The 288,358-nt window shown below is 38.4% G+C and overlaps 6 protein-coding genes across 9 annotated transcripts; 4 read left to right on the top strand and 2 right to left on the bottom strand.

Moving 5' to 3' along the window:
• Positions 1-14,404: 14,404 nt before the first annotated feature.
• Positions 14,405-41,944, bottom strand: irs1 (insulin receptor substrate 1). Its single transcript, XM_015361766.2, has 2 exons — positions 38,014-41,944; positions 14,405-16,612 (listed from the first exon to the last, which is right to left on the bottom strand). Exons 1-2 carry the CDS (start codon positions 41,267-41,269, stop codon positions 16,608-16,610), a joined length of 3,261 nt encoding a protein of 1,086 aa, XP_015217252.1. The 5' UTR covers positions 41,270-41,944; the 3' UTR covers positions 14,405-16,607.
• Positions 41,945-49,487: 7,543 nt separating this feature from the next.
• Positions 49,488-88,934, top strand: rhbdd1 (rhomboid domain containing 1). Of its 3 annotated transcripts, none has more exons than XM_006637977.3 (8): positions 49,490-49,695; positions 49,852-49,992; positions 60,390-60,877; positions 62,178-62,310; positions 70,780-70,868; positions 73,060-73,116; positions 81,690-81,848; positions 87,674-88,934. In XM_006637977.3, the coding sequence occupies exons 3-8, from the start codon at positions 60,445-60,447 to the stop codon at positions 87,775-87,777; spliced, it is 975 nt and encodes a 324-aa protein (XP_006638040.1). In that variant the 5' UTR covers positions 49,490-49,695; positions 49,852-49,992; positions 60,390-60,444; the 3' UTR covers positions 87,778-88,934. The 3 variants fall into 3 exon arrangements, with proteins under 3 accessions (XP_069053398.1, XP_006638040.1, XP_015217265.1); XM_015361779.2 differs by having other exon boundaries at positions 49,491-49,606; XM_069197297.1 differs by lacking the exon at positions 87,674-88,934 and adding an exon at positions 83,334-84,058 and having other exon boundaries at positions 49,488-49,992.
• A 1,780-nt stretch (positions 88,935-90,714) lies between these two features.
• col4a4 (collagen, type IV, alpha 4) lies at positions 90,715-163,659 on the bottom strand. Of its 2 annotated transcripts, none has more exons than XM_069197295.1 (47): positions 163,589-163,659; positions 161,836-162,006; positions 160,465-160,507; positions 147,306-147,383; positions 134,705-134,839; positions 132,484-132,528; positions 129,430-129,546; positions 128,700-128,768; positions 128,227-128,262; positions 127,748-127,810; positions 126,963-126,998; positions 126,744-126,785; positions 125,672-125,755; positions 124,813-124,857; positions 124,464-124,529; positions 124,250-124,294; positions 123,023-123,076; positions 122,765-122,822; positions 122,287-122,391; positions 121,823-121,972; positions 120,685-120,774; positions 120,081-120,232; positions 119,890-119,959; positions 118,919-119,025; positions 118,171-118,354; positions 115,264-115,326; positions 115,037-115,144; positions 114,559-114,777; positions 114,119-114,280; positions 113,168-113,338; positions 110,993-111,136; positions 108,996-109,103; positions 108,599-108,780; positions 108,309-108,372; positions 107,179-107,253; positions 105,756-105,863; positions 105,038-105,145; positions 103,972-104,043; positions 103,241-103,375; positions 102,172-102,279; positions 101,319-101,474; positions 100,664-100,771; positions 98,417-98,551; positions 97,309-97,425; positions 96,115-96,303; positions 95,304-95,587; positions 90,715-94,617 (listed from the first exon to the last, which is right to left on the bottom strand). In XM_069197295.1, the coding sequence occupies exons 2-47, from the start codon at positions 161,880-161,882 to the stop codon at positions 94,336-94,338; spliced, it is 5,019 nt and encodes a 1,672-aa protein (XP_069053396.1). In that variant the 5' UTR covers positions 161,883-162,006; positions 163,589-163,659; the 3' UTR covers positions 90,715-94,335. The 2 variants fall into 2 exon arrangements, with proteins under 2 accessions (XP_069053396.1, XP_069053397.1); XM_069197296.1 differs by lacking the exon at positions 163,589-163,659 and adding an exon at positions 163,014-163,077.
• A 367-nt stretch (positions 163,660-164,026) lies between these two features.
• Positions 164,027-228,835, top strand: col4a3 (collagen, type IV, alpha 3). Its single transcript, XM_015361485.2, has 53 exons — positions 164,027-164,444; positions 178,314-178,370; positions 184,891-184,980; positions 187,072-187,116; positions 187,610-187,654; positions 188,590-188,652; positions 189,287-189,340; positions 190,600-190,617; positions 191,203-191,226; positions 191,568-191,630; positions 191,859-191,921; positions 192,021-192,056; positions 192,700-192,741; positions 193,190-193,264; positions 195,913-195,957; positions 196,132-196,194; positions 196,649-196,693; positions 197,480-197,533; positions 197,633-197,674; positions 198,793-198,874; positions 199,280-199,315; positions 199,413-199,589; positions 200,783-200,896; positions 201,411-201,494; positions 202,171-202,241; positions 203,351-203,539; positions 203,923-204,091; positions 204,687-204,779; positions 206,268-206,372; positions 206,702-206,796; positions 207,289-207,439; positions 208,003-208,116; positions 208,237-208,404; positions 209,937-210,026; positions 210,167-210,301; positions 210,734-210,832; positions 211,799-211,888; positions 212,597-212,736; positions 213,314-213,440; positions 213,773-213,853; positions 216,444-216,542; positions 216,686-216,733; positions 217,270-217,455; positions 219,281-219,411; positions 221,084-221,156; positions 221,515-221,586; positions 222,071-222,190; positions 223,036-223,134; positions 223,230-223,442; positions 224,473-224,650; positions 225,245-225,359; positions 227,012-227,184; positions 227,988-228,835. The coding sequence occupies exons 1-53, from the start codon at positions 164,346-164,348 to the stop codon at positions 228,073-228,075; spliced, it is 5,028 nt and encodes a 1,675-aa protein (XP_015216971.2). The 5' UTR covers positions 164,027-164,345; the 3' UTR covers positions 228,076-228,835.
• An 11,564-nt stretch (positions 228,836-240,399) lies between these two features.
• On the top strand, positions 240,400-241,783 carry LOC102696005 (somatostatin-1A-like). Its single transcript, XM_006637973.3, has 2 exons — positions 240,400-240,584; positions 241,453-241,783. Exons 1-2 carry the CDS (start codon positions 240,444-240,446, stop codon positions 241,660-241,662), a joined length of 351 nt encoding a protein of 116 aa, XP_006638036.1. The 5' UTR covers positions 240,400-240,443; the 3' UTR covers positions 241,663-241,783.
• A 34,561-nt stretch (positions 241,784-276,344) lies between these two features.
• On the top strand, positions 276,345-278,383 carry sst1.1 (somatostatin 1, tandem duplicate 1). Its single transcript, XM_006637874.3, has 2 exons — positions 276,345-276,580; positions 277,855-278,383. The coding sequence occupies exons 1-2, from the start codon at positions 276,443-276,445 to the stop codon at positions 278,059-278,061; spliced, it is 345 nt and encodes a 114-aa protein (XP_006637937.1). The 5' UTR covers positions 276,345-276,442; the 3' UTR covers positions 278,062-278,383.
• The last annotated feature ends 9,975 nt before the right edge of the window (positions 278,384-288,358 follow it).

Genomic DNA, 288,358 nt, shown 5'->3' with positions numbered 1-288,358 from the left:
ATGATTCTTCCCCCTCAGAACTACACATACAGTAGCTGTGGCTGACCTAGGTGTCTGACCCAGGAGCCTGAGTTTCATGAGGTGTCTGACGCAGGGTCCTGAGTTTCATGAGGTGTCTGACCCAGGGTCCTGACTTTCAGCAGGTGTCTGACCCAGGAGCCTGAGTTTCAGGAAGTGTCTGACCCAGGGACCTGAGTTTCAGGAAGTGTCTGACTTTGCAATCTGAGCTTCAGATTAGTTTCTGATGCAAGGACCCGAGTTTCAAGGAACATCCTTGTAGCTACAGTATAGTTTCCAGTGAAGAATGTACAGTGAAAGTATAGTACAAGGATGGTGACAAGCGGCATGAAATTGCTACAGCATTCATTCAGGGTTCCCCATTTCTGGAACATAAACAATGCAGGGAAACAATGATCAGTGTTCTTCAGGCATCCCAAAAGCACTGGGACTGTAGAATCAGAAGTATTTAATTACATATTACGACATACCCTTTGTTAACATATAGACTTTCACCTTTAATGGATTAATATGTGATATCACAGTATGAGAAATAGAAAGACATAGTCTAATTCGTCTCGTTTTATGTTTTATATGTTGATGTTATGATCCAAAAATACTTGGATTGTTTTTCATGGTTTTACTTACTGTATATTAGAAACACTATAGAGGAAAAGAAGATGCCACACTCAGACTAAGGTAAAATCAATACAGAAACACTCCTCATTACCAGTGGAGTCACAAACTAGCCAGTTCAACTGCCAATACTAAAAGAGTTAACCACGCTGCAGGAAAATAATTTTGAACAAGTCTTACTTAGAAATAGAAGGCTGTTGTCACAGGAATAATTCCCCTTTGCTTCAGGATTGATCTGGTGCTGCAGCAGCTCATCTCTGCTTGCTTCATCATTAACACCTGCAGGCAGTTACTTTTTAGAAGTTTCTCAAGTAACAAACAGCCTTTGTGAATGTGAAATATTTTCCTGTGATTTTAGGAATGCTACCTCTGTTTTATTTGAAGCTCTTGGCCCTGGGGAGATGATGCAACTGCACATTGTGTTGATTGGAAACTCAGACTTGCTGGTGTGTCTGTGGTTCAAATCCACTGTCTGAACAGCTGTGTTTGACTCGTCATAGGTTTCATTGTTGTGTTTTCATTTAGCTTTTGTACTTTATTATACTTTATTATTCATACTTAAAAAGAAACCTTTAATAATTTCTAACCTTTTCAATTAATTGACTATGACAAGACTCAATGAGGTGTGGGAATCTTTTCCTTTCTTTAATTATACATTTCAGTACAGGGAAGTGTTGGGGCAACCAATGTGACAGTAAGTTCTTTAAATGAAGATTTTTTAAATGAAAAGGAAACAAATCTTTTGCAAATAAACCTTTTTTTTACTTTATACAAAAGGTTGTGGGAGAATGGAACTGTCACGAAGCGTTTTTCAGGACCCTATGCAGACAGTAGAATCTGGAAGGGAGTGAGACAGACAGGGGGAGGAGACGACGAGGAACTGGGCAGGCTGACGAACAGGAGGGCGTGGCAACGGTGCACTGGTGCTCGGAGGGGCGTGGTCCAGGTGATCGAGTCCGAGGGAGTCCAGGAGGAAAACCAGGGCGAAGTCCAATATTCCAAAAAAACAGGAAATCCAAATGACAACACGACAATAGTTAAAAACCGGAGCGGAATCCGGTGAAGGGTCAGGGAGATAAAAAGGGGGGCAACGGGACCAGGCGCTCTAAGTCCCGGACTCAGCTGGGTCAGGACGCCAATAGGAGGCCTATGCCCTCAACCCGTGGACGTAGGGCGACTTGGTGGTAGGCAGGCCTCCGGGGTTCCGTCTTCCAATGCAGAGCCCAGAATAGAGAGATCGTCTGGCTTTTAAGGTGGGCTGGATAGGAGGCAGGTGCACAAAATCAACTAAAATGTGAAAGAGCCGGAGCGCCCTTAAGGGAGAGGGGTTACAATCGTGGCAGGAACAAGCCACCCAGCCATAATATTGAAGCTGATAGCTTGGCTTCTTATAAGAAATAATTGGAAGAGGACCTGTGGATCAATAAGATACTATCTTCCAATCGGGCTGGATGGATCAAATGGCCTCTATTTGATAGTAACTTTCTTATCTTCTTTTCAGTGTTTAGTACTGCTGCTTACCATCAATGGCCATAATTTTATGTGACTGGCTGCATGCCTCTAAATAATCATAGAAGCATTTCCTATGCAAACTGGAGTAGTCATACAGGGTCAGGCGACATTCTTTATTGACACCCCAATTTTTGTCATAAGTGTAATGGCTAAAATGTCCCAGGATGACTGCCTGATACGAATTTGCTCTGGCTTGGCTGCCCATACTCTGAATAAAAGCAGTTTTAAAAGTGAGAATTAGATCAAACAAAAATCCTTACAGCCACCACAGGCTTCTACCACACGAAGTACTAATTAATGTCAGACAATGAAATGTTGCAGGTGATGTCATGGCCTAGATAAATAAAGTGCATGGAGATGAATATTCTTGCACTGATATTTCAGTGAGCAGAGCTTCCCAATGTCACCTTGACAGGACTTTACTTCAAGTGTAAATAATCTGAGTACTTCTGGGATATTCCTGAATTTATATAAAAAGACAAAAAAAGAGACACTCTCTTTTTTATCAGTGGAAGTGGCAGGTCTGATGGTTTTTCAATGAAAGAATCTGTATATTTTGTGCAGAAAAACACTTGCAGATTCTCTTTACTTTGGTGATCCCTTTCATGATCTTTCTTATTCTGAATTTGTTAGATGTGTTTTCATAAACATTAGAACAGTTCAACGGAGAGGGGGTCGTTTGGTCCATCTATCCCATTTGGTAGTTAGTAGTACCTAACTGATCCAAGGAAACCAGGGTATTGGCTTCAGCAACGTGGTTGTGGCAAGTTGTTCCTGACTCCCACAACCCTTTGGGTAAAGATGTTCCTCTAGTCTTGGTTCTTGGTTCATTTGTTAGCCAAGCATGAGGTGTTTGTAAATAAGAGGTGGCCCCTAAAACAAAAAAAAGAGTACTTGTAAGTGAAATGAAAAATAATAATATTTTTGGGGAAAAACATTAAGCTATCTGTAACTGAAAACTTGGAATACCTGTTCATTTCCACTAACAGGAATTTTTGAATGTTAATGCATCTCTTCATTAGTTTTAATTTGCAGTACATTACTGTGTGACTATGTTCCTCTCCACCTTTAAGTAATACACAGACTTTCATTCTTGCCTCCTATCTTGCTGTTACAATTGTTTTCGAAAAAACATTTCAGCCTGCATTACTTCATTGCTGAGTAGTTCTGCATGTATAACATGGCTTCCTTGAAACTTGTCAGGCATTTCCAGTATTAGCGGACTGACCACAGAAACATGCGGCTCAATGGAAAGGCATGATGTCACCACAGCTGTGCATTACAATGTGACTCGCTCCATGATCACCTATCAAGTGACACATCACATTGCCACAGCACCATTTTAAGCAGGGCTCTTCACATATGACTTGGGGCTAGAAGCTATGTGTCTGAAATGATCATTCAAGTGTCAGTTCTTTTTTATTGAGCTATGGTAATTTTTGAATAATTGAAAAAGTAACCAATAATATAAAATTTGATTCAAGAAAGCTTTCCATTGGCACACAGAGCTCCAACGTACAGCTCACAAGTATGAATTTGTACCTTCACGTCCTAGTTATTCCTGCAACGAGACACATTTTGTTGATGTTAAACCCCTTTAGCTATCATCTTGCACAATCGTAATTCACTCAGATGCATACGACATTGGTGGGTAACTCCAAAAGGTTTTGAAATGTCAGGTTCATTGTTCTTACTTATAGCATGCATATATCACTGTATTTTGTACCACAAAGCAGTGGGATTTAGCTCACACTGTATAGGTGCTCTGAAAAGAAAAACATGTTAATTATCAAAAAGAAGTAAACAGTACAATTCACATGTAATCCCACTTGATTTATTGACTCTTTATAACCTGAAAGCTGCTAGGTGTTCTGTTGATGATTTTGTGAATTTAATCTTTAAACTCTGCCTAATTGCAGTCATGGGTATTGAGGTTTTTTGTTCTTGTTCCTGACAAAATGTCAATAGCCCCCCTCCACCTCCCACTACAAGGAATTGTGCATGCACTGAATTATATGACATCCTTCTATGACATGATGTGAGAAATTATACAAGCAACTATATCAAAGACCTGGAGTGGGGAATTGTAGTCTCTTCAGTGCTGTTCGTCAACAGCTGAGGAAAGGGCTTCTGGCTTTTACACAGCAAAAGGGATGTCTGTGTAAACTTTTAGTCTTTGCGGGGGAGCTGGGAATCCTCAGCTACTGGAGTGCGTGCCCAGCATGTGAATTAATTTGTGTGTGAAGATGCAGGGGAGTGGGAGGCACAGCCTGTGGAAAATTCACACCTTGCAGTTGATACCAGCCTCAGGGTGTGTCACAATTATATCTGTCATATCACAGCTTGAGAGGTACGCTCCGTCCAAACATTTCTCATTTTATTAAATCCATCACGGCTACATAGAGATTAAGCCACATGGCAGTTGAGGATATGGTCTCCTTCTGTGACATGACCTGAGTTAATCTTGGACACAGAAAACTAGTAGTGGGGCACTCGAAATAAAACTGTTCTTGTAATATTCAAAGTTTCACTACTTATGGTAATAAAAACAATAAAATAATGTTACTTGGATGTCAAAAACAGAGTTTAATTTGCACATTTATCGTTAAAGCAAATAGATTATGCAAATTCTTATGGACCAAAAATAAGGCATGGATACCTCATTTTAAAGACTGCAACTCTCTGGTAAGACAAGCTTTATTTTCTTTTTATCAAAAATAATCCCAAAATGTGCATTTCATGCATTCATCCTTGGAAAACAACAATTAAACATATTGTGAGATTTCTTCAGTTAATTGATTTCAATCCACAAACCTGTAACATTTTGAGAAAGGCAAAAAATTCGAGCTCTAAAAAGTCAACTTCATTCAAGTGAGGAAATGGCCTGCGAAATACCTGGATAATGGATAAAAAAGAGTAAAGATAAAGGGAAAATGCTCAAATTGGGTGGTGATGTATAGAAATGCCACAGGGATCTATATCAGTGCCATTCCTCTTACCGATTTATATTCTCTAAATACAGTACCAGTTGTTGTTAATAGAAAAATATCAATATAGCAGGAGTAGCAAACATAGTACCGAGAAAACATCTGACAGATTATATTTAATGTAAACAAGTGCATAGTGTTACATGCAGATAGCTAAAATGGAAAGACTGAGCTTGAAAATGCAACTTACACATTATTTATTATATAAAAATACTTTCCATTCAATTTTTTAGACAATGTGGGGAAACACATTCAAAACAGAAAGGGACAGCAAAATGAAAGGAAAATGTTAGGATTTAGTTTAAAGCACATAATTTAAATCCAGGAATGTTACATTAAAATGGTCCAATGCACTAGAAAAATCACATTTGGAATATTTCAATGATATTTGGTCAAATCCTCTCTGCTCAGGTCTTTTGAGTTGTTCTCTTCAAAGACAAGGTCTATATCAATTAATCATCCAGTTTGTTCTTCATGTCCTGGTTGTATATTGGCTGTGTCTGTGGATCTAGGCTCATTCATATTCATCTGGATGGATTCTTATTGAGTATGTCTGCTGGGTGATACTTGGAATTTGGAGTTTCTTCTTCATATAGGCTGTTGGTCTTTTCAATTTAATTCTCTGCTCTTAACTTCACTCTCCTTTTCTTAAAATATTATGTGCAACAACATGGGATGTGAAGCCAAGAGTGAAGAACCAAGTCAAGCACAATGTAAATAAAGAACTCTATAAGACTCTATAAGTGTCAAGAGTTGTACAGTCAGGGTACACAACTATTTTTAGATCAAGTTCTCAAATGAGAAATGAGAAATGAGAGTTTCACAATATTAATTAGATCATACAGAAAAGAGGCAGTCAGACCTTGCTTGTTGTTGAGAACCTCAAAGAAGAGCCTTTTTCAAATGACAAAATGGCTTCATATTTGTGGGCCTCTCATGGCCACAAATGTGTATCTCTTGCTTTTTGGGGGGCAAAGCTGAAGGATTAAAAATAAAAAAAAACAAAAACAAAAAACAATTTTCATATATGGTTATTAATGCCATAAAAGTCAGCATCCCAGTGTGAAGTTACCTCTTTCTTGTTCTTGCCATTACACCCAACTGAAACTATAAACTGTCCATCCACTCCATCGCCTCCATTTTTGCATTCTCCCATGGTGCCTTTTTCATTCTGATGAGAGAGGTGTGTTGACAAGCACGTGGGCCAAAACAAAAGTTAAAACACACTCACAAAACCCTGTCATCAATAGAGGATGTCTGGGCATGAATGCTGGTAAATGCCTCCACAATCTTCAGTAATGTTTCATGACTCCATTCTGACCACCTGATCTTGTGAAAGTTCCCCGGCTTTGTAAAAGAAAGCCCCCTTTTGTTCACAGTTCTTTAGCGGTTCCTGTTTTTGACAGAGACTCTTGTCAAGATAAAAGCTCAGCAACTTAACAACACAGCATGATCAGCTGTTTTGTGCAGCTTTCCAGCATGTGTGCAGTGCACAAAATACAAACTAAGGTATCTCCTATGGCAACCAAGCTGTGGAAGTTCGGTACAACTTCGGTATAACCTGTTTTTGGTGGTTAAAGTTTTTTAAGGAGTGAAAAATTTCTTCTGTCTGCCTGGCACAATTCGTGTCACATTTCCATACACTCAGAATTAGTTTCCAGCCACAGTAATTCATCAAGTCACTTTTCTGTAAATGTTGGCTTCCTCGCATCAGATGTCATCTGAACCTTCTTCGATGGGGGTGGGACACAGCAGAAATCTTTCAGTGTCATTTGACGTCACATGATTTCAATTCATTTGGCCCATTTTGTCAGCGGGCCTTTGATGTGTTGTGGGTTGAGAGTGTATGTCCTTGCTCGCGCTGTCCCATTGTTGCTGCAGATGGATTTGGAGCGCTCACTGTTATGGTTGCTTGTGGAAAAACTCCACCGTTGCTGCCTAGCAAACGCACATACTGTACACATGTAACCCACAAGCCAGTAGCTCCTGCACTGACCCAGAAGTCACTGCGCTGACTCTTTGCTGTGGGGCCTTACATCCTGGGCTATGACCTTTTCATTCTAGTGTCCAGAAATTGCTTCCAATAAGAAAATTAGTGCTCTGGGAGCTGCCCGTCTGAGAAACAGATGCTTCAGGGTCAGAGCTTTCTCCTGGAAACAAACGCCGGGATATGAACATCGAAAAAACACACGCCATATTTTTGGTTTCCTCTGTCTGGCTCCTCTGCTCAGCGTGGGTGACCCTGCCAGGAGTGAATGCTCCAGCTGGCACTGTCTCTGAAGCATTATCATTATTATTAAACACCCTCTACTTTTCTGTCATACTGCCCTGTTGCCTTTTTTGTATAGGGGTGTTCTTTTCTGTTTTCTTCTTAATGAGTGCATGCTGCATTAGTAATAATAATGTTATGGCATATCAAATGCTAACAAAGGTTTTATCTTATCACTGTATACAAATACAAGATGGATCTGAATGTCATTTCTGTGTCATCTGAATTTAGTTTATTATAAAACAGAAATGGATCATCAAGTAGAATGTATTTAGGTATCTTTCTAGGTTATTTAAACAATAAACCTTTATAAAATAAAATGTAATAAAATGGTGCTATATATGTTACAGTATTGTATTAAGAGAATGCAAGCCTTTTGATTTAAAAACTCATCAAATGGGTACATCCAATGTATCCTTCAGTATCTTCCTGTCCCAACTATGGTTACTAGATTTTCACTATAAATTACTAGAAATTCACAGCCTTTGCCTTAAAAAGAGAAACAGAAATCTTAGATACAATAACTCCTCCTAGCATTCCCAAATGCATTTCACTGAAGACTCTGAGAATAAAAGTAATTAAAGTGTCTGTACAACCCTTATTTTATAGCAGACTGAAGGTTAAGGTCTGGTTTACTTTTTTACCTTTTATTACTAAATATTATTTTATGAAATAATAGGTTGATTTTTGCTTTGGTGAACTGTTGATCTAATTCATTCACTATAGTTTGCCCATTGGTGAACAAAATAACATCATGACAATATACAATTGTATACAGTACAATATACAATATTTCAGAAAACAAGCCAGATATGTAAAATCACCAGATATGCAACAACTAATTCTACAAAAAAAAAACAGTTCAGGAAATTGTTCAAAAATCAATAAAATGCCTAGTTTTAAAGAGCTAAGTATACATTTTTGTGTTTTTAAGTTTGAATTATTCATTTATGTAAATATGTAGTTAATGTGGCAGAGGGAACTGTTATTTACTACCACATACTGTTTATTCAAGAGACTTCATTGAAAACCTTTGAATGTTTTTGATACTTCATTGGCCAAATGTGAGAAATCAATTGCTGAATGCATATTTGAGTGACTTTTCCAATGCTTGAGAGAATTGTTCTGATTGATTTTTTTTGTAGTTTGATTATCAGGGAAACACACTCGTTAGCTCCTTTGCTATGTGCATTCCTCAGAATGCATTGACAAAAATGCATGCCAATAAACATTTAAATCTAGAATTTAAATCAGTGGATGTTTTGTTGGGTGGCGTAGTGGTGCATTTGCAGTCTTTGCAGTGCTGGGGCACTGGGTTCAATTCTGGACCTGGGGTGCTGTCTAAGTGAAGTTTGGTGGTTCTCCCTGTGCTCATCTGGGGTTTCCGCCCACAGTCTAAAGATGGCCGTTAGGTTAATTGGCTTCTGGGAAAACTGGCCCTGGTGTGTGTCTCTGTGTGCGCCTTGTGCCCATTCCTGGCCAGGATAGGCTGCGGCTCCCCCGTGGCCCTGAATTGGATGAAGAGGTTAGATGATATTTGACTGTTTATAACTCTCATCACTAACATGGTGGATATTAACAATAAAAATAAATTGTGTGCTTAAAAGCACACCTTGATTAAACGACTTGAAAATTAAAAACATTGAAAATGGCAGTTGCGCATTTGTACCTACTATCATTCCTTCTCTGATAAATAAGAAGTGCAATATGTGAAACTGTCAGGAGCTGTTAAGCTGCCAAGTATTCACATAAGGTTGTGCATGAGTCTTGCGAGACAGCTGTGCATTTTCTTGCAGTAGACTTTGAGAACAGGTACTGTAATTAGCTGAGTGTTGCTTATGCTTCATAAATGTTACAGCCTGAACTCTCTTTTACTGTATCCACATCCCAGTTCCTACACCGCCTAGATAGAGCTGAAGTCCTTCTTCCTAATGGATTACATCACTGTAACACACAAGCCCCCTCTGCCCCCTCCAAGGCACATGATGAGCTATAGAGTTGGTGTAGTGTGTGGGCGTCTTTCCAAAGAATTTGGGGACTGACCTACCTCCGCATTTTCTCTTTACACAGCTGGTTAGCCTTATCCCCTCGTTTGGAACGGCAGACATTTCAGAAATGCACACTCTACTGAAACATTTGACATTTCAGCTGTTGGAAAACCAGGTGAATGTCAAAATGTGGAAGGCTGAGGATCTGTTTATCATTCTGCAGCAGCCCTGTCAGTTCACAGCAGGATGCAGCCACCCTACAGAAGACAACAGACACTACTGGGCCGGTGCCACCTCAAGCATGTTATCTTCCAGGCTTCGTTTTATGTTGCAGGGGGTGGGGGGGGGGATGAGTCTTGTTAATTTTGCAGCTATGTGTAAATTTGTGCTGTAAAAATGTCAGATTGGCTTTACTTGCTATCCAAAATGAAAAATCTGACATGCTTCTATATTTCACAGGAGCTCACCCCTATGTGTGCAGCACACAGGTGCCAATTAACATCGACCATGTCACGCCAGTTCAAGACAAACTCAGATAATATATACTGTATATACAGTATACACTGCACAGGGCAGCTTGGACAGCTTTTTAATGAAATGATAAGAAGAAAAACTTAATATTCACAATTCCATTTCCGTTTCTAAAAAACTATGTCATGGATGACAAAATATGAATATTGATAAATATTTTGCTCAGAAATAGCACTTAAGCATCTTTACAGTACAAGACTAAAAAAAGACTACATCTCAGCAAATACCGGGATTAAATACTTATATGTATTTAACATTGAATAAAGTGCCCTCATTTTGGAAGCCTTAAGCATATTCTGTCTTTGGCATGTGTCAGGTGTAAGAAACTGATGTACTGACTGATCTTTCACCACTGATAAGCTGATGTTTTAGTGATGTACATAGTGAAATTGTGTGCCCAGTTATTTTTAACCATGTGCAGAAGTTCTTCAAATACTTTCAGTTGAACAAAATTATTTTTTTTCCCCAAAAATATGCCTGACGTAATGCGATTAAGCATAGCATGAACTTGTGTTTGGGTTTTCACATAAAGGCAACTTTAAATTTGGATGGCCGACAAGGACCAAAAATATAGGGCTTTTATAAACCAATACAGATAAGAATATCATTTCACCATTAAGGAAAAACCATGCAATGGATCATTACTATATTAGCTAAAAAATAGCAATTACAGAACAACAAAGCATGTCTCATTTAGGGCACTTTCTTTATAGCATTATTTTAATTAATCCAAAATGTCTATTTAGTATTGCATTGTTATTCCCATTAAGTGAAAAAACATGCTAGTGCTGACTAATTTTTCTGTATTAAACCTCTGAGATCTACTTTTCTGTAGTTACTTAAATGACATGTAGCAGGGTAATTGTGCCTTCATATGTAACAGTACAGTACTCACATATTTGCCAGATTTCCAATTATTCAACCAATTAGCAAGGGTCCCAGAAGCCTGTGATTTCAGTTTATACTCCCAGACAGGATTTCCTCATTTTGCAGCTGCAATTCTTTAATTAGACTCAAATCGATGAGCACTCTCATTTACTGAAAGAGAACCACATTTTTTTAAAAATTCTGATATGACATGTTTGTAAGAATATCTGTATTATACATTGTTCTATTTATTAACGAATCCACCTCTTGATGATTTAAAATACAATTTGGAGAAGAAGATAAAAAAGAGCCCAAAGTACCAGGTAAAGGCTTGATGCTGTGGTTCACATAGCTCTCATTCCAACCTGTTAGTAGGCATTTCTGACAAGGGCTTTCTGTAGTTTGATAATTGAACAAATAGGCCTACAGGATAAGTTTGCTGTGAAAATCACTTGGTTTGGGTTCCAGGAATGCAGTTATGTTGTATAACTGCACCTTATTTTACAACTGTAAATCACTGCCTGAAGGATGAAGCCCTTAATTTCCCTTTCACAGGATATGCTTGATTGGTAATGATAGTCCCAAAACCCTGCAAACAATGTCTTGGCAAACCACAGCAGCCCCTTCTCAGAACTGCTACTGGGAAGGTTTAAGAAAGGAACTCTTTCAGAAAGTTACTTAAGAATCCCTGGAAATTTTTTTTTTCATTGGTCTCCCAAGAGCTACATGGGGGAAAAGAAAGATATCATGAGCTCATCATTGACTGACAAAAACAGACGCCACAGGAGTGTTTAGTGTTGGCTACAGTCTTTGCCTCTGTGCCATTTCAAGGAGTGGAAACAGAAGAAAAGGTTCTGGAAAACAGCTAAAGCATTGTGAGCAAAACCAAACACAGGTACGTGGCCAAGAAAACATTCGGTCAGTGAGGAAAGGTGACGCTAAGAGGGATTAACCATTCATACATATAGTGCCCTCCAAATTTCTTCATAGCCTTGTTGAAATAGTAACATCATGATTTACCGATTGAATAAATCTAAGCTAAAAACTAAAAACGCTATAATGTAATTGCATTGCACAGAGCTGTCATATAAGCAATATTTGGCATAAAAAGTCCACACAAGGGCCACAGTTACTCACACCCATTTAGACTGTATTTTGTAAATCCTCAGGCAGGGGTTACACTGACCAGACACCTCCTTCAGTGTACCATGGGGTCTTGGCACTTCTGAAGGGGCATTTTTGAGCATTACTTTAACCAGAATTGCTTTAAATCCATTAGACTGATTTCTGTGTATAAATTGTCTTCTTGAGTTTGAACCATTAATCTTTGATTTGCTTGAGGTCTAGAGATTGAGATGGCCAGTGGAGAACATTTATTTTGTAAGGAATTAACCATTCCTCTGTCGATCTGTATGTTTTGGATCATTGGCATGCTGGAATGTGCATTTTCATCCAAGCTTGAGCTTCTTGGCAGATGAAACCAAGAGTTTGGCCAAGACATCCTGGTAGGTTGCAGGGTTCAAGATTTCCCATATCTTAACAAGGACTTCACAGATGCAAAAGAACCCCACAACATAAAAAACACTGATATATTTCAGGGCAGGCAGTAATATTTTATATACATGAAGATGACTTTTTTCATTCCAGCTATTACCTCCCGAACCGCTTGTTTCACAGTCCATGGTGGCAAGATACACTTGCATCCTCTTCCTAGTGGGGTGGCCAGTACCAACCATCCATTCTCTGACTGCTTCATCCTCTTCAGGGTCACAGGTGAACCAGGGCAGGATCCTATCCTGGCATGCAATGGGCACAAGGCAAGGTATGCCCTGGACAGGATGCCAGTCCATTGCAGAGCACACACAGACATGCACACACTCATGCCTAGGGCCAATTTTCTCAGAAGCCAATTAACCTCCCAGTATATCTAGATAGAAAAAAGAATCTCTTTAGACTTTGGGAGGAAACTGACACAAACATGGGGAGAATAAACTCCACACAGATAGCACCCCAGGTCTGGTTTTGAACCTAGGGCTTCAGTGCTGTGCAGTAGCAATGCTAACCATAGCAGTACTGTGTTGCATGCCACTATACAAGTAGCCTGAAAAATTCTTAATTATGGACACTACGGAGAAAAGGGGTACTCAGCTTTTTTGAAGATTCTTTAATAGGCACTCCCCAACTTGTGGAGATCAATGATCAGTCTTGCCTGCAGTCTTCAGAGATCCCTTCGACCTCAAGCATGTCATATAGTGTTAGAAAATGGCTTCTGTGCTACACCTCCCTCAAATACCCCAGAGAAACCGGAAGCTTTTCTCAATTTGTTTTTGTTGGATTTTACTTAAATATTTTTAGGGGTGAATAAATGAGACCCTTGTGCTTTCTGGAATTAAGACAAATATGATTTTACTCTGTGCAAAGAATTAGAATTTTCTCAAGCAAGATAATCCAATCCATAACATATTTGCATTCCTATTTTATCAGGGTAGTAATCAATCTAGAGGGAACTGAATGTATGTAATATATGTACATATTTCAAGAGCGTATGCATATGTAAACACATACTGTTTATTCCTATATACAGGGCTGGCCACCTTGAGTAATGAGATCAGAAAGGTGCCTTACCCAAGAGAAGATAAAATGGACAAAAATCCTAGGTAAAGGTTAGGAATACTTCATCTTAAATAATTTGTTTTACACAGCAACTGAAAGGACTGGCTGAAAGTACAGTGGAATGCAAAAAAAAATCTTTGGAGGCAGAAGTGCTTAGTTGAGTTTTCTTGCCCACACAAACCATACAATTTCAGCTTGATGCCTTTTGGATCCTCAAAGAGAAGACGCAGCACACAGCTCAGGCCCCAGTAGTGGTAGCAGGGGCAAATATTAGTTCAACCAGGACAGCATTTTGCCTAATGCCAGGCCTGGTCAGCATATACACAGTATACTGTGAAGACAAAGCATCCTTATGTATATAAAATGATTAACATTTTCTGTGCAGAATCTTAGATGCAATTAAACCCACCAATATGGCACACAGATATCGAGCCCTTGGAACTCCCCAAGTGCTAGAAACACAAGTCAGATCAAATTTTAATAATGGGAACTCTTTTGCATGTTCAGCCCTTTATAACCAGGCTTCTGAACAATGGGAGCAATACACACCAAAGTGTGTGTCATGACGCGCACTGCACTTAAGGCAGCAATTCGTGGGTAATGCTTTGCTTTTAGTGCCCCGATATTAAAAATGAATGCACGTTTCGGACAAAGAAAATCTCAGAGCAGCGAAGAAATGAGTAACTAAGGAATGTATTTATTGGTAGGCGTTTTATATATTTGTATTAATCTATTTTAAAAAAAAAATATTTGCTTTTGATTTGTCATCTAAAGAAAAAACAATCTGGTAGATTCAGGAAAAACGTCAGACGCCAAGAGGTGGATACAAATTAATACCGTATAGCTGTCAGTGTCTTGCCTTTAGACTAAAAAGAAGCACCAGCAGGTCTTTACAGTACAAGTAAAAAATGCAAACTACCATCGCTCATTAATTTCCACCAGTCACATGGAATTCTTATTTTTTTAAATGCAGTTTTTGGTTAGGAATAACACTGACACAACTGTACAAGAAAAAGATAAACATTTTCTACTTTATTACTTACAGAAAGATTTCCAGAATGTACAAACACCACATTGTTTATTCCAGGGCAGGTTCTGTCTTGCAGACATCCATTATTATTATTTTATTTATTGTTTCTTTTTCTTCTCCTCATTCTTTCATTATATACAGTGGAAGACAGGGTTAAGAAGTGTTAGTATTTCTTCTTTGCTTGTGTGATGGATGGATTCAGGTTGCTGATACTTGTAAGTACCATGTACAGTAAATTCAGCTGGAGTTTTGTTAACGCAACCTAGCAAGTTATCAAGAAATACAAAAACACATACTTCTGGTGAGAAATGTCTTGACTCATTATCATCAGGATTAGGGCTGTAATTTTACATTTGATTGACTACATGTTTAAACCCAACTTCAGTTCAGTCATTTACCTTTTAAAAAGATTGGTAATTAACTAAATAAAAGTATTTAAAACAAAATGAAGTGATATTTTCACCTTCCTTTGCTATTTGATATTTGTATTTACAGATGCACAATGTAGGTCAGAAAGACACTATGCAAAATATTTCTAAAATTTCTTCACTAACTTGTATAATTTTGAGGCTGTGCACACCAAGTGCAATTAAAAAAAATAGAACTCTTATATATGCAAAAATGCTGTTTCTAACTGGTCTTTTTGTACTTATGGCTGCATAATGCTTTTTGGAAACATTGTTTCAAAACAGATTTAGTGAAGAGAAAGTGGAGTGACCCATTTCAGGGCTGCCAGCACAGATTAGAAGGAGAAAGCCAAATTATTTTCAAAACAAGCCTTGCAAATAGTACCTAGGAGTACGACACAGAGGAGGTGCTGAGGAATACAGATGGACACCACAACTCAACATGCATTACAAAACAATTTTTAGATGCATAACTAATGCAAACAGAGGTTATAAATAAGTCATCAGGTCTCTGCTGTGGACTCTTGCAACACAGAATTCTGAAACAGAAGTAAAATGTCATCCTGGCCTGAGTCCCAAGCACTAATCCTTCCCCTAAGCGCTGTGGATATTTCAATCACAGATGATTCAGCATTGCATCCCCACAGTCCTGAGCATCACTCCATAAACTGACCCATTAATACATGATCTGGGCTTCCAAATATTATTGTCATTGTGAGAAATATACATTTCACATTTATTGCAGATTAAGCAAACCCTTTACATAAATCAATGAATTAACAGGCTCTGAATACCACTCATCTTGGACTACCTAATTTTCATTTAGGTAAACAAGTCAAAGGCTTTGCTAGTCATGGTCTGTATAACTATCACTAGCATTAAACCATTTTCCACATTGATTCTTTAAGAAGAGACTGTAGAAGACAACAGACCAGGAGAAACAGCAAGACTTTACCAACTGTGAAAACAAATGGGTTTAAATATATAATACATTTTTAATGCAAATACTTCAGCTGTTTGTCATTAAAACATTTGTACCATTACAGCCCCAATCAGGTTCATTTTATAATTAACCATATCAGTAAATAGGAATATACAAAGAGGCCCCACAAGCCATTCATTTAGATTATACAATGTATTTACTACCATTTTAAACCGAGAATAGTACCATAACCTATTCTTACCATACTAAATTTAAGCAAAATTTCCTGTTTAGAACAGAACATGAAATACCTCGGACACATCGCTAAAAGATGTGTAGCAAAGTTATATTTCCAAAAAAAAAGATAACCAATATAAACCATGAAATGTTAAATATTTAACTCCTTGACAAACATTAATGACATTTCTATATTCAATAATTTACACTGATGATTTGTAATTGTTTTCAGCAGCAAATGAAAAACAGTCTTTTTTTGTATTGCAGTATACTTGATCGCATAGTGATCTGGTGTTAGGTATACAGCAGACATTTTCTGAAAAAAAAACAACCTAAAACAATCATAAAAATTAAATAAAAAAAAATCCTCAACGGAACAAGGTGGAAATAAGAGCAAATGGGTTTTTTAGGTGTCACAGTGCTGTTTTGTTTGGCAAAAATGTGTTGTGCAGTTCAGTCAACTAAGTCCTGAGGTTAAACTAGGTAAACAAGGTAACCCAAATGCATTGTACCATCAACTGAAAGAAGTGTATGAGGTCCTAGATATGGCAGAGAAGAAAATCTACAGCCTGGGGAGCCGTCACTTGCTTTTGGTGGGCAGTCTGAAGTCCTCACTCTGAAATTGAAAAGCGACATACATTAGTATAGCATCACAACTAAGGCTGGTACAAAGCAGTGAAAGATAAAAGTGACGGTTTTGATACTAAACAAACCTTAAGACTAAACTTTTAAAATCCCAAATATTAACTTTTGAATTAAAAAAATAAATACATCTTGATGCTCCCAGTTAAAGCTGTCAAAGGCACATTTGAAAACACCAAAATTGGGGACTGAATTAGAAGCTGTAGCTGCTGTAGCTGTTTAGCAGTACCCGAAATGCATGTTTTTACATTAAATATTTGGCTGAAGCTTTCTACAGTTCAATATATTCTCAAAGGTCTGGTAGACAGAGGTTATTTTTCCTATGGAACTGGACTTTCCAGTTGCAGTTAAGAGAATGTGAAAAGCTCTTCAGTGCTGCAGGAGGAACAGAATTTGCTTTGTGTGGGCCCCCGAGGTGAAAGGCAAGACTGTCCCACTAGCAAAGAGGGAAGCGGGTCCCTTTAGAACAGTTACTACTTTTACACCACAGGATCTAGAGCAAGTCAGTAACTGTACCTGCTGGATGTTATTTTGCATTAAAGCTACATGCAGCCACACACTACATCAATATGAAAAGGCAAGATCACATTAAAAAGATAATTACAAACATTATAAAAAAGCTGTGCTTATGTAGAGATGTGAAATACATGGTATAGTTAAAAATCTGTTTTTAGCCTCATTCAAAGATAAAACAATGATCAACTTAGCTTGAGAACATAAGTGCTCTAATATCACTTTGAGTTGTGTGGTATCCACATGTGCACAACACAGACAAGGGAAAAACTGTACTTTAAAGACTGCTTTATTTCCTAATGTAGTTCAGGAATATGAGACATTCAGATTTAAATTATCTAGTTTAAAATGCCAATTGAACATCTTGGCAAACAAACTGGCCCCCATTACCACAAAAAACTTTCTGAAATGTATAAGACGTCTTGTTACTTGCACTGCCACAACTGCTTGCTGGCTTATCAGATCAGTGATGGTGGAGATACAGTATTTGGGTGTTTGATGTTTTTACTTTCATAACTTAATTCTTATACCTTATCACAAATTCTTCATCTAGTGCATTAAACAAGATTTTTTGACCAACACATCATCTGAAGATGTGGAATAGCATAACTTGCATAACTAGGCTGCATCCTTTCCACATCTACCTATAACATTCTGGCTACAGAAAATCTCTTGAACCCTGCTCACTGCCACTGGAAACATTTGGAAGGATCCTAAGAGCTGTCGGACCCTTTAGATCACATTTATTATATCTGAGTCTAAGTCTTTAAATGCATTACATTTTAAAACTACAACAAATTAACATTTTCTGGGGTTTAATGACACAAATAGTTATCAACTTACAGGAAGGTTTGGATTTTTTTAATGTTCATTATTTGTTTTTTAAAGGAAAAGGCTGAAATTCATTAATCTGCCCTTAATAAACTTCCTGTGCATTTCAGTTTAAAACTACACTGTCCGGGGAGCATCTAAACAGTTGCTGTGATTCTCTGACTCAATGCTTTCCCTTATTTTAACCACTTAATTGTCAAAGAAATGGTGCTGCAGAACAAAGGAGAAGGTTCTTTATTAGTCACTGAACAGCTATGCAGAGAGCAGAGTGAAGCAGCCAGACTACAAGAGAAGCCTGCCTTGTTTCTAATAAACAAGTGTCAGTGTTTCCCTAACAACCCATAAAACGGTATACAAGACAAGTGCTCTAATTTGAAGCTCTGTAGCTGTGGTAAGCTGAGGTAAGGATTATTAACACAGCTGACATCATTCTCTGGCAGACAGAGTCAAAGGGAAAACCTGTGTGCACTCCGTTTTCTACTTATCACAAGGATTAATGTGAATCCCTGATTATAAAACATATGATAGACTTCAAGGAAAATGTGTTGATGTAAGAAAAATGCACTGAAGAGGATTAGAAAATGAGAGAAGCACTCCGCAGCTCTCTATGTGGGTTGAGTTCACAGGTTTTGACACGAATGTTCAGGGACAGCAGTAAACAACCCTCCAGAAGTCAGTTTGCACATCTATGGAAATCTTGACTTGGCAGGATTAAAACAACTATTAATGGGTTCAGATAATGTCTACTACTAGATTGTACTGTGCTATATATTTTTTTTTTTATTTAATAGACATAATCCAACTGCTCATCCTGACATGTAGTAAAAGTTTGTTGTTCCGCTCTAATCACTGCATTACATCAGTAATACATCTGTTATTCAGCAGGTTCACACCTATTGAATACTGTGGGCGATATTGAACTCCCACTCCATTTTTCAAATTAGGCTCAACTACTCCATTAAACATGGTACAATGTGTGCCATTAAATATCTTGGATAAATACTTGTTTTACAAGTTCACACTTAAAACTTACATTAACCTCAAACAATAACAATTATGAGCAATGGAGGAAAAATTCTAATTTCTTACTACAATCCTTACCTTTCCAATGTTAAAACAACAAGACCATCTGGTCACTCTAGGCTAAAGTGGATAAAACATATAAAAATAGTCATTATAATAATGAATTCTCAATCTTTGAGAATTTCTCCAAGATTGCTATCACTGCAGCCCTTTGAAATATCCTGGAATAACAAATACAGCATCTACGTGGCAACTGCAAAGAATCTGACTGTTCCATTACTTTTGAAATCATTCATTCTGTAGCAAGTGACTCATATACTGCCCTCTCTTCCACTTACTTCCTAGGAGTCCTCTGTGTTTGCTCTTAAGGAATCTACACTGAAAACGATACTCATCAAGAGTGGTAATTGAATACAACTAAACACTAAAGGCTTGAGGTCTTGAATTTTAAAAAGGCAGGCTTATAATTTAATTAGGTAAGGAGCTGGTGAGAGCACCTTTTGTACATTAAATTGTGGAATAAAAAGGCTGATACACTTCCTGTGCATCATATTTTTTGTAATGCAAACAAATGCATCGTAACGGTGCGTGCCTAGTTTATCACTGTTGAGTGATGTTAGAAAATCCCTGAACTTCTACGTTATATGCCCAACTGCTAAGGTAGCAAGTATCAAGAAAAAAAGCTTCAAAACCATAATGCAGCTTTTAGGGTCCTGAATGGAAGAGGTGAGGAGAACGAGAAGAATGGTATGGCAGTACTGGAACTGTAACCATCAAACAGCTCGCGTGCGTTGAAAGGATAAATGCAACCAAAACTCAGGAGTGTATTCTCTTTCCGAGTGTCACTTTAGCCCTCCAAGTAAATATGCCTGCTTGAACAGAGATTACTCTTTTAGAAAACTGCCACCCCCCCTGTTATCCAACTCTGGACCTCCAGCATGTAATTCGAAGGATCAAAGCAGTCTGCTGAGAAACCCCCAGTGATTTATCACAACTAACACTTTTGCTCTCCTCGTGGGAAGTGATAAAATGAGGGCCCTGTCTGGACTTAGAGTTTGGCTGGAGCAGCCCCTGTATTCTTTCATGAGTCATTAGCTGAATGATCCGCAGTGTGTCGTGTCCTATCACCAAGGAATTCTGAACCAAAAAAAGGAGCTACACTATTTCTGCGCCCCTCTGGCTCTTTCTTGCAGGACTACATCTGTACTGCCTAAACTGAGAAATAGGCCAAAGTTAACAATAGCAGGCGAAAGTCACTGCCTTGCAGTTTAAGCCGTGCAATTACACTCAAATAAGTTGGCATGTAAACTGTAATGTACCAACATCCTTGTGTTTCTTGACATACAAAACACAGTAGAACAGGATGTTCTTCCAGCTTAGGCTAAAGTACATATTTTGACTTGCATATAAAAAACCCACCTGTGCTTATGATTCTGATTCATGAAGTTTTTCCATCTGAGAGTACGAAGCTGTGATTGACAGAAAATGAGACTGGGCTTTCAGGGAGTGCAATCCCACTCTTCTTTTCACAAGTAGCTCTTTTAGTATCAGACTGGCTGCATGGCACACTGCCTCGACTGTAACAGTATAGGCCTTCCTCTGTAACCTTTATTCCACATTCTTGTTAAAACAACTTGTCCGTTTTTGCAGAACTTATTTCCACACACCTTTTCTATCTCGCTCAACAACAAAACGCTGCCCTGGTTAAAAAGGAGAGTGCTTTCTGGCATCCCTCCAAGAGGTGAGTCTGAAGCACTCAAGACCAAATGGAGAGAAAGCATTCACTTCCTCAAGAGCTAGGGAATTTATATGGTAGCTCAAATGAATTCCACACGTTTTCAGAGCTACTGCTCATTTTAGGCACTGCAGCCTAAGACAAGGCTCTGCAGAGCAATGTAAACAGATTTTCAGATAGGTGCTGACAGTGACTGTGTAATGGTTTAGTAGTTCACGTTTCCACCTTAATCTTCATGCTACGAAACACATACTGCACATGGACACAGCCTGCGGCACAACCAGCTCCAGGCTGAATGTTTTCCTTAACATACTTCAGTAATGTGGTTATGCTTTGGTGACTTGCTACTCCTTTGTACAAACTTGTATCAGCAGAATCTGCTATTCACAAGGCCATCATTAGAAGATGGAGCTTTTTCTGATGACACCCTCAAGGGATCCTTATATTTTGTGTTTTCAAAGAAAATAATATAAAAAGCATTTTCCAAACCCCTGTGATGATACAGAACACACCCTCTCAAAGTATGATTTATTCTAGACAGCCCTCATGGCAGTTAGTATGTATTTTAATTTACTGTTGTTTTTCTTTTTTGTTCTTCCATGTGTTGCGATATTAGTGTTGAATTTTCTATTTTTTGGCATAGCTATTGTATACGCAATCTAACAGGACCCCCTTGAAAAACAAGATTGTGCACATAAAAGGTTTTTACTCAGTCCATAAACTGAAGTATTACCAAGCTTTTTCTCACATGACAATACATTTGATCAAGCTGGTTTATTGTGTTTGGGAAAGATTTATTACTTGCAAAAGATATATTCTTCAGTATGGATCTGCCAAATGTTACATCACTCTAAACGTACCACACTGACCCTTGTACTAGCACCTTAGGACACCGATTTAAATGTTTTTTCTTTGGCATGTCTTGTGAAGCGAGGAAGACCTGTAATCTTGACATCTCTGCAGCGGTCTTCACTGTCCTCAATTTTACTGAATCCTTCATAAAATGAGAAGCCCATACATCTGACAGTGAGGGCTACTTGTGTAAATTCAGGCAAGCGTAGGTCTCCTGGAAAACCCAAAGGTACTACTTTAAATAAATAAGAAAGGGCACTTGAGTACTCAACTCCCCTTCTCAAATGTTTTTACTCAGAAGGTCTTTATAAATTGTTCCAGTATTTCGGAGAATTTTCAGCGCGCCAGGACAACGATTACCAAGAACCTTGGCAGAATAAAAATGTTTCTTCTTGGATTGGTTTTTCTTGGCGAGGTTCTCTCCAGCCGTCCTGAACAACAGCTGAGCGTGTAAGCTTACCTTCCGGATCACACGAGGACTGTCAGCACATTCACAGCAACACCTTGATTTTCTTTTTCATTTACAGAGAGCTAAACTTGCCCTCACTACATGCGTTTTTGTGTTGCCAACATACACTGAAAAGCAAAGCAGAAACACAAATTCTAACGGCAATCTTCTTGTAGCGGATGTGCTAACAGCTCACTGAACATGTGAACACGTTATGCTAATTAAGATTGGTTAGCAGTGTTCAAAGATGATCAACAGGGGGTCTACTGTGAAAGTCACAGGCTAGTCATGTGACCACTGTTGGCTACAACACAAACCGTGTTACAGGTTTTACAACGGGTTATGGGTACTGTTTTGTGGGATTTTGTTATATTGCTCTCAGAGTCTGGACAAGCACATTCCTTTTTCCTGGTCCGAGGCCTAGATGACACATGTCATCCCATCTCATTCTACAAGTGTTCCATGGGGCTGAAGTCTGGTGAGTAGAAATCAAATGGCATAACCATCACATCCTCATCTCTAAAGAAATCACTGTGACACAGCAGCTGGGAGACACACGCATCGTACTGCTGGAATGTTGTCATGTCTGGACGAGCCCCAGGAAGGGCAGAAAATGAAGTCTCAGAGCTTAGCCGGTGTAGCTCCACACTGCCCAGTCAGATTGCCATGAATGACTGAAAGGCATTACTGAACTTCTCTTCTGAAGATGCTCCTACCTACACCATGATCCTTGAACCTCTCCATTCACAGTTTAAAACAATAAAAATATTATTCTGTGTGTCTGTGCCTCACTCATCAATGTCCACAGGGGAGATCTACATAAACTTGCTCAGCTGCTGATGGCACAAACGTGTTGTTCTCTTTACAAATGGTACTTATTGGTTCCTTTCTGCATTTTCCTCTCTAGATTGGGCCTATCATCTCACTGCCTGTGCCTAATATACTCTCTATAATGAGGTAATTTAGAGCTTATACACGTTAAAGTTGCTCAAGTGCATCAGGGTCAGTCATGAATGATCAACTAATCAAAATGATGCCAAAAACGTTTAATGAACACCCAAAAGCTCCCTTTTTAAAAGTAAATTCATAGTGTGAGATATTTCTTATGTTATGAAAAAATATCACAATGAATGGTAATTGAAACTGAATTCCAGGAATTAAAAAAAAACATTTTTAGGCATCTTGCATTTCAAACATATGAGATTCAGCAATGAATTGAGACCTTTTAAGTTTCTGAAGCATATGATGTTAATTCTGTAAACACTTGTTGGAAATAAAGCATCTTTTCCTATTCAACATCATGAAAGCAGACCAGGTGGTCAGATTACTGCTACCACAGCAACAAAATGTTCAAAAGGTCAGAAAAAGACAAACTAATGTGTAGACTGTGAAGAGGCTGATATATTTAGCAAACCGATTTAATCTGTGTAAAACAAACTATTGTGGGTTCATTTTAACTTTTTGTAACAGGATATAAGTGTACCAATACGTAATAAAATATACTTTAACTTTATTATTAAGATAAAAAGAAACAGAGAAAACAGACTACTTTTACTCACAATCATTGCTGCCTGAACACAATGAGTAATGATTTGATCAAATCTATTTAGGATTTCCAAGGCAAAGCTGACACCCAGGGCCTGTCACTTCATTTTTCTGTTTTGCCAGTTATCAGACGTATCAAGAATGTCATGTGTGATTCCAGCTGGAATACAAACACCCACAAGAAAGCCAGGCATAAAGCACCACCACACTGAAAGTTGTACACAGAGTCAATCCTTAGTTCCACCGTTGCTCGATTCTGATTAGAAATCCGGTTGGTCTTTATAACCATTAAGTGAAATGCCACTGGTATGTAAAAACAAGAAACCAGAGGACCTTGTTTGAAAACCTCTGGCATAAAAATATAAACAGCATCTAAAAATAAAGCAGAACGATTGACATTTATTGACTGTGTAAAAGAGAAAACCAATCCTCTCCCAGTTTCAGTATAACACTGAAACTTAAAAACCTTATTGACTTTAAAAGGAATGCCTGACATCAAGACTTTTATAGATCTTGAATTTTTAGCTCTCGTCTCTCTTTACTTAGAAAACCAAAATGTTATCATAAATTGCAGAGTGTAAAATTATAAGTCACAGATGTAAACAAATACGTCTAAGTTCAAGGCGACATTTAAACGCAGCTAGGAGAATTTAAAGTGAAAGGGGAAATAAAATGATGCGATTTTATTCTATATCCCTGTTGAGGTATTCACTGGTGAATCCCAGAAAAAAATTCTGCCAGGGCAATGTGAACGTCATCATAGATGAAGGTTTAGAAGAAAATACACTTAAATCTTGGGCAGAAACCTTTTGCTTTCCTAGGACCATAGAGCCAAAATATCTTTCCGATTCTATTTATTCGTGGTGAGGGAAAACTTTGAAGAGCAATATCTCATAAAAAATACTACTACTTTATTTTAAGTGTACATCCTGAACCAGAATCTAATTTAAATCAATATCTTAGCTTTAGTGTCTCACCCTACCTTCCATGCTTTTCACAATAGTGAAAAGACACCTGAAAAGATTGCAACCACCAAGATGCAATCCATATTGCCATTTTTACCTATTACCAATTTACATGGCTTATGATTTTATCCAAAGCAACTTATATTTGCACACATTTCTCAGGAACAATTCAGGTGAAGTACTTTGCAGTGTCTCACCTGGGATTTGAACCCACAGCTTTCAAGTAATGAGTCCTGAACTCAGACCACTACTCCAGACTGCTGTCCTGTGTTCCAAACTCCACTCCGTGATGAGATCCACATGCCTCTTCCACATTGTGATTTACATATAGGAAGTGAAAATGATTCAACCAAAGTGCACAGCTGTGGCTGGTTATCAGCTAAAGCACTCCCTAAGAAAACAAACTCACACATTCAGAACATCACAAAGCAAGGGGATTGCGTGAGAATATTTACCTACTGTGCAATATAAGCACAGCGCTTATAATTTTTGAAGTCATCACCTGTACAAAAGAAGGCTGAGCTCTGTATAACCCTCAACAACGGAAGGAAACTTTTCCGTTAGAAGCAGAAGAGGAAACCTAACGAATCCTTTCCAGTAATTTGTAACAGCTTCTTCTAATGTGGACAGGATTTTACAGTCTGTCAAGTACAGATTAAACCTCACACCATGGCAGATCAAAAGTCTGTCATAAAAAAGCTCAGTACTGTACTTAGATAAATACATGATTATGTGCACTTCGGCTTTCAGAATGCAGATAGTGACACAGTATCGGTGTATCTCCAAGCCAGCTGAAACAGATACTACCGGCCTGCGTCTGTTAAGATGAGCGTGGGTCCAGATACACCAGGCAAACTTGTCTTTTCCTTCCAAATTTACCACCATGTGCAACACGCATAGCACACCTACATGCACTTCCTAAAAACGATCAAGTTAATGAATAAAAAAACAACAACAGCAATAGTAAATGTGTAGTTTTTCCCTGGATGTTTCCTGTGCGTCACACATGCCACTTCTAGCGCTGGGTCACTGCACCAGTGGTGGTACGCTGAGCTTGCTCTGCTCTTGTTATTTTGCACTGCAAATTCTCAGCATCACAGGGCTCCTGTCTCTGCAGCTGCCATGACTGCTATATTTCTGATGCCGCTCCCAGGCAGCAATTCTTTTTGGAGTATTAGACTTTAAAAACTGTCACAATGAGTCTCCCACTAGACTTTCACTGCTTCTGGGGACAGATACATTGGCTTTCGGAGCCGAGGGTGTCCTCCTCCCCCTGTGACCCACGGACTTGTGGAGAACTCTACGGCACATTCCATGTTCCCTGATATACTATGAAAAGAGCATATAATAAATCCCATAATTTATCTTCCAACAGTCAAAAACGGTCTTTCTCATATGCTTGCACTCTAGAGTTCAATTCAATTATTCACATTAGGTAAACACCTTTCAGTTATAACCATAACCAAGCACAAATAGGATCAACATATTGTCACTCTGCCATGAATTATTAAAGGTGCATGTTTTTGCATTCCCTGTGCACAAACTTCATGACTTGTAAGAAATCTAATCCTTCGTGCAACATGACATCTAGGAACGCGTGTCTTTCAAAACACCAAACTACAAGTTCTCAATGACTGCTTCAAACCTTAAAGGAGCAGATATGCTTTTCAGAAGTATAAAACTACCAATTTCTCAACTGTGCAGTTGGATTCATTATCCATACTCCAAACAAATCTAAGTGAGGCAGCCGGAAATGCTAAAAAATGAACAATTTAATCATTTTTAAAAGATTAGTTTACGCCTGGTTGAATGTGCAGGGTCTTTTCTGGCGCAGTTGTCTATATCAGTAAATCCTTAGATCTAATCAACTGCAGTAGGAACACAAATGACCACTGAACCACAAATCTGTTCAGTGGTGTTTGCTTTACCCTGTTATCCTGTTCCTATGCAGTGCGGAGTGGCGTAATGTTTGTTCATTAGGACCTCTCTTTCCAAGAGAAAGCAGTCTCCGCCCAGAGTAAGGCTACACTGCAGGGCCCCTTCTGCAACTCTTCCTCTGAGCGCTTATAGGCTCCTCTGGCACTGCACAATTTGGGATGACTGCCAGGCTGGGAAAACTGATGGCATTAAACCTTCCTTCTCCATTATGCGATCTGCAAAAACACTCAAATCGCACAGTGCAGTACACATTCAAGAGCAACATGCTGACAATAGCACCCTGTTATTCTCAGGAACCGCCAAAAAGTACATTTGCAGTCGTATTTTAGCTTCTACATGTTACAGATCCCAAGCTGAACAGTTCTGCCTTTCCCTGTACTACCCATACTGTGTCCTACATTCCTGCACTACCATATCAATTAATGCAGCTAGTTGGGAATCTTAAAAGTAATGGGAAAGAACATTCCATGCAGAAAATATTGAATAAATACTATATGTTAAATAATATATCAGTTTCTGGAGAAAAAACAATCAACTGAAAACCTTCACATTTTCTTACAAAAACTTGCTATTTATGTCAAACATTTTCTGCGTGAGTCATTTTTCCATACCACTTGTTCACATGAGGAAATAAGCTGCAGCAGTAATTTCTGTCTCACAAAAAAAAACATTTCACAAAAGGCAGGAGGGTCATGTGCACCTTTTAAGGGCTGATCATTGAAATTAAAAAGCTGTGGGGTAACCTGATGCCCTTTAGCTCACTGTTGTGCTCAATGAACAGCACATGAGAAGTGAAAGGCAATGCCAGATCATTTCTACAAGGCCAGATATAGCCTGTGTACCCAGTATAAAGATATAGTATTACCCAAATAGAAAGATATGTGACTACGAAGTACAGTACTTCTCTCAAACCTACGTCAGTGTTCAGGTCATGTTCGTAAGCAGAACCTTGTACAAGTGTCTCCAGGAAAAAAAAAAGGAAAAGTATGTCCTACACTAAGAGGATTCAGTGCCACTATAGGACAAAACATTCTCTCCTACTAAGGCTAGTAGGAGTAGTACCAAGCCAAACAATACTGCACAAACATGTTAAACATGTACTGCATTTAAAACAGGAGACACTTCTTTACACAAAGGGTTATCCAGCTACACTGTCAAAGCTGATACCCTGGCTTCTTTCAAGAAGCAACTGAATGAGGTACTGGGATCAATTATCGACTAATTACCAATAGGGCTAAATGGACTTCCGTCATTTGGAACATTTCTTATTATCAGGTTCTTAACATTGTCTTCACAGTAATCTGTATAGACTCACTAAGCTTCTCTTTAACACGGTCTGAATGTGTAACTTGCTACCAGTGCCCTTGCCAACCTAACACACATTTTATGTGTCAAGCTACCCAGTTCTTCGACACTTGGCTCCAACTGTGATAAGCATTTTTTTCCCTAGTGAAAGAGTCCAGGTGACATGTTTAAACATACCTGAAAGCAACAAACTAAATAAAATATAAAGCTAATGTTTTTTACACATATTGAAATGATCATTTCAAATGAAAATAACAGTCCCCAAATTTTAAGAGACCTAATTTAATTTATAAATCTGCTTTGCATCAGCGGTAATGGCCACTATGCTGTACTACACGCTAATGCAAAACTCAACTAAACCCTTTCAGAAGGCCAAAAAATACTTTGCAGAGTTCAACCTTATGATACAATTATTTAACCAAAAAATATATAGAATAAACAATTTTGATCAAATTTGCAATCAGAATTAATCAAAGCCCCATGATGTAAATACAGTCCATGTTTACCATTCTAAAACTTTCTGTCCACCAAAATCTAGCTATGGTTTGGAAAGGAAATCTGTAAAGCACTAAGGAATGAAACTTCTGCTACAGCATGCTTCACATCTGCAGTGCAGCTATACATTTCAGTAAAAAAGAAACTCAATCTGAGAAGTATATCGACATGTAAATATCCGTAAATAGCGAGAATCCAGAGATAATGCAGTAGGAATGGGGGTGGGTGTAAAAGCAATTAGCATAAAATCAAATTAGATTTAAAATAGCAGAGTAAAGCTACAGACAGAAAAGGGTGTAAGCGTATGGTACAGAAAGCAAAGGAAGTTCACTACTATGCAATTAGACACAAACGCACATATACACCAGACAGAAGTAAAAAAAGAAAGGAATGGATCTGCTGAGATTTCATTTTCCTAGGGAGCATGCTGAGATGAAGAAAGTGAAGGAACACACACAGGATTCATTTCCTCAGGGAGTTGTTACTGACTGCATAGCATGTTTTTTTCTCCTTGATGAAAAGACTGGTTGTATTCGGTACCTACTTGGTATAAATATGCATGGACTGTAATACGTTCGAGATGACGCAAAATGACAGCAGAGCTGTGACGCTAGCAACCTGCCTCTGTAGCAGCAACATCACTCTCGGTCTCATGAGAAGAAACTGATCAGTCTAACAAGGGCAACAGAGGTGCAAGGAAATTCATGAGAAAAAAAAACACATTAGATGCACAGCACACTTAGTGGCTCAGGTAATGTGGATATTCTGTAGATGAAGTGATCTTGACAGCCCAAAATCCCAGTTATACTACACAACAGTGAAGAAAAATAACATTTACCTACATCTCCTGTATACAGAGGCATGAAAGCACATCGAAGGCCTTTTATTTTGTATGCAGTTTGCCAGCAAATAAATCACAGACCAAAATATATCACTGATGCAAAACATGGGTTAAAGTCCTTTAAAAAGGAGTTCTATTCCCAAGAAGTGCACAAGTACAGAGACAAAACAACTATATACACAAGGCCAAAATCAGGCATTACAAGCTTAATGTTTCCATTTCGCTTTTAAAATATATTCAATATGATAATGGAGAGCTGTAAATATAGAAAGAAAAAAACATTAGTCAAAAAGTATTTTGGGGGATATATAAGCTAATGTGTCTGCAAAGAAAGTTACTGGATATGTTCTACTAATTGGATTAAAAAAAAGATAAAGAAAGGTATCATAGGATAACAAAACCAAATGATTCAAGCACAATAGCCCACAGAATTATTTTATTTAAAGCCTGTACTTAAAATTACTCTTCACTGAATTCATGTCTCTTTTTATAGTTGTCTTGTTATTTAAGTTTCGGTTTGTGGCTCTCAGTGCTTTTTCCTACCCTTCTTTTTTTAGCACTACCAACCAGTCGCCATGCCAAGCACTGTATATTATAAAGAAAACCACTGACTGATCTATTCATGCCACACGTCATGTATCAGCGGTTAACATAATTCAAGTCCTCACCAACAGACAAATTTTTCCTTTGCGAAAATTTATAGCAGAGCACAGCAACAAGGAACCCAGACATTTCGGAGAATTGTGAAAATGGTACATGGCTCCTACATCTGTGATGCGCGAATGCTTTACCAGGATGCAAATTACTGTAAATTGGAATTTATGCCTTCCTGGAAAAAGGAGGAGAAAAACTTGACGTTTAACCATTTTCTTAAATTAAACATTTTCTTTTATCTGCACTCTGCAGTTAACTACAGGGTGGAAAGACTTGGATGGCTGGGGCCTGGGTATTTACAGCTCAAACCCTAAGCCTATATATTTATCATAGGACATTTACCATACATTCATGAGAAAATCTGCTCAACTAAAAAAAACATGTAAGAGTGTGCAATGAATACTCAGAGGTATCTTTATCCAAAATCATGATCTAGGCTTTGGCAAAAAAAAAAATCCTTAAAAAAAACTGCAGACCTTCTTAGGTCTTTAAAATCTTTTACCATAGTGCAGTGTAGCCTAGGACTGAGCGCCTGATAGTTTTCAAACATGAGCATTATCGCCCCTGCTCATCAGGAACAAGGAGACAAAGCCAACTAACCATGAAAATGTGGAGCAGTCCTAGACATAGCGCAAATTAAACAGCGCACAATCGAGAGTAATGGCTTCTCAAGGTTCAACATCCATCAAGCCAGAATTAGTGATCAGCGAACTGAACGACTGACGGACTTCCTCTCCCGAGCACCTCCCACATATTTATTGCATTTTACACCACAGACCTGTCCAACAACCACTTCCCACACAAATCAGCTGTAACAGCCTACGCAATACAGAGTAAAGCCCCTTGAAAACTAAACTTTAAACCGCTTTATAGCCTAACTGGAAGCTTGACATCTCGGGAAGGGCGAGGTTGGGGAATAATATGCATCACACAGAAATACATTCCTGCTATTGGAAGCCGTGCTGCTTTTTAACTGTGCATTGCAAGACGCAGATATTTAAAATGCCGTCAAAAGGTTAATTTCTAAATGCCTAAATTGTTAAATACTGTGTAGAACATGAAAGCATGAAAGAGAACAAAGAAATCAGAGTGGATAACCTGGTGTGACTCACAAGAAGAAAACTTTCAAACGCAAGACATCAGAAAGCGAATCAACACGAGCTGCAGTTTGCAAGCCAATGGCGTTTTTTTTTTATGAGCTTCATTGTCGCAGATGCTAACCGCAGGCTCCATTACAAATGAATACCGGGCAACTTTTTGCTTGGTGTGAGCGAAATGGGGTGGTGGGGGAGTGGGTTGGGGGGTTACAAAGCAGCAAAGGCAAATTTCCCCTTGCCTGCGCCAGATGTACCATTCAAAATCAATTACTGCTGAATCAAGCCTCCACTCAGCTCATAGTGTATGTTTGGAAGAAAGACAAATGAGGAAAGGTTTTGAAGTGGTTAAAAGAAAGAGGAAAAATCTACACTAGGAAGTTTCCACACCTAGCCTCGTCTGATTTTTTCTCCCACGCTAATGTTATCTCCAGTCACACTGGGGCCACCAGATTCCATTTACTTTTAAATCGATTAGTCATTGATTTTGATGCATAGGAAGACACAGACTTAAAGTAAGCATCTTATACAGAAGCAAGAGTGAACTCCACCCCCCCCACACACACACAAAAATAACTTTCTAACCCACAGATGCACCGTTAGCCTTATTTTGTATAATACATGTGCACAGAATTTCCCCACTCAGATCTTTAAAAGGAAGGAAAAGATCATTACACAATCTGTAAGTTAAAGCACTGAAAGGCCAGAACATGGAGACCACTTGCTTAACACAATACCTTGTTCCACACATGAGAAAACATACTTTTGTATCACACAGCAGTCTAATGTGGAGAACAATCAATGCCAAATTCCATTCCTTTGACCAAAGCAAAAACTTCCGGCAGTCTCAGAATCCAGATGTTCTGCCTACTTCAGCAAGTTAACATGCCTTTTTCCTCGATTTTAAAACCCCTCTTCCTTTCGAAACCATTCCAGTTGTAAACGACGGCAGTTCTAAAATATAACAGACTGACCCATTGCGCAATCATTACAAAGCATGAGATAATTAAAGACATTTCTTCAGCGCTTCCAACTCATAGGGGGTATTAATAATTATTTTTTTTAATATCCCAATAATGACAAAAGAAACAACTAAGTACAATATGATCCAAAGACCAACGTAAAAACATGTATTGCCATTGAACTACCCTCTACTCCAGAACAAAACTACATTAATTTACTCCTGCATACCAATGACATCAGCAAAAACACTGACCACTTAAGTAATCAACCAGCACATTACTGTGGTAGCAAGAAACTGATGGTTTCTTCTTTGGATCAGGTTGCAGCCCAGTACATAAAGATGACTAGCAGATGTATGCATATCTGATGTCATTTCTGGTCCTGATTGCATGATCTGCCTATAAATTAAGCCAAAAAACACCTAAAATACTTCCAGCCTAAGGCAGCAAAATGCCAGAGACAACATACTTCACAAAACTTTCCACTGCCGATCTTGTGACCTCAAATATAAGGACATAAGCACTTCTGGAAATAATGTTATATGGCTTTTGGCATATAGCCACTGTGGCTTCAACAGGGAGCCAGACATATGCAGTCCAGAAGGTTGTTTACAGTTTAAATGCAAACACAGTAAGGTTTTAATAAGTTTGTTGTAGTTTATTGTGGCTTCTTCTGGGTAGCATCCAGAAATTAGTAACAACATTTTTTCCCCTTTTGTTACAAAAAAAAAAGAAGGAACATTATTCCTTTAAATATCAAAACAGTTACTCCTCCGTGTTAGCACAGCAAGCACATATGCCCAATGGCAGGATGTCTAGGTCGGTACAGCTTAATAAGAATCATGAAAGCCCTTTTGTCAGCACTGCATTTCAGTGCCTCCTTCATCTTCCCATAAGCCGCTACACTCAAACTCAGGAGCTTGGATTTTATCCTAATCAGCCACTAATTGTGAACACACGGCTTTCCAAACCTTTTTAGGGAACAGTTTTAGTGATTTTAACCTGAAGCAACAAATTTTGGATATTTCCAATAGTTATTACATATGTAGGATTCAAGTAACAGTACATGTGCTTCATTCTTTCTCAGGCTGCCATTTGCCAAAGAGGTCTTTATGCTTTTTAAGCCATAACCTACATTCTAGGGTATATATAATGGCTGAAAACCATAAGGAAAATATACCCTACTTGTAACACATTGTCTGCATTAAACTGCCGTGCCTTACAATGCTGCACTCTTTTGTTTCCTGAACTGGCAAAATAGACTCTCCGACTGCTATCCAGCTAATTTTATTAGAATATTTTTTCCACGTTTAGTGAGCCTTGTGTGTCTGAACTGGCCTGTAACCAGGGTTATACGGGTGCCAAGTTGGCCTCAGTGTCAAGTTGAAATAAGGACACCACTCCTAGCTTTTTGAATAGGCTCTGCAGATCAAATGTCAGCAGAGTTTTTTGGTTAGAATTTCGAAGCCCAATAAACTTCAATTCAAACTCATTAGTACGCTAACACTATATAACAGTTAAAAATCATTTAACACTTTTTTGGGGTTGGTTTCATGTTCCAATACAATGCACTGTTTGAACAATACCATCACGTTATCTCATATTAATAACGTAACATATCTGGTCCACTGCCAGCTGAAATCAGGCCATAGCTCATACACAGACTAAACCTCTTGTAAAACTCCATCTGCAAATTGCCGATCATTTCTGAAGAAAAAAACATATATTGGAGCATTGATGTTTGGAATCTGGCTAACAAATCATTTTTAAATTCAAATTATGTTAAAGTGAAATACTGATCACATATAAGCAGGTCAGTTCCTTCCTTACCAAAGGGACTTCCAGTTATAATGTAAAACAAATACAGATTATTATGGGTCTTCATTTCTTAATTTTGTCATTCCAAGCACAAGCCTGAAAAATCATGGAATCCTTTTGGAAAGGATAACATACAACCAGCTGTACAGAAAATCATAGTAAATGCAGCCTTGTTTTGATGTAGCTAGTTTAATCACCCGCTAATCTAGAGGCTAAAACACATCCCCATTCATAAAGCTCTCCAGCAGAATCTCAGGACAGTATAAGTAATTAGCGACATGCTACTCAAACACTGTACTCACTTTATCCAATAGCAGCAGATCTGATACTACATTTCTACTTCATCAGGACAAGGTCTGAGTATTGCTGATAGGTTCTCAGATAGGATTATTAGAAAATTCATAAGAAAATTACCTTAACTTAGCATACTGAGTACAGTAACCAAGCTAAAAGTGCCAAAGATAATTGTCACATTTTGATTGTTGTTTCCTGACGCAGCTGTAATATAGTTTATTTCTTCATGCACTAAAACAAAGGCCAAAGTTTTGTTTTAAACCCAATTTCAAAGCCAACACAGCACCTTTACCACCCCGTAGCCTGATTTTATCAGATCTCATAAGCTAAGCAAGGCTGGGCCTGGCCAGTACTGGGAAAGGAGAGCTCAGAGGAAAGCCCTACAATTGCAGCCGTAAGGAGTGAAGACCGACCAGTAGGGGGCGGACTTCTCTCCAGATCATAATTTACAATACAAAGCACCAATACAAAGACTGGGGACACTGTGCAATAGGAGGCACTCTCATTTAGATGAGATGCTAACCAGAGGTCCTGATTACTTGGTCATTAAAAATCCCAGGGCACTGTTCATAACTTTCAGGGTGTTAACCCCAGTGTGCTGGGCTCCCTACAATTCCTCCTTGATTTCTCACTTCTGTACCCGATTGGCTGTGTGGTGGGGCAGCTGCAGTATAATGAAGTATAATACCAGGAACGAGCTGTACTTCAGTGGGGAAGAGGGTTGTACCCTACGTGATTTCTCTTTATACTTTGGGAATGGAAAGCACTGCTTGCTAAATGCAGAGAATTGATTATTCTCACATGAATTTGCACTTATAGCTCCAACCTGCTTTCTTCACATCCACACAATGGAAACCAAGACTGTTAACAGAAGTGACTGACATTTGATTCCCTGGTACAGTATGTGCACCAGACAAACCTGACACATCTAAGGAAAAAAAAAAATCAATGCTCTCTTGTTTCCTAAAGCGCCAGGTTATCAAGAAACTTAAAAAGAAGTCCTCCTTTTTTAAAAGACCACTGTTGAACAGAGACAAAAGGCCACAATAAAATTCCTCCCATCAAGTTTCAGCCCCTGGGCTACAAACAGCCAGCAACCTTTCATTTTCTCCATTCACAAGCACATTCCAAAACTCCCTGAAAGACCTGATCACTTTGGGTCTCCCTCAGCATAATGTGCTCACCTTGTAAAATTAACTCTTTCATGTTTTAGCTTCTGAAGCTTAAAACGCAGGCAGTTGCACAGTCTGAGGCAGGAAACAAAAAAAATGCTTTTAACCAATTCTAACACGTAACAGTACGGTATGATGGCTTCTTATCGGTGGATTTAGGGTTAACTTAGCAAAACAAAACCTCACGGTAACTGGACAGATCACACAATTTAAAAAAAAAAAACATTTTAAAGAGTACAGCAACTTGTGAACTACTTGGGACTAAAAGCAAGATGTACATGTGACCCAAATATGCCAAACTTCACTATACAGCTGCACAGTAGGTTCCCTATTCCTTTTTTTTTTATAGCACAGATACACAGCAAGTTCATTTCAACACTCCCTCCCCTTGTTCCATCAATTCGCTGCTTCTAACTTCCCACAGTCTTGATGACCGGAGCATGTAGGTGATGGCCCAATTACCACCCAGCTCTCCGTTTGAATTATCTGCTCAGGTCTGTGGTTCTTAATTTGCTCTGACATGACAAAGGCCCTGCCTTGCTTTCCAACTGGTTCAGAGCATCTCAGCCACGACATAGAGGGGGTGGGAGACGGCACAATCAAAAAATTAAAACACTATAGGGAAAATGTGTAAAAAAAAGTACAGAAAACCCCGGGTGCAATGACCTCAAAATGAACCATCTATGAAGGGTATGATAACATTCAATCACAGTCATTTTAAACAACAGCACCTTCAGGGTTTTTGTAAAGAATAGGGTTTAAGAATTTTGGTATACTAGAGTTGAGTGCGTAATATAACAAAAATCCTCCTTCTTTCTTAATGGCTGGTTTTAAAATATATTTAGAGGAGGCTACAAATGACTATAATTCTATTTAGCCTGCGCAAACCTATACTACCATGTCTAGAAGAGAAATCACTGACCCAAAGTTAGTTTAACTTTGTGACTCAGGATTCAACTACTTCAAACAGCACATCCTTGTCAGAACGGGTAAATGAATGTTTACTTGTCTGTCTGGACGCGGACCCCACATTCTACATGAGGGAAATCTTTTGTTCACACCACTCCTTGTCATAACTGTACTTTTCATACCATGTCTAATTCTACAGTAAAAACATCTGAAGAAACTCTAAACCTGCAGTTTCTCTCAACGACAGGCCACTCCACCTAGCTCAAGAGCTGGTAAACATCTGCTGCTACTACACATGCGAAATATACAGACTGCCCGTTTTACTGAAAGTGGAGAAAAACCAACAAGAGCAAAAACAGTGGTAGTTGGATAAAAACACAGGGTATTTTTTTTTTTACTATGCCTGAAGCCCATACAAATATTAAGACTTCTTTTAGGGGATAATTTTCCCTGTTTATTGATTACAACAAAAACGCTCATGCCTGTCAGAAAGAATCTAAACCACCTGGAAGATGTGCAATTTACCAGTGCCTAGAATATATAAACAGGACTCCTTGAAATTTCCACAGCCTTTAGCAATTTCTGCTAAAAAAGAAACTCTTTTATAAGCTGTTGGTGTGGACACTAAAAAACAAATACGCTTAAGAAATTTAGTTCCCTTCTCCTACCTCTTTATGTGTAACATGAAAGGATTCTCAAAACGTTAGGCACACTCCAAACTCAGGTTACCCAACACCGCAGTCCCAGTTTTCATAACCACTAGCGCTGCATAATGGATTCTCTGAACACATACTAGTAACAGCCAGGAACTGCAAAGAACTTGATTTTTTAAGTGCCTTGGCTTCTAAATACCCCTTCTTGTTTACTTTTTTTTGCTTTCGCGTATTTGCTGACTGAGCAGCTTCGACAGCCCGTTTCTGTTATCATCAACGAAGCTAAGAAGAACCGCGTAATAATTTAACCCTTTGCAGAGAGACGCAACAAAATAGTTCATTTTAAAGGCGATGGAAATATAGTGATATACATTAAGGCTTCACGAGTGTTGCTTGTGCAGTTCAAATACTATTGCTTGAGCAGTTTTATCCTATGTATAAGATGAATGCATATAAATCTAAGAATGAGAATATTATAAAATATAAAACCGTCTGTTAAATGAATAGGCTAGACTGGGCATTAAATTTTCCCTTTTCGTTTGAAAAACATTTTACTGTTCATTTCAAGCCAGGCTGTTACTATTGCAGATGTCTGTAAATGGTTGCTTTTAACACAACTACAGTGAAAAACAACATGCAACCGAAAGGAGCAACAATATTTCAAAAAGGCATCTTTTACCTCCAAGTTTCCTAAAATGTAAATGACAAACCAAAGTACAATGTAGGCCACCTACTTTCTGGATATAAGGGTAAAAGACTGTATGGAAATGGCGATTTTCTCCATAAATAACCAGGTAGATCACAAACGTGGTTTGTTAGCTGAGCACTCAAGACTTTTATGATTTCCTACTGGCATCAGCTGGAAGAGCACGTTACACAGGAAGAAAACACAGCTGTGACTCCTGGCTTCCGTAACTAAGAGGCAGGTACTGCTACCAACGTGCCAGACCTACATCATTTTGTTTCTGATCTAAAAACATCTGCAGCAGAAAATGCACGTTGGCCAGAAATCTTAAGATAACATCTCTACTGAAAACCTAAAAGCTGCACGTTTCCGACTTTCATTAGCTTGCAATGTGTAATATTTTGAACACCATGATTGAAGACTTAATATCCATTTTAAATTTACGAGGATTTACCATGATTTTTATTGACACGTCTTCTATGACAAACTCCCAAATTACAAGAAAGTGCAAAACACAGTTTGTACAGGCTACGTTTTGCCCTGAAAAACAAAAGTCTTCATTGCCTTTTCTTGTAGGGCTAAAACATTGTATCAAGCGTGCAAGCGCTAAAGTAACTACTGCATAACCCACTGAAAGGCTTACCTTCTCTTTTTGCTGGATTAGTCCTTATCTCATCTGGTTTTTGAAAGCTGATGCTTGCATATGCACTTAAATCATCACCAGAGGTACTTCCACAAGGCTGATTTGAGGATTTAGGCTGGAGGGAGGTCCACTCTTGGTTGTTAAAATCCTTGACTAAGTCCAGATCAATGTAATTGAGACCATTCTCAAATGGAGTCGCACTGTTCAGTGAACTGACACCAGGCTGCTGCTCCTCTCTTAAACAGACATACGATTCCCCCTGCTTAAGCCAGACATTTTCAAACGATGCCGAGCTGTGTCTTTTAACATCATCCCCGCAGAGTAACGCCACACCACCACTAGCAGCAGGTGTGGAGGAAAAGGTCTCTGAACTGTGCCGCCTCCTTCCCTGGGGATCAGCACGGATCACTTTGGCACCTTGAATCCTGTTGGGGCTCGAGTTGACTCTGGTAAAAGCGCTTGTCCCCGACATCTGGCTCATTAAACTGGAGCACGCGGCACTGGAGACGCTACTCAATGGGGGCATTTCTGGGTGAGGTGAGAGGGACTGGGTCGGTGTCTTAGCAGCTCCAGTCCCCATTTCGGTGTAGCTCAACATGGGTGCTTCGGCGCACCCTGCGCTGGGGGCGCTCAGCTGCATGCTCACGTAGTCGCAGCTCTGCTGTCCTCTGCTTGCTCTGCATGCAGCAGCAGCGGGGACAGCTGCAGCAGCAGCAGCGGTAACTGCATAGTCTGCAGCACAGCCTGTAGAGTCCGCTGTGGGTTTCGATGGGTAGCTTGGCTTGCTACCATGAGCACCAAGGTCCATGTTCATATACTCCGAGGAATTCTGCTCCGGCCTCGCGGGGGAACTCCCTGCACACACGGGGGAGAACAAGGAAGCCAGGCTTGCCGAGAAGGACTTGTCATTGAACTCTATGTTGACGTACTCTCCCGGGCTCTTGGGCTCCGGTGGGAAGGGGTGCTCGCGCGTGCGGGGGAGCGTGCTGGCCTTGTTGTTGTTGTCCAGGGAGAGGCGGGTCGGCCGCGCCAGCCTCCCCTTGGCCTGCGCGTACTCATCCGCTTTCTTGGGCTTGACCGCCTGCTGCCCGTTCTCCTGCCCCCCCAGGCTGTCGCTGCTCGTCGACGAGGACGAGTCCTCGCCGTAGACGAGGCGGCCCGAGCTCACGGAGATGCGCAGCTGGCTCTCGGCGGCTTTCCTGTGCGCGTGCTTAAACGAGCGAGGTAAAGAGAAGTAGGAATAGAGGGGCTTGGGCGGCTCCTCGACTGGGTTGAAGTAGCAGTCCGGGGGAGTGCTGGTCGTTGAGCCGCTTGCTGGGGACATATTAATGTAGTCGCCGCATGAAACTTTGCCTTCGTTGCTCTCCACTGAAAGCTTGGGATTTGCTCCATTGGTCCATATTTTGCCATAGTTTGTGTTGTCTGGAGAGCAGCTGCCACTGGGGGACATCATCATGTAGCCATTCGAGTCCACTCTTGGATGCTGCCTTGGGTTAATTATTTGCTGTGGCGCAGACACACTTTTAGGGCTCATTGGCATGTAGTCATCAGTTTTAGCAGGCACAGGAGCTACCCCCGGGGACATGGGCATGTAGCCATCATCTGTGTGGTTCGTTCTGCTGCCCTCAATATGGAGATCCAAGCACTCCTCTGGGTAAGAGTGAGTTGGCACAAAGGCTGAATGCCTATACAGTCGACACTGGTACGTTGGCATCATCTCCGTGTATTCTTCCAAGGAAGCTGTGGATGACTGGGAAGGAGTCTTCTGATGGGATATAGTTGGGGATGAAGTTCCAGAAGAATGGGTCCGCTTCCTGAATCCCTTTTCCAGTTCGGCCTCTTCCACCTTCGATGGGGTGCATCGCTGGTGACTTCTATTATGATGTCCATTGGGCAAGAGGTTGGGTTTCACCATGCTGATGTAATTATTCAGCTCCTCTTCCCTTGCAGGGGGGGTGTGCCCGAGAGAGTCAGGGGTGACGCTCCTGAAAGAATTCCTGAAGTCGCAGGGGCTGGACCCGTACTCATCCGAGGAGATGAAGCCGCCGTCGCTCGGAGAGCCCGAGACGGAGGCGCTGGAGCGCCGGGGGTAAAGGCAGTCAGAGGTGGAGCCGTGGCCGCTTGTGCTGCTCGAGGACAAGCTGACCGGGCTGGTGGCTGATGGCGAACAGCGCGAGGAGGGCATGGGAATAGATCTGCTGTGGTTTAAGGGCGGGTGAAGTCTGGAGCTGCCCCTGTGCCTGTGAGAATGTGTTCTAGTGGTACTGGGACTAACAGGGCTCCCATCAACCGACGCAGGCCTGGACATGGTTCCCTCTCCGTCGCTGGACGCTCTCACTCTGAAAGAGTTACCGTGTTTCCCTGGACCTGCAGGTGAAGTTGCAGTAATGCTTTCAGTCCTCGACCTCCTGCTGAGTCCCACTTGGCTAGGAGGAGGGTTGTTGTGATGGTGCCTTCTCAGGGGCACAGAGATAGGGTTGGAGCAGTTGGAGGAAGATTGACTTTTACTCCTGGGGCGAAATTCCTCGCTCATTGCTTTCATCGCTTCCAAAATGGTTTCATGCATATTCTGCGCTACAACCGAATCGTCCACCTGCATCCAGAACTCCCCGGGTCCCGTAACTGCAGATCTACCAACCTCGATGAAGAAGAAATTTTCAGAGTGTCCACATCTCCTTATGTTCATCAACTGCAAAACTACGGCGGCTGCGTCGGAGTTCAGTTTCACAAAGCTGATAGTTTTATTAGTCAGGCACAATCTGTAAATCCCAATTAAATTCTTCGTTTGCCCGAGGCCTTTTGGTTTTAAAATTACTTGCCAGACTTCTTTAAAAGCTGGTCCTGGCCTGGACTCTCCGTAGGTGTCTTCCCCAAATCCGCTGCCCCCGGCAGAATCGTGAATCTTACCTCTGTTGTGTAGCTCTACTAATGCTTGGTACCACAAATCCTGCTCCGGCTCACTATCGGCCGCAATTGCAAAATACTCGTCCTTAGTATATAAAGCCACTAGGTACTTATTTTTGGAGTCCGCTCTCTTGTTAATGTTGAAGCAGCTTTCCAACGCAATAGACCTTTTGGGAGCTCCGGACTTGTGTCTCCATTTTTTCTCATTTTCGTAGTACTCCAGCCTCGCGGGTCCTGAAACGCTCGCAGTCCGCAAAACAAAAAATCTCTTATGCATGCTTTTGGGTTTCCTCAAGTAACCCACCTTCTTCACGTCCGAAAAACAATCGTGGTCTGTAGTCGGGCTTGCCATATTGGAAAAACAGTTGATTTTTTTTAAAAAAAGAAAGCAAACGATTAGATTTTAATTCCCGACATATGCATGGGGGAAAATGACGGGAAAAAAATTAATACTTAAAGCGAAACAAGCGCCTTTTTTAAAGTATTAAGAAAAACAATCAACAGCGCTCTGCCAAAATAAGCGCTAGACTATGTCGAGACCTCCTTCAATCCAGTTTCTTCAGCAGCGTTTTTACATCCTTAAAGCAGTTTTAAAAGAAAAACAAAAACAGTACACAAATTGCATTCCTTCAGATCAAAGTGAAGGTCAGTAAGGAGAAAAAAATATTAAATACATTTAATTTCTTCTTACTTCAGTCAGGAGTTCCAAATGCACTATCAAAACAAGCACACTTCTCGTACGACCCCATTTAGATACTCCAGTCAATACCGCTGTTAATGTAAAATTGCAAATAAAAAAAACAATAAAATAAAATAGATATATTCTACTTAAAAAAAACAGCCAGTCCAAAATTAGAATTTCTGCAGAATATGATGCTTGTGCAGTCCGTATGGTCTTTTTTCCCTTATCTGCTCAGTTTCTTAAATACAGTACCAAAACAAGCCGCCGTGTCTGTGTTTGTGTGAGTACAACCCCCTCCAGTCGATTCAATCTCGCTCTAAAGGAGAAGAACACGTGACGACTCGATGCGTGGACAGTTCAAACAGGGGATACAACCTACCTTGCCACAACACTCCCGGCCGACCCGCCCCTGGATAATGATTGGCTCGGGACTTGGCAGGAACCCCCAATTATCACAGCGCCCTGCCAGAGCTTTGTTTGGGTCCCTCTGGCGCTCTGATTGGGTCGCCCCAACGTCAATCATTTGGAACCCCCCAAAAAGGAATCCTCTTTGGAAGTTAGGTGGAGTCGAAGTATAGTAAAAGGCGTAGATGCCATTCACCTACGCCAGTGCGTTATTTATAAACCAGTGGTTGTAAATCTCTGCAGTTTTTACATTTAAGGGGTGTGGCCTCTCAGCACAGATACTTAACTGACGGTGATTAGGCTTTCCCTTATATAATCTGTTATAATTAACTCTATCTGCATGTTCTGGTTTTACTGCTGTAATCTAGACGTGTCGTCTGATAAAAACCTCCCTGTCAGTATTAGGAAAATGTTTTTCATTAGGGTTTCACATTGTAGTATGTTTGTAGCAAAATATGGTAATGCCTCGTGTTTCGCGGTTTAAAAAACATTAAAACAATTATTAGACTAAAAAAAAAACATTATTTTTCAAAGTGGTGCTGTTTCTCGCTGCCCAATACCGAGTATTGTCACAGGGACTCCAGCCAACTGCGGACTCCTGCGGAATCCCAAAATTTCATTTTCATTAATGTTTGTCTTCCTTTGCCAGAAACGTTTCGGTGTGTTGTACGTCCGATTTTTACAGGCGGTTGGTTTCTTTGTAATTTGCACAATTCTGGTGTCGTATTTTAAACGTTTTGATCGTTTTCAAAGCAGATGTATACATTTTCCGAACTGCACGATTCAATCTGTCACCTAGAGCAGTAGTGTCGTGTCAGGTATGAATTTCAACTTGAGGTACATCGCATTCCCTGCGGCGTACGTTCTCTCTGCTCTCTCCTCGTTTCAATAATCAACTGCAAAACGCTTTTGTAGTTCAGATATGAACAACTAAATATTTACCGAAGAAACTTGCTGTTTTTAATTGAACCATGGAAGTAGGACAAGCAATTGAAAACGGTTTTCTTACTCAAGGCTGCCGCCTACTGATGTTATTCATTTAGTCCCAACGACAAACGAACTTTTAAAATAAGAGTAACGTTTGGATTTTACGTTTACCATGTGATATGTTTACCTCAATTTGAAATCGCGTATCTATTTTATTTTTTAGTGTTTGAAAGTATGCTTAGGGATATGTTACAGTCTAAAATTGTATATTCAATACACAATTGATACTGTGTATTTTCGATTTTAAAAATTGTTTTAAAGCACTTGTCTTTAGCATTTGCTTATTAATCTATTAAAATATACATAGTTCTATGAGTGACCTACTGTATATTCTGGTATAGTAAGTAAATGTGTCAGATATGAAATATATATATACATATAAAAAGACTGCAATAAATAGGACTGCAGACACCTGGTAAATGAAACTTAAAGTGAATAACTGTCAGGTGTTACATAGCAATAACATTACATTCCAATAATAAATGACTGGTACTGAATGAAGAAAAAAATAAAATGAGCAAATTTAAACGTTAATTGCTCCTTAAAATAAAATACTGCATACAAATATTGGGTTCAAATGGACAACAGTAGCACACCCTTTTAATGTGACAAAATGTAGTTCTTATTAAAATTAATGAAATTTCATTGAATTAGTTACCCACACTCAGTTCACTGTTTTTGCTGATCAGTATGCAACATGTAATAAGGCATTTAAACAGTGTGTAGGGGTACCCAGAGAATCAAAAGGCTACCTAAACAAAGACAACTAACAGAAATCACACTGAGAATATAGAGACTCTAATCAAATTTAAAATTGGTGGGAAGGCCACTGCCCTTTTAACGCTGTCAAAGAGAACATGACTTCTAATCTCTCACTGATGTCTGCTCGTTTGGGGTCTAAGAGACCATGACAGCTGCACACAGAGAAAGACACGCTGCCAAAGATGACAGAATAGAGTGTTACTCGGGGACAGGGAGGGCGTGATGGAGCAGCTTGAAAAAGCCTTCTCCCAGTGACTTGGCTAGGTCTGAGTGTGATTCATTATCAGAGTATGGTGCCGGGCTGCCCCGACCTGCTTGGACAGTAGAGGGCAAGTATCCAGGTACCCCAGTGACAGCACGCTGGAAGAGGACTAACCGATTCATATTGATTTTTTTTTAAATGAGGGCTGGTGATTAAAGTGTTGGATGGCATGTGGTTGTTGTGTAGCAAAGAAAAGAAAGGCGCAGCATAAAGGGTTTTATGATTTTCAGCAGTCTGCGGGACACATCAGATGCTGGGACTTGCATTGCTGGTGGACAGTGTTTGGCATCAGATGCCAAAACACTGTAAATGCAGCATCTTGTTGGCACAGGATGTGATAATATCAGAAGCAGCCGACCATATGGCTTCCTGCAAAGCTTATCTGGGCTAATCTGGTCCAGTTCAAGTTAATAAGTATAGCATTCACCAAGAGGCTGTGAATGAAATGAAACCAGCATTTTTGCTCTCTGTCATGAACATCTATGTGTAGCTTGTAATATAGCAGCCCTCCATCCTGTGCTCATTTCTAGAAGAAAATTAATTTACTGTTAAGGCTGACAGAGGATGTTGTTCAACAGTATGTTATCCTTGTGTTCGAATCACAGTTCTGCAGTTTTTTTTTCCCCACAGCCCAAAGACATACTGGTAGGGTAACTGGCTTCTGAGATATTTTGCCCTGGTTTGAGAGTTTGTGTGTTTGTGAGTTTGTGCCTGTGTGTTCGCTGCTCCCCTGGAGCCCTGAATCAGCAGTAAAAAAAAAGAATGGATGTATATTTGCAGGTAACTGTGTTTTGTTTCTTAAAGTCAAAGATAAATCAATCAAAGCAAGAGTTCAGTAAAGTCCAGGATGTGTTCTGTATTACTGTTTGTCAGGACTGACATAGACCACAACATTTCAAATGATATTCAGATCATTTTTTTCTTTTTTGCAAACTGTGGCCACTTCATAGTAAATTTATAGGGTAAGATTATTGTTACATCATTATTTAATTGTAACATTTTAAGAATTTGTGAGTATATTGTACATGAAGTACCCTCAGTTTGTTTGATGGGATTCATGCCAAAATTGTAAATAGCTCATCATAGATCTTAGCTCATGAGCAGTGAACTACTTCATAAACCTAACAGGTGATGAACACAATTCTGAGGATGTTACATTTTAAACAGAAAGCCCAGTGTTGTGCAATGTCTACAGGTACATCAACAACACTTTGAATTTATCATTTACATCCAATCTAATGTACAAGCCACTTTCACAAAATTGTCTCCTAAAACATAATAAAACAAACAATACTTATGATGTTATTACAAATGAAAACAGAATCTTGTTCTGCTTTTCTTGACCATTTGTGTGCCCACCAATAACAATTGTTTGGATTTATATAAAACGTTACGGCATATGGCTAATACAAAATATTTAAAAATATATTTATTGGAACTAAATTTAATTTATAATGAAAAAAACACCTGTGTTTAGAACTTTATGAAGTACATTAATCATGCATTTAAAAAAACATTTGAAATGGAATTCCTTATGATTTATTGATTTTAATTTATTTTAATTTCAAGATATTTTTAGTAGTTGCAATAAGAGGTTTTATGTATTCCACACATTAATGTCTATATTCTGCATTTGTAGGGGAAATCTCCTTTAATCAAATGATACTACATGTGTCAAATCCAAGATTATGTAAGCTAGGGACAATATCCATCCATACAATAATATTTGCTGTTTCAGCGCAGTTAGGATCTCTAATGTCATTTCTTATGTATTTATTCTCACTGAAAATAGCTACATTTAAAATCAATATTAAAGATTGATAACCTTTATTGATATTTGATTGACTCTTAAAGTACACATTAATTGAAATTTGACTTGTGTCTGTGGAGCAATATGGTACAATAGTGTTAAAATAATGTTGAGGAGAAAGATACAATGTTTGACTCTGATACAGAACGACACTGGACTGAAAGCTAGAATACTGAAATTATCTGGTCTGTTTAATTGAACAAGTCAGTACAGCTATCAGTACATCCCAAATTTCCATGTCTACATATAACTTGTTTTGTTTTTGCATGTTTATAAACACATCAGTAAAAAGAATTGTCTTTTTAGAAAGGAAACTAGGGAAAACTACAGCAGAGCTAATGCTTAGCAAACCAGACTCAGAAATGATTTTATCAGTGACTTTACCAAACATAGCAAGAACTGTCACAAATATTCACATCAGCTGCAGATCCTGAGGGGCAGTAGAAACTCCAAATGTCTTTCTTTCTTCTGGAGCACTAATTAAAAAGAGGCTGTGCCTTTGCAGTACAGATATTTAATAGATTATGGTGTTCTTTATCGGGTGTACGCTTAATTTACGTAATAAGCAATAATTTTTGGTCCGCTATAATTTACTTAAAACCGTGTTATACTTATTTCAATAAAAAGTATAGCATTCCATTTTATCCATATCTAAAATGTGAAGATAATATATTCCTGCATTACTAAGCATTGTTTAAAATGCAAAAAAAAAACAGTTTTAAAATGAAAAAGATGTCACATTTGAAATGAATATTTAACTTCGGAGCATCAAGTATTACTTTGATGCAAGTACTGCTTTGAAGCTGCAAGTCTGCATTTTTCCTACGTGATTAAAGAAAGAAAATTGTCTTAAAACTGAAATGCTGACAAGTATGCCAATCCAAGATACTGTGCCTTGCAAAAGTATTCAGACTTTTCCTATTACAATTACAATTTGTTTTGTATGAGCATTTTTAATCAGTACCTGGATGATCATATTGAAAACATGTAAGATAAGGTGAGATAAGTTATGGTAAATGTCAGCAAAATCTAAGGAGAAAAAAGTGAAATATATCGATTGTATAAGTATTCAGAACTGTGACCTCAATACTTAGCAAAAGCACCTTTGGCTGCAATTACAGCTGCAAATCTTTTGGGGTTTCCATGTTTCACACCACTTTAGTACAATTTTTGTCCATTCATCCTGGCAGATTTGCTCAAACTCTCTCAACTTGCTTGGACTGATGGAAAGTGGGTTTCAAGTCAGGACTTTGAGCCAGTCAAGCACATTAAATTTCTTACTCTTACAGTAAATCACAGCAGTGTAGCTTTGACCTTGTGATTTAGATAATTGTCCTGTTCTAAGAGATGATTTATTGTCCCAGTTTTAGTTCTGAAGCAGGTTTTCCTCTACTATTTGCCAGTATTTTGCTCTATCTATGTTCCCATGAGTCTTGATGAGCTTCTCAGTCCCTGCAGATGAGAAACTTGTCAAGAGAAGCTTGACAGTAGGGATATTGTTGACTGAGTGATGCACTATGTTGGATTTGTGTAAGATGTAAATTTTGCATTTAAACCAAAAAGTTCCAAGTTTGTTGTCTGACCACAAAACCACGTTTGCCAAGTTTTTACGATCACTTGGGTATTTTGTTGCAAACTCCTCCTGGGATCTGAGATGCTTTTTTCATTTCTAATACAAGCCACCTTTGTGGAATGACTGGGATATTGTTGTCCCACTGACACTTTATCCTATCTGATCCATTGAATTCTATAAGTCTTTCAAAATGAGCGTTGGCCTCACTGCTCAGTTTGAAGGGACAGCCTGATCTAGGCAGGGTCTGGGTGACTTCCACATCTTAATGATCAACTTCCCAATGATCAGAAAAACATTACGGGCCTTTAAAATGTTTTTATCACTGGTTTTATCTTAACGTTAAACTCATAAAGATGTATGAGTTACCTCACATAACTATCTCATACCTCACTTACCTCATACAACGTTTTTTAAAAAAAAGCTCCATGATCTTCATGGTTGAGTCTTTTCTTGAAATTTACTACCAGACCAATGAACCCGACAGACAGTCATCCATCCCTCCAGTTTCTAACAGCTTCATTTAATACAGGGCTGTGGGGCAGTTGGAGCCTTTCTCAGCAAGAAATGGGGGCAAAGCAGAGCTTCACAGAGTGCACAATGACACAGACATTCACACAATCAGGCTAGAGCCAAGTTTCCCAGAAGTCAATTAACCTAGCAGTATGTCTTTGGACTGTGGGAGGAACCCAACAAAAACACAGAAGAACATACAAACTCCAAACAGACAGCACCCCAAGTCTAGAATTGAACCCATGGCCCCAGCACTGTGAGGGAGCAAGCTAACCACTATGACACCATGCCACCCAGGTGTTTTCTTCTGAAAGGAGAGTGCAGGAGAGTTAGAATTAAACCAAACAGAGAACACATACTGTAGTACTAGAAATAAAATCTAAACTTTAGCAGAACTCAGCCTCCTGCAGGCTTTTCACACCCTAGCATGGAAAATCCAGTATATGATGCCTCCTGAAGATCTGATGCTGCCTGAGAACATAAAGAAATGAAAGTTATTAACTTGCAGGGTGAGTTGTGTGTGTCAGACTGAAAGGTCTCATTTTGAACAGTAAATTCAATAATGTTATGCTGAGTTGCAGTCTACCAAAGCCTGTGACTAAGGGTCAGCACTTCTGGCACCTGATTTAAAGTCTGCAGTTACCCTTTCCTTGACCTGGTCCCCAGAGAACCGTATAGGTCAGTCATTCAGAGGATGTGCTGCAATTGATGCAATGACAGATGCAATGTATGGCTGAGCATGCTTGGAAGACACAGCCTAGCTGTACCCCAAACCCTGTGCTCTTAATACTGTGGTGTACCATTGAAACTGTGAATTTAATTAATTGTGCATTTTTGATTTGTATATTACAGCATTTCAAGATGGATATCACTTTGGACCAGTCCACATGTTCCTTCAAAGGGAACTCGACAATATTCCATTGAGTCATGCTGCTAGATTGGTTTTATATCACAATTTTACAAATAAAGCTTAAATGATTTCTGATTTTACAAAATTAAGTGTAATTTACGATTTTTATTTACTTTCACATTCGCTGCAAATGATAAGAATGTTATTTTCCTCCTCGTTTTAAAAAACATTTTAGGAACCATTTTCTATCAAGTGGCATGCCATTTTTTACAATTTAGGGGCCTACATGAAATATTCTACATTTTCAGTGTAAAAGGTTATGTGGACCTCTTTGGTTATTAACGTTGATCGTTTATATGATTTTTCTTAATTTCACACGTGTTTTAATGGGTATTTGACCGTAATCTGCAGAAATGGCACATCTCTTGTTTTCATTTCATATAAGAAAAAAATCTAATACAGTATTAATACGAAACTAAATCACAGTGGTAACTCTTTTGAAGACCTATTGCACATATTTTATTGCCTTTTGCTTTCATGTCAATATTTTTGTAATATTGTTTCATCGTCGTTGTTGCTTAAACTGTAACCCACTGAAGTCTTTCCAGACAGCGTTTTTCTTAATTACTAAAGCGTCAGTTTCATGGGAAGCACCCTGTCTCCTGCTACAGTAACTTCATGGAAAATAGCTGCTGAGTCTCACACACAGAAGCCGTAACAGAGCTCAAACCTCATGCAGTCGAGCAGCCCTGCTTACGCTACACGTCAGTTTCTGTTTCGTTTTCATACGTGGAAATGACGAAACTCTGTGAAATATACGCTTTAAAATGTCGCACATAAAAACGCAGGTTAGTTTTTTGGCAGCTTAATAGCACAAACTCGTCGAACACCCTCAGGACGTATTAAAGCGATTATTACAGCCTTACATTTCGAAAAGGTACTTCCGTAAGAAGTCTGGGACGTTGGGACAGAGACAGGAAATCAGCGTGTACATTTTATAACAAGTTTACATGTACATTCGTACATCTTATCTAATATAACAGCTAACGAGATGAAAACATACATCGTTTATTTATTTCTGTATTTTTTTTAGATTACCTGGGGCACAAACAAAAACTTCTGCAGCCTTATCAACAGTCAAGGCTACTGAAGTTCATACATGTTTAGCTCAGACAAAGACTGGAAGATTTTACTGCAGTTTCAAGCTTTTCACCTGAATTTTCCTTTCTAGTAGGTAAGTAAAATACTACACCGAGGTGTTCTGTAAAATATATTTATATCGCCACCTTTCATTCAATTCAAAAAGTTTTTTTAGTCAAAATAGGAAAAAATACTAGTTTTACTGTTTAATTTTAAAATGAAGAGCACTGCACTGTCGTTCTAAAGGGAGCAAATCACAGTAGGGTAGTAAAAACACTAGTTAAACTGCAAATACGCAGCAATTTCGTACGTCTGACGCAGTTAAAAGACGTATTGAAGCGTGCGACGGCAGTAAAGTATGACTGGGTCTCCGTTTACACGCTTCCTGTTCAGTCTATTGGTGTGTTTACTGTGTAAATTAGCTTTTAAGACAGGCTGCTTCCACATTTTTAAAATGTAAATTAGATTCCTAGAATCGAGGTGTCTTGATAACTTATCAACAACTAACAGCAGGCTAATAACGTAACATTAAAAATACCCTTGATTTGAAAATAACTCACTGGCCATTTTGTTACCACATCTGAATTCGATTTAAAACAGACTATGTTATGAAGTGATCTAGAATTGATTGGGTATCGTCCCCTTTTCTAAATTATTGTTGTTAAATAGTACAGCAAGATTTTTATTTAAAAGGGTACTGTACAGTTCCACAGTCTAAAGGTAATGTGGTTAGGGTGTGGTTGGTGTTCTCACCCGGCGACACCTTTCTACAGATAATCCAGGTGATTTTATTATTCAGTGTGCCTATTTGCATGATGGCTGTGAATGCACATTACCTGTCGTCCTGGGTAAAAGTTACAAATGAGAAGATGCCAGTCGTCTTATCCTGGTAGTTTGTTTTTTGCTCTGTGGATCAAGCTGTGGGGCAGCATGGTGGTGCAGTGGTGAGCATTGCTACCTCACATCACTGGGGCCCAAAGTTAAATTCCTGGGGTGCTACCTGCGTGTACAGTACGTTCTCCTTGTGTTTGTGTGGATTTCCTTCAGGTTCTCTGGTTTCTTCCCATGGTCCAAAGGAATATGGGTAGATTCATTGGTTTCTGGGAAACCTGACCCCGGTGTACGTTTGTGTGTGTCTGTGTATGTGTGTTCCCTGAAGTGAATTAGCCACCCATTGCTTGCCAGGGTAGACTGGCTGCCCTGTGATGCTGTATTGGATAAAGCAGTTACAAAATACATAAGTGGATCGAGCTGTTTCTGGAAAGATGTTAGAGGAGAAAATGTATTCCAGGTACCTGCTCTATTCAATTCTACATGAATACAACCTATTTTGATTTGTATGGTTCTTGATTTCACTGTTGGCTGCTATTCCTGTACTAGTGTAGTAGGGTGACTTGAGTGTTGTCCAAAACAGTCTAAAGGTTTGTGTAGTTCTCTCACAATCGCCTCCAGTCAAGCCTAAGGATATCCCAGTCCTTTAATGTATGTCTGATATTCTTTAAGACCAGGGGTTGTCTTATTCGTCGTTATGAGTTCCTTAGAAATTCTGTTATTAGGCTGTATACTGGTATATCTCTTTCATTCTTCCAGTTTTATTTGAAGAAACCAAATCTAAAGCCACTGGGCTAATCGCTTAGAATTTCATCTACTAAAAGTTAATTAAAATACACATTGAAGCAAGAGGTAAAGAGACACAATAATTGCAATATGAGTAATTCTCTTGTACTCCTTTTAGGGGCTAAGGTCACCTTGAAGAATGCATTATTAACATCATGAATTCCTCAAGTTGTCTCAAGATTGATGGCCTTTTGCCTATGTTTTACATCTGCATAAGTAATTTAACAGGATGTGGTACATGAAAATTAATTGCTTGTTTAAATACACTATGGGCTTGTCCTTTGTGGTTATCCAGGTAATTAGACATCTCGAAGCTTATTGCTTCTGACAGTTGTATGACCCAGCCTTGTGAGTTCAAAGGATCAGAGGCATGTACTCTGAATTTAAATCAGCAATTGGTACAAATTAATTTCTTCAGTGGGCTCTTTAACATATATGTACAATGTAAAATATAGTGTTCCATGGTCCTGAAATGTGCAGAGAAATATGCTCTTTCAGTGACTTTGAACTGCACCAGACTTGAAAACCAAAATTTTACCCATGCTAGAATGATTTTCTGGACTCGGTACTCTTCACATTTGGCTTGCTACTAATGAGAATTATTACCGCTTCCCTATGAGTTGCACGAAATAAATGAAATACATTCTTGCTGTGACTCCTGACTGAAGCAGGGACTCCTGGCAAGAGGTAGTATGTCTCTCTTCAAGTCTGACAAGTGAAGTGGTGGGTGAAGAATGTATTATGAGTACCACAACTAACTCTCAGGGGCTTCAAAGTAATGGGAATGCGATCTGTTTTTCTATGGTTATAGTAACATCATATAATAACAAAGCTGGTGCAGGGCGCAACCTGCAGTCTGCCTAAAATGGTTAATCCTTGTGCCTCTGATGTTACTTGTTTGAGTCTGGGCCATAACATTAAGCACATTTTACCGGCATGCCTGAGAATATTTGACTAATGTAAAGTATGGGATATCCATTCATTATTTTAAAAAAGCTGCCTGTTCTTGGTAAGGGTTGTGGCACCCTTGAGCATTTCCCACCAGCACAGGGTGCAGGGTGGCATGGCAGGCAACCTGGGCAGGGTGCCAGTCTATCACAGGGCACAGACACACACAAGCACAATGGCACAATTGAGAGACACCAGTTGACCCAACAAACGTGTAACTGTGGCACATGACGAGAACCCACATGTGAACGTAGGGGACCATGCAAACTCCACACAGTAGGCCCCCCCCCCGCCAGCAGAAGCCCAGGTATCCTGGGCTGTGAGGCTTCAATGCCCACTTCCACACCTCAGGTACCATCACCTGTGTGGGGAGTTTCTGAAATCTCAATTAATAAAACCAATTACTAAAGAAGAACTCATCATATGTTCATATGTTAAAGGCTTTGACTTTTATTCATATTATTTCAGTGATGCTTCGGAATGACTGTTTTCTCAGTATAACTGTTTAAGGTTATGTTGAAGTCTTGAAGATACTTTAGGCATGCAGGTTTGTTGATAGTATTAATGCTACAATAATTAGTAGTATTATAGTAGTGTAATGCTATAGTAGAATCTAATACTAATATAACATTAATGTGGCACAATTTCTTTGCTTCTCTGCTATAGTAGATCTTTTTAAAGTCTGCCCTTGGATTATACAGACAAGACAGTGCATTTGCAGTGGTAAGCAAGACTATATCTGCTACATAATTGCTATTGACAGGGGCAATCAGAAGATGTCTAAAAAGATCTACATGTGCTTTTATAAGGTATTGAATATCTGTACTATCAAATTGATTTGCTCCAATGGAGAGGACATAGAAATACCATAAATGCTGATACACATTAAATTGATAATAATAAAAAAACAGAAACATGTTCCCAGCCTTGCACATTATCCTTAAATCTTTATGTCAATCCATCTGTATCCTAAGACGTTAAAGTAAAGCTTTTACAAGATAGGTAGAATCCGATCTGAAAGGTAACTGTTTCTTTGAAATTAAGTGGAACTGGTCAGTCCTGGAGCAAAAAAAAAATCATTTATAACCGTATAGAAAGATCAAAACATTTTTTTATTGTTTTATTTTATTCAGGGATTATCAAATGGAAAAGCAGAGAATTCACAATTTCAGTCATTTGCTATTATTTCACGCCTTTTCTGAAAGTATAAACTATGTTATAATCAAAAATAAAAGAAGGTGGTAAAATGTTATCCAAAGCCCTAGATGTATTTCACAGTGTCCAAAGACAATTAAATATCAAATGAGTTGAGGTTGACAGGACAGCGAAAGAATAATTGCATGAGCTGTGAAAGCTGCAGAAGTAGGTGCCACCAACAGTGCAAACGAGATGCTTATTATAATTCAGCATGAAGACAGCTACATTCAGTGTTATAGACACCATATTGTCCATCAAAATCCACTAACCCTCCATTTAACGGACTTCGCCTTAAGGCTTTCGGCTCTAACTGACAAACTCTGCTAAGGGGTAATTTTGTCTGTAAAATCAGAAATACCAGACTTTCCCCACAATAATGGCAAAATAGATGTAAAAGGCATGAATATCAATGTTTTCCTATAGGCGAAGGGCAGTAGCTTCCCATGTTTGTTTTTTGGCTGCTTCAGAGAATTGTATACAGTGTATTTCAGAATAAAATAATGAACTTGTATATTTATGATGGAGAAAGGCCCAGGAACAATTTTCATTGTGTTGTTTACAATTGTAAAAAATGATTTTAAAAATCCAGAAAGTATTGTGTTTTTTTGGGCTGAGAAAATGTCATTTGTGATTTAACGGACATTCTGCAATAACGGACCCCCTTCCCTCCTAGTCTGTTAAACTGAGGGTTTACTGTAGTTGTTTAGCCATAAAAAGGAATGACTAAAGGAGTCATTTGTTTAAGCCTTATTTGCAATCTGAAATTGCTTCTTTGGGTGGTGCATTGCTATAATTTCAATGTGTGTTATTGGCTTTCACTCATATCGAAGACATTATTTTTCCTCATGAAATGATTAAACAAGTTGAAACAACTGAAACTGGCAGAGCTTGATCTTTTCACACCATCTTTCTGAATTAACACGTTATACTCAAATGTAAAATTCATTTTGTAAAGAGTTCAGGCTGTTTCATTCATTTTTCAGCAGGTGACGGAGGCTCTCAGATATTTTGTGATGTCTAAACTTAAGCAAACATTTCCATTTTTATTTACGTAACATAAAGACATTTGAGAATGGACCCAGCTGATATCTGTCAGTGGCATCAGAATAAGAAATGGCATGTAAGAGAGTAACATTTTAAACTGATGTTTTGTTTTGTTTTGTTTTTTTTATTGATGCAGATTGCATTGTCTGTATTGAATCCCTTTTATTTGTTAATAATATTCTAAAAACCACAAGCTGAATGCAGTCTTTCATTTTCCCTTATCATTGGTTGAATCTTTTACAATGATCTTAGTAACTGAATAGCTTCTTCACTGTAGCTGTAGCATAAATGCTCTCCAAGTACATTCTTGAAATTGCTGAATGACTGAATACAAGTGGTCATTCTATCTATGCTGCAGTCTAGCTATGTAACAGATTCACAGTCCATTAACACGCATCTCCAATTTTCCATTTATTTTAAGTTGGCGTCAAAAAAATGCTGGCGCGTGGCAGTAAAGGCCGCAGACAAAAGCGGTCTTCAGACCAGCTTTGAAAATTTGTACATTTTGGAGGCGACAGCATGTTTTGGAAGTCAATAGAGAAATTCAACAACGTGGTTCTTGTCTCTAGTTTCCCCTGATTCTGAGCTGTTGCTGAAAAGGTCAGAGGAAGAATTTTAAGATGAATGCAGTGAACTTTTCAAGGCACATTCCAGCAGAAATAAACTGCTTTCCAAATGAAAAATTGATTTGTCCCTTTAGCACTCCCCTATTTGGTGTTGCCTCATTCATTTCCATTGTAAACAGTGGAAGGGAGACCATTACCAATTCAGACTTTCTGTAAGAAAAATCAAAACATTATCCTAAAAGATCCTGTAAGATCCTCATATCCTGTTCACTATCCATTACCAGAACAGGATCCTACTGGCATTCCTATAGTAATCTTAAATGCTTGTTAGTAGACCTGAGTATTTTAGAAATTTAGAAAGACAAAATTATCAATATTAAGATCTACCTAATCAAGATAAATAATTAACAAAAGTAATTTGGAAAGCTAAACGTTACAGTATTTTTTTATTTAGGAGAAGTGTAGGACATCATAGAGTCTTAAACAAGTAATATGTTAAGCGCAATTATTTACTTTTGTATCTAGCAATTGCATTTGTCATTTGAGCACCTTTTTATCATTGGCTTAGGTGACGTAGACATTTTTGCTCCAGCACTGGGCAGTGTTTGTAAAATTTCAATTTTATTTCTGTCTGCTTGATGCCTTTTTTAGGCCTTGCACGCTTTTCCTATTCAGAAACAGTAGTGTACTGCAGCTTGTCACTTAATGGATTGTGTGCAGAGATTTTGCACAGGTGCCACATACAGTAGGTATAATCAATATAGATGATGTGCCTGTGATGAAGCCAGGCAGCAAAAACCATGTAGTTTTTTTTTTACCGTGGATACAACAGCAATTTAGTATTGCTGGTAATAACAGTGTTGTTGCAAATTAATGTGAAAAAGTACATTATAACAATAAATGGCCACCTGCAGGCCACTGAAATTGTTTCTTGTCATCCAAAAGCAAAACTGGTCACCATAGAGACTCAAATGGGCACAACTTCCAGTGCTGCATTTTCAGGATAAACAACTTGTGTTTGAATAATATGGTGCTTTCTACTGGTAAATTGCACATACTGCATTTTGTTTGTTTTCAGGAAAATATTTTATCAAATTTTCCTTTGTTGCTGTACATGAACATTATTCTCTCATTTTCCAGGCTACTGTTAACTCTTTCATGAGAGCTTGTCAGACTTGAACAGTGTTTAATAGTATCTTACAAGATTATATGCAAGGACCTGTTCAAGAATTGCCATATCCTGCAAGATCCTGAAAATGTTATGAACTCCAGTGACCTCAGAGTCCTGTATGATCTAGAGATTTATGGGTGGGGATTTGTACTAAATTCAGTTAAGGTGTCTCTGCTCAATCCTGAGCAGAATCAAGAAGGTAGGATCCTGTATAATTATTAAAGATCCTACAGGATCATGCACAGTTTCCCTTACAGGATTTGGTAAAAAATTCCTACCAGTTGTGCTACAGAATCTCATATAGGAGACTTTAGGATCCATCTATAGGACCTTACTGACTTATTTGGCGGTAGTGGTGTAGATTAATAGTTTGGACTCTAGTAATTGACCAGAGGGTTGTGGGTTCAAATTGCTGTTTTTTGGGAGGTAAAGTTCATTGCTGTTGGTTTGTCTGGGTTGGTCCAGCAAGATCAACAGTATTAATAGATACTAATAAACAAACTAACAAGTGATAGTAATGCTTTTTTATAAAGCATTTTTCCCCCAAAATATCATCCAAATGTAAATTAAATCCACTGACAGAATCCTGTTAGAACTGTTCTAGGATCTTTTAAGACGATGAAGAGATGCATGATCATATAATATCTTGTTGGATTTTTTTTTAAACAAAATCTAATAAGAGAACAAGACAATAGCATTTTTCACCATGCCACACAAGCCGCCCCCTCTCTGTTGTATTCAGTGGTGCTCTTTGATGAAGTAATCCTGTAGGTTCCTATGTGAATTCCAGATCCTTTGTAAGATCATTCAAGGTCTTAGAAAAGTTTGTGCAAGATCATGTTGTAGGATCCTATTTTTAATTTTTCAAGGTATCCCCAGAAAGAAAAGATACTTTTAACATTCTATCTAAAAAAAGGCGTATCTCTTGCAATAAGTATAACTACTTTAAAACTACTAGGTTTATTCTATGCTGAAAAGAGAAGAAAGAAAACACAACGTTTCGGCGTTCTTCACACCTTCTTAGGTGAAACTTTGTGTTTTCTTTATTCTCTTTTCAGCATGGAATAAACCTATTACTTGTTCCTTTGCAGCCTACGCATGCTGACACAGCTACCCACCTGAACTACTTTAAAACTACTGTTTTAAAATAGAAAAATCTTTTATAATTCCTAGCAGAACTAATAATTATTCCACACCTATGGGTTCCATTATAGATTTTTTTTAAACTTAAGGTCCTTATTTAATCATTTCGAAAAGGTCTATTACTATGGCATGGCTTGAGTGAAAGTTAATATTATAACACCAAACAGTTCAGCAAAACATATGAATGATATTTCCCAACATGCATTTATATAGTTTCTATCTTTTATGATATAGAATGCAAAACATATGGTACATTGTTAAATGAAACACAGGATGTGTTAAAAAAGAGTAACAATGAAATTTTATGCACATAGCATTTTTTAACAGTATGTTTTGAAATATAAGTAATTTAATTTGCAGAAAACTGGTTTGCTTAAAATGCATAATTACATAATATAAAAGCATGAAAATATCTCTATACTATTAATATCAATTGATTCCTTTTGATGTCATGAATATTTTAGTTACTTTTTGAGACAACCAATGAATAATGAATGAGACATCCAAATACATTTTTATTCATTGCGGGAGAATAACTAGTGACTTCATTAAACAGACCTTACAATTTCAATTTTAAAATTGTTTAAACTTTTTAATTTGTTTCACCCAATGGCTGATGGCCCTGTTCCAACCTGTTAGTGTTATTTATTTATAGTTCACCAAATACTGTAACTCACAAGAAGCTTAAAAGGTGTGGGTTAGATTTAGAATGAGGTAGGCCACTCCTACAAAATATTTTGTGTTTTTAGAAGCTTTGCTAATCTTGTAAGGTTTCCAAGTCTGAAGGTTTTTTTTATGATCATGTGTCTTAATCTTGTGCATGTATTTTGCTCTTGAATTTCCTAAGCTTAGAGAGGTTTCCTACAACCTTTAATTGTTTTAAAATGCGAGAGAAACCGCTGCCGTAAAGAAGCACCAGTTAGCCACTTTGGAAATGCCCGTGAATATACAGTATTTGGGACTTAACAACCCACCTGCAGTGCTTGTGTATGTTGGAATGTGTTACCAGATGTGTCTGGAAAATCATGATTGATTGCTTTCAGGGTCCACGGAGAATGTAGCAATAGTGCAGTATTGTCTGAAGAGGTGTTTGCTTACAGTACTTGCATTTATGTGCTGCAAAATAATTTTATTCGCAGCTTGTGCATCCAAGCAGAATCCAGAATGCCGCTTTGTGCAGTTCTGGGTATGGACAACAGAAGCTTTTTTTGCTACTTATTTATGTCTGGTTCTTGGAGCAATGTATGGTGTTTTCCCAGGGGTTTATTTAATGTAACCACATTATGAGGACATTACAAGCTAAAATACACGCGCAATGCATAAACAGCAGCAGTGAATGCCATTAAAATTAGAAATTGAACGTTCTTTTAATAGCAACCCGACATTTAATTGCAGATGGAAGCCATGACACGCTGTGGATTTTGGTCAATTTTCTCACAGTACCTCACTTGTAGTGGGAGAAAGACCACCTGAGATGCAGGTGATGTGTTGATTAATGGACTGTTCCACAAATTTATGTTTTTCGAGCTTCGAGCAACAGACTATGTGCATATACAGTACACGCGTGTACTGTACAGTATAAACATTGTAAATATCTGTATTTTAGTGTGTAATATCCATCATTATTCCACTTAAAGTTGGCTTCTGTATAGTTAACTTGCATAAAAAATGATAATTGCAAAGAATGAAAAGCCAATGTAACTTAAATGTTGCATAAAACAGAACTAAGAAATATAATATGAAAGTAGCAATTGTTTGGCTACAGTATTTAAAATGAGACTTGAATGTGCAAGGAAGTTTAATTTCAGGTTTCAGGAGCTGCTTGTCACCACCATTGGATCACGGATGTAGGACCTGCGTCAGCATGTGTTGGCAGCAAAGGAACAGGTAAAGGCTCATTCCATGCTGAAAGGTAAAGGGACAAAAAGGGGGAGAGAGAGAAAGTAGCAAATAACTCATTTATTTGCTCCCTTCCCACTCTCCCTCACACCTGAAGACAAAACATCGTTTTTTTTTCCTTACCTTTCAGCATAGAATGTACCTTTACCTATTCCAGGGATATTTCAAAAGTAATTTTGCCTAGCTATGTATGTTTAAGTTTTATTATTTTTTTAAAACATTTTTACATTGTATCATCCATATAATTGCAATCAACAATTAAACTGAAAACTATAGAAACCCTATTTATTCATGAGCCTGCAGCTAGTAAAAACCAGAAATGGTACAGACTATTATGAAAGGAGCGCTACTTGTTTCCCTGATTTACAATATCTGTTTATTTTGAACGTCTGTGCCTCTTTATCTAGTAGTTTTTTTAGTTGTCCTGTACCATCACCTTCTGATCCACTTGCTTCCCAGCCCATGGTGCTTAAATACACTTGCATCCTCTTCCTGGTGGGGTGCCCAGTACCATCCATCCATTCTCTGACCACTTCGTCCAATTCAGGGTTGTGGGGGTGCTGGAGCCTATCCTGGCGAGCAGTGGGTGCAAGACAAGGTACACCCTGAACTGGATACAAGTCCATTGTAGGACACACACAGACGCAAACACAGACTTGCACGCACTCACACCAGGGCCAGTTATCCCTGAAGCCAGTTAACCTACCAGTATGTCTTCGGATCGTAAGAGGAAATCGGAGCACCTGGAGAAAACTTACACGTACATAGACAGATAGCACTCCAGGTCCAGCATTGAACCCAGGGACCCACCGCTGCGAGACAGAAGTGCTAACAACTGCATCACCTTGCTGCCCTTTCTGTCCTGAAAACTCGTATCCAAATGACTTGGCATTTTGTTTTTTCCAGGTTCAAGGTATCCTGATTCCCCCCAAGATTCAGCCTTGGAATTGGAGCTGCAGAAATGAGACCGGGCCAAAGGGGAGTCAGTCTGGGGCTGCTAATGCTCGCCTCCCAGATCTTTCAGGTGGGGATCAACAATATCCCCCCTGTAACACTGGCTGTTTTAGGGCTTAACATCTACCTTTTCCTGGTGCCCCAAAAGAAACTGCTGAACGTGTGCATAAGTGTGCAGAATGCCTACGTTCACAAAGACTGGCAGCGGCTCCTCTTGTCACCCTTTCACCATGCTGATGATTGGCACCTTTATTTCAACATGGTGTCCATGCTGTGGAAAGGGCTGCGTCTGGAGAAAAGACTAGGCAGCCTGTGGTTTGGCTATGTTATTGCTGTTTTCTCCCTGTTGACTGGTGTTGTCTACATCCTTTTGGAAATAGTCCTAGCTGAATTAACTGAAGACCAGTCCTACAAAATGCAGTGTGCTGTTGGTTTCTCAGGTAAGTTGTGTCACACAGTGAATGATGGATATTGTCTATGAATTAATTCTCTATGAACTGTAATCCGTTGCCAACTAATTGATTGCTGTGATCTGCTAGGGCAGTTGCTGGTAGCATTCCTATCCAAATTAATGAAAGCTTTACATTCTATAGCGATACCTTTCTTTTGTAGCGGTATTCTATTTTTCTCAAGTAAAAATAATAAACTTTATTGTATATAGCGCCTTTAAAGGTGGCTTCTCAAAGTGCTTTACAGAATGTCAACAACAATAAATAAAAATAATACATAAGATAAAACAATTACAATATACAAAGGAGACTGAGGATGGTGGTACTAAGAAAAGCAGAGGGGTGAAGAATGGAACAGTTAAGTAAAGGCTTTTCTAAAGAAGAAGGTTATAAGTCTGGATTTGAATGAGTTTAGAGAAGGTGACTCTCTGATATCCTTGAGTTCCAGAGCTTGGGGGCATAACAGGAGAAGGCCCTGTCACCCATACAATGTAGACGGCCTTGGGGGACAGTAAGGAGACCAGAATTTGTGGAGCGAAAGTTGCGAGGTGGAGAGTAGGGCAATAATAATTCAGACAGGTATTGAGGTGCCAAGCCATCCAGAGCCTTATAGGTGAGCATGAGGATTTTAAAGTCAACACGGAATTTGACAGGAAAGCCAGTGCAAGGACTCCAGGATAGGAGTAATGTGATCACTTACACTAGATCTGGTCAGGATTCTGGCTGATGAATTTTGGACATACTGCAGTTTGTTCAAAGTAGATTTAGATACCCCAGCGAGTAGAGCATTAAAGTAGTCAATTCGAGAGAACACAAAAGTAGTTTTATTCCTATGGAAACCGCACATACTGTATCATGATCAAGTTATTTCAGTGTCTCGCAGATGTCCTCTGGGTAATTGTAATGCACAGAGCAGTTTTTTTTTCTGGATTTTTGACATAGATTCCAGTTCTTTGGTGATGTGATATTATGCGGTGACCGAATTTTTAGCGAAAGGCAAGCCTGCTCACAGTTGCTTTTTTGAGGGAAAACTGTCAGTTTCAATGAATTTGTGCTACATGATAAAATGCAAGAATATATTTTCTTTTACCCATGCCAGTTTTGCTACCATTTAACCTTGGCTCTGTTTCTGTGCTTTAAAAGATAAAATTAAAGGTTTTTTAAAATAATAATATTACAGCAAACTCTTTTAGTTTATTTTAAATTTGAGCGTTCAGTTCCTTGCAAATTACTTTAGATGACCTGCAGGAGGGCATAACCGCAGTCTGATGTTTATTTGGTTGTTTTTCAGGAGTTTTGTTTGCTTTGAAAGTGGTAAACAACCATTACTTTCCTGGAGGTGTGACTAATGTGATGGGGTTTCCAGTTGCCAATAAATATGCCTGTTGGGCTGAGCTTGTGCTCATCCATGTGCTGTCACCTGGGTAAGTGCAGACTTCCTCTGAGAATGTGTAGTGGAAAGATCTAATTATTTCGGCAGGGGCCATTAGAATGTACGTGAGCAAACATTAGCCAGACAGGAGCATATTAAAGTCTTGGAGTTTCATCAGCACTCATATTGCTGAAGAAGCAAGACATGCAAATAAAGTAATTACAGGCCTGATTTGCTCAGGAACATCTTGACTGTCTGATGGAGGCTGTGATTGCTGTGAATTCTGTTATTACAATGAAGAATCCTTGAGTGAGACTGCAGAGAAGGACGTAAAATACACACACAGAAACAAAAATACAGCACTGATGGGGAAATCATTCAATCATACATCATTTAACTTTTTATGAATTTTATGAATTCCAAGCTCTTTATTCATCTCTTGTCCTAGAGGACTGTAAGGCTTTGGGAATTGATTACAGTTTGAGTTATTCAATGGAGTCAAATACTAGCTGAATTTTGAAAAATTAACATGTTCTATAGACTTTGATTTAAGAACCAAGAGACCCTACGGTAGCTTTATTAAATCCTTAGCTGTTTTGTTAACACGTACTAATATACTTTTAAACAACCTAATGGTCTGTACCAAGCATGTGACTGGTTTTAGCTTTGTAAGCTTTTGGCATTCAAAATATTTAATGTTGATTAACTTAAGACAAATTACACAACATGAGAAATGTACTGGCCTGTCAGTGATATATAACTTGTAGAAATAACTCTGGGTTCAAGCATAAGTCATGAAAGCTTGCATCAGAAGTAGTCATTCAGTGATGGTATGGCAGATGTTTTTAAGGAGGCCCTGAGATCATGTCTGGACTGCTTTTTTACTGTCAATCATCCAGACTATGATGAAAAAGGAAGCCATAAAAAACAGAATGTGGGCACATGAGAACAAGATGATTGTGCACTTCAGTAGTCAGGAGTTCATCAATGTCTTGTCCTTCAATTACAAGGGACTCATGTGTTTTGGAAAGAGCAGGCTCTGGAATTGGCCAGCTTAATGAGTCACAATGCTGGCTAAAATGATTCTGGAAAAAAAAACACGAGAAGTTTTTTTTTCCCTCTTCACATTATTGGTTTGAAACTGTGCTGCAAGACTAGAGCAGACTGGCAGGAGCTTACAGACCACTACTGTAGGAGAACAATACAGTTGAAATGTTTGGGGCATTACAGCCATGACTTTCCAATTTTTAGTGGGCACAGAGACTTGCAAACCCTACGGAATTTTCCAGTGAAGCAAAGAACTACATCATTAAAAAGATGAACTGGTATTTTTTTAAGGAATCTTGTTTGAGCAAAAACACAGAACCTACGTATTGTTTGTAGACAGACTATTTCAAGTCTGCATCTTACCCAGTGGGGTATCATCAAGAACACATTCAACACTGCTTTCTGTTTTGCAGTCTGACGTGGTTGATTCTGCATATGTCACAATGCCGTCACTCTGTGTCTGGCCATCGAAAACGGCCCCCACGGCTTCGTGAGCCCTCCATCCTGCCTTTGATTTCTGTCTCGCGTTAGACAGACGTTTTATTTTTGTAATTGCTAAGCGCTAGCAGGGTTCCACTTGGATTGGAATTGGAAATAGCAGCCTGAGAAAGATTTCAGGCCCACACTGGTGTAAATGTTAGCCTCGGGACTCTCTCTCTCTCCCTACTTGCTAAACGTCTGTTTAGTGCTTGTTTTACCTCTTGCGGTATCCTGGCACGCACAGAGCGAAACAAACTGACACCTGTTTTTATCCCTCTATTACTGGTGGCACAGACATCCAGTTCTTACCCTGCAGGTAGGCCCCTGGAGTATCTCGGTGAGACTGTGAAAGTGTGAGCATAATTCAGGCTTAGCTCTGAAGTTACCATGGAGAACAGCTTGTAACCAAGGTGGACCAATGATCCTCTTTCTGTCTCATTTTCTCAGCCATCCTTGGTTTAATAGAGGGCTATTGTACGACATCCCCTGCATTGTTCTCACATCCCAGCCCGTATAACGATACCCTGAGGCTACAGTTCAGAACAACACAAAGAATATTTGACCTGCCACATACTGTGGTGCATCAGCAGAAGCAAATGCTCTAATAAAGCTACAGTGTGACCTGAGAGTGGTTTGAACATGAAACCTAGTACTTGAATTCAGTCTTTGTAGATAAAAAATCTGTCTTGGCAGAAGTATGTTAGAGGAAGAGGAACTGAGTGACAGCACATTTTTTTTTTATTCTTTCTGTTTTTGAAAATAATTTTTACATCTTATTGGTACAGGACAAGAGGGAAAATGAAACCCTGCAGGAATTCAGGACTACCGCTGGCATATCACTAAGAGTTGCTCTCTTGGTATTTTAAACTCTTTGCACAAGTGAATATTTTCTTGCACACTTTTTGTGTTACATGCGTGTGGCCAAACCCAAGTTTCCTACCAGAAAAAAATCTTAAAGGCCCTCCCATAACCCTTATCCCACGCACTCAGATCTAAAAAAAACAAATATGTAAAATGCTCCTCAGGCCCTTATTTGAGTCCTTTTAACAGTATGCTGTTTGGAAGTTTTTTTTTATTGTTTGCATGCAAAGGCATCAACTCAGAATATTCAAAGAAAAGATGATTTTTTTGATTATTCATTTATTTGAAATTATTTTGCAAGGACTGTGTAATAAAGAATGACAATGCTGGGAAAAACGAGGATGTTGAAATTCTTCAAGATGAAGCCATTAATAAGCTTTTCTAGCATCTGGTATAGACTTGATCTTGACAATGGGGCCTTCCCTTTCTGTTGTACTTCCAAAGCTCCTCAGCCTTAACCTTGTTAGAATGCTCCCTGCTGCTTCCATTGAAGCCCTGCTATTCTCCAGGATTTCAATACAGGGGCTCTGTGTGGCTCGGGTGGCTAAATTGGTGCTAATTGGAACGAGGGCAGGCGTGACACATATTTTTTTACACAAATCTTTGATGAACTGTACTAGATCTTCAAAATTCAAAATCCTTGATTAGCCTCAAGGCTTTTCCTTGTTCAGGAAAGGCAGTGATGAATTATTAGACATTCAATATTTCTGATTTGTGCCATGCACTGTAATTGTGGAAATATGTAGCACTGGGTGATGGATGGTCATATAAAAGCACTCTCCTTCTCTTTCAGCACAGTCAAATTACATTACTAAACAATACATTAACATATTCAATGTTCCATTCATCTATTCATTTTGGGTCGTCTTATTCTGGCAAGGGTTGCAGTGGCAGTATTGACGGTGGATATTTTAATTTAAAGTAAACATTCCACAAACCATTTTATTGGTCTGGGTTTTATTTTTTCTCTTAGTCGTTTCTTTCATTGTTGATCGATCTGAAGTCTTTCAAACCTTGGGCTTCTCTTTCTCTCAGCAATGATTTTTAATTGAACGATGCATACATTCCTTCTATCTTCCTTTTTCAATTGGAGTACTCTCAATCATGATCCTTTTTCAGAACACTGCCCTTCCCTGTGAGGTTTGTGGTAGAATGGAGCCCCTCATTAGTAGGGAAGTATTAACATCACAGTTACTTCCTCTGGAGTGGCTGCCAGTTTGTTCCAGGGTCTTGGAGAAAGGGACACTTTAGCCTAGCCAACCAAAACTGAGGCAGCAGGTCTTTGGAAGGTAGGAGTAAAACTTGAGCACCTGAAGAACATTCTAGAGAACATGGAGCTGGGGGGAACATACAGACTCCGCACAGATAGACATCAGGCACTAACTGCCTTGCTGCCATTCTGTCCCCCCAAATACAATTCTGCCATTAACTTTGACTGGCTGGGGTACAACAATCATGTTGTACTGATTGTCTTAAATTGACTTAAAAGGAATTGAAGAAAATGGATATTTGCATATTTATGAAAGAATAAGGTGCAGCCATGCTGTCTGTTGGAAACTAGACATCTGGTGTTTGTAGAGTAATGGTATTGTAGATGAAATATAATTACAGCAGTTCTAACACAGGATAAATAATAAAACTGAAAAGTAGAGTAGCTGTATACAATCAAAGTTTGAAATTTTCTGAATGTTGCAATTGTGAGATTGTTTTTTTATCTTTGGCAGTGAATTTATGATTAATTATACACTTAACACAATGTTATATAAAATGTGGGAGCATATCCCTATCGTATTTAAATAGAAAAGCATTCACACACAAAAGGTTCCATTTTATGTAATTATACCATTCCAGGGAAAGAACAATGAATTCTTTTCGACAGTAGTAATTTAAACCAACTGTGTATTTAGAATTTGCTAGCTCCACTGCAGGCGATACTGCATAGGACTTCAGATTTTCTAGAGAAATTACAGAGAAGTGTTGTGTTTTAGCCCTTGAAATATTGCTTTGTTGAGCACAAACGCCTTATCTTAAAACTCTTCACCCTTCTGTGATCAACATTATTTCATTTGTGCTTATGAACTATATAAAAATATAAAACATTTATAAATATAAAACCTGGGTTATAAAAATACAGTCATGTTTAGAAAATTATATACATTTGTATTTACATTTAAGACACAGCTTTATAGATTTCTGTAAAGCAAAGATTTCTACAATCATTTTATGCTTTGTTTTCATGTGTAAACCTAGAAAACAGAAACCACATCTACTGTAGGTCTGAACTGACTGAACTGCATGGTATTTTTATAGCTTAGTTTAGCCTAGAAATGAGTGCAGAGAACAGTCAGAAATCAAGTTGGTGGGGGTATAGCCCTGAGAAGCAATGAATGCAGTCTCATTTTAAGTCTCTCAAAGGACCATGAGTCAAAGTTATTGGAAAGAATGTAAATAAGATTTTTTTTAATTGTTTGTGGTGGAATGAGTGCTGTCCACAGATGAAAGTGCATCATTCGGGAAAAAAAAAGAATGCTTTGTACCATGAATACAGTAGATTTTTAGGTATTATATATGTTCATACTGTACATGATTTTAATATACTTAAAATATTTGAGCTTAATCCATTGTTTGCTGGATTTGGATTATTTCTGCATTTTATTTGGATGCTTCAGCTTTTAATAACGCTGGGCTTTTTGTTTGGAGAAGAAAGAAAGTTTTTGAATTTGGAGAAATGACCCTTTAGCAGAATCCAGCACCTTCAATGACACACACTCTTTTTATAGCTGCAGTGATAAGTTTTTTAAAAGCTGATAAATCTTAATCATCTGGGAAAGGAAGGCCTCCTAGTACAGGAACACAAAGAAATGCAGGGAATGTGTGTAAGGAGGCATGCTCCTACAGAAGGTCCATACGCATATGCACAGTATAAGTGCAGTACCCATTGAGTACTGTCCCATTTAGCATCACGATGGGGAAAACCAACAGTATCTAGTAATTTAGTGGAGTGCTCTGCCAGCTGCCATGTCCCCCTTAATGCACAATACGCTGCCCACCAGGGGTTTGTGTTTGCATGCATTAAATAACCTAGCTCACGCGCTGGCTGGGGAAAGGACAGCTAATAAGAAGCGGCAATGGAAGACTTTGTCGACCTTCGAAGAGTACAGTGAAGGTGTAGAGACCACAGATCTGCTTTTCTATTTAGACAGAGTGAGAAAAAAATCAGTGTTGCCAGTGTTCCTTCCAGAATCCTACTCTACCCACCTGAATAACTATCTAACCTCACTGTCACTTAATCAGAGTGCGTATAAGAGCACATATCACAGATTTAAGGAGCCTAAATAAAGAGAAAGAGCTACAAACACAAGTTGTTTCCATATTTGAACTGATCAGCTTTTGTCTAAAAAAACATTATTTTCTTTACAACAAAAACACCTAAGACATAATAAAAATGCTTTTTAGGGATTTCATTCATTTACGGGTCTCCTTTTGTCTGTGTGAGGCAGATGTGATTCCATTTCCAGTCGAATCTGTGGCGTTACCATGCTGTAAGCCGTACAAGTGATCTACAAAAAGCCCCTCTGATTGCATGTGGTGGTTGCAGATGGCAAAGGGTTGCTCCCATGCCAAGTCACATTTATTACACTGCCATGCAATGTGGAAGCCATCTGACCTTTCTAATCTTGCGGCTTTTTCAATGAATCATCCTGAGGAGATGTCGCTAATTACTCCTGCAAATGGAATCTTTAAATTGAAACCTTTTCTCTGATGCAGTTTAACTTTCGCATTGGTGCATTTTAGTCATAAACATGAAGCAGACTTTCCTAGTTTAAATCTTGGGAAGATGGCCAATGGCTAGGGTGAATGAGGAGAAGGAAGGATCTTATTAGTGCTTTTAGTAGTGTAGTAAATCAGTGTAGAAAATGTGTAATTTTGCTGATGACATGCTGACTTGTAGCATTTAGCAGGGGCATAACTGGGTTGGCACTGCAGTCATACTAATAAAACTGATTTAACTACTGTAAGTATTTGTAATGGGAGCCCTTCTCTCCATGGCAATGATCTTCTGAATGAGAAGCCACAGATTGCCATGTTGTTCTTGGTTGAGAAAACGAAACTTTGTTATGCATGGTACCCTACCTCTTATTCTGGCTTACAAAGCAAAGTGTTTATTTCACTCCTGTTTAAAGAAAAAAACTCCTATATGAATTTATCTTCCAATTCTAAGAGTTCTGCTAAGTGCTTCAGCTGGATTTAGATTTGTTCACATTATTGAGCAGTTCTGCCAATCATGTCTCAGATTATAAACCTGTCCAGATATGTCCAGCTGCTCTTATAAATAGATGTTAAACATGGTAGCATTGGAAGACACTGTAGCAGACGTGTTCAGGTGGAATATGTTAAATAAAGAAGATGGGTATTTTCATGAAACTATAATTTCAACCAATTCTCTTTCACCTACATTTTCAAGAGAAGAAACCATTGTGTTCTTTTTTTGGTTTTCTTTAACATTCTGAGTAACCTGTGTAAAGAAAATGATTAAAAAGTTTAGCTTTCATTTCATTCATAGTTTGTCTGACTTTCTGAGCTGCTATACTCCAGTAAGGGTTGGTTCTGACTTGATATTTAGCTCCATCTAGTGAGTGTGTAAACCTTTTTGAATTGCAAATTGAGATTGAGAGTACATTTGTCAAACAAAAGTGTATTGGAGTTATTTTCTTTCCTTCTCTGTAGGATCTGGTCATTTGTACTTCCCGGTTTTCTCAGCATTTTTACTGCAGTAGTTTAATGTTTTATTTTAGAATGCATGTCATATTATGTTGTCAATCAGAACTTTGCCTTTGCCTATTTTATTTTGGCAAGAAAATAGTTATATTAATGCACAAAAGAAATGGCAACACATAGAACTAATGCATTTAATTACATCACAGAAAATGTGAGCAACAAATAAAATCAAAGAATCCTGATATATATTGTTATAAATCTGCTCAGCCTCTGGACAGACAGCTCTGGGATGTTCTTCCACTCCTTCTGTGCAGCTGCATCCAGCTGGTGATGTCTGGCCAATCAGTTTCCTTCAGTTGGTGGTATTGGCGAGTTGCTCTCACGGATGTTCTGTTGGAATTAGGTCAGAAGAAAAAACTGGCCATGGCATGACCTTAACATTGTTTTCTTGAAATCGTGCCATCATAATCCCAGCGTTGCGTGGTCTTGCATTATCCTGCTGGATAATCAACATTTCCAGATCAGCTCGCAGGATCGGAAAATGTGTTGGCTCCAGGACGTCATCAGTGGAGCTCTGAGCCTGCCCTCAGATTTCACAAAAGATGTTCTTGTGACAGATGTTTTGACAAACAGGCAGTCCCTCTTTCACCATCCCACTTCTTGGTATAAGCAGCTGAAAGCCATGAGATCTTATTGACTTCTGTCAGGACTGTCATGGGCGAGACAATATTAATCCCTCAACAAAACACTCCAACCTTCTCTACTCCCTCCTCAAAAGTTGCGCCAGACCAGACAGGTGTGATAGTCCTGAGCCTTAGACGACCTTCACAGAAGATGTATCCTCAGACCTGAGGTTTCCCGGTTTCTCTACAGTTGTCTGCAGGGGGTTGATGAAGAATATCTGATTCTCTGTTGCAATCTTGATTAATCACATTTATTTAAATTATGTATTTTTCCACGTGTTTTTATACTTCTTTGTTCATTTTGACTATTATTTTATTAAATGCTTTCAGTTCCAAACACAGAGCACATTCAGTTCTATGAAGTCACGTGACTTGAGATTGGTATTTTGTTATCTCAATGAACAGTACTCTTCAGACAATTAACATATCCTGACAATTTAAAATGTAAGTAACATGCATGTGCCCAGTAAGATATTGAAGCAGAACCTAGGCTATTGCATTTGCATTGTGCCTCAGAATATATTCTTTTTCCATCTTCTAAATCAAGTTTACTTCGAAGTCCTTCGATGAGTAAGCCAAGATCAACAGCTGTGTCCCATGGAACAAAATTGGAGTATGAGAGTGGAGTGAAATTTAAATTTGATTGAAATTCAATTAAACAAAACTAAGTGTCTTGTTGGTATGAAATCAACTGAATTCAAGCACTCAAAACCGAGCTCATCTCTTCCCAGGACTTCCTTTGTCGGACATCTGGCAGGAATTCTTGTTGGACTGATGTACACCAAGGGGCCGCTGAAGACAATAATGAAAATATGTGCAGGTATTCTCAATGTCTTCTTTTTGTTGGATTTGGAAAACAGAGGTGTTTCGTTTATTTTGTTTGTAAAACCAATTATAATCCAATAATATTATGTTGATCTAGTTTATCTGATGCTTTTTAATGTTCTTTTATGTGTAGGCAGCAAGGCGTAAAAAAAGACTTGATTGTGTCTGAGACAAAACCTGCAGAGCACAGTATCCACCCTTCTGTTGGATCTTTTGGGGAAAAAAACTGCCTTGTGTTTTAGCTTTAAAAGTGATTAACCTTCGGTTAATGTACTTTTTAATATATTTTTTTTAACCAGACAAATCATCTCATTTACACAGTTTTGCATCTGGATATTATCACACTGGTATATTCAATTCTTTCTGACCAATACAGAAGAGTATTTTTTATGAAAGGATATTAAAAGTGCAGTATTTGTTTCCAGATGGCCCATTGTCTTCTACTGTATTTATAACCACGTAAAGCTTGTAGACAGACAAAGGGCTATCAAAAGAACAAAATGAGTTCTGCATGTAAGTCAGCAACAAACCCTGCTAACAATGGCAGGGATTTCTAGATTTAAACTGAAATTAAATTAGCTCTTTTAGTGCTGCACTGCAAGTGATTGCCTTTCCTAATTTTAGAGCTGCATTTCTCAATTTGATTTCTCTGATTAGAAACAATAAACCTCATTTAATTGTTAACAGAATCAGATCGTATCCAGGACTGGGAAATAATTCCAGCTCTTAATTTATCTTCACATAAAAAAAAAATCTGTCTAGAGGAATTAAATACTTCAGTGTGTGAGTACACAGCCAGCAAAAGACATGGGTGATCCTTTTTTCAATTGCACTTTTGAACTCATCTTAACAAATTCAATGTGTTTTGGCATAAGCGGACAATACAAATTTGTCTTTCAGTTAAAATAATTTGTTCTGTTTTATGAATGTTTATGTAGCCTTAAAAAGCATGATAATCTGTGTGGGGAGTTGGTCTTTATCCTATCCTGTTGCCTTTTATTTAGTTTTGAATGCACACTTGAAAATGTCACAGTTGCCATGTCCTCTTTTCCTACCTGTAGGTATCTTTAAGATATTACTGAGTTGTCCTCTCTGGTCCAGGTCCTCTCAAGCAGAATTCACCTCAACACTTTCCAGCATCTAAGGTTTTCAAAGAAATCAGAAAAAATACTTAATAATTCCTTACACTTACATAGCACTTTTCTGGACACTCCACTCAAAGCCATTTACAGGTAATGGGAACTCCCCTCCACCACTACCAATGTGCATCCCCACCTGGATGATACGACAGCAGCCATAGTGCACCAGAACACTCACCACACATCAGCTATCAGTGGGGAGGAGAGCAGAGTGATGAAGCCAATGCACAGATAGGGATTCACAGGAAATCTGGCCAGGACACCAGGGTTTCACCCCTACTCTTTTTGAAAAACGCCCTGAGATTTTTAATGACCACAGAGAGTCAGGACCTCAGTTTAATATCTCATTCGAAGGATGGCGCCTTTCTATGGTATAGTGTCCCTGTCACTATATTGGGGCATTAGGATCCACATAGAGTGCAGGGGGAGCATCCCCTACTAGTCCCACTAACACCTCTTCCAGCAGCATCCTTAGTTTTCCCCAGGAGGTATCCCATTCCGGTAACTGACCAGGCTCACACCAGCTGAGCCTCAGTGGGTTGCAGGGTGATACTTATTGGTTTTTCTATTGCACTTTTCATTCACTTGCACATAAAGCACAGATGTCTCTTCCGTTTTGTGCGATTTTGCACCATTTCGTCAGTTACACAGCAGATTGAATGGAGAAGAAAGAAGTTACTGCACCAATTAAAGTGATGGGGAAATTTTGGTATTGACTTGTATAGACTGATCTGGAATTCAGCCAGGACATTGGGCGTTATCACCCCTTCTCTGGAAGAGTTCCTTGGTATCTTTAATAACTGGAAGTGATGAGGACCCCAAAGTAATATCTCATATGAGGGACAGTATTTTTCTATAGCACAGTATCCCCTGTCACAATACCTGACATTTCCTGAGGCTTTTGCACCTACTAGTCCATCAGCACCAGTTTTGATAGTAATCTGTAGTGTCGGGAAGAGATTTATTTGGGTAGCATTTTTTAAAATATAAAATACTACTCCAATTTTTTTAAAATCATTTAAAAATGTTTTTTGCTTTATTTTGTAGGATTATTTTCTCCTAATGGATATAGTGGTGGTCAAAGATACTACTACAACTCCTCAGGTAATAGTTTTTGTATATTACATATATATCTGTATAATTTCTTTGTAATTTATTTTTTAATGAGTGGATGCATAATTACAACAATAGCAAAGAAAACAAAATAATAATATTTTTAACACTATATCCTGTAAGTGGATACTTACATTGCATTGCTACCTTGCAGAGCTGTGGTCTTGGGGAGCATGGATTTTATGTGGGGAGCTATATGCATGGATTTTACATGTTCAAGTGGGTTTCATCTGGGTGCTCTACTTTCTTTCCACAGTCCAAAGACATACTGGTGTGGGTGTGCATGTCTGTGTTTATGTCTGTGTGTGCCCTGTGATGGACTGGCGTCCCACCAGGGTGTACCCTGCCTTGCACCCAGTGCTTCCCAGGATAGGCTCTGGGCCATCGTGACCCTGAATTGGGTAAGCGGATATACATCCTGTATGATTTTATACACCCTCCCCCCCATGTACAGGTATATACAGTTGAAAGGGGATGGCGGAGGAGCTGGGTGAATGCAAAGAGTTTTAATTAAGTGTAGCAGGCAAAAAAATAAAAATCCAAAAAAGGCATGGTGATTCAATTTGGCAGAAGAGGAAAGAGTTGATACCAATAGGCTCACTAAGAGTGCACTTGGTTTTCTAATGTGTTAGGTTCACAATGATGACTAATTTATTGACTGTGGGATGCTGGGGAAAATGGAAGAATAGATTCTCAGCTTGCTTCCAATTTACCAAGGGATGACAACAGGGTAAAACCAATTCAAAATCTATAGAGCTTGACTGAGAAATTGTCGTCGGGTACTGTGCCAGAGATTGCTGAAAGAGGTCAATCTGTTTATGCCACTTTAAACAGACTGACATGGTCGACTAAGCTGTTCCCATCACCTTTCCATTTAAAGAAGTGAGTCAAACTGATCACACGTGTCTCTGGAAGCCAGGAGGACACTGCAATGTCTGGAAGCAAACCCATGTGAACATAAGGAAAACTTTCAGACTCCTTACAGTTGGATACCCAAGACCACAATGGGAACCCTCTGGAGCTGTCATGACCAATACTGATATTTGGGGACTATAGAAATTTCAGAAAGAGGTTCAAACAACTCCAAAATATGGCTGAATCGTGGACCCAATATACCCAAATCGGTCACACTGGTGAAAAATTAGAGTAAATTAAACTGATTTCATTTTGCGCATATGAATATAACAGATTCTTGAATCAGGGTGTTAATGACACAGATTAAATAAAGATGCACCGAAAACAAAAATAGTAGGGTTTTGAGTTATCAGAGCCTTACATTTTATTTGTTCATATTCATATTCATTTTAATGTAATACTTTTTTATTATACACTATTAAAAAAAAGTGGCTGTACATTTACAAGACTCATGAACTTTCCGTGGCAAAGTGCCCACATAACTGTGCAGCACAACTGGGAAAGAGACATACCCAAACAGCTCTAGCATTGGGACTTCTGTTTTATATGTTTTTATTTGGAGCGGATTAAATCTTGTCACTTGGAATTCAATTGAAACTTTTAGGGTCTTACGTGCTGGAGGGCTAAAATTTGAAAATTGAAACACAAGCTTGTAGTCTTGTCAGATTGCCTCCCCTTTTTTCAGCTCAAATCACTCTTCCGTGTCCCGACCTGATCTTTGGCTTTTACTTAACCTTGGATCTGAATGAATGGCCATTTGGATCACTTGAGGTGATAACATGCAGTCCTGCCTATATAGTGCAGTGTGCAAGTGAATAGAAAGAATGACCGCACAGCTTGTTGAACCTAGAAATAATAATTATAAAATCATTCTTATCACACTGAGGGTCTGGCAGCCTTGACAGCAGCAGCAGGTGATAACATTGCACAACAAATGTGAAAGTGAAGGAAAAGACGTTCTGGGAGTAAAAACCCGACCAAAGAGCTGATCTTAAAGATGAGAGGAAAGTTACAGGACTCCCGTGCAGCCCCACCGGTGAAGGTCAGGGCTCAGAGCTGGGACGTCCCAGACAGTAGTGGACAATTGACAGACTGCCTCCAGGGGGAAAAGAGGATGTGCGCCAAACAGGGCCACTTTGCTAAAAGGGTTGTCCCGAGACTTTCTGGGAGCCTGTAAAGTGGTTGACATGAGAGATGCTGGCCCGTGCGGTTTGTTCAACAGCAAGTCCGTACGTGTTCTTTCTCTACATACAGCGCGGCAGTTATGGCCTTAAAGTCTTTTATTAAATTGGTCCGTTCCAAATTAGGATGGTATAGGATTAAAAAAATATCACTGGCGATTCCAGTATATGCAGGAAGAAATTCAAGATGTTGGCGAATATTTTTCATTAAGACCTTTGTAGCAGTAGGTATTATATAAATGTTTACAAAGATGTCGTCATGAAAACTGGAGGATGCAAATGCTGCTTCCACTGGGGGTTAGTGCTGGCTCTACTGTGCTGCGGTATGACCCCTTTGCTTGCCTTAATCAAGTCTGAAAGCTGTGATGTCATTCCCGAATTTCTGGATTTCAACCAGCCCGGCTACACTGGAAGCCAGGTTTAATCTTGGACACTGGAAGGTCACAGCTTGAGCATATTAGAGTGCAGAGCTAGCAGTCACAGAGCAGGATTTTTCAGTGAGAGAGAGAGAGCCTGGTCTCATTCTCACCCTATTCTTTGGATTGAAACTGATGGGGCAACACAATAGCATTTACAAATGCACATTTGTCCAATGCATCTAAATCTGTTGCTAAGAGCAGATAGTGACAGATGTTAAGAATTACATTAAAGAGAAAGAAAATCTTTTTTTCATTTCTTTCTTAGGTCACGGTGGGTAAACAAAAGAAATCTTATTTTAAGCTTTCCTTGATTGATTCTTCTTTGATGCGCACAAACCACATGAAATGAATGGCACATTGGGAGGCTTGAGTCACTGGGCTCTGCTGGTACCTTGGAAAGCTTCTGTGGCCTGTTAGTCATGACTGTAACCTTTCAGTGCATCATTTTATAGAATTGCATTCCAACTTTTATGGCTTCATCCTGAACCGAGGGTTTTCAGTAATTTATATTTAATGTAATACATATTGTCAAACCAAAGTTATCTGTCAATTAAACCTCTTCTACACTTATCGAATTCCCATTTATCTCAGCAAGAGCTGCAGTAGTTAACAACAAGATATTCCAGGGAATTTACTAATCTAAAATTCAGTGTACTAATGCTTATGTCTCCGTAGAGGATGACTAGAAGAGTATTTCAGTTTAATTATTCTTACATCCTATACAGTAATATTTAACAAATACAGCAGACCTAGAAAACTTAAACTTAAACTTAAACAATGCAGTCATTCCAGTAGTGAATAACAGTACAGAGTCATTGCTAACCTCACGGTGATATCCCTGTCGAATTTCTTCCTTGCCTGGATGCTCAGTTTGGATGAATAGTCTGATCTAAGCAGTGTCTGGGTGGTACAATACACCTTTCACTTGTTAATGATTGACTTCAAATGAAATCACGTTAATATTCTATGTCAGTAATTTTAAGACCCTTCTTAAAATAAGCCCTGAATTTTGAAAGCTCCTTGGTCTTCATGGTTGAATCTTTGAATCTTTGCTTGAAATTCACTGAATGAGGGACCTGTAAAATGACTGGCATATGTTTTCTGAAATCATGTAATCTACCATTATTGCATACATGTAGAGGCTGCTCTATTAACTGTGTGGCTTGTCAAAGTAAAGTTTTTGCAAAAAGAGTTAAGTAAAAAAAAATATTTATTAATTATTTGATATTCAACAAAAAGGAACATCATTTTTCAGCCAGTGACAAGAAGCTGCTCTTTGCTTGGGCAGGAGAATAAAAGGTGGGGTCTGAACAGGCATAGGAGGAGGTGCTTCACAATTTCTTTATCCAATCCAGGCTTGGACGCTCATGGTCGCAGGAGTAACACAGCACATGGGGCCCATGTGCTCTGTTACTCCTGAGTAATGCCATCATCCCTCAGTGGCACAGGACAATTTTAGCGTAACTAAACTGAAGCTAAGCAGGAATGAGCCTGGCCAGTACCTGGGTGGAAGACCTCCTGGGAAAGCTAAGGTTGCTCCATGAAGTGTTAGAGGGGCCAGTAGGGAGCACTCACCCTGTGGTCTGTGTAGGTCCCAATACCCCAGTGTAGTGATGGGACGCTGTACTTCAAAAAGGTGCTGTCCTTGAGATGAGACATACTATAAAACTGAGGTCCTGACTTTCTGTGTTCATTAAAACTCCCAGGGCGTTTCTCAAAAAGAGTAGGGGTGTTACCCTGGTATCCTGGCCAAAATTCCCATGGGCCTTTACCAGTCATGATCCCCTAATTCATCACTCTGTTCTCTTACCGACTGATAGCTGATGTGTGTTGAGCATACTGGTGCACTATGGCTGCTGTGGCATCATCCAAGTGGGGCTGCACATTGGTGGAGGGGAGTCCCTATTACCTATAAAGCACTTTGAGTCCAGAAAAGTGCTATGTAAGTGTAAGGAATTATTAATTATTTTATCCGCCACTTGGTATAAGGGTGGTCACTGGCAAGATAGCCACCTGAGTTGCTGTTCCACCCGCTATGGGCACCACAGGTACTTTGTACCTGGTGTTGTGAGCGGGCGAATAATTTTGTAAGGCACAGCATATGATCTGTATTTAACCCCTCAGCCAAATAATTTAATCTGGTTAATTTGCTCCAGATATTATTGGCTGATATGACTCCAGCTAATGGTATGTATATCTCCTGGCATCAGGATCCTCACTGTCACATATCCTGTTGGGGGGCAGTGAAATATTAGAGTGCTACTGCACTCTTGATGTGCTCAAGGCTTCTTGCTTTCATCTTTGGGGTCTTTCAGCAGAACCTCGAAGGAGGGTGACTTTTGGAGGTGGTGGGAAAATGTGGTAGTCTTTTGTTCGGTGTATGGAGCAAAATTAATTTGATTCCAAAGCAGCAGTATATTTTCTATAACCTATGGGCCAAAAGTGTACATAATATTCTAAATGAGGCCTTACTAGTGCATTATTAAATTTTAACTTAACATCCCTTGCTTTAAATTTCACATGATTAACTGTATATCCTAGCATTTTGGTTTCCTTTTTAACTGCTTTCCTGTATTGTTTTGAAGATGTAAACATTTTTTAAGCCTAAGTTTTTCCTAAGTAGCCTCTTGTAGCACAGTCTTTTTCATTTGTGTTTATAGTTTGTTTTTACTACCTGAATGGAAAATCTTGCTTCTGTCTGCCTTAAACATCATATGCAGGTGTTTGCCTGTCTGTAATTTGTGGCTTGATAGACTGTTTAAGGGCGCCACAGTGGTAGTTAAAGGCGCGGTAGTTAGTGCCATGTTCTCATGGGTTTCATCCGGGTACTCTGGTTTCCTTCCTCAGTCCAAAGACACACTGGCTTCTGGGAAAATGGTGTGAGTGTGTGCGTGTACAGGTGTGTGTTTGTGTGCCCTATGATGAATTGGCATCCCATTCAAGATATACCCTGCCTTATACGCATTACACACATTTGTGTTCTGGAAGCAGATGCCCCAAGGAAAGAAACTTCAGAGGTGAGAACACCTTGTCTAGATCAGTGCTCTGTGGCAAGTACACAGCCTGTTCACAATATTAGTAAATAACCACCTCCCTTGTTTTAAGGAAAAAGGCATCTATTGATCAGGTAGAACCATGGGCTACTCTGAGCCCTTGAGGGTACATTTTTGCTGAATTGGTCCTGATAGCAACTCTGCGTGCACTATGAGATTCTTGGATAAATGTTTATTGTCTTCTTTAAAGATATCAGTAAATACTGCTGAGTATAGAAAATATGCCCACTTACAAAGTTAAGAAAAGTGGTCCATTTAACCCATCTTGCTCATTTGAATTTCAAGTACTACTGTACAGTAATTGATATCAGGACCTCATCTGATTATTTTTTGAAAGAAGCAATGGTATCGGCCTTGAAAAACATAGCTGGTTAGCTTTTTCTAGTCTCTCACAACCCTTTGTGTAGAGCAGTGCCTCTTTTTTCTCAATATGAAATGTACCTCTCCCTTGGTTTTTACTGGTGTCCACTGGTTTGTCTCTCACTGTTGATTCAGAAGAGGTCCACTGCGTTAACTTTGTCTGTGCCTTTGATATTTTATTTTATGAGCTAAAATAAACTGTTTTCACACCTGTTACAAGGAAATGTCTTGAAGAAACTTGATCCTTTATAAATTTCTGTATGTTATGCGCTAATTAAACAGACTCTTAGCAGTTTGCATAAGTCCACTTGAGCCCGAGCCTTCCCAAAGAAAAAAAGAGAAACTTCACACGTACTGTAAAAATGTTGTGAGGGTCAAACACAGTAGATAAGACAGTAAAAAGACTTTTACTGCTTGAAAAATATGTCAGCAATAAAAAGTGATGAACCTCAGTCAGGAAACTGCTCCCTGTTTTATTTGTTAATGGAACCCAGAAGTTTAACAAAAACAACATGTGGCTGTTTTGTTTTTCTGTGTCCATAATCCTTAAAGTGTTCCACTTCCTTTTTCCTTTGTGTAAACTGAGTACTTTGTAAGCGCCTGTGCTTCTCCTGACAGTAATGATAACCATTCTACTGTGCAATAACTGATATTAACTTAATTATTGAGCATTAAGTGAACTATAAGCAGAGAAGATTAGATGCTGGTTACAATTTTTATTGATGCATTTGTCGAAGACCTCATGATTCGAAACATACATATACAGTATGTTTAACATATATACACATAAACATATATCTTGAAGTGTTTTTTATGAAAAGGTCATCTAATGTTGCATGTCACAGGTCTAAACATTTGTCAACATTGCTGTTGTTATTACAAAATTGTAATAAAAAGCCGCATTAATCTAAAGTGATAAGGAAAGACTGATCAATGACAAGACTGTAGTGTAAGTATAGTTCATTTGAAGGGTGGAAAATACTTTACACAGGGTGAAAACATCTACTGGCGAATTCTTAATATTTGAACTAATCTGAGAACAATTTATCCTAAATGCAGAGTCAACTGCAGTTCAGTATGATTATGTGTTTTATAGAGTTTTGTAGAATTGATATGTACCTTATGTTTCAAACAGCAAAGCAGATCAGCCTCTTTAGTTTCAGTCAGTTATTCACCATTCATAAATTAATCTTAGCGATTAACAGTATTTGGTTTTAATTACTTATGTGGCAGGTTTGTTAAAGAGAGGGAAGTAATGCAAACTGACCTGCCACTAGAGGTCTCTGTATAGCCTCTAAATTATTGTAAATAGCGGGGGGTTAATTTGGCAATTATTAGTTGATTGGTAAAATGCTTTGGAATTTTCCCTTGTGTGCAAGTAAACTTTTATTTGGTATAAAAAGAATGATAATTGTGTTACTGTGGGTGTTTTATTTTTGGGCCCGTAAGACAGACTCTTGGACTGTATTTCCTGTTGCCATTGTGAGATTTTGTGCAAGCAGACCCTTGCTCCTGCCCTGGTCTGTCACACGGGGCTTTATAGTTTAACGTCAGTTCTGTGCTGTGTGCAACCTTCCACAAGGTTTTAAAGCTGAGCTTTGTTAACAATTAATTCAGAAGCAAATAAAAAATCTGTATTTAAATGTGCAGAGAAAAGGTTTTTGTTGTTTGTTAAGCTCTGACACCTTAGGACTTTGAATTAGACTGATGGATACATGAAAGTATATTTCTGAAGGTTTTGAAATATTCTGCTTGTTATCAGCTCAAGAAAAGTGACAAACCAGAGGAGGCCAATCAGCCCATCTTGACCATTTAGTAGTAATTATCTAATTGTTAGTGGTTAATTGATCCTAAGAGCTCATCCAGCCATTTATTCAAAGAAGCCAATGTATCGGCTTCAACAACAGCTGGTTAACTTGTTCTGTTAGTCTTGTTCATTTTGTCTGTCAGTGTAGGACATTCATTTAAGTCTAATTGTGTATCTTAAGTCTAATGTAGGTTGTCCTCATTTAGATTGGTTCTAAATATATATATATATTTAACGGGTTACAAACATTGTGCATTCCTTGATTTGGAATTTACTTTAAATCTATATTTTACAATTAGTTTTTATTTTTTATTGTTTCCCAACATTGTCTAGAATAGTTCAGATGGGTAGCTGCGTCAGCATGCGTAGCTTGCAAAGGAACAAGTAATAGGTTTATTCCATGCTGAAAAGAGAAGACAGAAAACAACGTTTCGGGTGTGAAGCCTTCTTCAGGTGTGAGAAAGACAGGACAGACAGCAAAGATGAAATAGCACGGAAGAACAAAAGCTGGGAGAGGGGAGGAGGCAGGAGGGGCAGAGAGGCCACTCAGGAAGTGCAAAGTGGGGAAGAGTGAAGAAAAATTGCCTAGAATATGTAAATTATGTGTCAACAGAAACGCATAAATCGAAAGTAGCATTTAATAATGCAGTGCTTTTCGTTTAGTTTATGTTTTTGCTACCTGCACCATGGATTATTGGGTTGATTTGGCGAGACTGCTTGCAGGACAGTGTGGAGATCATGTATGTTAAAATATTTCAGAAGGAGAAATGTCTCTGATTAACTAAAAGAAATGAACAGGAAAACATTTTATTTTCCTTCTGTCCTATAGGTTACAGTGGTTACCGAGGTCAGAATCAATCCAGGCCTTACGGAAACAACAATTCTGCCCAGGCCTATGGCCATCCTTCATGGTATGACACATATACAGGAGGACTGAGCGAAGAGGAGCAGTATGAAGCCGCTCTCAGAGCTAGCGTGCACCAAAGGGGTAAGTGTCTCCTTTAATCTAGCACAAAGGCAAGAAATTGGAACACGACGGAACTAGCATCTCTCCTTTAGGTGCTTTAAATAACCACCAATTCTTCTCAAAGTATTTTACAGTCCTGTGGACATGGACTGTAATTAATCAGCTTCACGCGGAAGCTGTGCTTTTCCAGTTTGGCCCCATCTGTGCTTTTCACAAGAGTCAGTAAAGTAAAGGAGAAATGAAGGAGATGGGTGGGCAAGGTTCCTTCTGAAACAATAAAGTTCGATAAATTTAAAATCATAGACCGATGAGTCCCAGGCTGAAATGAACAAAGAACTGAGATAGTGTTTTTTTTTTATTATTTTTGGCTCAGGCACACTTACGCCTGTCTTTTGGTTTACAAATTGTAGGAAAAGTTCATAAGTCTGCCCACTCGTTGACTTTAATAGTATTTTGGCTGTGTTTCACAGCAGACCTGTTGTAAAGTAGCAGTGCCTCAGGGCAGTAACTGCCTCGTTTTGTTTAGATTTGCTACCAAGTTCATTTCCTATGGTCCTTTGATTGCTTCCTTTTTGTGCAGAACAATGGAATTTATTAGATTTTGTTTCCCATGGAAGTTTTTTTAAACTTTTTTTAAAAAATATGTATTGCTGACTTAATCAAATCTAGTTCAACTACTGGTGCTGCTGTAATAGGTTAATCCGCACATTAGGTTAATTTTTAGTAAGGGCCTTATATTTGTATTAAGCTGCAGAGAGAAGATTGTTATTATCTTACAAATACTTAACCCTCAAAACAAAAAAACCCATTAAAAATATTAATCCTTCAAAATCCTAAAATTTCTTCACTTGCCTTCTGCTCCTGTCAGATTTTTGGTATAAAAGATCATATCAGTGAAACAAAACTCTAGTCTAAAATGTCTAAATTTATGGTATGTAGATTAGAATACATTAGGGTATTGAACAAAGCAAAGCAATCACAGATCAACTCATTTTCAGTTTTAACTGATTAAATAAGACTGTGTTTAGCAATACAGTGTAAGTTGTTTATGCATATGTAACCATAGTGTCAGTTCCTGATCCCCCATGCTACTGTAGAAGCAGATGTGTTAGAGTTCATGTTGAAGGACTTCTTTCACAGCTGGTAAATCAAATACCTCACCAGAATTTTTGCATTGTCTGCCTTTTGAAGTATCAGCACTACAGCGTTCTCATCAAATTCAATTTTAACAGTAAATTACATTTAGGCTGAGCAGAAGGTCTGTGCTCCAGGTCAGGGCTAAGATTATCTGTATGGCTCCCAGGCAGCTTTGGCACCAGCAAACATATCATATAATTCACAATTCTATTACACCTTGACTTTCCAAAATATCCATCATAATGCTGGTCTGGAATCTGATAAAGAGAGAGACCAAATGTTGTTGTTACATTTTTCGATATTTTTTGTTTGTAAAAGATGTGTCCAGCAAGCCTAAATGTTCACATGTACACTGTGGTTGTGTTGCAGGACCTGGTTGTGAGGAATAACCTGGTTGTGTAGCAGGACCTGGTTGTATCACAGACCCTGGTTGTGTTGCAGGACCTGGTTGTGAGGGATCACCTGGTTGTGTAGCAGGACCAGGTTGTACTGTATCTCAGACCCTTGTTCTGAAGGATGCCCTAGTGGCACTTGGCCAGTTTTACACCCTCAGTTGGAGAATACCAACCATTGTTGGCTGTTGACATGGCCCATATTGGAACAAGTACTCTCTGCTCCGCTGGGCCCAGCCTATCTTCTGGGAGCCTGTCCCATTGGAGCCAGTTGGCATATCATGAACTTGTGTTTTAAAGTTTTAAATCTTCTTTTTAGTGCTGTGTTGCAGTGCTGAATATGGTCATTAAACATGCTATTTTATTTGCCATTTGTCTTCCTTCATTCTGTTGTTTCCTATCATACTTAAACATGAAACTTATGAAGAAGTGCTATTTAATGATTAAGTAATGGCAATTAAACATATAATAGGTTTTTGAGTTGTTGCTGAATTCTCTCATTCTGATTTCTGTTCATTTGGGGGGCGTCACTTGCAACATGAAAATAAATTTGGAACTGAAAATATAAAAACATATAAAAATGAATGTTGTGACACAATCTAATATAGCGTTTACTTTTAGACTAAACTCTTTTACAGTTTTCTTCCTTGCTAACTCCTGTGCCTTGCGCAGTTACTACATAAAGGGAAAATAATCACTGTGGCACTGTAAAAAGGAATATTTAAAGACAATCTTTTTTCTGACTGATCACTTTTGTCTGCAGTCTGCACATGTGGTTAGATTCCTGAAATGAAATGTATTTATTAAGTGTTATTCAGAATCTTTTTGATCCCTCATCTTTGGAGCCAGCTCTGTATTTAAAGTTTCATTCAAAGCTGGACCCAAAGACCTGGCATTTATTACCCACCTTTGTTTCACAAGAGAAACAGTCTTCAAGGCACAGGGCACCTGCTTGTCTTTTCTAGCCACATGACTGGGGGGGGTTATTCCGGTTCTAATAAGCAATTAGCTGGTTCTTCCTAATCATTTAGCTTGCATAATGAGATAAATGAACTACAGCCATTTCTGAGGATGTCTGTTGATTAAAAGCTTGCATATGGTTATTGTTGATGAGGAAAAGTCCTTTATTTAATCTCAATGTTGAAGTCTTTTTTTCCAATAGTGAACAATTTTATTGTGGTAATGCTGCTTTCAAAATAATATTTGGTCAAGGGAGCTCAGTGGTTTCCTTTGTAATCCACAGGCCAGTTATTTGACAATAACATGTTGTACAGTATGTCTGAAGACAAAGGGAAGAATCAAGAATTAACAGTAAAGGCAATTAGTTTGGAGTGCATTAATTAATTGTAATTATGAACACCAAATTAGTGGATTCCTGATGATGAGACAGATTTAGCATCTGTATTGTTTTGCCATCTGTAATGTTTAATTATAATATAGAGGATAGGGAATTCCAAAGAGAATTGATTAATATTCTGTAATTATCGAGCAATGCATTGATGTCACATTAGTAGAATGCACTGTAATAAAAAAACTTTATATACCTTTAAAAGTGTTTTTCTGGTTGCTTAACAGAACAGTGAGGGGCACATAGAGCCAGTTAAATAAAAGCCCTTCTAAAAAAGAACGTTTTGAGTCTTAAATTGAAAGAGCTCAGGGAAGGTGACTCATTAGGGAATGAGTTTCTGAGCTTTGGGGCATAACAGGAGTAGGCCCTGTCACCCAAAGAGTGTAGACGGACTTGTGGAGACCTGAATTAGAGGAGCAGAGGTTGCAAAGTGAGGAGCAGGATGATAGAGACTCAGAAAGGTGTTGAAGTGCCATGGCCTGCAGAGCCTAATACAGTAGGTGAGCATGAGAATTTGGAAGTTGACACAAAACTTGACAGTAGAGCCACTGTAAGTGTTGTTTCCTTCATGAAGGATCACTTACCATCACTGACATGTTATCACTTCATTTAGGAGTTGACAGCCATACAGTATCAGTAGCTATATCGAGATAGAAGCTGAGGCCTGAGTCGGTACTGTAGGCTGAAAACATTTTAAATACAAAATCTGTCATCATTAGGAATGAATGGTAAGCTGGCAGTATGATGTATAAAAATAAAAAGTATAGAGCTTTTTTAAATGTTTTGTCAAGAATAATGAATACAAAAGAAAATGAACATAAATAAAAACTAACATGAGTAATATTTTCTGTTCAGCCCTTGCATAGTGGAAATTCTGTTCATATGGGTAGTTTGGTGCAGAAACAAAGGGAAGAAAGCTCATCATTTTCTTTATGCTCAAATACTTAATATCGTAATTTGTTCCAAAGGCAGTGGTGACCACACAATTATTTAAGAAAGAAGATGATATGCTTCCCTCTGCAGGCACTGTTGGACCCTTCCAATCCATCTAATTGCGGAAAGGTGTTTCATCATCAGCGTTATTGATGAGCAGGAGTATTAAATTAACAGAAAAGGCTCTTATTGTATTTCAATACTGCTGTAGATGAGATAGTCTTCTGTTTAAAAGCTGTGCTTGACAATTTGGTAAACGTGTAAAGTATGTTACAAAAATAGTTTGTTTTTTTTTGCTGGACCACACATTTAATCCCTTCCCACCATAAAAATCAAGAATCCATCCATTATTATCCCTAATTATAGATTGTCCTTCCATTGGGTTCAGTTTGAATTTATTTCATTATTAGCTTGTTAGTCTTGTGCTCAATACTACTTAACTGAGGGCACAACCCATACACGTATTAACAAATTAATTAATAATTGTGTCTTCCCCATACCTCAGTTCAAACCCAGTGTCATTTGGTCACATCACTCTAGAAACGGTATTTCTAATTGATCAGTCAAATAATTATCCTGTTGGTAAATATATACTTGTTAACATGTGTTTTTAAATGGAAATGATTCTGCCACTGCATGTCAGTTGAAGACTGTGTATCAGTTCAACTGTGGTTTGCAATGTCCCAGTGAGTGTTATCATAGAAGTACACCATGGGTCACTGACAGAGCAGGCACAGCTGAGGTGATATATACCATATGCTTGTTTTATTCTTTTTAAATTGCCACTTCAAACACACAGCACACATGTTGTGTAACCATAAGTGGCAAGATTTTTCCATGGGGGTATGTAATTGAACATTTTTCATCCATTTTTGGATCACCATACAGTGCTTTGAAAGTGCACGTGTTTCATTTGTGATGCAATACATATCAGAGTTTTGGAAAACAATGAAGGTTCAGTGAGAGTGCTTTGGGTACATGAGACCAAGCTCTCGAACAGGGAGAGTGGTACCTCATTGTTATGCAGGACGCTGAACAAAATCAGGTTGAGCTTCTGTTTTCATCCATGGATTAACACCATTCCAAAGGCTTTTTTCACTCTGCTGCCTATTTTATACTGACTAAAGTGTCACACAGAAACTGCCAGAGTTAGGAACTAATCCCTTGCCTGACTGCAAATCCAGTCAGACAATACCAAAGTACATATTCCACAGTGTGCCTGCTTCTGCTGAGTTTACATGTGTTTCATAACAACAAAAATCTGCTTACTAGACAGATGCGTTTGGAAAAATTGGGCTGTATTTTTCTCCAGTTGTGCTGGAGTTTGTATTTGGAGTTGGTGCCATCTGCTGGATTTATTCCCCACTTTTCCATTACAATATTCTCCCTTATTTAGTTCAAAGTATTTTGTTCAAAATTGGAATTTAACTTGGATAAAATGTGAAATTTAATTCCAAGATCAAGTCAGGAAGTCTTGATTTTAATAAAACTTTACACTTTTTCTTTTAAAAAAAATCTGGTAATGTTGTTGCTTATTCTGAATTCCAGTGCCCGTTCTCCGTGTTCTGCCATAAAAAATAAAAATTGCCACTTAGGATCTTTCCTTGTGGTAATCCAATATTTATACTAGCTCCCTTTCAATTTCTTTGTAATGTTAATTATAACTCTGACAGGTTGTTATTTTAGGGGGATGAGGTACTTAAAGTTAATGTTCTGCCTTTTGTTTTGGACTAGAATTCAGGCTCTTCTGGAAGGTCTGATTGGCCACAGTTGGAAGACAGGTGTAGATCATCCAGAATGAAATTTGCAATATTGTTTATTGTGGATGCTGAAATCAGCTCCTCTGAGGCTATGTGTTAATAGTGTTTTTCTTTGACCAATTTGCATGTGGTAGTTGTAGAAATAGTATTGTGTGTTTCAAAATGTCTGTGTCTGGTTACTGTTCTGTAAGTTATGTTTTGTTTTATGACAAGGGGTAATGTTTTCTCTTTCCTACCTTTAGTTGGATAACAAGTCTTTCTCAACTTTTTGTTTAGGTGGCTACCAAGAGGGAAGGCCTCCATATGGCTTTAATATCCCACCACAGTCATCGACTGCAGAAGAGATAAGACATAGAAGACTGAACAGATTTGCAAGGTGAAGAAGAGGACATTTAAGTGTCTATGAACAATAAATGGGTTGTGTGTGTTTTTGATATAAATTACAAGCTGACAGATGTTGAGTAAAAAGTGTGCTTGAGTATTTCTTTCAGTTATTACAACATTGAACCAAAAAAAAAACACTTATCTCTGCAGATCTCTGTTGCCTGCCTGTACCAGCTAATAGTTTGCATTTTATTATGCGAGAGAGGGATATATAGGATAGTTGCAATAAATAGACGTAGCTGCGATTTGGCCGGCACTATGTTGGAGCTCATGCCAGTCAACCAAGTAATAAGACGTTTGTGGACATATGTGTATATTGTATGTGTGTTCGTGACCTGTAATATACCAGTGATGTACAGATAACTGGAATTTCAAAGATACAAGTTCAAAGCCTGCCATCAGTTTAAACCTGAGTGTTCATGTTTTTTTACAGTAGTGACTGGATGAGTGTGAAGAACAAATCAGCATGAATAATTCAATTTTATTTAGTAGCAATGTTAAAAAAAACTAAATTTTCTAAAAAAGCCAGGAGCCTCTCCTTTACTTTCAGGTCTTAGTGCAAGGTGAAGACAGCGCATATTCTAAAGTGGAAACATATATCATTAAGTTGTTTGCTCTACATAGATCATGACAGAGTAATTTTACAACATTTATGAAAATAGCTTACATTGGCAGATTTCTAAACCTGTTAATTGCTACTTATAACTACATTATAAGTAGTTATTTCTTTCTTTAAAAGATGGGAGACTGTTTTGGGGTGTGAGGTCATGCAGTTTACACTTTCTAAGTACATACTATAGGAAGAATTGTTAACACAGAAGTAGCCATTACATTTCCATCACCAATCGATAACCATACAATGAACTGGCAAGGTACCCAGATATAGACACTGTATTAATGTTTTCTTATTGTGCCTTATGGGTTATAAGGGCTTTATACATGAATTTGCATCACCTTAAAAAGTATTACTAGAAACTGTTTACACTGTCAAAATTTGTTCATAAACTGTTAAATAGTAGTTAATAATGGGGTTTTCAATCAACCATTCTAGTTTGATATTCTTTGTAACTGAAAATGTAAAAAAAAATAAATGTACGTTTTTTAATTTTACATAAAAAGAATTGGTTTAATAAATTTTCTGACCTAAAATCCATGACCAAGTGGTGAGATGTACAAGTGTTCTTGTGTGATTCTTTGTGGATGAAGAAAAGGAATTTGGCTTGTTAAAGAAAACGCATATCATTTACAGAGTGTTACATTATCACAATCAGTGATGAAAAACTTAGGCTTTGCATAATGGCATTTATTTTTCATGGACAATAATGATGATAATGAATACAGTATACAATGGTAGCATTTCCACTATATTCTCAACTGTTCTCTTGTTTTCATGCAGAGAAATAACTCAGGAAAATTTCCTGACATTATCCACTTGATGAATGCTTCAATGCTGTCTGCTTAATTTTTGTTTATGTATGCTCAACAGTTTAAATGGTTATTGAAAATTCAAGCGATTACCAGTATGCTGATTATTAATATTTTTGGGCTTCCCTTCAGTTTCTCAACCAATATTAGCACTCAAATGAGCACAGTTTGAGCTTCATTATCCCAGTTTAGAGCCTGGTTCATGTTAGTAGCTGACTGTGACCTGGGATCCCTGAAGCAGTAACACACAAATGGTTGAATGTCGCTGGGGTTAGGGTGGATTATCGGCCAGGGGTCTTTCAGTGGTCCTGTGGTCGGTGAGGAATGTGCTTTTTCTGCTTCTTTGCCAGCAGTTTTATCACCCTGCAGCTCACAGCTGGCAGTCAACTGAAGCTAAGCAGCTATGTTGGTCAATACCTGGATGGGAGACCTCCTGGGAAAAGCTAAGGTTGCTGCTGGAAGAGGCATTAGAGGGGCCAGCTTGGGGTGCTCACCCTGTGGTCTGTGTGGGTTCTAATTCCCCAGTATTGTGATGGGGACGCTATACTGTAAAATGGCGCTGTCCTTCGGATGAGATGTGAAACTGAGGTCCTCACTCTCTGTGGTCACTAAGAATCCCAGGATGTTTCTGGAAAAGAGAAGGGGTGTTACCCCGGCATCTTGGCCAAATTTCCCATTGACATTCACCAATCATGGCCTCCTACTAATCCCAATCTATGAACTGGCTTCATCACTCTGCTCTCCTCCCCACTGATAGCTGGTGTGTGGTGAGCGTTCTGGCGCTCTATGGCTGCTGTCGCATCATCCAGGTGGGTGCTGCACATTGGTGGTGGTGGAGGGGAGTCCCTGTTACCTGTAAAGCGCTTTGAGTGGAGTGTCCAGAAAGCTCTAAGTGGAAGGAATTATTATTATTAATTATTTTTGTCCAATCAGAGCCAAACCTGTGGTAGGGGATAGCGCCGCCTGTGAGACATAAGAAGACAAGCGACTTGAAGATGGGTTACTGGGTTAGTAACTGCGAGCCCTGATGTGAAAATCACACAACTGGCTATTCCAAATCAGATGACAACAATATGTAGCCTATGTGTGTTTGCATACATTTAGTGTCGACCTATATAAGGATCCTCTCCCCCTTCCCTCTTCTTCAAGTCTGCCAGCCTGTTGTCAGGTGCCCTTGATCTTTGTCGATGGAGTTATGCCTCCTATGTCTTCCATTCAGGGTTTTTTCTCTCTTGCCTCCAAGCCACTGCCCAACTTGCCACACCCCCTGTGTCCTTCCTCTCCACATGTCCGTACCATCACACTAGTGCCTCCCTGCACCATCTCTGCAATGTTAAAACACTTTTGTTTTTGGATCATTAATACCTGAAGAAACGGAGTTATTTATTAAGATCAGGTCCTACAAACGGTATGTAGCAATGACAAAACAGCCTAATCACATATTATGGCAACATCTGACAAAGTACAAATTAATCTTTTTTATGTATCACTTACAATTGAACAGACAAAACTAGAAAATCCATTATTTTTATTAGCACTTGCAACCAACAGGGGGTATTACTGTTAAAGTCACAGGCTATTAGCATGTACAGTATGTCCACTGCTGGAAGCAATACAAGCTGTATGCAGGCTTTGCACCAGGTTACAGATGTTGGGATTCTGTCCCATTTATCTTATAGAGCCTGGGCAAGTATGTGCCCTTTTTCTGGTCTCCTGGCTCTAGATACCCCATGCAATCCCAGCTCATCACATAAATATCCAATGGAGCACAAGTGATTCTGCAATAAAGTCCCTTAGGGCATATATGGCATAGGGAGTTCATTTTAATTAACAGTATAGGTTGGAATTCAAGAAGCTTAAATGTAAAGAAGACATTAATACTCAAAATAAGCATAAGGTCTGCAATTTTACTTTTTAAAATTAGTTTTCTCCACATATCTTTCAAACGTTTTTGAACACCGATCCCTATATCATTTTACGTTTAAGGAATAGCATCTCAAAATTCTATACACTGATTCAGAATCACACAGATTATACAAATAATGTTTTAGTTGTGTTCTTCCATATGGTAAATGAAGTACAACTGCCTTTTCAAAGAAGCCTAAAATAAACTCCACCTAAATAAATATTTGCATTATAAATATACTACTTGGGTTTAGCCAGTGCAAACTTATTCACAAAATACACTGACAAATACAAAAGATATTGCATTTGGTACTGGACAAAAGACTTTTGGTGGTCTTTAAATGTACATGTAAGTAATGTTTACCTGTATAATGATTACTTTTATCCTCGGAGTAGAGTTAACAAATTACATGTTTACAGTATGTCCATGCACTTAATACAACATCAATGTTAAAATGGCCACTCTGAAAGGTAAAACAACTGTCCGGGTGAGGTAAACTTAAATATAAATTCTAATTGTTTTTGGTTTCTGGTATTATAAGTCTAAGAAGATTGTCATGTATGGTACAGTATCATTATAATCCAAATCACTTTAAATACAAGCAGGAAAGCCAGAGACATTACTTTTGAAACATTTTCAAGGGAGCTATAAGGGGTGAGTAGTTTAATTTCTTTCATTAAAAAATATGTAAGCTTATTAAGAGAAAAACATGGCATTAGTATGAGACATTGGATTAGTGCCTGATAATATCACCTTGTTTTGCAATAATGATTGTGCTATTTTGCATGAAAATTGCATTATAAGATAATGCTGCCAAAACACTACCATAAACTGGATTATTGACAACATTATTTTGTTGGCTGGCACTGGGTAGTTGCTCAGTACCTCAGTAAAACTCCATTTTACTGTACTAACCTGAATGCTTGTGATACTGTATTTAAACACAATAGTGTATGCTTTAGGGGGTTGAAGCTGTTTAGGTTTCTTACTTTTTACAGATAGATTCATGTTATATCTGTACACAAAACATTTTTTTTCTAGTTTGCTCTCTCTGTGTTGTCTATTTACATGTTTTAGAACAGAAATTTAGGATGTGCACCTTTCTCAAACATGCCATGATGTGTTTAACAGGAATTTTATTATTTCTCAAGGTCACAAACGAGAGGAGGCTGTTTGGCACTTCTGGTCCATTCAGTCTTGTTAGTTGTGAATTGATTAAGGGGTATCCTCCAGTCATTTTGTGAAAGTCTGGTGGCCCATAACAGACTGGCAAATATAGTTGTGAATTAACTGTTTATCTTATATTACATTTGTGTTGTAGCCACGTTGCATCTGCATTGTAATGTTGCTGGGTGCATTACTAAAAGTACAGTCTAAGGAGTTTCACAACCACAGCATCATTACCTTGAAATAATTCATTAATATTGTGAAACAGCACTGTATTGCTTTGTAATAAAGCAGCAAGGTTTTGAAAATACACAATTATTAACTCCATATTGACTCTCTGCTGCACAAAACTACCATAAGAACCTGTGCAGCATTCTGCTTGTATATATGACAGCTATTTTTGTAGGTTTCATGATGAATAGTCTGGAACAAACTGAAGCAAGATAAGCAAATTTGTTTGCTTCTTTGAGCATATGCCCTTCCAGACTAAATGAGCTTGGAAAGAGGTGATATTGTACCCCTTTAATACAGTATGTGTAGTAAGGTTTGTAGCTAAAATAATGCACTAATTTACAGACAGCAGTTTAGTTAAATCTGTTTGGTCTAGACGAAGGCTGTCATTGTCAGAGCTTAGCCTCTAAGAGATCTGAATCTTAGGTGGCCATTGCTTAGCAGTAACCAAAAGCCATTAATACCTACTTGGTTATACAGTTTCACTCTCTTTTTACCCCATGCAATCTCAAGGCCATATATGTGGGGTCTTTATAAGCAGGTGTCTCCAATTTAGCTCCTGAAGGTCAGTACGCCTGCAGATTTTCATTCCAGGTCAGTTCCTAGATGACTTAATGAATTAATGACATGAATGCACATGAAATCTTACAACCCTTTATATGCTAGTACTCTGAAAAGACTATAAAACCCACAAACCCACAGACAAACTGGCTCTCTGCAACCAGAAGTGGGGACCCAGCCTATAGAATACAGGTGCACAACTCCAGTCCCCAGGTATCGCAGGCCTTCCCACACACGGTTTCCCCTGTCTCTTTTAATCATTTGCAGGCATTTGATAAGCTAACAACAACTTCATTTAGGCCATGAAGTGCTGAGATGGAGTGCCAACCCTGAATGAATGAAACTGAGACACTGCAGTCCTACAGGGATGGAGCTGTGTGTCACTGCTGCAGAGCCACATAGCTGTAATAACTCCTTACCCTGGAGGTGTTCTGGGTTTCATTGGCTCATTTAGCACTTTTCAAATATCTCCGCTCTTGAACAGGTGGAGAGAGCTCAGTTTAAGCATTTAATGAAGTCATTGAGAACTCCTTTGGAAAGAAAACGAGGAGGCAAAGGTGCATCATGCCAAGATGTTGGGAATGGATACTGTAGAGCAACTTGAGAACCTTTTCACACCATCTTAAGAGGGGATTAGTGTGTGACAAGTGAGTGGGTCAGTGAGTGTCCCAGAGGGGTTCTGAAAAAGTACATATTCTATGTAAGAGCAGAGACAGACCTCTTACAAGTTATTGTTGGGCCCGTATTGTCACAATGACTTGTTAATTCTTATGTTATTGATCAAAACTACAGCCTTTATATGTTAAGGGCTATGAGCTCTTGTGGGTCTGTAGGCCAAGGAGTGAAGATCAGTTACTACATGGAGCAAATCAGTTGTGAATTGAATTGTCTTTAGAAACTCATGGTTTAATGAGTATTAGGGATTAGGTCTGCAGACCACCCGCCTAGAAACTGGCCATGATGCTGTGCTCTAGGGGTAGAAGTAAGGAACAGGGCTTTAACATTTTCATTTAACCTGCATCACTTTGATCACTTACATAACGGGTAGATTTCAGGTCAGAAAACCTAATAAAGATACAAAGATACATTCTTTGTATCCTTGTGTTTTCCAGGTGAAAATCAAATACTATTTTTTGCTTCAGATAAAATGAAACCGCACATCAACAACTGTTAGGAGCTGTTTGGTTTTTAAAAAATTGTTCAGTGCTCCATTGCACACTTGTAGTGGGGACACTACAGTATGTCGCTTCTGGGAACTGGCTGCTTAGGAGGAGATGGGCGGCTGTTGTTCCTTTAGGCACACATTACACTTGCTTGTTCTTTCGCGGGTCTCCTTTTCCTCTTTAAGAACTTCAGTCTTAGGGCTACTGGCGAACTCCTCCTCTGGGTTGATCCTAGTCATCCAGAAACTGTTCTTTGTGTTGAAGTAATGGCAGGTTCCTCGGGCTCCCTGGCACTCGATGAAGGGTGTAGAGCGGAAGTCCCTGAGACAGCTTCCCGGTGAAGTCAAAGGCTGTCCTCCTCCCTCGTCTCCGGCTCCAGTTTGCTGGGAAAGAGGCAGCAGATGTTAAAACCTCTTGAGTGTACACAGTTTTAGATGACCAGAAGTGAACAGTAATTGTATCCATCCATCCATTTTCTAACTGCTTTATCCAATGCAGTGTTGTGGGGAAGTGGGAGCCTATGCCAGCAAGCAATAAGGCAGGATACACCCTGGACAAGACGCCAGTCCATCGCAGAACACACTCAGACGCGGACACAGTCACACACATACCCAGACTAGGTCCAGTTTTAACAGAACCCAGTTAACCTATGATGTAATTGGACTGCGGGAGGAAACCAGAGCACCCAGAGGAAACCCATGTGAACATGGGGAGAACTTACAAACTCCACACAGATAGACCCCCAGGACTTAAACCCAGGGCTCCAGCACTGCAAGATAGTAATTGCTTATGGTATACAAAAAACTATCAAAAATGTTTTGAGATCCTGTTCTCCTTTTCTGGGTGCTCTACTACTCTTTAAGTTCTTCATACTACTCTTGATTTTTCATTTATTTCCATAATTAAAGGGGAAAACAAACACTGCAGGTGTTTCTTACTGTAAAGTAAGGTGGGGTTTTGTACTACAGTATATTGTTTTTGAAGAGTTTTAAATAAATAAAATGCTTCACAGAAACAGCTTCTGTATTTCCCAAGTCCAGAACTCCAAGCTCACATGTCAGATAGTTACCATTAAAAAGGAGTAGCCTGTCCACAGACTGCGCCACCCCTGAGGACAACGGGGGATGCTATTAGTTTGGCTGTGAAAGGCAGCAGCCAGAGAGGGTGCCTCACACACGGCACATCTGCTTATATATTGCTGGATCTCCAGATCTGACACTGGCTTCGCCGGAATGGGAGCAGTGGTGGACAACCAGTAAGACTTGTCATTCCGACTGGAGTAGTGACAGACTTTATCGCCGCAATAAACGAATGGCATGGTGTTAAATATCTGCAAGCAAGACCCTGCCAGACCTGAGGAGAAAAACAAAATGAGTTTCAAACAAGCCTCTCTTCAACTGAAGCTGTGTGACCAAAAACAATATCCCAAAAGCAAGGACATTTGCCTTTGGTGAACCTGAATCCAGGACACAATGAGCTGGTCCTTTCAGCTTTTTTCAGTCCACGATGCCATTTTCCTATCTTTTCTTCTGAATTGTCATTACATTTAAAATTGCAAATAAATCAAGTCTCATATTTGAGAAGGATCCTCCAGATTTAAAGAAAATTCTCCATGGTGAAGAACACCAAGTTGTTGTACACATTTGAACTGTCCTCTAGGTGACCATATTCAAAATTGGTAAGTGACCAATTTTAAAGCCTATTCTTTCTGTTCACATGTCAGAATAAGATGTTTATAAGGTCCCTTATATTTTCTGAGAAACCGCAGCACATGCCCACAGATCTTACATAAAGTTATTTCAGATTTCTAGACATTTTAAGAACTGTAAGATGTTCACTGCAAACTTCCCTTCTTGTTAAAACTATGAAATCACACTCACCAAGGTCTTGATTATGCGCTTGCTCTTGTCCTTCAAGGTACACCAAACTGTAGCCAGTCCACATCTGGTTCATACCCATAGGACACTCAGGGATCTTTTCTGTTTGACTGTGCACAACTATTAGGAAGCCAGGGTTACACATTTTTAAAGATCCTGGCTCTCCTGGTGATCCTGGCTCTCCAGATGGACCTATGAATAAAAGTGTTAAATACAATGAACCACAATACTTCCAATTCATCAGCCAAAGCAGAATTGTAATACATTTAAATAATCATATCGGTATCTACCTGCTGAGCAGGCCTTTGGTTCATTCTACCTGGTAGTGTGGGTTTCCACTGCTTTGTTACTGTTTAACCAGGCAGGTCAACAGCAACCACCTAACTACAGTATCCTCTCATTATAGGAGCTTAGTTTGATCCGTGGAAACTGCCCGTAAAGTAAAAACTCCCATTACCATTCCCATTACTTCCCATTTTATAGTCTCTGCTTGGTTCCAGAACTAAAAAACATTGCTTCAAACAACCCTAACTTAATCTTAATACAACATAGAACAGTACTGAATTATGAAAACAATAACATTCCTGGTTAATTATTCAGTTACATGCTTAAAGCCTATGGGTAGGAAAACACTCCTGCTCATTTACAGTACACAACAGTCTTAACATCATTACAGTCATTAGTAACTGCATAAACATTAGGTACTATACAGTATGATATGCACTGAACAATCACAATCCTTTATTATAAAAAAAAATAAAATAATAAATTCCTCATCAGAGAAATTGAAGAGAATGAAGAATAATCTCAGCAATGCTTTACGAGAGCCCATCTCATAAGAGGGAAAATCTGCTAGTTTAATGAAAAAACAAACAATGTAGTAGGAATTACTACATCTCACTGCCACAATCCCCTCACAAGAGGGCCTAGGATATATGACTCTACTGCAAATATCACACCAATTCTTTTAAGATAATTATTTCCCAATTGCAATGCCAGGAGTACATCAATTGCATAAATGAAAAGCAACAACAAATCCACATCTGCAACCCAAGGTGCAACGCAGATTTTATATGACGTGTCAGTGGTAACTCAGAATTTTCCTAGATTATTTAGTCAAGCTTTAAGGTGAGGAATGTAAATCAATGTAGATTTCTCTGCATACTCTGAACTAAGACTGGAAAACGCCCCTAGTACCTTGACGACCTTTCTCTCCTTGCTCTCCAGGGAAGCCAGGGTCTCCCTCTTGTCCTGGGAGCCCTGGTTTTCCTACTGTTCCATGAACTCCAGGCAAGCCCACGTCACCCTTCAGTCCTGAAACACAAGAAAATAAAGTCTTTGACTTGTAGATAGATACTTTATTGATCCTGCGAGGGAAATTGCACAAATTGTAACCTGTACGATAAGAAAGTGACAGAAAAATTCAGCACAATTGCATTATTTGGGTGGCGGGGGTGGTTTCCATTCCAGCTGAATATACTGGGATTGCATATCTTAACTGAAGCCTTAATTACTCCAACAAGTTGCTTGATTGTAATATATGCAGCTTTTTTCCACTCAGATGTTTGGGTTTTCATGTTACTTATGGAATGCAGCAGTTCAAAGGCAGCATTTACATATTTAGAAGCTGAAAACAGACAAACAGTTCAAAATAATCCCATTATTAAATCAAATAAGGTTTTAACTAACTGTAACTGAAAGCTTGAATCAAAGCCTTAGCAGGTGTATAGTCCTCCAGAATCAGGATCGGAAATCTCTGTTCTAAGCTAGGGCAACACGGTGGTGCAGTAATCATCATCACTTTCTTGAGTTGGATATGCCTTGAACTTTCCTGCTACAAATGATGATGTTTAGATTTTCACATGTTTTTCATGATGATGCACAATTGGGTATAACCCCGCTGTCCTGGCCTACTTTCCCATTGGCCCTTACCAGTCACGGTCCCCTAATAATCCCCATCTATGAACTGGCTTCATTACTCTGTTCTCCTCCCCACTGATAGCTGATGTGTGGTGAGCGTTCTGGCGCACTATGGCTGCCGTTGCATCATTCAGGTTGGGCTGCACATTGGTGGTAGTGGAGGGGAGTATCCATTACCTGTAAACCGCTTTGAGTGGAATGTCCAGAAGAGGGTTATATAAGTGTAAGTAATTATTATTATTATTATTATTATTATTATTATTATTATTATTATTATAATTGATAGAAAATTCAGAAATGTATTTCCACATTGACTTATAGACGGTTTAGGTTCCATTCTTTATTTTTGTACGCTTTTGATCTCTTGAAAGCCAGATGCCCTTACCTTGCATTCCAAGTGATCCTAAGAGGCCAGGGGGTCCTCTGGGACCAGGGGGGCCAAAGGGACCAGGGGGGCCAGGAGGTCCAGGGGGCTGTGGGATCCTGGGGTCACAAGAAAGAGCTGGGGCACCTGGGGGACCTTTAGAAAAAGTTTACCAATTATAAATATATGTGTGCAATCAGATGAAGAAGGTAGGAAACTATTGTTTAATTATGACCAAATACAGTATATAAATCCGTAGACACAGCTTAGAACAGAGAGCTACATTCTCATGCAATCTGCAAAGGAACAAATAAACACTAATCCCACACTGAAAATTAGAAAGAAAGAATACAATATATGTAAATGAATGTGGAGACTCTTCAGGTGAGTATAGGAGAGATGGAGATAGTAGGGATACAAGGTGAGAGTTGCTAAAGGGTGAGTAAAAAAGGAAATAGTTGAATGGAAATCTGAGGGACAGAATGCAATAAGAAGATTCAAGTCCATGAGAGCGACAATTCTGCATGAATCTAGATGTTTAGATGTCATTTTTGTATTGGTGGAAACAAATGTGTCTCGCTCTGAGTTTCTGAGGCCTTACCTTTGTCATCTCTTACAAGCCAGGACTGAAGGCCCTTCTTCGCCTCTTCAGCCAAAAAAGTCTGCCCTCCCTCAACATTTCATTTTCACTTTCCATTTCTGGTTGCACGTCCAACCCACTGTGCCTATGTCCCTAGTCTCTATTCATCCATTCATCTCTCCTCTTTCCACAGTTCTCTATTTCACTTTCCCTGAAAGAATGCCCCCCTCCCCTCATCACTTATACTCACTCTGCTCTGGAAGTGGACAAAGTCAATCTGCACTGGGTCTGAGCTTCTCGTTCATAGCCCTTGCCATTCCTGGTGCCCTCATGAAACCAGGGAACAGGTGATTCTCCTAACCTATATATACCCCCCTCCATCAGTTGGTGTCCAACTGTTGTGGGGACATCCCGCAACTCTCAAGCTAGTTGCTGCTAGTGCTGCCACTTGTTCACTGACTTGTGTTCCATCACCTGCATCATACATTCTCATTTACTTTATTCTCAATCACTGTTCCTCCAAAACGCTGTGGTTTGTGTCTGTCTCTGGTTTCCATCAGGATAAAATATATATTTTTTTGTTTAATGATGGGCTGTTTAGAATGGTGAAAAAGGTTACCATTCATTTAGCTTTCATTTTAAGGAGTAATTTAGTCCTGAGCTGGGCCATTTTTTATTTGATAAGAAATAGGTTCTCTTTTCTCCTACATGGTATTTGTGCCTTTGTTGTAGGGTGTTACAGGGTAGTAGGTTCTGTTTTTCTTGGTACTTTAAGAAAGAAGGCCTCTGAATCTCTAAATATATAAATATTTGTTTTTTTTAAGTTTACTGCCTGGTTATTATGTTGTTGCCTCATTGTACTGGACCACAACATGTGCTCATAAGTGTTCCACTCTGTTTTCCTTGACAAAAGGTGGAGTGTAATTTAGAATCTTCTTGCACAGAAAGCTGGTGTAATTTTCCTAATTAGTATTTCAACTTCCCTTTTTTGAATAATGTTAATGTGATGACATCTGCAGAATGAGAGGAGGTCAGAAAGTGGTCTTGGAGCACATTTTTATAAAAGGGCAAAGTGAGAGTTTAATAAGGGAAGAGGACAGAAACACCAGGGAGAAAGAGAAGGGATGGTGAAGAGATCTGATGAAAGCTTTTGTAGAAGCAATGGTAGCTTCCAGCAAAGGTATCTTTAAAAAAGGTTTCTAAAGAAGTGAGGGCAGGGATCTGTGTCAGCATGTAATCTGCAAAGAATACATATATACATATTGTAACGCAACGGGGGCTCAGGCGGGCGCCGTTGCCGCATTAGGTCGGCCCCATCCCGACTGAGGCTCGAACCCGGGACTCTCGCGTCTCTCTGCAGCGACCCAGCCCCGTGAGCTAAAGAGAGATCTCTCCACAGCCCAGTAGCTGTGGTCCTGCTATCACAGGGAAGGGCGGTGACATCACCTGCTCTGGTATGCCAGCTCTTACACAGTGCCTGTCGGCCATAAGCGTTACAATATATATTCTGTTACTGTTCCAGGTGCCAATTTAAATATCCATCATAGGGGCTTTCTTGCAACACATCAGCTGTGTCATATTGTATTGCTTCAGCAGCTGATAAGATGGAAATATATTTGACCAGATATCACTTTCTTTGAAAATGTTCCATCAAAAAGCAGTGTGAGCAGGAGGGAGGGCAGACTCACCTGGGTCTCCCGGGAATCCTGGGTCTCCCTTGGGTCCAGGTATATCGCAGATGCCAGGAGGGCCGGCAGAGCCATTGCGTCCTATACACCCATCTGGTCCTCTTTCGCCTTATAAGATAAGATCACTTTCTTGGACATATACAATCTCTTGTATTAAGAATGTGTCTTTTTGCATATCGCAACTTGCTCTCCATGAGACACCCAGACAGGGAGAGAAGCTGGGGGTCAGAGCGCAGGGTCAGCCATTTATACTCCACCCCTGAAGCAGTTGGGGTTAAGAGCCTTGCTCAAGCGCCCAACGGAGTACGATTCCTCTCCCAGCCTCAGGATACAAACTGGCAACCTTCCAGCCACAGGCGCAGATCCTTAGCCACAGAGCCACCACACCACCAAAGTAAAAAAGGTGTATAGTCCAGAGGAGACCTTGCTGTGGTCCTATAATATGTTCAATGTAATATATTCTTCTCCTCATACTTTCATATATTCACCATTTGACCACACAAAACTTTTTCTGAACAGTAATCAGGAGCTGGTTACACTCCTAGGTTTGCCAAAAGTTGCTTTGAAAATTCTGACATCAGACAGTGCGTCTGTGAACCCTTGCTTAGCTTGACACTGAGGGTTTCATCACAACAAGTTGAAGACTTCATATTACCTTTTAGCCCTGGTGGACCATAACTTCCTGGAGGTCCAGGAGGGCCTTTATAGCCTCTAGGGCCTTGTTCCCCAGGTGCTCCAAGTCCACCATTGTCTCCTTCGTCTCCATTATTTGGTAATAATGGTCCTGGGAAGCCAGGAATTCCTCGGGGTCCTGAGATTTAAGGATAAAGCCTTTAATAGATGCACAGTCTTTCTCATGGTTGATGTCATATAATGTTCTCCTCAGCTAAACCCAAAATAAAGCTATAAGTGAAACCTAGCATCTAAACTTCAAATAAATAGTCAAAACTGCATACAGGTAGCACAAAACAAGCAACACTCAAAAAATGATATGTTGCTGTAAGTATTACAAGAACACTGCACACTATTGCAGGAGTTCAATACTGAAGGAACCTGACAGGCAATATAGTTTATGTTCCACCATTATGTGGTTAAAATGTTACGTGATATCCCATTTAACCTGCCTGGTCAATTCTGTTTCTCAATTAAAAACACAAAAACTCCTCTAATTTTGAACCAATGGTTCAGCTGCTGTTCATTTAACATCCCTCCAGCAGGTGACTCTGCTCATTTACCCCAGGGCCTATTTTGTAAAAATTTTCAGCCAGTGATCTACTCGTATACAGTATGTGTATATGTGGTTGTAAATTTATTTCTGCCGTTCGGTGTTATAGATTTTGCTAAATTGGGGCCTAGTGAGGATGCAAGGGGGCTAGTTGCATTTAAGAAGGAGGCATGCTGCTGTAAAATACACAACATATAATGCAAATATAAATTGCCCATGAACACAGAAATAAGAAATGTATTCAAGTTTGTAACATGGTGGTAATGGAGGTTATAATTCTTACCTGGTAACCCATCTCTGCCAGGGCACCCCATTTCACCACATGGGCCACTTGGACATGTCCCACAGCAGGATCCTGGACTGCCAGGAGGGCCAGGTGGGCCCAGGAGACCTGGGGAAATAAGTGTCAGTACAAACAAATCAGCAATGTGTTGATTTACAGGAGACAAAGTTGGCATGAAGAGCACAAGACAGACAATTACATTCCACAACTGAACAGTCTCCAGATCTCTGTGCTATTGAAAATCAGTAGAACTGTAAGAAGTGGTGCAGTTCAGTCCCTTATACCACTTTGCAACCGGAAATACAGATGCAATTCCTAGACAAATGATCTACAAATATTAAATCCTTGTGGGATAAATGCCATGATTTGTTCTTCTTACAGCTCACAGAAATCCAAAAGAAGAAATCAGCCAGCAGCTACTCACAACTGGCAATCCACTGAAACTAAGCAGGTGTGAGCCTAGCCATCACCTGAAAGAGGTGTTAGTGGGACCAGCAGGGAGTGCTCTCCCTGCGGTTTGTGTGGGTCCTAATGTCCCAGTCCAAGGTACCATCCTTCGGGTGAGATGTAAAACCAAGGTCCTGACACTTTGTGATCACAAAAAAAATTCCAAGGCTTTTCTCAAAAAGAGTAGGAGTGTTACCCCGGCATCCTAACCAATTTTCACATTGGTCTTTACCAATCTTGGCCTCCTAATAATCCCCATCTATAAATTGGCTTCATTACTCTGCTCTCCTCCCCACTGATAGCTGATGTGTGGTGAGCGTTCTGGTGCACTATGGTTGCCGTCACATCATCCAAGTGGATGCTGCACATTGGTGGTGGTGGAGGAGAGAACTCATTACCTGTAAAGCAGTTTGAGTGGGGTGCCAAAAAAAGAGCTATATAAATGAAAGTAATTATTTATAATATTAAATCCACATGTGGGTGTAATTCTTAATATTTAGGCCAGTGGGTGTATTTTTTTTTATTCTTCCTGCTCAATTGTTGAAAGCCCATTAAGGCTGCCAGCACATACTGTATCTCTGAACAAATCTTGAAGTGTGTGGTGTCCCAGATACTGTACTACCTGGGAGGCCAGCGGGCCCTTGCTGGCCCTTAGGGCCTGGTAGAGAGATCCCTTCATGTCCTTGATCTCCCTTATCACCTTCATCGCCCGGAATCCCCCTGGGCCCAGGGGGACCAATCTGATTTTCACATTTAGCTGAGTTCAGAAAAAAAAAAACAAATCAGATTTGATGACTTACAACAATGAATTGTAAACAGTATAATCAAGTGCTTTTAAATCCATTTCCATGCACACATCTCAAAACATGGTACTTGAATTTTCCAAAAAGGTCTATCAATAATGTCAATTAAATGTAACCGGCACAAACAAAAAAAATACTGGAACATAAATACAGCCGTGAAGGACACCAGAAGGACTCTTTCCTAGGCCTATCAATGACCCAATGAGTGCAATAACTATAATTGCAGAAGAACCCTGACTGATATTTTTCAAACAGGTTATTAATGGTCAGGAATTCATTTACATGTTTTAATGGAACCTTTCTCTAAATAACAAACGATTCTAAATGTGTCTGGAATGAGCTACAACCAAACTATTGAAGGTGGGTTTTTTAAAACTATAATCAATGGAATACTTCATATAGGCCTTCTAGTCAATTGTTTTTAAAATGTGGAAAGATGGTTGCAGTACTTTACAAATGTCGTGCCTTCTGTCAAATTGCAGTTCCTGTGAGGCCTGAACTATTGCTATCAGTGCTGTTAGTGACTCCTGCTGTGGGGCTAAAGACTGACCTGGAGCACCCTTTTCTCCCTTTTGTCCATCCAGCCCATCAAGACCGTACAAGCCCGGGGAACCAGGTGGTCCTGAATGTGGGAAGAATAGAAATAACACAGTGAGGTCTTTCCTGCCATGAACAGGACAAAAAAACTGAAGTAATCAAAGTCCAGTAATAAAAATAAACTCTTGCAACAGATTAAGATTCTCAATTTTCTATATCACATTCACACCTTTTCACTGCTGGCTTCAACAAATTAGTTGGTCGTTTTTTTAACTGGCACCCTGGGCACTGTCCTCTTAGATTCACACCCTTGTTTGTGGCCGATCATGCCTGGACTCACATTGTCAGAACACTTTAGGATTTTTACTATTTTAATGATAAATTCACCTTGCAATTTTTGATTGCAATTAACAGTCTGCTTGCATGTTTGTTCAAATATGAAGCCCTTTACTTGTTTGTGTACAAGGCATCCCCTTCAGGATAAATAACCGTGACTGTTCTTGTTGTAGATGTCATCAGAGAAATGGTTTACCTTGCACGCGCAAAGTAATGAAAAAGTAGGAAGTACATTATCAGCTTTGCATTGCTAGTATTTCTTCTGAACTGCTGAAGTAGCTCGTACTGAAAAACTGAAACCAGAAGATTCTATATACATTTGCATTGATCCCAAGTAGACTTGTGACATATACAATTTAGATTCAATCCTATTAATTTAGGATTCATAACTGGACTTGAAGGTTGTGGGTTCAAATCCCAGGTCAGACACTGCGTTTTTTGTAACCTTCACGTGAACCGTTCCTGTAAAATACCCAACTTTATAAACATGGGCAAATGTAAGTCGCTCTGTATAAAAGCATCAGCCAAATAAAACAGTAGGTAGTAAATATCATTAACCTTTGAATTTATGTACTTGACTCACTGTATGTAAGGTCTCAACAGAATTCTAAATTCAATCAACAGCAAATATCCTCCTCAAGGACTCATCAGGGCTAAATGGGTATGTTTAATGAGAGGTTAAGTATAAAAACTACAATGTAGAGATACTATGGATAGAACAGCAGGAACAGACTTGGCTCTACCTCTGAATCCTGGTGGTCCAGGGCGTCCCTGTGGGCCTGGGGCTCCAGGGAGACCTGGAGAGCCATCCAGGCCCTGCTGACCCTGTAGACCTTTCAGACCTTCGGGACCTTGAAGGAAGAAGAACATAAACTCGCATTAGCTAGGATGAGCATTTAAAGGGTGTGAATGCAACACTTCTTTATTGTATGGCTAGCTGAACTCATTTTGCACAACACATGAAGAAACGGCAAGATGCTACTTTGCTGTAATACGCCAAGGTCAAAAGAAAAAGGCTTAGATTATAAAATAATTGCATATCTCACCTGATTGTATTTGCTCTTAGTAATGGCTCTGATTTCAAAACTAGTTCATGATAAACATTTACAAAAATATTTTAATTACCTAACACAGTTCAATTATTTTCTTTGTGAACTGTTTTAAAACTAAAATGTAAAAGCTGTTGTAGCTCCATTCATTGGGAGGTCTTCAAACCTTTATTCTTTGATAAAAACAATTTGAATCAATATAAAAAGGTAGTTTTAATCAGTATTATTAATATCATATTAAAAGATACTGATTATTTAATCAGTAAATAATAGAGTAGGGTAGAGACTGCTCCACAGAGGGTAGTCACACAGGGTAGAGACTGGGCCCATAACAGATATCCTCTATAACCTTACCCCTTATTTTGTCACATACTGTACTGCACAAAGCATAAATCCAGTGAAGCTTCTGTACCTGGAGGGCCAGGATTCCCTGGCTGTCCTTTTAGGCCTGGTTTTCCACGATTTCCGGGATGCCCCGCAAATCCTGGATCGCCCTTATATCCCGGCACACCGTTAGGAGCTACAGCAGGAAAAACACAGGACTGTCAGAGAAATGTACAAAACAGCACCCAAAATACATGCAGCATGTCAAACATTTGTACCAATAAAAACTGTATCACAGAGCACTCAGTATATTTATATCAGTCTCATATTTACATCAGTGAAACAAACTTTATACCTATCTTCAATTGAAGACTGAAGTCACAGGTATAGCATATAACACTGCCAAATACTTATAGTATAGAAAACATTATTACATATAATACTTTATGATGGAGTAGAGTATATAACCATATGGAATGGCAAATCTAAGAAATACAATTAAAATACAATACAAATACAAAATACAATTCCTAAAATTAGGAAAATATTAGAGGACAAAAAGTTCAGTTTATTCTAATTCTAATCTGTGATTTTGAAATTTCATTTTGTCTTGTGTAAACAAACTTCTGAAGAAGAGCTCAGAAGTCACATGGGGCATTCAATTCAGGAACTCTGTAAAAGAGATCAAACGCTGTCACACTCACACAAGAATGCAAATGATGATGCTCAAAATGGCCAGGATGACACACACAAACTGCAAGGATGTTTGTCCGTTCAGTTTGCAACCCAAGAGGCAGGTTAGCAACAGGATTTGTTAGTGTGTGACATTGATTGTTGACTGAAGCAGAAAGCATATTGATAATCAGAACCCGTGCTGATTATGTTTTGTACAGTCTTTGTTTTTGTAGCAATTCATATGACATTTGGCAGAATACAAGAGTTATGGGTAAGCCATGTCTCTTTCTTTCATTTTAAAACCATGCTGCTTTATTACAAAGGACATCAAGGTGAATTTGTGTTTTGTTTGTCAAATATACCTCACAGGTGGGAAAACTTCTTTATTAATCAAAAACAACTTCCATACACATCCACACACTTTTGTTACTGCTTCACAAGATTTTGGGTGCCCTTCTAATAAACTGATGTTGCTGGACTGTACTATTCCTGTACTGCCACCTGCACATCATTCTCATCACTGAAGTTCTGACCTCAGAGAGTTCTGAAGCTGAAGTTCTGACCATAACTATGTGAGCAAGGGCAGAGTCTGACTATGCTGTATGCTGGAAAATAACAAATTTCAACCCTGTGAAACGTAACTGGTGGAAAATTCACCCATTTATATTATTGATTGACTTACATTTACATTATCTGGCAAGCTTTAATAGGAGCCACAGTCAACATTTATATCTTCATTATCTTATTAAACGGCCAGGTTTTTGTAGAGCCGGTCAGATTTAAGAGCTACCTTTGATTTCTCTTCTCTTGTGTGAGATGGAAGATATACATCTTACCGAGAGGAGCTGGTGTTCCTGCTTGTCCCTTTACCCCGGGCAATCCAGGTAAAACAATTGTAATTCCAATTTCACCTGTTCATTCAAAAACACTTTGTTACCTCTCTCATGAGTCCATTTATTATAATAACAAGCATTCAAAGGTCAGCCTTTCTTAAATCAGTCCTTCCCTATCTTTGTTTGGTTAAAAAAAGCATCAATTACTGTTTTCAATACTTTTAAAACACAGAAGTGACATTACTGTAGATGCCTTCTGGGAATAAGTGGTGAAAGCTTAATAAAATGGGTTGAAAAATGAAGAACTGTGGTCTCTGGCCGGTGTTTACATTAGTGAATCCAAAAGAAGAATTCCAAAAATCTAGTTCTTCCTTCAGTGCAAATCCAAAGTTCAGACACAAACAGGATGCCCTGCTACTGTACACGTGAGAATATTTCTGCAGCTGGCTTACGGACCAAGGCTGGACAAAAATGGAGATCCAGTCTTGAACTCTCTATTTGTAGAGTAATTAGAGAGAAGGAAGAAGGGGCAAATGGAACCATGGGATGCATTTTAGTAGCAGAAATGTCAGAAGACAAAGACAAAGGAATAATTGTAGAGTCTGACTGGTGTTAACAACAGTGAACAAGAAGCCAGTGGGCCTGATGCAGAAATTTAATTGTAAAATAAATTAAGTTTTGTTATTGTAACCTTACTGCTGGTTTCACTGTGAAAACTACACAGTGCTAACAGGAATCCCTAACAATTGTGCTGACGTATCTCCAGGTCATAGAGCACAATTGGTTCAGTTCCACTGTGGGTTGCACTGGAATTAGTCAGCCAGAGCCCTTCTGCCTCACTATGGGCAGGGGTAGGAATAGCAGGCTGCTAAATGGCTTGATGGGTAGACTAGTCAGAGGAGCCTGCCTGCACTTCCTCATTCTCCCCTTGGGGGTACAGTATGGGTATGTCACTTTGAGCATAGACGTACAGTCACAATTGATGATTCTAAAGTGGGTGGGTAAAAATTGAAAAAATAGCTGGAAATTCTAAATTAAAAATATTTTAGAATTTAAAATGAAAAAAATATCATAGTAAACAAATGACCCCAAACTCTAAAGATTCGAGAATGAATATTGCTAGTCAGTCTTACCTTTTATGCCCTTAGGCCCACAGCTCCCATTGGGACCTGGAGTGCCTTTATTTCCATAGTCCCCCTATACACAAATACCAACCAGAGACACAGAGACACTTAGCTGACAGAATAATACACACAGTTCAAGACTAAACTCAACAGATATAATCCTTTAAAAATTCACCACACTGTAGAGAAGAAAGAAAATTTGAATATTTAAATGAACAGTATGAGCTTAACTAATCTTTTATGCTATGACCAGCACGACACACAGTCAGGTCTTTGCTATCTTCTTTAATCGCACATACTTCAGCACCAGTTTCCCCTCGGGATCCAGGGACACCCGCCAGACCAGGTGTCCCCGGCATGCCAGGCATCCCATTTTGGCCGTCTTTCCCTGGAAATCCACAAGGTCCCTTCTCAGTTCCTGGGGTGCAAGGCTTTCCATCAATCCCAGGCAGCCCTTGAGTACCAAGCTCCCCCTTTTCTCCTGTGGGGCAAGCGCAGCACACAGGATTAGTGCAACAAAGAGTGCAACATGTTTCTTTCGACCTGAACACATTTGAAATGCCCATTATGGGAGGATGACAGCTCCTTAAGTAAGATAATGAAATGACAAGAAAGTCTACTAAAGGAACAATGGTGACTTCTGGCCCAGACCTGGTGCTTGTTATACAGTACGTACAGGTGTGGTGTAACACTCACCCCGGGGCCCTGGAAATCCTGGCAATCCTGGAGGTCCAAGGTCCCCAGGGGATCCTTTCACTGGGTTTACAATGACTTTACCTAGGCAGCCTAGTGGACCTCTACTTCCTTAAGAAAAAATCATTGGAAAAAAAAACAACTGTTTTTTACCAATTTCTTCAAGAAAAGTAATGGTATTACATCTTAGACTGAAATAACACAAACAAAATAACACCATATATACTGAACATCACACTCTTATCACCCTGCGCACACAGTTTCCAAACATTAAAGCACTATGCACAGATTTAACATTTTTTTTTTACATTTTTTTTTATTCTCCCAAACACGATAAAATACAGTAGAATACAAAAAAGAAAATAGCAATACCCACAGATTTTGGATACTTGATAAGTGTTGGATATTGAGGTAATTCTGCTCAATGGGGTATTTCAAATGGGCTATAAGTACATTATGCAGTACGCATGTGAGACTGTAAATAATTATGGAACAAGTAATAGGTTTATTCCATGCTGAAAAAAAGAAGAAAAAGAACACAGCATTTCGGCAGCTCACACCTGAAGAAGGCTCCACGGCCGAAACGTTGTGTTCTCTTTCTTCTTTTTTTCAGCATGGAATAAACCTATTACTTGTTCCTTTGCAGCCTACGCATGCTGACGCAGCTACCCACCTGTAAATAATTATGTTTGATTGATTCCTAAAAGTCAAATACTCTTGCAATTTACTGTTACAATTTCTGATTGTTACAGCAAATTAAGAAAAACCCCACTTCCTACACTTGGGACTAAGAATGATACACTTTCTTGTTGTGCTCAGCATACTAATTGATGGGACAGGACTGTCTAGACTTTACAGAAATCCATTTGTAATGACTGATGGAAATGTGACCGTGTGACCTTTGCAGTTCTGCCCGGACTCCTGCCCTTGTCGCTCCACCCCGCCGGTTTGTCCCGCAACACCTGGGGGGCAACACCGGGTCTCTGGCGTAACACAACAGGGAACCTGCCGCATGAGCTAAAGGAGACCTCCCTCAGCCCAGGCTGTTGAGGTCCCTGCTATGCGCAGGGAGGGCGATGACGTCTCCGTGTCCAAACTAGCTCCGTTACACCCTCCCCTACTGACTTCAACTCCGCGAAGGACACTCCCGTCCGGGTCACGGCACCAATGTGACCGTCACGGTTCCCCGCGGGCTCGTACCCTTGTTGCTCAACCCCGCTGGTTCATCTAGGGGCGCTGCAGGCAGCTGAGGTTCCTGCTACGTGCACGACATCACCGTGTCTAAACTAGCTCCGCTACACCTGTAAAGTGCTATATTGCTACAAGTCCAGCAAAGTAACTCGGTTCCCTGCTTCTAGGTTCACCCTGATGTGATAACATTTCTGCAAGACAACTCATATCCCCCATGGTTCTTGCGGAACAACAACTTTCTTATAATATGAGAGTGTGACAGTTAGGCCTTGAATGCCATACTCACCTGGGGTTCAGACTTGAACCCCATTTAACATTTAGGCATACCTAGGCATCTAGGGCTCAGAGACCAGTGATCAGACACAGGCTGGTCCAGGCTCTCTAAGAGCAATGGGACAGAAGCACACAAGGCACAACTCACAGATGTATAGCCTGTTTTGCTTTCAATGGTGCTACTTATTTGTGAGTACAAGTCTCACTGTAACCACCGTGTTAATCAATTCGACCAATGTTAGTCAGGATAATGCATTAACACTACTTATCTCATGTCAGTTCAATAAAATGCCCAATGATTAATAATGATTGTTAAATGATTTTGCAGTTTTCCTAGATTTATTGCAGTTATTTGTCTCTTTTAATGCTCAGCACATTTGTATACCTAGTCTGTATTATTTTTCCTTTCTTGGCGTAATAAGCACTCTGAAAAATATTTCGTCTTATAGCTTTTGCCACTTGCTTGACATTTGGCAAAGCAATTCCCATACCATTCTTCTTTTCTGTGCGTGGCATGTCGCCATTGGGGAACTTACCCTTCTCCCCTTTCAAGCCTCTGTCCCCAGTGGCTCCTGGGTGTCCATCGGAGCCCTTCTCCCCGTTCGCACCTACAGGGCCACATGCACCCGGCAGTCCAGAGGGCCCTGGGAATCCATCGATGCCAGGGAGGCCTCTAATGCCTACACAGATAACACTGCATCACTGGAGACTGAACTGGCGCTTGGGACATCAGACAAAATCAGTAAATGCGTTCTTCCTCCTGATTATTGCGGGTCACAAACCTAGGAAAATATTCCAGCAATAACTGTGACTGTACTGCAGTGTACTTCTTTCCTGACACTTTCTAGGGTACTGTATGTATTGTTGCATCTTTAAGGGTTAGGCACACATATGTACCTCACATTAGAATTGTCCTGTTCTGTAAGATCAAAAAATGGATATTGTCTTAAGGGTTTATGCACCTTAGTGTTTGAGGCAGTCATAATGCTGAAAGACCTAAATAATAATAATAAAAAGAGTACTAATTTTTAGGTGTGGTTAAATCATTTTGTCAGTTATATCAGAAAATGATTTTTTTAAAAGTGACCAGTCTTAGTGAGGTCTTTAAGTTAGCCTTCATGGGGATGGGACATTCAGTACATAGGAAACGGGTCTGAAAAGCTAAAGCCCTTGCTCCTTTGTTATTGGTATGTGTAATTTTAATTTTTTTTCTTATTCATTGGTAAGCATCCATTTAGAGACATTTACAGTAGTTCTTGGCAGAACTCTTTTGTTCAATAGGATGCAGGTTCTCTATTTACCTTTTAAGGTAAAGAATTCTGTATTTTCCTATGTCTGTAGAAAGCATGGCTTTGGAGCTCATGTATTTGAAAAGTTCTGCAAATAAAAGATGTGAGAAAATGTGTGTTTTCATGTTGTGTCTGATTCTAAAAAACTACTCGCCTGCCTTATTATGTTTGTCACCTATCTGTTACTCTATTATCAGAGAATAGAGAAATTGCATGCTGTGATATACTCATTTAATTCCCGCTCCTTTTTGTATGTTGTCATCCATGCAGAGTTAACATTATAAATGCAAATATCGAAACTACATTCAACGTGCATAAGTAAAAATAATAGTATGCATTAGAACTCTGGGTAGCAGTAATTTTTCAATGCCACTTCCACACAGTATTGAAAGACCCCAGCAATCATAAGCCTAAAAGGAAGCGATTGAAGCTTGACTACAGTATAGATGGATGGCTATAGTTATCATCACTAGTTAGAGAAGAGTCAATCATTTCCAATTTATAAAAGAAATACAAAATAATTTTCAATATTACACATCATTAATTAAAAAAAGCTAATTTAATCAATTTCTAGAAAACACTGGCCACTAGTTTAATTGCATTACTTTACTTTTTTGCACTGTAAATAAGTTAGTCACTTGTGAAATCATGATGCCGGCAAAATACAAAAAACAATTAATTGCAATTTAACATTATGTCCTTCCTACAACAATGCACAAAGTTAATTCAATATATAAAGTAACAGAACTTCTAAGAGTCAAAAGGACATTACTCTAGTGGATTTGAATATAGAATACCCATACTGAGCCCACAGGAATGTTCAACCTGTCTGTGATTACATTGAGTATCATCTTAAAGATGGCCTTGAGAAAACCTTGTCAAATACTGAACCCTAACATCACATGCTGGAGCACTTTGACTTCCAGCAAATGCAGTGCAGCAAGTAGCTCACACACAGCTAGATGCTCATCTTGGATTTTCTTGGATTTGCTTGACCCAAGTCAAGGTGGCACACATGCCTGAACACGTTTGGAGACTGTTTGGAACAGTGATGTGTATTCTTAGCTTTGTTGTTGGTTATAATTGTAGCTTTGTACAAATAATTGCACAACAAAGTGAATGCTTTCTACCTTATTTCTTGAAAAGGGTAAATTCTCACTACTTCTGCTCCAAATCACTGTTGAATCAGGAAGGTGCTTTAGCTCAGTTAAAGAAATGCAAATGTCAGCAGCCATCGTGGTTGATTGCTCTTCAAAATCAAGACCACGTAGTGCGTGAACTGAAAACAAAAACTGTCTGGCATTAACAATCTTCTTTCAAGAGCTTCTGACTTTCTGCTTGTAGAGGACATAGAACTGAGTTTTTTTTATTTCTTGTGATGATCAGACACAATTAGAGATTAGTCTCACTGCTGTCTCCTACCTATTTCCCCTGGAGGTCCATTTTCTCCAATGTCTCCTGGTTCTCCACATTCACCATCAAAACCAGGGGGTCCTGGTAGTCCACATGGTCCAGGCTCTCCAGTGATTCCCTTAATACCAGGCTCACCTGGGCAGCCTTGCTCACCTTTTCCTCCTTTCTCACCAGAAAGACCTTAAAACAAAACACATGGCCATGTCTCAGAAGAGGATGGTACTTTCTGTGCTGTATTTTGTTTTATTTGTTTATCTGAACATACAAGAGACTGACAGGGTAAATACCACACAAATATTAACACGGTCTTGCCCATCATGACCAAAAATCTTAAATCGTCTAGTACTGTCTCATGGACAAGTAATGTGTTCCAATTCTTCAGGTAGACCTATTGGTCATGAAGATCACGGAGGAACACGTTTGGTTGGGTAAAAGCCAGGAAAAACAGGATTCCAGTGCTTCACGCTGGAGTCAGAGAGCAGGTCTGCTGGCCTGTGGTGCTCCAGTAAGAGAAGGAAACGATTTACTCAGATTTTAATCTGTGGGCTAAAAACCAAATGGCGTTTTGGAAGAAATTTTATTTGATTGTGCCTGTAAGCACCTTAGGTGTGCGAATCCACTTCTCTTGAGAGACTAAGGAGTTAAATTCATGTTCCGTGACAGCTAGGTTTTGGCTTCTGTTTCAGTGCTTTCTCTGCACTAAGGGGATTAGCTCCTGCATCAGCCATGATTGAAAACCATAGTTTTAGATTGTCATGCATCCAAGTGCATGAACTTTGGGACTTTTTTTTAAAGAGTCCAACCAGAATCTTTATTTTTTTATGACTAAGAAATATCCAAGCAATTTCTGTAACTGAACTTAATCCTGCAACAATTTAGTGGAATTATAAAGGCATTCCTTGCTATCAATGGCAGCTTTTGAATTATGATGTTCAAAGGGTCATTAACACTCTAGCTTACCTGAACGGCCGAAACAGCCTTGAGGTCCCAGAGGGCCAGGTTGTCCAACTGGCCCTGGGTTACATTTCCTGGGATAAATGCCTATTGATCCAGGTTGCCCAGGGTTACCAGGCTCTCCTCGCTCTCCTTTTAGACCCGAGGTCCCATTGAACCCTAGACCGCCTTAAAAAGCAGTAAACAGTAAAGATCTTCAGGTAAAATAAATAGGTATCACACCCAGACCATGATACATACTTTAGGATGAAGCACGACATTCAATATAATATCTCTTGAAATGTGTTACAGTACTGTGTCTTCTGTATTGCATGCTTCAGCCAACAAAGGAAATCAGACAAAAGCAATGAGGGCTATACAGTACATTTTGCTACTGAAATATCAATTTTGTAGAATATCAACCACTGTAGCTGTTATGTAAAACTTAGTTGCCAAACAAAAGTTACCTTTCATCCCAGGTGGACCACATGATCCAGGGATTCCTTTCGTCCCTGGAAGCCCCTGCTGTCCTCTAGCTCCAGGGGAACCAGGCTCACCGGACAAGGAATCGCCTCTTGGACCGCTGTTTCCAGGCAGAGCTGGAAAACCCGGAAGACCAGGGCCACCATCAATACTAAGCCCAGGCTCGCCAGGGTCTCCTGGATCTCCAAGTTGTCCTCTACTGCCTGGATAAAACCGGTGGAGAAAAAATAAAAACTCAATACTTGTTTTTAAAAACAAAGTAAGGGTCCTTGATTTATAGAAAGAAGTTGCTTCCTTTGACTTGCCTTCTTTGTCTCTCTGTGAAGGACTTCCATTATTTTAACAGTATGTTTAATGTTCTCCTGCCTATCTACACACTCTATTAAGGGTATTAGGTATTGAAATACTTTGCACTGCTGTGTAGGGTGATGATTTCTAAACAGCGCAGTTTTGTCTGCATACCTTCGGGTCCAACGGTTCCCTGGTCTGCTGGATCACCTGTCTTTCCTTTTGGACCATCAGCACCATAGGGACCAGGAATACCTTGATTTCCAGGCATCCCCTTCAATCCTAGATGCAATGAGAAGGATATGTTTTGCCAATAGAATAATATGTTGAAACAGAGTGCGACAGCAAGGTCAAAATAAAAAATCAGAAATCATGGCTTTAGTAATTTTCTGTAGATTTACCTTCTGGACCAGGAAATCCCTTTGGGCCAGGCAGGCCAGGCAGGCTGGGCAGACAACCGTCACCTTAATAAAAGGGGGTTCAGTAAGTCAGATAAGCAGTGCTCAGACTTTGTTAATGATTGAAAACATAGAAACAAATGTGAACTTGTTATAAATTAAACTGGCATCATTATTTTGGATGGGTTAGAGCCATGAGTTTTTAAATTCAATTATTAGTTTAAAGAAATATATACAGTATGGAATCATAGAACAGCTCTATATAAATCATAGTTTTATAACATACTATGGACTAGGTCTGTAGGGGTTCCCAAATCCTGTGTTCCAGAGATGCCCTCCTGCATGTTTCAAAGTTCATTTTAAATCTGGCAATCTGACAGTTCGGTAAACTGCTTTGATTAGTAATTAGTCAATTAGATCATTACGAAGAAAAACCTGCAGGAATTGATGGAGACTACAGGATTCTCTTTGTTAATATGATAAATAAGTGACAATGTTTTAGTGAATTGTTAACAGTTGTTAAAGCCTAGTTCATATGTAAAAAATGCAACTAAAAAGTAAGAATTGTACAATATTATTTACCATTAATTTTTTTTATTCCACAAAATATACAGTAATACAGGTAGTATTAACCTATAATTATCTCGATATAGTGCGGTGAACAATAGAGTGAAACTTATTTGTTGTGTGTAGTGGTGGTTTAGTTGTTGGCACACATTGTATCAACTGCAGCTTTCATTATGCAAGCAATTAAGCAATACAGAAGAGACATCATAAAAGATTACATCCCTTTTATGAACCATAAACCCATTGAGACCAAGGCTATAGTGATGGGTACTAAACAAGCCTAATTACTAAAATTAATTTTTGAGAAGGTTTATGAAATGGGATATAGAGGTAAGTTATCTTTGAAAATAATTCAGGGTTTTCCCATGAGAAGCAGCATCAATGGAGAGACAAATGGGGCTTTTCAGACATTTAAACAATCTGTTCCAAAGCTGCCGACACTCACAATTATGTCAATATTTTATGAAAATTGGAATGCACGTTTTCAAAGTGCAATGTTGGAAAAGCACATGAATCATAGGATGAAAATGGAAAGGGTATTTTGTGTCCTTGCTGCCCTCTTACAATATGCAAAGAGGAAATTAGAAACATGACTGGGAGCCTCTTACCCAGCTGCAGTGAAACTACTGTTAAATCTGTCTGTTCGTACCTCTGGTTCTTTTCAAGACCCTCCAATAGTAGTTGTTGGCATCTCCCAGTTTGCATTTTAATGTGGATTACCAATATAAAGTATGTGTTTGACCTACAAGCCTTGAAAGAAATTAACTGGAATTTATGATTTCCTACAATGCGTAAGGAACATTAGATTGTGCAAGTGTTATTAAAACCTCCAGCTCATTCACAGACATCTTAAAGATTAAATTACAAAAATATGGCAGGATAGGAGGAGGCTGTAATGACAGCCTACCTGCCACTAAAGGCTGCAAAAAGGCCATGATCATTTGTAAATAGACACAATGGGTGATAATGAATTAGATTGTTCTCACATGGGTTTGAAGGGTGTGTTTGGTAAATAAAGGGGATAATAGTGTTAGTTTGTGGTTGAGTGTTTGATAGCAGTCTTGGGAGACTGATTTGGATTATTGTTGTATATGCCACAAGATTTCTAAAACAAAGACTGGACAGTCCAGGGTCATTATTGCTCCTTTTTTATGTGTTCAAATCCACTAAGCTCCCTTAAATAAAATGATGCCTCTGAATGGTCATTTGTTAACTAAAAGAGGGACAAAGAGCTAAATACCTGTTTAAATTATGTGTGAAAATACCTGTTCAGATCTTCTGTTCAGGTATGTTGGTCTAAATTCTGAGAGCAGTGAAAATGCCACTTTCTTCAGATTTCACTGTTAGGGACTTCCAACAGATCATGATTGAGACCCTGTGATCATTTTCAGTAGCCTTAAGTGTGTTTCACAGATCTTAGAGTGTCGATTTCCACAGCAATTAGTAAAAACACTGCTTGCTTTGAACAGTTTAATTAAATCAGCCTTGTCTACCTCACTCTTTGAATGTTTGTTGTGTTTTGTCTGAAAATGTAATTGGACGCTTGATGTGCACCAGACAACAAATGCACTCTTGATGCTAAAAGGCTTGAAATCAGTGAACATTTAACCTTGCTTTCTTACCAGCCTCCATTTCGTTGAAATTGTTTGACTTTACACGTAAGTGTGAAAAATGTTATTGTGGATTGTGAGCTTTCCTGTGAAAGTTTAAAATAATGCAGTAAATAAACCAAGTGAATCATTTTTATTCTCTGTGCCCAAGAGCTTTCTTTGGATAGCATGTTGTAGAGAATTTCATTTTTTCATGGAAGTGCCATGGAAAGTATTTCTCCTGGGGCCATTATTCCTAATCTGGTTTTGTGAATTTTAAACAGACACTTGCTGTTCTTGCTGACATCTCAGGAATAGCAACTGGGTCATAATTGGAAAGGTCAATCATAAACCCCTATTTATAGTTGTAATGTAGGGTGACCAGAGCTAGACTGACTATAAAACCCTCTATAACACAGCTGTAATTCAAGACATCGTGCAGGATGCATACTGTTTGTGTCTTCTCCCAATAATCTCCAATAATGGCCATGTTCATCACTTATTAAATTTACCTCAAACCCCTTGGCTAAGGCGTGATTACTGTACTTGCATCTCTACAGTACCATTGAAAGTAACATTAAAAATCCTTTTGTGTGCCAATAATGACATGCATGCCCTAGGTTGCCAACCCCTGTACTAACCAATATACAGTATAGAAAGGGGAAGGATCATATCTAGCTTGAAGCACTATTTATTGTAATGTGCTGGAATTCCCAATTTATATAAAATGTTGCCATGACAATTAAATATTTACCTGCTTGGCCTCTGGGCCCAGGAAGGCCCTGAATTCCTGGGAGACCCGCACTTCCTGGTGGTCCACGTTGACCCCTGGAACCCATTATCCCTAATCCTGGTGATCCCATATGACCTTTAGGCCCCTGAGGTCCTGTCAGCCCAGGAAAGCCCTTGTCACCACGGAGTCCTGGAGTACTGTCCCCCTGAAAGAAATAAGCAAAAAAAATGAGACCAGCAGAGCTCCTCTCTCAAAAACACCACAACTCAACTTTGCAGGTTCTTTGCTAAGCAATCATTTGGTCAGCATATCGACAGATAATGCCAGATAATGTCATTAAAAGTACTAGGACTCATTATTCCTTCTCCTTAAAATGTCAGTAAAAGACTAGATTGTTGGATATTTTTAGTATTTGCCTGTGTATGTGATTTGAGCCTTGCACAATAAAAATCTTGTTTTTTTTTTATTTCTGTAGGCATGATACAGATGGTCAATAACAGAACGATCAGAAAACAACTGAAATTTCTTTTCATTTTCTCAAAAGCTAACTCAATTACATTTCAGGCAGGTGAACTGACAATCATCTCAAAACATTTCAGGACATTTATTACTGAATAAAAATGAGATATTTTATTAGCATTAACTAACTCAATAAGTATCATATAACACTTATAACATCGGTTGAGTTGTTCAAGGCATTCATGAAATGGACCAGATTAAGTATTTCAGAACCCTTACATGGACCTAGCTACAATATTTGACTACTAACAGGAAAGCCAGGATCCCCAGGGTCACCAGGTTTTCCGTCTTCACCAGGTTTTCCAGGAGAGCCTTCAGGTCCAGGAGATCCTCTACAACCTCTATTACCTTTGATACCTTTGAAAACAAGGACCATGTCCAAAGACACCATAAACATACCAGTTGTGTCACTGTGAAATCATCCTACAAGGACTGACAATAGGAAATGGAACAGGTCATACTGTATGTATAACAGCTACAATAAAACATTTTTGCTTTTGAAAAAAAGATAAATTAGGAGTGTCTACCCAGCGATGACTACAATATTTGTTGCTAAACGATATAAATCTTGCTCTTCCAACAAATATTAAAATAAGGTACAGATCCCAACCCCACCCACACCCCCTTGGGAACCGTTACAAGCAAAACCTCTCTCATGAAAATAAACTAAAATATACTTAGTCTACATTTCAGAAGCAGAATCTGAATTTTTGGAATGTAAGAACCTTCCTCAGAGAAATATACACAACAAACTTTTTCACATCAACAGAAACAGTATAGCCACCTGCTGTTTCTTTTTGGGAAACAAATTAGCAGTTCCCCATGAAGACTCATCCGTATTGTTCATCATAAGAATACCAAACTCTAGTGTTGCACGCTCAGAATTCAACCAGACTAGGCACTATAGAAAATATAGGTTGTTATTATTAGAGTCAAGAAACAGTTGTTTAATTATTGAGTAGATAGACTGATGGTAATCATCTATCATCTTTTCAATAGAAGACTCCTCAATGTGCTTTGATATCAGTAATATGTGAGAAACAATGCTGAACTGTGTCATCTTTATAGTCTGATCTACTCTGAAATAAGCAAAGGTGATCAGGGGATAGAGGGATATAAGAAGAAAAATGAATATTTGTGACTGATTTGGTTAAGGTAAGGTGTTAGCCCTGAGCTCTTGAGTAAAAAACTCCACTAACACAGATATCATACCATCATTACCTTTTTCCATCATGTAGGCATCTCCTTTTTCCCCCTTCACTCCTCGAATCCCAGGAAACCCAGGAATTCCCTATGTATGTGTTTGAAAGAGCAAATAAGAGACATATCAAGTGATCAACATATATAATAAAACGTTAAGGAGGCGGTTGACAATTGCAATAGAGACAAGGCTGAATTAAGGCATTACTTACGGATGATCCATATTTTCCCATTTCCCCAGGTGCACCATTGTCCCCAATTTTACCAATACGTCCTGGAGGGCCAGTCTGCCCTGGTGGCCCTTGTGACCCCATAGGTCCTGGGTGTGCAGATGAGCAATTCAAGTAACAATCACCTGGAACTCCTGTATTACAAAACCCATCAAACAGGAGGTCAATCAAACTAGCGGAGATGGATTAACCAACCTGTTTTATTTTCCAATATAGCCAAAAGACAGGAAGCCAGAATAACCCCCAGATATGCGCCAACAAAAATAGATCAGTGAGCCCAAATTTGCAACAACACATATAGAAACAAAAATAGCTTAAAGGTACATTCTTCTTGTTTGTGGGAGTCAGTTCTGTCCATTTCAAATTGATTCTATCTGGTTATTTTGCTTTACTTTAGAATGCTTGTGGAAGTGTAATTAGGTAATTTCACTTTTTTTTTTGATACCAAAAGAACCCCACTAAGTGAAAAGGGCTTTTCTTTCATGGAGTTCGAAACATTTTTTAGCAATCTCTTCAGCTGCACAAATACAATTCTAAAATGTAAAAATACAATTCAGAACATGTTTTCTTGTCCATCAAACCTGACCTTTCCTTCCTCGAATTCCTGGGAAACCAGGGTGACCCAAGGATCCATTTTTTCCTGGTAGACCCTTTTCTCCCTTAATACAACACAGAGCTGCCAAAGAAGACAACATATTTAGCTTTAGTTTATGAAATACCAATAAATCCCTCATTGAAACACAAGAGAAGAATTGTCCTCATATATTATGTCTCTGCAGTTGACCATTTAAACTCAGAGCCAGTGAACTCTGATCTTGAGTAGTGAAAATACAGAGAATTTACATATGGGCCATTGTTAAGAACATAAAAGTTTTAATAAGATATCATACCTAGGCCTTCTTTAATAAACTGAAGTTACAGAAGTTCAGGAGTTTAGCAGGAGATCTGATCCACCTGTGCATAGTTAATTACTTCACCTACGTCACTGAGAGTTTGATCCTTGGAGTTCCTTGTTCCTTTCAACCTCTTTTATTCCAACTGTGTTTCGCTTCAACCTCACTTGTGTCTCTTCAACCTTGTTTGAGGAATTTTCTGGTACTTTGTTCCCTTGTGTACCTGACTTTGAACTTTGCTTGTGCTTGGATTATGTTTCTGGAATTTCCTTTGGACTATGTACCAATGTTAGGTCACTTAATAAGCCATCTTGCCACCAGGTACAGCCAGAACGGCTGCACATATGGCAGAGAGTCTACCAGTGTCTGGAATTCTGCAGGAAGGATGCAGCACCATTCTTCCACAAGATAATCAATCAACTCATGCCTAGCTGATGGAGATGGAAAATGCTGTGTCATTCTTGTTCAAGAATATCTTTCAAATGCTCAATGTGATTCAGATTTGATGACATAGAAGGCCATGACATATGGATAACAGAGATCTGTGTATTATCATCGTGCAAAACATGCCCAGGCTAATCAGAAGCTCAGGTCTCCAGTGTAAGTGCATACAGTTTGTGTTCAGTGATGGACTGGTTGGGTGAAAGTATTCTGCCTTGCGACCAATGTGTGGCAGGCTAGGCTAGAGCTCACTGTGACCATGTATTGGACTAATCGGTTATATAAAATGGAGAGATGGAAGCATTGTATGTTCAATATCTGTACAGTATATATCATCTTGCTATCTGGCTATATGATTTTTTTTTCATGATTTTTGGAGTATGCTCATACCTGGTTTCCCACGGGGACCAGGATATCCCTTTCTTCCTGAATATCCTGGTTTGCCGGGTTCTCCAGGAATCACACATCCTTGTCCCCCAACATTCCCCTTAAAGCCTTTCTCTCCGAGGACTCCAGGTTCTCCAGGTGGACCTGGTGGACCTAGAAGGAGATCCAGTCTGAACCTACAGCAGTGCCATACAATTTCTGCAACTTGCACTTCCAAGTTGTGTTAGCATTGTGCACAAATGTTTGCTGTGTTATTCTAGCAATAGGCTTACTATGTGGTTAAAAAAGAAGCACGTCACTTATGTATCAATAAGATGGCCATTCACAAAGTTGAGCTGTGGTTTGAAGAGCTTTTAACTAATTAAAAATGTAATCATTGGTTAAAAAGACTATAATTTAATTAAACAATCTGCAATAAAACTGAAGTGTGACATCTGGAGGCTTTTACATTAAATGTGGTCTTTTACCTAATACAATGCTTCCTCTAAGACCGGGATGACCAGGTAGCCCTAAGAGGCCATCATCTCCAATGGTGCCCTGTAGGCCAGGGGAACCAGGATCACCTTTGCATCCTGTAGCAAAAAGGCAAAGAAGAGGAGGAATTACACTTAATACTGCTAACCTTGAATTTCTAAACACTCAAGAAATCACAGCAGGAGTCAGCTAACAATATGACCTGGGCTCATCCTGAAACATGGAGCACAGCTGTGCTCTTATTATACAGTATATGTGTACTGTATCTGTTTTTATCTAGAGTCTTGTGGTGTCCTTTGTAAAATTCAGGCACTCTGATAAGGCTACTTAAAATAAATCTGCTCTCTACTATCTACATTACAACATTACATAGTGTATGTAAATAACGAATTGCAATCTACAATGTAATAAAGGAAAAACAACACCATATATACAAATAAAAATAAAATACCAGAACATGCAAGTAGTTACCTTTCGTGCCATTAAAATAAACTGGTTGTCCTGGAAGGCCTGAATCACCTGTAAACCCCTTTGAAAGATTTAGGAAAAACAAATTAAATCCTAAGTACAACTGGACATATACTGTAGATTTAAGGAGAGATTTAATTCAATTTAATTCAAAATACTTTATTCATCCACAGGGGGACAATTATTTAAGAAACGTATCAGGATTCATTTTTGTTTTATGTCTGCAGGACAGAGCATAATGTGGCCTCTTCCACAAATCACCTTCAGTCCAGGATATCCAATCAAACCAGGAAGTCCAAGGTTACCTCTAGGTCCCTATAGAAATCAAGAAACAGACACGTATTTGAATAATCAATGTATTCTCTTCGATAAAACACAGTCCCCTAGTAAAGATGTTATCTAAAAGAAGGACACCAATTGCAAAACATTACTAGCAAACAGGGAAATGAGGCAATGGGAGTTAATAAATGTTGGCACCAAGGTTATAATTTTATACTACACGATTAATATTATTTGTAAATATATACTGATGGAAAAAAAAACGCAACATTTTCTGGAATGAGAATACTATAGTTATTGCTTACTTTCACAAAAAGTTGTCAATTTGTTTTAAGCCCCCTGACCAGAAATGCAGTTTGTACAATGAGGCATTGCCACTTGCCAATCACATGAAAGCTCGTTGGATGCGCTTTTACCCAATGAGATCCAGGTGGAACAATGCCTGATCAGGTCACCTTTAAAAAGGCCTTAATTCAAAGCTTAGGTCACTGCAAGAAAAAGGCCACACAGTCAGTTTTCTGTGCATTCCATAATGCCTCAAATGTCACCAGAAGCCATTCCACTGCAGAGGGGTTTTCAGCAGACCAGCAGGACAGATGATCGTGCAAGTTATGGATGCCCTCGAGAGACCACACCAGAGCAGGACCAACACATCAGACTAGTCCAACTAAGAGATCGTTTCAGATCTGCCACCCCTACTGCTGCTGGCCTTAGAGCAAGGTGACCTATCAGAGGCCCTCTGCTCACACCTCCTAGACGTCACACCCGACTGGCTTGGGCCAGACAGAGGCTGCGATGGACTCATCAGCTGTAGCATCAGGTCCTCTTCATGGATGAGTCACTCTTCAGCCTGTTCCACGCAGACGAGAGATCCAGAGTATGGAGGAGTGTGCGTTTCTTTTTTCCATCGGTATACAGTATATTGGGAAAGTCCAGGCTGGAATTAATCCCAGGGCCCTAACCACTATAGGATAAAGTTCTGAAGTTATTTATCCAATGCTCACAAGCAACATCCGATGATAAACAGCTCTTATTATCTTAACACCTACTTTTTTTTCATTATTCTCCCAGTTTTGTGTTCATTAAAGGCTCAGATAGAGAGGGTATAGGGTGTAGTCTGCTGCTATAGAACCTGTGATGCAATCATGGTATGAAATACTGTAAGAAATGAATTCAATCCAGTTTAGCTGAAGAGTTAACTAATCCAACCTTTTCTCCAGGAACACCCGGTGGTCCTATATACCCAGGTTCACCCTGAAATATAAAAAAAATATATAATTACATTTGCATTTACATAAGGTACAGAATGTATGCTATAAAATCGCATTGAAACAGTCAGAACAGAAAGGTCTACAGTCAACTACTTATGTGACAAACCACATTCTTTAAAGAAAGTTCATTACACAAATTATACTTGTCTTACTCGTGGTCCAGGGAATCCAGGTATGCCTTTCTCTCCCTTTTTTCCCGGGCAGTGATCACATTTGCCCTGCAAAATACTTCCTTAAGTTATGATCATCTGCTATACTTTAGCATTTATTACAGTGGAACTTTGTAAAAGTAATGAAAATAAGAAAATAATATCAAAGAGGAACGTTTTAAAAGCCAAAACCACCAAATGCCGAACAATATTTTTGTTTTGAGAGAAAGACTGGCTCTTCGCTGCATTAAAAGCGAAACTTACTGGTAAAGGTGATTTTCTCGGGACTTAGTATTATATACAGTTTATAGAAATGATACTTTTACAAACTTTGATAAAAAAAATAACTTACGTTCTCTCCCTTTAATCCATTTAAACCCGGCTGTCCTTTATCTCCCTAAAAATAATGTAACAAATAGGATAATCACAGCCATTTCCTTAATGTGCAGGTATAAACCCCTTATTTATTTTCTTAAAAAAAGATGTGTACAAGACCTGCAGAAATATTCAATATACTGTATACCCAAATAATTTAATGTCTTTTAGAATGATAAAATTGTCCAAACACATTGCACCACTCCCAAGGACTGTGTGGTTCAAATGAAAGGAGAAACACTGACGTTAAGCAAGACTCAGAGAACAGACATTTCCAGAGTCTTCAACTGTGCCTCATTTTGTTTGCAGTACGTTTGTTCCATCTTTCAGGACTCTGACTTAAGAAGGCTTTGTAAATAAATTGTAACATTAAGTCTACATAGAACTTGATGTTCAGTTTGTGATTACTGTAAATAAACATTCATATGTTTTGTAAAATGCCTGTTTAGAAATTTTGTTGATTTGAATATTTGTTATATTAAGATTGGTGCCAGGATTCTACACTAAAAATTAAGCTATTTCTAATATTTAGTGCCAGAGTGGGATGTATCATAACTGCTGTTTCTCACAAAACACTACACCAAACTTGCATACAAATATAAATTTAAAAGTACACTCTAATGGATGAAATGAAACAAACTGAATTAAAAAGAAAACACCAATACAAAAATTGGGGTTTTGAGAGGTTCTATTAATAATACATGACCGATTTCTCCCTTTTGCATTTAAATATATACAGGAACATGCTGAACAAAGGAAATATTGTTTGTCTAGAGAAATCTCACTAATCCAAAGCATAATATACAGTGAAGAGCAGAGATTGAACAGATCCTTACCTTCTCTCCTTTTATGTAATAATCACTAATATCTCCATTAAATGGTGTAGGTGGTCCGCGAGGACCTACTGGCCCCGGGTCTCCCTTTGAGAAAGGAAAATATGACACATAACACAAGGTATCGAAAGAGCATTATAATCTTTGCATTTGATCACTTACACATCTCGCTGAGAATCTAAAACTGTTTCCCTTTCCTGCAGGGCCTAGTATGTTTAGCCAATAGAAAGAAGAACAACAACAACGACCATGTATTTGATCATTTTTATTGCCAAATTCTGTGTATATTTTGCAAGAAAAACCAAAAGCTAAAGATACAAAAATGATACAGAAAATAGATCCTTCTACCCAAAAAACAGGGGCAGAGTTTGCTATTTAATCTAATTACTCATTTTAGGGACAACAGATGGTCAATTGCATTGAATTGTCTATGTTTGAATCGATTTTAGCACATAGCTGGGTATTAAGTAGTGGTGTAGTTAATACGGTACTATCTGGAGATCATTTCCAGCTCTGAGCTCCATGAGCTGCAATGAAAAGAACATGTGGAATAAAGCTGGAGACCAGTTGAACTTGTGCTTAGTATGATGCTTAGGGTTCAGCATTGCTGTTATTCTAATGAGCATGAACTGCAGGGGGCTCTGAATCAGAACATTTAAATTATTCCTTGCATTTTATGCATTATTATTTCTAATTGCCAATCGATAAAAAGGACATGCAGACGACCCCACCAAACCTTGTCATGTGCCAGAGCCATTTCTCCCTTGGCAAACTACACAGTGCCTGCCACAGTGTAGCACATCTATCACTGACTAACTCCTTCAGATGTTTGGCAGGTCACAGAGGACCTCGGTTGATTACTGAGCAAATTTATTGACAATCAGTTGCATTGTTATTGTTTTATAATGTTTAGTGTAATCATTTTCTGATGCAACGCTGTATGAGATGTCTATATAAAGCAAAACTTATTACTGAATGTTTTCAATGCAAACATCTTAATGTACATGTCTGCTGTTTGGTGAATAAGGACCCAATTATCTGCCATGCTTGTCACAGAAAGCTGTTCATTACTTACAGTTTCTCCATGTTCTCCTTGCACTTCTCTGCCTTTATCACCCTTAAAGGAAACGATAACTGTTAGTCATATACTGACAGCAATGACTTCTACTGAGTATAAAAAAGTGCTAGTGACATAAGAGCTAAATATCTATTCTATACACATGCCAATGGATCAGAATCTGTGGGCTAAGATGGAATTAATAGTTTTAAAGAAATAAAAGGGCTGTTTACTTACGGGAGGCCCTCTCAGACCAGGAGAACCACATAGACCCTAGACGTCACAAGGATGATGATAACAATAAAAAAATAAGATGATAACAATATAAAGGAAATAGGGAAAAGATTCAAGGCAAAATAATACACCAACAAGTGCTCTGCATACAAAGCTAAAACCCTTCCTCAGCTCAGCCTACAACATAGTGTTTAAAATCATAAAACATTGTGAGACTGTATCAAAACAGTATTTGAAATGAATGTTATGAAATTAATGTTAAATGCTAAAGATATAAAGAACATTTCTTAGAAATCACTATTAATTAGAAATAAGAGTTCTGTTAGTTGATATGCTTCAAAGGTTAGAGTTTACCCTATATTTGAGAGTACTATAGTTCAAGAGTGTACAGAGAGTGTTTTCTCACCCCAATTACTAATTAAATTGTATTGTTAAATCAGACATTATTTCCTCTATAAGTCACCAGTTTTTGTGAAGACCTGCTTTTGTTCAGTGTAAGAGCAAATCTCTGCCATTCCCCTTTCTGACTGTTCAATCTACACAGATTAAAACCTGGCTGTTTCTTCTTGCCCTCATGCATGTAGAGATGAGTACTTCAGTCAAACTGTGTGTGAAGTTTCCAAGCTGACCTGGCTTCTTTATGCACGGATCAGAATATGCATTGAGAATGCACATAACACTGTATAGAGCAGAGCAGTCAGCAAATACACTTACGAAGCTTGAAAGGTTGGTGAAAAGTCTTTGTGTGTAAAAACAGAAATGCACCTCAAACGCAAGACAACACTTACATTCACTCCATCTTTCCCTCTTGGGCCCATCTGCCCCTTAGGACCAATATTCCCCCTGGGTCCCTGCAAATGTACACATAGAAACACTGCAAACCTCTGAATGCTGGGAGCCTTTTCCAGGAAGATGTGCAAAAGAACATGTGCGATGCCAAAACCTTGCTGGGGTTATTGTTGAGTTTCAGGAAGAATGTTAAAATCGCATTCATGTGCACAAAAACAAAACTTTCCTAAGGATGTAATTTGCAACACACACATGCAGTTACTGTACCTAAGGATTCAAACAAAAGTATTGGCATCCTTCATTCAAAACAATGCAATTGACTAATTTAGTTCAACCCAATTTATTACGCAAGGATAACAGTGCTCTTGTTTTTTATCAGTTGTAAGTTTTCTTGAGCATGGATTCATCCTAGTGAATAGGATACTGTGGGAAAAATGATCAGATATTTGTTTTATATTTTACAATGAATGTGACTTACAGGAGACCCTTCTATTCCTGGGAGACCTGGATCACCCTAAAATAAATCCAAAGAAAGAAAATCTCAAATTAAATATTTAATTTTATTTTGTTCAGAAGATTTGTTTTTCTTTTGGATGCAATGTGCTGAGAAGACAGTTATTTTCAGTGTGGAGCTGGCAATAATTTAAGAGTTGCATCTGATTGTCCAATGTCTTTTAAAATGTTCAACAATAAAGAAAGATATGGAATATGAAACTTTGAAAGAATTAATTTCGAAATTTAGAAAAATTGCTTTCCACCACAAACCCCCAATTTCTTCATTAAGAAGACCCACACTTCTGATAACACATCCATACTGTAGAAAAATTGAATACAGTGTTCTGGAACCTTAATTTCAAATTGTAGATATGATTGTATAACCGCACTGTATTTTGTTTAAACTTGACACATTGTTAAATCTGAGACAAAGTTAACTGAAAAATAAAAGCTTACAGATTTGCCTGGAATACAAATGGTTTGAAAACAAGGGTCTCCCTTCTCTCCTTTTATCCCTGGAGAACCCTGTGGATGCAAAGAAGCATTACTGCATATTGTGAATAAAGTAAAGGAATAAACTACAAGTTTAGAAGTGATTAAAGTTGAAAGACGAAGCAAGTCATACAGTACCTCATATATACCACAAAAAGGTATCAAACCAATCTTTGTATACTTTATTACGTTAAATACTTTTTTTACCCTAAAATGATTTTTGTTTTTAACGTTGTACTATTTAAATGTACCTTACTTATGTGCTTTAAATCTAAAACAAAGAAAAGGCTTTGTTTCTTTTTCCTTTATACTTTTTTTTCCTGTACCTTCCTATTTGACTGGAGACTCTTCTGCTGACAGCTGCCGGTCACTTTGAGTACATACAGTATCAGTTCTGTGTTTTCCAGGTATGAAACAAACTGAGTTTATGTGACTAAAAGAGCCCACAAGCAAATGATAAACCTTTGCAACATGAGGGTTTGCAAGGCTTAGACCAATGTCACTATTTTAGCATATTAATGTGTCAGCATCTGCAAACATCTTAAGCGTATGAACATTTATTAAAAATAAATTGCACACCAAGTGGATAACACTGTACTGAATACAGTATATCATTTTTGATCATTTGAACTGATCCATCAGAGCCTTATGTTTTGTCTTATGAAATAAAACTTTAAAGTATTTTTGCTCTTACTTGATCCCCAGGTTGTCCAAAATTTCCAGGCCTTCCCAATTCCCCCGAGTCACCCCTTGACCCATTACAGCCATCTACCCCTGGGAGACCTCTTGAACCTGTGGGGCCTGGAAATCCCTGTGTGAATGTCAAGGTTACAGAAACACACAGCTGTAATTAATGCTAGTAAAAGGCTTGGCATTCACCTACAACCAGAGGGCTGATATATGGCAGTCAGGTGATAATGTCATTTGTCTCATTTAAATAGGAAAAAAAGAATGGTAGTAAAAATAGAAACAAGAAAAAGACAAGCAGTGGTTCAGGTGACCCTGAGTCAACAGCAGTCTGTTATATAGCTGGTGCCACCCGAGGGGCAGACAGACTCCCAGCAGAGGTGGATGAGAGCCCAACTGGTGTTCCTTGTTTTAGAATGAATTACACTGGCATGGGCATCACACTTTACATTCAAAGACTGTGGATACCGACTGAAGATAAAAACGTATGCAGATGTTATCAAAATAGAAGAATTAGCAAATGAAAAAAAAAGAATGTAATAACTGAAGAAAGAATCTTTGACCATATATATATTGGTAGAAGCATAGACATTAAATGAAAGGGATTTTATGTTAAAATTGCATGATGCACTTGTAAGACCTTATTTAGGCTACCATTTTGACTACAATACAAAAAAGACATATGTGTACAGTGCTTTGCAAAGTATTCTGACCCTATTAAAGTATTCACAGGGTGCTGGGTTACAACTGATACACATCCTTTTCCAATCAGTGTTTTTATTATAAACTTACGAGCTCAAACAGAAAACTTTAAGGGGGCAAAGGGGCTCTACCATACATATTAATGTGTAGAGTCTGAATAGTTACGCAAACCATATATTTCAGTTTTTGATGTACTTTTAGATATCTGGTGATCTTTTAAATCTTTAAAAATTTCCTGTCTGAATAGAAATACTAAGAAATATATTGGAAAAGGATGTGTATCTTTTGTAATTCAGCAACATTTAAAACTTCTAAAGGGTCTGAATACTTTTTCAAGGCACTGTATAAGTTCCTAGGCCAGGAATATTCTTTTCCTGACAGGATAAAAAAACTGAATCTTTTCAGTCCTGAGCAAGAAAGACAATGAGGGGACCTGATACACAATCCTGAAGTAAATGACAACTCAGTGGTCTTCTTCAGAATCAAAGTGAAAAATGAACCAGAGGACACAATTGGAAACTAAGGAGGACTGCATTTAAAAGACAATCTTTTAAAGGTCTCTGTGCAACGGGAGTTTGGAACCGGTTACCCAGCCATATTGTTGAAGCTGAAACCCTGACTTTTTTTAAAAGAAAAGACTGGATGAGATCATTGGAACAACCAGATAGTAAAACCCAGTTTTCATATTCACTGTAGACAGATTACCAGAAGGTCTGTCCTGGCAACCATAGCAACCAACAATCATGCTGTTTCATCTGCCAATCAATCTGTAACCATGACAACGTGAAATGGCAGGAAGTCTGTCACCTCTGATCACTACTAACACAGCACTTGCCTTGTTTCCACTGGATATTTAAGACACAGTTTTCTCAGTATTCTCTGCTGTTTTTAGGGAGTCTTTGTTTCAGTTTCAGCATTCATTTTCCACTGTACTTTTGTGTTTCTCGGCTTTGGACTTTGCTTGTGTTTTTGATCCTGCTTTGGATTTTCCCTGCTGTACTTAGTTGTTTCTTCGGCCTGGGATCTGCATCTGTGCCCTTATTTCGCTCTTAGATTTTTCCTGTGTTCTTTTGCAGTGCTGTTGGCGGCAAACTGCTTGATTTCTCACTTGGATTATACAGTACTTATGACTGACATCTGCCTGCTGGCTTGCCTGCCTGTTCCACCTTGCACCTGGGTTCACTTCACTGCCTGGGACTCTTCTCTCAGCAGAGCTTATTATACCAATGACCTATATGGGACAGATGGCCTTCTCTGGCTTGCAACCATTCCCATGTGCTTCTTAAGTTAGTAAAAAATAATGTTTTAAAAGATGAGGTGGTGATGAGATCAAGCTGGTTGCAACTAGTAGTATGAAGATTAGCTGCGTAATTGCACTGCATCAGGGTGTGATTTGCTTCGAGGTGTCAGTATTATGGTGATACTGAAGTATTAGATGAGACATGACTGAAGATGTACCGCAACCACAATAGTTCAGATCCACATGCCCCCTTGTCATCACTTACAATATTCTTCATAGCTTAACAATTATAGAGATGCTATATAGTCACAGTGCAGCTCACTGAAAGTTTGAGATGAGCTTCAATATGTGATGAAGGTGTATCCCCCACTGTGCCCTCCCTTCAATCAGTGTTACACAAGAGTATAGTGCGGGGACAACTATGGTCAACCTATGTTATACCATAAATGGGTGTTCATACGTGACCATTGCCTACATATTGGAATTATAGAACAAATGTCCACATATGGCAAAGCGCTTCCTCCTGATAATGTTATCTTCAGCTCACAGTTATTTTTGAAATGTGAAACACAATGCAAGAGGTGTCTGTCAAAATGCACTCAAACCAGGTCTGGAGGAATGACCCCAAGCCAGGGTCAGATTTCTACACAATAAAACCATAAGAACCACCATCCTGCTATCAACAACATTTCCATAATCTATATCTAATCAATCCTCTTGGATCATCATAAATAAAAAAAACATCTGCATTCAAAACAGATTACCTCTGCTCTACCAGATTACATGAAGTCCCACAGATAATCATGAAATAAGAAACCAGGTAGAGAAACATTCTCAGGACTGGCCACCAGGGGGCGTTAGATCTACACATTTCTTTATCTCTCCATATTTGAAAAAAAAACTTTGACCACATCACTGAATGTACATATCCTTCATTTTAAAAAGGCTGCTTCACTTTACTTTACATTCTGAGAATAATCTTTCATACAATACATCATCAAATATATTTTTAAGTTCCGTAGTAAAGATATGAATTTTCAAGAAAGCAATCCTGAAAAAAACCGAGTAGCAAACAACATTAGACAAAGATTTGGCACATTAGACATAAAATCTACTTACAGGGACACCATCTGATCCTGGAAATCCTCTGAATCCCATGCTACCCTTCAATGATACAGAATCATGTCACTACAAACAATCTTATTTGTGAAAGATTTTTGAAAGCTTTGGATTATGTTTTCAGTTTCGGAAAATACCAGCATGTTTTAGTGGGGGTATTGATGAACATTTTAATAATTTTATCAATATTTATCATTAAAATTTTTAAGCTTTGTGTTGGCTGAAAAATAAATTTAACATTATTTCCATCTGTAATCTTTGAGAGTAACTGTAAAGCAATGGAACACATACATACTTGTGAACAGAAGAGGACAATTATGTTTGTTTGGAAAAATAGCGTTCTTTGTAATAGACTTTCTGTTATCAAGGATCACCTAAATATGTTTTTCTGTATTCAGTTTCAAACTTCTGAAAGAGGGTTTCTGTGAAATGTCACTGATATAATTCTGATTATTCTGAATGATCACAATGCATGTCAAAAAGACATTTTTCTGAAAACCTAATGCGCACTGAGCACATTTGACATAATACCCACTTTCAATGGATTTTCTTGGCTACTTATTTTTTAAGTGTGGAAATAAAGAGTTACCAACTATACTGTTTGGTTACAGACAACCATCAACCCCAGTTCCAAACAAGAAAGCATCGGGTTTCCTTTAATTCTCCTTTGGACATGCTGCAAGTTCTACAGTTTCTTAGATGTTGGCAAGTGCTGAATGTAGGACCTGTGCTTTTCACCACGACATCACTATAAGCCAACGGTCCATTCTGGAAGATCCAGGACACACTGATTCATAGGACTGGACAGCTAATCCTAATCCCTGCACTCTGATGGGGGTCTGCCAGTCCTGAACCATCACACTTGGAGAATCCTGGTCACAGATCTTTGATTTCAACGTGTCAGGAATTGAATCCTAGACACTTGAACATGCCCATGATCACTCTAAACACCAGGCATTGCAGTCTATAACATTATCTGTGGGATTGTTGGAGGAGTTCACCTAGAAATAGCCCACACTGTCGGAGAAATAAATTAATTCAGCTAAATAAATACCCAACACAAAGGCTGCAACAAGCGTAAGCTGTAGAAATTGATTATCTTATGGAATTATAGCAAGAGAGATATCCAGCACACCAGTTTGCTCAACACAGTGTAAAGAATTGCGATGGGTCTTGGCCAACAGCAGCTGAAAACTATGGCCTTGGTTTTATTGAAGAGCAGCTTGAGCTTTGAGTGTTTCCTTTCTCCTCATTACTCCCCAAACAAATACTTTTCTCTTACCAGTCAAAGAAATTAAATCCATTCTGAATTGCTCAGATCCATAACAGGCTTGTCTATTTGGAATTAATGTACTGCACATATTCACAGAAAAGTGTTATTTTTCAGAAATTCAATTTCCAGACAGCTATCCAGGGACAGTACAGTATATTAATTTACTGAAAATGATCCCATGGAAATGTAATGAACTGTTTCTTGCTTTGTACAGGGAGAGTAGGCTATGTGTTCAGCATAAATCTTAGACTACATACAGTACTAACAAAGAAAAAGATTTTGAATTCAAAATGACACCTGTAAATTACCTGCAAACTTTGTATGAAGACATCTATAATATGTATCCTGTTTTGCATCTGGACAGGTAATACAGTTCTTCTTTGCACATTTCTTTAACCTTTACCCATTTTTATTATCCATAGTTGTAACAGACAGTAAGCGTGAGTATGCCTTCTGCCTAAGAAGAGCTCATTAATGCTCCTTGATAGCTGAGCTTTCCTTTTTTTAATACTGGCGTCTCCTCAGATGTGTGAGGTAGCCCTGTGACAGAGAGAATACAGCACGCCAAGGAGCTCTAAGGAAGAGCCCCGGAGAGCCTGAGAACTCCTGAGCCAGCAGGAGGTCCAAGCTGTTGAGTCAGAGAGTGGCAGGGATACTGTGGAGAACTGAGGAGAACAGACCACAAGCCACAAGGGGCTGCTATGAAGCTTAACAAGGTTCACACTAAAGTTTTTTTTTTCTTCAGAACTACCAGGTTTACTGTTAAAAGAATGAAGGGTGCTAAAGCGCTGTGACTCCAGCAATCCGGCTCTCGACCTCTTCGTTATTCAACCCGTTCCAAAGCTCTTTACACATTATCCAAGTTCCAGACTACTGTACTTGCCTGGTACAGTCTTGCTTGATCTTTCGGGGAGACAAAGCAGTGCTATCTAAGTATGCAATACTCACTTTGGCGCCTTTGGATCCTGCCTTGCCAGATTCCCCCTCATCGCCACGCTGACCCTTCTCCCCTGGGGGTCCGGGGAGGCCTGGAAAACCTGGGGGTCCCAGAGGGCCCAGAGGCCCAAGCACACCTGGTCTTCCCTAGGAGAAGAACAACAAAATTATCAAGGAATAATTTCAAGCGCTTTAGATGCCTCAGTATTGAGATTAATTCTATTTCACACTTCATTGTAGTGCAGAACTGTAGTCACATTTTAATAACGTGCTGAATGGGGCTCATCTACTGTTTTTTTATTCTTATTTCCTATCAATTAGGACCCTGTGATAGATACTCTTCTAGAGTTTTGAAATTCACATGGAAAGGGAACCTATGAGGTATTAAATTCTCTATTCTACATCTTAAAAGATCTTTGGGAGGCCTGGCCCTGTATTGAGTGCCTGAGCTCAAGAAAACAATCCAATCAAAATTAGTCTTAATCTGGAATGACCTTTAATTATACAGTATCATTCCTCACTATGGCCACAGGAGGGCATCACATCACACATATCTCAGAACTACCAAAAGTCAACATTTTCTCCTTACAAATGCATGTACTGTACACATACACATACATGTCTGCATGGGTCAATGCAAACCACATATTTTCCTGTTAATATGTTATTCACCACACTTCATAGAAAAGAGAACAACTCAAGCATCTAATTGAAAGAAAAGTTTAAAATACACGTGAGCCCACAGACCTTTCCCCAAACATTAAGAGAATGACAACCATTGTAATGTCACATCAAGTGCAGCTCTTTTGTGGCAGATTTCCATTTCCAAAACACACAAAAGTAAAATTACACTCCCACATCTGCACCATGCTGCCCCCATCTGATTTAACACATTTCTGAAAGACAATAACATTGCAATGCATCATATCTCAGTTTCCAGTGGCTTCCTAAACAAGTCTGGGCTTATCATTTCAGCAAACAAAACTCACTGTAAAAAAAGAGGTATTGCTATTTGACCTGATGTCTGGGTTGCACAGTCCCTTTCTTTTTCAGCTTTTGCTTTCCTTAACTTTAACACCTATGACAGGTGAATATATAATTAGGGGTGCAGAAACTGTGGAGATCTTGTGATCTTGTTTCCTTCTTCACTTTGTTCCAGAATTCTTTTTTTCAACATGAAATAAATAATTGCTCACACACAGAGACAACTTACATAACAACTGGAGCTTAACAAAAATACTTTAACGCTATTATAAACACAGGTATTTTGTCATTTTAACAAAGGCCTTGTACAGTATGTCACAAAACCTCTTTATAATTATACATTTTTTTATTAAAATATCCATACTGTATTCTTCAGTAGAATTTGAATCAGAAACGAAAATGGTTCACAGTCGTTCGCTCTAGAGATGCTTTATTGAAATTCTAAAGCTGGCTGGTTGAAATTGCTCATTCTACCATGAAAAAACCCAAACCATGCAGGAAATACAGTGGATGAACTTCTGAAGAAATGTACAACTGCTCTTGGCTAGCCTTAAAACATTATTCTGATGAATTCTATTCACCTACCGTTCATGATGCAGAGGATGTGAAAATTAATTACTATGACTTTATACTATGAATATGTATGGTTATACTACATACTGTAACATACAGTACTGTATGCATATATATATATATGTGCCTTGAAAAAGTACAGTATTCACTCTGTTTCATGAAGTATCGACTCGGGGGGTGAATACTTTTGCAACCAGCTTTTGCAGATGTTGCTGAAATTTAAATTCTTCCATCCAGTTTTGATTTAAAATATGTGAATGCATTATTTGCTATTCAACACAATAGGGCCTGAGATATCACTGAATACTTCTGTAAGGCACTGTATTGTATATAATACGCTATTTTTCCCAAATGCAAACAGCTTAATATAAAAAACAATAATTGCTTACACTTGGAAGTTACTCCTGTTTCTATCTTTTGATCCTTAACAATGGCTAAATAGTCCTACACATACTGTAATATGACTTCATGGGGAGTGGACTTTGAGTACAACAGACAGTAGTTTTTTTTTTCCTTTGTTAAAAATTTCAGCCTTTGAAGAGTGTCTACATGGCTTTATCTCAATCGGACCAAACCAATACAAATATCTATTACATTCTCTTGTATTTCTTTAAAATTCTGAAAAGAATATTTTGTGCATTTGTGGAAGTTGGCACTTAAGAAACAATACATGCAAATAGATACTGTACTATTGTGTCTGCTAATTTTGTTTTTAATAGACAAAGGCCATATCAAAGTTCATTCTGCTTTCTTCATTCTTTTTTATGACTCATTATTTAGTTCTCTGCCAAATCTCTACCTTTTTGGCAAATACAAGGAGATGCAAAGAAACCCATTACACCAAAGAGAAGAAGAATTTAACAGAACCAACTGTAGCATGCCACTTCGTCTCTGTCTTTCTTTCAGTTAGGATGCCTGAAGTAATTTGGAGCCTCATAAAGACCCTATCGATACTGTCAAAACAGTTATTATCTACAGTACTCTGCCCGATGTCATTAGTGTAGCACATTGCAGCGACAGAGCAAGCTGTTCCGATAAGAGGAACGAACAAAGTCAAACCTGGGAGAAAGGGAGCAAGTCAAAGACCCTAAAAGGGACAATATACTGTACTGTATCATGGCCATTTGATGCTAATGCTGTACTAAATGACTGGGCTGATACTAAGTGATGCGAAATATGGGCCCAATTTTCAGTAGTGATGGGACAGTGAAGTGTGTTTTTTTCCAGATCCATATACACCCTGAGAGACAGGTCCAGGTGCATCTTCGTTTCAGTCTGTCTGCAGCACTACCTATGTCTTCCTGTCTTATTGTAGATCTTCTCTGAAAGAAATGGCCTGATGAACCGCAACCTTTTAACCTATGATTTTAGATTTGTTGACAATAGTGCAAAATCCAATTCAGGTCAGTAATGTTATCTTGAACAGTTATTGATTAAAATTTGTTTTCCTTTTAAACATGACTAATTACTTTACACATATACTGATTTAAATTACACAATTATCTTAACTACTGTATGTAGTAACATTAATGATATTCACTTAAAAAGCCAATACTATTAAGAACAGTTAAAAAGAAATGTGGCATTCCAACATTTACAGTTTTTAAATGCTTAAGGAATGGAGGAGGCGAGCATAAGTTGCTAACAGTGCACATACAATCTGAGCAAAGTTCCTTAGCAAACTTCACAGAACGTCAGGAGGAAAATTAATGAGAGGAGGCCTGTTCGACTCATTTACTTCCATTTCTCTATACAGCTTACAGCCCCAAAGCCAAGACTTGCTGTACTTGGAAAAAGTCCCAAGTATTAATCCCCCTCAAGTGGCCCTCATGCACCAGAAAGGAACAGGTTACAGCATTCAATCAAACCTAGCCTGCATGTGAAGTGGAAATAAATGGGAACTCCTGGCATGAATCCACAGGGACACTAGGAGAGCATGAAAACTCCATATCAATAGACGTCGGGCCATGGATAAATCTGTAGGGCGCCATATCTTGTTGTACCTCACATTTATATCATGTGCAACACCTTTCCATGCCTTCATTCAAGTGACTGTGTGGTTTGGTGATTACTTTTAAATTCAAAAGTAAAATTTGATTTATTTTTTTCTTCAGATGAGCCTGTTTGTGCGCCAGCTTCATTGTTTGTGCAGAGATGCAGTCTTGCCAATATCCTCAGCTGAACTGAAAACTGCAATTTTAAGACAGGTTGCAAGTTGCTTGCAGCACACAATGTGTTGCATCTGAATTGAGAATAAAGTTAGAGTTATACAGAAATAATCTTAGGGTAGCCAAGATCCACTGACAAAAAGGTCGTATGTAAATCTACTCTGTTCATTCACTTTCTGTTTTTGAAAAACTACATTAGATGCCTTCCTACCCAATCTGTACAGCTCACGATCAACAATGCATTCAGCTAAATCAGGAAATTATGCCTTTTAATTCAACACCCACCTAATCTGGAATCCCCAGTTGCTTTTAAGATACAACACTCTGACGACAAGCTCCGTCTTGGAAGGAGAACGAGACTTCTAGACACACTACTCTGATATTCTCAATCTTTTATCACAGGGTGCTAAGAGAGATTTAACTTTAAAGGTATGTAAGTATACAGTAATGCTATTTCTAGAGTGCAAACAGCAAGTGGAAATGTATTTGCTTTTGTTTCTTGGTTTGAAAAGTCTGATGTGTATCTCAAGGGCTGTGCGATAAAAAGAGGAAAACTGAATTGTACCAATTAAGCTTCAAACAAAAGGGATGGTTTTTTTTTGTCAGATCATGTCCCTTTTTAAGGCAGGAGGAGAAGAATGCCAACAAAATGCTAAGCAAACAGCAGTGATGTGACGTGATCACTGCTGGAAATAAAGGGCGGGGTCAGGTTGTGAAGCACATACAGTACACAGTGAGCCCCAAAGTTTCTGAATGCTCACCACACTCACACCACTGATGCCCCAAAGAGTCAGACTTGCTTTGACATTCCAGATATCAAAGCTTTGTGCCTGATCTGGATTTAAAATATCAGTTAGTGGTGGAACAACAATCCCAAATCTGTCAAGCTACACAGACACTTTCTGGTTTTAATGGACACTGATCAAGCCAAGTTTCTGCTCACAAAACTGATAGCTACTGGTTTTCTACTGATGGCTTTCTGGTTTTCATTTTATGTGCACTTAATGTGGCATTGTTTCACATTGTTAAACATTGCTGCCTTACAGAGCTGGGGCCTTGGGTTCAATTCCAGACACAGGGCACGATCTATGTGGAGTATGTACTGTATGTTCTCCCTGTGGTTGTGTGTGTTTTTTTTTTTGGTCAGGTGCAACCAGATTCCTCCCACAGTCCAAAGAATGGTATTGGTAGGATGGTTGGATTATTGGTAGGATAATTGGCTTTTGGGAAACTGGCCCTGTTGGTAGTGTGTGCGTGTCTGAGTTTGTATCTGTGTGCCCTGCAATGAACTGGCGTCTCATCCAGGGTGAATCCCACTCTTGCAAAATTGATATTACCTTTTTTTAAAATGTGTGAAAACTTTGTGGGATGTTTTAGAAGTGTGTTATGTGTTATGGGCGAAGGATGTTACGTGGCCTCTATCCTCTGAAACTTTACTCCCTTAAATCTGCAGTCACCCACGTTAATCAGAACTCAGAAGACTGCATTTCATAAGAGGCCAAGGGAATGGAGGATGGACAAACAAGCTGTAATACAGGATTTAACACTGTTGGCCTGACTGAAACAGGAGGCTGACTTTTCTGTTTGTACTGTAGGTGTGTAGCACACAAAGACCTTGCTTTCTTAGATTTCTTTGATTAAATAGAGTAGTTGACACATTAGAATGTTCCTGATGAGAGGAACTTCTGGAATGTGACAAGGTGAAGACAGTTAACATCCTGAGAAATATTTATGGTGAACATGAAAACCATTTGAAAAAATGTAAATGGTTCTCGGCTTTACAAATGTGCTTGTCTTCTTTTAACTAAAGCACACAAAACTCTGACCACTCTTAATTCCTGATGGTAGAGAATAAAACTCAAAGAGCACTCTGGCTGTGACCTGGCACCTCAAAGTATCACAAAAAGAAAATAAAATAGCCTAGAATTCAAAGTGCCATTGCCAATGACTGTCAGGTCTTCCTCTCATAAATATAAAGCATACAACACATGCCAATGAGTTATTTCTCAGACCAACTACACCCTGTATTAAGTTTGAAACCTAAAGAGACACAAACATGAAAAATGAGAGAGGTTGATACCCTTTGTAACACTTGTATCTTTTCAATTGGGCTTGGTCTTCGTAAAAAAGCACTTTCTCATTTCTTATCCTATTTCTTGTTTATTTATCCAGTAATACAAAAGTAACAAGTATACCCATTTGTTTTTACTACGTTCCTTATCCTGTTGAGGGCTACATCAGACCAAGGTCTGACCTAGGGCACTCTGCCCTTTCGTATTTTGTTTATTACGTGCATATGCCTCTTGTTTTGTCAAACTATTTAAGCCTAGCGCTCTCGCTCAGGATTGGGAGATGGACGCCCGGAAGCCCGCCTACCAGTTGGTCCAGGTGCGACCCAACGGCATAGGTTTTATCATGGCGTCTTGACCATCTAAATTCGGGGCACGGAGCGCCTGGCCTCGTTATCCTGTTTTTATCTTCCTGGTTCCTGGTCCCTGTTCCTTATTTTAACTTTGTTTCGTCTTGGTTGTATCCCGCGGTTTTGGACTTTGGACTGCACCCCAGATTCCCACGGATTTTGACTGCCTGAACTTGTTTGCCATCGCCACGCCCCCGAGCACTGGATCACCATAGTCATGCCCCCCTGTCTGTCAACCTGTCCTGATCCTCTTCGTCTCCAACCCTGATGTCCTTCTCCACTTACAGTACTTCCAGATTATACCATCTGCATAGGGTCCTGTAACACCTAGGCTGCTGACTCTCAGTGTCTGGAGGGATTATGTAAAAATGACCATCTTCTAAAAGTCAATGTAACTGGGTCGGTAGAAACCTAGAAGTGGAAGGAAACCACACTGGCCAGAGAAAACCCATGCAAAGAGAGAAAGGACTAGCAAACTCCACCCAGAATGTCAGCCTAGGTTGGAACAGAACTCTGCTGCCCTACCCCCCCACTACAAAAAGGGGACACATTCTAGTAAAATGAAATCATATTAAACAAATATCCTGCCAACTGTAATTCTATTTACTCAACACAGAAGAGACTGAAATGCTCCTTTATATCAAGGAACGAAGGAGGTTTACTACTCAGCCTTTCTCTGCAACAGCGCATTTCACTGCAATCACACAAAACACTTCAAACATGTCATAACAGTGATCTGATAAGTCTCACCTGAAGAATGCGCTCATATTGTGGCAGCAGAAGCGAGTATTTACTTGTTTATGAGGTTACGGTACTTTGCTTTTACAGCATGGGACTATGGCAAAACTTGCAAAAGGGCAAATTTTAGAGACAATGGGCAAATCCTACATTTAAATCATATCAGGATAAAACAAGACCCAGTATTCTCTTTGTCTTGGTTGTATTACTCCCTTGGTTAAGGGGTACCCTCCTGGCTACAGGATGAAGAGGGTAGAACTCTATTCAGAGAGAAGAGCTAACCAGCTGCAAGCTGGAGATGGGGTGGGTACGCCAAGGATGCTTGAGATGAATGTAAAGGGAGGTGTTGGTGTTCAAAATCTGTACTGTACATAGTTATGATTATGCTTAGGATCAGCTGAGTGAGACTGAGGTGCTGTTAACACTCCTGTACTTTAGTTTAATAACTTTCATTTATCTTCATTGAAACAAGCTCAGATTCCAAACTGAAATTCAAGTAAACAAGGTTAAGTTACATATTACTCAATAAAGGTGAAGACTATGTTGCAGTAGGGAACAAAAAATGTTTGGTTCTTTTTTAAGACATTTGGTGTGTCACAGAAAGACTGGGACATTAAAAGCCAGAAAATGTTTGGTATGCCCTGTAACAAAATTCTGTGCCAGCTTTCACTAAAGCTTAGCAGGTCTATTGTCAAGATTCTATGTATGGAAAATAAAATATGAGAAAGCTCAACAGTTTTTCAAGAAATATCTGTGTTTTGGTGCATACACAGAACCTACAAATAACCACTATTTCCTACAATGTTTCATACAAAAACAAAGAAGTTCTAGTTTTTTTTCACAGGAAATGCCTCTAGCTGGTACCCATTCTGTCTACTATTTATTGTCCAGGTGCACTTGAGAGTGAGACTACAGTAGTTAAGTATGGCCCATTTTTCAAGGTAATTCCAATTCACCCTCTCAGACAAAGGTATTTTGGAGTAATATAAATCCAAGTGCATCTTATGCACTGGCAATACATCCACGATCAAAAAATCAATTACATGTTTCTTATTATGAGCACCTCTATGAAAATCTGTAAACATTCCAATATTCCCTGACAAATGTCATAACTTTCTCAACTTTCTTTAATTCAGACTCTAGTCTTTACTTGATTCTAAAATCCTCCTTTAGCCTTAGCTAGAAATATGCCATATATTTGGAAATATTGTTTATACTGTTGATCTGAGGTCATCCTTTAACCTCTCCTAGGATTGCCCTAGATTTGAAATCAATTGTAATCATAATTATTGCCTCAAACATATAGTACATGAACACATGTTCCTACTGGCAACTTTTAAGGATGGTACCATTTAAGAGTTTTAGGCATTAAAATTAAAAAAGTGTATGAACTAATGATTAATATTCTTGGAATTACAAATTGGGACTTGTACAAATAACAAATAAAAAATTGCCGGTGTACTGACCTTCTGAATCAAGCTAGTCCCTTTTAAGGCATTTTAATAAAAGTCAGAATTGGCATTTTTCGTGAGAATTTTTTCTCTCTCTGAGCAAAACAGACTCATAGAGTGAGTGAAATAACATGATGGCATTATGGAGCATTTTTAAAAAGTTTGTCATCTAGCCTGAGGATATTGTTGAATTGCATATCAAATGTCTCCAGTCTGGTATGCTTAGCAGTCTTCAATATCTATGTAAATACTGTATATAGGATTTTGTGATGCCTTCTGACCTTCATTCCTGTTGGAATTCAAAGGCAACATAAGTTAAGTAAGTCTGGGATCAAAGGAGATTTGTGATATCATAATATCTAATGCACAATGCATACAGTACAGTGTGTTTGGTTTAATTAATTGGAATGTTAAACATACTGTATGTCATAATTCAAATATTGTATATGTTGAACTGTATTGTCAGGCCAACAAATACTACAGTAGCCAAAGAGTGTTTTTTGTTGTACCTGTAAGTCCATGCATCGTTTCTCTGAGATCAAGAGTGCAAAGTAAGCCATTGTGTGTTTTGTTTTTTTTTTCATAGGTGAGGTAAGATCTTCAAAAAGAAATAAATAAAAAAGGGTTTTATCTCAGATGGGCGTGCTTCAGAGGGAGACATGCCTTTTTTGAATTACGAAGTACTGTACCATACAGAATATAGACATGAAACTAGCAGATAAAGAGATAAAAACAATGCTCCCTGCTCTATGGATATAAAAAACATTTTTTTTTTCAGGTCAGTAAATAGCACATCTCACTACATCTCTAAATATTATAAAAAATTATTAAACTAAGTTTAAAAGGTCAATCTTAGCCTTCTATTAACATAATTATCATGTTTGTTCCTAAGGTACTAGAATTTTGGAAGTTCTGATTAGGAATAGTTAAGGTACGTTTGCAGAATTGTTAGGAAGATTTTTTCAAATTCCTCCTCACTAGATACAAGCCCCTTCTTGTACCTTTTGGCATCAATGTATGCCTGCCTGAAAATCACCCAACCATTCAGATTCATCTCTTGCTGTATTCTCCAGTTGTAGAGAGAATCTTTTAGGGATAACTCTGACTTCATCCATAATCCCACAGATGTCAGCTTCGCACCACTGGCTCCTCAGCCAAGCACAGACACCCTATGTCTGAATCTGCAGTTCCTCTTGTACTGAGCATGACTGCTAATACAAGAACAGTGACAGGAACACTATACTGTAAAAAGGCATCCTGGGGGGCGTCCTTGCCAAATTTCCCATTGGCCCTTACCAATCATGGCCACCTAGTAATCTCCATCTATGAACTGGCTTCATCACTCTGTTCTCCTCCCCACTAAGAGCTGGTGTGTGGTGAGCATACTGGCACACTATGGCTGCTGTCGCATCATCCAGGTGGGTGCTGCACATTGGTGATGGAGGGGTGTCCCCATTACCTGCAAAGTGTTTTGATTGGAGTGTCCAGAAAGGTGCTATGTAAGTGTTATCAATTGTTATTTCTTTAATACATCATCAGCAGAGTAAAACTAACCCGTCTCACAATGTTCCACATCCAGCTCATGTTCCCTTTCAGTGGATGACCAATCCATTGGTTGTCATGAGAAATGTCTCCTTTCATTAACACCAACTGACTTGTATTTGATTACCTCGAAATCATAGAATGCAAACAGTAAATGGGTTCTATATTAAGGCAAACAGCATAACCGATAGACAAATATTGGAATTAATGAGATCTGACTGAAGAAAATGGTCTAAGCTGTGAAAAGGTTTCATAGAGCTTTAAAATTATTTTTTAAACATTGTTGCACTTACTATCTGACCCTAGGACTCTCATGTCTGACAGAGCAAGTGACATGCAAGAAAATATAAAGTGTACAATACAATGTGCAAACCGCCAAATGCAATCCCTGAAAAATCCATTGTGAGTATTCAATATGAGGTCTTTCTGTCTGATCTGTGATCCAGAAGGAAGCTAAAACAGGTGTGTGACTTCCTGTCAAAATCAAAAAAAGAGGAAAAGCATTACGCAAGTCTTGCTATAATATGACATACAAGATGTATAGCGCAGTTCAATTATCTGATCGCCAAAATGTCTAGTCATAGCAAGCAAATTAATATTGTTTTAGCATATTAGTACAGTATGAGTCAGTGGTTTCATAGTACTGCAGGAGATTTTACTTTTCACAAACAGTTCAAATGCTTCCCACAGAGACCTGATTAATAAATAGAAAAACCACCCTCGCTTACATTAACTAAACCAGAAGCTCTAATTAGAACCTTAAGAGTTATAACTATAATTCAAAAAGATCTTTAAGTTTAAGAAAAATAATAAATACCATGCCTGGAAAGAGAAGAATGCAGCCAGATAACAGCTGCAAATTATTGGTATTGATTTACGAGCGTCTTTCTCATTAATAGCAAGAGACTTTTCTAAATCCTATAATTATAATTATAATAATTGCTTACACTTATATAGCGCTTTTCTGGACACTCCACTCAAAGCGCTTTACAGGTAATGGGGTCTCCCCTCCACCACCACCAATGTGCAGCATCCACCTGGATGATGCGACGGCAGCCATAGTGCGCCAGAACGCTCACCACACATCAGCTATCAGTGGGGAGGAGAGCAGAGTAATGTAGCCAATTCATAGAGGGGGATTATTAGGAGGCTATGATGGGGTAAAGGCCAGGGGGGAAATTTGGCCAGGACACCGGGGTTACACCCCTACTCTTTTTCGAGAAGCGCCCTGGGATTTTTAATGACCACAGAGAGTCAGGACCTCGGTTTTACGTCTCATCCGAAGGACGGCGCCTGTTTACAGTATAGTGTCCCCGTCACTATACCGGGGCATTAGCACCCACATGGACCGCAGGGTGAGCGCCCCCTGCTGGCCCCACTAACACCTCTTCCAGCAGCATCCTGTGGCATTCTTTAAAAATACAGATGATGGCTGTTGCCGTCACTAATTAAAGGGTGAATATTTTTATGTACTTGATATGATGATTTTCAAACAAAGAGGCAGCAAAGTCACTCCAATAGAGTTACCGTTTAAGACTTCAATGAAGAAAAGCTTTTCCTTTCAGCGAAAGCAAACGCATGACCAATGGACAAAAGTGAAGCACCCTGATACACATTTCTTTTCTACTGTAAATAATGACCTCTCCTTTAATTTTCAAACAAATGCAGACTGCATGTAGAGAATGTACAGCTGCACATTTTCAAAGCAGCTGCACATTTTCCCTTTACAGATATATCCATGTTTACTATCCATGAATGCTAAGTAAGGACTTTTTCCTCTGATGGCACTGGCTTCTTGAACTTCCTGTTTTCCCAGAGTTTGAGAAACTATATATGTTTACAATAGGACTGTTTGGCTTATTTAAAACAGCAAGAGTTTTGTGGCCACATATCAAAATCAGAAAGAAATGGAGGTCAGACAACCATATCAACTCATACTGGAATCCATACTGGAATTCGCACATATATCCTGTCAGCGCTAAAATCCCATTTATAAAGTTTTGACCAAAGACCAAATTTTGAATAGGAGTAGTTCCATGCTTCTGAAATTGGTTTATAACCTGCATCATGTATGTATAAACATTATAGTAACACCTTTACAGAAATTTTGCAAAGTTTTGTTTGTTAATTAAATTTGCCAATTCAAACAATGCTGCAGCTGATAAGAAAACGATGTCTGAAAGATGTTCCAATACCGTATGTAGGTTTAGGAGACTATCTTGCAACCTCAATTATTGTTTCATATGTAATGGCTTTTTTGTCTAACTAAACCTCCTGGGTACAAATCTTCTTAGCTGCCTGCTCTTTGAACATGTGTAGTTTCAGAAGTGGGAAAAACTCCTTACAATCTGTATTGGTTAACTTAGAAGCCTAAGAAAGAGTGGTGGCAGTAATTAAGTTACAGTAAATGCTATGATAAAACAAAGCAAAACAAGAGATGCCAAATTACATCTTACTAATCTCATAACCTACTACTCAACACCATCTTCTTTTAAAAAGAAGAACTTTTGTAAACTTTGAACTTTATTTGTTTTATCATCCTGGGCTAGTAAATCTGTAATCTGCCAGCATTACTTTACTCACTCACTTGTGCACTGCACAAACTTGACAGAGGTCTGGTATAATAAGTGCCACATTTGTGAGGTTGTAAGTGGTTGTTTATCATGATTATATTGTAGAAGATGAGCCTTTTAAATTGAAATCACACACATCATTGACAGAGCCAAATGTTTCCTTACCCAAGAGCCTTTTTCCGGGAAGCACTGGCAAACAGAGCAGTCTCTCCCAGCACAGGGGCCAATGTGGTCAAAACTACCCTGAAAGTAAGAAGACAAAGCAACATTAATTTGAAACAGATAAGATTAGTTTTTGCCATAAAGAATACCACTCAGAAGGATGTTGTCAGAGTGTACTGTAGTTCAAGGAAACCGTATTATGATACAACGTACTTTAGGTCACCTTGTTTCTGTTCATGGTCATCTTCGTTGTAATTAATTATAAATATATATCACAGTGAAACTTCTTCCTTGTATATTACTATTGATACAAGTTATTTATATTGTATGTGGAACAGGGGGATCACATGACTGGTATGCCCTGAGTCCTGTTGGCAACAGACAGTTCAGTTCATTTTGTTTGTTGTTCCATGATTTTATAGTGTTGTGATTGGCCTGCTGCAGTGCAACAGCAGCAGCCTGTAAAAGCCAAGATGGCAACAGTGAGCTCATTGCGATAGGTGCAGACTTTAACTTTGAGATGTAAAAAACTGGTATAAAAACTGCACAAAGTTCTGTGAGCAAAAGGAACAAAAGAAAAGGCTCTGAATACTTGTGCAGTGAAGTGGAAGAGTGTAAAACAGAAGGTGATATAGCTGTAAAATGGTATAAATCATATTGCAATAATTTCCTCATAGGAGAGCTCTCAGAGCAATCAGGAGGAATATTGGTATATTGCTGAATAATGCTGGTATATTGACAGACAACTAATTTCGCAAGACACTGGAAAACTCAAATTGAATAGAGTGATGGTGTTTTTTTCCAATTCTTCCCTTCCACGGGACACCCTACCACAACAGCAATTGTTTATCATCACCTGAGGGAAAAAGGAAATGAAAAAGCTGACTCAAAACAATGTGAGGTGAAAATAGGATTCCAGTTCACAATAACTACTGTAAACTCCAAACTCCATTGCCCCGTGCAAAAAAAAAGAAAAATGTTTGCGCACACTATCCATTTGATTGTGACTTACAGGTACAACAAAAAACACTCTTTGGCTACTGTAGTATTTGTTGGCCTGACAAATACTTTCTTATACAGTTAAACAAGGAAGAGTGGCCATCTTAAAATATGCTGATATTGTAAATACACAGTTTTGGCTCTAGATACCTGATTTAATGATGTTACATTATTAACTTTAATCTGCTTCTGTATTAAGACATGTGATACATCTATTGGTTTACTGCATTTCAAAGCTTTCTAGAAATCCTCTAATTCTCTGATTTCAGTTAGACCAACAGACATATCTTTTTAGCATTTGATTTTACATTCCATAGGATAGAAGAATGTAAATATTGGCACTGGAATGCAGATCACAGGGAGGTTTAAGGTGAGAGCTTTTAAAAGATAAAGATCGTTAATTTTTTTTAAGAAAGTGCATATTTTTAAAGGGTTTTCTCTTGGTTTTCTAAATGATTTTTTGGCTCAGGAGCTTCTCATAGTGACACATATAGATGCAATTATCCATAACACGTTCATTTTAAAGGAGCAATGTAGCGCTGATATTAATTAATAAAAGGATTTAAAATGTGATATAAAGGTAATAAAAGGTCAAACAAATTTCATAATGGTAGTTAATAAAGTGTAAAACATACAGTATAATACATAAAATACTGTACCAACACAACTGGTGAAGGTTCAATCACAATTCTGCAATTCATCATGAGACGATTTTATCTGATATGTGGAGGCACTCTATTCATTTTCAGATATTTGTGTAAGATTTGTCAGTACGAGTTACATATAAGGAACAGTAAGCAGCTTGTCTTATGAACAGAAGTTACAGGACCACCTGTTTTAACTGTCCAGAAGCCCACATTACATCAAACATGAGAGACAATCATGACAACTCTAAGTCATGACACCTTCCGAGAGACTTCTCACTGTCGGTTTCATCCACTTTGCTTCTGCAACACAGAGATAGAACAAGAGCTGGCGCATTACATCTTTTTTTAACCCCACTGTGTGGGGGCTTTCCTCAAGCGGGATCCACATCCTAGGACTTTCTCTGACTGATCCTATTCTGGTAAATTACCCACAATCCCTCAGATCAGGAACTGCAATCCTGCCTGTACAACATAGACCGAGAATGTTTATACCTGTATGTCATTTATATCTACAGTCTGTTTCAAATCCACTATATACTTTAGCTGGACATTCTACTGAATGTGCACATACACATCTGTCAGTGAATACTTGCTTTTGGAATCCATGGTGTAAAAGTGAATTGGCCATGCACAAAGTTTACTTGAACAAAATCACTTGGTTTGAGAAGCAGTTCACACTGGGGGCACACCTCATTAACTGAGAAACCTTGTTTCAGGGATCAGGCATTCCTTCACCCTTCACAAGGATATGGTTTAATAAGCATTAATTAATAATGAATGAGGGATTGCCCTAATTATTAACTTTTATTTACAATGAATGTCACTATTAAAAAACAATGCAATTTTTTTTCAAGGAAGCCCTGAGTATTTACCAAACCCCTTGCAAAGTGCAGATTGATTTGATCCAGATCAAATTGGAGCATCAGGGCCACAGACCTCCATATGCACAATTTACAGGCTCCTTTGCTGGGGAAGCCATTGGAGGAACCCAAAGCAAAGCACTTCTACAACAGCAGGATGTCAAAAACAAGAGATGTTCAATAGAACTGACATAATCAAACAATAAACTATTACCAACTTTAAGCACAAACAATTAATCAAATCACAATTATTATTTAGTAATCTTTTTATATTTAATTATGCTTATGATGTACACCCGATACATATACTGTAGCAATCAAAGCACAGAGTCAAAAGTAATTTTCAAGTCGGACAAATTTTTATTTTCAGACATGCCAACATAAGTATAGTGCTGTTCAAACCATGGAAAGTCTGGACCAACTGTCTCCACTCACTCGCCAGTCACTGTTCATGTGATTATCCTTTCAACACAAAGAAGAATGTAGCTGTATTCTTTAAGATGCTGTTATTATATACAATTGAACTAGCTATGAACCTGAATGTGTAGTTTTGTACTACAATTAACTCTGATTCCCTGCCTCCCATTTCAAACCTCCTTAAAATATACATTTATGGTACTTAGCCCTTCACAGCTATAGATACAATAATTATATGAACTGTGATACCTCAAAGGTTGTCTTCATCTATTCACTGTTTCTAAATATTTTTTCCAACTAACACTTCAGGCACATTCTAGTAAAACCAAACCTAACTGCCAGATTGCAAACAACAATTATACACTAATGCTTTCCTTATCTAGTGATAATACCCTCTTTATCCACAGATAAAAACACGCTTTGAACAGGAATGTTTCTCTAGTTTTCCAAAATCACTGTTATGTTAATGTATCACTGTATTTCCATTATTTTGGGGAATTCCTTTGAGCACATAAATCACTGTGGAATTTGTTTTGGCTAATCTGCAGTGCTGAAACCACTTAAGACGATTACACAAATAAAAAAAAACTGTTAATACTAAGTCTATATACAGTACAAACCAAATGATTTAGCAAAGGTGTTTCAAACTCTACATAGATAGCACCCCTGGCCTGGAATTCAACCCAGGGCCCCAGTGCTACGAGGCAGCAATGCTAGCTACTGAACCACCATGCTGCCCCTATTCATAATTTATACAGGTATTCAAACATGCCTAATGAAGTCAGGAGTTCTTCACATGGCACTACAGTACAACGTAGCTGTTAAATGTACAAAAAACTTCACACTCCATTTATGTACAGTTTGGTTTTATTAAAAAAATAAACATCTGATTTGAGATACTGATGAAATGTTCTTGACATAGTTTCAGTTACTTTAACACCTTTATTAGGTATGATGATTGTTTAATTGATCACTGTAGGACTCTTACTGTAAGTAAGCGACTTAGACTCTTGTCTAAGCAGCAGATGACCTCATTAGTGAGAGTTGTTTGGGTACAAGGGATGAGGTGATTTCACTTGCTCAATGTCATGCCTGGTGAAAATCAATAAAGACTAACACGGAAAGGAATCTATATTATCAAGACAACAACATTTACATGTTATCAGTATAATGTAGGGTGATTTAAAGCAGTGCTCAGTTACTTGCTGTCCGGTGTGATAACGGATGGTAAATTATAACTTCTGAACTACTGTACTTACTTCTAACTGTAAGACATTATAGCCCAACACAGTTAATCAATGACAGACCACGCTCTCCAAGATTGGCAAATCAGAAAAGACAGGACCTCATAAAAGGTTTAAATTAAAATGTCCTCCAAAAAAGCCATAGGAATCTAAGGAAATGTATGGACATGGATCAAGAATTAGTTAACAAACAAAAGAGCCCATCATCTCAAAGGACATGGGACTCAGAATTTCAGAATTAAAGTCTTTTTGGGTACAAGAAGTCTCCACCATCTTTGCCTACACACGTTTGGCTCTCTTATTTCCGACTTTCTCGGCTAATTCAATCTTGACAAGTTCCTGCCGATGATAAGCAGCCCATAACCATTATGCTACCGGTGCCATGCACGACAGTAGGAATGAGAAGAGTGCTGCACCAAAAAATACAATCTTGTCCTTTTTGACCAGAATTATTTTTACCACATGATTGCAGTATCAATTAAATACATTGCTGCTGCCTAGAGATGTGTTTTCAACTCTGTTAAAAAAGTCAGATGTGTGGAGTACATGTGATATTTTCGAACCATGGGCCTTTTTTGAGGTATCAGCCATTGAACTGGAATTATTTCAAAGTCACTGTTGGTATCCCTCACCAGTTTCCTCCTTGCCCAGCTGCTCAGCTTGGAGGGACAGCCTGCTATAGGCAGTTTCTTAGTGGTACGATGCCTCTTCTTTTTCTTGATGATTGAAGAGTCTGTGCTGCTGTGTTCCCAGAGATATTCAGAGACTTCAGTATGTCATTTTTCCCTTCTCCTGACCTGTGCTTTTCTATAACTTTATCCCCGACTTGCCCTGAAATCTGCTTAGTCTTCATGGTTGACTCTGTTGTACTCGGACAGAGGCCACTGAAATAATTGCGTCACTTGTTAAGGTAATTCTGTGCTCATGCTGTAAATTGATTTAGTTTGTCACAGGAATGAGTTTAAATACTTATGCAATCATGACCTTTCCATGTTTTCCTTTGTGTTGATTATCTAAAGACATCTTTGATGGCAACTGCAGGACATGACATTGAACATTATCTATCTTTCTGCACTTCGTGTGGTCTCAACCTGATGTGACAATATCTCAGCAGGACAGCAAACATGCTTCTGATGCTCATTCTAACAGGATGAGAATATTAAAGATACAGTATGCTGTGGATGTCCTACTTGTGAAACATGAGCTTCACTGAACATATGTGGGATGAACTAGGATATCATGTGGTACCTAGGGTTCAGATACCAATGAAAATATTTCCTATAAGAGGACAGAATACTACTAGAATACTACTAGACAGTTTTTACAATCTGGCGTAAATCATGCATTGTACAGTAGGTGTACAGCTTGTATGACTTCCAACACAAATAACACATTCTAATGCTTACTGATCTGAAATACTCAGGAGTTCTGAAACTCTACAGTAATTCAAAACTGAAAGTGCTCAATACTATACTGCACTCTATTCTAAAAAACTGTTGTATAGCTGCAACTGAGTCGTGTTTCTGATCTTTGATCTCTGCCTTGCAATTTATTAATGACAGTGGTCTACAGTGTATGTAGTATTTGCACAGATCGTGTTATATATAGAACAGTCTGTCAATATGAGTAATTGAATTCACTAGCTGCACATACATTAAAAATGTGGTTCACAATTTGTTAAAAATAAAGTTAAAAAATAGATCAAAGTATAAAGGATGTAAAAAAATAGATCAAAGTACTTAAGGATATTAAGTAGTAAGGACTCATTATTTGTGCTGGGCATACTTGACCAAAGACACAATGGTGTCACAAAGGAATTACCTTATTCTGTACAATAATGGAAAACATAAATTAATTAAGCCTTCAGACCCTCTCAGACCCTTTAGACCAAACCATAATGGTAATTCTTTCAGTATCTGCAATTGTATCAGCACTTTTAGAAAGAGACCAAGGAACCTGATCTAAATGTCCATCTGAATCAAATTAGACAGATTTGTATCCTGGCATACAATAAGAGCACAGTGTCAGCACTGTATCAAGGTACAGTATAATGAACTGTAGAAAAGAAACGACAGACTATATTAAGAAAAAATGGGAAATGGAACTGAACATTGCCATCACTAATGAGGAATGGAAGAATATATGCAAAACACAACACAGTCCCCTCAAACTCAAAAATTGGTGGGAGTTTTCCTGGAAAAACATAACTTGATTTTTTACAAACCCCCAAATTAAATCATCTCAGCTTGGTTTGCCACAACCATGTTGGAGAGATTGTGGTAAAGGGAAGCTGATGATTCCCATACAGTATTTATTCCCAGAATTCAGTCCTATTGGGAAGCACTGTGGTCTCTTATCCAAGACATACTGTATTATGTTTAGAAATACCAAAATCAGGTTCACTTGTGTACGGTATATTAGTACTCTACCTGAGGTTGAGGGATGGGATACTGGTTTAAGGTATTTTTGGCAGAAAGCATAAAAGCTAAAACACATACTGTAAATGGCCCAAAAGAGATCCCCCAACCAAAGAAAACTGGATTGTTATTGTTATTGAGATTTACAAGATGGAAAAACTCGGTCGAGACTCAAATAAGAGGTCATTGAGAGATATTGAGAGATGCGATTAACGTATGTTTACTATCCGATACTAGTGCAAATGACACCAAAAGCATTTAATCGATATTCAAATTCCATATACCTTTTCTAACACATACATGTATACCATAAATAGAGAGATAAGTGTCTTTTGACAAAGTGTAAATATGAATTAACTTCAAGTTGATGAAACTACATTCCTAGGAAAGAAAAATTGCTTTTAAAAACTTAATGTGGCAGCTGAAGAAGTTGGAGAATTATATAAAATGATATAAGTCAGCAGAATCCCCTTGCAATTGTCCTCACTTACAGTATGTGAAGATAGGCATCGGAACTACTGTTCTGAACCACAATTAAGCAATTACAGCCATAACATTTTTATTTCATGGCTAAAGCCATAGAATATACAGTAAGTGTTTAAATAATGCATAACTACCAAGTGAATTTTCTGATATATCGTCCGTTTGAGCAAAAATAAACAGAGGCAAACCATGCATTATTTTTTAAGTTGCAGCAATTAGATTCTGAGTTACTCTAAACACCGGTTTGTGGAAGATATGATGTGAAAATATAGTGCAGAAGGAAACCAAAGTAGACCACCTTCAGGCTGATCTTGCTGAGCAGGTGAGGCTGGAATTTAACCATGTACAACTTTGCTATAATTTAACTCATAAAATTACACCATTGAGCTCAGCATTTCAAAATACACTGAAACCACTAACATCAATTATCGTCAGCTTAGCTGAATAAAAACAGTAGTTTGAGAAGACTTCTTCAATTACTAGCATCATCACATTATGTTCATGGTAAAAGCTTTACTGTAGAAGACTGTAAACTGTAGTGATTTGCAGGGTTACATTCTGAGTTATCATGTTTCATACTGTATATTTGGACCATATCAAAGTACTATGTCTAACCTGATCTTTGTGTCATCACATATGATTAATAGGTCATTTTACTTATTAATCATATGTGCTGTGAGCTTTTAACAGACATTTTTATTTCCAGAAATATCAATTTTATTACTGTTTCATCCAGTATAGAGTAGGCTTGTCGGGAAACCTATCCAGGAAAGCAATGGACACAAGGCAGGATATGCCATGGGTGGATGGCCATGGATGCTCATCCATCACAAAATAGACACACAGACACATACAGTACACACACACCAGGGCCAAGTTACCCGAAAGGCAATTATCTACCATCTTCCAATATGTCCTTGGACTGTGGGTGAAACTGGTACACCCCACAGGAAACACATACAAACAGCCAGCAGCCATCTCACAACTGGCAACCCACTGAAGCTAACCAGGTGTGAGCTTGGTCAGTACCTGGAGGGACCTCCTGGGAAAAACTAAGGTTGCTGCCTGAAGAGGTGTTAGTGGAGCCAGTAGGGGGTGCTCACCCTGCAATCTATGTGTGTCCTAATGCCCCAATATAGTGATGGGGACACTATACTATAAAAAGGCGCCATTCTTCAGATCAGACGTAAAACTGAGGTCCTCTCTTTGGACAAACGCTCTGTTGTCATTAAAAATCCCAGTGCTTTTACCAATCATGACCTCCTAATAATCCCCATCTATGAGTTAGCTTCATTGCTCTGTTCTCTTCCCCACTGATAGCTGATGTGTGATAGCTGCTGTAGCATCATCCAGGTGGTGGAGGGGAGTCCCCATTACCTGTAAAGTGCTTTGAGTGCAGTGTCCAGAAAAGAGCTATATTAATGTAAGCAATTATTATTATTAAACACAATCTTGGCTATTGTAATGGAATGAACCTTAGTGATTTTTTGCTCCACAAGTAATTGAAACAACCTGTATATTTTATTTTGCTTGTGTTTTCAATGCTATATAAATATAATTTTTTGTGGGATTAATGCACATAAACATAGGATCTGTGCTTCTCACAGGACTTTTTTGGTTGCTTTCTTTCTTTTCTACATAAAAACAATTATGGTGAATTAAGGTTTAATTTGAAATCCAGCTTCCTGCAGAAAATACATCAAGAAAGTAAAGGGTTGTTTGGCATCATTATAATAATTTCTCAGGTGGAGTTAAGTTTAGTATTATTAATCCAGCTATGTGCCCTTGTCATGTGGAAGACACACAGAATATCTGTGGCAATAATTTGGTGGTATTTTACTCCATTTCTCACTTGGACCCAATGCAATAATGTCTCAAAAATCAGTCATTGCACAAAGTGAACAGAACATAGACTGCTGTCATGTGTAAACAGGATTCAGGGATCCAGAGAATGACATATTTTCACTCTTGTTTAAGGTACTCTGCAATACAGTACAACTGTATAAGGTCCTGTTGAGAATCTGTTTGAACATAAAACCCATTCATAGGAGAACTTACATAGAGGCAGGGAATTCTGCATAAATGCAGTTTACTTTATTGTTAATTTTTGCACAAAATGTTGTTGCACATATACTGATATTATGAAGTCATACTATCAAAAGCAGTAAAGATTAAATAAATCTTGACTTTTGCAGATACTGACAGCCTTACCTCAGTTAATTCATATAGAACTTTTATGATGACCTCCAAGAGAGAATTTGTAATCCAGAAACTTCCAAATGATAATATTAACAATGTGAATAATTGGTGCATCTTTTTCTTTCAAATGCATAGGGGCTTTTGTCAGCTGCTGCTGTATACTGTATACGCATACTGGTCCTCACCAGGTTTGTGTGGATGCCTGCCTGAGATATCTTTAAGATCCCAACAAAACTGTAAACACCTGGTCAGTGTTCACTTTTATCTTCTTTTTGCTGCCAGAGGGTACGATTTCACTATATGGCCATAGAAAATGACACCCCCTGCCCCTCAACATACTCCCAGACAGACTTGCTTGAGGCACTTGGTCTGGAAAATTGCCACTGTCCTACTCTTAAAGCTTCACATCTTGGATTTGAACTTACAGCCTCATTCAGATTGCCAGCCTACCACATGCATGCACAGGAAAGTGTTTTGTGAAAGTGGATTGTTTACATTGCAACCCCAGATCTGTTTCCCATTCCCTTAGGCTCTAAGCCATCAGGATATAGTTTACTCACTTTAATAGCTGATCTGGTGCAGTTTTTGGTTTATTCTGTCATGAAAGTAACAGTGGACATTTTCTTTAAATAAATCCTTAATAATTAAAGAAACAATGTGTAAATAAAAAAGACCTGGGAGCGGTTCTTAACTAGTGAGAAACAAGGGTTCACTGTATTTGCTTTTCTGGTGGGACACTAACCAGAAGAACTGTATATTCTCCTGCTGCATTTCTAGCATTAACAACTAGCAAGGTGAAGCATTAAGTGGTCGTTGTTATACGTTTGTGGCATAAAAACAAATAGACGATTATAAGCCCTTCAATACTGCACACAGGATTAAAATTTGATTGTTTCTGCGTGACTAATTTAGATACTTTATTTATGCAGAGAAGTCAATTGAGAACAAATTCTCATTTGTACCCAAAACCTGGAGCAATCCAGTTGAAGTATTGTGTTCAGTAGTAAAACAAGAGGGTTTCTCATGGGATTTTAACTCAAATCCCTCTTCTTCAGCACTAAGTTCAGTTCTACTTTCACTCTTGTTGCAATTTATTCATTTGGTTAATTTTAATTTGGTTACAATTTAGACACTATTTCATTAAATAGTGAAGATTTTCTGTAAAACACAGAAAAATGTATTTCCTTAATCCCTACTCACATGTTCATACAGTATGTATAGTGTCACTCATACAGTACGTGTTTGGCATTGGATTGACACTAAAATAAAGATCCTGCAGACTTGATTGGCCAAGTCACTACTTGCTATCTTTCAATGTTTCACTTTGTTTTAGGAAACTAGGTTGCTTTAGGTAACTAATGTTAAATAAATCAGATATGAGAGGAGATATTTAAATGTTAGTGTCTGATACTATAAAATAATGATTTTATATGTTCTGAACAATGCTTCATGCATAGCAATGCTGGTAGTGTACTGTAGTTGTCAGCTTACATTCCAAATTTACATGCATTTGTCTTTCATTAAGCCGTAGTCTCATTATGTAATACTCTTGACAAAATGTGGGCAGGGTTATAAAGGTAATATATTCTGGGCCAGGAGTTTTGATAAGCCTATAGCAGCTATCTCTGCCTGCCAAAGTTGTAATTTTTCTGTCCTGTTTCCAGGATGAAACTACATTTCAGGAAAGGCAAAGAGGAAGATGATTAGCTCACTTCCTGTGTGATGAGCCTCACCTGTTAGTGTGTACCATGCTTCTCAGGATATAACAGTGTGACAAGGCCAGTTCTATTGGTAATAGTGTGTAAAACTGACAATCATTCAAACTATTAGCCTGAGAATATGTAAGTGTAGCTAGGGTTCCACAGGTGTAGTTAAGTTTTAATAGTAGGCTTTTGAACCTGACATGTGCTGGAATATGTCTTCAGAAATTTTACATTAGGAACATTAGGAAGAAATTGTTCGGGCGGCTGGTTTCTCATCTCATGCCAAGACTTTGGCCACTGGGTTACTCGGCACCAGAAACTATCGCAACACATACTGTAGTTAAATTTGATGACAAAATGAATGTTGTCCCATTATGCTACTATCACTGATACAGCTGCTGGGTTATGGAGTAAAAAAGTCCATTTCTGGTTTACATGACTTTTTAAAATTATTTTGGTGCAAGAAACTGAGTCCAATATTCTAATATATGGGGGGATATACAGTCCAGTACATGATTAACCTTGCCTGTTAAGTTGTCTCGTTTAAATGCTGTGCTATTCCTTTACTGAGAGCAAGGTAAGAGATATGAGCAGGCTGTGGCACTGAGCCCTTGTTATGGGGGAGGTTTTTCAAGCGCATGGAAATCCCAGGAACTAACCTTAAGAATTTGAGTCTAAAATATTCCTGAGAGATGCACCTAGCATTTGCTGATAGGATAGCAGTGCTACCCACCCATAGACTGACCTTGTCATCTTGTCAAGTTTTTTCTGACTGCTCTCAGAAGCTAAGTAAGGCTGGGCCTGGGCAGTACTGGGGTGAGGGAACAAAGAACAAAATCTTCTTTCATTACAAAATGATAGGTGCTTATCTGTGATGATTTAAACCACGCTGATTACAGCAACAGAGCATTTGATGTTTTATTAGATTCTTAAATTGGGTTCTCATCATATCTACACCCCATAAATTACAAGTAATTGGAGTTTCTGTAGTGTGTAAAATTGTTATCTTCATCTCTGTATAGAGATTGTGGTTATCTCACTATGTGACTGAATGGGAGCACTTACTTGATGATTGTGTTTCACAGAGCATCATGTTACCCCTTATAGTAGTCTCTAGGTACATTTTTTATAGCATTTTCCAGCATTTAGTATGGTTTTATAATAGTTTTGTTGCAGGTTTCTATGTCTTCACTGTTCTTTACCATAGTAAGCCATGAGGAATATCAAAAGTACCCCAAGAATAGTAAAAACTCCATTTATAATATCCGCCATCCATTTTCTAACCACTTAACCCAATACAGAGTAGTGAAGGAGCCAAAGCCTATCCTAGCAAAAGGCACAAGGCAGGGTACACACTGGGCAGACACAAACACACATGGAGAACATATGAATACTGCACAGATAGCACAGCAGGAATTGAACCTACAGTAGTTACTAGACAGCAATGATAACCACTGCACCACTAAGGTAATTACAATATTATTCATTTTAATTATAAATCTATTTATAATAGACTTTACAAATATACTATAAGCCTCGGTATTCCCATTGTCCAGTGTAGAAAAGCCTAGAATGCATTGTCTATGCTTCTAAAATGTTTTTGTGCACATGCAGAATAATAGTTTGTTCATTAGCACCTCTATTAAGAAGATGTATACAGTCATAATTTCTTACTTCTCCTTTCTTGCTTCTCTGAAGAAATCAATTTAAGTTAAGTGTTTAGGATGAGCAATGGACTAATTCTGTGAAATGACTGCATTTAAGAAAACTGAAAAGACAATACTTAAGGAATACAGACTGATTTCAGTCTGGCTACAGATAGTAATTATAATGAGAATAATAATCAGGATTAATATATCACATTTTACTGAAAACACTAGAGAAACCTTTAAATCTAAGGAAGCTGTTGCAAGGAAATCTCTTCTTTTTTGGTTAAAAGTCACACAATTGCCTAGCTGAGAAGCTTGTCAAAGGACAAACAAAATGGAGTCTCTTCTTTTAATTTCCACATGTGATCAAAAGACCCTTCGGGCCACTTATAATGTACCTGGGAGAATTACATAGCACTAAATAAATGTTAACGATCATGTGTTTGTTCCCATCAATGTTCATATGATTTGGACACTTTTTACAAAGTTGTGCATCAGGCATACTTAAGTGTATAGTACATGACAGAGCAAGCAAGATACTCACCCCATTCACATTCTGTCGTGCAATAATTAAGATCAAAGCCCACCTGTTAAAATAATTTAAAAACATTACTGATCTCACATATTCTCATATAATTAACATGAATCTCAGAGCATGTTTTTTGTGATTTTTTTCTATTCTCTATTTTAATAATAATAATAATAATAATAATAATAATAATAATAATAATAATAATAATAATAATAATAGTTGCTTACATTTATATAGCGCTTTTTCTGGAAACGCCACTCAAAGCGCTTTACAGGTAATGGGGACTCCCCTCCACCACCACCAATGTGCAGCATCCACCTGGATAATGCGGCGGCAGCCATAGTGCACCAGAGCGCTCACCACACATCAGCTATCAGTGAGGAGGAGAGCAGAGTAATGAAGCCAATTCATAGATGGGGATTATTAGGAGGCCATGATTGGTAAGGGCCAATGGGAAATTTGGCCAGGATGCCCGGGTTACACCCCTACTCTTTTCGAGAAGTGCCCTGGGATTTTTAATGAACACAGAGAGTCAGGACCTCGGTTTTACGTCTAATCCGAAGGATATTATTATTATTAAAATTATTATTTTACTAATCATTTGAAAAAAAATGATAAAAGCACACCATTTTTTATTCTATATCCAGACTTTTACAAGCACTCTGATGTTTTACTGAGAGATTCATAAGGCACAGAATTAATTATATTCTTCTTTCATAATTAAAGCATACTGTGAAGCATACTCTCTAAATAGACATCCTTCATGATGTAAAAGTTTTCAACTGTTAAAAATAATAATATAATGCTTAAAATTTGGGATAAATAGAAGAACAGGTGAATTCTGAAGCCATGGGTATTTTTCTAGACCTGAATCATAAGCACAATTTATTAAATCAATGAATTAATTTGCTTCTTTAAACTGTTCACTCCAAGAAGAAGGAAGCAGGACACCTGGACAGGCCTCCTACTGTAGTTACTCTCCTCTCATCAAGACTGGTTCTGATGAATGGATCGGTGATTCATTGATTAAACTGAAGTACAGTAATTGCAATTACTAAAAATGAGAAGAAGATAAAGCACAACTGCAAATCAAAAGGTTTGCAACAGATTAAAAGAAATACCAAATGATATAAACTCATATTCAGGGGCTATATTCAGGTACACATAGCACAACAGCTCCCATTAACACCATGTACAGAAAGCTGTTTGGGAAGAAAAGAAACATTATAATTGTATTTGTTAATAATGCACACAAACTCTTTCTGTGACAAGGAAGGATTAGGGCAAACTTGACTTGGTTGACCCATAATGTGATAATAGTAATGAAAACTCATCAGAAAGTTTTTTTAAAAAAATTCAGATGGTAAAATGAAGCCAACTTACCAAAGAAAAACAAAAGTCCATTCAGTAAAGTACTTTAGCACCGCCATTCACACACTGTAAAGTTTCCAAATGACACATACATGTGTTCACGTTGTGTGCCAGTTCAATATTGTTTCTCTTCTCTGCTGCATGAATCCTGTTGTCTCGATGTCCTCTTTGAAAGCACCGCTTCTGTAGACAGTAATGTGGAATGACACTCTGTTTCATTAAAGGATTGCTAAGAAACACTGTACTGCTTGATTTTAAATTATTGGATAAATGTCTTTGAAGTTGGTATTTCTAGATTGGTGGATACACCAACTTTGTATTTATTGCTTATTGATTGCTTGATGGTCTGCATACTGTACATATGACAACAAATGAATTGTGCTTTAAACTAATCTAGCTGTATAAAACGTCTTCACAAATAATTTCCTTATATCAACATTTCTGGTAGTCTGGCATTAGAAAAATGTTGTATAAATACACGAATTCGGAGAGCAACAGAGGAATGTGATAACAGAAAATAACAAAATATTTCAATTCACATATGACGTTCCTAGGTACAAGGTAGACTGTCATTTTGAAGTTTAAGAAAACATGATGGCATTCCCACACGTATAATTATAAGTATTATAAACTGTAATCGTAATCTGTACCAATGGAAGCTCAAGACAGTGTTTATTATTATAATTTATCAGGATTATAGTTTTGAAGGAGCGTGTTATTTACCCTTCTGTGCTATGCGGAATTCCATATGCATCAACTGACAAGATGGTATTTTTATTTTACAACAAAGAAAAACATGCTGAACCAAGACAATATGAGCACATGATTCAGAAAAGTCAAAAATATTTTCACGGTCTTCATGAAGACATAGCCTTTCTCTCCCTATTACGGTATCGGTTATCTCGGTTTGAAGTCGAATTGTAACCCAGGTAGTTTACACGAATTGATCGCTCATCATCGCCTCATGGTTTGTAAACACATTGAAGAGGATATTATTGCGAAAAACACAGCTAGAAGAGCAAATACACCCCATTATAAAGCAAGAAAACGCTTTCAAGTGCCGCCTTTTGTAATATATTGTAACGGATTCGGGTTCTAGGGCTTGTGCCCTTTCCGCTACCGACCTAGTTTGTTTCTCCATCTCATGGGCGCGAACCCGGGACTACGGCGTTGCTCAACAAGTGTCTTACCGGTTGAGTCTTCCTCAGCGGAGGCGACCAAGAGCCCTGTTATGCGCAGAGACGTATTCGGTACAATATAATATGAAGCATCTGTCATTTTGCACTTGACGTTCTAGAAACCCAGTCAGGAAATAATCCCAACCATCTGCAAACCATTCAAATTGGCTAATTTCCCCAAATTTCTCATAATTTCTAGGGAACCATAAATAAATTTAGCTACCTGTATATACATGTATTTTGGTTTTTATATTTATAAAATCCACAACCCGAATAGTGCACATCGGCTTTCAATTTTTGACACTAGTGAAATGATCTCAATTAATGAAATCGAGGAGCGAGAACACACCTCTCTCCAACGACAACACTCAAATTGAAAGCCAGTTGCTGTCCACTGTGTTGTCGCACCTCTTCTGCAACGAGTTCACGTACTGTACTAACAATATAAAAACAAACTTAAAATTAAGCACATTTTATTTTACAGAATCTAGTGAATGCAACAGTTAAACAGAATAATTAAGCAAGCAGCGAATTCCTTTTAATTCGTTTTAATTCTGCAAATATCTGTATTAAGAACATGACCCTACCTTATTGAATCTGTCTTTTCTTCCAATTCCAACACTCTAAAATAGCATCAACTCTAATCGGACTATAAACTTCCACTAAAGCTGGAAGGATTCTTACAGTAAATGACCATAAAGAACGCACTTTCTTTTACCGTACAAGCCAGAAAACAAGGGCACTTTCTTTCTGTGAAAAATATACTTTATTATCTTATGACTGTCTCCTCAAATTATGATTATATTTTCAAATATTTTATTTAAATAAAAATTTTTAAGAACTTAATTCTGTAGATTATTGTGCAACTTCACGTTTGGTGTGGCCTCTAATTCCTAAGCAAACGAGATGAGGATCTTCTAGTCATTTTACGGTAAAGATAAATTCTGATTGGATAATGAAAAGCGACTCAAATTTTGTATACTGCTTTAACCTTGCAGATTTTCACCCAGTTAAGGCAAGCTTCACCGCCCTGTGAATGTTATCTTTTTATATTTTGAAAGATGAACCGCTGTTGGAGGTGACAATGGTCTGGGCACTTTGAAGCTCACCTGGGAATGTTCCTGCGTTAAAACCTGAAGGAAAAATAAAGGTGTTTTCCAAGAAAACAACTTTCCTGTACAGCAAAGTAGGGCTATAATAATAGCAACACTAATTCTACTACAGTACGTACTAGTTACAACTGACCTGTTTCGAACTTCCTTTCTGCATGGTGCTACAGAGGTCAGAAAAAGTCGCAGGAGATGACTGACACGAGAAAGGTTGAATGCTCGGCGTGACGCTGAAATGGCCCGCTTTCATGTACTACTATCAGAGCAGGTTCACGCTGTCCTTCTTGTGGTTTTCGTGTGGGGCGCGATCTTGCGAGGAATAACGGCGAATGAAGTAAGTATTCGGGTTTTATTTTGAAGTCTTTCTTCACAAACAGAGAGATACGGAGTGCGACTGCATCTCTTCACCCTCTTCAGTGATGTTCCTGCCTGATCGCAACAAGCCTGGCTACACGCGCTGCCCGCTTGACAGCCGGATTTCCAAGGAGTACGCAAGTCTTGTAGGACATGGGGTGCGGGTGACATAGATATATTAAACTGTCCATTTGTTTTATTAACCGAGCCTTAAAGCTAAAGAAATACGTCTTTTTTCTGGGTGTTTAGTGTCTAGGCATTTTGCGCTCTGAATGCTTAATGTTCTCCTTCCCCACCTGTGCTAGATAAAAAGTGCATGTTATAAATTATTGTGGTACTGTACCTAACAAAGCTTTGGTTTACTACTCTATGTCAAATTTTAGCAATTGATTCGTTTTCGGATAATTAAATATTTGCCATGACAAGAAACTGTGCAAAGTGGGCACAGTGGCGCACTGGTGAGCATACAGTAGCTGCCTGGCAGCTCTTTGGCCCTGGGTTCAATTGCAGACCTGCGGCGCTCTCTGGGTGGAGTTTGTATGTCCTCCCCGTGTTTGCGTGGGTTTCCTCCCGGTGCTCTGTTTTCCTCCCCCATCCAAAGACATACTGTAGTGCTAGGTTAATTGGGCTCTGGGTAAAGTGGCCCTGGTGCGTGTGTGTGTCTGTGTTTGCCCTGTGATGGACTGTCGTCTTGTCCCCGGGTACACCCTGCCTTGTGCCCGCTGCTTGCCTCGATAGGCTGCTCCCCTGAAACCCTATACTGGGTAAAGCTATGGAAAAAAAATGGATGGGTGGATATATTCTGCAAGACAAACTTTAATTACTGCTTTGATACAGTATATGTGTGTGCTGTACTTTACGCGAAAATGTGAATAAAAAATGTCCTTTCATTTTTAAAAATTATATTTTAAAACTTTGTGCAGATCTAAATTGTAATCGATGGAGCAGTTCATAAATAAAGCAAAAATCAAAAAATATCTCGTAAAATTCGGAAGTCTTGACTCTGACGACGTTGTGCTGTATTTGTATTATCTGCTGTACAACAGGTGGATCAGGGCTATATCCTATAGCCGCTATTTACTAATGTACTATTACCACCACTATTGTATAGTATACTGTAGGTGATGTTGGAAATGTTCCGTTGGAGCACGGATTTCTCAAGTACAGTGTATCAGATTAAAAAGAAGTGTTGGTGCAATTTCCCAGTGTATCAGTCTAATATCGGTTCAGTTGAAGTAATTCTTTGGCTACCTTGACAGAAGAACCAGATCACGTTCCGTCACATCACTAGCTAGGCGCACAGAGTAGTAATGTGGTTTTCGTCAGTCAGTATAAATATTTTAAATCCGGTTGGCTTTTTTCATTGGTATTGATTTCCAGGTGTTCAAAAGTGATATACCCTTGATATGTTCAGCCGGAAACCTTTAAATATCACAGTGGGTGGATCAGGATACTGTTAACTAAGAGTCGGGGCAATGTGGGTCATATGTTTTCTGCCGAATACAGACGTTTCCGGATCGTTTCCTTTAGTCGTTTTCATTTGCCAAAGAGGCAATGCCAAAGAGGATTACGTTTTTAGGTTATATAAAGGTTGGGTTCTGGCTTATCTGTCACCTCTCGACCACTTTTAAGTTATAGTCACTTAAATTATTTAAATTGCCATTTCGTGGAAAACTTTAAAATCCGAATATGTGCTAATTTAATTTAATTTACTGCAGTGCTGAGATATGCAGTTTTGTCCAGTAAGAAAATGTAACAAAGCGGAAACTGTTCTGTTCAGACACTTCATATTGTGCGTATTTGGTCGAGTCGTGATTTCTATAGATAATGTGCATACAGTACTACGAGGTGCTTTTGTTTTAGATTTACAAAGCATCGTATGAATCTATAATAACTTTAAAGGAAATTAACTTTATTCATTTTCACAAGCGGGCTGCACGTTGTAGCAGTGATTAGGGTTGCTGGCTCGTAGCGCTGTGTCCCAGGGTTCCTTTCCAGACCTTCGGCGCTATCTGCATGGAGTTTGTACGTTCTCCGCTTGTTCTTGTAGGTTTTCTCCAGTAACTGTAGTTTCCTCCCACAGTCGAAAAAGACTTACTAGCAGGTTCATTGAATTCTCAAAAAATTGCCACTGGCGTGAGTGTGCGTTTGTCTGTATACTGTGTGTTTGTTTGAGTCTATGTGTACCTTGGCCTGCAATGAACTGGTGTTCCATCCACTGTGTACCTAACTTAGTGCCCATTACTTGTTAAGACAGGCTTCATCTCCCCTGTAATCCTAGATTGGCTCAAGTGGTTAGAAAACGGATGTACGAATATTGTAACGCATATGGCTGACATTACAGGTTGTGTGAGCTGGCTTACCGGTGCGGTGACGTCATCACCCTTCCCTGTGAATATGATCAGGCTGAAGGGAGATCTCCCTGTAGCTCAGCGGGCTGTGTCCCTGTTAAGTGACGCGCCCAGTGGTGGGGTGCCAACCTTAGGGGCTTATACCCACGTGAACCTGAGAGCACTACAATATTTACTTTTTCCAATTTCAAAACCAATCAAATGAAAATAAAACCTACAGTATCTGTATTTTTCTACATTATGACTTTAGTCACATTCCATCATTCTTCTTAGACTGAAACTTTGAGGTAGAAGCCAATGTCATTTAAAAAAAAAAGATGTCCTGATGTGAATAGGCTGATAGTTACAGTATGATTGCTATGCAGAGATTCTTTGACAAAGTTGCTATCTACAGCAGACATCTAGTTATAACATGTTCAGTCCTGCTTGGAATACAGTGTATCTGTTTTTTTTTCCTTTCATGTAATATGTAAAATAACACACTTACTGTATAATGCAGTAGAAAAAAACATTTTAGGTGTTTTTACACATGTGAAAAGTCATCGAAAACATGTTTGTTGGACACTGTTAGCAAATCTTAGTTTTAAGTGCTAATATGGAAGCAAGAAAATATTTTATTAGTTTTTAGGCGCAATGAGTGGTACCTATTATAAGGTGTGTAGCTTTTAGATTGTCACTTTTGTTTTAAAAAGGCCAAGCTTAGAGTAAATTATGCTCTGCCTTGATGATGTCTTTTACAAATACAGTATGAATAAAGCATCTGAGGTTTTTATTGAGCAGGCAAAATCAGCTGGCTAACAGCTTTTATTAAGCAGAGAAGATGAAAAATGAAGCTTAGGGTGTGTTTTAACAGTATGCACTGAGGTTATCAATGAGGAACTGTATACCAGCTTATAAACCATGCAACGCCTTGTTTTAATATATTACATTTTATCAAAATATATAAGAATGGAGAGTAAGTTTGTCAGTAGAGAATTATGCAATGTTTGAAGGGAGGAAAGAGATTTTTAAATAAGTCTTTCAGAATTCAGAGGGAACGACATTGTTTGATTTTACCGCTTAACATGTTCCAGTCTGTCAACTTTTGTTTAATTTGTTCTATTATAGAAGTGTACGGGTGATTGAAAAATGTGTTTACCGTATCAATGTGCCATTTCTCCCTCCTGCTGACTAAGGCACAGAAAGGTGAAATTGCACATGATAGTGAAAGGAACCAAAGGAAAGAAAATGCCAAAGTTAATAACTGTTCAATTTTTGTCACATAGGGGTGTCCTTATGACACTCATCCATTCGTTCAACCATTTTCTATCCACTTTATTCAATTCAGGATTGCAGGGAGCTGCAGCCTATTTTGGCAAGAAATGGGCACAAGGCAGGACACCACCTGGATAGGGCACCTGTCACAGGGCACACGCAGAAACCGACACGCACACACTCACACCAGTGCCAGTTTTCCCTGAAGCCAATTAACCTACTAGTATGTCTTAAAGGGAGGAAACCAGAGAGCCAGGAAACCCACATAAACACAGGCAGAACATACAAACTCCACACAGATAGCACCTAAGATAGCCCCTTTGAAGTAGCAATGCTAAACACTGCCACTATTACATTTTACACTTGATTATCAAGTATTTCTTGAGCTCTACACGTATCATGAGTTATGAAGGCCACCTCCTGGTCAATAACACCCTTAAGGTCCTAAAGCGTGTGACGAGCATGGCAAATGTACTTTCTAATCACCTTGTTTTCAAATTTGTAAACAGAGTAAATGTAATGCCAAGCTTCAGACTAAGATTGATCGTGCTTATACTTGACTGGAATGATCTAATTTTTCCAGATGTGGTTTCTGCTATATTCCACAGAAAGAATATAATAAATATACAGGTACATTGCATTGGCAAAGGCAACCTGCCAGTTTTTTTTAGCATTCATTTAGAAAGCCATGAAAATGTTTTCAAAATATGAAAAAATGCCATGTCAAGCATACAATGCATTGTGTGAATTACTAAACATGATAGCAATTTTTTAATATTAGTATTAGGTCATGAAATACAGAAACAAGATGCCATACTCAAGTCTAATAGTTTTAAACAAATAAATTACAGTTATTTTTAATATTCAAATATAATCTTAAAGAATATGAACAGAAGTAGAGTTCTGAGTATGACTTCCCTGAACATTGATATTATCCTGTGCAACGTTGATGTCAGTGGTCTTGTCTGATAGCATTGGAGAGTTGGTGCCACCAATATTTTCTTGCATTTAAAAAAGAGTTCTCCACATATTAATATACTCCTGTTACCCTGTAGTTTGGCTTGAGCATCACAAAACAGCACAAAAATGCTCTCCATTAAGTCTCCACACCTTGTCTTCTGCTATGTTTGTCAAGGTCAAAATAGCATTCATCTGTCAATGAAGCATTCCCACACTTTCTCTGATGCCACCTCAGATACACCCTGACCCATAGAAGACAGTTTTCAGCTGTCAGAGTCACCCCCGAAGGGCCTCAGAGTATGCAGATCTTTTCATGCAGATGGTGAGCCATAGCCCTTCACCTCCTGTGCAGGTTATTTCGACCTCATGTTGTAGCCTCTGCGGTTTTGAAACAACTCTGCTGAGGAATCAGGAGAGTGTGACATCCCTGTACTAATGCGATAGCTGTCTGTCTTCCAGGATCAAAACTGGTTTATCCAAACCAGTCTGATGATTGTTGAAGCCATCGTCTTTTTTTCCTGGCACGTTCTCTCGCACAACAAAAATGCCACCTTCAGCCATGCCAATTGAAGCCAGTCGATCTTCCTGGCCGAAGTGGAACATGTTTGTATCTTTAGCTAATGTTCTGTTAATAATCTGGACTTTTTAAATGGCAGGAAGTTGGGTGCAGCAGTAGGTACTGCACCGACAATGACAAGTTTTACCTACAACTTGTGTGGTAGGTGCCCAGTGTTTATTTTTAAATGCTCTTGGCTTGTTTTTAGAGTTCTTTGCTAACTTACAATTAAGGATGCAAGTCAAAACTCAAAGATAAAAATATTTTGATTAATGTACAGTAAACCGCACAGACACTTTTTAATTTTACCTGAATTAGTAAACTATACACACAAATCAATCTTGTCTGTTATTTTTTCTCCACTACACTGTGTCCAGAACCGTAATGTATCAAGACAAGATTATAATAAAAAAATGCCTTTTGATGTTACTAAAAGTGGAGTCACAAGTGGCAAACTGCCTGCTTGGTGTTCACAACCAGTATTTCGTTATACTGGTACTGATCACATGGTTTATTATGTCTTTAGCTGGGGAGCATGATTTCTGCATAGTTTTGCTCTACAGAGAAAGTCATTCAAATTCTCCAAGGATGGGACTCATACAAGCAAAGAAAATGTGTTGAAGAAACTCTAACTTTGTCATATGGCAGTTCCACTATGATATCTTACTACAATGGGACACATCTGCTAATAGAAATATAAATATATATTATCTGGCAACCTATATAAAGAGGCTTTAAAATTCAACAAATGAGTATTGAAAACAAACCTTGCAGACATGTTATTTGATCTTTACTGTACATAATGTAAAATCATGATGGGGAGGCATGGTGTCACAGTAGTTGCCCTGCTGCCTTGCAGAGCTGAGGCTCTGAATTCAATTCTGGACTTGGTGTGCTGTCTGTGTGGAGTTTGTATGTTCTCCCCGTGTTCACGTGGCTTTTTCTCTGGGTTGTCAAATTTCTTTCTCCAGTCCAAAGATATACTGTACTGGTAGGTTACTTGGCCTCTAGTTAAGCTGGTCCTTGTGTGGGTGTATGCAGGTTTGTCTGTTTCTGTCCACAGTGCAGTCACAGTGCAGAAACAGTGCAAGAGTATATCCCGCCTTGCACTATTTGCTTGTCAGGATAGGCTCCAGCTCCCCTGTGACCTTGAATGCGATGACAAACAAGAGGAAGTCTTTTGGCTCTTCTTGCCCATTTGGTAATTAGTAGTTAATTGATCAAAGGATGTCATTCAGCCATTTCCTGAAAGAAACCAGCGTATCGGTTTCAACCACATGGCTAGTTAGCTTGTCCATACTTTCACAATCCTTTAGATGAACAAGTGCCACCTGATTTGGTTTTAAATGCTCTCCCAAGTAGTTTCCAGTTGTGCCCTCGGTTTTGTGTTTTACTGTTTATTTGACTTTGTATACTTGTATCAAGGCACCTTGTAGTCTAAAACGGTAAACCATTACCAGTTATACTGTTTCTTTGAATTTCCAGAGGCTGATAGTGTTCTTTGACTAAAATTTTTTTCTAAAGTAATCTTTTGTTCTATATATTGATTTAATCTTATACATATTTTTGTAATTGACAAATAAGCCTAGATCACAAAAAGTAAAAACATTAATTTATTCTGGATCCTATAGTCAGCAAAATGTGTGTACTGTAAACATGTTATTTGTTTTACATCATGCACCCCACAAAAACAAGATTTTTGAGATGCAAGACATGTTTAGTCTTGTAAAAGACACACACCAGATCGTGCAGACAGATTTGATTCACGTAAGGTGAATTAAGCAGACTTAAAAGAGTCCTGAATGTGAACAAACTGGACATTCTTCAGCACATGTTCTGGTGATGCCCATAACTGATAAAACACAGCTTGAATCTGTAACTTCAGATTCAACACACTCAGTAAGTGTCTGAACTGGTATTTTTTGTATATTTTGTAAGTTATGTGCTGACACCAGCATGTGAAATATAAGGGTTTACGTCTGCTAACATCTTCATGATTAGGAAAAAGACAATCATGGTATGCAGTTCTCCTAATGCCTGACTTCCACAAACATGTGGGAAGTATCTCCTTTTTCTAATTTCCACAATATTTATTTCTGATGTAATACATTCAAACTAATTTTTCAAATAATTATGAATGTAATGTGGATTTACTGTACATTAAAATAGATTACTGTTATGTTTTCTACAGTACTGTATGTCAATTTATTCCAAAAGTCAATACTTAGTTTATATTAAATAAATCAGCACCATGGAGAGCTCTAAACAGAAATTCTTTACAAACATAATCTTCATGAAGGGAATTGATCATTCTTGGCGACTCTTCAGAAGCTCTGTGTATTTCAGTAAAAGTTAAAGCTGTTATGGAAGAACAGATCTCAACTGTTGTTAAGTCCTGTTTCAACATTAGCTTCTGTTGCCATTGCTACATCTGTGGCATTAAAAACTACAGGATTTTAAAAGCTTTTGGGGATACAATGTGAGATTACACCAGTGATAAATAACGCATTTAAAAGAGAGGAAGGAAAAAAAGCTCACCTAAAGTTTTCTGACTCTTTTGAAAAGAAAAGGGTAAGCAATAAATATATAATCTTGTATGCAATACATTTGTGCTTTCTTTTGTACATTATAATGTTCATTTTTGTGTTTAAGTAAGACTACTGAAATTCATGCACTATTTGGCATTGAGAATTCCAATTTGAAATTCAGTCTGAATTTTAAGTAGCTCCTGTCAACAATAATACACAATTACACTTTAATTGTAGAACAATAATTAGAGTCTAAAATACTAAATGATTTTTAGTTGATGTTTTATAGTTTAAATATAGTGTGTATTGCAGGAAGAAATTAACAAAATATGTACTGACTTGCAAGCATAATGGCATGTCATAACACAGGTAAAACACTACAGGCACATTAAAGAGGTTGCTTCCTACCCGTGTCTCCTAGCTCTTGATAAAAACAAAAGAGGATTTTTTTTAAAAAAAAGAAGCATTTGTGCTTTAAACATGTTACCCTTATACAGGTCTGTTAACCTCCCATAACAAAAAATGCTGTATATTATTTTTGCTTTGCCATAATACTTTGATCTGATTGAGATGTTCAACCAGCACATATTTTCTCTTGGAGATATAAGGAGTTAAATATGTTGTTTCCAGTGGCAAAGTACACGAAGTTATCTTGTTCTCAGCAATGTCTGAGACGTAGTCATAACTTACGTTGACTTCACAGGGGCACTTTCTGCTTTGCAAAAGCTATCCTCACTCACGTTTTTTCCTTCTTTATGCAGAAACGCAATTCTATCTACAGTATATTTAATTGAAATCAAAGCTATTTTGTTGGCCATTTTGTTTTCAGATATCCATTAATCTTCCTACACCTGTATTCTGCAAAAACACCCTTTATGCATGTGCAGAAAGGAGCAAAGTATGTTAATGATAAGGAACACCTGACCATGAGATGCATTAGCTCCTACAACACTTTGACTTTGCGGTTATGTACAGTTTACCTTGGATCTTTGTACTCAGGTTTAAAAACTCTGATCAAGGTGAATTAAAGATCACTGAATCACAAATAGTCCCTATTAATAACCAATGTGTGAACCAACCAGGTTTAGTAACCCTCTATGAACTAATAAACATCTGTACCTGTTTTTCTAGGTTACTCACAGATTTCCTTAGATAGGAGCATGAGTTGTTCCCCGAGGTGTGTGGTGAAGACCAAATTCACTACATTTATGCTGTTATTATAGGATGGTGCCTTCAAACTCAGCCCCCAGGATCTACTGAATTATTGAAATACCGGATTCTGATTGCTCCTTGAAACTAGGGTGATTCTTTTTCATGTTTATTGTTACTGTGTGTAATATCTTTGGCACAAAAATATTAATATGAGTTTTTACAATTTAGCCATTGTATTTATTTAATTCAAAATTTATTTTGAGGATCTTCTTCTCAGACATTTTTAATATAATATAATAAGACCATTGTTCCCCTCAGATGCATATTTAGAGGAGGTGTTTTCATGCTTTGAATGTTTGTAGTAATACAATTTACATTTCATTTCTAATAAAATGGCAGTGTGACTTTATTGCAGCACAGCTTTCAAGAGTTCTTAAGAATAATAAGATGGATGTACAATAATGTGCCTCAAATACAGCAGGTACTGCCCTGAAATTCATGCATTCACCTACAGTATGTGTTCCAGATCACAATCAGATGAATTGGGAGATTATTATCTTTGTGTCTGGTATGTTGCTTTTTGTACTGGAGCCAGTAGATCATGGCCTGTGACTATGACTTCACAATTCTCCCAAGCAATAATTCACCGAACTAAATAGGCATTAATTAATTGACTTTTGCTGCCAGTTCAGCTACAGGTAAGATATTTTCTGAGTCTTAGTTCTAGGTGTCTCAGTGGAGATGGGAATGCCCATAAGTCACACTTTGCAAATGATTTTTTATTTGAAAAACGCGTTCCTGTAGAAAGATGTACAAGTTCCATGGCACAGAAACCGTAACAGCATAGTCAGGGTCCTTTCCTTAAAAGGCATTTTAACCTCTTCCTTGTAGTTGTGTGTGACTGCAGAGTATTTTTTAGAATCCTTCCATGTTTGGTGTTTTTTTGGAAAATGCATAGATTTGATTGTTTTTTCATATTTTATTAGGCACACAACGTCCTTTATTGATTGTTTTTAGTGGTCATATATATGTATATTTCACATTTCCTTTAGGAATGCTTTAGATCAGTGGTTTTCAGCCTGCAGCCTGCACCCCTTTGGTTCTCAAAATCTGTTTTCACTGTGCTTAGTAGGTTTGTTCTTTAAACCTAACATACATCATAATTAGAGAATGAAAGAGAATTACATATTTTAATTTTGCAATAATTTAAATTATCTTAATTTAAAATTAAGAGTACATGAGAAATTACACACTTTTTATAATTGTATATTTTAATTTTGCAAAAGATTAAGAATATGTAAACAATTAAAAAAAACTCCAGCATCTTGCACTCCCAGGGTAAGAATACAGCTTTACTTTGTTCTGGTTGTAACAGTGCAGCATGTTTTTTTGTGCTTTTGCTTACATAATGGCCAATAGAGGTATCCTGGATTCTCACCTCAGAATGGAGAAATGAAGATACTCTAACTCCCATGTTAATAAAAACGTTCAGGGAGCAGCTCATATCTTTATAATGATGGGGTTTTAATAATAATAGCTTACACTTACAGTATATAGCGCTTTTTTGGACATTCCACCCAAAGAGCTTTACAGGTAATGGGGACTCCCCTCCACCACTACCAATAATGGGGAGGAGAACAGAGTGATGAAGCCAATTCACAGATGGGGATTATTAGGAGGCCATGATTGGTAAGGGCCAATGGACACTGAAGTTACACCCCTATTCTTTTCGAGAAACACCCTGGGATTTTTTACAACCACAGAGAGTCAGGACCTTACTTTTACATCTCATCCAAAGGACGGAGCCTTTTTTACAGTATAATGTCCCCGTTACTATACTGGGGCATTAGGGCCCACATAGACTGGAGGGTTAGCACCCCCTGTTGGCTCCACTAACACCTCTTCCAGCAGCAACCTTAGTATTTCCCAGGAGGTCTTTTATCCAGGTACTGACCAGGCTCACACCTGCTTAGCTTCAGTGGGTTGCCAGTTGTGAGCTGCAGGGTGATATGGCTGCTGTTTTAAAAATGCTAAAATAGTTACTAGTATTGACACTAAATGATCAACTGACAGAATGTATATACATTAGGTCACCAATCTAATTGTGAAAATTCCTACATTCCAATTGCCAGTCATCTATTCACCATATTGTAGGTGTCAGCTGTTCACATTACACTTGTAACTGCCTCTTTGGCATCCTCTAATGGCAACACCCTTGTCTTTGCATTCACAAGTACACCTCAATAGGCAATTCACTGCAGATGGCTGTAAGGCATTTCAAGTGTTCAGATGGAAACATCTTTTTTAGTTGGATAGGTACTTATTCTTCAATTACTGTGAATTTTAGGTTTCATGAAATATAATGAATGTTTAATTCTTTAATTTATTGATATAATTATATATAGTGTACAGTATGAGTGAGGAAAAATTAAACTACACAACTAGAACACAAACAGACCCATATGCTGTACTCTGGAGGAATGAGGCCTAATACTTTGATTAAGGGCTGTGTAGTGTTTAGTGCTGTACCTGGCGACTGCTCCAGATTTAAAACGTCTTCTTCTGTGGGTTTTTGTGTTGTAGGATTCTGGATCAGAAGTCAAGAGAATTCTTGGCATGACTGTACTGTGATTAGTGGATGCTACAAATGTGCATTATGAAATAATTGTTATGTTATTAAATTTAAATTTGTAGTTATGTACAAAATGTGTGAAAATGACCAAATTTGACATTATGCAATAGCAGCAGACATGAGACCTTTTTTCATGATACAGCTACGTGATGTTTTGTAATAAAAAACAGACAGATTAGTCTTTAATTTGGATTTTGTTTTCTTATGAAAGTCTGTTGCCTGTGGGGTAGTAAATCCACTTTTTTACATATTTTAAATCAAACAAAACAGCTTTGGTAGTTTTTATTTCTTTATAAGCTTTATAAGCTTTTATTTCAAATAGAAATTCTGCATTCACCACATACAGTATATAGAGTAAGAGGAAATATGTTGTCCCAGTGTTTTAGTTTTTTACACAGTAAACTGGCTGGATTACACTGAAAAGATCTTTACAAAAGGAATCAGAAAGCTTTTCATTTGTGACTGCAAACTGTCTTCGACTGTCTTGAAAGTGCTGATGGGGCATCTCATACTGCTGTCTGCCTGTCTGTGTGTAAGGTGTGGATAGAGTCACCTGGTCTGCCAGGCTTTCTGTTGTCTCTGATTTCTCAGTAGATCCTGAGTTATTTGTTCCCTTCTGCATGCTTTCAAAAACCCAAACAACGCAGGAACTGTATCAGTATCTCTCACCTGAGTCTCAGTGCAATGTAGATGATATCTCTCATTAGAAGCCATAACAATCATTTAACAAAGAAATATTCTGCTACATTGAAAAAAAGAAAACCGGGGTGAAGACATTTCTGCCTTGCTGCCTGTACACATATGTGATAGGGGTGAGTGCAATAGAACAGATGAATTTTAATACTTTTTATTATTAATTAAACAATAAAAATAATAGGTAATGCCCTAAATCTGGAAACCTGTGGTAAACACTGGTATTTAGATTTGACTTAATGTCATTGATTACATTGTAGAACATGCTTTATGTCTGACAAATAACAAAATCAATCAACAGTTTCATAGTTTAGTGTTTTTTCATCCATTTCTTTTCTAACATCCAATTCAGGGTCGCAGAGGAGCCAGAGCCTTATGTCTGGAGCAACAGGATCAAGGCGGGATACACCCTGGATGGGACACCAGTCCAGTGCACAGACACACACAAACATGCATACACTCACATCAGGGCGAATTTTCCCAGAAGCCGATTCAACTACCAGTCTGTGGGTTTTGGTCTGTGGGAGGAAGCCAGGGCAACCAGAGGAAACCCATGCAAACAGGGGGAGAACATACAAACTGGAATTTCACCTAGGGCCCCAGTCTTGTGAGGCAGCACTGCTAACCACTGCACCACTGTGCCATCCAGTTCACTATTTTTTAAACTTGATTATTTCAAGAAATAATATATAACAGATAACCTTAAAAGACCCCAGTCACACACTTTGAAAATAGCAGTGACTTGTGAATCAGAGGACAAGAGTGAAAACTCTGTGGAAGTGCATGAAGCACAGGGTGTACTTCTTTACCCAAAGAGTGGTGGGAGTGTGGAACAAGCTACTGTACCCAGCCATGTTGTTGAAGTTGATACCCTGGTGTCTTTTGAGTAACTGTTACATGAGATCCTTGGATCATTTAACTTACTACTATCTACTGTACCAAACGGACTAGTATTGTATTGTAATGAAAATACAATGGCCTTCTCTCATTTGTAACTGTTCTTATGAAAAATGCCATTTTTCTCTTTTATAATAGAGATTTCAATTAATGATTAAAATACGTGACAGACAGTGCCATACTGATGTTAACTTTCTCACTGTTTAAAATACTATACAAGGTATTGTTGGTGTAAGAATTACAAGAACAAGCTGTAAAAGGGATTAAGCAGACTTCTTCTTGTTGAAGAAGAATTAACTTTTGTCCTGGGAAGATAATGAACATAAAAATGTGATGTTCTAGTGAGAAATGTCTTCAAGGACATTTGAAAGGGTATTTTTCCATACACAAGATATCTGTATATACACAAACCTCCATAAAACAAAATGTCTGGATCGAGGTCTACAAGAGAGTTGTTATCTTCACACCAGTTTTAAATAATCAACCTTTTCAGGGAATCAGGGAAATTATTTCAAAATAAACATTTAGGGAAGAAACTATAATAGAGATATCTGTTAGCATTCCTAATTTGGTTTGAAGAAGTGACCACATGCAACAACACTGAAAGAACAAGTGAGGAAAAAGGCTTGGATTTTTGGGAAATGAATCTTGTTATCCAGGAAAGCAGGACATTCCTTTTGATATCTGCCTCAGATGTCCTCACACTCCCAGAAACAACTGTCATAGGCAATTGTGATGTTATTCATTAGACAGGTTACTGTGGGAAAGTTTGTGCTAAAAAGCGCTGAGAATATTGCTGTCTGACTGACTTGTCCTTGCTTTTCAGGGTTGTTTGTGCACTGGAAAATCAAAATGTTACTGTGATGGAATGAAAGGTGACAAGGTAAGAGTAATAATGTTTTAATGCATTGAGTATCTGGTTAAAAAAGAAGAGTAGGTAGGTTATTCCTTTGTGGCCCGACACAAGGCTCATCGAGCCAGAGTCCATTCTGGTTTCTAGGCAGAAAACAATCAGAGAGCACGTGACTCTGCGCCAGTCCATCAAAGAGCCCACAACCAGCATGGTCCCCATTCATCCAGCTGGTTGGGCTGGAGTATTTGAGGTGTAAGGTACCGTACATGAGCATGCTGCTTTCAAGCCAGGCTAGGGTTAGAGTTACAAGAACCATTTAGTTTTGACTCCGTTTTTCCTTCTGGTTCCGTTTGAAATGACAATATTGAGAGGGTTTACACAATGGAATGGGTTGTCTTAACACATTTGATTTGACTCAGTTTTGGAATACCATTCCTGAAATGCACAGTGTAATACGAGCAGCCAAATATTTCCGAACCAAAAGATTAAAGATGGGAGAAAAGTTCACTTCAGTCCCGAAATACAGCAGTGAAGCTAAAAAGCATCTACAGTAAGTATTGTATTACGAATCCTAACCCTAACCCTAGCTGGGGTTTAAACTGAGTAATTCTGTAATCTGTCTCTGAAAGCCCCCATTTATAAGATTTGAAAATGTCTCTCAAACCACAAAATATGGGCCTTAAACATGCAAATCCATACATAAAACCTTTAGAAAATGTATCCTCTTCAATACCGTACCTTCTTGAGTCTGTGTTTCATTCAATTGAAAAATGCTATTAAAATGGTACCTCACTCAAGGCACAGTGGGAGTGTCTGCAGCATGTACTTGAATCCCCAACTGGTTAGTTTTGAGAACAGACACTTATCCACTACACTATGCTGATTCCAAAAAGATTCCATCAAGTATTGTGAATTAATTAATGAAACAATAATTTACCATAAGAATGGTAAAGTTCAGCCATGAAGATACTTTTAAAGCAATTCCAGTTCTGTTTTTTGAATAACACCAGAAAATGTGTGCCAACTATAATGAGATGGAATGCAATGCAAAAGATCACCAAGCTGACACATTTAGTAATTTCCTGGGTGGTAATTAAAAATAACTGCCTACAAGAGTCTCTTGAATTTCATGCAATTGTTTTCATCACCTGAGGGAGTTTTTTAGTATATCTCAACTTCCAAAACAATAAACCTTTCTTCTGTAGAAACTCTTTAACAGTGTGAGGTCCTCAATAAATTACTTTTAAAAATGAGGTGTGCAGAAAGTGTAGTAACAGTACATTTGTGCATTTTGATCAATGTCCTGAATAGTATAACAGCTGTTGTGAAGCATTCTGATTTTTTAAACATCCTAACATACTGTACTGTAGATAACATTGGCCTTTCAGTAATGTGGTTTGTTTATGCTCAGTGGAAAGCATATAAGGAACCCCTCTGCACTACTGTGAGCAACAAGCACAGCTTGAACAGGGTTTCAGTAAAATGCTTAAAATTTGGTTAAATATCCAAATTTTACACAATCGGTTCCGATTGTGGTATACACCTGAGGCCATTTTACACACACCAGTGTGCCATAGCATATACTGTAGTTTGGAAAGCACCACCTTAAATGACCAGAAATGATCTTTTAGATTAGATTTGTAAATCATCACTTTCTTTAAACACATTCGTCTTACCTTGTTGTTACCCATGCATTCATGTTTTTAATACTCAACATACTTCAGTCATGCCTTCATCTGATAAAAGCTGATAAAACTTTTTTCCTGACATAATGCTCATTGAAATGGTCTTCCATAGCAAATGCTAGATTTACTCTCATTTTTGGTAAATGGATGAGACACTATTTGGCATTGTCATAAAGGATCTAAATTTCTCTGGAAGGCAGTTGTTTGGAACTTACTTTTGATTATCTGTTAGACAGAGAACACTGTCACTTGCATGTGAAGTACAAGTTCATTTAACCTGAGTAGGCACATTCAATTCATGTTTTATTGTGATAATGCCATCAATTTTGTATGGTGTTGGTCCCAGGCCTGACAAGATATTTTCTGTAACACATCATTTGTGTTCCATTGTGTTAGCAGCAGCTGTTCATGTGTGATGTAGTTTAAAATCTCCCTCTCTTCACCATCCTCATAAAAAACACTGTTCAGCAGTTATACAGGTACACGTACTTAGAAAATGTCACATCTCATACAGGTTCCAACAAATCCAGTTTCCTGGGGACAACTCCACAAATGAATATTTTTATCACAATTTGTTTCACACGTGCAAGGGTCTTTTAGAGTACAAGTAAAAACTGATACAGAAAACAAGCATATAAATGTGGAGAAAAGTACACTCATATATAGACTTTTGCTTACAAATAATTTAAAGTATTGGCACGCTTGGTTTCACATATCATATACTGTATATATATATTATATACTGAACTGAAATATAAAATCTTTTAGCAATTTAAAATTTGTTTGGAAAACATTGTAAAATGACTTTTGCCTTTTAAAAACGGGTGTATTATCCATGGTGCATCCTGCCTTGCACACATACAGTAGCTTGCAAGGATAAGCTCTGGTTCTCCTGCAGCCCAGCATTGGAAGAAACGGTTAGAAATTAGGTGGAAATAACCTTGAATAATAATTCTTTAAAAATTGCAGAACTGACATATAACTTCTTCAGTCTATACATTCTATACAATATGTAGGGTACACTTACAGCCTACTGTAGCTTATTCAAAACAATCTATTTTTCTTTTTCCATAGTTTCTCCTTGCAACATGTACTTCCTGGTAAAGCATAGTGTTGGGAGTCTCCAGTTCTGGTCATTGGAGATTCCCAGTCCATCTTATAGGTCACCTGTTTCCAAAGATTAGGAGCACCTGTACATTTTTGATCAATTATTCAATAAAATAATGTCTGGTCCTGGAGCACTGAAGGATGGTCACGGTTTTGTCCCGGATGTTCTTTAAGCTTTCCACCCCAAACAATAAACAAGGTAATTTTTTTTTTTACTTTTAAAAAGGCACTAGGCCAGACATGGTCCTTAATTCCACCCCAGCTCTTAATGACCTAAATCAGCTCACAATTGGCTTAATGGGACCAATTAAACAGCTCTTCTAGTGCTGGTACTTTTAAGAGACCTAGAGAACCAGCTGACAGGATTGGCGCAGGATTGTTCATTACTGCACTAGGCACTCTGTGCAGTAGAGAAGGAATCTCTACATTTACAAAAGATGAATACGTGGCCAAAATGAAGGATGAGCTTTGCAGGCAAACACAGATGAAAGGTGTATGGACAAGCTTTATTTTCATATCAAGGGGACTCAATACAGTACGTGTATTCAAAATCCTCGATGGCACTGACCAAGTCAGCAAATGACAATGGAAGTGCATTTAGATTTAGAATGAAAAATAGGAGGCACTCTTTTGTGGAAGCCTGGAACAACCTACCATGTGGTTTGAAGCCTGTACTCTGGCTTCCTTTGTGAAATGACTGGATGAGATCTTTGGATGAAAAAGCTTCTACAGAAGTTACCAAATGTATCAGATGGGCTGAATGACCTCCTCTAGTTTGGAGCATTTCTTATATTTATATGAGCACAGGTAAAGGGTAAATGTAATCTATAGTATGTGAGTTCCACTGGTCTTCCTTATTTCCTTATTTATGTTGATGTTATAGAGTCTGATGTAGCCAATAATCTAATCAACTTTGCAGATGTTACCAAACTAGGAAGAAACACTGTAGCAGTAGTTAAGGAAACACAGACCTTAGCTAACAGACCTAGACAAAATTCAAGCCTGGACAAGACTTAGAAGATATTTAGTGGAGACGTATGCAGAATGTTATATGAAGGTAGCAAAAGCACACTATAAATATGGAGATTTGACATAATAAGCTTGTAGAGGCTAACTATGAAAAATAATTTTGTTTATGTACTGTATACTGTCTGGACAAAATGAGGAAGCTATAAAAAATGCAAATATGATGTCAAGATATTTCAGAAAATGTGAAAAATTTAAATCAGCGAATATCATGTTTAAATTGTACAACACATTAGCCAAACCTTGTTTAGACTATTTGAAAATGAAACAGTTTTGTAAAAAATTGTTTTCAAAGATGTTATCACTGCTTTACAATCAGTCCAGTACAGTCTACAGCTGCATTCCAGGGCAGGAATGTCCTTAATTGACAGACTTAAAGAACTAAATCTTCTCAGCCTTGAAAAGAGAATAGGGATCTGATTTAAAATTCTCTAATGTCAGTACAATGGACCTCTTCAGAATCACCTGTGAAATAAACTAAAGGACACAAGTAGAAATGATGTGGAAATTCATTTAAAACCAAGGAGAAGAGGCACTACTCAGGCATGTTTTAGAAGTTGATGCCCTGGCCTCTTTTATAAATTGGCTGGACAAGTACTACCAACTAAATGAGATAACTGAATCTTCATGATACCAAATCTAAAGTATACAGTATATCACTTTTGACAGTATTCCCTTATGTTTCTCATATTCTTAAAACCGCTTTTCCATGATTCCCCACAGCTGGTGTCTTGGTCCTATTGATCAGGTTAACTGGTCCCAATATATAGTATGTGTTTGCCCTGCAATGGGCATAACCCTCACCAGATACAGTATAGTGTAAGCAGCTTTCTAATGGTAGTTGGATGGTATCATGGTATACAATACTTCTTTACACTTGGTCATGATTTCCCAATATTTTACTACCTGTAGCTGTGGTTTCGTGTCAGAACCTTAGAAAACTAGTCATGTGAAGCAATGCCTGGTGTAATTGAAATGAATGAAATTGAGCCTTTATGTTTATAGTTCTTCACAAATTCTTGTAGACCTCCCAGGAGTAGCAACACTACAAATGTAAATCTGATTATTTCCAAGAATCTGATTGAAACCGTCTCAGGCTCTTACTATGAATTGCACAGCATGTCCATCTAAGTTAAGAGGAGTCATACAGTTATCATACTGTCACGCTGCAGCATTGCTTTATTTCAAAGTGAACTTGAAAATAAAGTGTGCAAAAAAAACAGTGGTGTACTGAATGTAATAGGTAGATCACTCTGTCAGAGAAAAAATATTGATTGCTCTTCAAAAAAGACTTTATCCATCACAAACAAGAAACGTCATGAGTTAAAAATATTTTCTTGATTTGTCGCATTATGGATAACAAATGGTACATGGTGTATGATGTATATTCTTACGTTTTGATGGGTCAAGTATGTTTTCATGTTTTCATCATTTTTGAAATACCTTATATACAGGTATTACAGGGTTATACAATTTTGAATAGTTGAGCAAAGGGTTTTTTAAGACAAGAAGGGTAATTTCAAAATTCAGCTTTTTCCTACGAAGAAAAAAGCCTTTCCAATTATGGAGTGCCCTCTATTGGCATTATGTGGTGATTGCACTCATAAAGCTAGCTAGTGAAGGTACAGTAGCCTTACTTTGCAACTGGCTGTGTGAAGTCAGCTATGTTGGTTTTATAAGTATCCAGATAGAATGCATATAAATGGAACCAGAATGTTCTTTATCTTTCATTTTTTTAACGGGAAATTTACATGCTGACAATCCTGGATTGATGGTGATTTAGTGTGAAATAACCTTACTTAATACAGTATATACAGTACAGTAATACTGTACATACATTCCAGTTTGGACTGAGGTTCATTGAGGGTCAAAGTTATAGCCTGTTATGAACAAAGAATCTGGGTTAAAACTGTGATGTCTCCTTCCTTCTTTAACTGCTTTGCAATCAGATTACAAAAGAGCAACCAGATACATTCTAAGACTTTAAGGACTTCTGTGCATTGACAGGTTTAAATATTTCCTTCTCTAGTGCTTTTAGTCCAGAAAAGAGAAGACCTACTGTAGAACAAGTGTTTAAAATTCTCAAAAGTCATTAATGAAGTCAATCCAGTGAACTTCTTCAGTATCAACAATGGAACATGAACCACTTGTCACAAGTGAAAACTACATGGAAGTTTATTTCAATTATATAAGAGGAGGATATATTTATGTCTTGTTAATTCTAAGATTCTGAAGCCCGGTGGAGGTAATTGTCATGGTCTGAGCTTGCATGGCTGTCTATGAAACTGTTTCAGTTTATTACTGATGATGTTGCCAAAGATAGCAGGAGATGGAATTTTGAAGGGTATAGAACTGGACTCAGTACCTATGGTCATTTTAAATTACTGCATTGAACACACAATATGATTTTGTTCCAATAGTAACAGGTGTATGCCTGAAATTACCCCAAATAAACATGTTTCATATTGACTTAACATTCATGTTACTTTCAATACAAATTTAAAAAATACAAGATTTTTCAAAAGCAAATACAAATTGCTTGACTAAATAAAAGTCAAAAATACTGTTTGGGCATTTCTGTTCCAGTATTTTAGGGGGTACTTTAGGTATATCATGTAGAACTGCTGGTGTATACCATACATTTCACACACTCAATAAGTATATGAAAAAGAAATGGAAGTGTAATTGTTTGGACGATGAGAAATAATACTGTTCACTGTATCTCACTGCAGGGTGCACAAGGTGTTCCAGGTCCACCAGGGCTCCCTGGATTGAAAGGATTTCGGGGTCATGAAGGTCCCCATGGCCCTCCAGGTCCAAAGGTGCTGATTGTCTTAATTCTTCACTCTTTTCATTACTATCTACCTTCTCTTTAGCTCAGTGTCTTGATACAATACAAGACTTATTATGAGCAAAAAAGATACCACTTAGTGCGTGTCCTGTAGCTTTTGGTAGAAAAAAGTATATGAATTTGGGATATTCATTAAATGTTTTTGACTTTCTTTTTATTGATTGGTAATTTGAGGCTGTCTGTGACTCATGTGCCTCTTGCATAAACACTAAATCACTTTATTAGTGAGGCACGGGTAAGGAAGCAAATTCACTTGTGAGTCAAGCCTGGTGAAAGTAATAAAAGACAAGCACAAGTAAGAATTGATATGCTCCACTTCTCAATACAGCAATACCTTTCTCCCATCAGTTTTGTGGAGGCTGGACTAAGGTCACCTTTGGTGGACTGGCAAGCAGTGGAGCTAAGTCCTCTTCCATGATGAATCAAAGTTTTGTATAATATATAGTGAGGATGGTGCTTACGTTCAGAAAGATATGCTTACTGTTGTGAACAATAAACCAGTTTTTGGAGATATCCAAGTGTGATGGTCTTGGCAGAAATGTCTAGATGGTCCTGAAGTTCCCTCTTGTCTTCATGAGACACAAACATATGTCATGTCCTAATGCTCCTTGTCTAACAATGTCTTCCTTCAATTGTGAAGATGTGGCATGTAGAGCTTGGAGACTGGAGAGCAGACACATGCTTGTCCAGGCTCATCAAGAGATGATGGAAACAAGCCTTCATGCTATCAGAAATTGGAGACTTTATCTACATTATCTTTATCCACACTCCTAGATAGGCTATACTCAGGGTTTGAAATATTTCACTTCCTCCAGAGATACAAAAACAACAAAAACATATATTATGCTTACACATACACAATTCATATTATTTAATTAGTGCAACATCCAAGATCTATATAGTACATTAAGGTTCCTAGTGGCCTCTAGAAAGGTGCTGTTTTGGAGCTGAGCAGGACTACATTTAGTGCTGTGAAGCCTTCTCAATGAAGGGAGAAGTAAAAAAATGGAGGAGATCTACAGTATACACACCTTTTTAGCTTTTTAAAAAGCTTGAAGCAGCTGCCCATCTCTTGACGTCCATGTCTGTATATGAAAGAACATTTTTATGTCCCATTTTTATGGATCTCACTTTTTTATTGAGTAACCTTATCCCCAAAATGCAGTAGATTTACACACTGAGTAGTGATTGGTGTTAATTCAAAGGTTTCAGGTATATTCACAATACCTTAGTTTCAATCTCTGTCTCCACAGTAAAAATGGGTCATTTGTTTTAAAAAGTCTGTAAAAGTTTTTTTTTCCAATTTTAGTGTGAAACTGGCATGTGGCAACTTATCACTTATGTCCGTGGACCTTTCTTGTTAGTCAATTACTTCATTTGAAATGATACATGGCATCAAGCATCAATCAGTTTGGCAACAGTTTGTTTGTTATTTGCTTTATTCCCTTCAGAAAAATACAACAGTAATACATTTCAGAATAAATCAGATCTTGTCTCAGACAAGATCTTCCTTTAACTGGCAAACACAGTTAATTTATTTGTTCACATATAGATTCATTGAAAAAGGAATGTTTGTCACAAACAGTGATTATACCATCTAGAGAAATCATTACTTAAAGCACAACCATGTGTTAATTCCTGCTTCAGTTTTCAGGTAATTAAAATCTGCCGTGGGCAGGACTGCTATCTGAGGTAAAACAGTAATTTCAAAACCAGTTATAGTATGTCAACAAACAAAATCCAGAAAAGAACTGACCTTATTTTGCTGATGTTTTATGTTGTGTGTCTCCATTTTATGGATTTGAGTAAAACATTTAACCTTTTTTTTATAGTTTTCCTGAAATCTAAGATGCTGCTACTGTACATCTCAACTCAGCAGCAAATGCATTCATAGGCATGATCTGTAACACGTCCTGAAGTTTCTGAAGTTAATCTGTTGCTATCACTATTATTGATCTACAGTACGTGTATTAGTGTTTGTTTATGTAATCATACTTTGGGATTTGTTGGAAATGCATTTTGTGCTAATGATGCTTAAAAGTATGTTTTTATTATTTTACAGGGAGATAAAGGATTTCTAGGGCCACCAGGAATGAAAGGCTCAATGGTGACCAATTTGTTCTTTTCTTCAAAAATGTCAAATTTTAAAATTTGAACAATGGACCGTAAAATTGTGACATATTGCTTTTTTCCATTTGCCGCTAATTAATACTCTGTGCTTTGGCATTTTCATCCGCAACTTTACAGACATTGGTTTGTCAATATTTATGAAAACTGTACTCATTGTACAATTTGATATGATTTTATAAAATATATTTATTTAATTTTTTAACCTGAGCATTGAGCCTACATGTTGGCTGTTGTTCTCTTATACTTCTAAGGTGTTCTGTTATGGACAGAATAAAAATACCTTTAGTGTAATTGCAAAATCGTGTCCCTCCTGTTTTCCTGAAGGCTGCTGCCCACCACACTTCAGACAATATTCTGAAAGGGACATAAAGTCAAAGATAAAGTTTCTCATTTAAAATGAATGTTGACAGAGATGAGGTAGTAAATTATGTATATGTAGCAAAATTATTTTCATCTTGTATTCATCTTAGGGCTTCCCTGGAGAACACGGTTTTACAGGTCCCCCTGGCCTTCCTGTAAGTACAGTATTTGTATTTTCTTTTTACAGCTCCTGTAATTAAACAAGGTCATTAACATTGAATACTGGATTCAAGATAGCGATACTCACATCTACAGGAGGCTCCTGGCCAGTTCATGGACTGGCCTTACAGTATGGATTTGGCCCTATAGTCTAGAGATCAATGGTTTAAATCCGGGCTTCCCCAATGTCAAGAGTTGACTACAGAAATGAAGAAGTAGTGTACAAATGGTGAAGCACTTTTGGGTTTAGTCGTTTCCCTTTGCAGCAGAAAATTCTTGTGGTTTCTCAGCTCCAGGTGAAGTTGTTGTGTTCAAAGTGTAGGTTCTATGCAGATGAAAAACATTATTCCTCAACACAGCCTAGACATGCCAAGATACCAAAAGGCTGGCCTCCTGGTACAAGAGGTTTGAAGACTTCTGGGAGTCCAGGGGAGTGATGTCAATATAGGGGATTATTCATGCATCGTCTAGTGTTCTCTTCAAGTCGCTGAAGTGGAGGAGGCACTAGTTAATACTAGTCACTGATACGGGTCACTGCACTGTGATTAAATCCACTGTGTCTCAAGAAACTCTAAGTGCCATGGAGAAGCCAGTGAAAAGGCTTCTTCCTGGCAAGATACAGTAGGTCTGAATGCTCTTTGGAGCCTTGAGGAGTTGTGAGTGACACTTGCACATAACACAAACAAGGATGGTGTAAGTTATCTTTTTCTGTCTTGTGTTCTTGTGCTGACCACTTAACATGCTCAAGAACTGGCAGGTCCAAATTTCAGGGGGGGTTGAGGAAGGGGGTAAAGAGCAGCTCCTGCTTCTGGTCTTTAAAACATAAAATGATCGAATCCGTCCATTTTGGTTGGTGTGCACTCTGTAGTTATGGCTTGTCCTGCATAGTTTATAAAGTTAATTCAGCTGAGAACAACGTCTTTCCTTTCAGGGCCTCCCAGGCATTGAGGGTGCAATGGGTCCTCCCGGGTGGCCAGGATGCAACGGACCTAAGGTACAGTACAGTGGTGGACAAACACCAGACATGCAAGGTTGTCCTCTACATCTCTATATCAACAGGACTATACAGATGCCTCATGGAAATTAGGCTGGTGACGAGTATGATTATTACAGTATATATTTTTAAATAAATATTAGGATTATTATGGTATTGTGATTTATCAAAGGGGTAATGTAGCCTTATCCTTCTAAATAATGCTCACATTATAGTCATTGAAAGCGTTGTAGTCTAGTCGCTGGACCGACTTTCACTTCACCACAGTGGTTTTAATATATGAGCGTCGTATGTGCTGTAGCAGCTTTGTCCGTATTTGGAACTGAAATATATCTTTTATATATTTTTTATTATTTTATTTGCATCAAAACTCAACAAGTGCTTTTGGCAGTTGACACTGTTGTTGGTAAATACCTCCTTTTGCAAATAAAGTCTGCATAAGTGAATGCTAGTTAAGCACATTGTCAATAGGATACAATTTGAGCGTCTCTATGCACTAGGAAAAACAAGCTGTGAATTTACTACAGACAACATCTCATGACGTGTTGGAGACAGAATATTCATGCATGTAAAGCTGAAGTAGTAGATAGTCATTGCAATCCATTTTGTATGTCATTTTCTTTATCGTCTTTAGGGCGATAGAGGATACGCTGGACTGCCAGGCACGACAGGAAGCAAAGGCCAACGTGTATGTTCTCTTTTTGCGTTTTTCAGCTATTTACACAGTACTGAAAACCAGTTAACATTCAAGCTATTTTCTCACAGTGGGCTCCCTCACCAATTTCCTCCTGGCTGCTCAGTTTGGAGAGACAGCTTAATCTTGGCTCTGTCTGGGTTGTACAGTATGATGTATCTTCCATTTCTTAATGACACAGCTCTCCAAGCTCTTCACGAACTTCAGTATTTTTATACCACTCTGACTGGTGCATTTATCCCTGACAAAGCTCCTTAGTCTTCATGGTTGAGGGTTTGCTCAAAATTCCCTGCCATTTCAAGGAACCTCACAGAAACCAATGTTTTTACTCCCAAATCAAGAGAACCACTAATATTGTACATAGAGGCTACTCAACAAATTCTGTGGATTATGAAGATAATTTTGTACACATTAACTAAGGTTTGCCGCAGCAAAAGGTTTGAATACTTATGCAATCATGACTTTTCCATTTTTTTCATATTATTTACTTTGTTTTTGTCTTTTGCTGTGAACATGTGAGTAGGTTGGGCAAATGTATTATTTGGTACTTCAATGTGTCTTGACTGCAACCTTTAAAGCAACAAAACATTAAATACTTTTGCAAGGCAATGTTAAACTTGATCATTTTCATGTGAAAACTGTAACAACAATATCGATCTATAAACTTCAGTACATGTATGGACTTTAAGGTCTTTTGTCAGTCTTATTTCAAAGTTTCCAATATGGATATTTCAGTTCTCAGATCATCCTGTTGTTTATGGGCTATTCCAGTACACTGTCCTGGGGGAACCCCCAGGTTTGGAAAGTATGTCATCCACACAGCTTTGAAACAAAGTGTGCTGTGTAGCTGTGTAGCACTAAAATCACTTAATCATTTGCAGTCTATGCGATCAACCAAAGCTGGTGCAAAAATACAAACAGTCCTAAATGTTCCGTTAGAATAGCACCAAACCTGGATAAGATGCTCTGAGACTAGCATAAAATAAAATGGGCAGTTATTTTCTTGTTGATCCTTCATTTGATCATTTAATCATATACAGGTAATTTACTGTAAACATGCTCTACAGTACATCAGTTTCTTTTTCAGTGACATTCAGCATGAAGGCAATATCTAATTATAAATCGAAGTATACAACATCTACTGCATATCAGCATTTCCTAATAATTATTTTAAGGCTATTAAGTTCTTTGTTGAAAAGGTAGTTTTTCATATTTCCTACAAGAATTTAAAACATACTTGTTTTTTCTTTAAGGGTTCCCCTGGTATGCAGGTATGTTTCTATTTTTTCTACAATGAACAAAAAAAAACAAAGCAATACATCAGCTTTTCAGAGATGGTTTTTGTGAGATTTCCAGAATTTTGTACTTTCATTTGTAGAATGTGGAGGTACATTAAGTAGCATCTAGGGGACACTAAAAGACTGAAAGTGTCCTTTATTGGGGTCATTTAGTAAATACAGGATAATTCTTCTTTTGTTTTGTTTTTGTATCCTGTTTATTTACATTACATTGGGCATTCAAACCGACTGGATTGAGTACAGTATATACAACAAAAATACACAAGCTTAAACTAAAGTTAAAGTCCATGTCCTTTTGTCAGTTAAGCATCCTGCTTAAAATGTGTTTTCCCTGAATCATGGAAGAATTGAATATTAACACTTTATCCATTTAGGACCAATGTTTTAATCAGTATTCCCTTTTTCTTATTGTCTTCCAGCTTTTTCTATTTTTTACCACATATGAAATCTCCCTATTTTGTGATGCACTGTTGTTCAGGGGCTTCCAATACCATATCATTAACGTATCATACAAGATTTGTATCTCATGTCGTGTGTTGTTGTCCTCATTTTCTTTAGGGTATGAAAGGAGATTCAGTACAAGTAAGTTTTTTTTTTCAGTTGTCACAGGCATAAAATGTGTGTCTTATTAAATGTTAACATGTTAATGCATTCTCCAACAATGCCTTTTTATTTTGTCATGATTGTTCAGACATGCTGTGATCAGTGGCCTGTTGTGGCTCAAATTTTAAAACATGCATTTGGGGTATTATGGAAATATTGTATCAGATTCCATGAGTGTTTTTTAAAAACCTCAGTTTTTCTTTTTTAGTTCAACTTGTAAAAGAAATCAACAAGAATCAAGGAATCAAATGATTTTAAGGATTTGTTTCAATTTTCTGGTAGCGAGCATGTAAGATGTGTATTCTTGTTTCATTTTTCAGTGTCAATATCCCTGCCAATGTCAGCCGGGTCAGCCAGGACCACCAGGGCCCAAAGGAGGTGATGTAAGTGTGGTCACGCATATGTACTGTCTGTGACAATGTTCTCATTTTATATTGCTGTGGCTTGAATAAGAAGTGGATGCAGTCTAAGAGTGCAGCACCTATCACACGTGTGCAGGTAACCTTGACTGAAATCAACACTGAAAATAGGCAGCCCTAATGAACCAGAGTCACAGTGCTATTCATAGCCTTTTGGTGTCTGAATTTGACAGACCGGGTCCTGTGTTTCAGGGGTGTCCAGGGCCACCAGGACTTCTGGGGTTTCCTGGTCCACCCGGGCCAGCAGGCTTTCTGGTAATTAAACTCATTGATTAGGAAATACCAAGATGTTTAATTAAAACAAGATGGAATGATAAAAAAACCAAGTGATAATTTATTTTTGTAAACATCCAGGGATTATGTGGAGCTCCAGGTTTGGAAGGTCCAAAGGTAATGTATTGAATTAATATTTATTGGGCTATTTTTTGTTCCAATTTGGCTTCTGAAGCTGATATTCATTCTGTTACTAAGCTGTCTTTTTCATCTTCAGTCTGCTGCATTGATTGCATTCATTTGTGCCTTTCCCTGTCTTTAGCAGATAAGCTGAATATTTACTGCTGTAACTGATGCAGTGGCTAGCAGTGCTGTCTCACAGTGCAGGGTCCCTGGGTTCAATCATTGGAGTGTTATCTGTGTGGAGTTTGTATGTTCTCCCCATTTTCATGTGGGTTTCCTCCTGTTGCTCTGGTTTCCTGGTGTGAAAATTGGCCCTGGTCTGAGTGTGTGTGTCTGTCTGCCCTGATATGGACTGGTGGTGTCCTGTCCAAGATGTATCCTGCCAAGATACCACCTCCCCTGCAACCCTAAATTGAATTGAATGAAGTGGAAAAAAGGGTGCATGATTTGTGTTGTTACTTGTTTGTACAACCTATTTTTGTTCTGTGTTTTCCAAATTTGATATTTTTTATAATTTAGAAATTGCATGAAAAGCACTATATAAATTAAGGATTTTTATTTGTCAGGGTATTTCTGTATTCTATACAACATGTAATTTTTTATAGCATTCATTAATGCTGTTACTTTCCCCCAACAGGGAGTTCAAGGAGTGAATACACAAGGGACTAAAGGACAGAAGGTAAATTGTACAGAAGTTGGCAAATGAGAGCAATAACACTTTCCCTGCAATGGTGTTCAGCCACTTCTAATTGAAACCGGCACACACATCTTCTAATCCCTGCGTTGCAAAGCTCTGATCTGGAAGAAGCTGCCAGCGAATATCACAACATCTTTTAAGAAACAGCTTAATGAAGTACTCTTATCATTTATCTACTAATAAACTCATGTATTGTATTAAATAGACCCAATAGTGTTGTTTAATTCACAGACATTCTCATGTTCTTTTGTGTTTGGAACATACCTTAATATACAGTTCAATATATCTGCTGCTGCTGTTAGCATTTCTGTTAAATTGCAGTGCCACCTACTGGCATAAAGTAGATGACTAGATTCTTTGTCAGTGTTAGTTTATGCACCAATTCGAGAACCTCTTGAAAATCCCCTTACCTGCTTGTGTGTTTTTCTAGGGTCTTCGTGGTCTGCCTGGACTTCCTGGAGAAACAGGAATATTGTTACCTGCAGAAAGACCTAAAAACCTAAAGGTTAAAAGTTTTTCTCTGCTCTCTTTGATTTTTCACTGAATCACTTACAATTACTTTCCACATACACTTAAAAATCACGCATCAAAGGACAAGTTAAGTCTTGGCGAATAATTATAAATAGAAAGTAAAACAGAACATAACAATTCACCCCCTTTGATATGAAACACTTAAATGGGCTGTGTTAATTAAAATAAACAATTGTTTATTTTAATTAATTGCCTGAGGTCCATCTGTGTGCAATTAGCGTGTTTGACATGAGTTCAAGATGGATATATCTCTGGGAGGTCCCACAGTTGATTAGTACAACTCCCAAAAACTTTACCTCATGAAAACAAAGGAATATTCAAAGCAAATCCAGGACAGGGTAATTCAGAAATACCAATCAGAGGAATTGTTTTAAAAAAAATTCCAAGGCATTGTATATCCCCCAAAGCCTTATTTATAATCTATTATAAAGAAATTGAGAAAATATGGCACAACTGTGAATCTGTGCAGAGCAGGGCTGAATAACATTGAGTATCTAGCCTAGATGATGCTGACAATATCACCTCCACCTCCAGTGTTAGATGGTCAAGAAAAATGGTGGCCCTTGTCCCCCATTCCCCATAGGCCTTTATGGCCTGAAAAGGGACCTACCTACCTACAGTATCTAGCCTAGAAGAGCACTACTCATTGAGGCTACAAAGAGACCTATAGCAACTCTGATGGAATTATAGTCTGTCATGGCTGAGGTGGGAGAAACTGTGCATGTAACAACAATTGCCTGAGTGCCTCACAAATCTCACATCAAATCTGGTAGAGAATTATACAAAAAGGCTCATGGCTGTAATTTCTGCCAAAGGTTCCTCTACTAAATATTGACTCAAGGGTGGTGAATACTATCCAGTCAATTATTATCTGTTTTCGATTTGTAATTATTTTAGGAGGATTTGTAGACTTTTGTGTTTTTTTGACACTATAGAGTATGGGTGACACGATGGTGCAGTCTGGAATCATAACTTAATAACAGTTATGTACAGTAGGTACTTCCAGTTACATCTAATTTGCATCATTTTAAGTGATTAGTCTAACACATTTGTTTGTCTAATCTAATTTGAGCACTGTATACTGTATGTTCTGAGTATAGAACATAGAGGTATAACTGCATTATTTAATTCTTTCACTTACTATATATATCAGTAGCTATCACAGAACAGATTTCTGTGTCTGCGCTCAAACTGATTGTTGAATTTTACCTTCAACAGTCATGTTACAATGTAGGATTGCCTGTGCTCTGGAAGATACTGGGCTTTGGAGGATAGCCATACAGCAGGACTGAGTGCAAAATACATTGCTAAATGCAGTTCAACCACTGAATCTTTAGCAGACAAATCTTCTAAAGGTTCTGTTGCTGACAAAAGTTTGCCTTTTTGGCCGCTGCTACTCAGAATTAGTTCTTCAAAAGAAACATAAAAAGACGATTGGACTTCTTCTGACTGTGTATGATTAGATCACAGGCATTGCAATACCTGAACGGAGCTTCCCTCAGACACTGCAGCCCTCTTAGTGGAAAATTGCCCAATACACTTTAGAATCACATGGAGTTAATGGAAGCATCTGTTAGTGGGAATTCCTAGGCGTTCACATCTCTAAGGACCTTACATGGACACTGAACACCTCCAGTCTCATCAAAAAGGCACAACAGCGGCTGTACTTCCTGAGAAGGCTGAAGAAAATACACCTACATCCCCTGACCCTCACCAACTTCTACAGATGTACGGTGGAGAGCATACTGACCAGCTGCATCACAGTCTGGTACGGCAACTGCACCGCATCTGACCATAAGGCACTACAGCGGGTGGTCAAAACTGCCCAACACATCATCGGCAGTGCCTTACCATCCATCCAGGAAATATACAACACCAGGAGTCTGAAAAAAGCCACCAAAATTATGTCTGACCCCACTCACCCCAGTCATAACTTGTTTATTCCCCTACCATCTGGCAGATGGTCACTCCAGTCGCACACAACTAGACTCCAAAATAGCTTCTTCCCCAGAGCTGTCAAGTTGGTGATGCCCCCACTCCCTCCCACCATAATATGATCTCTCCTAATGTCTTCCTGTATCCACAATGACTGTACTCCTACTGTACACCACTACACACACATGTAAGCTGAAATTGTACTGTCCCCTCGATAGCCCAGTAAAACTGTACCGGTCATAATAATATTTAATATTAATTAACCATACTATTTTTGCACTGTTCCAAGAATTACCTTGCACTGTTTTTGTCCTGTTATATTTTCACTGTTTGTGGAATTTTGCACAGTTTTGATTACTTGATTACATGTTATTTATGTTATGTTATTACATGTTACTGTTATTTCTATTGTGTTACTGTCTATTGTCTTATCTTCTGTCCTATTTATATACTGCACCTGAGTGACTAATGAGAAACACTTTTCATTATACTATGCACCTGTGTAAGTTTAATGACAATAAAGTTGAATTGAATTGAGTCTCGCACTTGCTTAGGCAATGTGTCCTACTTTCTGTAATGTTAACCTTTCATTTTGTACCTCAAGTTGTCATTATTATAGGATGCTATTTATTCTTGTTCTTATTGGTGTTGTTGGTGTCCAATCATTCCTCTGGATTTCCTACTCAGGGGGAGCCGGGTGACAGAGGCGATCCTGGATGTCAAGGTTCCCCTGTAAGCACATATCACATTCGAGTTGCTACTCATTGATTATATCATTGCATGGATTTTCTGAATAAATGGTGTTCTTATAATGATATCAACTAATACTTTCTAAAATAGTATCAACATATTATTTCATGTTTTCTAATTTGTCCATAAGCACTTTCGATTTCTTTCTTTTTACAGGGAGATCGTGGGTGTGTGGGTCCCAGGGGTGAGAAGGGAGACCGAGGAAATCCTGGATCTGAGGTACAATTGCTAGTACCCAGCTCAGCATAGTCTCACTCCCAATGAGCAGCTCTGTCCCTGTTTACACCATACTCAGTGTGTGGCTCATGGTTTTGTTGTCAGAACAGACTCATGTTTTAGTCAGTCATGTCTTAAACATAAATATTTTAAAATATCCCAAGAAAAGAGAACATATGTTTTTGACTTTGCATCACAGTCATGATGCATGAACTTACCTGTTTTTTATAACATTATAATGTTGTTGCATTATTGCCTCTTCTGATCTGTAGGATCACTAGGAGCTCAATAGTCCCTAATAAATAAAACCACAGACATGTATAGATATTAATCATTGATTTGTTAGTCAAGCTCTGCTCTGAACTGTAATGAAACTGTTGCAGAGTTTTCTTTAATCATGTTATACTGTAGATCCACGCTATAGAGAGATTTTTGTTGATGGATATTTTCTTTTCAGGGGAAGCTTGGAAAAGAGGGAGACATTGGTATCCCAGGCCAAATGGTAACCATATATCCTTCACGTTTTTTTAATGAAAAATACCATTGCAGTATTTGTTTAAGTTTCCTGTGCACTCCTCTCTGTGCCATGGCCAGGGCTTTGTTCTTGGCTAAGTGGCATTGAGGAAACCTTTTCTCACTGGTCTGTTTCTAATATCATCAGATTCACCTGCCACATCTGGAAACTGACTGGCAGGTGGCACTCAGTCGTTTTATAATAATACAACCAACATCCCCCACAATCGTGATAATAAAAGGCATAATGCTTACAGTCGTTGTTCCAACTGGAACTAAAGCAATGGAAAATGTCACCTATTTTCTTTCCTCTCTGACTGTATGTTTTTGATTTGTCCATAAGAGTTTCAGCCTTTCTAAAAAATTTCAAAATTGCTAAAAAAAAATAGAAAAATAGAATTGATAGGTGTAACTCCTGGATCTGACACGCTCCTGTCTCTTTTTAATGTCATTATAATCAACCACTTAATTATGCTTATCACATCCTTACGTGTGTCTGGAAAGTGTGTGTGGGGCTGTGTGGCATATAGCTTGTTTGCCTACTTGTGATTCTTGCCTAGCAGCTGTGAACTGTTCGGTTTGTTGTATAGAACATAAAAGGCATTTTCTGATCTACTATAGCTACTGTACAACACTGTTGCCTACTAGAGGTGGGTACATTGCATGTCTTCTGGCCAGATAAGGCCATTAAGCTCCTTGAAAGCCAATAAATCAAAGCTAATTATATTAGAGCTAATGAATTGTGTTTAGTAGTATCATGTCTTGTCTTTTCTAGGGGTTAAAAGGTGATCTGGGTTTTGAAGGACCTCCTGGGGATCCTGGCCAAAAAGTAAATTTTTCTATTGATTTTTTTTTTTATTGTCATTGCTTTATTCACTCAATCCCTGAATTGTACTTGGTTTTATAATCCAACATGAATTCCTTTTAGGGTGAAAAAGGTGATTATGGCCCTCCTGGTCTGCCTGGTAAAGTGAGTAGGCTTTTTTATAACATCCGTGTAAAAATACAGCATATATTCAGCACTTCAAGCATCTGTATAAAAAGGGAGAAAATGAATGTACAGTAAGTGCTGTCCAACTGTAGCTAACATACAGTAGTCATATAGTATTAATTTGTATTAAATATCCATTATGTCTTTGAAGGTGTGTGTATTGTCTTTCTGGTTGTATTTTAGCTGCATTCTTATTTGAAGGTCTGTTTGTGAAGCTTATAACACATCTGTATGGATAAAATATTTTATCTAGCAGAGGTCTCCTGAAAACACAATATATACAGTATAAAACATGCTATATTTTTCTTACACACTGAAAGATGCTGTCGTAAATGTTTGTTCGATGCACTGAAGGGTTAAAGAGTAAAGGTCTGTTGGCTGTTATGTTATTTGTAGTAACTTCTGGTTGTACCATACTGTGCTACAACATCTTTATCTCATGTATTATACTGTATTTTTTTATAGAACTGTCATCATTTCATTTATGCTCGGGGAATAGGGGAAAGGACTGGCACTGCATTTCTGAACATTTTAAACCTAGACATTTTAACTTTCAGATTTGCCTTCTCAGTGACATAAGCACAGACAAATAAATAAATACAGTGCCAGATTTATATGATATTGCAACATTATGTTTTATGTCAAGGGTTGTTCAATTAAGTTTGTGTAAAATCAGTCCTTAATTTTTTTATTGCCGCAACACTTAATTCATAATTAGTAATTGTGCGTTTGTATTGCAATGAAATGAATTGGAACAATGATGTTGTAATGTGATAGTAAACACTGCCCTCTCTTCCTTGCAAATACATTATAATAGTTACATGCCAACAAACAAAAGAAGTGCACTAACTGAGGATCATCTTGTATTTGGTCCTTCGGGACTAGATTGAATTGGTACTAGTTAGTTCCAACAGCAAAAAACTTAATTTTTCCACAGACTTTGAATAATCTAAACTGATCGGAGTGATCAGGGGAGATGATATAATCTATCAACCAACTATTTAGGCACTGAATTTAGGCGTATGAAGGCACTGTCCTCCTTATGTGCAAGCAAGAAGTTCTTAACCATATACCTGATTCTGCTTTTCACGGAAAAGTTCATCCAAAATGGCTTCCCTGAGCAAGGTGACCGTGGTGATCCAGGCCGTCCCGGTCTGAAAGGGGATCCTGGCTCTAGAGGTAAAGATCTACTGTAAAAGCTCAAGATTAAAAGTACAAAAAGGGCATGGATTTACACACGGAACAATGACTTAAACAAAAAGACCAGTAGCAAATTAAAGCAGCAGGGAAGGTTTTGCAAAAAAGCTTTTGACATAGAGACTTACACAGACATCTGCAAATTCCACTCCAAAGGCATCTAACCCAGGACTCCAGAGCTGGGAGGTACGGTGGCAGTGATATTCCATCATGCTCCCTGTTAATTATTTTCGCTCTGGAGATTTCTGAAATAACTTTTGTCTTATCATTGTGACTTATATTTGTGATCTTATATTTTAGCCCTACATTTTTCTTATTTTTAGCAAAAAAAGCAAAGATCTACTGTAAATATAACATGAAAAAAACACATTATATTGTGTTTTGCAGGACATGTAGGGTTTCCTGGGCCCCCGGGACCACAAGGTAAACGCTGTCATTGACTGAAATGTCACACATTTCCTTCACAAAAGCTTAGCTGTTATAAACAGATCGACAGACTGACACTTTTCTGCTGTTTCAGGGCCCTCAGAACCAGGTCTACAAGGGCCACCTGGACCCCATGGCTTGAAAGGTGCCAAAGGAGACAAGGGTGATGCAGGGTCCCCGGTCTTGGGTCCTCCTGGTCCTGATGGGCCCCAAGGACCTGAAGGCCCTCCAGGTGACCCAGGACCTCCACCGTATCATCACAAGTGTCTAGGTAATTGCTCACCTACACTCATTTTAAACACAGCAAGATAATTATAAATCAATCATAGGAATGATCAGTCCAAAGTAGAGGAAATGGTCCAGCAAGCGGTATGTCATATGATTACTTAGGACTGTAAAGTTATAGATGTGACCTTAAATTGGCAGAGGTTTGATCTGCAACCCAGTAAATAGTGGTGGCAGTGATAATATTTTTAGTAAAGTACTGTAAAAGGGAAGCTGTTACAGAAATGTCTGTGTTGGTTTCATCCACTAGAGGGCGATATAAGAACCTAGGAGAGAGAATAGGTGCAGACATTTGCATAAGGTTTTAAGAATCCAATGCAGCTGGTTTCAGTTAAGAGTTCTCGTTAAATATAACCTATGGGGGTAACCAGTAGGACTGTACCTCATGGAAAAATCAGAAAAATGCAACATGCGATAAACAGTTAACATAATAAAACCTATAGAAATGCAAGACGAACCAATTATGTTTTAAGGGGAGATTAAAAACAGGTCAATCTGTTAGGGAAGGGTGGTCCACAGCCTTGGAACACAGAAGGCTACAGTACAGTTTACAGGCCTGCGAATGGGACCAGCAGGAGAGCATCACTAGAGTACCAGAAAGTGGAGCTAGAGTTATGTCAGGATATCAGAAGCATAGGATAAAGAGCTTTTCTTTCATTTAGAGCGGTATTTTAAAATCTATATGTAAATTCAACAAGCCAGTACAAGGATTTGAAAACAGAGCTTGTTTGGTTGGTAGAACGAGACCTAGTCAGTACTCAAGCAAGTGTTTTTTATTTGGGGATTTTATAAGGTATTTTGTGCCCAATGTGCAAGTAGAGGGATTGCAGTAGTTGAATTCAGATGGACCGAAAACAGTTTCTTCACAGCATACATTGACAAAACAGAATGTAAAAAAGACATCTTGGATACATGTTGCACACGTGGCTTTAACCGATACAAGGCTCAGAAATACCTTCAGGGTTTTCCAACTTAGCACAAAACCCAGCTTAATTAAAATTAAACATCAATAACACTTACTAAAACTCTTCTTACTGTTTTGACTGAAAGTTTCCCTGATTTTCAAGGAGCAGCCATAGGTAAGGATGATTCATCTACTGTACACTGGCTCCGACGATAGATGTCCTTTTATTTCTCCTTAAATCCGGGTCCTGTTTTAAGATATTCTTCCTCTTTCAGTCAGTGCTAGGCAGGGTTCAGATGGACTTCAGGTGCCACGAGGTCAGACAGGACATCCAGGAAATCCCGGAATCGTTGGAGATCCTGGAGCAGAAGGGGAACCTGGTCTCCCAGGTTTGGTTTGCTTTAATAGTAAATTACCTACTACACAGAGAAGTAGGGGCACATATGATATGGTTTACAGAGAATAAGGATAATTGGCATTTAATTTGTGGGCAGGAAAGTGGTTATCTTTACTGCCTCACAGCATCAAATGGGGATGGGATCAATTGGGAACAATTCGAGACCAATTGAGGGGTGCTGTCTGTGTGGAGTTTGTATCTTCTCCCCATGTTTACAAGGTTTTTCTCCCACTGTTCAAAGACATACTGGTATGTTGATTGGCTTCTGGGAAGGTTGCCCCTGCTGTGTCTGTGTTTGTGCCCAGCGATGGACTTGTGTCCAGTCCAGGGTGTATTCTGCCTCGAGTGAAAATTGGAACAAGTGGTTAGAAAATGGATGGATATTTAATCTGTAACAACACCAAACCAAATGAGAATATGTTGTGTCAAATGCCTGATAGTCTTAGAAAAATATTCGTGGATTTCAGTTTTCTGAAATTGTATCACTGTTGATTTTTTTTCCCCAGGTGAAAAGGGAAACACATGCATGTTTTGTGATATCTCACCCAGCCCAGGTATTCCAGGTCTAAGGGGACTTCCTGGACCTCAAGGTGAAGGGCTGATTTTAAAATCTATGATTATACTGTAATTTGAATATTCAGGCTCAAATGTGATCATATTCTAATCAAAATGTGAATACAAATTTGTTATGTACTGTACAAGGACCCTACATAAATACAATCTGATGTACTGTACTATAAAAGCTCAGGCCACAAACTCAAAAGATTAGGTAAAGGTAATCTCAAAAGGTAATTGAGGGAACACAATTTTAATGCAAAAGAAGCAAGACACTTGTTGAATAATAAAACATTTTGCCACACTTCGAGTGAGAACTCTAGTCAAAGCCATTAGCAGTTCAATAAATGTTACAATTTAAGGACTTTTCAATTAAAATCTCATCATTAAAATGGACCAAATCTGATAACCTTTGTAAACTACATACTCTAACTTCCTTGATGATTATTACCCACATCTTTAAAGATTCAACCCTGAGTTGTCAAGTCTCAGAAGCAAACCAGGGCTGGGCCTGTTCAATACTATAAATGGAGATTTCCTAAGAAAGCCAACTAGCTGCTGTAAATGATATTGGTGGTCCAGTAGCTGTCCAGCACTGTTGCTTAAGACAACAAATATACTATACCTTACCTTGTATACCTGCTATAAATGGCATTTCTATAATGATTATAGATGATTAAAGGCCATAACTGAGCTGTCCTCTTATACCAGGAAAACAAGGCAAGCCAGGGCCTAAAGGCTCAAAGGGTTTACCAGGAACAGCAGGTCCTCAAGGACCCCAGGTAAAGTTACTAACTGTACTAATTGTTAAATTAAATGTACTAAAATAAGTTTAAAAGCATTTAGAGCACAATGGCTTCACGTGGGATTTACAAGGAAATTAGAAATTTTAAAACCTTGTAATAAACAGGCTTCTAAAATATTACAAGTAGCAATAATTCTTCATTTATTGTGACTGCCTTTACAGGCTGAGCCCTTCGTAAGAAATTTTCTATGTAGAAGTTATTCCGAATTTTTCTCTTTTTTAATTATGTCTTATCATAGGTCTGCAGGTAACGTACAGTAGCTGTTTCAAAGTGCATTGCTATGTGGTATACTGTACTTGTCAGTGTGACTTTGGTGTTTATACTTTATAAATGATCAGTCACAGAATAGATAAGGATCGCTGAATTAAAGTTCAGGTTTTTATGCTTAAAATTGTATTGTTATATTGTATTGTTTATATACAATACAAAGCTTTAAAGCTAGATGTTTTGAACCCTTACCCTTTCACTATTGATCAAGTTTACCCAGAAGTAAAAACGTTATTTGAACACTCCAGGATCTCTCTATCTATTAATTTAATTGATTCTTTTAAACTGGTGCATGACAGTGTTAAAAAAGACATGTTTGGATCTGACCTGTTCTTTCAAATTTCTGTTGTCTAGCCAAATTAAGCTATTTTGATCTGTACACCCTGTGGCTATAGTAGGCCAGCAGTGTGAATACTGTATGTTTTTCTCAGATGTAAGAATGATCAGGTACAGGTTTATGCCATGCTGAAAGGAAAAGAAACGAGACACAATGTTACGGCTGTGGAACCTTCTTCAGGTGAGCTTCTCCACATGACACCCGAAGAAGTCCCTCCTTTTTTGTTCTTTCATCATGGAACAAACCTTTACCTTTTCCTGAAGCGTACACATGATGACCCAGCTACCTATTTGAAGTTAACTAAAGAATGATGAAAAGATGCACTGTTTTGTGATTTTTTAAACAAATTTTGTTCTGCATACCTTGCATTGGGGTATAAGGGTAGGGTCACATCCAGGATTTGACCTACAACCTCACAGGTGTAACTATTGCTCATGCCACTGCCTATCTGCTGCTGTGACTCATTCTGTCCCTTTTCCAGGGTCCTGTAGGACCAACAGGAGAAAAGGGACTGCAAGGACCTAAGGGAGACCAGGGCCACTCTGAAGAGACCTGCGAAAGAGGGGATACGGGAGACTGTGGGATTCCTGGTGACCCTGGAGAGGAAGGAATCCAGGGAAGATCCGGATACCCTGGACTCCCTGGTGACCCGGGTCCGATAGGAGATCCGGTCAGTTCTTCCACTGTCGCATTCTCCTTCATTCCCAGTGTGGATTACTGTAGCGACCATTTCTGGTCTAGGATTTTACTCACAGAAGAGGACAGACAAATGTATTTTCCTGGAATGGTTTTAAAAGCTAGCTCCTGAAAGAGTGGGTTTAGAGAGAATCCTGTTAAAAGACCTGTTATTGGATTGACACAACTGTCCCTGGGCAGGTTAGTGTTATGTTACACAGCATGAGAGATGGTTTTTATGTAATATTTGGAAATTTGTTTGTTTTTTTTTCCAGAAGCTGAAAGACATTTATCAATACTTCATAAGTTCACACATCAGACTGTGTTTAATGTATTTTTCATCATTATTTAGCTTCTTTACCTCTTTGTTGTTTGCAGGGGCCTTATGGCCCGAAAGGAGAACATGGTCCCCCTGGAATCAGTGGGCTCCGGGGTTCCCCTGGACGGCCAGGGGAGAGTGGCGAAATGGCCATTGGACTACCAGGAGCAGTGGGACCCAAAGGCAACCTTGGAGAGCCCGGTCCGATAGGGAGTCCTGGAGATCCAGGTAGGTAACTGAATGTGGCTGGTCCTCACTGAGGAATGCAAGGGGCATTTAGACACTTCTGATCATCAGTGATTGGAAAGATAAAGGTTTGATCCAGAATAGTGTCATTAAAAAATGTTGAATGTGTTGAATGGCGATGCTGCACACTGACCAAACCTGTAGCTCCCCTGTTTATTTGACGGACTCCAAGACAGGCAATGCATGGTTGGCTTGTAAAGCATGAGGCAGGAATCCATCACCTTCCTTTGCCGGGAAAACAAAATCCCAGATTTCAATCCTACTTAAAACTGTTGGGATGTGCAGTTCACTCCCTCACACCAATATCCTCATCAGAGCCTCTATTGGAAGTTATTATACTATAAGAACGTAACCTGTAAATGTGCATTTCAAAACCGTGTGAAATGTGTATCACATCCTACTTAAGGTGCTCCTGCAGCTTCTGAAGGTTAAGGGCTGGGTGTTTTTATGTTTTGGCCACTGAGATTTCATCCTGTTATATCTATAGATCAGATTCAGGATCAGAGTCCACAGAATATGAAGCTACACTGTGCATTGTTACACACCTTGAATGTCTGGTAATATATTTTATTCCCAGGAGAGAAAGGGGATCCAGCAGGTGCTGGATTGAACCCGGGGGAACCTGGGGAAAGGGGTGTTCGTGGAGAAAGCGGGTTTCCAGGTCCGCGTGGTAAGTCATTGTAGAATTCCGCTTTCTTGAGCCTGAGGCCTTGAAATCATACAAAACAGCCTGTGGATCTGTTCTGGCACTGGAGCTTTTCAAGGGTTCATCAGTGTACTTAGCTTCGTACAGGCAAAGGACATGATGCCTTAAAGTCAAGGTTTAAAAATAGCCATACATTCTACCTAGAGATTGTAAGGCATGAAAGAGACATGGAGGGAATTAACAAATATTTTGTAAGTACTACTAAAAATGGTACTGTATCAGTAATTATTGAATCCTTCTATATCAACACCCAGGAGTCATGAAAGTGAATTTGGTCAAATGTACTTTAGGAGAAGAGAACTGACTTAGACATCCATAAATGGGTGTGTTGTAATATCCTTTAGATTTATTTTCTGTTGGGGAAATATTTTGAAAGGTTGTGTTTAGTTTTTGAATATTTTTTTAACTATTCACTATAATCAATTTATTGTATGGACATCACAAATCAATGTGCAGCATTCATTTATGAATTTTAAACAATATTGACCTTTACGATGTGAACAATGCAAGTACTATTGTTAAGCTTATTTTTATTTAGATAAGTGGAACTGTACAGAAACCTGGAAGTTCTAAGCTCAATTACAATGTTACTAAACAAGCTGTCAATTTTTTACAGTGCCTTCCAAATGTATTAATATCCTAACATAACAGAAGTAACAAATATATAACAGAAAGATTTATACAGTATATGGATAATATTTTGTAGTTAAATTCTAAAATCAATTAAGTTGAGGTTTAAAGAATGAGATGGCCCATAAAGAATGTTTATTTTGTGTGCAGTTAACCATTCCTTTGTTGATTTGGAAGTGTGCTTTGTATTGCTGTCATGCTAGAATGTCCATTATAGTCAAGCTTGAACTGGCTCTCTGACCTTATTTAATGGAATACTAAGTGAAATGTGACCCTTTTGTTTTCTAGAATTCAATAATTGACTATAAATGACATAGATCTGTGTAAGACTATTATGATTACAGTATAACCTTATTAGACCTTTTGAAGCACAACAAATTATCCTATCCATAACTCATTCTGCCATACAATGTTTTATATTCCAATGAAACGTATGTTTCAATGGAGTTATGAATAAATCTTGAGACACAGTAACTAATCTGATGCTCCCCAGATACGTTGGTCCACTGTGACTATACAGTATGTATCCATCTGCTTATTTTAGCAAGTACTCTAAATTTTAATCCTATCATTGTAATGAAATAAAAAGAATGTTCAGAGTGAAAACAAGAAAGTATGCTCTGTAAGAACACTTTATCAAGACTGAATTATGTTTCTCTTTAAGCATTATTTAATGCATACTGTATCATATCAGGAAATGCAAAGAGAAAATTTACCCTCAGTTTATATTATTAGGATTAAATTGTATACAGGTAAAATTAAACATAGACAAATGTATGCCCGTGGGTACTTATTAAATGCATTTGGTATTTGAAATTATAGGAGATCCTGGATCAATGGGTCTTAAAGGTGAACCTGGTAAATCTGGCCCTAAAGGCAAAAAAGGTGAAGCATCAGTGGGACCTTCTGGCCTTCAGGGTATTAAAGGTAAGAATGAAAATACTGTATTCAAATTAATACATTAAAAGGGAGCTGCTTTTTCTACAATCTTATAAAGTTCAAGTCAAATAGTAGTCAGTCTTTTGAGATTCTTGCTGCTCCTCATCAGAAAGGGAACTCGATGCCTAAAGCACTAATCTTTTCTTGCTCCTGCATTTTTTCACAGTGAATGTGACCAGTCAGTAAAGAGACCTTTTTTTACTCAAGTAACAACTATTACAAAGGCCACACCCTGTGGTGTTGTAGCAGAAACCGATTCTGCACAGGTTTGTAATACTGTACTGTATGTAAATCAAAAACTGGTCTGATTTTACTAGGATTGAAAGGACAGCATGGACGCAAAGGCTCTCCAACAACAGGTCCTCCAGGAAGACAAGGAACTCCAGGAATCCCCGGCACACCAGGGCCAAAGGTCAGACAAAACCAATAGGATTGTCCTTCTCAGTGATGCAAGCTGGACCGTAAAGACAGAGGCACCTGCAGATATAAGTCTTCCTCCATATACTAACACAGAGTAACCATCAAGTACTGTTGGTTCCATTACTCATTTCTTGTGTTTTTAATGTCTGAGAATTTATTGCACAGGCATTTACACTTTAGAATTGAACTAATGAAGGCAGCACAGTGGTGCAGGGGTTAGTATTTCTGCCCCTTTTAGTTTCCTCTCACAGTCTAAAGACATAGCAGTGGCTTCTGGGAAAATTGGCTCTGCTGTGAGTGTCTATGTGTGTCTGGAGAAATTGGGACTGGAGTTCCCCTTCAATTACAAACACTTAAATGTTTTGTCTGTTTTCACTGTTGGATACAGTACCTACTGTAGGATTGAGGTCCCTCAGCTGCTGGCATCCAAAAAGTAACTAAACGAGGTGACATTAGGGTTTTTATTTATACTGTGCATGTATAGGGTGATCCCGCCTATGGTCCTCCAGGGCGAGAAGGCAGACCAGGACATCCAGGGGACAGTGGGCCTCCAGGTCCTGCGGGTGATGCTGGACTGCCTGGAGAACCTGGATCGCGTGGATACCCAGGGCAGGCCGGCTCTCTAGGAGAGAAAGGTAGATCTTTCTGTGACGCTTGCAAATGGTCTACATTGGTCCTTAAGAACAAGATATGATGCTGAAGGCTCTTCAGTGGTGTGTGAACCTCCTGAGAGGCATAAAAAACAAAAAAAGTATGTTGGGATTGATGAACTGCAGCTCAACTGCATGGTGAGCACAATTAGCTTTCACCTTCCTGGCTTGAATTTGAAAGAGTATTACCCAGTTGAATTGTCTTCAAACCTAAAACTTTTACAAGGTGTTGGAGCAAGAGCAGGAGACTACTGCAGAATACAAATCATCTGAGTCTTACATATAAGTAATAAGTATAATAGTATAAGTAATGTTATGTTTCTCAGGTAGATAAGAGGATGAGGTACATATTCAGTAATGCTCCTTCTTCTCTGACCTTGGTTCTATGACTAATGTCTTGATACTCAAGAACACTTGTTCCTGCTATCTGGCTGCTTACTCTATGTGTTATACTCAAGGCATCTTAGAAATATGTTATTTGAATGAATAATAAAAATATATTCACACATACACTATACACTACACATTATGATGTCTCTCCTTTTTAGGGAACAAAGGTTGTGGAGGAAGACCTGGTGAAGAGGGGCCCATGGGGGTATGTCGTGCTGGATCTCCAGGCAATCCAGGCTCTCCTGGGCCAGATGGGGCCCCTGGCTTCCCAGGTATGTAAACGGCACTCATTTGCTTCTGACATGTGGCAGCACCCCTTCAGAATTTCACTGACTGTTTTTATATCAAGCTACTTTCGGGCCATTTGTGACATGTTACTGTTGCTATTCCAGGTGCTCAAGGACAGACAGGAATTACAGGGGAGAAAGGCAGGCCAGGAGTCGGGCTCCTGGGATTGCCTGGACTCAATGGACTTCCAGGGCCCAGAGGGCTTCCAGGTTGCCCAGGACTGCCTGGGCACAGAGGGTTTAAAGGTCTGGATGGTTTGCCAGGGATGAGAGGTAATTCACATTATTTAATCGCTGGACCAAGAAACATTGTTAGTCACATTAAAGCTAAAACATTTAAGCTGGAACAGCAAGGTGCATTTCTCTTAGTACAAATATCCTTTAACATGTGAATATGAGGACAAAGACCATTGTCTCTTGTAGTTTAAGTAGACATGTCAGAATGCAACTTCTTATCCTCTCACAAACAGAGGACGTTTACCAGAGTTTATGCACTTCTGGTACCAGTGGAAGTGCCTAACAAACAACACACAGCATCCCATTGTGTCATCTCCCTTCCCATTATTTTCTCTTAAAGTCTAAAAGGGAGTGAAAATGCAAGAAATAATCTACTTTAATTTGTTGTATATACTGTAGCAGCTTTATTTAAGTTTTATTTTTATTCTGATATTCTTTCCCCTCTACCATTTTATGATGCTGTTTGATAGCCGTGTTTAACACACTTGACAATATTATCACATATCACAAAATCTGTGCCTTCATACTGTAATAACTGGGTGCCAGTAGAAGACACAGTGCATGCTCTTCTTTGGGTGGAACTTCAGGCTTAATCTTTATAGTTCAGCACCCATGAATTATAGAATATAACAAACCATAAAGTAGGTCTACATTGTAGCTAGTGGGTATCTTTTTATTTCTATCTCAGTTGAATAAATTGTAAAAAAGCTTGCAACCCTGCTTAATTATTTATACAGTATATGACTTTAAGAATGCTCCCTTCATTAGACCTTACTTGTACTGCCCATGCACCATTTCAAAGTATTAGTGCTTGCTAGACCATGGTACTGTGCCATTGGTACAGGAAAATATGAAGAGTTATGCTTGTGCCATCATCACTTTATCTCCTGAAATGCTAATACTGTACCTTCTCCTGATGTTGTGTGACACTAATGTCGGATAGTTCAAACAAAGACACAAAGAATGTCATCGAATTAGAAGATCCCCCCTGAAATCCAAAACTTTATAGTAAGTAACCATGGCCATCTAACATATTATATTCTCTTATAAAATACACATAGAAAACGTCCTAAAAAATTTAGCAATCTTGTAAAAGCCTTTTTTTTTTCTTGTCCACTAGTATGGATTTTTAGACGTGAGCTATATTAAGAATTGACACATAAGAAGTTCTTTTCTGCTGTTTTGATAAGCCTGGCCACCTTTAAGGAAGATTCTCCTCCTTCATTGTATTTAATCTTTAATTCATGTTTATCTGCTATAGGACGAAGTTGTTTGACAGACCTGACTCTACTGGTATCCACTGCATGAAATGACACCCATCTCAAAACTCAGAATTAGACCTGGAATTTTAACAGAGGACAGATAGCTTCTATTCAGTACTTGTTGGTTCTCATTTTATTGTGGCTTAGTTCTTCTAGTGGTGATATGTTCCTGAATTATTCATCCTGCTCTTCAAACGTCGTCTACAAATCAACTTTGTTATGACATCAACATATTTGACATTTTATAGCCACCTTTGACAGAAAGCAATTTCTTACCTGCTCCTGCAATTTTTCCCTCATTTTTAGGTCCAGAGGGAGAACCCGGAGCCCAGGGCCCCATGGGGCAAGTAGGCCCAAATGGAACTTGTGGTCTTGCAGGCAAACCGGGCTGCATTGGTAAAGAAACGTAATGTTTGTATTCCATAAATTATTGTTAAAGCATTGGCACATCAACCGCAGGGTTGTCAGTTCCATGGAGATTCTGCTTTTTAATATTTTGAATGTTGTATTCAGCTGCTTGCTTTAATTTTCCTCAGGTGACCAGGGGCAGGATGGACCAAAAGGATGCCAAGGTGAACAAGGGGATGCGGGTGATCAAGGTGACCCCGGGCCCCCAGGACCTCCAGTATTGTTTGATAGTGCTGGCCCAAAAGGAGACATGGGTACACCGGGTGAGTAGATATTTCGATATGAACATTTTTCAGTATCATAAACCTGCTTTTGGGTGGTGTGCTGGCATTAGCATTGGTGTCTGGCAGCACTGGGACATAGGCTTCAATTCTGGACCTGGGCTGCTATCTGAATTTCATCTGTGTTTGTATAGTATATTCTCCCCGTGTTTCCTCTCGCAGTTCAAAGACATACTGGTAGCTTATTTGGCTTCTAGGAGAGTTAACCTTGGTGTGAGTGTGTCCAGTCCAGCATACATGACACCTTGCGCCCATTGCTTGCTGGGATAGGATTAGGTTCCCCTGCAACCCTGAATTGGAAGAAGCGGTTAGAAAATGAACTGATGGAGAAACCTACTTACTGTAATGGATGACAGATTGTCCAGAGTATTATTGCAGTAATGATTATGATTTATGTAAAAATCCCTCCCATAGGATCTTGTGGTCTAACTGGAGAAAAGGGTAATCCAGGATTACCTGGGACAAGGGGACCCTGCGGAAAAAATGGAGTACCTGGATCCAGAGGCAGACAAGGTAGGTTTATGTCAGAACTGCACCATGAAGCAACAGTGGCAACAGATACACCAGTGTCCTTAGAGCATGAATTCAAACTTTCAAAAAGATTGCAAACAGAGCATGAATTCAAACAGATTTTCTAAGGAATTCCTAATTCCTTGCTATTGTATCTGTAGAGAAGGGAGCATAACTGAGACCTTTAGACAGACTTTGAATTGACAATCATTTGGGTTTTGTGCACTAATTTCTTGTCTCTTCTGATGCCTGATGCTTTGTCATGCGATGATCAGGTGAATATCACTTGACCATTTGTAATGTCATTTAAAAGGGGTTTTCATTTATTTGTCTGCATCACTTTACATACAGTGATTCCCCTGAAGGCTTGGATAAAGGAAAAGGTTTCTTTTGAGGAACAGAAATAACCAAACTATAAGTCAAGGTGAAAATATTGTCAAGAAAAAGTTTATTTGATGTCTAAAGGAGCCATTTTCAGTCAGTGCTGTATGTGTTTTTAAACAGGTAGATGATGTCACGCAATTTACATTGAAAAGCAATAATCCCTTATATGGCAAAAATCTTGCTAAGTTAGCTACCCCAACGTGACTTCTAGATGACCTTGTTACAGACAACTAATGTGACAAACTAACACCTAATCTTAATTTAGTTAATATGAGAAGAAAACAAGACAAACATTTGTAAAAACAAACCATGTTTATTTCTGCTGTTGCATTTATTTAAAAAAAAACTATCTAGTATTACTTCTGAATCATTAAATAACAAATAACATAATTCTTTATTTTACAGATCATGAGAATCATAATGACTACCACTGACTCATCTAATGATGCTCAGAAACACACACTGTTCAGTGTAATAACAGTGTCACTAAAGTTTCTGCCAGGCGTTCATTCTTGAGGAAAACAAATAAGGAACTAAAACCAGAGAAAATGTATCAATAATTTAAAATATGGCTTCTATCCTTAGGTCCTCCTGGAGATCAAGGTTCACATGGAATTCCAGGAATGCCTGGAATGCCAGGATCACCAGGAATTCCTGGACCTCCAGGGTTACCAGGTTGATAATACATGTTGTTTAGATATCACCTAGCCTTTCAGCCAGTTACCCTTCTATCTTTAAATAAAAACAGAATTGTTATGAGGTGTAAAAAAGGAAACCATTAGAACAAGTATTTCAAAACCCGCAAAACAGTATTAATGTACTGAAATACTTTTCCAAAGCAACATGTGTTTTTGAGTCCTTATTTATTCATAATGGAATACCAGTTATTAAAGTGTATGAGCTCATTATTGTAAAGTAAATTTTAATATTATAAAGTTCTGACTGACTATCAAAATATGATATGAGCTGAAAACTCCATAGTCTTTGAGCAACAGAATGGAAAACTCAAATGTTCCTTGTCATAAATATTGGCAAATGAGTAAATTGACACAGAAATTGTTGGTCTGTTACAAAATAGACCAAACCTTTTGCTGTATGATGACTATCTTCATTTCAAGTTTGCAGTTGTGTAGTATTTCTACCTTGTTTCTTCTCTGTTGAGATATTATTTACAGAAGTTAAATCACAGTTTGCAGTGATTATTTTTAGTTAAGAAGAAAAATCATTACAGCAATATTTCAATTCCAGTTTTTTCTAGGTACTTAAACACGTCATTGACATCAATATGTACAGTAGTGGCAGATCAAACAAGATTAAACTGTAATGATATAAGCTACAATGATGGGATTGGTGTCATTATGCCTCTTGGTTTTCCCTCATCAGGATGTAAAGGAGAGAAGGGACAAAAGGGAAATCCCGGTATTATGGGACAAACAGGGGATCCTGGTTTGCAAGGGTCAAAAGGAGAGAAAGGAGATCCCAGTTTCCCAAGTTTTGGCTCTCCAGGCCCCTGTGGACCAAAGGTATTGTAGACCATTGTTTTTTAGCTCTATTCTTTAGAATCTAGTAATGATCCAGATTTCCATTTCCAGCAGTGGAAATACATATTTTTGTCTTCACTTCTTTCCATTGCAATGTAAAAGGCATCCATGTTTATATTACAGTCTCTGATTGTTTGTAAGGATTGTTTGTTGGCCATCAGAAAAGATCAAACCTTTTGCTGTCTGATGAATATTTTCATTCCAAGTTTGCAGTTCTGTAGAAATTCTACATTGGTTCTTCTTTGTTGAGATATTATTTACAGTAGTAAATTCAGTTTGCAGTGATTATCTTTAGTTAAGAATAATACATCTTCATTAGAATAATATTAAAAAGCATGTCTATAAAGCACTAAGAAATATATTTACTTTCTAAAAGCCAATGAGAGGAAGAGACTGTAAGCTCTCAAGAACAGTGGATAAAGGAAAATAATCTTGCTTCCTACAGTGTATAAAGTTATATGGAGTAATTACTGCTAACTGAAATTCAACACTCAGGCAGTGGGAATCTCATTAAAGGTCCTAATCTTGCAGTGTTTCTTTCCGGGCTATGTTTGAACAGGGAAGTGATGGTCTCCCAGGCATAAAGGGAGAGAAGGGGGAGAAAGGGCAGCCTGGATGCCAGGGAACCGTTGGACGTGACGGTTTGCCAGGACCAAAAGGAACCTGTGGTTTACCAGGACATCAAGGTTTTCTTCTTTCATTCACATTGGGCTTCTTGTTTTGCTAATGAAGAATAAAGTGGGTGTCATAGGTTAGAACCACTTCCTTTGCAGATTAGAAGACAGCACTAGTGTCACCACAGGTGCACTTAGAGGATTCCTCTAGTGTCCTCTCTGCCCCGCTTGGTGCTATAAAGGGTGCTTATTAATTGAAATGCTCAGCTTGTCTACAATAAACAAAATCCTGATCTTTTGTATCTTTAAGTACAATTACTTTTATTTTGCTGATGTATTTTGGCTCTTTCTCGTTTACACTGAATGCACTTTTTTATCAAACTCCTCTTTATTGTCTGTTTCAGGACCTCAAGGCCTGCCTGGGGAACCAGGACCAGATGGATGTCCTGGTCCTCCAGGTCCTGCAGGGATAGAAGGCCCTACAGGTAAGCAGAGAGTGACAGTGTTGAATGTAACATCCTGATACATTTCCATTACACTATCTCTTTTCTCCTGTGCATTTTCGAGGCACTAGTTCACTTAGCCCATGAACTGGAGGTGATCTTAGTCCTGGTCCACGAGTGTTAGTGTATCCTGGGGTTTTTGGTGTCACGGACGTCCAAAGGGACTAACCGTGGGGAGCAGGAGAGCGGAAAAAGACCCATATGCGTAGCGGCGAGACGGGAAAAAGGCCCGGGCTCATTAGTGCAAAGAGTTCAGGAATGCCGTATAGAAACCTACGCCCACAGGGAGCGGACGTGGGGCGCCCTGGTGCTAGGCGGGTCTCAGGACATCCGACCATCAATGCTGAGCCAGGATAGAGTGCAAGACCCGGAAATATATAGCCCAAGGGAAAGAGAGAGACAGGAAGGACAGCAGACCGGAAACTAGGGACAGGACAGAGAAGGAGCGCCCTCTGGCTGCAGAGGGCGTGACATTTGGTCCAGCTGGATACTTAATCACTATCAGTTCATGACGAGTTTAATTGCACTAGCTTAGTATGTCAGGGCTCCTCAGGTGCATACAGTATGTTTTAAAGAGACCAGGAAATCCTGCTGACACACCAGCCATCATCAAATACTTTAATAGGCACTCTAATTCAGTAGCACGTTTTAGGCTTCTTTTTCAACCATATAGTTGGTTAAACACATGACCAAAGTTAACGATAGTTGTTTTTGTACTCAACTATTTTTATATTTTTACAATGAAACTTAGAAACGGGCAGCACAGTGGGGCAGTGGTTAGCATTGGGTTCAATTCTGGACCTGTGGTGCTATCTGCATGGAGTTTGTATGATCTCCCCATGTTTGTGTGAAATTCCTCTAAGTGCTCTGCTATCCTCCCATAGGTAGGTTAGCTGGCTTGTTTGATAATTGGCTCTGGTGTGAATGTGTGAGTGTCTGTCTGTGTGTGCCTTATGGTGGACTGACATCCTGTGGTGTGCCTGTCGCTTACTGTACTTCAATAACCTATGACTCCCCCTTGACCCTGTATTGGAAGAAATTAGTAGAAAATGGATGGATCCTAATTGTATTTTTTTCACTAAAAGTTCTACGAATGCCTCTAAAGTCCCTCAAAATAGATTAAATAATTATTCTATAAATCCTCCTTATGTAGTGGTACAAAACTTTGTGCAGAAAATAAAAAAGGCTTCTAGTGTGTAGAATATGGCCTTTAGATCTTTTTGTTGACACATTTCTGTTGTGAAATATTTGGAAAATACAGCTGTATTCTCTAATAGTCTAAGAGATTATTTACAGTGTGAATCACTCCGATGTAAATGCAAAGGGAGTGGAAATACAGTATGTGAAGTGTATGAAACATGGCTTTTTAATGGCCTTTCCCTTCCTTTCAATTTCTGAAGTGATTTTAAAAAAGGGCATTTAAAAAGAAATTAGTTGTATTAAAATCCTAAAGACATCACTCAAGGCTTCAGTAGTTCAGGTGGGTACCTGCATCAGCATGCGTAGGCTGCAAAGAAACAAGTAATTGGTTTATTCCATGCTGAAAAGAGAAGAATGAAAACACAACGTTTCGGCTACACCCAAAGACACAGCCACAGCCAAAACGTTTTGTTTTCTTTCTTTTCAGCATGGAATAAGCCTATTACTTGTTCCACTCACAGCTTCAGTTTTTGAGCTTTGAGCCAGAATTATGAATTAATATAATTGACTAAATAACATTTATTTACTAACCACATGAATTTGTCATCTCATTACTGTATGTTGCAACATTGATTTGGCTGTTGTACTGTATATGTCTGTGGGTTCTTCTACACTAAATTTACCTCTTACATTCACAGTTTAAACACATTGCATATACTGTTGGATAAACACTTTTAGCAATCATCATGTAAAAGAACCAATATACTGTAAATATAATAATAATTTTAATTGCTTACACTTACAGTATCTAGAACTTTTCTGGACACTCCACTCAAAGCGCTTTACAGGTAATGGGGACTCCCCTCCACCACCACTAATGTGCAGCATCCACATTTTTAAGTTACTCTTCCACTTCAGTCAGCACTGGAATTGTAGTGAAAACAATGCAGCTTTAACTTCATTGTAGTGTCATTTGTATTTCTCTTGTTATTTTAAAAGGAATTTGTTTAAAAGGAGAACATCTGGAAGCCCTTACTACTGTCAGTGACTACTGTTATTATGGAAGTCTCTACTGTCAATGACAGGACTATAATACTGCTGACATGGGATCCTTAATGCACACAGGTAGTTAGGACCTCAGTTTAACATTTGCTCTAAAGGAAACCACCTGTTACCATGTGTGGGTTTCATCTTGGAATTTCTTATTCAAAGGGAAAAAATCAGTTTACTGTTCTCTCTGAGCTGAACTGAACTACACCAGTTACTCCAATCTGATTTTCCTTAGAGGTCTCCCATCCCAATTCTGACCAGGTCCCGTCTCTCTTAAATGCTGAGATGTAATAAAATCATGCTCCAGTACAAATTCCTTGAATATGTTCTGATCACACAGACATGATCGGACCTGTGCTCTTTAAATTTTGTGATGTGACAGGTGAACAAGGACCACCGGGGAAGCCAGGCCCACCAGGATGCAAGGGTAGCCAAGGGATTGATGGAATTCCTGGCCGACCAGGAAAAAAAGGGGAAGCAGGTTCGGAATTTTAAATGTATTAATTGTACTAACAGCAACGATTTTGAAGTGATGAACTTCTGGTGGTGAGAAATATAATTCTTAATCAAATATCATTGGATTACCATAAGCAATAATTAACCTTTTACATGTTTTCTGGATAGGTGCTGCAGAAGCCCAGCCAGGCCTCCGAGGTTCAAAAGGCCAAAAAGGTGAGTTTAATATTGGAATTCCCTCTATATTTCCACATCAGTCAACAATATTCTGTTTCCCAGTGGGTTGTAACTCCCTGAGGTACTGCAAAAGAGCACAAAGATCAATAGAAGGTCATTCATTTCAGCCTCTGTGGTTAAGAAACCAGGATTTCTGGCCATTGTCTATACCACTGTAACAAAGAAAAACAGGCAGTTTTCATTAATAGATTGATCATAAAATTATTATCAATTACAATCAATTATAATTCTTACAAAACTCTCCAGTCATAATATTTATAAAGCAGCTCGTTGTGCTATTTTACTTTAATTGCATACAGTGTGTAGATTGATAGGTCAACCCCAACCTCAAAAGTAATAAAGTATTTTAAGAGTACTGTACAGTATGTGCTGATTTTAAGGGCAGTAATCTAACATGTTTTTCAGCATTTTATCCTATTTTACAAATCTTGAATTGTAGTCGAAATCTTAGGCCTCAGTTATGTTTTTTAACCTTGAGCTGTTCTCGAGTTCTCTTACTTTTGTTGTCTCCTGAGGTGTGAAAGGGGAAGTGGGTCCTCCTGGTTGTGCTGGATCATCAGGTCCATTTGGAAGTATAGGAGAAAGAGGGCTGCCTGGGCCCCCTGGGAATCCTGGGATGCCTGGGTTCCATGGTTCTCCTGGGCTGTGCATTGATGGGACAAAAGGAGAGAAGGGGCCTGAGGGGCCTCCAGGACCAGACGGTAAGAAGAGAAGGTCTGCTAGACTGTGCAGCAAATAGGATTCCTTTCCTTACTACAGCAGGTCATATGCCCAAGTGCATCAAAATCCTCAGCAGCAAGAAGCAAGTCTTTTGATATACTGTAAAAGATTCACTATTGTTGGTGGTGGCAGTAAGCCTCAGGTGACTGGCAAGCGATGCCAATCATATTATATCTGGGAACAAGATGCATATGTCACAATGCCAAGACTTGGATAATCCAGAGAAAGAGAATGTTAACAGGTCTCGCAGTTTGGAAGGAGAGAGTGTTAATTTCTAGGACTCTTAATAGTGGTCAGGTCTTCTGCAGAGGGATGCCAGCATTTGGTGTAGCAGAATCCACTATTGTTAGTGAGGGCTTTGTAGCTTCAGGCTGGTAGATACCTGAAAGACAGTGATCAAAGGATAAACTATACTGTACTTGCCTCGTTACCATCTTATAAATCACAGCCACAGATCTCTGTTTTTTCTTCTAAAATTTAAGCTTTAACTGCCCGATGCAGCATATTAATTCAGACATTTTTCTGCTTTATATTGAAGAAAGATATAAGATGCGAAGAAGGAGTTAACTGATTCCTTTCTGCACAAGGACTGGACTTCTTGTGACACAAGACATGCTAAGACAGGCTTAGAGTTATGGCAGGAAAGGGGGATAACTGATAAGGATTTCAGATGCCAGCTAGAAGCCCCCCCCCCCAAGAAAGGAAACATAAAAACTGACCATTAAGAGTGGACCCCGAGATGAGCTGAACAAGTGAGTTTTATTGCATGCAAGGAACGATCGGAATTGTTAAAAAAATATAGGTACAAAGCTCCAGTTTATAAAGCAAACAGCTGTTTCTGACGCAAATTGTTACCATGGTAATGGGGGGAGGTCACCTGTGTTCGGACAAGATCTTGAACACATTGAATGGCTGGTCTTATCTTCCTATAGTTAGGGAGTCTCTATCTAACACTTGGAATCTTGTATCAGTAAACTCCCATCCTTGCCATAGCTCAAAAGTGCTTAAGCATGGAATGTTTTGTACCAAATTAAGTCTTTGTGCAGAAATTAATCAGTTAACCCTTTTTTCACATCTTACAGTATAGCTTTCTTCAATCTCCATGCCTTTGCTCTGGAATGGTGTCGAAATGTAAGGCTGGAAATGGCAGCAGAGATAAAACGACAGGATGACCAAACCTGGAAGAACTCAGAAATGAGTCAAAATTTGAATTGTTTAGAAATAATGAAACGCTTGGTTGAAGACAGACCGAGGAGTGGTATCACAGTCAATGTACAACAGTTACAGGGAAACAAGGGGTGGAATCAATGTAATTTTGAGGCTGAGTGTCTTTATAACCTGGCTTTCACAAGGAGTAATGAAGATATGGATTTCCACATGGACCTGCAGAAGAACCCTTGCCATTGGGACACAGTTTCTTATTCCTCTCTCTGTTTCCACATTTACATGTACATACTTTTTCTGGGAAATTCCAAAATAGTTTCTTTTATTTCATTTTGGACATCATGTATTGTCTGTCTTTTACACGTGGAAACGATAAAAGCAGTGCTAGTGATCTGTGGTGAGTCCTCCCTCGTCTGTAAAATCCTGATTCTGTGTGCTGGCTGCTACCAGTAACACACTTCCATTCATTGTGTCCACTCCTGTTAGTTTAGGGCTCTCCTTCTGCCTGTGGACATTTATTGAGCTGGGCTAGAATGAGGGTTTGTACCACTAGATGTATATAACTTAATGACAAGATGCTCAAAGGCGACTACAAATACTGTGATGAACATGAATATCCTTATTGTCTTGCCATTTGCGTAGGATTTCAAGGACTTCCGGGGCCTCCAGGGCCAATGACACATGGCCCTAAAGGAGACAAGGGGGACCCTGGCTACCCTGGACCTCCTGGCTGTAGAGGAATGGAGGGAGATCAGGGAGTTCTGGGCCTGCCAGTGAGTCACAACATCACTGCAATTACAGTAGTTGCTCCATCTATAACCTCCATCTTTCACCCAACATTCATTTACAAGGATACAACAGGAAAGAAAGCCACTACTTCAACATTATATCTTGAACCTTATATCTTAATGAAAATATGAGTATCAGATCTTCCTAATCAGATTGGATGGTGTGGAGGAGCTACTGTATGAGCACCAACCGCCTTGTTAAGCTGGAGAAGTGTGGAAGTGGGCTCGGGCCGGACCAACTAGGGCCGTCTCTAAGGGGGGCCCTCCGCTGGCCAGCCCAACCCCCCCCAATCCTCAGCCCAGCTTCACACACCCATAAAAATATAAATACATGTTTAAATATTTTAATAAAGTGACACACAAAACTCTTATTTTAACTCAAGATGAAATCTAAAGTTAGTGGGAGAGCAGATGCTTTATTCAGAACTGGAGGCGTGCCTCCACGCGTCATGGCAATCAGTTGCAAGCTAAAAGCTCTTGCGCCATAACTGAACTAGCTTGGAAAAAAGTCAGCCGGTGGAAAAATGGCGGGCACAAGCAGAGACAGGGACAAATTGAGAAAATACTACAGTGGGTGCGAGAAAAGTAAAAGGAAGCAGAAGAGAAAGAATGTAAATGTGGCACTTAAAGGGTCTTTGGAAAGGTTCGTTGTAAAAACCAGGAGTGAAGAAGTAACGGACACCGGTGGTGATCTCGACGATGACAGGGATGCTAGATTGAGACACCTGAAGGTACCGATAGCATTAGCAACAACGGCGATTAGTGGTTGTGTTCGGTTCTGCATGTCTGTTTGCGCAGGCCAGTTAGGTAGCTATTTCATCACCTGAACACTTCTCCCTGCCGCCACCACTACACACAAGAACCCCCCCCACCCCGGGCCCCACAACACCAATCCAGCCCTGGGCCCTGCCCACTCCCTGAGACTGCCCCGGGACCAACCATGATGTTTTTCATCTTCCCATCTGTCGTAAAATTCATTCTCGCCTTTACTTTTCCCCTTGTCACTCATGCCGCAAGTTAACCAACTGATCCTGTTTGGCCAGGGAAACTTCTCAAACATGCCGAACCTGTGCTCCTGGCACAACAGCAGACAGTTTGATATTATTACTAAAGTCACACCTGAAGATTGAACTTTTAGTTTTCTATATTGCCTCATCACAGACTTTACATGTCTACCCCGAAATCAGAATAACAACCAGAACAGAATAACATGCAACCTCTGTTGTGAGTTAACCTCTTTCAAGGAGAGAAAACTGCTTCATCTCTCAACCCAGTGTCAATACTTCAGATCTGCAGCTCTGTTACATCTAGTAATCTCAAACCTTCAACGTATCCGCTGTAATGGAAATCCTTTTAGTTAATTAATAATGTTATGTTTCTATTTTTAACTATTAGTTAATAGTTCTATCAGCTCTTAAAGTTTTCTACATTAGACAGGGCTTTGCAGTGTTCCTATATATAGTAGAGGAGCTGAGAAAAATCTGAAAGCTTTGTGTAACTTCCAAGTTATTTGTGCATAGTAACAACAGAATATCCACCACAATATAAAATAATAACAACAAAAATAAAGATCTTATTATTATTTAAAGGTTAAAACACTTTGTTTTCTTGACTGATGATGGTTTGGCCGATAGGTTGAAATACTGCTTTCTCACAGGGTGGTCAAGGCAGCCCAGGAAAGCCAGGTCCAAGAGGAAATCCTGGCCTTCCAGGGACACCGGGCAGAGATGGTAAGAAATTCTGGTCCTTATTTTTCTTGTGATCTTTATGAATTATTTAGAAACTACTTCAACAAGAACATTCTGTATTCTTTTAAAGTTGTTATATGTAGTAGTATTAATGCTATTAATACGTTCTTTGTCACTATTACTATTGTTCATGTAATTATAATTTGCATTATCATCATCAGCTGCATCACCATCATAACCTTACAGGTTCTGTTAAAGCATCAATATTAATGATAGACAAGGAACAAGAAGAATACTATATGTACTCTTTTGATCTAATCCCCGAAGAGCAAGTAATGAGAGGTTATTTCTGTCTCTTAAAAGAAATGAAGGCTTAATACTGTGAACTGGACTGTTTTAGGTGAGCAAGGTGTCTGTCTTGTGCCCGGTCCAAAGGGATGCAAAGGAATGAAAGGGCCGCCCGGACTGCCCGGTGTGTAATGTCTTTTTGATATTTAAAGAAGTTTTAAGGTGTGAACATCTACTGTCCTCTATATACCCCTTTAATAAAGTGACACTGTGGGCTGGTTTGCGTTAGTTCTAGGCTATATTTATTAAATTCTTCATGCTAGGCAGCTCCATTATTAGAAGTAATCTGGGTGTGTGAAAAAAGCTGTAAATGATTGATTTACTGAGGGCAAAGTATATCTTGCAAGTGAATTTTTGTTTGTAGTCATTCGAATAGAAAGTAAAGAAAAAACACGAAAAGAATATCACATGGGATTCATCACTTTATATCCACAACATCAGAGGCATTTTCATATTTTTCAATAGTGAAAAGGTTGCTCAAATCAGTTTCTTTTTCTTTAGTTTTATTCATTTTCCTCAATTGCAAATGTCATGTAAAAGTTTCATTCAAGTAAGCAAACATAAACTAGGATAAAATGTCACCTGGTGCTTTTTCCGTGTAACTCAAGGCGACCCCGGTCTCCCTGGAGAACTTGTTCTGTTGCCGGGTGACCAAGGAGATAGAGGCCCACCCGGAAATCTCGGGAAGCAAGGTCCACAGGGGAAACCAGGGCTCACGGGCCTCCAAGGTAAGAGTTCTTCTCCTGTCTATAACTACAGCTACAGTAACTACAGTTCATACAACTTTGAAAAAGCTGTTCAACTCTTCCAATATTGAATATAGATATATATATGATACATACAGTATAGAATCAATATTGACTTTTCAAAAAGCAAAGGTAATTCCTAAACTAAATAAATCACCTGGTACCACTTACTGGGCTATATCACAGCTCTGTATTTTACCCTTTTCAACACTTCACATTCCAACCACTACGCCACCAGCATGTTACTGTACTGCCAGAGGCTGTCTGATTGAGGCTGTTGCATCAACCTTATGAACACTGGCGAGTTTTCAAACTTAGGTTCCATCTTTCAGGGGTTGAGAGAAGCGAAAACAAAGAGGTAGCGGTGGTAGGTTGAAAAGTTGTCCATCAATTGATAATGGTCACCTGACCATAATCACCTGACCATATTAATTCATCCACTTCCCCTTTCTTCAGAACCCGTGGAAGAGGTCCTCAAGATCCATCAAGCAATCAAAAACAGCTGTGTTATGTGTGTGTAATTCTGACATATTGTTCAGGGGACTGATTTAAGATTCTAGACTTGTTAGCGCTTTACAGTTTGTATTTGACAGGCAGGCCCTGCAGTCACTCTACATTGGAGAAAGCAGGTCGTCCCCAGCTGTGGTCAGCAGAGTCCCACTGTCCATCATGTATTACAGTTTAGTCAGGTCAAGGAAACCGGAAAACTCTGGATCCTGGAGAATAGGAGTTGACAAACTCGCCTTCTGCATGAAGAACAATTTGGATTTGGTGTTTCCATTGCTCCATTTAACTTCATTCCAAACTTTATTTACTTCAACTGACAGGACTCAAAGGGGATGAAGGATTGCCAGGCCGTATGGGCCGTATGGGGAACCCTGGCCCTGCTGGTGACAAAGGAGATCAAGGTTTTCCCGGATTTAGAGGTTTGAATGTCATATAGCCACCTATGGTTATATTCTCTGCTTATCTTAATTCTTATTTGTTTTACAGACAAGATTTTTTTTTTGTTTCCTGTAAGGGTCAAGAGGTGATCCAGGTCCTCCAGGTCGTAAAGGGGCTTCAGGACTCAAAGGTGCCATAGTCTGTAAGGAAGATAGTCAGAGTTTTATATTCACTCGTCACAGCCAGAGCAAACTCATTCCTCCCTGCCCTGAGCGAAGTGAGAGGCTCTACGAGGGCTACTCGCTCCTTTTTGTGAATGGAAACAGCAGAGCACATGGACAGGATCTAGGTACATATTGTATTTGTATTTTCCTGTATTTTCCAATGTTTGCTTTGCTGTCTCTGTCTTGCAACAGATTTAACTACCGTACATGTACATATCTAATTAGGCAAAGTTTATATTTCTTGGTCCTGCACCTCAGCTGTGAGAAGGCCAAGAATGTTTTATTCACTCCAGGCTTTGAATGCTACTGTTGGAATCCTCTGTACAATTCCTCTGTTTTGTTTACAACTTGTCACTTAGCAAATATCTTTTCTGTTTGTCTGAAACAACACCAGTGTCCTGAGGGATTTCCCTGCTTAAATTGTGCAATCTAGCTGACCTACATTTCAACCTTAATTTGATTATTAAATGTAAGGAATAATAATAATAATGTCTTAATCTTGCCCAGAATAAGCTACTGTAAAGGCTTGCTTGCTGGTGTTTTCACAAATCTCCTTCAAGGGCTAAAGCATTATTATTGGCCATTCAGATTTAACTGGAACTAGTGCACTTGGACACAATCATTTCTTTATAAAGTAGCTACAGTACCTTGGTACATTTACCAATTTCTGTCGACTTCAAGAACTTTACATTGCCTGGTAACTTCATTTTTGAAGTCCTTGCAACCAGCATCCACACTATAATCTAAAATCTACAGACTTATATTTCTCCCCTTCAATTGTTTCACTTTCCACTGCTGAGCACTTTGACTGTGAATATTATATTGTTCTAGCAAGATTGAAAACATGTTTTTTTGCACGTATTTTGATGGTTAATTTGATTTAATTGTGCATTGTGTTTTCCCGTGTACAGTACTGCGCATTCAAATATGATATAGTAAGCTACAAAACTAATAATCAGGAAGAATAAGAATCACAATAGACTTTCTAAACTGTGGAAACCCTAGCAACAAAACATCTGTTGGAAAGTGAATCTCACTGAGGGAGAAAACAAGCCAAGGATCACTGAAAAGACTTTTCCACACTGCCTTGTCCTGCTTAACTACTGGAGTTATCGTGTAACTGCTTCAGTTCAGTGCAGATATCATGTCTTGCAGGTACTCTTGGAAGCTGCCTGCAGCGGTTCTCGACAATGCCCTTTTTATTTTGCAGCACCAATAACACATGTAATTATGCCTCAAGGAATGACTATTCCTACTGGCTTTCCACTGATGAGCAAATGTCAGAAGACAATGCTCCAATCATGGCTGAAGGAGCTGAAAAATTCATCAGCAGGTATGACCTTAAAGTGTTCTATTGTGGATCATAGTGCTGTGGAAGACAAGAGTATGTTTGATGAGTGTATTGTGAAACCTCTTGTGTGCTTTGCATCTTTATATAATTGGTGGGGAAACAGTAATACAGATTTCCTTAATCCTTGTAAGGTTTGATATACAAGTAATATGCAGTACATCAGAGCAGTTTGTGCAAGGTGAACATGTTTGCTACTTTGTAGAGTGGGTAGTTAATTCACAAGCAGAACTATTTAACTGCAATTCTATTGTATGTGAATTATTTTCCAGTAGTCTTTCAGTAGAGGGTGGTGTATCATGGATGGGTAAGTCTCCTGACTCATACATGATTGGTTGTTGGTTCAGTCCCAGTGCAGACCCTGCTGTTGTACCTTGAGGGAGGTTCTGTACCTAACCCCATTTGCTCCAGTCCACCCAGCCACAGTATATATATGGGGACCACTGTTTGGGCTCTTTGATGAACTGGTGTCCCATCCAGGAGAGAGACTCATGCTCTCTTTTCAGTATTCCTATTCTTTAAATGAAGGTACTGTACAGCAGTGCATGATGACAGCTGTGTAAATATTTTTTTAAACAGGTGCACAGTATGTGAAACTCAAGCAAATCTAATAGCAGTTCACAGTCAAACATTTGAAATCCCAAAGTGCCCAAATGGCTGGGAATCAGTGTGGATGGGATACTCATTTGTGATGGTAAGAAATCATAAAATCTTAAAAACTATTTAATAGTTTCACAAAATGATTGCTTAATCCCTTTGTGGTGAAATTTGTAAAGGAATTTGTTCTACTTGTACTAATGTTATAGTCTAAAGATTGCTGTTAGTTTCTGAAAATATAATGGAATATACATTAAAATACAGTATTATTTGAATGGTACTGTAGGTGATGTGTTTTTTGTATAGTAAAAATGATATATGGTTAGCTTTTTATATTCAAACATTTAAATACTTTCTATCACTGCTTGCTAACTGTTTTGCTTTTTTCAAGAATTATGTCATGTGCAGTTTTGCTTTCAGTGTATTATTAGAAAAATATTTCTGCACATCTACAATTTGCTTAAAACACACTTCTGCTGTTTGTGTTGTTTTTTGTAAAGGCATACTTCAGTGTTATTTATGTATATTTGACTACATGAAAGGAAGCAGCAGTCTTATAAAGAGTTCTCTGGGAGACATCTTTCCATCTTAAATAAAGCTCTTTATTAGGATGCTCACAGCTCTAGCAGTTAGCAGGACATAACATAAAAGGAAGAACCAGACTTGTAGAAGAGAATCTCTCAGGTCCCTCTGACACTTTCTACCCCTCCAGCCAGTCCAGGATGAGGGACTCCGAAATACACAGAGTGCTCTCATAATCCCCATTACAGTATGAGGAATAACAACAAAAAGGGATGGTTATAAAATGTTTTGGTATTGTGTGATTTGGTTTAATCTGCTTGGCTGAGGGACAGCTCACTGGCCATTGGAAAGGGGGGCTAGGACTCCCAGTTGAACCAAGAGGAACCCCACTCCACCAATGCAAAAAAGGAAAGATGAGAAGAACTGGAAAAATGGAAAAAAACTGATAGAACGTACTGTATTTTCAAGATATTACAATTGGCACTGTTGTATACATGGTACGCCTCTGATGACCAGTGACCAAGTTGCTTAATTAAGAAGTTAGGAATGCCTGGATGGATTGCTGAGGAGGAAATCCTTTCTGAAATAAGTGGCCAGTGAATTGCTTTGTGGAGAATGCAGATTTTGATAATGCTCTTTTTATGAGATATCCTGGGATGTGACTGTCCATGATTAGAAATTGATTAGTAATAGTCATTTGAGACAATGGGGCAATTTCAAGATCATCTTGGGGGTTGACCACCCTTTACTGATGATACATACTGTACAACTGGTGCTTGCAACTAAGAGATGTTCACTCAGAGTATACTGCATATACAGTAGCTTTTGAGAAATTACATCAGGATTAATAGTGATTTAGAACAGCTGAGGAAAATTGTCTTGGCTGTCGTCATCCCTCCTTGAACTTCAGATTACCTCTAATAATCTAATCAACCTGCACCCAGGTTGCAGTCATCATTAAGACATCATCTTAATTATTTGTGTAGCAACTGCTAAAGGAATGAATGGGCTTCAGTCATGTGGGCTGTTGCAGACATGATCATTATATGGATGTCTCGGTGCAGGCTGTTGCAGAAGGTTTTTGCTTCATAGAAAAAAACAATCCACATCTTCACACCTTGAATAATGCCCAGGTATTTCCAAAATTGGTGAATGAAAAACCTAAAGTATTGACAAGCTTTCCGCCAACCATACCTTTTCCTTACCTTTTGTGCTAATGTGCTGTAGCACACAGGGGCAGGGGCTGAAGGCTCGGGACAGGCACTGTCTTCTCCCGGCTCCTGTCTGGAGGAGTTCCGGACTGTCCCCTTCATTGAGTGCCATGGCAGAGGAACCTGCAACTACTACACCGACTCCTACAGCTACTGGCTGGCAACTCTGAATCGCTATGAAATGTTCAGGTGAGTCCACAGTATGCCTTTTAATGTCTTAGAAACATGGTTAGATAAGACATTCTTCAGTAGAATTTCATTTGAAGTACAATCCAAAGTGATAAAATGTTTGGGGCTTCTGAAATTGCTCAACTGGTAAACATGCTCACCCGAGCACAGGCCTAGCTCTATGATCATGGAGATCGTGAGATTCAAGCCTGAGTCGTGGAGCTGGGCCAGAATTCCACAAGTACTGACACACCATTGGCTGAGGTGCAGTCTCCAAAGGACATGCCTCTTCTCCAATTGGTTCTGAGCCTCCTGAATGAGGCTATGCTCCCTGTGATGTGTCAAAAGATGATTGGCTCAAAGATGGGCAGGCCAGAGGAGCCTGCCTACACTTCCTCTTCCTCCCCTGTGTGAGGTTGGGGGGGTTAATGGCATCATGAGCCAAAAAGTGACACACTACAGCTGTCTAGTCTAAAGTGGGTGAGTATAAATAAATGTAGGTGATTCTAAATTTCTAAAAGTAAAAAAGAGGTGATTGTAAATTTGCTGACAAAACTAACTCTGGAAATGGGCTTGATCAAACTGTCAATGTACCTCTTATTGTGTTCATCTCTGACATTAAATCAGATTTCTTTGTATTGGAAGTCCTTGGTGCCTGATGATGATTAAAAAAAATAGTTTTATTCTCAAATCATGCCAAATTAATTTGCTTAAAATGATTACCAGTAAGGATAACCAATTAACCTAATATTTTGATGTTTTGTATAATTTGCCATAACACACTGTGATGTAAAACTAAAAGTGTACTTCATTTTGTTCCACAGGAAGCCAAAGCCTTCAACATTGAAAGCAGATCGCTTTAAAAGTATCATCAGTCGTTGCCAAGTCTGCATGAAGAAGAGCTGTTGTTAAAAGTTCTATTCACAGTGATGGTGTGAAATTCTATTGGTACTTATGCCAAAAGGATACACTGAGGAATAAAATGGGTATGGATAAGCTCACTTAAGACTCAGGATTCTCCAAGTTGCTCGACATGCTTCAAGCATTTCTATATTTCATATTTGTCTGCAACAATATGTACTGTATATACATGGGCAACCAGGTTATTGTATCAAATATAATACACAAGGTGGTGCTACTGTTTGATGTCCTGGAGGTTTGCATTTGTGTATATTTAATTAAGCAGGAAGTATTTATGTGAAGAAAAGTACTTTCATTGCTGAAATAACATTAGTCATCCTTCTTGTCAACCTGCTGTACTAAATAAGAAAATCAAAAAAGGTTCCTCCAACATGAAATCTTCATTTTATGTATATCATTTGAAAATGTAGTTTATTATATTTCAGATGTACAAGCATACTGTGTTTTTGCACTTGATATAAATAATGTAACTACTGACTGGTTACTACTGAATTGGTTCTGCAATGTTAATTTATTACTGCAGTATATCATTGGTACTCAGAACTAATGTGAGACAGTATTAGTGTACAATTTCTTTCGCCATCAAGGCAACTGAGTTTTAATCAGCGAAACTTAATCCCACAGGCCTTTTCACTGCTGATAAACAGTTTGAAATCTACATGTCCTGCACAAAATATTTTATGTACAAATTTCATGTATGAAAATATTATGAATGTATTCCTGTATATTAAACATGCCAAGTTTATACTTCTCTGTTTTTGTACACAGAGTGCTTTCTATTAATTTAATTTAATTTAATTGTAAAAAAATCTATTATCACTAAAACGCTGATTAAAAATCATAATCAGAAAGGTAATGTACAGTAAAGGGTGGCAGCAAGCATGATCTTATCACAGGAGTTTAGGCTTTAACGGGATGCTAACAGAGCACACATACTGTACATATCCACACAGCAGCAATTAATAGGCTCCAGTTAAGGCAATAAGAAGGATAACAAATGAGAGGAAGCCATTTGGCCCATTTAGAGTTTTTAATAAATAGTAGCTAATTAGTCCAATTAATACAACCAGGTGTTTCCTGAAAAAAAAAACAAGTATCATCTTTATCCACATGGCTGGGGAGCTCATTCCTGACAACACCTCCCAGAACATCCAGTTACAAACTAGCAAACAGCAAGAAAACTAAATACGTTATAAAACTATCTTCAGACAACATGGTCCATTTGAAAATCAAAACATCTTTACAAACATCTTTAGATGTGTGTTCTGGGCCAGGTTCACTTAAACCTGTCTAGCAAACATGTTTCTGAAGAACCAGACAGCAAGAATACATAAAAGAATAAACAATCTACAGTAGCGAACCCACTTTAAAATTAGAGATCTGGGCTAAGGACTGATTTGTCATAGAACCAGACAGTGTATTTGGTACAAAGCTATTGAGCTATTGAGTCATACTGTACATCAGATTATTACATTCTTACTATATTTGTACAAAGTTTGGCAAGAAACAATTTATCACAAGAGTGCTACTGATGCCCTACTTTGCTCATATCCTAATAAGGAGCTTTTAGCTTAGAAGGCACATACAGTATTATTGGACTAACACCTTATTTCTTTAGTGAAGGAGACCCATTCTGTTGATTTCAAATACATACAGTAAGAATGAAACATACTTATGCTTAGAAATCTTACAATAAGGTTAAATTGTGTGCAATTTGTTGAAAGTATGGCTGTTGTTTGTTTTCAAATGATCAGAAAATGAGGTAAGTCAGACAATAAGATAAGTGATTTCGAATTTTGACATTAGGTAAAGAAAAATATGCCAAAAAAAGCTATTCAACCTCTAAATTATGTTTTTTATGTTTTGTTTTATGAATAGACTTCACTAATTTCTTCCCTATGGTACATCATTGTTAAATTCCATCTTGTGACACCAACAGCACTAACTGCATTTGAGTAGATTTACAGATTCATTACAAATGTAATTTCCAAGTCTCATTTGGTTTCACTACTCATAACAATATGCAGAAGCTACCATATGGTGGCAGCATAGCTCTGTCAATTGGGGTGAAAAATACAAATAGTGCTCTAAACCACTTTCTTAAAAAGTTTTTTGTCTAAATTTGCACTATACATAATTTTTCAAATTAAAACACATAATATATTAGATTTATATATATATATTTCCAAAAAATATAGTGTATTAACTATGTCATCAAATATGTACTACAGTATACAGTATGTAACAGGTCTCATCTGCCATTGGAACCCGAATGTGCACAGTCTGGGGTACAGTATGTTGCTGAGTGGCTCTGGAGCTACAGGTTTTCCTCTTCAAATCCTAGTGGGGACAGACCTGCACTTGTCAGACATTAGCTTAGCTTATTTGATTAAAAGTGTAACCTCCTTCTTTTAGTGAACCAGCAAGACGTGTGATACTATATTTACGAAGTTTTGACATCTGCCTCGGGAAGGCCAGGCAACATTTAAGGGTTCCCAATCCCATGTGTTGTCAAGCTTCAAACTCAGACTGCATGACCCTCACCTGAAGGGACAGACATCATTCACTGTCCCCTATCCCACAATGCCACAGGCCTGTGAGTGCAAGATTAGTGGCTGATGTCAGTGAATCTGGGATTTAAAAAACAAAATCCTAGTGTTGATCAAATGAGGCAGAATATACGCACATCCACACTTGAAAGACCTCCTACTACGCCTTTATTTCTTATGTTCCAGCGTGCTGTTTCCAAATCCCATGCTGAGCAATCTTTCTGCAGCATCTCCTTAATGACCATTTTCATATTCAAGTTGTTTTTTTTATGGAGTAACAAAGAAAAAAGGCCATTCAGAAAGCAGTTTACACAATTTGCTTTGAGTACTCTACGAGCACAGGTACTTTTGTAAAATGGTACATTAGAAATATGACCATGCAGTTTTAGGTTTTAAAAAAAACCTAAATCTTTTCTTTTATTGCAAATTAAGAAAATAATAGACATTTGTGTTTAATGAGTGTGTTTGTTATTTTCTGAAAACTGTAAACTTTATTTTGCTATTTTCCCCATATTCTACAATACATACAGTATATATAATATTGTAATATAATATTACAAAAGAGGTATTGCATCGCGGCCAGCCAAGTGGCACTGTGGTTAGTATTGTTGCCTTGTAGTTCTGGGGTCGAGAGTTCAAGTCCAGACCAGCGATCTGTGAGTTTCATGTTCTCCTCGTGTTCATATGGGTTTCCTTCCATAGTCCGATGATAATAGATAAATAATTCTTTACACTTATATAGCAATTTTCTGAACACTCCACTCAAAGCACTTTATAGGCAATGGGGACTCCCCTCCACCACCAATGTGCCACACTCACCTGGATGATGCGACGGCAGCCATAGTGCACCAGAACGCTCACCACACATCAGCTCTCAGTGGGGAGGATAACAGAGTGATGAATCCAATTCATAGAGGGGGATTATTTGGAGGCCATGATTAGTAAAGGCCAATGGGAAATTTGGCCAGGATGCCAGGGTAACACCCGTAGTCTTTTTGAGAAATGCCCTGGGATTTATAATGAACACATTGAGTCAGGAAATGTTTGTAGCTTTTTCTATTCCTGCTATACAGTATACAGTATATTCATATAAATCAATAATCAATGTTTCCCTTATTTCATGATTAAGTTAGACGATCCATTTAACCAACTTTGACTGGGATCATAATCATAATGTTTTACAAGAATTTAAAATGAAAACGCGATACCTAATTTTAAATGAGAGAATTATACCTAGCAATTTAATGAATGTTCCTTTGGTTTTATCCACATTGCAAAGTGAAACTTGCCATCATTTTCAGATGTACAGGTATCTATGAAATGGAATGATGCCTTCAATCAAAGGAAATTGAAACACTTCCCCAGTGCAGCCAATCCAGAATTATGTGCTGCTAATAAAGAAACTAGCTGTGCTAACCTTCACAGAAATAACATGATTACAGCACTTCAATTGAGGGAGCATTGCTGCAGACAATTTTCTATAATCTGAGATCAGAGACGCGATTGTAACCATTTCCTTAAATTATGAAACCAATTTTATAATCTTCCTCTGTCTTTTCAAATGCTGCTGTTTTAGCACATTAAGTAGGGTAGCCTATCTTGAAAGCATATCTAAGATTGTGAAGCATCAATATGTTTGTGTATCATGAATATATTTGTGCATTCTTATAAAAGTTGGTTTTATTAAAATGTACACTGAAGCACATTTGATAAATGAGTTAGATACTGTGTCAGATCAGTTTACTGTACATTGCAAAACCAATATGCTACAATGTAGACTTCTAACATGTTCCTCAACATTCTCATGTTTTTTCTTCACAAGACATATTAATAGGAAGTGCAAGTAACTATTAAGAAGTAAACTATTAATTCATAATAGTTACGTAGAACAGAAAAAAAACATATTACATTTTCTATTTTAAGTATAAAGGATGAAGATATTTCACACCATTTATTGGTCTAAGGTGTAAATGTATTATTAAAATGTAATACTATTGAGCTTAAAACCCTAGAGTTACATTGCCAGTATTGTTGATAGGACTGTTGATAGGTCACTAAATAAGAATCAATGTGATAACTGTATGAAAGAAATTAATCTTAATCCTGTTGATATTAACCAATTTCTTCTCTCCGTGTAGAAGCAATTTAAAGGGAAAAAACAGAAATATCACAAAATACCCAAGATTTTCAGGATTTCTATTGATATCTTGATCTAAATGTAATTCTAAGCCAAAAAATTAACTTCTTCAAAGCAAAAGTGTTTTCTGTAGGTGAAACAACTCTTTGTTCTATTCAGATCTTACCTGAATCCCCAAGGACAAGCTACTTACAATAATAATAATAATAATAATAATAATAATAATAATAATAATAATAATAATAAACTTTATTTTATATAGTGCCTTTAAAGGTGGCTTCTCAAAGCACTTTACAGAATGACAACAACAATAAATAAGAAGATTACACAAGATGAAACACAATTACAAATAAAATATGTATGCATAATTAGAATATTTATGATGAAGATGGAAGGTTGTTTACTTTTGTCCAACTGAGCAATCTTGCTTTTAGAAAATATACCCACTTTTTAATGTTTAATAATAAATGATTAGCTGTAATACACAGTTTAAAATGATTAAAAGTCTAAAGAGTATACAACTTAAATTCTTAATTGGAAAAAGATTGTCCCTCAGCAGTGACCAGGATTCGAAACCGGGCGTTTTCTGGTGACAGCTCAATTGCTGTACATGAGACGTTAAGCTTTAGTAGCTCCACCTGGCGGTTTTACAAGGTGTTTCTGGATACTATTATCATATTTAAATTATCTTGAGGTATGATGCAGTATTTTGCGGCACACCCACCGTGTATTTAACGCAGCGTACCTTGTTTATTTTGAACGGCTGGATCTGTAGGTGAGCATGAGGATTTTAAAGTCCACACTGAATTTGATAGGAAGCCAGTGCAAGGACTTCAGGATAAGAGTAATGTGATCACTTGTACTTGACCTGGTCAGGATGCTGAATTTTGGACATACTGTACTATTCTGCGGTTTGTTCAATGTAGATTTAGATACCCCAGCGAGTAGAACATTACAGTAGTCAATTCAGGAGAACACAAATGTGTTGATCAGCTTTTCAGCCACAGTTAGTGACATAGGGCGTTGTCTAGCAATATTTCTGAGGTGAAAAAATATGTTTTGACAATATGCTGCACATGTGGATTGAATGTTAAGCCAGAATCGAATGTCACTCCAAGGCTTTTCAATTTAGACTGAAGCTGAAGTACAGAACCTTCTACAGAAAGGGTTACAGGATTGGCTTTACAAAGTTGATGGAGAGTGCCGATAAGCATGACTTCAGTCTTGTCACAGTTACTATGAAGGAAATTTTAAGTCATCCAAGTTTTTATGTCAGAGATGCAATTAGATAGAATAGACAGCCACATCACTGTCAGGTTTGGTATGGATGTATATTTGAGTATCATCAGCATAGAAATGATAGCTGAGGCCATGTGATCTTAAAAGCTGACCAAGTGGAAACATGTAAATGCTGAAAAGCAAGGGGCCCAGTATTGAGCCCTGAGGAACACCAGACTTAACGAGGCCAATTTCAGACCTACAGGTATACCCATTAAGAGAGACAAAGTGACAGTGATCAGTGAGGTAAGACTTGAACCATTAAAGAGCAGTGTCAGAAACCCCAAACACAGTCTCAAGATAAGAAAATAAGATGTCATGGTCAACAGTGTCAAAAGCAGCACTGAGCTCAAGAAGGATTAGTATAGAAAGAGAACCAGAATCAGAAGCTATTAGAAGATCATTAGTGACTTTGACCAGAACAGTTTCTGTGCTGTAAAGTTGACAGAAGCCAGATTGGAGGGGTTTGAAAAGGTTATTTGCCATGAGGTGGTTATGTAACTGAAATGTGACAGTAGGGTTTAGAATTTTTGCAAAAAAGGGTAAGTTGGAGATGGGGCGAAAATTGTTTAGATTGTCCACAGCCATGTTAGGCTTTTTTGGAAGCAGTTTTGAGGACCACTGATACAACGCCAGTGCTCAAGGATTCATTTATAATATTGAGGACAATGGGACAGAAAGAAGAGAAACAGGATCTAAAATAGATGTGGTACTTGATGACCTGTAGAATGCATCGGTATAAATACACCAGATCATAATCCCCCCACCATTCCAAATGATCAAATTCTAAGACAGCATTATCAGTGAGCGACCACTTTACCTTCAGGCCTAAGCTTGCTCTTCAGATGGCAGATCATCATGCAACAGAGTTTTTCGCTTTAGTATGATTCCTGCCATAATAAGACATTCTCCAACCACCTCCTATTCAACATCTTTTTGTTTGTTTCTGATATCATCCAGATCAACACTCAAAGACTTCTTTACTAATTTTTCACAAAACTAATTATTTCTACTATCTTTCCCTTAAAAAAAAGACATTGCCCACTCTAACAATAACATCAGGAAAACAAAGAACGTTTGTGACCAGCAGCTCTACAATATATTTATCTTATTATTAGGACCCTACATTCCAGGCTCTGTTTGTTTCTTGATTTGGATTTGGATAAAGACACAAAACTACAAATTCTACAAAAGAAACCCCCCAAACACTACCAACTTGAATCTTGTTGTTACCATTCTTTCTGACCTTCCTATTTCCTAGGATGAGAGATCCCTGCTCAGCAAACCCCAAGTTTTGTACTAGTTCCTAATACATAAGAGGCCCTGCAAGTTAACTAAATAACATCTCTTCATACCACCTTCTTTCACAGGATCCTACCACAGGCCAAAGATCCTCAGGATCTCCAATTGTCTTGTCATGCAACTGCTCTGCTATACATATCTCAGATTTTTGGACAGCCTTTTGATACCACAAGTTGAAGTGCTCCTTCATAAATCATTGACAACATCCGTGCTCTTTAGCTTTTTAACAATTTTCAAATTTAGGGACCAGAATGTTTCATTTTCACCTTGGACATCACATCCCTTTACATCATGATGATGGTGTCACAGAAGTTAGGATACAGTCTGGATGGGGGCTAGTCCCGTCACAGGGCTCTTTCTTTACAATTCACCTTTCATGTATACTCCACCACTTTTCTTTTTCAGGACATAAGCCTCCTCGTCAACTACCAGAGACTGTCAAGTACTGTGCAGTACAACACCCCATGTACATCTCCTTCCACCACAAACACACTATCCCTTTCTCATATTTGCTTTATTACTTACTGTATGCTGTGCTGACACAGACTACCAAAACAAGCCCTTAAAATGCTTTCTTTTTTCAATCCAGCAAGAAACTACCAGACCAAGACTTGTATTCCACAATTCCTTTATTCACTCCAGAACCTTTCTATTCCTTCCTTCCTCCATGGCTCTAAGGTCCTTGAAGGACCTTGGCCTCCGCTAATACAGTCTTCCATTGTGTCTGATCTGCTGCTTTAAGCCTCCATCTTCTCACACCCAGCTCTCTTATTTCCGCCTCCTCATTCCTCCTTCCAGCCATTTCAATCTCAGCAATCCTCTTCTCCTCCTTCCTCCTGGATTTCCCTCTACACCACTCTTCGGGGACCTCTACACCACTACATCCTTTGGACGTGCCCAGGCCATTGTAGTTGTCCTGCCTTAATCGTCACAACCAGATCTTGGTCCTGGTACAGTCTCCTCAGTTCATTGTTTGTTCTTATTCTCCATGTTTCTCTTATCCTCACGGGCTAATATATATATATATCTTTCTAAGAACTTGCCTCTCCCAGGTGTTTCGTCAGCTTTAGTTAGGGTTTCTGCACCATATGTTACCACAGGTCTAATAACAGTTTGGTACAGAACCTTCTTGAGATCTCGCGATAGGCTACAGTTCTTTAGTTGGTTATACAGTATAATACCTCATAGCTCCTATTGCCGGCAGCCAGTCTGGCGATCACCTCCGTGCTGATCTTATTGTCTACAGTGATGATCGCTCCTAAAAACTTTCTCTTCCTAGGATCATCAAAAATAACTTATCCATTTTACAGGATGATTCCTCAACTGGAAATCTTTCCCCAGAGCCCCCTATTATCTCATATTGCCAACTAATCTGTGCAACATTCTTGTCCATAGTTCCCTTAACAACCCACAGCAAACACTACACCAGGCATCGTTTCCTTTAACAGAAGCCACTGCATCCCCTGCAAATAATGCATGCATCTAATATCATGCACACACATGGCCCCTTGGGCTATTTTAAAATCACCCAGAGAATATCATGTGTACCCGGTAAGGTATTTTGTATAAAATGGCTTATTAACTTTGATGAGACAGCAAGAAGACTGGCTGACTGTTTCTGGGAACATGTGAGAGCAGGGAGGATCAAGGATCTCTCTAAGCTATTAGTTCATCATTTCACCTCTCCTGGCCATGATTTCACTGACCTTTCTGTCTGCGTCCTTTTACAGGGTGTTAAGCCCAGGGGGGCGGTCGCTCACAGCTCCCGGTTGCCCTGGGAAACCACCTTGGAGCACTTCTAGACACTCAGAAGCTTTTTGCTTCACAGCTTCCCACAGCACATGGTCGCTTCACAGTCCTGATCTCTGCTTTCGGCCTGTACTCCTCCACCGCTGTCTGCGTAGTAACACAGGGATTTCAAGACTTACTCCAGAAAAATATCCGAAGGCAAGATTATCCAAAAACTTGGGTCAGTTGTACCCTTCTGCCAATGACAGACTAATGTCTTTTTTACACCCTCTCTATTCATTCACAGATTTCAGCTTTTTACACGTCCCTCTGATTCATTTTCACATGAACACTCTTTCTCACCTGTATTATCAGTCCTATACTCTGTTCTTCTTCTTCTGTGGAGCTTTATATTCCCACTGTTTTACTCTCACTCATATCTGAGGAGGCTCAACAGTTGAAACATTGTTTTCCTTCTTTCTATTTTTCAGAATTGAACTGACCATTACTCAATCATCTGCATTTGAAGCACACAGACACAGCTCCCCACATGAACATGGTAAGATATTCCCAAAAGCATCAGCACTTCATAAACAGGATTTGTAGAGACTCTTCTGCACTACATGACAGAAGAGGAGTAATATAAATAGAGATTTAATGGAATTAGTCTCTTGGCTGAGAAGAACAAGGCACAAGAGACTATAGTTTGAATATGACTGAGGATACAAATTTCGAAATTATTGTGAGTAACGTCTGAGTGAGAGTGAAGATGTACAGTAGCATGACTGAATGAAAACCAAAGTAGAACTCAATTGCAGAACACTGTGAGCAACTGTTTTTGTCTGGAAGACAATAAACTCTATGGACAGTATGACACTGGGGACACCTTAGAGGTCTTCAGGAGACAGAATGTAGTCCTTTTGGAAAAGTGAGTCGATTTCATTGTTTCAGAAGCAGGAGCCATAGCCTTAATTTCAACTGATTGATATCCAGATAACTGTCCAAAGACTTCAATTGTCATTAGCTTTGTCTGAGACATCTTAATCATCTTGTCTATCAGGGCTCCATACCAAGCTCTACTGCTACCTGTTTACTAGTTGCATACCATCATTTGTGGCTCTCATTCACATTAATTCCTACAGCACTCACTCTAAATCTCCTCTACTTTCAGTCTTGCCAACTTCACCCATCATCCCTTACCCATCTCCGATTCTTTTACCCAAGATTAAAAATGCTAGGTGCCATGCTATTATCTTCTTTCTCAAGAGGAAGAGAAGTCAGCAATAATTTCAACTCCACTGGATGCAGAAGCACTCAATGATCCTGTGACTGTGGACTTAGTTAAGCAGGATTTCACAATAGGCCCATTCTCCATTCCCCCTTTTGCCCAATACCATATTAACCCTCTTGGTATAGCCATCTTGATCTCTCAGCTCCTCCTAACTGCTCAGTCCTACATCAATAATTTACTGTAATCCCCATCAATAACGTAAGCCCTCTACATAACTATTATCCTGCTATTCATTTGATCAAAGTGATCAGAAATGCTTGGCACACAAAATGTATGTTAAATTATGCCCATCAAATGTTATATTTATGAAATGCCTGCTACTGAAATGAAGGAAGGTGCATGGGCTCCTCCAAATTTTAAATTTCATGTAAATGTGTATGTTTCGTAAGTCTCTGTCAATGAAGGCATGCCCAACGAAACTTGTGTGTCCAGTATTCTGAGGTACTGTGAATCACTCCATCCATGCTCTCATGTTGATGTTTTTATTGACAACAGTCATCTGGAAGACTCCTGTGTCATCTGATTTTTTATTCATATCAGCTCTAGTACTTAATTGGCAGTTTGCTGTGTTTTAGTAGATATTAATAGGAGCCCTCCTGGAAAGTGTCAGCAGTCCTCAATGAAAAGGTTTGCAGATCCCGTGCAGATGCAGGAGCAAGTAGATATTGAGACAGGCGAACAATCTGGAACGTCAGGCAAGATTGTAGTCGATAGGCGAAAGATAGATCAATAACCAGGAAGTACAGAGAGAAGCAAACAATCCAAAACAGAAGGCGAGGTCCAAGGTCGAGAGGCAAAAGAGAGTTCAGTATCCAGTAAGCGAGGTTCAGGGTTAATGTGAGGTTGAGCTCTCAAAGAGAAGACTCAACACCGTGCAGCGGGAAGCTGGTTAGGATGGTTTAAATAGTGATGCGTGCAGTATGGTAGAGCGTGTGCTGATGGATTAACACGCGCGGCGGCGCTTGTTATTATTAACCTGCTGCTGGTACTGGTTAGTTCTTTTGTGAGTTGATCTCCGCTGGCTGGTGGTCGTAACAGAAAGACAAGCAGAAGACAATGATGGCTTAAAGAACCGCTTGGAAAATCTGGAAATATTTCAGCTGGCAAAATTAAAGACAGCATTAGCATGCTCCCATGTAGCATTTTTAGCTGAAAAATCATTTTATCAGCCTAAATCATTACTTATTATTACTTACATAAGATGTTATCTCTTATACATATATATTCCTATGCTAATATAACATTTCTATACACAACAGTAAGAGATGTTTGGAGATTTGTATTAAAAATATTAAATGTATTCATATATTAAATAAATGTGAGAAATATTGTGGTGCATTTTGTTCTTTAAAAACAATGAACATAAATTACTAATTAATAATAGTTGATTTCTACTAAAAGACAAGGACAAATTCAGTTTTAGAAATCTGAATTTTAATAATTTTGTTTGGTATAAATAACGTATGTTAAAAATGTTAACTGAAGAAAAAAAACAGTTGGGTTTTCTTTGCCTTTAGTCCACTTCACTAATTTCTTTTTGTTTTGCTTTACTTGAAGTGATAAAGAACAGTTTATTTAACATCTTTAAATAATGTTGTGAATATAACCAAGAGGAAAAAAATACTAAAATGCATTAAATGATTGCAAGTTTACCATTTGACATCACTATTCTGACAAATTCTAGTTTGTCCTTCTTTAGCAAATAGTTTATAATGAGTACATTGCTTGGTTGTGTTTGTTCTGGAATAACAGAAAGAGTTAGACCCATTGAAGCTAATTGTTTTATTGTAAGCTTCCATTCAACTCAATCTGAATGCTGTAAACTCCTTTTGTGAGTAAATGACTAAACAAAGAAATAAGAGGAACCTCTAAGATGTTTAAAGCACAAAATTCCACCATCTCTTGGGATACAGTGGGCGGAGATTATGCTTCTATAAGCCAAATGCCATGCAAACCATACCGTTCTGACGTGTGGAAGCCAGTTTAAAAAGAGGCTTGCCAGACCCATTTGTAAGTCAAGGAAAGGACTCCTGACACCGTTTTCACCTGTACCGTTACTTTCCTTCAAGGCAAGATGCTGTCCTATCGTGTTCATTGCACCTTGGCTCTCTTTGGGTTGGTTCTTGCTTTTTGCTGTGTCAGCGCTGTATCGCACTCAGACCTTCGGTTCAGGAGGTTTCTACAGAAGGCAAAAGCTGCAGGCCTAAATAAACAGGTAAGTTAAATTAATTTTACAGTTAATAGAAACAGCAGTAAATTCAGGCCATTCTGTGCTTCACACATCTAATTTAACTGTTATGGCAGCCTGACAGAAGACTCTCTACCTGACTGCCCGACTCACTTTGCCTGACTCTGAGTCTGATGTGTTTCAGTTAAATCCTAAAAGTTGGATTAAAATACATTGTAAAATATTGTCTTCCATGTTGGTGTAATGTTAAAGATACACCACTGTTCCATCCATCCATTTTCTTAACACTTTACCCAATGCAGGGTCAGGTGGAACTGGAGCCTATTCAGGAATGCAACAGGTGCATGAAGGGATACACCCTTAATGGGACATCACGGCATACATAGACACAAACACAGACACACACAATCACACCAGAGCCAAATTGTCCCAGGAGCCAATTAATCTTTGTCATTATGCCTTTGGACTGTGGAAGGAATCCCAGGCAAGCACAGGGAGAACATGCAAACTCCATGCAGATAGCACCTAAGGTCCAGAAATGAATCCAGGGCACCAGTGCTGTAAGGCAGCAATGCTAACCACAGTTCTACTTTGGTGCCCTACACCATAGATCAAAATCTTTAAAGTATTATTAATAAGAATCACATATTTTCTCGAAGAGAAAATAAAACTAGAGTCTGAAATCACACTTTCAAAAGGAAGGTTAGTTGAAATAAAAATCCTTCACTGAAATATGTATTTATTTAATCTCTACAGCCTGAAGGGTTTACTGATGCATTTTATACTCATCCCGAACTCCTCTTGTATAATTCTGGTGAAAGTTTTTTTTTGTGGAACCAACATAACACCCTGCAATTTTATTTCATATCAGTTAACATTTGATTCTTTGTTGCAGGACTCCTCTAAATATGCAATAGAGGACCTTATCTCCCAGCTTGTTCAGTCTGACAGTGAAGCCCTGGAGAATGAAATGTCTGTGTTGGATGAGAACAGTGATGCCAGACTTGAGCTGGAGAGATCTACTGAGATAGGGAAGGAAATCCCTCCCAGAGAACGTAAAGCAGGATGCAGAAATTTCTACTGGAAAACCTTCACATCATGTTGATCCTCAACTACATGGCCTGGCACCCCAATTTCTCTACTGAGATGCTTCAGCCTTTCAGCAAATTCTGAAATATAACATGTGTACTGAACTAATTAAATTAAAAATCTTTTAATTTCATTAAACAAAACACTGCATTATTAGTATCAATACTTCTTTTTTTCAAGCTTTGCCATGCATTTTGCCATGTACTGCAACTTTTTTTTATTTTAGTATTCAGTAATACATTCTTTAGTATAATTAGTACACTATAATTCAAACAGTGATACAGATTTAAATGGTCTTATGTGCCTTTTCCTTTTTCATTTTCCAGTTTGGAACAATATCTATTTTGGAACCACACACATCAGAATACAAACACAATGAGTGGGGTTAAAATGTTATGGGGCTTTCACCAATGTTTAGAAATATTGTGGATGAGTTCAGAAGTTCCTGCCATAGAATTTGTGAGTGATTTTTGCAATTGGGTTTACTGAGCTTTTAACAGCAATGATTCAATTAGGAGTCACTCTAACTTGCTATCCATTAGGTTAAGCCTATTGACTGGGCTTGTTATGAAAAAGTTGCAATGTCTTGATTCTTTCACCATATTTCTAAATTTCAGATTTCTGCAAATGTATAACCTTGATAATAACAGTATATTAACCTGTATATTAGAACAGGCAGTGGTCTATTTACACACCTGTGGTTTAAAGTCTAAGACTCCAAAGCAACTACTAGGTCAGGTAGTACAGTGTAGCTGGTTTATTGAAAATTACAAAAATGAAGATGAAAAAATATTATCAAAATGCAAAATTGATCCCTAATGTAAAGGGTAATAAGGACCTATCTAGGAGAGGAAAAGTATTTCCTTGTTAAAGAGCTTTAGGTGTAAACTTCTACTGAACCAGAGATAGGTTGAAACAAACATGACATGAAAGGGGCAGTACATTAAGAATCTATTAGTTATCTATGTCACATTTACATGATTAAGAATAATTGTCCTGAACAAAGGCTCACTTTTAGTAGTTAATTTTTTACACCAAGGAAGCTTACTGCTTAATGAAACATTTCAATGTGATAATAGGAACACGCAAAAGAAAAAAAAAACTCAACATTTTAATGAAGTTGCAAATCAGAACAAACAGGCATTAAAAAGAACATCCTGCTCATAACATTTAGGTTAATTAAGTTTTTCTTCTAAGTGAAGTCTAATGTGGCATTTGATGCATTTTTCATTAGCATTTTTCTCCTCTTGAAAAGAAGGAAGAAAAAAGCATTTTATATTTATTTTAGAAGTCATTCACTGACATAATAAATGCAAAAAAAGCATTTTGCCAGTGGAGATTGCTATTTAATTATGCTTTTGAAAGAGAGAAAATATTTGGATACTTTTTTTACAAGCTTTATTACTTCAGCTGAAACATAACTTAATCAAGCTTTAAAAATGAAAATGAAAAAAATATTTTTTTTCAATTTGAGGAATAAAGCTGATCTTAACTGAAATTTTAAAACAATATGCAGCATACGATGCCATCATAACTATGGGCTATAGAATATGGAAATACATATTCCATATATAATAACAAATAGGGGGTTTTTACAAATAGGGGGTTACAAAAATGGAGAAATTCAGGAAACTACAGAGTAATCAATAAGTAAATTAAATAATTATAACCCCAACTTGTAAATACTGTACTTTTGCCAAAAAATATACCTAGGCGGTTGCTATAATTAGTGACACATGAGCTTTGTTCTCTGGTACAGATTTAGTGAAAAGAGTAATAATTATTTTACTTACAACACATTCTTTCACTTTTACTTACAAATATTTATTGAAATGACAATACACACAGTAAACTACACACAACATAAACATAGAACAACACATCCCGCAGACCTATGTTCTAACCATCCATAAAAAATTCCAGACTGCTATCAAGTATTCAACTCTTCATTGGGACCTACAAAAGCCAAAAGAAGATATACTGAAGGCTGCCTTCTAAAGTAAAAGAATACAACCTGTGGTTAAATCTATCTCCTATTCTGCAAATGCTCCCACGAACCAAGAGAGGACATTTTTTACTGACAGATTCTTCACACAGGAAATCAACCAAGGAATGAACCAGGGAGCAGGCTAATGATAAGGTGGAGGGTGTCACGCCCTCTACATCTAGAGGGCGCTCCTGCTCTGTCCTGTTTGTAGTTTCCCTGTGCTTTAACTTGTTCTTCTGGTGTGTCTTGTTGTCAGGGGCTTTATATTTCTGGGTCTCCCTATCCTTCTCGCTCGGCATTGGGATCAGTTGTTGAGAGACTCACCCGACCAGGTCACCCCACGTCTGCTACCTGAGGACTAATGTTTCGTTCCGACTCCGCCTGATACCTTGAGCCCGAACTGAACCCCCGTGTTTGCTCTGTTCCTGCCACTACGCATAGGGTCCTCCAGCCTCCCCGGTCTCTCTCCACGGCTACGATGACACAGGGTGGAGTGTGAGAGTGGTCAGAGTGCAAAATTACAAATTGACCTCTTCCTAAACATCTATTTAGAAACTCAAATTTTGTAGTTTGTCAAATCCTAATTATGTGACCTAGAAACTAAACACATTAAAAGTGTACTGTATATGTTAACACTTGCCTGGTTGAGGTAACGCCGGCGTCACACTACATGACTCAACACGACTGCAGTTGCTGAATCTCACCTGTTCTGTCGTAGAGGGTGTCACATTATACGACTGGGGATCCCTGGGGCTGACTAAGATCAGTCTCAGCTGAATGCGAAAACGAACATGCAGAAACAATGAAGAACAAAAGTGATGGAGAATTGGTATGTAAGGTCTGTCTCTGGCAACAGCAAAAATAAATAACAGTTGGAAAGAAACTGTATATGCAGAGTAAACTCAGTTAATTTGACAAAAATACAGGTCTTAAAGTGATTCATGGTGTGTGTTTAACAGAAGATTGGGTGGTCAAATTCTAATTCAATTTCTACACTTCTGCTGATCTAAGTATACAGTAAATACCCCCTGGCTACCCACAATATTTTCTAGTACTAGATTTTGTAGTCTCATTTGAAGCAGACACACTGTACTTAACATTGAGTGATAGTAAGCTCTTATCTTATCTGTATTGCATTTGCATCCTACAAACCAGGAATGGATTCACTTTCTCACCCCTTTTGAAACAAAAAACCTCAAATTCTTCACAGAAACAACCAGCTCTGCCCTGTCATGCGGTGTGTTCCTATCTTTCAGTTCTCCTGATGTTAACCCTCCGTGGATCTCTGAAAAGTCATTGCTCTTTGGTCTCCTTTTTCCCCCTTATCCTAATCTTGCCCACTTCACTCACTCCCCACCATTTTCTCTCCATTTCTGGTTAAGCATTCAACTCATTGTACTTATGGTTCCAGCTTATATTCATTGTTTCATCTCCTCATTTTCCATCCAGTCCTCCATTTATACAGAGCTAATAGTGGACTTTCGGAGACACAGGCCACACACTCACAGCCCACTCAGTATTGATGGAACGGAAGTGGAAACAGTCACCAGCTTTAGGTTTTTGGGAATTCACATCTCTAAAAATCTAACCTGGACTGTGAACACTGACTCTATCATGAAGAAGGCTCAGCAGCGCCTTTATTTCTTGAGGTGCCTCAAGCGATGGGGGATGCCAATACATGTGTTGGTGAACTTCTACCGCTGCACTATCGAGAGCGTCCTCACCAACGGGATCACCGTGTGGTATGGCAACACCTCTTCGCGAGAAAGAAAGGCACTGCAGAGAATGGTCAATATGGCCCAGAAGATCATCGGCTGCGGTCTCACCGAGATTAAACAGCTCTATGAGGACCGCTGCCGTGGTAGAATTCTGGCCATCACAGAGGACAGTCACCACCCCGGGCATGAGCTCTTCACCCCACTGCCCTCAGGCAAGAGATATAAGAGCATACGGACACTTACCACTAGATTCTTCAATAGCTTTTATCCACAAGCAGTGAGACTGGCGAACACATTTAGCCATCCCCCTCGGACCACACCTACACCATCACCATCTATCTCATTGTAATTTATTTATTGTACGTCTCCAGTCATTGTTTACACGTCTGTATTGTTTACATTCAAACTGTCTGCATGTTTACTTGCACATTGTCTTTTGTTTGTTTGTACATTGTCTTGATGCACTGTTTGCACTTTGTTTTGTTTTTTACACTTGTTTTACAATCAAGAGACTTTCTGTAAGTAAGAATTCCATTGTACCAGTACCGGTTACATATGGCAATCAAGTTCAAGTTCAAGTTCAAGTTCATTTCTCTGTTACCATAAGAGCCACCCTTGGTTACTGACTGTCTGCCCGTGGGTGCAAACTCACATGTCAGGCTGCATTGGGTCTGGGCCTCCTTGTTCACAGCCCTCAGTGTCCCTGGTGAACATTGAACGTTGCCCTGGCTGCTATGGTGACAGGTTTTTCCCCTCCCTTTAAACTCCCCCAATTATCCCCTTTGGTTGGTGTACAACTGGTATGGTGTTGACCCTCAACCTCCTCTCCTACAGCTTGCACCACAGAACATAGCTGAGATTTTTTCTTCTGTTGTGGTTCCTATTTGGAATATGTCCTTATCAATTAATTTCTAAAAAACTTCGGCAAGTGAAAACTCACACCTGTGCCATCCTACTTGTAATTGTACTACTCTTCCTGGTCACCGCAGTTTTTTCCATTGCACAGCACAAACTTCCAGTCTCAGGATAGTGACAACTAGTGCTGCCACCAGCTCACTGACTTGTGTTCCATCACCTGCATCATACATGCTTCACAGTCACATCATTCTTCATTAGTGTTCTTCCAAAAACAACAGATTTCTCATTTACTCTACTGCAGATGTAGTGCAGCACAAGAGAAGGCTGCTGTGTAGCCTGGCTTTCATCAGAGTAAGAAAGCCTGAATTAACAAGTTTCAGAATAAGAGTCTGATAATAATCATTCAATAAGTACTTAAGGTTTAGGTTTTAGTTCTTTCAATAATACTCACAAGCATAACCTCAGTATTGCAATTTAATTTAAGAAAATTATTAACCCATGGTGGCCAAGCAGCAACATGTACAGCAAAAAATAAACAGTAAAGGTCCCATAACATAATCATTAGGATACTGTAACGAACAGTTCTTTCCAGACCCTATGCGGACGACACAATAGTGAGGAAACACTGGGGAAAAAGCCATGCAGGAAACGGGGATCAAAACAGGGGGGGCGTGTCCTTGGTGCGCTGGTGTTTTAGGGGAGTGAGTCCGGGGCAAACAATCCAGTAGAAAACCAAAGGGGGAATCCAAACACAAGCAAAGTCCAAAGCCAGGGGGTCCATCTCAAAACAGACCTGATAAAAACTAGAACCGGGTCGGAACTGGCGGAAAAGGAACGGGAACAGAGAATTAAACCTTAACGGGACCAGGCGCTTCCAGGACCCGGACACGCACGATACGGAGATCAGATGTAGAGCCCGGATTAATGTCAGCAACTAGCTTTTAAGGTGGACTGGGACGTGGGGCAGGTGCGGGGAACGAGGCAAACAAGGAAGAGCCGGAGTGCCCTTAAGGAGGAGGGACTACAATCGTGACATATACCACATCATAACTAATAAAACAGCAGTTTTAAAGCAGCCAAGACTTTGGAATTGATTCTAGCGATCCATTCCATGTGATTCGGTATTGTTCCATAGCATCAGGATACTTCACATTAATGGCTGCCCTTGCAAGTCCAGAAGGAGAAGAGTATTACATGACCCAGAGTCAGAAGCCATCAACAATTCATAAACTACCTTAACAAGGGCTGTTTCAGTATCGTGTCTCTGTCTAAACCCTGACTGAAAAGGTTCAAAGAGCTCATTTAATGTAAGATGAGATGGTAATTGAGCTGCCTCTGCCCATTCCAGAATTTGTAAGAGAAAAGGCAAATTGGAAACAGAATGGTATTTATAAAACAAGGTTAAATACTAGGAGAGTCCAGGCCAAGCTTCTTTATTACACAGCCGGCTTTGGTGTAATAGCAGGTTTAAGCTTTCTGGTAGAAAAGTATTTCATGGACTCTGTGGTGAGGGAAGTGAGAAAAGTTAGCTGTGAGTATGGGTGTAGGAAAAGGGTTCAAGACACAGTCTGTAGGACTATGGGATGCATGCATCACTCAAACAGGAAGCAGGAGATAACATAATAATGGTCCAAAACACATAGAAACGGTGCTTCAAAATGTTCCTCGAAATAATAAGGGAAATAAAACTGCCTGCTCATGGTAATGCTGTCTATCCATCATTAATAATAATTTAAATGATATGTCATTTTTGGGTGCCAGTTCTGTCTGCCGGAGTGTGTATACTGTACGTCTGTTTCTCTGGGATTATCCCAGTGCACACAGAGAATGGTGCAAAACTGACAGTTTGACAGCATAATTATCTGATGTGGTGTTCCCTTACACTGAATGATAGGATTAAAAATGCTGATAACTATTTTATGTGAGTTCTGTGGACATGTTTCTTTTATTCTACACTCTTCTTTATTCTACAAACTTCAGTTGGTAAGAGAGGAAAAATAGATATTGAATAGAAGCAAAAATGTATTGATTAATAGAAAGGCTCATACTAATTATTCTGGAAAATATTTCTACTACTGTATATTTCTGAAGCCAGATAGCATTATTTTTTAAAGTACAGAATTTTAAAATAGGAATATATATATAGTTTTCTGCATAAACAGAATCACAAAAGCTATTTGTCTTATTTTCCCCTTTTTAATATTTATCTTTAGTATATTCTTGCATGACACTGAATTTTAAATGCCAAAGACTGGGTTAGTTAAAAGAAATGAAGCATTATTTTTTAAATTGGAATTTGTACAAACTTGATCGATGAAGCAACATGGGTGAATAAAATTCCTCCAAGTGCCAGGAGACAGCAATTTTCGATTAATTTGAAGGAAAGAAAAACTGAATTGAAATGCCATTTAGCCGGATCACGCTGCACAGTGGCTGAATGTGATAGCTGATCTTTATTACAACTGATAAAGTGGAGGGAAATATTTAGTGAATACTTACCATTCTTCATGATGGGAATACAGATAAAGAGATACTCAAATGGCTGAGGTAATTAGATATAACAGTTCTGATAAGATTATAATTTTGATGGAGTCTTTCCTTCCTTAAAGAAAGAGGTACTTTTCAAGTTCATGGTTGAAACCTCAATGAATTGCCAAGCTGTTTTTTTCTTATTTTACCCCAATAACTTAAATTTATCTATTTATTTAACCATAGAAATCAGATGCGAGCAAATTCTCCTTTAATATAGAGGGTACCCTTTTGTACAATAGAGCATTTACTGGAACAATGAGTTGAAAAAGAGTGCCCAAGGATTCAACAGAAACACCCCTGTTGAAGAATTTGAGCTCTGGGAGGGATGATGACAACCAAGCCACTTTCAGCCCAGCTGTTGTAAATCATAACGATTCCTGATGTAATTTCTTGAAAGCTATTTATCATATGCAAACATTTATATCATGTATCTCTCCTCCGCTCCTTCTCTGCTTTTTCATCTGTCCCTTGGTTCACTCCTATTTCTGTGTGGGGAAAAAATCTTCCAACTCGCAAGTCTCCCAGTGGTCAGTCTCATCATGCCAGCCTATATCTATTCCCATCCTTCCACAGCAGTAAACTCACATTTTTCTAGAAGCTAAATGTATCTTCCGTCCTGGGACTCTTCTGCAAGTTTGTATTTTTTCACAGAAGCCTCTCCAGTCTGACCTCCTTGGAGTCACTGAGTGGTCTTCCCTTCTTCCTCACTTCCTTTTGACACTCCTCCATGGAGCTCCAGTTCAACTGTGCTACCCTGCCCTTCACCCTGATCTCTGTTCCCACTTTGACCAGGCATGAGAAGAGAAGAAAATCCTAACAAAAATAAAATCAGATTTAGTTTCACATTATACCGGTCTGCATTTGCCCCTCCCAAATACAGACCTTGGCATCCGAGGCTAAATTGCTGCACTGTCTAAAAACAATAAGAAGAAAAACAAAGAGAATATCCTGATGTCAGAGACTGGATAGTGGCGAGTCTGCAGACGAGAGCTAAAGAAGTGTGCAGTCTGCTTTTCTTGTGCCAACCTGAAGAAGCACCTCTTCCATCTCTGCCTCTTCACATTTCAAAGAAAACTTTCATGCCCTCTGCAGCCAGACGGTGCTCCTATTCTGTCCTGTCCCTAGTTTCCTGTGCTTTGCTCTCCTTCCGGTGTCTCTCTCTCTGGGGCTATATATTTCCGGATCACTTATTCTCCTTCGCTCAGCATTGACATTCGGATGTCCTGAGACCCGCCTACCAATCAGGTTGCCACACGTCCGCTGCCTGAGGGCATTGGTTTCTATTTGACTCCAGAACGGCTGAGCCTGGGCTAATCCCCCGTTCCACCACTATGCATATGGGTCTTTTTCGGCTCTCCTGCCTCTCCATGGTTTGTCCCTTCCGACATCCGTGACAAAAACAACCAGCTTGATGGAGATGCCTGCCCGATGTCTGTCCTCCACTTCCAGCTACTCCTGATGTCATTTCTCTTTTGGAGCTCTCCTCTTATTCTCTCTGCAGTCTGCCATGCCCTACTCGGCTTTCTCCCTTCTACTTTCTTCTTTTTCTGCACCATTTCATTATTGGAAATACAACCTGCATACATTTGGGCCCAGCAACATCTTCATTGTTCCCTTTTTGAGCTCTCCTCTTATTCTCTCTGCAGTCTGCCATCCCTAAATCGGCTTTCTCCCTTCTACTTTCTTCTTTTTCTGCACCATTTCATTATTGGAAATACAACCTGCATACATTTGGGCCCGGCAACATCTTCATTGTTCCCTCCTCTTTCCCTTCCCCTTCCCCTTCCATTGTCCTCATAGTAGTATTCCTGCCTGCTGACGTTCACCCTGCACCCTCCGCGGTTCTGAGAACACAGTGCCTGGACTTCTTCTTCATTGTTCTCACTACTCCTGGCACCAACACTTCAGCTGTGCCCCTCTCCACAATCCTTTATCCTAAGTGTCCAATTAGATGCAACAGTGGCCCCTGTTTTTCTCACTCAATCTTTACCACTCTCAGTGCTGGTGGTCCAAGCGCCTGGAGCCCTGATCATCTTGCCCAGTGCTTTTTGCTTCTTTCTGCTTCCTTTTGGATGCTTGCCTCCCTTCAGTGGCCCATCTGTCCACTTCCAGTTCAGCTAAGGACTTCACCTGCTTGTGTCAATGAAATCATCATGCACATCCACCTCTGTACAAGCCCTCCTGGCCACTGAATACCTGCTTTCCCTGCCCCCTTTTTACATTCATTCCTCTCCTCAATTCAGGATTAGTCCTATAGCTATAGCCGCCCACAAAGTTTGTCTTGTATTGGAAATTTGCCGTGTCATCAATCTCTCTCCACTTCAAACCTTCTCTTTTCCCTGGAGAAATGTGCCTTGCCATCAATCTCTCTCCTCTTCAAACCTTCTCTGTTCCCTGGAGAAATTTGCCTTGTCATCAATCTCTCTCCACTTCAAACCTTCTCTGTTCCCTGTATTATCAAGTTATATGAGGGAGGTAGGTTCAGACAAGGTGGAGATCCTTGTCTTAATCACTTTACCCCTACTACTTTGGGGAATGTGCTACGTCTTCGGTGATGTTAAAAAAAATTCTGCCTGGGTAAAAAAGATCAGATCCTCTTGTTCGTGTGCATCACAAAGAGAGAGGAGAAGGAAGTATCTGACTGATCATGGAGCTTGGGTTTAGTGAGTTTTAAATTTAAAAAAAATGGTTGAGAGGCTTAAGTTACGAAGCCTACCCAACTCTGCCAGGTGTTACCACGACTTGGCTCAATCTGATGATTACCTACAGTATACCAAAAGGCACACAAGGTGAACACTGTTACTGATTAAGCCACTCTGGCCGGAACCTTAAATATTGAAAGACACTTGAAAAATGATATAATGATAAAATAGAGGGATGGTTTGAAAGCCAGAATTGTATTCATGAGAAACATCCAGCATTCAAATTTAGCTTGACTCAGCTAATATTATTAAAGACCTCTATATTAAAGACCTTTTATCTACTAGACGTTTTGCATTCTCCGTGTCTATTTTTAGATAGTATTCTCCATTTGGTAAATATCAGCTTCATAAATCTTATGTTTTTTTTTTTGTTGTGCTATATGGCCATGAAAGCTTGAAATTATGATCTCACAAAGACAGTCTAACAATCATCATTCTTTCTTTGCGTGCATATTTTATGACAATTAGAACAACCACAGTTCCTGGTATTTGTTAACAAAACTGCAGGGGGGTAAACTAGGAAAGGAGTGGAGCAAAATGAATCAGGCTGGGATGTTAATGGAAATTATTCCGTTGCAGGCAAGAAAGAGCGAGGAATGACGTGTATAGGAAATTCTTTTTAGAAAGCCACTTTCTATTCTCTGTCCTTTGACAGGTTTTAATTATGCAAAGGCTTGTACGACATGAGCTGGTGGAGAACAAATTATCCTCCTCACCACAGGGTGTAAAGTTCTGGCTTAGTGACTTAAGTACTCAAATTACCACCTGATGGCCTTAAGAAAATTAACTTTTTTGAAAAAAAAAAAGTATTTTTTCTCCGATGACTGCTGTTAGTGTTATCTTTGTTCCTTGAGTTTTTCCTACCTTTCATAGACCAATAGCTTGAAATGATTCTAAATAAAACTTAGAGAAAGACCAGATACACAGTTTTTCACCATTACATTATGAAAGCAAGGCTCCAAAAGTCCAACATATGAGACAATTTACAAAGAAATGGAAGAACGCAGGTGCCTAACCACACAAGAAAACAACACTGCAAAAAGTCTGTCCCTATCTTTTAGTGGTGTCCTATGAAGTCTCACTGAAATCAAATGAAACATTCAGAGGAAATCTAAGGTAATGAAAACATTGTTGTAAAACATTCAGTTATAGCTCTATAAATTATTGTTTTGTTCATGTTTTATTAATTCTCATCAATAAAATAATGACAGCAGTGAAAATAGTAGATTTATGCTTATGAATATATATGTTATTTTATTTCTGTTTCTGATATTTTCTGTTATTTTCTTAGATTTCTTTAACCCTTATATTTTAATAAAAGTGTACAAACAACCTATACTGAGCATCATTTTTTTTTACTTTTAGTGTAATCTACTGGGTAGATGAAAGTAGTTAGTTCCATATTAATGTTGCCGCAAATACTGTGTGCTAACAGAAACTTTGTTTTGTGCACCTTAAAAGCATCCAGCTTTTTGGCTGGAAAGACAAACCAATGTGCAAACTGAATTGTAATGGCAATATCGCATATTGTGCAAAGTGAATGAACAATTATTTTTTTTCATGTGCTGTTGTACTCAGCGTACACTTATAAATGCAATGTCTTTAATAGTAATGTCCAATTTACGTTTTGTTTTGTCTGGGGGAATATTCACAACCTACAGTACTTTGCCCGTAATTGTCGATTTTCCCCTCATAGAAATAATTAGTCCCATCATTGTGTGCCCTTTTATTGTACTTAGGTAAAGAATTGCCTATTTCACAAGCATAGGTTCTATCAGTTCTGCATTACCGGAGCCCTGGAAATTAATGCCATGCAGATACACAGACGCACACACAATGACTAATAGAGGCTGACTATTCAGCTTTTAACTGCTATTAACTAAAGCAGCTCAAAAATCCCCCCCCCCCCCCTTGCTGAAAGCTTCAACAGTACTGTGCATTACTGCAAACAGATATTAGTGGCAAACAACTCCTCTGTGTATCTTAAGTAATTATTGACAGAGCAATGAGCAGTTTATTTAGTGTTCTTGCTTAAACTGAAAGGTAAAGAGACATTAGGTGGCATGTTTGTCTGTCTCTGCTAACTGTTTCACAGTGTTCCTGAGGACAGGAATAATAGAGTGACTGTCAGGAATGTCTTTTTTTACTCATATTCATTAGTGAATTGTTGGTTTTCAAGAGAAAAAAGATTTTCTCTTGCTGAAACTGGTCATTTTGAAGGTAGCAGCTGCTGTCCTCCATGAATTGCTCAAGTCAGTTAATCTAAAATAAATATTTAATTTGCATCTACTTATTCAAACATGCCTGCATTAGCGGGTCAACTTTAGTAGTCTGTACAATCAAAATGCAATCATTTAACAGCTTTAATGTCTACCTTTTCCTAAGTGTCAGTTTGCATTTGGATGTGTTGGTGTGTGACAGTGTGGACACAAATGACTGGTTTCAACCTTAAAAATAAACAACAAAATCTAAAAACCTCCGAGGCATATTTTGTAGCAAAGAAATTGTGATTAAAATTGATCTGGTGTTTATATCAGATTCAGAAGGAATGTTCCTTTTTGATATTTGATATTCTTGCACTTCTGTTCTTGTATGTATGATTACTATTTGGCTGGACACAACTCTGTGTGTATCTTTTCTATCACCCTTCCCTCCATCCTAACTGCTCCTTTACAGCTGACTGCATGGTTCATTTTTTGTAAATGTGAGGGACTGTGACAGCACTAATATTCAGCTGGGGCCACAATTTCTTCAGAAAGACTAGTTAATGCCTAAAAGATTAGAGATTAGTGTGGGTTCAAGTCCCACTGCTGCCAAGAAAAATACATCAGATTCACCAACTCGGATAGTGTGGTGTGGAGGACCTGCATACATAAACTCCCTGTAAAAGTACGTGCTCTGCTGTAATCTTCAATATTATTGCTACCACTGAACTACTGACATCTGGGGCTGTGGTTTGACCAAGCCTGATGTTTCTAACCTTCCCATTTCCTAGCTTGGTCCGTATCCTTCTATCCATTCCATTTCCTCTAAACTAGCTGACTGATCCTCTTTGGTCAGGGGCATACTGTATGTCAAATCAGTGAAATATAATGCCCCTGACACAACATGTAAGTAACAGAAAGTACTTTGTTAAGTATAATCCTGCCCACTTTCAGTCTTACACTCAAGATTGCACAATTTAACTGATCAGTTGTCTCACCTCAAAAAGTTACCTTCAGACTATTCCAGACTTGGGAGTAGAGAATCTCTGCAGTCTGTTGATGTCTTTCATAGAGGGAAATCAGCTTACCTACACCTGAAGCAGATTTCTCTAACAACCTTGTGAAGAATGTACACATTTTCTCTCAGTTTTAGATTCTTCCTACGACACTTCTAGCAGTCTGACCCCTATTTTAACACTTTAATTAACACTTTAATTTATTTTAATGTAATACAGCTGTAACATAATCTAAAAATGCTACATTTGCTTTTAACGGAAGCTCATTCAAGTTGCAATACTAAGATTCAAGCAGGGTATAATGTGTAAAGTCACTCAAAGCCACTTAAAAGTGTTATACAAGATGAGCCAAACATTTTTATATACTTCCTTTAAATACACACAGAAATGTCAGTGGGCAGTGTATCAAAATACTTTTTATTTTCTCCTGTCATAGAGTGAGACATTTTAAATTGCTTATCTGTCCTCTCTAAATTTAGTCTTCAAAGTTTGAGATCTGTGAGGAATTGCTGAAACCATAATGCCTCTTCCATATACTGTAAATGTCTGAAACAATCGCACAAATAAAGTTAATGGCTTGACTCAGTTTCACTCTGACTTTGCCAGCTCTCTCCAAGACCTTGGACAAAGCAGTACAAACTGCCCCCTGTACCATGGAAAAGCTTAATTTTCCAGGGTACAGGGGATTCAAGATTTAAAACTGCTGAAAAAAATTAGCCCTTTATTAGTTTACCGTCCTCACTCTAATTGGCTGTCTCTCAATTCAATATATGCATTGCATCCACTTATGCCTGTCAATTACTCATCTTCATCCTGTACTTTTATTTGCCTTCTTTTTACAGACCAGTCTGGCATTATCTTCATCTCCATTCATTATTCATTCACAGATTGATCTGTGGAAGATAGAATATTTGTGACAGACTTTCCCAGGGAATTATCTTAGGCCTGAATTCTATACAGTGTCAGGAAAAACAGATCTCACACAGTAAAGAAAGGGAAAGGGAAACAGTTCATTGCATCCTCTTCCATTGCAGTATTGTGGTATCATTCAATAATTAAGCTATTAATATCTAAGCTATAAACATCAAAACTTGAACCTGAGTTCACAAGTGGAATGGCAAACTGAGAATTCTTTAGACAAATGGTTGTAGGAGTATAAAACATGCTACCCAGCCACCCTGTTGATATTGACACCCTGGATTCCTTGAATAAACAGTTAAAAAAGATCCTCAAATGAATTAGGTATTATATACCAAACAGGTTACACAGGCCTCCCCTTATTTATAACTATTATGCTCAATGGACCAGGAAACTAAACCTTCTTCTGTGTACAGTATCTGTCCAGATGTTCTTTGCAGGGCCAATGGAACTTTAGAGGCAGTTCTGAATACAGTATGCAGTATGTCCCACACACTTCAAACCATTGATATCCTTTAACACAATTATTTTAAAAACTTGTTCAAATTCTATTGCACTCTGTTTTCCCTGATAGTGGGGAAACCATGTTTGAATTTTTTAAAATCAGATATTTTCAGATGTTTTCAAATTATTTAAACAACGATACTGATTATAAGTTTAGAAAAACAGTAAAGGTGAAGTGTATTTCTTGGTTAACTGGTCTGACTCTTGCCAATACCTTAATACTTTAATTGATAAGGTATTAAATAAAATTGGATATATTTGCTCTTGTCTGAAAGTATTTCAAGATGCTATCATTTTCACAAAATAATGCCTAATAGACTAAATAATGGCTTCAATGTACAGTGTCTGAATTTTTTGGTGCTCTGTTGTTTTCTACGGCTAACATCTGTTCATTGAATCTGAAGAAGATTGAGTCTGATGATTGATAGTGTGAATAAGCAGAAATAACAGTTATTTATGTGCATATTCATTTATATTTATCTGGTGATTGAAAAAGAAACACTACCAAAGAAAAGAGGACTAATGAGCTTCATTCTGCAGCATAAATAGAGTGTCTCTCTAGGGATAGGCAATATGAAACCAGGAAATTAAATTTCCTACAACCATTTTGTAAAAAGCTATGTGAAATAACTAGATTATTAAATCAAGATATTTGCAGTTTTACCTGCTTTCCTAGTGCAAAAAAGAATCATTGATTGAGAATGAAATAAAATTGGATCTAATTGTTCTTGTCTAAAAGTGTTTCAAGACAGCTGCCAAACTGTTGATTACACATTTATCAAACAGAATTTTTCAATTGTCAAGAGACCTGCTGCTGTTTAATGTACTGTACGTCACACTATGAATCACAGACATAAAGGCATCACAAAACAAATAGTGATGCAAAGCATCAGATAAAGAGGCACACTTTTAAAATGGCTTAAAATAAATGAAATAAACATGGTATGATTCGGTCAGGTTGTGTTTCCTGTGATATAAACAGTTCTGACAGTCCAGACTGAATGTGAGTCAAAAGAAAAATGTGGAAGCTATGATAACACAAAAACCAAGCTGTCCAGTATCCAATCATATCTCTGAACAGAACTTACTGTGCGTAAGCAAGAAGCATTTCATGCCTTTTTAATCAACATTAGTCAAGAGTATCTGTTACTTTAAAAAGTAAAAAAAAAAACTATTTAAAAGTTAAAAACTGTGACGACAAAGAAAATGTTGTTTCTTTATTACTGTATGTTTTGGTTACTTTTGTGCTTTTTTAATTTGATTTATTTTTCCAACACATTTTTTAAATATAAGAAGAAAGTATTCCTTTGGAAAATGAAAGTTTTGCTAAACTGAATGCAGTAACAACAACAGGTTGAATGCAGAAAAGTGATTTGAAGAAGGTACCTACCGTAGAATGAATCTTGTTGTCTGCCCTTTCAGCTGACACCAGAGGTCAGCATCTGACCATCACACCTACTTCCACCTGTTAGACCACAAGCATGCAGTCTTTTTCCAAACCAGGGTCACTGTACTTAATATACAGTACAGCAAAGAAATAACTACACTGATTAATGATAAAGAAAAGGTACTTCACATAATTTATCTAGAGAGTTTAATTTTTTAAACAGACCTTGTGTGGGTCTTTTCAGAAAATAAATTGTTCAGAAGAGGAAAAACAAGTTACTTGTCAAGGGAAAATAATGTTTCTATGAATTACTCATTGTTACCCATATATAAACAAATGAAACAAAATAAAAACTATTTGTCTTTTGAACCAGCTGTGTTAAGTCTTTTTTTGTGAGCAAATATTTGAAGATTTGTTTTCTATTTTAATCCCATCCATTAAGAACAAACACAAAATCCCTTCCCTTCTCTTTTTTTACACAACCAGAATCAGGATCTATGTTTCATGTCTCCAACCCGCACCATGCAGAACCAAAAAACCAGCAAATAGAAAGGATCCAATTGAACTAAAGAATAGTGGGAATGCAGAAGTTCCTTATATCTACAAGTGTTAGCCATTGGCCACATTATTTGAGCATAATGAGGGAAACCTTACATTTTTTACTATTGTACTGTACAATATATGTCTAAACAATATTAATAAATCCATAACTTATTCCATATCACATTCTTGATGACAATAAGTAGAATATATTCTCCCTGATAAAAGAGATGCAATAAAATACCTTGAAAAATTATTACCTTTTACATTGTTTTTTATTTCTTTAATTTGGGCAGATACTTCATGCAGAAAGGTAAATAATAAGAGGTGTAATATAAAATCTTCAGCTACGTGAATATTTCCTAATGTGGTGACTTTGACACTGGTATTGTATTTACAATAATTTGATGTTTTCTTCATAAATATATCTGAAAAAGAGTTGCTTACAAGTACAACTGGTGTTCTTTATAAGGTACAGAACCTTGCAAAAATATTCATCCTCTTCCTCTGATTTTGATTTAGAATTGATTTATACTCATTTTAAATGCATGCCATGATGTCTGCTCCCCTCTTCTGGCTCCTGTTGATCTCGCCAGCACTCCCCAGAGCTCTGCTAGAATTGCACCCCTGGGTCCCCTTCCTGCTCCTCCTCTCCTCCCTTTTTCACATGCCCTGCTTCTTCCACTCTCTCCGTCTTCCAAACTGTTCCATCTTCGGGCAGGGGCATCACTGTTGGTCCTTTGGGCTCATCTATCTTGGCTGTTTTGTTTCTCTTCTCCAGTCCTCTTATCTTGATGTCCTGGTAGGAGCCCTCCTAGTCAATGGTGCTCATTCTGCCCAGTGTGGTAGTCACATCTCTTCCTGCCCCCAGTGCACAGACAGTGGTGACTAAACCCACTTCCATCTCCGTTCCCACCCTCCACTGATGTCAAACCAGGTGCTGCGTCCACCAGCCAAGCATGGGGCTAGCCGAAGCCAGCTTCAGCACTGACGCCTTTCAGGTTTCTTCTCCTAGGTTGTTCCTAGCATCTTCCTAATCCTTGTCTCTAACTCTTCATAGCTCTGAATCCCACTTTGCTTACAGGTGTATCCGGACTGAACCAATTCAAAAACTAAGCTCTCTCATTGAAGAACTGGCATTAAGGGGTTCCTTCAATCCCCACAAGAGCATGTGGAAAAACAGGAGCCATGGCGAGCAGGACAATACAGTCTGTCTCTGGAGCGAGCAATCCACAAATGCCAAAAAGACACACCCTCAAAATGAAAGGTGCAAGAGAACTAGAAAGAAGACCACTATTTATACATAGGTAGGTAGAAGTGGGCATGATTATGGTTTCACCTCATTCTTTTATTTAAACTATTGTCTTAAATTCCATTTGCCTACAATAAACATCTGTTAGGTGCTGTTTATGGATTTTTGTATTTACATTTGTAAATTTGTGTTTACTCATAATCCTTCTTTATGGTCATCTGCAAACATGACTAACTGTTCAGCTATACCATGATACATGATATACATCTGTTAGGTGCTGTTTATGGATTTTTGTATTTGTTTGACAGATTATTCAGTATTTACTCATAATCCTTCTTTATGGTCATCTGCAAGCATGACTAGCTGTTCAGCTATACCATGATACATGATATAAGTCATGATACTTTATAAGACTTAGATGTATTACCTGTACTGACTTGTATCTTTGAAATCTGATATATAAAATACTGCAAAGATTTCAGGCCATTTCAGACCAACAAAAATGCAGTATTTGGTTTTGTGTTTATGTAATTGTCTGCAACATCTATAAATTTGTGTTGTCTAGCATTCTCTCTTGAATGATATATCATATAATTTACTTATCAGACTTTATCTTTAAAAAAGCTGGTTATTGCCTTTCACACAGTCGTGGAGTATGATACCAAGTCATCTCTAAAATCTTTTATGCAATGCAAAATTCTTCCAGGGCAACCATATCAAGCTTCCTTTTCCATCTCTGACTGTATATACTGCTTTAAAACCAAAAGCTTTTAGTAAGTTGATTCAGAGGCACAGAGCAATTAGTAAACTGTATTACACCACAATTTAAATGGCCAAAAATAGGATTTACTGTATATTTGCAGAAAAAAATACTTAAAAAACAAACCAGGCCAGTGAGTGCTCTCTGAGCCCTTTTTATTGTTAAGTTGTTAAATAGTATGGGAAATAAAAGGAGGGAGCATCAGCACAAAGCACACTAAGAACAATGATATGCCATCAACGAAGTGGCCGTTCAGAGTTGGCATTTGACACTATCTTTATCTTCACTGAAATGAAAAGTAGATATGTTTTCAGAATGGTTAGTGGGTGTATCTCAGAGGTTGTGTTCTATTGTCCATTGTCTTCTAATCACTTGTGTGGGAAGATTGTCCCTTACATGCAGATAAAGGCTGCCATAATGCTAATGGAAAGCAGGGAGAAATGTAGGCTTGTAGTATGCATTGACTTAACACATCTTGTAGAATCTTCATACCAATTATTTGTGGATGCACTTTTACGACAACAAGGCTCAAGCACTGAAGTAATGAATTATTATGGTAGAAAGAACAGGAGAACTCTTGCCTTTTAAATATTCTGTTGAGCAAACAAAAAGGCACTCACACACGTAAATTCATACTCACTGGCAATCTGAATGGAATGAACATATTTACTTATTCCAAAATCAGTGTTATATTTATTTTATTCAAATGTGGGGTTATAAGCTCCAATACAAAACAGACAATCGGCTTTGAGGTAAAAATATATTGATATACATCCATCTATTTTGTAACTGCTTCATCCAATTCAGGGTCGCAGGGGAGAAAGAGTCTATCCCAACGCTAACGGGAGCCTGTCCAGGCTTCCGTGAAGTGTAGTTCAGGACCCTATGCAGACGGTATAATCTGGAAGTAAGTGGAGAAGAACAACAGGGAAGAGACGTAGAGAATCAGGACGGGTTGATAGACGGGGGGGCGTGATGGCAGTGATTCAGTACTCGGAGGCTTGGCAAAGGCAAACGAGTCCAAACAGTCCAAAGGGGCGCAGTCCAGGGTCCAGGAACCGGGAGATCCATCTGAGGCGAGACAAACAAGGTTAAAATCCAGAACAGAATCCGGAACAGGGACAGGAAATAAAACCAGGGTAACAAGGCCAGGTGCTCCGAGCCCTGGACTCAGATGGTCAGTACGCCACAATGTAGCCTATGCTGGCTTCCGGGTGTCCATCTCCCAATGCTGAGCCCAGAATAGCGAGAGCGCCAGGCTTAAATAATGGCAGACTAAACAGGGGGCAGGTGCACGTAATGAACTAAAATATGAAAGGATCGGGGCACCCTTAAGAGGAGAGATGACCATCGTGACACCAACAAGCAACAGACGCACGGCAGGGACAGACACATACTCATACTCACATTCACACCTAGGGCCAATTTTTCAGAAGCCAATTTACCTGCCAGTGCAGTATGTCATTGGACTATGGAAGGAAACTGGAGCTCCTGGAGGAAACCCACGCAGAAACAAGGAGAACATACAGTACTGTACATACAGTACCACATGCAGAGAGCACCCCAGGTCTGGAATTTAAGACAGGACACCAGCACTGTAAGGCAGCAATACTAGTCACTATTTATTCTTTATTTTTTTAAAGGTGATGCTTAATATTAGAAGGAAGAACTCAAGCTAAAGGTAGTTTATATGAGTTCATAGAAATGAATCCATAATTTTAAAAACAAATAAATATGTGTATTCCACAAAAAAAGTAACACTAGTAACATTGTTCAATCATAATGTGTTTATTTGTCAGGGTTTACAGTTAATGAAATAAATTAACTCTAAAAGCATATAAAAGGCTTATAAATGTTTTTCATTCTCAATAATGTTATGCCTTTGTTTTTATTTATGTCTGGGGGGATAAAATGTTTTCCAGGTATAATTGTTCCAAATCAACATTTGTAATTTATACCAATCTTAATCTGATTTTGATGAACATTCTTTGCCTCTCAGTTTTTAATTAAAGTTTAATATTATAATAACAAAACACAGAAATGAAAATACTCATAGCTAATGCTGTATATATGTATGGATCTTTCCAACAAACAAATGCACAAAAGCAGACTGAAAACTAAAGCTCAATTTTATATGAAGGATACATACAAAAGGTAAACATTTTCTTCCTAGTATCCACATCCCAAGGATCTTATCCAGCCTTTTCCCAGGGAATTGGCTTAAAATATGTTTTATTCCAGACTTTCACATTTTCTGTATAGAAAATATCTCCTATTGTTGATCCTAAACCCACTTTTACTTGTGCTTTTACTGTATGTTATCTCATGTTCTCATTACACTTCTGAGCATTACATATTCCACTGGGTTCACTCTGAAAATACCATTTAGTATTTTGATTAATTCTACTATGCCTTCATGTCATGTACTAAAGACTGAATACATTCAGTTACCTTTAGATCTGGAATTATTATTCATCTCCTTTTTCTGGTGTAGGAGGCTGAAAAGTATATAATTGTATGTAATACGTATATAATATAAATATATAATTGGTCTTACCTCTGCTCACAGCATTGGCTCTCGAACCAGACTTCTTGATCACGACCTGGAGTTCCCTGTGTGATGAGCAATGGTTGGATCTGGGGATTTTCACCAGTTTGTATGGTTGGAGTTTGTCCCAGAAGATGAGAGGGTCTCATCAATGCGACTATGAGTTACAGAAAGGAAACTTCTGACTGGTGTTTGTGTTCATGTACCTCACAACTGCTCAGAGGATTCAGCCTTCTTAGAGAGAGTCGATGCAATGCTCGATAGGATGTTGCCTATCTGTATGGACTACAGTCCTGCTGGGAGATATCAAAGCAATGATAGAGACCTGGAGGGGTGTGACTTGGAGGAACAGCCTCCCTGATCTGAAATTGAGTGGTGAGTTGTTATAGGACTTCTGTGTTATTAAAAAAACTGTCCACAATGAACACCATCTTTGAAGACAGGATTGCTCATAAGTATACATGAGACATTGGCAGAACAGACCCAAGAGGCCCAAACACAGTTCTAACTGTGCACCTCAGGTTGTTCTGGGGGAGGTGCTGTGGGAGTATGGAATTGCGGGCTGCTTGCAGCATGCCACCTGGTCCTTGAATTTGCGGAGTGAGATGTATTAAGTCAAGGTCCATTCAAGGTGGAGGTCAGACTCCATCAAGGGTGTGTCTCGTCTTCTCTCCCGTTTGTGATCTTCATGGACAGGAAATCAAGTTGCAGTTGAGGTTTGGGGTGTATCCAGTTTGAAGATCTGAGGGTTTCTTCTTTCTCTTTTGCCGATGCTGTTGTCCTGTTTGACATCTAACTGTGATTACTGGAGACTGGAGAAGTTCACAGCTGAGTGTGAAATGGTCTTGGAGGTGTACAGCCCCTCTAAATCTAAGAACATGGTTTTCTCCTGGAAAAGAATGGATTGCTCCCTTCAGGTGAGGGAGGAACAGCTGCCCCAAGTGGAGAAGTTCCTCAGGGTCATGGTCACAAGTAAGAGTAGAGGTGATCATGAGACTGACCAATGGATGGGTGCAGCAGCTGCAGTAATGCAGACCCTGTAGCGAACTGTGGTGATGAAGCGAGAGCTGAGTTCAGAAGAAGCTTTTGGTCTGCCAGTCGATCTATGTCACCACCCTCAGCTATGGTAATGTGCTTTAGGTGTGACCAGAAGAATAAGATTGCAAGTACAAGCAGTAGAAATGAGGTTTCTTAGTATGGTTGCTGGTCTTACACTCACTTACACTTACATGGTGAGGAGCTCAGTGGTCCAAGAGCACCTTGGATTTGCCGTTCCTCTGGATCGAGCCTCTAGAGGTGATTAGGACATTTGGTGAGGATGTCCCTCAGGTGCCCCCAGTGGAGGTACTGTATATCAGGTATATCAGGCTTTACCACTGGGAAGAGACCCCATGGCAGACCCATGACATGCTGTAGGTATTATATTTCTTGGCTGGACTAGGATGATTTATAGACTGAATTATACTAGCCAAGGAAACCAAACCCTTCTTGGGAACACTCTGCCTTTAACCATTCATTATAGTCCTTGATTACTTCCTGTATACTGTACAATATGTAGTAACTTTTTAGGGTATAGGCAAATTCCCCTTTCCCTGAGAAATCCATTGATGTGATGTTGATTTTCAAGCTACCCGCAAGATCCCGAAAATGTCTCTGCAAGGACTAAGGACTTTTCTTTCTTTACAAATGTCATTAATACTCATAGATTCTACCATAGCAAGTCAACACCCACTCTGGCTGGAAGCTTGGAAACTCTGAAAAGCTTGACTCCTAAAATGCAGAATGCAAGTGTCAATTTGGGAGCTCTGTTACATACCTTACTTGCTGTATTCCACAGGATAGAGTGCTCACAGATAGTTTAGGAACCTTTAAAAACTTCAGAAATGCTTCCAAAATGGGAGAACTGCATCCAGCTTACTCAAAGAACATCAACTGGCAAAACATGTACTTTCAGGATTGGGTCCTTTCGAGATCAACTCTGCAAAACACAGAAAAAGTGAAAACTAAAAGACCATTAAAAAAAAAACTTTGTTCTTTGGCCAAAAACAAGGGCACTGTTTTTGTCTATGTTTTCCTTATTCATATGTTCCTTATATATTCTATTATTTTGGTTACATAATGAAAACGCTGTGTGTTGATAACAGGTCTGAATATTCTCCTGCCGAGACCCACACCATGCACATTTGGGCTGACCCTGAATGACTCTTGTGAAAGCAACCCAACTGCATCCAGTTCCACTAAGTCTTTCAAATTGATACTGCACCAGGAGTGAGATGTATTCTGACAGACCAGGACTCCTAGAATCTAATACAACATGTAGGCGTGGTGTGTATCAAGCAATGGGCACTGCCGTCTAGTATGAACCCTGTTGGTATTTTGACAGTTCTCACATCTACACACCAGACAACTTTGGTCAGACAACTTTTCTTTTAAAATTGGGTACCGACCCACACACCTCCATTCAGCAACAACAAATGAGATTCCTAATGTTTTTCCACAAATGACACTGGAGTAGTTTAGGGACCAATGTCCTGCCACTTACAGTATCTGACATTTTTATAGGGTTTTTGAACACTTTCTAGCAACTTAGCTTGCTTTCATTCCCCCGCCCACAACCCTAGGATATGCCATCATACCCTTAAAATAACAGCAGCCACTCTTCCATTCTGGCTCTGATCTCTTGAGATGTCATCATTAAGCAATCACTTAAAGCAATTAGAAATCATTATTCCTGTAAGGCTAAATAAATTGCATGCTTAAGAGAAGTGTTTAAACATCAATAGACTGTAATTTTGAAAACGCAACACCACAATTGAAAAGCAGGTGCTCTTTTTATAGTTTTTTTTAACGCTTGCCTGAGCTCACATTCAATGGCCATTGATTTTTCTCCTACGCATCGCTTTACAAAGGGTAATTAGATAAATCTTTTAAATCTGTAACAGCTCACCTTTTAACTTTTTCATCACCTCACTTGTGCTCAGAAATGATCAAAATCCCTCTCTCTGAGTTCATAGCTTCAGATTTGTTATTTTTACACCAATTCATTCAGTCTATAACACAGTTAAAAAGAAAGGTTTCGAGCGGTCTGTTGAAACTCTTCACTACCAGAAAATCTCACTGCATTCCAATCTCTCTATTTCAGAACCACATGCAATCCACGGTGTTCTAATAACTTACCATACATTGCCTCTCATTTTTGCTCATTTCTGCTTCAGCAGTGAACAAAGAGAGAGCCAACCTAGAGCTTTGAGAATATGTTCAACATGACCTTTGATGTTAAAAGGTGAAAGTCTTTTATGAGCCTTCTGGCTCTTCAAGAGCTCAGATTTACTTTCGGTAGCATTAAACACATTGAAAGCACCTCCCCTGGATATGACACTAGTCCATTGAGGGTCTGGTCCCAGGAATGCATGTATGAGTACTGAAGCAATCGGGGCAAATAATCTCAAGGGTACAACAGCAGTGTCCATTTGATAATGCATCCAGGACCCTAACCTCTATGAATCATTCATTGAGCCACAAATCTTCACATCAGAATATCTAGATCTGAGCATCCAGAATTTTGCAATTTTAAAGAACAATGTTATGGCAATGCACATTTATAGACTCCACCTGATGATGTCAGAATGTTGTTCAAGCAACAATATTACATCAATACAGTATTGCTGATGATCAGTTCTTAGCCCGCCTAAAGACTCCTAAACATAAATAGATACACACAGAGTAAATCTCTTCTGCTTCTATAATGCTACTGTACTTAACCAAACAGTACCCTTCCAGAAATTATGTTAACCTTGCAACAACTTTTTGTTAATCTATCATATTTTACGTTAATATAAAATAAATCACTTCATGTCACTGGGGAAACATACTATTAATGCCATTGACATACAAGTTAGAGTTTAAAATGCATGAAGAAACTTATACCATAACTTAACTTTTGCAATACTTAGGACAGTTTTTAAACAGAACAGGATGTGAAGGAGTGTGCTTATTGTCTTCTCTGGTAATAAACCCCTCATTATTGAAACAGATGCTTGACCTTTAACATAATTAAAATAATGGAAAGATTGATTTCTGTTTGAAAAATGTATAAGTGATACCATCACTCAAACAATTTCCACTTAAGCCTTAGTGATGGTAATTTTTACAATTAGTTGGAAAGATTATTAAAGAATTCATTCAGTAGAACTTGCAAAGCTTTCCCAGCCTAGCAATAATATCATATGGCATACAGTATACTACAATAGTATTAGATTCTACAGTTTTTTGTCATTTCTTTCAGTGTATACTGTACTGTATATACACACACATATAAAGTATAGACATATATAGTAATATACAGTATACAGTATATATAATGCATATACTGTACCTGTAGGATTGCTTATATCAACACATTTACAACATGTGCTTCAGTAAGTTAATTTCCCCACTGACAAAGATAATTAAGTTTGCATTTAACACTTCATGATTTTGCTAGAAAATCTAAAAGGTAGAAAGATTTTTCTATAGCATTATATAAGCATTATATTATATAATTAAGAAATTATTTAATCACTTTGCAATACAGAAAATGGCTTTTTCACCAAATACTATATGTACAGTACATGTATAACATATCCTTTTAAATGTTACAATTAAGATGTCATTTGGTTCACCCTGAATTCTGAAGTAGTGAAAAGTAGTTCAACTCTTTTTTGCTGGGAAAAAAACTTGGGAATTAAATATATTGAAAAGATGTTTATTAAGTCACAATAAATTTGGCTTAACTTTCTTGGATGAGGGCCAGCCCGCTGTCCTCAAGACAAGGACGGTGGGACACCCATGCAGAGAGAGGAGAGATGGAGTTGAGGAGGGATGCAAAAGTCAAAGGTGAAGGAGAGAAGGGGCTTATACTGTAGATTGTATTTATATTTTTTTCTAACGGAGGAAATGACATCAGAATAATTACGATTTAGGCATACAGCATCACTGGAGCTGTGTTTAAATCAGGGTCATGTGCCTTTGTAATCATCTGCCTAGCAACCACAGGCCCCATCTGCCAAAAGTCAGAACACGGGTTCAACAGGGTACATGGCATTTGAGCACAAGGCTGACAACCCTGTCCTGTAAAGACCCAATGTTGCAGAAACAACAACTGGATGTTGCTGCCCCTACATGCCGGAAGGCATAATGGCCAAATATCCATGTATCTTACTAACACACGACTTTGCCATTCACAGTTTATTTGGAGGGGCAGTATATACAAATGAAACGTTACATATTATCATATTTTAAATAAATCAAAACATTTCTTGCTATTCTTTTGTGTGTTCGCATTTTTAAATGAATCTTCTGAAGAATGTGGACAGTGATTGAAATTCTAAAACATGCACATTTATTTTGAAAATTATGTATTTCGGAAAAGATAAATAATGCAAAACCTGGTATTGTCTTTTTTATATATATGGATGGCTGTAGAGGATATAGATATAGGATTTAGAGGATGAGTGTAAAACAATAGTGCACACCAAATCTACATTAAGTACTTCAGCAATGGCGTTTTATTTTTTTATATTTAAAGCGGCTGACTAAGAAACCAATGGTACTCAATGTCATAAACTTTACTGTGTGTATCTAATGTGCCATGACTCACACCAGGTGCCATTAATTGAGAAACAAAGGCTTGATGCTGTCTGTTTGTCTTTTTATCTGCCTACAAAATAATTATTTCAGTAATGTACAGTATGTGGTAATGACTTGTGTTATCAATTGTCTTTAAATAAACCATTTCTGCACCAGATGGTTGATGTTACCACCAAACAGACAGTATCTACAGTAGGTGCAGTATTAACAGCACTAGGGTTCAGTTACAGCTGCTATCCATTCATCATTAGAAGGCCTCTGTTCCAGGGGAAGGCCTTGGCATCTGGACACACAGGGTGTGAGTTGATACAGAGAGCACATGACTACAAGCGAGGAGGAAACTGGAGAAGAAGTTCATGTGTAAACACTGGGAGAACATGAAAACTACACACAGAAGGCACCTCAGCTCAGAATGGAGCCCGAGATACAGGGAATGTAAGGCAGCAGAGCTGACAACTACTTCACTTTGCCTCCCATTCACAACAGCTCTGCTAGACAAATAGTGCATACGGAATGCTGGGTAGTAGTATGTACAGTCTTTATGCAGCAGTAAAGAGGCATTCTAAAAAAGTACATTTTCATGTGAAACATGTGCTTTTAGAGCATGCTCTGTCAAAACATCCCAGAACCTCCTCCACCAGCTGCGTCAGCATTTGCAGCACTATTTCATGACATTCCTGAATACCGAATGTACAGTAACATTGTTTGCCACCAGAAGATGTTCAGCAACAAGAGACTCTCCTTGTTGAGCAGTGACACAGTGTATTACAAGTACACCGAGCAGTTGTGTTGTAAGCCCACATTTTACACAGGTTCAGCTGAGTAATTCTGAAACTAATTCTTACAAAAATGTCAAACAAAGTGTCTTGTATTCCATGTAATTTCAGTTACTGTATATACAATACATTGATACTGTTACTGTACATAACTGTGACCAACGCAAAACATAATGCTGATTCACGATGAAAAATGATCAGTACATTACTAAATTCCTATATTGTTCTCAACACAATGAAGTCAGAACGCGGTTCTAAAATGTAAAATATCTTCACAAGCAGGTAAGAACCAATCAAAACAGCCTAACTAAATAGAGAGGACTAAACTTCATCATTAAATAATGATGGATGATTTTTTTTTCCTGCCAGAGGGTTGTAGACTAAACTCCTTTATTACATTTTCATCTTACACCTTCCATTAAGCAAATTAGACTTTATTTTTTATTTTTTAGCTCTATTAGTTCTGTGATTATTTTTACTGTTGGGGATCATTACAGCTAATGACAAATCACTTTTCTATGTAATAGTTTCTGAACTGTTTATTTAATAATGTTTCAATTTTATTAAATTCATTTCCAAACATCACAAAATTATATTTTGTACTAAGTACAATAATTTTTCCTTAGGTTTATTACTTTTTCCATTGTTTTCATTTAATATCTATTTTTTTATTTCTATTTTTCTCCTTTCTTAAAGAGCTTTAAAAAGTTTACTCTACGACAGTACCTCTTCCTCAATGCTGAGCCTGACTAAAGATTTTGGACACCTTGAAAAGGGGGAATTGGTAATTAATAGGCAACTGGTACCACAGGACTCCCAGCAGAGCAGAGGGAGAAAATTAATGGACAAGATGACAGTGCAGGTATGGAGGGGACCAAGACTATTACATTTTTAAAAGGACATCTTATACAGTACACCTGAAAATTGTTTCCATATATTTATCTACTTAACACCTTTAATTCAATATTAATGTTTTTGGTTAAAAGATTAAGGTAATCACAGAAGACACGAAAATGAGGTAACCCCTCATTCCTGTTTTTCATAGCTCTGTTTGTTCTAGGAGTTGTAATCTCAATATGAACTATCTGGCTCTTCTTCTTTTTTTACTTATTGAATGTCTTCTGTATAACACGTCTATGGTGCTTGTAATATGATAGATTTCAAGATGGATTTCATCAATAAGTTTGGCTTCCAGAAAAAATAATCTCCATTCTTTAAAACATTTTTAATCTGCTTCAATGAGTGTACTTCACCCCACACAGTTGCTGACAAATGAAATTTACCTCTAGCCATTGCACGAGGGGTCCTGCTCATTGCAGGTGTGAACTCCATACCTGTCTCCCACTACCAGCAGCTCATGGTTCCTCAGCTACACACATTTTTGTATTATACTGTATATTAACTGACCTGTGACTGGATTTTATTTCCACTTTCCTGAGACTTTCCAGGGGATTATACAACTCAAAGTGCCCATTGTCAAAAACATAGAGTCATGCTACCTCCAAAACCAGAAAACATATCTTCAGTAATACCCTGTGCATTACTGATGCTAGGAAATGTTTTTATTCTCTCTAATTTTTTAGTTTTGTCTCCTTCCTATACCTTTCCCATCTCTCTCTCCACTGTAAAAGCAAGCACAATCCACAATGTATGGATTATTGATAACTGTATTTACCTTCTGGCAGACATTTCTCAGTTCTCATACTGTGATAGGGCTTCCTTTCTCCAGACAGTTATGTGGAGAGCTGCAAAGGAACAAGTAAAGGTTCCTTTCCCAGGCTTCCTTCAATCAGCTCTTGTTCCTGGGATCCCTGACTGCCATCTCCTTTTCAACTAGTGTGTTTACGAACCAGTTTATAAGCAGTGTATTTATGCCTCACAGGTGCTTTCTCCTTCCCTTGTGCCAGAAGGAAACTCCCAAACTACTCTGGAAGTTGTAAAACCATGAAATTAATCTTTTGAGGGAAAGAAAAACTCTGCCCTGGCCTCTTCGCTCCCTCATTCTTATTCAACCCATAATATAATCCATTGCAACCTTAACTGGCCCGACTGATCCTGTTTGGCCTGAAACACCTCTTGATAACAATCGTCTTCCCTTTCTTTTCAAACCTCAAGACACTGACTACTCAACTTCCCTGTTTGTCTAACCGTGACAGGATTCCTTCAACCTAGCCTGGTACGTGCAGAATCTTCTCCAACCCAGGAACTCCCACTTCCTTTCAATCCTCTTGAAAGAACAGTTACTCCTTAAGCAGTGGGATATAAATCAGGGAGAGCTCCTCCCAAACCAGTTTTCCCTTCCTACAGTAGTGCAAATTGAATTCTCTGAAAGTGATCTCCAGGAGGGGACTGGACGTAACAGTAGGGAGAGCTAACCATGCTTCTTCCTTCACGCATCTAATGCTTTATCAATAGTGTCTAAAACCCTGTTTCTTCCAACCTCTGAGAAAATAGTATAGCTCCCTTACTAGTGGATAACTGGCCTTCTCCCCACTCAGTTTTTCCTTTTTGCAATAACCCACAACTGAAACCTGCAATTTCTAAACTGAAAGGTGAGACCATCATTTCAGAACTCCCTTCTTTACCAACTCACATCTTCCGATTAACAATGTTTCTTTGCAACAAAAGTTAAGGATGTGTTCTGAGATAGTTGAGAAGCCACTCAAGCAGAGATTTCCAACAACTTACACTAAGAGTATGTTGAGACTAGCTGTTAGTATCTTTTCTGACCTCTCACTTGTTCTGCTTCAACTCAAGCTTACAGACAGACATTTTAGAGTCCCTCAGTGCAGACATGAGAAAGAAAGAATTATTTATCCTGTGTTCAAACTACTCAATCAATGGTCATATTTACAAGAAAGGAGTAATGGTTTATGGACGACTGCAATCATTGGATTATATGTAAAAGTGAAGGGTCGACGTGTAATTATATGGGCTTAGTATAATTGTGGGGTGCTGTACATTTACAGGGTTCGAGGGTAGTTGAGTGGATTCATGTAGGAGGTCTTTTACCCATTTAAAGAAATCCCAGATGGACCGCACCACTGCATCCTTGTCCAAATAACTTAATTCAGTAGGCATGCACCAATTTAACTATAATCCTCTCAAACCTTTACATTAAAGATGCCCTCCAGATGACTAAACCAACAATAGAAAAATACTCAGAGCAACAGTTGCACTCTATAACCACTCCCCTTATATACATGTTTGTTCTGTCTTTGGATATTGAATTGTTTCACTCTGTTCTGTTTTGGGCACATTTTAAACTAATAAAAAAGGATTAAATAAAGAAACGCTATTTTCCATATGCCTTAACCAAACATAACACGAAGCCTTCAATATCAGCCCCTGTGGGTTATGTCCTCTTACTTTTCTTCTGTGTTTTGTTCACTAATACCCCCATTTTCAATTTGCACCATGTTTCCCTCAGATGAAACGTATCAGAGGAAAACAAATGGAAATTTATATTTTCAGTGCTGAATTCTGCATAGTCTCGTGCTTCTTTGCACTGAACAAGAATGTTTTATATATGTAGTTTGGATGGTGCCATGACCCTCACCAGGATGAGAGGCTTTCTGTATTAAGTATTAATAGAGTGACATAAATGTGATAATAACCTCCTCCGCTGTAGATTAATTGGATGCCAGCAACACAACCCTAATGCTGACCATAGCCTGAACCATATCCTTAAGGTAAGTGGTATGCAATACAGTATTTTTAACTGTTAATAAGATCAATGTTATATGTCAATGAATTGTTTAAATACTAATGAACCTATAGTTTAACCCCTCGGGCTAATGATCAATTTGGGATAAAGCAAGACTTTGAATGAAACTGATAAGATGGATATTTCTCAAAATCTATGTAATTATGCTTAAGGAAATTGCTATTTGCTTTCACACCTTTGCAAAACAGGTGCAGGGATAACAAAAGTTTAAATAGTAATGCACCGTGAAAATGCATCATAATATATTATACAGTACATCAATAGCTCATACTGTTACCTAATAGCACATACTGTTACATAATACTTTGTTTATGCTGAATTCTATGTAGAAATGTTTGGTAGTTTGAGTAGTATTGTTCTTTGGAATAACAAAATACTGAACTGAAGTCATGTGATTTCACAAAAAATATCACGCTCAGTGTTTGGTATCTGATAAGTAAAATTACCTAAATTCAGTTTGGAAGAATCTGCATACCATATACATGTACAATCATTCAAAAACACAATAATTTAATATCAGCAAGAACAGTGAAAGATACAGCTATGCCCTGAGTAATGATAATTGTCTGGTTTCTATTGGTTTGACTGAAGGCAGTCTGTTTGTAAGAAAAGCTGTCTCTAGAGAATGAAATGTTCTGCTTCAACAACCATCATTCCAGGCCACAAAGACACGGTATTAAGCTCTGTAAGGAATAGGTCACATTCTGGAAGGCATTGGTTACCACTTCTGCCCAGGGCTATCACATACATACATCTGTATAGTTTTCAGACTGGAGTGGCTACAGCAAATGAAGTTCTCAAAGAAACAGAATGTCTGACATTTTTTACTATGGGTTGAAAAGAGATTACCATTAGCTTAGACCCATACAGCCATCACTAACAATACTACAAGAACAAAGGCCACCAAGGTGAGGATGTCGTGCCTGATTTAAGACCAGCTACAGTAATTCCAAATGTTTAGCTGTCTGTACACTGTTGCTTTGAGAATCCTAGTCACAATCATTTAATGACATAGAGCAGGTCAAGCTCAAACTGTTCTGGGAGACATTAAATACTGTACTATTGATCCCACTATTTATTTCACAAGGGACACAATCATCAAAGAATTAGATGCTTTATGAATATCTGAGGATTTTACTGGAGGTAAGATAGTTTTTCCAGACCACAGGATGAGGAGACACGAACCCCATTCAGAAGGAGATATCCAATGGAGAGCTGCAAGCTGGACATGAGGTGGAGGAGGGATGCCTGACCCAAATGTGAAGGGAGATGTTTGAGTTCAATATACAGTGGACAGTATACAGTAAATGTCTGTAATGATGGTGATAAGGAAGAGCTGGGTGGGATTGACTTGTCCTTGTTATTCCTCCCAAACTTCAGTTAATAACTTCCATTTATTGCATCTTATTGCCTCTCAGTATATCTCTGGAGTCTCTGGACGTTAAACTGGATGATCCACTGGGGACCATCTCACCATTGTTTTTATTTTAAATTTGGCTTGTACTGTAGTTCTTTTATTTTTCCCAGTGTGTTTTCCTCTAACAACAGTAAAAACCTTGTCAAACAACAATTAACAAGCAATTGTTCAAACTAAGCTTTAAGCATTAGTAGAAATGTGGAAAAGTAACTACAAGGATATATACAGTACTTTCTTATTTGAAAGAATATTAACTTGACTTCACATAAATGATCTCTTCTTGACTTTTATTTCTAAAGGAAAAAAACTCTTCCTTTGTTTTTTTACATGGACAAAGAGAAAAAGCCCTTTCCAAATTTTAAACAGCACATATTTGTGACTTTTCATCTATCTACGGGATGCTTCAATACATAGATTATATTACACAAATAACTACCCAGGATTAGCATATTACTACAGTATGCATTCCCATATTTTAGATCCAACATATGGTAACGTAGGTCATTAGACCCCACTGAAAGACAAAATACTAAATAAACAATGTATGACAATAAGTACTAATAATCTTACCAGGAAGATTGTGCATGGTAACTTTCAGTACAGCAGTACAATGGGCAACTAGCTCACCATTAAAAGTTGTATTGTAAAGATATAAAAGATTTCCATTCATTATTGTAGTTATTCATGGAGTTAAAAGAGTAAAAAGCTTCTGTGCTCCTGAAAGGGTTCATGCAGACAGCTGAGGAAACATTAGGTCACCAGAGATTATATTTTCTCGCAGTCAAATTGCCTGAGCCTGAGCTCTTCTTTTCAGAGTGAGGGAATCACACTTCAGGTTACAATCTGTGCCACACAGTCCTAATAGATGACAATGACTGATCTATACAAGTCAAGGCAATTTACTTATTTCAGGTGCGTTTCACAACAAGTAGACAAACATGCTACTACTGTAGTTTTGTGATGTTTTCCTGTTTCTTATATACATGCGTGTGTTTACTTTGAAGCAACTCTTATGCATTTAACTGTTGTTAGTTTCCTACCTGCCACAGAAACTTGTGTGGAGTTCCCACGTCACCATTGTGGAAAGACACACTCATTTGAATTCAATAAAATCCCCCCCTGTTCAACTGTTCCCATGCAGTTTAATTAATTGATACAGTTTATCTGCAACACTATTTCTTATTTTATCCAATTTACTAGAAATAGCTGATTACCTCTCAATATTGTTGTTGAAGTATTAGATGTTGTTGTTATTTTTATTGAAGTATTAATATTCGTATTACTAGCATATGAATTAACTGAAAAGTCAGTGCCACAACATAAGCTTAAAAACTACGGACATTTGAAAATGAAACAATTAAAAATATACAATTTAAAAAGATAAAAAAGCTTCACTTATCCTCTTTCTCCAACACTTGTTTTACAATTTTATTCAACACTTTTTATGGTTTGACTTCAAGTCAATGCAAGGAATAAAACTCGGTTTTGGAATTTGAATGTTTTATCTGTATACTGTATATTTCACCTTTTCCGCAGTTATACAATTCACGTTAAATATGTACACAATACAAAAATATTCAGCACTAAGTGAAAAAGGTCTGTACTGTATTGAAATATTTATATTAGAAGTTTTATCTTTAAATTTGCTTTGAGAACAATTTTAAACAAGGTCAATCTGTATGAAATCTGATTTTTCATTCGTACGTTTAACATTCTCAACAAATAAATTGAAGTAAAATAATTACACTCTAAGCATCACATCGTTTTTAGAGGTTGTCATTGTCTTTAAAGATCTTTGATTTAGTCATGTTCAGCTTTGTACTTCACAGTCATGGATTCTAAAAACACAGGCATTGCATGATGAATAATTAGCTTTTTGCTGTAAAACCAGTAGATGGTGAAATTACGAAGCATATAGGTCAGTTTGTCGTCATTCAATGCTTATTAATATGGCTACTATGAAAAATATCACAGATATTTAAATTTACGAACGATAAAGTGTATTTTTCTCGTATTATAATTGTTTTACATTGTATGAGCACGCGGAACACGTTTTACGGTGTAGTGGAGACACGCACGTGTCCCGAAAAGTGCTAAAGGAAAAAAAAATCATCATTTGTGAAAACTTTGTCATTATTAGACAGGAAGAGAGACCACGCGCAACACTGACGAGTGGAACCCCCCTCTCTGCTTGACGTCAAACAAATTGTTTAAAAGCAGGTTTGGCGATTCTCTCCAGAAGAAGAAACGATTTGTTGAGCACCGAGACAATCCAACAGAGCTCATTTCAACAGTCGGTCGTGTTCTCTCTCGCTTGGAAAGATGCTGTCCTCTCGCGTCCAATGCGCGCTGGCTCTCCTGTGTCTTGCCTTGGCTGTTAGCAGCGTCTCCGCCGCACCTTCAGACTTGAGACTCCGGCAACTTCTCCAGAGATCGCTGGCTGCGTCCGCAGGAAAGCAGGTGAGACCAGAGATCATTTATTTTATTGCCAAAATATTGACAGAGTGCGCGTTAAGGGTTGAGTGCATTTTAGCGAATAAAAGAACAAAACAAACCAAAAATGAATAAAAGAAAAACGGGAACACATGAACCCATTCAGACGTTCTTTCCTTAGCAGAAAGTCGTTGTATCCTAGTTTTTTCTTTGGATTTTCGTATTTGTGCATCAAAACGTAATATAGTTTAGAAAATCATAGTTGTAAATGCCAAACAGTAATCAAAATAAAGAAGCTCATGTAACTGTCTATGGGGTCGTACAGCGTTAGCGCTGTTTGTTTAGCTCATTGTACTCTCCATGGTGCTGAAACTATAACACTAACACTTCTATGGCACTTAGCATGCGTTTAGTAACCGGTGTAGGTCTATTATTTTTAAATATTAAAATTTAAAAGTCATTATCTAAGTGTACCGGTTTGTGCTAAGTCCAGTTCGCCGGCAAACTAATGCGCAGACGTCTGTTGAAATGAGTGTGGCGACGGAATTGGCATCTGTGTGATTAGTGTATTCTAGTTGATACTATAACACTTTATTTGTAACAGAATAACGACGCATTCTTCGGCAGCTGGTATTTTCTCTTAAAGTAAACTGTGCTATTCGCACACAGTCTTACTGTTAAAATTACATTTTAAATAAAATTCAACTTACAGTACATGAAAATTTATATTTGAAACATTATCTTTAAAATTATAATTAAAAAATTATAGAGCCATGCAGTTTTTGCTATTTTAGATACGATTAAAATCTTCTGCTTTATATATATATACTTTATACAAGATAACAGCAAGGAGCAATTTGAGTAACGGCACCATGCTAAAAAGTTTAGTTTCCAAAAATCTCGCAGTAAATTATTCAAATTGATTTATTACCCTTATAATAAACCACCACACCATGCAACACATTTGAACGGAAGTGCTTTATAGCACAATAAACATATTTGTATAAATGATTCTTTTCTTCAGACAACAGATAACCCATACTAGTAACGGTTTTAGCGCCAAAAAAATCAGACTGCGAATTCCCAATTTAACCAAAAAAAATCTCTAAATAACTTCACTTTCGAGTCTTGGTACAGAACATTCTGATAACCCATGGATCGAGTGGATAATTGCACTTTTTTCTTTGCTTTATTCAGAAAATCCACGTTAAATCTAAATAAGAGCGAAGCTTTTATTGTCTTCGGAAATCACAATGATCAGAATTATAACATAGATTATTTTTGTTTTTTGTTTTTTTAAGGAGCTTGCGAGATACACTCTTGCAGAGCTGTTGTCGGAGCTGGCCCAGTCGGAGAACGAGGCGCTGGAATCCGACGATCTATCCCGGGCAGCCGAGCAAGATGAAGTCAGGCTCGAGCTGGAGAGATCTGCCAACCCGGCCCTAGCCCCCAGAGAACGCAAAGCGGGGTGCAAGAATTTCTTCTGGAAAACTTTCACATCGTGCTAACCTGGATCCAAGCTACCGCGACTTCCCTCACTACATTTTCAACACCACGATTTTTCCTTTTCTCCTTTGACCAGCCTCCAGTGATCACTCCTCTCTTCAGAGCCGCAGACTGTAAATAAAATACTATATAAAGTGTTATTATGGTGATTTGAAATAATTCTAATAATCATTTAATTTAAAATTAACAGAAGAGTCTTCTGAAGTTTTACGAATGTATGAAATCTGCTTTGTGGTTCATGTATAGGTCCTGATAAGCGCTATCTGATTCTGGCAGATATACTATTTTTAATTGTTTCAATAAAATATATGTTTCAGACTCCAATGTGCTGATGGCTCCTTGTTATGAAGCTCATATTGTATATATTTACAGAACCCAGTTAATAAAATATGATTCATATCAAAAAGGATATCTGGAATAAGAGCTACATTACAGCCTGGAAAGTACTACAGATACTCTAACTATAAAAATACATCCAGATTAACCCCCCCAAGTTGTCCTCATTACGATTAGGTACAGTTATGGGTGATAGAGTATATCTCACATTACAGTACTGTAAGTATAATAAACAGAATGGATTCATTTTTCGTGACACTCTTTCTGTGGTAATTTGCCACAGTATATTCAGTAAAAGAACAAAGCACCTTCTTTTCTGTTAGACGTCTCACAAGTAGTCAAAGAACAGACACACATGTAGAGACACATGTAAGAACATATCAAAATAAATTGTAGTAATGTATTGTTGAATGCTGATACAAAGGCTGGAGTAATTCAAATGTACTCGCTTCTAATATAATAAAAATACAGCACCTACTTTCACAGCACAAGTGCCTGACTTGTCGAATTTTGACATTAGATTCTTAACTAGTTCTGAAAGTGATACTGAAATGATAAATAATCATGAGATATCGACAGTGATATGAAATTTGCACTTTTTCTTTCCATTGCTTTTCATTATATTTTCTTTTAATTGACTCAGACATTTACAGTACATACATACAGTATACACAATGCTGTAGCTGAGAGTGTAACAATCTTTTAAGCAGCTCTATTGTTAAAAGAGGAACATATGACTTGCAGGCATTTCCCTTTCACCTACTGGACTTGAGTAAGTTCTGATATCACTTACAGTATCTATTTAGTTAGAGTTAGAACCATGTTTTTTTCATTTTTCCTCTTTTCTTTTTACTAGTTTGGAACCATGTTTTGAATAACCAAGAACAATGCATCCAATTGATGGTCTGGAGAGCATTGCAAGCCAACAGGTCACCATCTGCTGTATTATGAGTTTGTAATGTTCAGATTCGCAGGTGTCACACCAATGGTATGAGCTGATGGCAAGAAGCCAGCCAGGGATGTCAGGAGTGCAGTGGTACACATGATCATTCTGTATTCTGGATCCAGACTGGCTACCTCCAGCACATTAAACTCATTCTGCACTCGCATTACATTGGTTCTCTGCTCTTTCCCAGCTCCTGAGCCATTCCTCAGCCCTCAGATACTCTTATCATTTCCTTCTCTTTCTGTAGGTTGAGGGTAGTTGCCTTTAGCTGTGCAAGTCTGAAGACTTCATAAAACTCTAATAAAGCATATCTCCCTAATACCTTTTGTATATTTTATATACAGCTTGAGATTAGTCACTTTATAGATAGATAAATAGATAGATAAGACTTTATTGATCCTAAAGGGAAATTGAGGTAATATACTCATCATCATGAACCCTAAGCCTATATTTTTCCAGTTCCAGTGGAAATATATTCCAAAATTCTGCCATAAACGTCAGTCACATTTCTACTGTCCTGCTCCTGCAAACAATTATCTTTCTTACTTTCTCTCTTACAGATTTTGTTCCTGATTTTCTTGTCTTGCATGGTGATTTCTTTTAGAGTTATGGTGTGTTTAAATGCAAGCATTTACTACAAATCAAATTAATTTATTAATTTAATTTATGAATCATCATTATTTCACCACTTTGAAAATAAGCATTGTGCTTTGAGTTTGTAAAGTTAGCAGCCGCAGACAGCTGTTCCAATCATGTTAGGGCATGTCAGATGGGCATTGCTAATTTGACCAGTGAAATGGGCATATTCTTACATGGAATATCTTTTAAGATTCCACACTCTTTGCTTATCCAGTCTGAATGATCAAGTAATAGGTGTATTCTATGCTGAAAAAAAGAAGAAAGAGAACACAACGTTTCGGCCACGGAGCCTTCTTCAGGTGACACCTGAAGAAGGCTCCACGGCTGAAACGTTGTGTTCTCTTTCTTCTTTTTTTCAGCATGGAATAAACCTATTACTTGTTCCTTTGCAGCCTACGCATGCTGATGCAGCTACCCACCTGAACTACTACAGTCTGAATGATGTTCCAAATATGTGACATACAGTATATACACCTATTTCTCTTGCCTCGGAGATGAGCTAATTAATATTCAAATTCCAATAATTCATATTTACATAAATAGATAGACCTAAAATGGAACTTCTCATTGTCCCAGGATTAACTGGGGGTCATGCAGTCACTACAGTTCCTTAGAAAAGAATTCAGACCTCTGTACAATTTTACCAATTTGTTGCTTTAAAGCTTGCAGTCATGACACTTTGAAAAAGCAAGTCATATGCAGAACCTACTCCACACATTTAAAATAAAAAAGACAAATGTAAATAAAACATGGTGAAAAAGTAAGGACACCCTCTTAATTGTTAATGGCTTTATGGTACTTAGGTAAACTTGACCTTCACCTAGTCCTCATCAAGTTGTACGAAACTTGATATGATATGATACAACAACAACAACAACAATAATAAAATAAAATAAATAATAATAATAAAAATAATAATAATAATAATAATAATAATAATAATAATAATAATAATAATAATAATAATAATAATTCCTATATAGAACTTTTCTGGACACTCCACTCAAAGCTCTTTACAGGTAATGGGCACTTTTACTTTCCCACAATCACCCTAAGCCCTTATACAGTAGCTGCACATATCCCTTCATTTTTGCACATGATCACTAATTGCTCCTGCCTATAAACCAATACTTCTTTATTGTGAGCTCATCTGTTGAGTAGTTTGATTGAATTGGGATAAAGAAATTCCTCATTTTGTTTCATCTGCATTGAGGGACTCTAAAATGTCTGTCTGAGGCTTGAGCTGACATTCTTAATGCAGAATGTGTGAGGGATCAGAGATGTTAATGACAACTAGTCTCAACACACTCCTACTGTAAGCAGTGCGAGAGCTCTGCTCACGTGGCTGCCCCACTATCTTAGAACACATCCTCAGGAGCCTGAACATCTTGGCTTTTTGTTGGACAGAAAGACTGTCATAACAGATTATTATGTCATGCAGCATAACACTTTGTACCACAGAACTGAAAAACATAATAGAAGAACTTATTTAACATATAACACACACAAAATGGACAAACTGTGTTGTACAGCAGTCAGATGAGACCAAATAGGATCTTTTTCCTCTAAATGCCAATCTTTGCATTTAGCAAGGATCCAACACAGCACATCTCCCAGCCAACACCATAACTACAGTCAACCATGATGGCAGCAGCATATTGTGCTGAATATGACATAAAATGTCTCTTTCTATGGCAGTTAAATGACAGAAAGCAGTAGACTCCTTTAACAATGTCTAACAAGTTCATGGTCTTAGGCATTTACTCAGAAGTTCAGAGATAAGAAAACACTGCGAAAAAGATTTCAGTCTCATTTAAAATAATAAATTGCCACGCTTTTGCCCCTGAATCTGAGTTTGTTAGACACCTCTTGGCGAAAGAAAGCTTGATTTCTTTATTTGATCGATATATAGTTTTTGTTTAAATAAATATTGGTACTAAAGTACTCTGGAAACCAACCTGAAAATTTAACCTTGAGATAATATGTTGCACTAAAGGAAAATACGCTACGTATGTAAAGTCCATTATTCATTTCTGAATATGCCTGCTTAAATAAATGAATAAATAATGACAGGAAAATCATGTGCCACTTTCAGAGTAGGAAATTGTGTGAAATGAAAAGTGCACTTAATAAAAAGAGCAGCTCATTAGGGGATCTTTTAGGAAAGCTCTTAAACAATTATAATTCTGTCAGTAAGCAGCTGGTATTTGGATGACAAATTGTCACCTTTCTGAGTCATTAACTCTCCATCAACCAGGATAAAGAAAGTGTAATCTCTGGTCAGTGTTGGTAATACTTTTCAGTTAATAAGGCTTCTCTAACATCTCTCAGCAACCACATGATCATTCTGTCTTGAATAAAGATTAGCACAGAGAAAATGCCTCAGGGAAAGAAAAAAAACTTACAAAGATGCTAATTTCCAACTTTACAAACTTTTAAAAGCAAAATAAAAATATTAAAAAGCAATATTATTAAATGGTGTACCGGCTATGGAAAAATGTATAAAACAACAAACGTATGTATGAATGAAGTAATGTTTTTATTTTTCTGCAGGTAAGGTTTTTATGGAAAAATATCAGTTGTATTTGAAAATTTTGTTCTCATTCTTTCCTCTTCATTATTGCAACCCAATTGTTTGATTCTGTGTCTTACTGTTCATGCCAACACCCCCCCAAAATTAAAGATAACTCTGATGAGAAATTGTAGAACACAGTATAGAATCATCAAGCTGCAGGTCCATGAGCATTTTATGATATCTTATGCTAGAAGAACTACGGTATGTATGAAAAGGTTTTCAAAATGCTTCAGAAGAGCTTGGCAGCTGCATGATGGTAATGTTATATATAATATAATGTTATGAAGATGGTCGTATTGCGACAGGATATGAAATGTTGAAGTTAATGACACCGCAATTCCCATTTTCCCTTCATCTTTTTCTTCAGGTACTTTTTAAATTCTATGAAGTAGAGCCTACCATGTGTGCTAATTATTAACTGCGTATGTTGAGTATTTATTTCTCCATTCATTTCTTTTTTCTCTTAGTTGATTAGTGACAAGAAACATCTCCTGCTTCTGGGTTGACAACACAGCTAATGGAGACTCATAACCAATAGAAAGTCAATATGTAATTCCAAGCAGCTACTTTAATTGCATAGCCTGGTTTAAAAAACTACGTCATCCAATGGAAAATTAATGATAGGAATTCTTTAACCGTCAGATGTTCATAAATAACAGAACTTTTCTGCTGTGAATACACATAATCTATCATTTCACATTCTGTGGCACATAATAATTGCATTTAATGATAAATAGCAAACCTCATAAAAGGGACACCCACAATTCAGTGCAGTTTTCCAACTTAACAACACTAATTTCTGTAAATGTTTGCTTAATGAGTAAGTACAATTCATCCTAATGTTTTGAGGTTGTATTTATGCATTCTATTTATTGGATTCATTAATAAATAAAATACTTTTTATTTTATGTATTTTTAGACATTTTGAAAATTTTAACAAAACAAACAAAAACTAAAGAATACACGAAGAGAAAAACAGCCAAACAATGAAAAAAAAACACATACTTGCTTGAGTCTTCTTACAGTTTTCTTGTTGCAATAAAAATGAAGTCGATATCAATGGTAAAAGGATGACCATGATGATTAGACAAACCGTACAGTAAACTGAAAATATTTTGAATAAAAAAGCCATGTGATACTTATTCACCACAGGAAAAGGGTCTGAAAGATGATTTTAAAGTGCAAAAGTGTAAAGAGGCATAAAATCATAGAGGAGACAGGTCTTTGCTGTTTTCTAAGTTTTTAATGAATTTAACAGAGTTCAGGTGATTTCTGAAGAGGTGTGCCAAACTCTATAGCAGCATTTTGACGGATTGATTCTTAGTGCTTGCAGATGGCGGTAATAAAGTTTTTGTGAGGGGTACCTAGGGTATAAGCATAAGGTATTACTTGTGTAGTTTCTAAAAAGAATGTAAACTTGTATTACTGCATGCATTTGTTTCAGGAGCACACTAGCATGACAACTCATTTTTAAAATTCTACAGTATATTATAAAATTACTTCTACTGTCAGAAGAAAGCATCATATACTACTTATTATTAGAAAACTGCAATAATTAATACTGCATGACAAATTTCTTGTTTTAGGTGGCATAGTATTTAGCTTTGCTATCTTGTAATGTCGGTACCCTGGGTTCAACCCCAGACCTGGGGTGCTGCCTGTGTGGAGTCTTTATGTTCTCCCCCTGTTCCTGTGGGTTTTCTCTACATGCTCTGGTTTCCTCCCACAGTCCAAAGACGTACTCATAGGTTAACTGGCTTCTGGGAGTAGCTGGCCCTGGTGTGAGTGTGTGCGTGTCAGTGTGTGCCCTGCGATGGACTGAAGTCCCATTCAGGGCGTACCTGATCTTGTCCCCATTAATTGCTGGGACTGGCTCCAGCTCTCCCACAACCCTGAATTGGAAGAAGTGGTCAGAAAATGGGTGGATGGAATTTACCTGTTTATTAATGTAACGGGAGCCGGTCCTGACTCCCGTGAAGTGCGTAGTTTAGGACCCTATGCAGACGGTATAATCCGGAAGTGACTGGAGAAGGGCTACAGGGAAAACACGGTGAGGGAAGGACTGGATGACGAACTGGGGGCAGTGCCGACAGTGATCCAGGTGCATGGGGGCAGCAAAGGCAAACGAGTCCAAACAGGAAACTTGGGCACAGTCCAGGGTCCATGTGCCAGGAGATCCATCCAAGACAAACAATTAAAACCAGAAACAGGATAGGGGACAAGAACAAGATAATGAGGCCAGGTGCTCCGAGCCCCAGACTCAGCTGGTCAGGACGCTGTTCTGAAGTTTACTCCCTCAAGCTGCGGACGTGGGGCGACTTGATGCTAGACGGGCCTCCAATGCAAAGCTCTTAGCTTCGGAGGCACGGGGTTTAAATAATAAACGGGGAACAAGGGGCAGGTGAATGTAATAATGAAACTAAAATACAAAAGGGTTGGAGCGCCCTCTAGAGGAGGGATGACGATCGTGACAATTAAGAAGCTGTTAAAGAAGGGTGTGTACATCTTCACATACACATAAGTCATGTTTATAGTACAGTATACATTTTTAAGATGCATAGTTTGAGATACACAGCACTTAAGAAACATGCATAGAAATTACTTTTGGCACCTTTAATTTGAAATAATTTTATTTACCAATTCATGCAATGTGTTGAATATTATTACTTAACTATACAATCTTTGCATGTTTGTATATTGTATGTTTTTTTTAAGATAATCATTTATGACCTTCCCTGAAAATTAAGACAATTAAGACAATTTTCAGGAGAATGAATAGAGTTCATTTAAGTAAATAATATGGACAATATAATTTTGTTTTTGACTGTATACATGTTACAACGTGGCTGGATACAGCCTCAGGGGTAGTGATAGATCAGAACCCAAGTGCAAGGAACTGCAGAGTGGCAGAAAAGCCAGAAAAGACATGACTGGTTGGGGTTCATGCGCTGTAAGGGAGTGTTAATAGAAAAATAGATCACTGGCCAGTGGGGCTTAATCAGCCCAGGTCAGTCAATAATGAAAGATAAAATAAGCAAAGACGCAACAGCTTAAAGAGAAGCAGGCTGTCCACATACCAGACAAAAAAAGGAAAAAAGGCTGGCATGGCAAAGCGCCAGCCTCCAGAGATGTTGGCCACCTCAGCCCATCAGTTGGATTCAGGGAGTTTCTGTTTCTGGGTGGAACCTACTGTTGAGCTCCCTGAAGAAAAGAGATACTGCATGGATCTAGTGGACTGCCCTTTTCATCAGTCTGGGGTGCAGGCAGGCAGACAGGCAGAATGACACAGAAGAAAAATAAAAGGAAAAAATAAATAAAGGACTGGCCAGTGGAGCAAGGATTGCCCCAGCTGATCCACAAGACAAAGCAATAGATGGGTCGCGATGATTTTAGGGGAGATCGGCTCACTGTATCCCTGGAAAAAAAAGACAATTCCTGGCATGGCACAGCGACAGTACAGTACTTCTTGAAATTGCCTGATTCAGTCCATCAGGGAGCATCGGCTTTGGGGCATAACCCATTGCTGAGCTCCCTGAAAAAGGGGGCTGCACATGTCTGGGGAGCATCCCTGTTGAGTAGCCAGAGGACCAACAGAACATAACCCACCAGAAATCACAGCTTTGCTTCTCCCTGATGAGATCTCTGAGAAGAAGGGTCTCACTGAAGACAAATCAATCTTCCAGGTTCCTCACTCCGATGGAAGCACCCAGGCGCAAATGGAATTGGATACCCAGGCTCCTTTTGGATCACACCAGGGGAGATGTCTGTTAGGAACAGTTAATGAAGAAAACCATCCTTATCCCCCCTCATCTCCTGGAGTTCCCAGACAGCACAGCTGCAGAGGATAGTTCCCAGTCAGAACCCGAGAACAAAGAAATCCTCAGGGAGCTCAGGCTAATGGGGTGTCACTCACTAAGTTTCTGAGCAGAATTGCTATGCATGGCTCCCTAGAAAGAAAAGGAGAAGGCTCTGCTGGGTGGAAGGTGGCTAGGAAAAGGAAAAAATAGAATTATACAAACTGACCCAGACAGTCCAAAACTCCTGAAGAAAGTCTGCCCAGAAGGGAAGCCAGAAAAGCAGCAGAGATGAGTTCAGTGAACAGGAGCCTCTCTGGGACAACAACGGGGCTGCTAGTCTGAGGAAAAATGTCTGCACATTCCTGGACCATGATGGTTCCCTCCTGAAGCAGTTGGAGGATCAACAGGGAAGAGGTAGCCAACAGAAAAGAGTCTAGGGTTCCAGGGCGAAGGCCAGGAGCTGCCATGCAGACTAGAGTGCGCAGACTGGAGGGGAGACTTAGAGCTGGAGCTGTAGTTCAGGGCATAGTGAAAACTTGGAACTGGAGCTGCAATGCAAACTGCAGTGGTGGAGCAGTCTTTAAAAGTGCAGGCTATGGTGGATGAGAAGGGCTAGACTAGTTAGCAAAGAGCCCTGGAGATCAGGACCCTGGACACTCAGCCTGTTGACTGGGATTGGGGAGGCTAGTCTCTTGGGGTGTCAATCACTCGGCTTTGAGGAGCGGATTCTTGCTTCCAAACTCCCTGGAAAAAGAGGACCCACGGGTTTGGCATTCCAGGGCGGCATGACAACCTGAGAAAGCTCAGCTGCTTTCCCGGATAGTCATACCAGCTTCAGCCCACTGTACTGGAGAAAGATGGAGAAAGAGACGCGGCAGTACTGCAATGAAGAGTGGAGTTAAAATGTATAGGGATGAAGCAGTGCCTTGGCATTAGAAGCAATTGAATAATTGAAATCCTAATTGCTCATTAGGACATATCACCAGAAGGGGATCCAGTCAGAGCAGGAAGCCCTAGAAAACCGTGATCCCTCATTAAAATTGAGACCCTTTCCCAGGGCACCCTCAGGCCGAAAGAAAGTGGGTATAACAATACAATTTACTTTTAGTCTTAATATCAATTCCTTTTTTAATTTTTTGATGTTTTAACTACATCACCCTGGCTAAATTCAACTCTGAAAACCCTGGAAACCCTAAAGTTCCTACTAACAGTAAATCAAATTTTAAATTGCAGGATTACTATTGCAACAACACATCATCAGTAGGGTAAAACTAACCTGTCTCACGACGGTCTAATCCCAGCTCACTTCTTGGTCTGATCTGCTGCATTGGGGCTGCTGGTGCAGAACGTCTGCTGCCTGTCGTGCAGTTAAGTGCTGTTATTCAGGATGAACCGGGTCCCCAACTATACAGTATATAGAGCTCTTTGGAGTCTTATAGGAAGAAGAGCTCTTACATAAAGTACAAGGAATTATGAACTAAATAGTTCTGTATGTGGGTGAAACGGGTTTGCAGGTTAACAATGTTGCCTCATATCTCTTGAGCCCTGGGTTTGATTCTGGATGGGGTGCCTTCTGTGAATGGATATTCTCCCCCACATCCACAGGGTTTTTCACTGGGTTTCCCAGTTTTCTCCCACCTTCCAAACACATGCTAACTAGGCTATGTTGGTGTTTTAAAATTGTCTCTGTGCCTGTCTGTGCTCTGCATTGGACTGGTGTCCGATTCAGGGCGCAGTCCAACTGAGTGCCCTGTGCTTCAGGAATGTGTTCCTTCCTGCTGCACCACTTACCAGGAATAAGCAGTTTGCTACTAATGTATGGATAAACTATGAGTGATAGTTACACAATTTGGTACACACTTGTGAAGCAAAAAAACTGAGAAATAAGAAAGACCAATTATTTCTGACATTCTCTGCAAAATACTTCTCGGTATTGCTACATCATTTTGGCATTTAGTGAGGTAAGGGTCAAGACAATTTTAAGTGCGTGGTATTCCACACAGCAT

Source organism: Lepisosteus oculatus, chromosome 13 (genome assembly GCF_040954835.1).
Source record: "Lepisosteus oculatus isolate fLepOcu1 chromosome 13, fLepOcu1.hap2, whole genome shotgun sequence".
NCBI lineage: Eukaryota > Metazoa > Chordata > Actinopteri > Semionotiformes > Lepisosteidae > Lepisosteus > Lepisosteus oculatus.
The sequence above is the reverse complement of the archived record's forward strand: the minus strand, read 5'-3'. Positions and strand labels throughout refer to the sequence as shown.

Bases quoted from the DNA above. Each gene is read 5' to 3' on its own strand.
- col4a3 (XM_015361485.2), top strand. From the start codon at position 164,346: ATGGCCCGCTTTCATGTACTACTATCAGAGCAGGTTCACGCTGTCCTT. The intron at 213,854-216,443 runs GTAAGCAGAGAG...GTGATGTGACAG, and splicing joins AGGGATAGAAGGCCCTACAG to GTGAACAAGGACCACCGGGG. The intron at 224,651-225,244 runs GTATGACCTTAA...TTTTTTAAACAG, and splicing joins GCTGAAAAATTCATCAGCAG to GTGCACAGTATGTGAAACTC.
- sst1.1 (XM_006637874.3), top strand. From the start codon at position 276,443: ATGCTGTCCTCTCGCGTCCAATGCGCGCTGGCTCTCCTGTGTCTTGCC. The intron at 276,581-277,854 runs GTGAGACCAGAG...TGTTTTTTTAAG, and splicing joins CTGCGTCCGCAGGAAAGCAG to GAGCTTGCGAGATACACTCT.
- col4a4 (XM_069197295.1), bottom strand. From the start codon at position 161,882: ATGGCGGTGCTAAAGTACTTTACTGAATGGACTTTTGTTTTTCTTTG. The intron at 147,384-160,464 runs GTGAGTATCTTG...TCTTACTTTCAG, and splicing joins CACGACAGAATGTGAATGGG to GGTAGTTTTGACCACATTGG. The intron at 100,772-101,318 runs GTAATATGAAGT...TTATCTTATAAG, and splicing joins TGGTCCACCAGGGCTAAAAG to GCGAAAGAGGACCAGATGGG.
- irs1 (XM_015361766.2), bottom strand. From the start codon at position 41,269: ATGGCAAGCCCGACTACAGACCACGATTGTTTTTCGGACGTGAAGAAG.
- rhbdd1 (XM_006637977.3), top strand. From the start codon at position 60,445: ATGAGACCGGGCCAAAGGGGAGTCAGTCTGGGGCTGCTAATGCTCGCC. The intron at 62,311-70,779 runs GTAAGTGCAGAC...ATCTCTTCCCAG, and splicing joins ATCCATGTGCTGTCACCTGG to GACTTCCTTTGTCGGACATC. The intron at 70,869-73,059 runs GTATTCTCAATG...TTTATTTTGTAG, and splicing joins AATAATGAAAATATGTGCAG to GATTATTTTCTCCTAATGGA.
- LOC102696005 (XM_006637973.3), top strand. From the start codon at position 240,444: ATGCTGTCCTATCGTGTTCATTGCACCTTGGCTCTCTTTGGGTTGGTT. The intron at 240,585-241,452 runs GTAAGTTAAATT...TCTTTGTTGCAG, and splicing joins CTGCAGGCCTAAATAAACAG to GACTCCTCTAAATATGCAAT.